This window comes from Apus apus, chromosome 2, assembly GCF_020740795.1.
Source record: "Apus apus isolate bApuApu2 chromosome 2, bApuApu2.pri.cur, whole genome shotgun sequence".
Lineage (NCBI taxonomy): Eukaryota > Metazoa > Chordata > Aves > Apodiformes > Apodidae > Apus > Apus apus.
In genome coordinates this window covers 42,497,611-42,777,904 of record NC_067283.1, presented here as the reverse complement: position 1 = coordinate 42,777,904, position 280,294 = coordinate 42,497,611, and the positions used below count along the sequence as shown (strand labels likewise).

The following is a 280,294-nucleotide window of genomic DNA, read 5'->3' as shown; positions in this document are numbered from 1 at the left end:
CACCCCTGCCTCCACGGGCAGCAAATGTTGACAGGCGATGTGCTGGCACTGTGGGTTGTTGTTCCCACTGGCTGCCATGGCTCATCCGTGGCACTGTTGGGAGAGGAACCACTTCAAAGTGTGGTGAGCAGGGAACAGAAGGCTTGGAAATATCACAGCCCTCTCAGAGTTGGAAATGGGGGTTTAGCTGAGATCTGCCAAACAACAAAGCATCTCTGTGATGAAAAAACTTTTTAAAAGCCATGAAAATAACTGGAAATTGAAAGTATGAGGTAATTATTAACCTGCTACCTGACAGTTTCGAGCTGTTCCCGAACTTATATTTTCTAGTACTTATCCAGTCTAAAGTGTCACCTTAAAAAAAAAAAAAAAAAAAAAAAATCTATTCCGGGTCATTTAAGAAGTTCTAAAGTGATCTTCCATTCCACAAAAAGTACGGTGTTTCAACACCAAGTAAGCAGATTACAGGTTTTTTTTAAACGTTCAGGAATTCTCATTAGCAAAGCATTTGCAAGTCGACTTTGTAAAAATGAAGTGTTTTCCATATGTTTGGTGACTATTGTCCTTGAATTGTTTACTGCTGCTCTCCTACTGGCTAACAAAGGATGGATTTTGTAGTATTACCTTTCAGCAAGGGATTGAATCGGCTGGGGAGGGAGGAGGAGGATGGCAAAGTTTCTGCCAGAAATACAGGAAACATGAATTACCCAAAGGAACTGAGTTTTGTGCAGGATTGTGTCTCCGCTCATAGAGCAAGAGTGGACAGCACAGGCTCCGTGGGCTGCTTGGAATGTGTGTCTTGGCTCCAGCTCTGTGAAGCCTCTACGTACTCACAGGCACTGATGACTTTTTTAAGATGACAGAAGAGACGTGGCAGAGTTTTGCAAATGTGAACGGCAGGTAGTCCGAACGAGGTGGCAGCCACTCGGCACGATACGTTATACAGGTCATATCATTCGTGAGGAAAACAAGAAAGATCATTAGCAATCCACACACTCAAACCATTTAACACAACATCTCAATCACAAATTAGGAATTTTACAGTTTGTAGCAAAACTGTACTTGTGTTGTTTTTTTTTTTTTTGTGGAGTTACCAGCATTTCTGTATCAGTTGCATTCCTGTACTATCCCTTTCCCTTAAATGAGAGCTGCGATTTTAAAGGAATATAACACATCTGTGCACTGGTCTGTTTAGAGACCCACTTCAACTGGCTTGCAAATAAGAAGTGCTTTATCTGATTGTTCAGCACTGCCAAGCTTCCTCCAGAGAGGCTTTGAGGTGCCCCTCTTGCTGTTTGTGAGGATCCATTTTAACACTATTGGTTTTCTCTTCTGAAAGACTCGTCTCTTCATTTTCCCACCTAGGAGATCAGTAAGTAAAAGTGAGTAAATGTGGGGCTAAGATTCATGCCAATAGCAAAATCAACACAAATTTGGAAATTAATTCAGTCATTCACATCACTTTCCCTTTGAGAACTGATTTATTTTACACTGGATGTGTATTCTCACCATGTTTCCAGGACGTTATTCAGTGCTCTCAGTTTTGATGCATAATGCTAAAACTCTGTGTTTATTTTGCTCCCAAAACTTCTGGATGTCAGTGTTGTTTCTCTTTCAATCATCACAACAAAGCAATAAATTGAATTGCTTTCGGTCTGCACACATCTCACTTGAGGATCCCAGGTCCCGTGAGGAAAAATAAAGTAAAACAAAAACAGATGGGGAAACATTTTTTTTTTTCTGTTTTATCTATATTAAATCTATTAATATAGCATAAGTTTTCAATGTCTGTTGTACAGGTCTGGTATTATGACTAATTCAGCAAGAACTGATAGGCTACATTTCGGGGCAACTTCTCTGACTTCAAACACTCTGATTTCTTCTGGCAAATGTATTTGAAGAATGAGTTTTGCTCAAAAAAAAAAAAGGCAAACACTCCAGAAGCTTTTCTATATCATTGGTACTCCAGGAAGCAAATTTCATTATTTAACTTGACAACATACTACTTCACATTTTGAATGTTAACTATGAGTTGCAGGGGATTTTTTTGTTTTGCATCCTTGCACTGAAGGCTAGAACTGGAAAGCCTGCAGGGACCATCTGAGCTCAGCTAGATTTTTTTTTTCCATGTAGATAGCATCAGAAGCAAAATAATTGAATGCTGCTGTTTGAACAATGAACCTATTGTTACAGAACTACCAAGAGAGAAGAAGGTGGCCCATTTTCTGTATTTTAAATTAACCTTTCAAGGGGAGGATTGGTGAGGCTTTTCAACACCAGTTGACATTGTAACCTCTGCTTGTCAACTACTATATTGAAGTAAACTGTGATTAGAAAAAACATCTAGTTTGGTGAATCCTTTCAATGTAAAAGTTTTAGCAAAAGAAAAATAAGTGATACAAATATTATCAGGTTTCTAAGTAAAGGCTTAATTCCTGAACTTCTGAGTATCTAATTAACAGATTCTTCCATTTAAGCCAGTTTGATTCTCAAGTCCCAAGCTACCAACATTTTCGAGATTACAGATCAAACTTTCTAGAACGACCTTCTTTGCAGCAGTGTGGCTAACTGGAAGTGATAATTAAAGTAGACTCACAAGCCTGAGGATTGGAGCTGACTGGAATTTCCTGAACTGGTTTTCTGTTTTTGAAATACAGCTTCCCTTACTGTTTTTAAACCACCTAGGAGTGATCCAAGAAAGCTAAGCAGACATACTTTGAAGAGGGCAAGAAAAGAATTGTACTTTCTGTGGAACCCGGGTCATATGTAAGGAACATGGATTCATGTTGGATGTCCGGGACAAATATTCTCACCCTTGACATTCCACTGTGCTAATATGAGGATGAAGTATTTTTAGTTAGCATTAAATCAAGAAATGTTTGGAATATTTCCTAATGGCTTTTCAGAATCATCAAAGTGTAGGCTTTGAGCTACAAACATATTTAAGTAAATAATCAATAACATATATATACTACTCGTTGGTGGCTTATGACCATATGGAAAAGCTGATTTATATTAACCCAAACAAGAAATATTTAATTTGTACTTGGGTAGTGACATGTGGTATAGGCACACCTAAAGATCAATTGAGGCAAAAGACTTTGGGTGTGAACTGGTATTTTGCAAAGTAACAATGGCTTTCATTATTGAGGTATTTGGATCTTCTAATGTTACTGCAACCTAGAAAATAGATGAGATGCCTGTGATTTCAAAATAACTATTATTCTGCAAATATGTAGAGGATGTGTGTTTTTATGTGGGGCTACTGAACAGGAGGCTTGTTTGGTTTTGCAGTTTGGGCACCCCAAAATTAGTTAAATCAATACCAATTGAAACTACAGTCTGAGCAACAGCAGTGCACGAGCTAGTCATCAGATACATGTTACTACCCTAATGCTGGAAAATGCAAAATGTAGCTATTTAAGTTCTGTACTCCTTTCCTCACAAATAATTATTTCTTTACATGAAGTTTACTTGAATTATATGGACAAAGACATGACTGTAGGCACACAGACATTTTACTTGACAAAAATCTGTCTTAGAACATAGAAAGCTGCCATGCAGATAATTATCTCCATGCTGTGAACACTAATACACTGACCTGTTTTCTTTTATTTTTTTTTTCCAGTTTTGAAACTCATTATCATGAAACTAAGTAAACTGTTGGGTGATAGAGCCTGTGCTAAGAAAATAAATGACAAAGTGCATAAGCTGTGTATTTTTTGTGCATTAGCCTTTCACCAGCTGTTTTATCTGCTGTGGGAATCTAAAAATCCCTCCCAGCCCTGAAATGTAACTGTATCTTAGATACTGTGCTGAGGAAAAATTGCTTCCTTCCTCCAGATCTGATTTGTACATAGCACACTGTCCCTGCACGCTGTACACGTATCCTTAACTTCAGGGCAGAGAGCACATCTACTCAAATTATAAGAGTTTGTAGTAAGAAGTGTGAAGTCTATCTACAAATCTTCTCAGAATGGGAGTTGTGGTTTTCCTACTTCGGGGACCTCAAATAAGTAATGCACCTGCAAGAAATGTGCCCATATTGTATTTCACAGGCTGCTTCTCAGCTGCTCCTCAGCTGTCTTTCTCTACAGCGAGCCTGCAAGCGCAGCTCCAAGCGCAGCTGGTGGCCATGCCTTCTCAAACCTGCAAATCACGAGTCACTTGAATACTCAAGAGTGTCCAGTGTCACGCTGTGTGAGAAAGGAGCTTGTTCTGCCCCTGAGCATGTCCAGACAGGCTGTCCCTGAGGTACACCCATAAGTACTTTCATTGGGGTCACCAGTCCTCCACAGACCTTTAAATATTACTATGATACAAACACACACCACTGATTACAGTACTTAAGAATACAAACGTTTCCACTGAAGACATGTACCTGTTCTACTCGTTAAAGAAGGTGCTTGCTTAAGTGTTTATGTAAATCACAGCAGGTAATGTTTATACAGCACCCAAGCCCAGTGCAAAACAGCTGGAGGAAAAGATCACTTTCAACAATTGTCAATGCCATATTTATTTTTAGATAATTAATGAAAGACGGAACAATTCCACCGTGGTTTCATCACAGCATCATCCATGTTTTGGGGAGAGTTTACAGCCACCTCATAACTTCTGCCAGCAGCTTGCTTGCAGGCTTTATTCACGGACAGCTACCTTGCTCTGCTGTGCTTGGTGCAACACCATGAAACATGCCCGAGACTTAAAGTGCACCTTATATTATGCTAAAATACTAGGTGGTGACATGAGCTTGCTGTGATCCTGTATACACAGAGAGAAGACATCCAGGAGCTGGAAGGCAAAAACCTAACCAGATACTGTGGCTGGAAGCTGAAGCTGGACAATTTCAGATGGAAAATAAAGCATCTTTGTTGTTTAGTTGGGGATTTTTTGTTTGTTTGTTGTTGGTTTTGGTTTGTTTGTTGTGGGGTTTTTTTTAAATTTATCTTTTTAATACAGCAAAATTAGCTATATGCATAATGTATTAAGTAAAGCAGTATACTCTCCATGATTTTAAATCTATAATACAAAATTAAGGATTTATTTAGTAATTAAATAAAGTTAATTCTGTAAAGCCACAATGTTGTTAATGCTCTAGCCACCGAGCTGTACAATGCACATGCAGTGCCAGTATTGGACACATCATCATCTCCTTACCCTGAAGTAGCAGCAGAATAAAGGATCTCATGAGTCTCCTGGCTGGGCTGTGCGTGGCCAATAGTTGGGGAATTAATATGTTTTATGGGGAGAATCAGTTTTATGCAGGTGAGCTGTGAAGTCTAAGGATGGAAAATCCTCATCCGGAGAAAGGAAAAAGGCTAGTGGGCTAATGGCAGGTTCTGCTGAGAAAGGTGGAAGCTGGCTGGGGTGAGGCACCAGAGTGTGTATGCTCTGATGTAGGGGGCTGAGGTGCAGGAAAGGAGAACTGGGAGCCCAGCATGGCACTGACCTAAGTCTTTGAGAACACAACAGTGGGAGGAGAAGGCAGAGAAATGCAGGCAGATGTTTTACTGTTCTTCATACTGCCTCACACAGCTGTTCTGTTAGTGTTGGGTAAAGACATTTTACATCTATCCATAAATAAAAAGAAAGGAAAATGTTAACAGAGGAACACATTATACCATGTAAGGGTCTGGAATCTCCAAGTGACTGAGCAATATGGTATCAGTATTTTCAAATCAGCAATTAATCTTTGCAAGTAGACCAGTGCCAAAATAGTTCAATGAACACAAAGAACAAAACGACCCTGTCATTTGTATTCATAGAACAGTCTTAGCCATGAAACAAAACAAAAACAAGGAAACAAATCTCCCTAGCAAAAAACACAGTCAAGTTCAACCCAAAGCAGAACACAGAGGTGCAGGCACTAGTGTTTTAGAATATACAGAGCACTGCTCAGTACTAAAAATAAGTATTGGGTGCTTTCATAGCATTAGTGTTACAGATATGCATAATCCAGCATGCAAAGCTGCTGATACCTGCTAAATCTTGTGTCAGTAGATGAATAAATAGCTGCAGTAATGAAAGGCAGTTAGGGTATTCTTTGGCTCTATGTTCCTGAAAACAGCTATTGCAAGAGAAACAGGAGTCTGGAGAAACAGAAGATGAGTAGAAGAGAGAATGATTTTTCTGTTATGCCTCCATATACTGAGAGGGAACTGAGTGTGTTTGTTGTCAGTCTAGCAAAACCTGCTGGCATTTTTAAACAAATCAGCCATATTTAGTTAAATTTCTCAGTTCACTTAGTCTGCTTTGAAAATTGCATGTTTTGGGCTGTGTGAGAATAGCGCATGTTATCAGGTTGTAGACCAGTTGGGGGATGGATAGTGGGCAGTCAGGGGATGGATGATGGGCTGGCTGCGTTTTGGAGGGACTGAGATTTCCTCAGAACAAAGTCTTATCCCATTTATGACATGTCTTGAGAAAGCTTATCCTGTCAAGTCATTTATCACCCTAATAACTAGCTACTGAGCGTGGATAATGCTTCTTTGCTAGATCAGTGAGGAAAAAAAAGAATTTTAGAAGAAGGAAGGTTTTTATTTGGGGATTTTAGGAGACTGGGAGAAGAGCTGATAGGAGTTAGGCTATTTAAGCTCTTTGAACCATGAGAAGAGCATAGCAAGAAGGAATTTGCTAAAAGCTTGTAGTGCAGCTAAAATACAGCCTTTCTACGGAGGAAAACCTCCTTACCTAGGTATTTAAATTATGTGAATTGACACAGCCCTGTGGTTTGAAGTACATAGAGTATGCTCTGAAAAGCATGTAGCTTGTAATTACTAATATTGAGATTAATTAAGTCCATCATGTATTTGTGAATGTCTGGCTTAATGCTAACTGTGAGGCAATTCTGACATGAGTTTTGTTATAACACAGATGTGCCCATAAGCCCCAGAATTAAAAAGCTTAATTTCCTGTGAACTTCGAGGTTGGTTCACCTTAATGTTCAAGAAAGTTCAGACACCACTGAAAGTACTTGCTGCAGTGGGGGTATTTGTAAGGTCAGTCTCCTCCATGTAGCTTTTTTCTACTAAGAGGGTATCCTCAGTCAGCATGCTTCCATTTACAAGAATCTGACACTTTTTGGTGCTCTTCCACTTTGTCACATTCAGCTGGAATTGTCCAATAGATTCAAAGCTATGAAGGAAGATGAGGACACACACACACACACATAACTATATAAATAAAATATTGTCTCCTAGACCCAGACAATTATTTTTAAAAATAAAGTAGTCACTAAATATACCAAACATATGATCTTGCAAAAGCAACGTGGTTCTCTGAATATGCCAATCAAATAATTTCTTACTTGCCTTGCTCACGAGGATTCAATTGGAGGAGCAGGAAACAAGCTGTATCAGTGTATGCAAATGAAGGTCACGCATCAAACTGCTGTGCTTTCTTTTTAAGTGATATTATGATTACTATTTCAGTGAAGTACTAATTATGGAGGTGATATTTTCATGATTCATTGTTCAAGCAATTCATTGTACAAGGAAAACATTGAAGTTAGCAAGGATATATTCAAGCCAGGTGTTACTTGGATGAAATCTGAGATTATTTCTTGCATACAAGCATCCCTCTTGTGCCAGAAGCCTACCTCTATGGCCTGGATTCACTAGTGAAAGATTTCTTGATGTAATTCACGAGTAAGAGAAATACAAGGAAGGGGATTACTTATGTTCATCAGTGCTGAAATGCAGGATTTAGTAAATTATCTTCATAAATGGCAATGAAGAATACTGGGATATTTTAAGGGCTATTTCAAGATATCGATCTAATCAGAAGAGATGAGTTATAGGTGACATCCTCCAGCCAGCAAAAGTACTACCACATGTAAAACAACTGTGTGTAAGGTAACCAGCAGGAAGAAAAAAAACAGACAGTAAAGGAAGAAAAAAAACACACAAGAATTCGCTGGTGAAGGCACTTCTTCTACAAATCATGTCTTTGTATACGGGTGGAGAACAGGAGCTGTGAGAACACATGGAAACTGCCCCTGTAGGAGAGCAGAATGGAGGGGTAGCAGGTCCACAGGCTACTTCATCTGAATGCGAATGATACAGTTCAAGTTCACCTCCAAACTTGGGGAAGTGAAGAAGAGGCAGGACTTGAAGAACTACATCCCCCACATGCTTGCTCTGCCTGTCCCTGCCTTGAAAAATAAACTGCTATTTCACAGTATCTCATTAACGTGATTGAAAATAACTTCTAGCAAGCATGAGCAGTAAAATGAGTGGCAGCAAGAGGTGTAGCCTCTCCACTAGCACCAGGCAGAAGAAGCAGCCCTTATCTTGTGTGTGTGGCAGTGAGTTCCCTGACATAAGTCATGCTGAAAAAAGCCATCATCACATTATAATCAGTCAACAATACTGGGCTAGAGCAGATGCACTAAGCTGTGTTTGCTCAAAGGCAGTACAGAAAATAAAAAATTTGCCAACCCAAACCACTATGAACCTCAAACACTCCAAATCCATATTAAAATGCATATGAAGACCAGCTATTTCTGGAGATCTGCCTGCTGGATTTCAATATATTTTACCAATTATATCAAGTCAGATAATGCTTTTGAAAGCAAAAGAATCTTCCCAAAGCACTATCTATCTATGCAAAGACTCGTTACTGGGTAAGCCCAAGAAAACTGCATTGAACAGAGCTAAATTGTATGTTAGCACTAATCATTCAGTACTGAAAGCAGACTTGAAAATTAAGAATTTTCCCTGTCCAAGTGTTATCTGTTCATATGCAGGTCCTTTTTCAAAATGTGAATTGAACACTAAGAGCCAGCCATCCTGAAGATGAAGTTGCTTGTTCTTTGGGACATGTTCTGTCAGCAGTCTTGGGAACCACCTGAAATGCTTTAATACTGACTGAAGCAGGCTGCCTTGAATAGTTTGGGTTCCCTGCTTATTTACCCTATAGCTTCTGCAACAATAAACCACGTTGTCATTTTTAGCAATGTGTTCAAGAGGGAATCTTCCAAGGCCCAATTACTTGGTGCAGAGTTCACAGTCATTGTGACATACTGAGGTTTAAATCAGTCTAGTCCAACTCAGTAATTAAAACAAGGTACCTGAAACTCTGCTTCTCAAATTTTCCCATACTGGGCCTTTCCATTCCGTTTCCTAAAAAACATCTGCCCATGCAGTCTGGACCCTATTCATGTTCCAATATTAGAAGAGCAGCAATGTTTAAACCTCCCAGCATTTGCTTACCACTCTTCGAATACTCTCCTGACTCAGCCCACAATTTGACAGGATGGGTTCTGTCTAAACACAGTCATTTACAGAAGAGGTTCTAGTGCCCCCGTCACTGTATTTGATACTTCACAAATCATGTAACCAAGTCCCTACCCTTCACTTCAGGACTGATTACAGTAGCAATGAGAAGACCAGTGATACTGGCTTTGTGCTAGTGGAGAGCTTGTACACAACATAGAAGTTCTCTGGTGGAAGGAACCACCAAGATTTGCTGCTGACTTGGTGGGTCAGGAATTATTTTAAGTAGGGAAAAATGCATCGGATCCAGGAGCACCCCTGGAGCTTTCTTGCTCAATTTCTGTCATTTAACCTCAACCTCTGGTAACACCAGGCTACAGCTGCTAATAGCATTATATATATATTTGGTTGTTAACATCACATAAAAAAACTTTAATAGCCGTGGTTATGCATACCTTGTTCTTACTAGGGCTCCCATTTCTAGCTCTGAATCTGCAATTGCAAGAGAAGAAAGAAAATTTGCTCAGAATTTCAGAAAGACTATTTTGAGGAGCTTTGCTTTGAGGGCCTGTATCTCTCTACTTAGTCTGACCAGACCTCTGAGAAGTCTCACAAACTGATGAGGCAGACAACACTTCTGATTATTTCTCGCTTGTTAAATGCAACGTGTGCAAGAAAGAATGAGGATCTTTACCCCAAGGAGGTTGCAATTATTTCTCTGGCCACTTCTCGCCAGGCTTTCTCATTACTATCTCTGCATTTTTCTGAGCTCTCGTGATCCCCACTGCGAAGTGAGTAGCGTCCATATTTCCTCTGTATGACATGTCTGGAACGCATGAACAGCATATTTCTCTCATCTCAAGAGTTTCCCACATCTTTTATGGAGATGAAAGGGGATATTCGGAAGGGAGGGGAAACTTCAAGAGCAATTGTTAGATCTCAATGCATTTTGATAATACTGAGTGTGCTTGTGAAATCTCTCTCGCACTTCAGCAACTACTAAGTTCTCTGAGGAGACATTTCCCAGGTTTTAATTTGAAGAGAACATTGGTGCACTAAGGTGTTACCATGAAGCTGTGCCTGGTACAGAATGACAGGAAAGAGGGGCTCACATGAACTCTCAACAGCTTTGGCTTCACTCCTCTGGTATTTTAGTGCATGTTTTTGCATTACCAGCCCTGGCACTGGTTAAAACTGGCTTGTGCTCACTACCTATTCTCCAATGGGTGCAGTATTTTTAATTCTGTTCCCACTCTCCTCCAGAAGTAGGATACAGAAGTTACTCTTAGAACAATTTACCTGTAGGATAAGCAGTCCAACCTCATTCCACATTTTTCTTTCATTTCTAATCTGATTGCTTTCAGAAAGCCAATTGTGCCTGCTAGGAAACACCTCAGCTGCTTGACAGCGCCCAGCACTCTCAAGCCAACCACACTGTATTTTAGAAGAAAAGCCACACCTGGAAATGATCATATTGGGTAACTGCACAGTCCTCTGCCACATGGTTCTAAGCAGCCCAATTACAAGCTTTAGAATATATCTGGGAATAATGTATAGTCCTGAATAAGTTGGAGACAAAATTTCTAAGAAAAAAAAAATATTGAATGAGTATGATAATGAAGATAAATGTAGGACACTGTGGCTCTAGAGTAGGAATACACTAGAATGAAGCAGCTTTTGTGACAAAGTTTAAGGACTCTGGCTGGGTGAAGAAGATCACTGCTATCTACCAAGAAAGAGTTTGGTGTGATCCCATATTCTAGAGACTTATGGCTGCCTCAGCAACAGCACCAGGGAACATCACTAAGAAAAACTTGAGCTTCTCCTGTTTTAAAACAGTGAATGTATTAATAAAGATGCAAGTGACAGAAGGATTAAACCCAACAATATAAAAGTTTGGAAGATCTTATACCACATAACAAACATGAGACAAAGCTAAATACAGATGGCAGTATGCTAATGGGTTTTTGCCATGTTGGTTAAAGCTCTGGGAGTAATGAAAGGTATTGCATCTCCACAGTAGCCTAAAGCCTGAAAAAATGCAGATGAAGAAAACCTTCAGTTAGGCCAAGGCTAAACACAGACTCGGGAAGACTGGCATGAGGAAGTCCTATTGCAATTACCACCCCTTGGAGAAAATTAGGTTGATGAAGTCTACAACAAAAAAAAAACAACAAACCAAAACCCAAACTGAAGCATCTCTGTCACATTCAAATGCAACTTTGCACAGGCCGTGGAAATCAGAAAAATCCCTAAACTGGGTTTAAATACACCACTAAAAACACTTGTACCAAAACTAGGCTTTAATTTCAAGGCAGAGCCAAAGCTTTCTCTGCTTAGCTATCACAATACAGAGCAGCTTGCTTTGAGTTCACTTAGCTAAAATTCTTTCAAGTGAGTATTTTGAATCTTCAAAATCCTGTATCACAATACATGTTGGTTTATCCTTGATGCAACAATATAGGGAGTAGGTACCACAAAAAAGAATCACATGTTAAAAAGATGGCTTACAGTTACTGTGAAGACGTGAGGCAAGTATTTTGTGATTGAAGTTTGCATTTTACATGCTAGCTAATGCTTCATAAATGTCTCTATATTACTATTTACATAGATCAGGAACCTGGCCAGTGCTTGCTAACAGATTTGGCTTGCTTTCTAGCTTTCTACAGCCTTCAAAAAGCAAATTAAAAATCCCCAAGACTGTACTGAGCACATGCCTGTGCTCAATAATCAACCAACTGAAAGATATTCACTACGTAGTTCTCAAAACAAACTAATCAGAAAGCATCTATCAGACTGAGAGCTTAACTGTGCTTCTGTGACAAGAATGTGATGTGGTAGTTTGCAATTTTTAAAATGGGGTTTATAATGAATTTGGATTTGGAGACAGAAAGGGCAAACTAGTACATTTAATATTATTTTATCCTAAACATGGAATTTGCACTGTTTTTTACAAACATGGCACTTCAGAGCTTCAATGACCAGTAGCACAGAACACAGTAGCACAGTAACATGGAAGTGACACCTTTTCCTCTGAAACAAGAGCAATGTTTTCAATTACCCCAAGCCAACTTACTGCCATCCAGACATAGGATGCTCTGGAAGAAATCCATGCACAAGCTCCACAACCAAGCAGCTTTAAGTGAAGGGATGGACTCAGCTGCTGCAAAGGCAGCTGAACATCAGTTCTCTTGGTGGCCTTGCTAAAGGCCTGTGCAAAATTCCCAGCCCCTTCCAAGGCTTACTTGCACACACAAATGTTCAACACAAGGTAGGTGGGGGTCTACCTGTGTAGATGAGCGTGTGTCTGTGCATGCACACACCCCCACCTTTTGATATGAAGAAGCTTTCTTAAGGTTCAGTACAAAATAACACATACAGGTGCAGCTAAAGACAAGAGGGACACTGGAATAGAGATGAAGAAAAGCTGTAGGATAAAAGATGCCAAATGACTCCCACCCAGCTGAGAAAACAAAACATGCAGTGCAGCAACAACAGGCAGCACTAACATTAGAGAGTACAATCATGGATTATACTGAGCAGTCCTGGGCAGTTACCCCCACCTAAACAAGTGAGATTGCTCACAGGGCAGAGCTGTACTTCATTTATTATTCTCAAATTCCTCCAGCATGAATTACAAGGACATACAATTAAAACACGGTAATTCCTGCTGTTTCTAGTAACTTACTGAAATAATCAACATACAGTTCCCAATGCTCCCTACAAGTACCCTTCCCAACATCTCTCTAAAATGGCACCATAGGCAATAGGTAAATGTAACAAATAGGTACATTTAGTTTGGACATGGGGAAATCCAACAGAGATACCATTCTGCTGGGCATCACCCTATTGTTCTCTTAAAATCCAGTTCTACAATTGCTTTCAATGCAAGCAGGACTAGACTGACAGCTGGAGAGTATCTGAAAGTCCCTACCCAAAGCATATTGGCAGGAGTTCAAAATCAAGTTAGAACAGACTGGTAAGAGAGGTAGGTTTCACTTATTCTGAGTGCTAAAACCTCTGCTTTGGGCATGCTGGGATTGAAGGCAGATGCTCTTCTCATCCATTATTCAAGAGAGAATTGTTACCTTTTAGTGCTCAGATTTCTATCAGCTTATGGCAAATAACAGCAGAAAAATCCATGTGTCCAGGAGACAGGCAGAAGATAAATACTTTTATGCTTTCTAATAATAATAAGTTCTACACGTTCCAGGACATTTATTTTACCATTAATCAGCCCCAATGATATCTATATACTTTGTTCATAAAACCCCAGCCTTACAATGAACTTCAGGGTGGGACCGTTATGAAGAAGTATCAGCACAGACCTCTGGAAACGGACTTCTTGCCTGCTATGTTTCCTCTACCTCAAGGCCAGCTTGGGTGTTATTTACAGTCAGACAAAGACACCCAAGCACTGATTCAATGAGAAAGCACCACGCCTCCAGAAAGGTAACACCCATATAAAAGAAACATTTCCATCCTAATTCTCTCGTGAAGGTTTTTGCTTTCCTGTTGACTCAGACTTATTAGATTTAAAGGCCCTTTGGGAAGTATGCTTTAGATACCTACATATTTATTCTACTAGTTGATTTCACACACCCTTAAAATAAGTACAATTTTGAGCTAAAAGTGTGATGAGAAATGACTTAATGGTTGAAATTTTGCATTTAGGAATAAAATGCATCCAGTCCTAGGTTTGCTGGGTAACCATCTTTACCTGTCTTCATGATCCCTCCTTGTAAAATAAGGAATTAGGACATTGCTCTCACTTTATTAAATGCTTTGAGGCTTTCAGGTAGACAGTGCATTATTTTGTTCACCAAGAACCCCACTTCTTTTACAGTACGGTGTACCACAATGGGGTAGTAGACTTTCCTTTCTCTGGTTAAACACTTGGGACACCTCACACCCTTTTGCTAATGTAAAAACTGACAAAACTGAGCACAAACGACTCTCATCATTTTCCAGGCTCTTGCAATTCCAGATGTATCAGAAACAAGCATTGCTAGATGCACGTTACTGGAACCCAAGTGATGCTGAAAGATCTCACAGACCACATTGTCCAAGAGCTGAGGCAGTGGCTGTTGCCTTGTACTAGGAGGGTCCAAGACAACAGGCAAGACAGGGGCCTCAGGCAGAGGGAACAAGGTGTTGGGTGTTTCACGGGAAGCTCCTTCTCTCACTTCCAGCGCTGAACTATAACCATCTCCAAATACAAGGAACACAGTGTAAGACAGTTGCAGTCATATAGGAACCTCAGGAAATTCGGAAACAAATGAGAAGAAAAGTAACTGCGAGGCAAACCACTAGAATTGGTCACTTACCCACCAGTGCCCTCCAGTGGCTCACACGGCAGCGCAAGGAACTGCAAACAAGAACCTGTTCCAGGCCAAAGACACCGTTTCACTGAAATTGCCTCACTAGTGGACAGAAATGAAACTGCTGACATTTGGATTTCAAATAGCGCTTTTCAAAATTTCAGTTCTTGCATGGCAATCACATGTCCGCTATCATTTAATACCAGATTCATAAAAACCTACACTCCGTCAAGTGAGTAAAATATTAATAGGAAGTCGTATAAAACGAGACAACAGAAGCCAAAGTGATTCCCCAAGACAAAAAACCTTTATTTGTACTAACACTTCAAAAGGGTATACATTCACAATCTTTAAACAAAAATCAGTACACATATCTAGGGCAAGTTGAGTATGTATCATTAGAAGATAATGCCTTCTTTAGTAATCAATGATCATAAATTGACAATTAGTGACAAATTTACGACCTTGTATGCAAAAACGTTACAGGGGGGGTTAATGTTTTCAGTAAGACTATTCCGGTACTAGGCAAAATGAAGTGGCTGTACCACAGGATTCTAATAATTCAGTTCCAGTATTGTATTGCAGTCTTTTAATAAGCAGTAAAATATTAGTGGGGGGAAAAAAAAACGTAGTGCCAAGCTGAATGTTCTCAAGCACTGAAAAGCAAATACAAATTGTGAAGTATCAATAGAAATTTAAATAAACTGTTTTAGCTACTGAAACGTCAATTTTTGTCTGAAAATAACATGAATATGGTTACAGACTGGAGGAAAGTATTCCTTAAAAACCTCCTATCTGGATTTGCCTTAGAGCAGGCTTTTGTACAATACAAGAACAATTAAGATTTTGAGGTTTCAGTAGTAGAAGTAGCATTGGAATAATAAAGAAATAATCTGAAAATATATATTAATTTCCCACATTTAGGTCATATAGCCCTTTACGTATCTTACAAAATGCTATTGTTCTACATACTGCATGTAAAAAAAGTTTACATGTATAATACACACACATAATGGCAAAGCTAATCAGCTTGGTACTAAAAAAACCCACAAAGCAGAAGCAGACACACTGAAAGTTATGCAGTAATGAGGAGTGCTTGCTCCATGTGTGCGTTAGCATAACGGTGCTTCCAATCTTAACACATCTTTTCATTGTCTAAGCAGAGTGCTTACTAACCAGAGTGCTTACTCCAAGTCTACCAGTGATTTCCTCAACTGCCACAAACATCTGATGTTACTTAACTTCTGGCCATCTGTTGTATTTAGTACTAAATCAGAAATAAGGCAAAATAGCTTTTCTCATCAATGAGTATCTGATGACACTCATGAGATCTCCCAAAAATTAATGGAAAGCATGATAAGAGCACCAGACAGGAAGCATCTTCCTGTCTATACAACAGTGCCTCAATGCTCACCTATTTCAGAGTAATCCAGGCTACTTAAGTAAGTACAATTATTCCCAGGCACCTCCTTTGTTTTAGCAAGTTTTGACTGGAAAAGCTTCAGGTTGAGCTTGCACTCAAAATTTCTGGTCTACAAACATCACTGAGAACAGTGAACAACAGTTCTGACACTGGTCAGAGGTCGGGGGTGGATATTCAGAGACATTGGGCGTTCTTGTTGAGCTCTCTAAGTCTTGATGCTAACCCTTGTCTCCCAGCTGCAAGAATGATGAGTTGACTCTGTAACTACCATGTATTTTACCAAAAAATTCACAGTTCAGCATACAAGAAAAACAAGACAGGTTTCATTTATCCATCTTTTCTTGCACCAACTTAAAAAACAAAATCACCCAAGCCAACCCCAAACTCCATGAAATTACATTTTTTACAATAATAAATAAAACTACCTCCCTAATACAGCAAAGGTGCCTGAAAAAAGGTAGTTGAGATACCTAGGGAATAAGAGACAGGTGCCTTTAAGAAGCTGTCTGGGAGATTGGCCCTAAAGGACTTGATCCAGCATCCATTTTAGTTTTGTCCAGTGAAAGAGTAACTTCAGAATTATTAATTCCTTTGGGAAGGCTGGTTCAGGACTACAGCCCAGTTGATGAGTCAGTCACTGGCAGGCACTGAAATAAAAGCAGTTAGGAGTACTGGTACATAATCCTTTAGACAAGACAAGCATGATCTATCAGGGAATTCCCCAAACATTCCTTGGAGTGTTGTGTGGATGCAACAGTTGGTAGCTGATGGTTAAGCTAGAAACACAGCATGACAATTTTAAGCAGTGGACATCCCAAGAGTATCCTTCCCCACCCACCAAACAATGCCAGTGAAGAACAACCACAGGTACAACTGCAAAATTAATTCTAAGCTCCAGGGTTCAGAATCCCCAAGCCAACATCTCCCACTTGTTTTGGGGAATGGGATTCTAGAAGAACCTAACAACTGGGAACGGCAAGGGAGAAACAGAGAAATACAAAAATGCAAGGATTAAAAAACAGAAGGGGAGGTAGTAATCCCCCTCTAGCATATTCCCTTTAAAACAGTGTAATTAAAAACTTTAAATTCACTTAGAAATTGGTTTCAAAATAGTCTGGTGGTTTTAAAGACTTTCAAAAATCACAATACTCTTCATCAGAGTTCATTAAAAGACCCCTGTAGCCCCCTGAATAACTGCTACCACTTGTTTTGCATTAATCTTGCTTAAATTAATATAATCATAGGCATGCAAAGTGTTAAAATTTCAGTGTGCATGTAGAATAAACCCAAGTTCTACTAGAAAGACTCCTAACATTTCAAGGTATACAGGCTTGATTCAGTCTCCATCAAAACCAGCGGGATTCTTCCCATATCCAGTGGATTTTGGACTAACCCTTAATAAGAGACAACAAAACATTGTGGTCTGTGGTGCAGAAACACACAGAAAGTACACCTGTGTAGACACACTAGATATGTAGTGCAACTTTTGCATTGTGCATGGTAAAACAGTTGTATTTTAGCCAACACACACAACAATCACCAACACTGCATGCTATGACAAACTAGGCTGTATGACCAAAGCCAACGCCCATTCAGAGACATTCATGTTGTTACCGGTGCCTAGTGAGCAGCTTTGAACCAGGCTTGAAGATACATCCACTGGAGCCCAGACATAAACTTGAAAGGCAAAAAGTTGCATTAGTACAGTGGCCTGATGGGCTTTATAGGTGCTCTGGATGACTTTGAAGGCAGGATATCATCTCTGTGACAGGCTTCCCTTCATAGCAGATTTGATACACAGCAGTGAATAGTGGAAACCTGAGGAAAAAGGGTGGGGAAAGCAAACACTGCATAAATTTACTCTGTAACATTTTCTTAAGCCGTAGAAATAAAACGGAGTGAGGAGAGGGAGGGGAAAGAGAGACACTGAAAAAATGCATTTCTTTTTATACTTACCAAGCACTAATGCCAGGCTGAAAAGCACTGGATAAATACAGAACCTACATGCATCTCTAAAACGAGTCACTCTCAGAAGCCTGGCTAGCTATAATAGAGCCTACAATATTCATTATGTACGGCACAACCATTAAGTGGTCTACAAAATCAAATAACACTCCCATTTTCCTTGACATTATCCCAGTGCTCATCTATGGCTAAAGACTGGCACATCAGTTACATATTCTCTCTGAGCAACAATTCAATAATGCAATTGCAGAGTATAACAAAAAGAGATGCAAGAAGAAATCGAAGGTCAAGTTTTGAATGAGAGTCCAAAATTAAATGTGGACTTTGAAACACTAAATTATCTTTTTTTTTTCCCCCCCTCTTTTAAGTTGGCCACTTTTCCAACAACCCTAAAATTATTCAGGCTTCTCTGATAATCTGAAGGCTTGTTACAGCAAAGATGCTTTACAGAGTTTTATATTTGTTTTCTGTCCACCCTGCACAGTGACATCCAGACAAATCCTATCTTCATTCAGAGCCTGGTGAATTTTAGGGATGAATTATCTGTTCACCAGAACAAACATGCCATTTCAGTGTGGCCTTTTATATGGATAAAATTTGATGAAAACCACTATGTTATTTTGGCTGAAATAAAAAATAAGGAGCATTGGAGATGGTTAATTTCTGAGTGATTCAAAGTACAGCTGGACTAGGACTTTCTCCTCAGGAAAGTGGCTTTTTCTGTAATGCACAAATGCAGCCTTGAGCACAACCCCCAATCAGTACTGAGCACCATATATCCCTTTCCATACTCTCTGCTAGCAGGTGTTATTCTGAGGTAACCCAGGTATCACCACATAGCTCTGAACCAGACTCCTCAAAGCAAACCAGAGATCACAAGGGAAGCCATGAGCCCTTCAGCAGCATGGTGACTGCTGCATTCTCAGGGGCAGATGCAAGATTTGGACTTGGCCGAATGCAATACTTTGCATTACTGGGGAGAAAAAAGTGGGGAAATGAACACGTATGTGAATTTAGTTTGTTGTTTCTCTGGATTTATTTCAAGTGCTCAAAAATTAAACGCTACATTTTGATTTATCTGAAACATTTAAATGTCCTACTATGAATGCATGTCCATTCCATCTGGTTTAATTTTTTGGAGAAGGCGGCAAATATAGTAGCAATATCAAAAAAACTGTTTCAGGTCAAAAAAATGAAGAGTTTTGCTTTTCTTTCATCAGTGGAACCAAAATTAGCATACAGTCACATTACAGCTCTTTCATATCCAATGCTACACAGTTTAGGTTGCAAAACCCTTATCAAGAAATGCAGGGGGGCGGGGGAGAAGCAAATGTGTATCATGTCACTTGACTTATAAGGAGTGCTGAGATCACTTGGATTATTCAGCTTGGAGAAGAGGAGGCTGAGGGGTGACCTCACTGCAATCTATGGCTTCTTCAGGAGGGGAAGAGATGGGGCAGGTACTGACCTCTTCACTCCTGTGACCAATGACAGGACTCGGGGAAATGACAGGAAGCTGAATCAGGGGAGGGTTTAGGTTGGATATCAGGAAAAGTTTTAATCCAGAGGTGGCTGAGCACTGGAACAAGCTCCCCCGGGACCTGGTCCCAGCACCAAGCCTGCCTTTGTTCAAGAAGCATTGGGATGATGCTCTCAGGCACACAATGCGATTCTTGGGGTGCCCTACACAGGCACAGGAGTTGGACTTCATGATCCTGACAGGTCCCTTCCAACTCAGCATATTCTATGATTGTATGTCTCTCTCTCTCTCTTATTCATTTTGTGTAATACACTGGGCTGGGGCTGAATTGCTTTTAACATAAAAACTTGAACGTGGGCACTAAAATAAAATTTGTTATGCCTTTGTGAGATTTTTTCACTAGAGGCAGCCAGAAAACACATGAACCTTCTGAAGCAAAAGCAAATTTCACACTGCTTGAGGATACTACACTTGGCAGTTACTTCTCAGTGAAGCAGTGACACTACTGCAGACCACATCTTGATACGTAAGTCTTGTTGCTGATCAGAGAACAGAGCTCTGCTGTGCACAGGTCTGCCACACTTCACATGGGGAAAGCAGAATCAAGGCTGACTGCAAGGTTCAGGGCCAGCACACTCAAAATGCATTTTATGTCTGAGCACATTAAGAGGACTAGCTCTACAACTGCTGAAATGAAAAAAAAAAACAACAATGAATTGTACTGTAAATATCAATAGACATCAACCCTGCTATGCTAAGGCTCTTCTACTTTGACTTTCACAATTTTTACATAGCCTTAAGACTCTTTTTGTAGGCTAAGTGTATGAAATTTTACTAGACTCTTACCTCTTCACTTTGAAACCTGGCTGTTTTATCATGTTTTGTATTTTAAAGCAGTAGCAAGAGAGTTTATGCAAAACATTTTCAAAGTTGCTTTCAAAAGTCGCTTTCAAAAGTCTTGTTGAATGAGACCTTTCATGAATGACTGAATGTTGATACATCAAACGGAAATTAGCAACTGTTTCCATGTTTCTGAATAAAAACACAACTCAAATTCTTTTATAATGCACTGTATTTGTTGTAGGATAGAACAGGGGAAAAAAGCAACCAATCAACCAAAAAAAAACAAAACAAAAACCAACCAACCAGCATCCTGTCTCATTTAGGGAACCATAAACAGCAAGGACTGAAGCCAACATTTTAATTAGATTTTTTTTCTGCAGTTAGCTTAATTACTGTACAGTGCAGAAATAGACTTAAGTGCTTTATTCCCAAAGATAATGTTAAAAAATAAGTAATTTAATGCAGCTGATCAATTAAAACAAGACTTTAAAAACTTTAGGGAAAAAAAAAGAACAAATTTTGATCTTCTGACTGGCAGCAATTTTTTTTTTTTTTTGCCTCATCTACAAACAGGAACAGTTAGAGATAATACATCCCTTAATCTCATAAGGAGACAACTGTGTGTGTGGCTTCAGGAATCATACATATTCTGACTCAAATAAACACAAATGAAAAAGCCAGGACGACCTGCTTAATTTCATGATACAAAAACCTGACTTAGACAAGCAGATGGCAGGTTTTATCCTAGACCAAACTGGAAGCCACATTAGGAAAGAAAACTGTGGTATCTAAGCTAGAATACATGTGGACAGAAGCAGCCACTCTCTTCAGCTCATCAGCTATACAAATCTTTAATAACAAAGATCCTTTCCTGGGAGATAAGCAATTAATTTACTACTACGCAATAAGCTGTAGGGCCTCTTCACAAGCCTCTTTAGGAAGCTCAGATTCTATTTTCATGTATTTTACTCTTTTCACTTGCTAAAACACACTCAGTTATGCTATTCTATCATAGCAGGAGGCAATAATATGTTCTGCAAACAGAAGGGTCTTCAGAAATCTAATGTCACAGTATTAGCTCTATTTACAGCAATATTATTTTGAGGTTTTATTCACTTCTGTCTGTGATTTTAACTGGGGATTAAGCTACTCTTATTACAGTAATTTTCTTTTTGGCTGTTACCTTCATAAAGATACAAACGCTACAGATACATAAAGAGTTACAGAGATTAAAAAAGGATATGTGGAACCTGCTTCATCTGTTCTTACTTACTTTTCCAGCATTCCCTTCTGCTTGAGGATGCGATACACTTCTGCAGAAGTCTGTGGTCCCTGCAGTTTCTGACCATTCAACATTTCTTGCTCCAATTGTTCAATAGACTGAACAACAAAGGGGAGGGGGGAGGGCAGGGAAAGCAAGAAAAGAAGAGCTATAATAAGGTTTTCATAAGCCTGACATCACCTAGATGGAAAACAAAATGTTACTTAGGGTTTTTCCTTTCTCAAAACTGTATTTGAGTGAGCATATATAATATTCTCCTATATTCTTGTTTGTAAATATTCTTCTTCTTAAATCTGTATTTCCCATCATCTTATACCTCCAGCTTCATTTTTTTTTCTTTTAATCACCTCTCCTTTTTAACAGTTTTACACTCATTCTAGCCCTGCAAGATGCTCAAAAATGCGGGGAAAGAGAAGGGTACTCACTCAGTACAGCTAGCATGTCTCAGATAACTCTACTGTTTCTCCAACAAACCAGGAGGGCTAGTACTTGCAACTACGGATTTCACCCAGTGAATAAAGTACCTTGCCAGTTTTAACGAATGCTTCCGCTACACGTCGATTCCGGCCACCGTAACATGTTGTGATGAGGTCAGCAACTCCACAGCTCTCCAGGAAAGTGGCAGTAGACACTTGTCCTTTGCAAAAAATTCTGGCAAAGGCAATCATCTCCATTAGGCCAAGGCGAATAACGGCAGCTTTGGTATTGTCACCACAGCAAAGGCCGTCACAAAACCCAGCTCCTACTGCTACTATATTCTAATGAGAAAACACAAATGGAAAATTAGTCAATTATTGCTTACGGAACCCTAGCAGACACCAACGACAGAGCGCAGTTGTCCTTGAGAGCTGCAAACATTTTGCTGTTGCAAGACTAGGTTGCTGGTTTGGGTTGTGGTTTTTTTTTTTTGGTTGGTTGGTTTTTGGTTGGGGATTTTGAGGTCTATGGTATAACCTTAAAAAAAGGGAAAAAACCCCAAAACCCCATGTCTTATATTACTAAGTACTTCCAAGGATAAAAGCACAGTTAAAGGTCTGGAACAGGTTGCCCTGGAGGCTGTGGAGCTACTACTATTGACTATCTTCACAAACAGACAGGTTATACTACACCCAAACATGGCTTTATCCAGATGGAGCTGTCCCTGCCCTGAGGTAGGGGTAAAGTAAGACTGACATCCCACTGCTCTTTTATCCATATTTTCTTTATGATTGCAGTAATACTGAATCTAAGAAATATTTATTGACTTCCATGTTGATATGCCAAGGCACCAAACTCAGCCAAGATAGCAGCATGCAGCCCTACTAAATATGCAGAGTTTCTTTAACAGTAATAGTTAATCAAAGATTCCCAGAAGGTTCACGACACAGGAACACCCTTCCTAAGCAAAAAATGTTTGGAGCATTTTTTTTTTTCCCTTACACCTGGTGACAGCTTTCTACAAAGAATATGCTGTTTCTTCATAAATAGTCAGCTATACAGTCCCTTCTTTATGAACATAGAAAATGGTTGAGAGATTTTTGAGTGAAGTGACTATAAAACCTATTTTCTGTCTTGGGAGCCAGAGACTAGCCATGTTGAGTTTGCCCCTACAAATAAAAAACCAAAACAAAACCCAGAACACTCAAAAAAATATGGCATTTTGACACACTGATAAAGCAAACAAGGAAGCTATAGATGTAGCAATATCTTTTGAATGGACTAATAGCAGCAGTGACCTCAACAGAAACCACAGGAGAAACAACATTATGGCACCTAGTGTAACACCTGATGTTGGAAAAAAAACCCAAACACAACCCAAAACCCAACCAAACCAAATTTAACTGTTGCTGAAGAAAAGGCAACAGTCAGAAGTTGCTAATGAAAAAACAAGTTGTCTAACAGCAGTTTTGTTCAGGTTTTTGGAATATAAGAACCAAAACTTCAGGTAGCTGCAGTGCTGTGTGACCAGTCATCACCCAGTGACTCTGAATCAAATCAGGTCAGAGGATAAGTAACTGCTTTTTGAGAAGCTACCTGACGTCTAAAGGTGACCTTAAAAATTGCAGACAGATCTCAACGTCAGATCTGAAGCAGGAAAAGATGATCAGATTTTTAAAGCTGATATTTTAGATCATCTTGGCTTAAATCTTGACTATGGTGATTTAGTCAAAGTATATTTTAATCAAATGCCTCTTCCAGAGCAACCTCCAGTATTTGTTAATTTTGTGGCAAAACAAGAAGAAATCAAACAGGTATTTAAGAAGTTTTCAGATGGGATAACCCATTTAAGTGTAATTTACACATATGCGAAATCTGGAAGTATTTAGAGCTCAGCTATAAACAAAACAATTATTTAACAACCCCTGGGCCTTTGCCTGCTTTGACTTTCCTTTCCACTTTGAAGCAGCCTACCTGATCATAATTTATAATACAATTTGGTCTATGGTATCTTGTTATCTACTTCTACCTTTTGCAATGTTTGTCTTTGGAGCAAAAGAAATACTGTTTTAAGCAAGTCATACCAAGAGTATTACTTCTGAGGAAATGGGGTAAGGAAGAAGGAAAGTTGTGAAAGTTGTTCCAGAGTTAACTCTGGAACATCAAGCTCCTCCTTTGTACAATGTCCCCATTGTATGCTCTTACACATAGTTTGCAGATAATGTGGAAACAAGACAACTGATTAGGCTCTAAAACACCCACCCACACCTAGAAGACATCCTGGCCTATATAACCCTCACACCACAACTATGAATTTACCAGGTCAAACATCTGGTTTAATTTAAATCTGTGAAGAAAATCTCTTGTGTCTAGTTCCACTGTAGAGAATTGAAAAATACCACATGGAAAATTACACCTTACTGAAACATGAGCCACTCCTTTTTAAAAGCAAAATGACAACAACAAAATCTTACAAAACTTGAGACTGAGTCATCCTTCAGACAAAAATGAAAACAAAACACACAGCTTGGTACTTGAAATCTCCGGGTGCAGGTACTAAGTCAAGTTTGTTTCATGAAGACATATAAGCGAAGCACAAATTAAAGCACAAGAGTTTAATGGCACTAGCACTATAGCCATGGTCTCAGAAGAAGACTGCAGGAGGATCATGTATCAATCCGGCAAAAACATCTTCTTGTGTCTGATATGGTTGTTCCTGAACACTGCCACTGCCAAAGCCTACACCTGAAGCTGCAAGAATTCCTGCAAATGTAGGGGGTATACATTTGCGCAAGAGGAGAGAGCCCATGTTTTTGTGAGCTCAAAGACTGACTTTATTTGCCTACACAACATGGGCGTGTGAGAGCCCAATAAGCAAGGACAACTTTAGCCTACAGACAAACCAAAGGTTCAAAATTACCATCACAACAACCCCAAAATGACAGCAACACAATGTTGCTTTTGGCCCAAGAGACTCAGAGCTCGCAAAATCACTTTAAGCAAACACATTTCTCCCATCTCAGCATGAAGAGACTTTTACATTACAGTAAAATTCCTGTAAGCAAGATGCACAGGGTGTTTTTATATTGCGTATGGTTTTAAGCTCCTAAAATATTTCGCACTAACAGGTGAGTCTTTAGCTGGTCTAGCATCCAGAAACAGGCATTAATCCTAGTCCCAGTTATTCCAGAACAAGAACAAGGACTGGATTCAGTTATTTTATCACCTAGACAGTGAAGCTACCCTTCAGAAAAGTTGATGTCAGGCAGTGCTTACAGGATGTGTCAGAACAAACGAGAAAAAGTGTCTTTTACTTGCACATGATCTGTTGCAAACATGCCAGAGGTCACAAATGCAAGGTCAATAGATGACCAAGAAATCAAGGCTAACAAAGTCTGCAGATTTTGCTGACACATTGTTCTTTTACACAGTCAGTGCTCAGAAATGTCCAATTTACAGTCCTAGTCTCTTTACACTAAGTTTGCGGAGTGCTCAGGAAGACAGCTTCAGAGGCCATTTCTGAGGCAACCATTACCTCTCCATAATGAAATGGATCATTAGAGAACTAAACAGAAGTATTAATTCACTTGAGATGCCCAGCCTTCCTGGAGACAGTGTCACAGCTTTGCACAACCCACTACTCTCCTGCTCACACATTAACTTGGAGAAACTCCTTGCTTCACATCATGGCTGAAAGAAGTCAAATGAAGCCTCAACAAATCAAAGACAGTATCAGCAGCACTGTCACTGAATTTTTTGAGATCATCGAGTTCCAACTCCCCTGCATGGGCAGGGACACCCTCCACTAGAACAGGCTGCTCAGAGCCCAATCCAACCTGCCCTTGAACACCTCCAGGGACAGAACCCTCACAACATCTCTGGGCAGCCTGTTCCAGTGACTCACCACTCTTACACTGAAGAATTTATGCCTGATCTTTAATCTAAATCTCTCTTCTTTCAGCTTTACCCCATGTCCTCTCACTACAAGTACCTGTAAAAACACCCTCCCCAGCTTTCCTGTAGGCCCCCTTCAGATAGTGGAAGGCCACTATGAGGTCCCCGCGGAGCCTTCTCTTTTTCAGACTGAACAACCTGAACTCTCTCAGCCTGTCCTCATAAGAGAGGTGCTCCAGCCCTCGGATCATCTTTGTGGCCCTTCTCCAGACACGTTCCAACAGGTCCATATCTTTCTTGTGCTGGGGGCACCAGAGCTGGATGCAGTGTTCTAGGTGAGGTCTCACCAGGGCAGAGTAGAGGGGCAGAATCACCTCTCTTGATCTCCTGGCCACACTTCTTTTGATACAGCCCAGGATGGAGTTGGCCTTCTGGGCCGCAAATGCACGTTGGTGGCTCATGTCCAGCTTTTGACCCACTAGTACTCCCAGGTCCTTTTCCACAGGGCTGCTCTCAAGTGTGACCTCCCCCAGCCTGTATTCATATCTTGGGTTACCTCGGCCCAGGTGCAGGACCCTGCACTTGGCCTTCTTGAACCACATGAGGTTCACCTGGGCCCACTTCTCTAGCTTGTCCAGGTCCCTCTGGGTGGCATTCTGTCCCTCTGGCATATTGACTGCACCACCCAGCTTGGTGTCATCAGCAAACTTGCTAAGAGTGCTCTCAATGCCACCGTCAAAACTGTTAATGAAGATATTAAACAACACTGGGCCCAGCGCTGACCCATCAGGGACACCACTTGTCACTGTTTTCCATCTGGACTTAGAGCTGTTGACCACAACCCTCTGGATGCTACCATCTAGCCAGTTCCTCATCCACTGAGGAGTCCACCCATCAAACCCGTATCTCTCCAATTTAGTGAGAAGGATGAGAGGCTAAGCTGCCAGAGAGGTTAAGCCTAAACTGCTTGCTTGCTTCTGGCAAACTTGAAAGACCACCTCTGTAAGTAATAATGCTGGACTACATAACCTGGTAAAGAATAAATCATCGTTATACTTGTTACTTCTCTACTCATAAGATTTACAGATGGACCTGAAGCAACCTGAAAGACAACCACAGCTGCTGCTCCTTCTCCTTTCTGCAATAACTGTCACATCTGTCTTGGTCCTTGGTTGCTGTCACTGGAGGGTTTTTAATTCTCCAGATGCCTGAACATATACATCAGGCAGCTGGAGAGTGGCCAATTTGCCATAGCCAGCAAAGAGATTCTCACTTCTCCTTCCCTCACTGTCACCCCTGGCACAGCTGCTCTGGGTGATTTCAGTGCAATGCACACCCAAGAATGCAGCTACCAATGTTTACTAACTGACTCTCCAGTATGCTGCTAGGTTCATACACTAGCTTAGTCTTGCCTCACCTCAGCGCTGTTTGACTGTACGAGCACTCGCTGGCACGGCACTACGGACTCTGAGAACACCTCAGAAGTGATAACCTTGGGTCTGTGCTACTCTGTAGTATTACATCCATCAGCATCCAGGAGTGCATCCATATGTACACATAGCTGCATATACTACTCTTGAAGCTGTGTCACAACCTTTAAGCACTTCCGAAGAAGGCTCCTTCATTATCTGGCAAATGGCAGCTGGAATGTGTGGGTGGCCTTGGAATAGGCTGTTCATAAAGCCAGCTGGACACCTTGAAACTACTATCCAGATTTGAGGTCTGTTAATTTCTGATCTCAACCCCTAAAAAAGGTCGACAAATAAATGTGAAATGTGCTTCAGTCTACAAAGAAAATACAAAATTTCACCTCAGTATCCTTCCAGGTCAAAAACAACAATGTATTTAAAATCTTCTACACTTCCTAAGGGATACTGCCATCTTGCCCGACTTGGACCTTTACAGTGGAGCTTGAGTGTCTGCTGACCAGTTGCTCAGTGTCATGGGCACACTCATCTCTAGTGCCCTTTCACAAGATTTGTCTGGAATAAAAATTAACTGGGACAGAACTCCTGTATCAAGGAAGAATTCAAGCTGGCCAGAAAACATCAGGCTGGACAGATTTCAAAGAAAAACAAGTCAGCAAAACTTTTTACTAATTTCATGGGTCTATCTACAGGGATTTCTTTCCTGCTTACCTCCGACCTCCATGCAGTATTTTGAGCTGTGGAGCCAAATCATGAGCTCCACAATCTTGATATATTGCTATAAATACAGTAGCTCCAAACCATGTTACACTGAAGCGTATCCCATCAGCCCAGTACACAGACCCATGACCTCCTCCTTCTCAGGACTTCCAGTATGATAGCTCTCAAGACAAAAATTACCAAGAAAACCAGTATGCAAAAAAAATTAGGTTATTATAGTTATCAAACTACTTCCCACTAAGCAGGAATCAGAACTCCTTAGCTTAAAGATGCCATTCATTGGGGTGGCACCTTCACAAGTGTATGGTGTAGTTTAGACACAGCTTCAACAGAGAAAACAAGTAATACAAAACAATTATCCAAAATATATATTTAAAAAAAAGTCAGCCAAATTATCTACTAAACCACTACCTCCTTCGAAAATGCTTATCAGATAACGTGAGCTACAGCACTATTGGCCAGGGTGCCAAGAGACTAATGTCTTCCTTTCACAAATGGCATGTAAATTAATCTGAAAAAAATAGCAATAAGAATACATTTAAGCTATCCTTTGCTTCCTGTCATCATCAATTTTGTTACAAAAAGAAATTCCAGATGAGTAACTGTCAAAAATATCTTTTTTTCTATTCAGGTCATTTCTGCACGTGGTTATCCACACCACAGTGTATGTCCACAAAAGATAAAATGAAAGAGTGCTCACATCGTATAAGTCAGCGAAGAGGGGAATAGTTTTGTCAACAGACACAAAGGATTAATGCCACCTTCTTCTCACTTTCTTTTTGTGAATACACTGTGGCAAAAAGGGAACTCGATTTAGAAATATGTTGGCTAGGTAGATGAAAACAACACTTGCTCCATGACTGCATGTAAGCTAAGTGAAAAGTGCAGAAAGAGAACCTGAGAGATGGTGAGACAAAGGTCTAAAGCCAACTCTTGGAACAAGCCTCTCCCTAATTTCTCATATGGTTCATCTGGAAATGTTATGTAGCAGTTTTATATACTATATAAAGCACAATTAACTGAATTCTTTAAATGAAAATACCCTCTTTGCAGCCTCTTAATCTTACCTTCAGAGCACCACAAAGCTCAACCGTATCTGCATCATCTACTACAGTTATCCGGAAGTTTGGAGTCTGCAGGAGTTCTTTGAAGAGAAGGCCGTTTTCCAAGATTTTACTGCCTGTTGAGACAGAGAAAGAAAGGCTAAAGGCTAAAACATGAATAATTTATTTGGGTGTTATTTTGCCTTTCCTGTGCAAGCCAAAATACTTCAAAGCAGACATAAAGCTGTGTTATCTACATCCTAAACAGTGTCTTGTTATAAGCGACTAAGGACACATCTGTATCACACTTAAACTGTGCACTGAGTTATTCTGGCCTTCTTCATAATTAATTGCTTGCTCAGCAACAGATTCTAAATAACAATTCCATTAATTTCCTATACTCTCTCTCTTTTATTATTGTCTTTAAAATAACCAGTTAATTAAAAAAAATATTTATTAAAAATATAGCAAGTGCAATTCTACCAATTATTTTTCAGACCTGCATTCCAGAAAAATACCTACTGATAAAGGCATGTCAAGGATGTTTTATTAATTGAGCATATTGCCACTGATCAATGTTTCCAAGCATTAAGAGGAAATTCAACCATTCAGAAATATGTTCAATGCAAAAGCTGTCAATGAGAGGTTACAAAGATAAAAATGCACAAAACTGTAAAACTCAACACTGAAAACATAACACAAACTCTGTACCATTATATATGACTATCTGTAGATGCATTTACACACGCACATATGCCTATCTGGACACTGAAATCCAAGACAAGGCACATCTTTGTGCTGCAAAGGTATGCAGACTTCAACATAGTACTAAAACCACGTCTAGCTTTTGGGGGAACTAATTATTTTGAGAATTCATAAGATATCGATAGTTAACAAAAAAAAGTCAATCACACATACATAAAGATAAACATCTGTGACTGTAACACCTGGAGTACAGAATATATAATCATTTATCTATATAAAGCCATGCAGATCCAAGAAAAATCTTAAGCATAATAATAAAATAAAGCTGCTTGTTATGCAGAGGGTGATAAAGAGCATGCTTAGTATTTCACCTGCTGAGGTCACAACCCTAGCGAGACTAGGTAAAATTGCACTCCTCCCTCTCCCTCCATTCCTGATATTGTCCTAGTATTTTTGGACGCATAAATATTCTAGGAAATTGAACATTAAAGTAATTAGAACCCAACAGTTTCTGGTAACAGCCAGCTCATGTTGAGAATGATAAAATCTGAGCTATTTAGTGTGCAATTGTGAGGACAGGAGCATGTTTTAAACATACTTATTACTTGGAACAGTACCTATTGTGGTTTCACAGAATTTCTCTGCTGCCACTTCATTGGCAATGTTAGCCCCCATCAGCACACTGATGTCTATTCCCATCTTCTCCCGAATAATGTCAGAGATCAGTTTGAGTCCCTCTGGGCCTTCATCTATTCCCTGCAGCCAACATTAAATGAAATTACTAAAAAGTCATTAATCAGACACAGCAGAGAAGGAAGCACATCACAATTAGTCTTGTTCATGGGCAAGAAATGCAACAAGGCATATTCAGACGGAGACTAAAGATGATAGACCATTGAACCTGCTATTGTTGAAACCTGTCCAAGCTGTCTTCATTTCATAGGACGTAGCACCTTGAAAACCAGAACTAACCTCTAGATGATGGTCACAGCTTTATTCCATGCTCAATCAAAGTTCTAAAAATTGCTGAAGATTCAGCTTTGTAGGTTCAGAATCTCTCAGTTGCTCACTATCAGTGTACGCTTACTAAAACCAGAGAAGCACCACCAATCCATGAGTTATATAAATCTGGTCTATACTTGTATTTGAAATTGCACCAAAACTCACAAAATGGCATCCCAATAACTTGTTTTGTAAGAGGTATTTTAACTGAAATATCAGAGACAGATTCCCTTGTATATTATATCAACAATAGTTTATGAGTAGAAACACAGTTTAGTAATTTTGAATAGTATTATACAAGTGGAACAGCTGTTCACAGGTATGTAGAAAGCTGAACAATTGAAAATAATTCACCTTCTAAGGATATTTTTAATCTGCATTTATAATGTACACTTTACAAAGCATGAAAGTAGGAGCAGAAATAGGACCTCAGAAAAGATCACCTTGGAGATTAATGCTGCAATGGAGAAGAGAGTCTGGTACCCTGATTTGTCTGATACCCTGTTTTCCCTGAACCATGAACTCTGAATAAGACCACCCCCTTCTCACAAAACCTTGCTAAATGTAGACTCCTTTTGAGTTTTTAGAAGAGGGGCATGGTGGACAAGCTACTGAAATGGTCTTTCCCACAGTATATCACCTTTTATACAGTACTATTTTTTTAATGTTCTCTATTTGGTATTTTTGGGGATTGGCAATTGTGAATTATGGCTTAAAGGCAAAAAGGCAATGTGACCCTTTACTGCTTTCAGATACACACACACACTCTTATATGTTGTCAGTACTGACATTTCAGGTAGGCAGTAATTTGCATTTCCATAGCTCAAAGGTGGTGTTCCACAAATAACATGGTCCAATCAAGAGACATGCAGAAACGTCTGTATAAAACCAGCCAGTTAAATTACAAACAATGGTGCTTGCATTTCTGCATTCATTTCCAATCTCTTATCACCTAATGCATAGCTCTCTGTTCTCATCTTTAACAAGCCATACAGAAAGATTCTGACAGCAAGTACACAAATGCATGTTGTGTTTTTCCCTCACAGTGTCAAAAACATCCCCACAAAGTAACTGTAAGGCCCATCCTCCTAAGCAGGCAATTAATAAACATAAAAGCATGCATGCATTGGAAACAACTCCAGAAATGCGTATATCTACACAACAATTACTCATCCCAGTGAAAGGAGATCAGACAGGCTCAGGTGCCAAACTCAGCCCTGCTATGAAACAGATGTAACTTCTGACAAAGTCAGTAAGAGCTGCATCTGTTTCTTGCAGAGCTAAATTCAATACTGAATGTCAAGATGAGAGGAAAAACCAAGTACCCCTCCCTCCCACAAACACCAAGGTTCCAACACGGGAATTTCCACTGGGTAGCAATGATCCCCAGGCAGTGCAAGTCCAATTCAGTGGTCTTACCACTTACGTTCTAACATGCCTGCCAGAGCAATCCGTGGGGCCTGTATGTAGGTAGACGAAAATGAGATTGATGCTGAGGCTGCCTGAAGAGTATGCTGAGTGACCTCCACTTACCCTCCTTCCTCTGCACACAGCTGTACTGCATTCTAAGTTGTATACAGCTCCTCCCCCCCACACCCACACAACAACTTGTTAGGTTTTCGTGGACAACAGTGTTCAGAACTGATATTAAAGCAACACAGCTGCAAATGTTTCAGTGGGAACAAGGATTAACCAGGGGACAAATGTCTTTATGTCCCAAAGACTCAGTTTTATTTTCAGGTGTTAGGCTCTGCTTGAAGATCAGACTGTCAAAAAAAACTCAAAAAAAACCAAAAACCAACCAAACAAAACAAAACCAACCAAACAAAAAAAACAAAAGTAAAAGATGACACACTGCTACCTTGCCAAGCAATTTAGAAAGCACAGAAACAAGACATTCCACTAGTAATATTTTTCAGAACAGAACTGCACTTTTCACTGCCAAAGTTAACACAAGACATTTTAACAGCTTTATTGTTGAGCATAATGAGACCACTAAAAGTAGGACTGATGAAAACAACATGCATGAAGAAGCTGCAAAAGTGAGGAAAAAAAGGTTTTCTGCCTCTACTACTTAGTTTCATTGTTGCATTTAATTATCTGTCCTTTATTTTCAAATTATATTTTTATTGATGCACAGTTACTCCTTTTCACAGAAGGTAACACGTAGCTTTCATTCTGCAAAAAATTTCTTTTGAAAGATCACCTACTGATGCAGCATTGCAAAATGACAGGGAGAAGCTGCCTAGTAATTAACACTATTTTGCATGGCAGGTGTTACTATTTTACTTACACTACACTAAATACAGGCTTTTTGTTTTTTGTTTGTTTGCTTGGTTTGGTTTGTTTGTTTTCTTTGCGGGCTGGATTATTTATTTTTTAAAGACAAGTACCTCCCTCCTTTATTTTTTTTTAAATCTAGCCTTTAATTAACACTTAATTAAAGCACTGGTAATCAATACCCAGAGCAGTAATCCCGAGGGAATACAGATCCAGACACTGACTTCAGATATGCTGACGTAAATGCACAGTTACTTCACCAATTTTATTAGTGATAGGAATAACTAAAAGGACATGAGAACAGAAATCACATTTAGAGTATGAGAGGAGAATAAAATTTACCTTGAGCTTACAGAAGAAAGAAGCACAAACGGACAACTTCAAAGCAATAAACTTTTAGGGCATACAGGACAGTTGTGTGTGGGTTTATGATATGCATTCACCTCTTTTAGCACCACTTTATTTTATCCTTCCACAATATGAAAAGCTTTTCTACAAAATACAGCAAGTGCACTCGGGAAGCATTACATTTCCTACATTTCAGCAATATATCAGATCAGCATGGACAAAACTATGCAGGTTTAATAGGTTTAGGTAGCCAAACTGAAGAGACTATATACATGCTGAGAAAATGGCCTACTCTCAACTAAGTACCAAGCAACAACAAACCAGAATCTTCTAAACCTTGTGGGAATAGCTTATTATTCTGAAAAAATGTTCCTGCCACCAGAAGTGCGAACACTCCAGTGAAACACTTTCCAGCTCCTGTCCCCTCTATTTCCTAGGCTCAAACTGTCTTTTTGGGCCATGCAGAACAGGTTCTTGTTGCAACTAATGTTTGACATGAACAAGAGTACTATCCTCCCAGTCACATGAAATTCTCTAAAGCAGTTCTTAAAATTATCAACTCAGTGTGTGGTATGTGCGTTAACAATCGAAGCATTATGCTTGTGCTCTGCTCTCCATCTAATGAAGCATTTGGAAACAACAAATAAAAGATGTGAAAGCTTGGTGGTGCAAAACATATTCACTCCCTCTTTCTTTTTAAAAGTCTTGTGAGCGGCCTCATTTTCCTTTTCCTGCAAGTGCTAACCTAAAGGGAAACACTGCATAACAATCCACTAATGACTGACACAAATTCCTATCTTACATCTAGAAAAGCTTAATGGAACAATCAAGTGAACAACACTAAGAGACTTTTCATATCAAAATACCTAGCCATCTTGTTTTAGAAAATTCCACAACACATCCTCAGTTATTAATGCCTAGTATGTATTATACCTTTATGAGAGTTATACCAAGAGCTTTCTTGGGTACTCGTCCTGTGATTTCATCGCAGACTTTATGAATGAACTGATGAGGAATGACAAAAACCAGCAAGTCGGCATCCTGTACAGCTTCATTAAGGCTTGGGACAGCAACCTGTGTAGTTACGGAAGAGAAAGACCACATAACTTCTTAAAATTAACACTACACACAACTGTTACCTGATAAGTCAAAGCACATTTTGCTCTACTACTGAATGCTACAAACTACTGTGCTTCATCATGGAGCATAAGCAGTAAGCTAAACTTCCCAGAAAAGCAGAATTTAAGCTTTCAAACAAGCTATTTTATGCCCTGGAAGGGGCATCTTCACAGCCACCAGCATGGTTAGTGTAACAAAAACTGAAAATGTTCCATAACATTCAAACATACATTTTGAGTAACAAAATAGAAAAGAAGAAGCTGCCTTATCTTTGACAAAATAATCTAATTTTTTGATAAAATTATTTCATACAAAAAAGTAGTTTCTTAGTTCCTTATATACTCAAATTTCTTCTCCAGGCCTCTTACACCTACTAGTTTACATTCTCTTTCTCAAACTTTGTTTACCCTTTAAGAAGCTGACTTACTTTGAAGTCAATTGCCAGACTCCACTTTTCCTAACACTTGGTGACCATCTTAAAATAACACTCAGGTTTAAAATGTATTAATAAGCTCAATCTATTGATAAAAAGAATAAACTTAAATGAGCAGGTAGTGGACTGCAAAAACACCACACGTGCTGAAGGCTAGAGAAATGGGATTTCAACATTACTGTTAAAGAGAAAACTGCAATGCCCAGAAATTCATGTATTTTCTGCCCAAAACTTCTGCTGAATTGCCAGCTGCTGCAATCTCTTCCTAGAACGGTTTTGAGGACAGAGTCACCACCTGCCCACCCACCATCATGTTTGGCCAACACAGAATAGATGTGGAGTCCCGCTGGTCTGCCTTGGCAATGCTACTTCTAACACACTGATCTGACTGCACGTAGGTGAAACACAACTGAGAACCAGATGAACTGCGAACGGCTGGCAGCTTGCTTGAGAAATACTCTAGTTCTCATCCTATAATACTTTCCAAGAGTTTCAGAGCACTTTAAATCCCTTATGAAGTGGAGGCCAATTTTTCTTTTTTTTTAACGAGTATCGTCAGAGCTGTTAATCTTGCCCTCATTTTCACGTTTGCTTCCCTGTACATAAGCTGAAGTAACATAAATATAATAGTGAGACCAAAGGAAAAAAAAAAAGAGTACGTGCATTGGATTTACCTACCTGCACAACTGCATCATTTCACTTGTTCAAATCTCTGATCTCATCAGTAAAGTAACATACAGTCTGAAATACTATAAACCCTGAAGGTGTTAACAAATTTTACCTTCATTCACAGCATGAGCATTATTTCCTCTGTTCCATAACTAGAATTTAGGTTCTGAGCCTTACCACATTTTCTGGCAGCTTGTATCCAGGGAGATATTTTACATTTTCATGTTCCTTATTTATTATATCCGTCAGTTTTCTCCCATTAATATTCTCCTCAAAGACCCACATCTTCACTGTGGAAGCAAATTTTTGCAATTTTTTTACATTACCGCCTATTATTTTGGCAACCGCAGAACCCCTGCAGGAAAGAAAAGACAAGTTTACCCCCCCAAAAAATATAATTTTGCTCTAGAATAAAGCGATCATCTTTAGAAGAAACAGAAATTCAAAGGTTATAGGACCAATTAATACATAGATTTTTGATCTAGTAAAACAATGAAAAAAACACCCACATCATTCACACCTGCTGCTTTCTCTCATATATACTTAGAGCAGGTGGGGCTGAAGCATTTACTGAAAATGTTCTTAGTTATTTTGTCTGCTTCTTGGCTATCCACTGAGAGCTTGGGTTGCTGTAATTCCACAAATCAAATTATTTTATCTTCAAAGCAGTGGTAAAAGTGACATACTGAATTAAAAAAATGGATCATTTTCACCTTGAAGCAGTGGATAGCTTTCCTTGCTAAGGTGAATGACCCATCAGTTGCTGTACAATACTGACACACATTTAAAGCCAAGAAGCATTTATGTCTTGCGTAACTTGTATCCTTTATGGCTATGCTGCCAACCTCACAGAATTTAACTGTACAATGGTACCCTCTGCATTTGCAGGCAAACAATTCCATTACTTTTAGTCTGATTTTTTCCCCAAGAACAGTACACAGTGAAACATGTAGGATGATGGCCAACTTTACTACTCAAATGTCTAAGCAACAATGAAATTAATCAGAATTACTGAAGCTGCATAAAAGAAGAGGAAGAAACACAACCTTCCCTTCCATTCCTAGCCTGAATGCTACATGGAAGAAAGAGATACCATTTCATAAAGCCTGTTAACCTAACTTCCTTTCCTGGGACAAAAAGGCAGCTTCAAAATTACTGATAACCTATTAAGCAGAGGGAAAAAAACCTAGAAAGATGTGAAAAAAAAAAAATACACAGTCACCAGTCTGAGGCATGCATGGAAACTGCACACTTTATTAGGAGGTAAGAACACTTACACTTTAAAATTCTAGTTATACTCACACAGTCCCCTAAATTTATTATGGATGTTGCTTGTAATAGACTTATAGCTGGCAACTAAACCAAATAGATTCATTCTACAAGAGCTTTTAATTTGTGCTATCACAGGCCTAAGGTCACTTTCTAAGTAGTGGCAGAAAAAAGTATAGTATCTTAAATAGACCTTCTTCAGTTAAACCATAAAACTGTATGACTTTAAAAGATTTTTTCTCTCAGAGCACTTCACACACTTCCCCTGGGTTCAGGAGATGACACAGAAGCCACAGCTGTCAGCCATCCCTTATCAAGCTCATATTCTAGATCTGCATGCAGAGTGGTTTCTGCTGCAATTTGTAGACAACTCATCAGCCCAACCCACAGATTTCAGATCCACACAAACAGTATCAATCACAGTCAACACAACACAGCTATGTGTTCCTCAGAAAGTGCTTTGCATTCCTCTAACAAAAGCACATTTATTACTGCAGATTTATATACAAAGTATGAATCTTGGCAAATCACTGTCTTCAGTTTTGAACTTAACTACACATTCTGTGTACTTAGTATTGACAAAGAGAAATAACTGATTCAGCAACTGTCTGAGAGGAATTTTCAGTTTGCCAATATAAAGTCTGGCAGCATGTACTACTTGAGCACAACATTAATTCCATTACTATTAAACACTTAAATGCCTCAGTTGTTTGGTTTTGGGTTTTTCTGGCCTTTCAAGCTTGTATAAAAAATGCGAGGATTTGTCTAATCATAGTTCCTGAATTCAAGAAGATTCTCCAGACTGGCTTCTCTGGTTCCTCCTTTCCTGTTATTTTTCAACAACTGTTCTAGGACTGACTTAAGCAAGGTCAAACAACTGACACTGAGACTAAGAACATTCTACACAAGGTGAAATCCCACCTTCCCACACCTATTAATTCAACAAGCAAGCCTATATCATCTGCTGTGTCCCAATACACCTCAGTGTGTACTCTGAAATACTTTACTGGAATGGCTCATCTTGTATATTCCTGATGCACCACAAGGCAAAAGAATAGGAATTCTTGCCAATTTATTCCTAGCAATAACAGTTCTAGCGTGAGCTAGGTTGCAAAACTTAGTGTGTGCAGGTGCTCATGAAAAAGATACATGAAAAACCATAGTGAAAGTTTCCTTCATAAATCTTAACCTTGACATGCTCTAATACTACTCAAGTAATACAAGGCAGTTGCATGCCAAACAGCACTTTTCTTCCTGGCAATGAGTATCAAAGCTATGCCCAAATACAACCACATATACTTATTTAACCATATCTGACAATCACTGAGCAAGAACACCCATGTAGTCTCTCCTGCCCTCCACTGTTACAGGCTATCACAATTGGTCTTCTTTACCCTCATCACTTCAAAAATAAAGCACAAAACCCAGGAACTCCTGAACTTGTCCTGGTATCAGATTCAGTGGATGTCACAATATGCAAGTGCAAATAACATGATTACTCTAGCCCTACTACTTGTCCCTGTTAAATCATTCCAGTTAAGCCAAAAGTTCTACCTCCCATTTTTCTACAGCAAATTCCTAGCCATAGCAGCCCCTCTGTCTTGGTAACTTCACATCTGTTCTCAAACTCTACTGTTTCTGTTCAAGCTGGGCAACCAGATTAATGAAAGGGTGATTCCAGTTCTAGCAAAACAGAGCGGGATAAATTCTGTCTGTGCACACCTTGTTAACCCACCCTGAAGTGCTATCAGAAGGGCAGGCTGTAGTACATGTCTCAGACAGCGTCCGCAGTATTTTAACTAAATCTAGGCACTGTCAAATCCTGAGGCTCCAAGGCTTTCACAGTTTAAGGCATATTCCAAGGCATATCTCCAAGACAAGGTGTAATTTCTTCTCATTCAAGAAAGCTTATTTTATCACCTGTCTTAAGATCCTAACACAGTCACTTATTCACCAGTTGAGCAAACCTAAGTGGGCAAGGACAGCAAAAGGCACAGTTCCTCCTCTTCAGGGCCTTGCAAGCCATCTGTCCTGTCCCATGATCTTACATCAGGTGTCGAGTGACCCTGGCCAAGCCAACTTCATTGTTAAGGTGACCTTCCCTCCCTAGAAAACAAACCAGTCTGACTGGAAGCAGTTTCTCATCCCGCGTGATTGGTTCAACCCTTCTAAAGGGTCACTGTGGTGCCAAGATCCTTTAGTGGATTTTTTTTCATCCCAGATATGATTTAAAAGGCTGTGAGAAGGCAAAGAATCATCTTACACAGAATGCCAAAATCCCATAGTCTCAAGACTGCTAAACACCAAACCCCACTCCGTTCAACTACTTACATGCTTACAGTTTAGGTAACAGCAGTCACCCACTCCTGTAATCCAGGCTTAAAAAATATGTAACCCCAAAATATCAATTATAAGATGTATGTAAATGCTTCAGTTTCTTTCTGTTTCCCTGCTTTTGAACATTAAATGCTTCCACTTTAGGACCACAGGTCCCAGTTAAAAAAGGCATTTACATACAATATAAATATAGTCCTATTTAGTTCAAATTTTGTATACATTATTGAATCACACTGCTCTTTACAAACAGGGTTTTGTGTCTGTCATCTCTTGGACTTTAAGGAAGAAATCACCTATCTCTCCAAGAATTATTGTTTTCAGAAACATTTGGGTGAGGGTGGAGGAGGAGGAAGTTGGGGAAGTTGGGGAAGATGGGAGAACTGTTGAACATCAAATAATTTGCAATTTAGAATATTTTACTACTTTCATTTCTGTTTTCCTGCCACACTGCTATCACATACGAAATAACCTCAGTTATTAATTAGCTATCATTTATTTGAATACATTTATCCCCAAAAGAAAGAAAAAAAGCTGATGCATGATCCCTTTCTCTGAGCATTGCAGATATGGGCTTTTTGCCACCCAAATATCTGTCCCATTAGGCAGGAACTTTTCTTGTTATTAAACTGACTCAATGAGGTGAAAACAAAACACACACGTGGTTGTTGCTGGCAGGTAATATCTACAAACCCCTTTGCTTCTGCAACCGTGTTTCACAGTGGATCAAATACAAATGGAGTCAAACGTCCTGTAAAGCTTTTTTTGCTAGTTTTCAAGTAAGGAAGAATGGCAACAATACTCCTAATAGACAGGTCTAACTGCATAATTTTCTTCAGGCATATATTGCAATGCACAGTATCTCCCCATTCATCTTACAATCTTGTGCAAGGAGAGCAAGAGATGCTGCACTGAAATGTCAGCCAACTCCTTCAACACGCCATCACAAAGAAAAACACAACTCGGCCCCTGCTGACATAAATAACTACGCAAAACAGCACCAAAAGGCAGTTGCAAGAAGGGGCCAGGGGTAAGCAACAAGTCTAAGATCACCCCGACAAAAGGCTGCTTTGTTCAACAAACTGCAGTACCTTGCTCTACAATAAAATCCTCTGGATTTCAGTGGACACGACAGTTTAAGTCTAATCATAAGCTAGTGCTAGATGCAGAATTTAATCCTTGTTTCAAGCTTTCAGTGCGCCTCGGCAACCACCCACTTGAAAAAGAAAAGGCATTTCAGATAACCTAGTGTCTCGCAACTCTCTTTTGAGCTCCCTTGGAAGAGAGCTAACAGGGGAAAAACCCCAAACAGCACTTCTGGAGGGAAGGGGACCTGTTAACAGGAGGCCCTACAGACAGTGCTTCGTCAGCAACGACCTGCAGGAGAAGGAAAAAAAGAAGAAGAAAGTATTCAAAAGATGTTCAGTATCTTTAATATCTACGCCACCTGACACCGGAGAAAACCACACGACAAATACCAGGTTAAAAATATCCGAAAACCGCTTCCTGGGCGAGCGGACGGTGCTCACAAGCACCGAAACAACGCGCCCGGTCCTGCCGCCCCTCCCGCCCTTCCTGCAGCACCTCTGCCTCCCGGGGAGATGGGGGGGCTGGAGAAGCCCGCCCGTAGGGCTCCGGCGCGCCCCGAAGCCCGCCACGGAGCAAGCCCTGCCGGTGACACCGCGTTTCACCGCCGGGAACGCCGCCTCCGGGCCGCGGCCGCCCGCCCTCCCGCCCTCCCCGCCGAGCCGTGCGGGCCGGGGCAGCGGCAGCGCGGCGGGGGCAGCCACAGCAAGGCCCGCGGCAGGCACGGCCGCGGGGGAAGAGCGGGGCCGGAGCGGGGCCGCGCTCTGGGCAGCTGCCGCCGCCGCCGCACTCACCAGTTCCCCGAGCCCACGATGCAGACCCGCAGGGGCCGCGCGGAGAGCGCCATGGCAGCGCAGCGCCCCGCCGGCCGCCGCTCCCCGCCTGCCTCGGCCGCCGCTCCCCGCCTCCGCCGTGCGGGGCTCGCCCTCTCCTCCCCCCGCCCCTGCGGCTTGCCGGGAAGTGTAGTTCCCTCCCGGCTCGCTCCTTCCGTCGGTCTCGCCGGAGGCGGCGAGCGCTGCCGACGTGGCGGGCGAGGCGCACGGCCGGGCCCTTGGGCGCGGCCTCCCTCTCGGCCTCGGCAGCCCCCGGCCAGGTCTGGCCGCCCCGCAGGCAGCGAACGACCGTACATTTCAGTCATGCGTGTGGCAGGAACACTCGCCCGCTCTCTGCAAGCGTGGGAGCGGTGCCGCGCCGGGGGGGCCTCCCGGAGACCTCCCGGTACCTGCAGGGAACGCGCAGGAAGGGGGGCGGGGGGAGGGTTTTGACAGGGCCTGCAACGAAAGGACGAGGAGTAATGGTTTTGGATTGGGGGAGGGTAGATTTACGTGAGGCCTTCGGAAGAAAGTCCCCACTGTGAGGGCGGTGAGACACTTTGCCCAGCAAAGTTGTGGCTGCCCCATCCATGGCAGTGTTCAAGGGCAGGTTGGATGGGGCTTGGAGCAGCCTGGTCTGGTGGGAGGTGTCCCTGCCCGTGGCAGGGGGGTCCCTTCCAACCCAGACCACTCTGTGATTCTATGAATAGCTTTGGAGTAAGTCTGTGAAGCACCCAAATGTGGAGGAACCAAGGTATCAAGTAATGAAGCAGGTCAGGAAAGGCCTTAATGAGAAAAAGGTGTTTTCAAACACTCCTTTCCCTTCAGCCTTTAGCCGAAATCATGTTGTGCTCCCTCCCTCATGCTCCTCTGGGGGGAAAAACAATGCAGATGAGCTGTTGGTTTGGTAAGGTGGTTTTGGGACATCTGTAAGAAACCTTTTTGCCAAAGGTGTAATTCTACTGACACCTTTAGCTATATTTAATAATAAGCTGGAAGCACTCAAATACAACGCTCTTGTCTTAGTACAAAGATGCATCCCCCCCCCAATGAGAATAAACCGTGTATCAAAAGAATACACTTTTGAATTTTCATTACCAGGGAGCTGTGGCAGACTTCTTTTGTACCTTTTTTTCAATGTCTTGCAAGGGGCGTGATGGTGCTAGCTGTTCCTGAAATGCTTCTTTAATTAGAGACTCCCTGAGAGGAAAATTTGAACCTATTCAGTTGCCTTTTGGGTCATGGTGACTGAAGCACTGTGAACTACTACCTGGTCTTCCCCTTTCTGTTTAGAGTTGGGGTTTTCACCACACTGCCAGTTTGCTATCACATTAAACTAAATCAGAAGGGAGGAGAAAAAGCCCCAAATCATGCATAAATACATTCTGCTTGCACTTGTATCTTCATTTCCACTGGTAGCATTTTCTAATGTGGAGAAAACCCTTGTCTCATTATTGTTTGAGTCCTCTGAGGCGGTGTTTTTATTTGTGCTTGCCTTAAGCATTCAGAGACCAAAGCTGAGAATATCCAGCCTAGCTTTTGGGGAGGAGGATTAGTCCTACAAAACTGAATAAGGACAAAAGCTACTGGACTCTAAATACTTAGTGAAATGGAGGAATTAAAATGATGCCAAAAGTACATACTTATTGTAAGCATTTCAGGAGCATGTTGATGATTTGGACAGAAAAGATTGAAGTCTTTATTAAGCTAAATGTGAAATATAAAAAATACACAAATGATAATTTCTGTAGATTTCCTCATAAAGCTGACAGCTCTTCAATTGTCTAAAAGACTGTGGTCTATCACTCTGCAGCATTTTATGAGGTTATGTGTGTACTTCTGTGTTTTACACAGAGTTGTCATTAACTTACTGGCAGCCAGAAACATTAATTTTAACATACATCTTCACCATAAACTGAAATGCAGTCTAGTTGAACAGTTCAAGTATTTACAAACCCTTTTAATAGCCAAAATATAATGTAAACACATCTTCATCTTGAAGACTCCTCAGCTGTATTGCAAAAGTACATTGCAGAGACCTACTCTATTCCAAATAGAGACTTTTACAATAGAGTATTGAGTAATTTGAGCTGCATCTGAGGTAAGAAGTGTTCAATCCTTTAAATAAAATAGTTGCAGACATTGGAGGAAAAAGAGCAAGAAAGACCTCTCTGCTGTCAAAACAAGTGCTACCAAATCATTAATATGAGTAAAAACACACACACAAAATGTTTTTCTATGCCTCCTCTACAGACTCAGACAGCTGCATTGACTGAAGATACTTTCCTCCCATCCTAGCAGTCTATACCAGACTTGGCTAGAAATTTACTTCTTTTTCTCAAGGTTAGCTGAAGAAATTACTTTTTGTGTGTTAGTGGCTTGACTTCAGTGTCTGGCATTTTACCTTAAATTGCTAATGTGACAGGTTAGGAGCAAAGGCAGTCTGAAAAGCAATCTCATGGAGATCAGAATATCAGCCTCTTTTGTGAAAGAGCACATCCTCATGGTGTAGCTGTGACATTCTAGGTATAATCCATGAACTTCAATTCACAGATTCTCATGTGCACACTTCATTCTCCCGAACCTTATACAACAATCAGCCAAAAGAAAGTGACAACTACGGGCTCTAATAGATCGAGCCAAACAACTGTTTGCCTGAATTATAGGTGTCAAGGCCCTCAGATTCTGGGCTTTGTACGAAAGCAGCTGAGGCAGGAGCACATGTTCCTTTAAGCCAGCTTTGCTATGGCAGCAGTATGAGTTCCTCTGACAGGTGAACAAGCATCTGGGTTTATTAAACCACCACTAAGAGTTGACAGATTTGATCTGTCAACACCCCAACAAACTAAGTCGATACCAACTTTGTCTAGTGCATGTCAGACAGCAGATGGTTTGATACCTAGAATTCCACTGCAGAACCAAAAAAGAAAAAAGAAGAAGGAAAAGGGATTAAGATTGATACAAAAAAATATATTTTAGATGGAAGAGAAAGTAATACATAATGAGATGACTGTTCTTGTTTCCCAGTTTTCCTCTGTATGTAAGTGGGTTCTTTGTCCAATGACAACAGAGGTACATCTATTTTTTTCTACAGTGCTTCACTTCACACATGCTGATGAAAAAAGTCAGTATGCATTAAGCATCCATTAAGATCAGCGAAAACAGCACATATAAGGGAAGTATAAAGCTCTGAGATTATCTAGTTGCATGTTGTAGACTACTTATATGCTGTGCCACTGCACTTACAGTTTAATCTAGTAATCTATTTTAACTATTCTAGATATTGCTAGGATGCCTTTCCATCTTTTTCTGTGAAGTTCTCTATTTGTCTGATGCCCAAGCATTTATTAAAACTCAGTATCCAGAGAAAATAAGATGTGTCAGTAGTAATCTACAACTGCAGAGTCCTGTATAAAGCAGAAACATCTGGCAACTAGAAAATACAGGAGAGTTACAATAGTGTAAAATATTTAGCTTTAATCGCAAATTTCTGAAGATAATCCTGATTATCTGCTTGGGAAACATCCATTCAATATGCTGATTGAACAGATTATTGTAAAAATCGGGTTTTTATAAAGTTTTTTTTTAATTTTCAGTTTTAATAAGTTTTTTATATTAACATCTTGAAATATATCTAAATTCTACTGATTTTGTAGGAATTTTTTGTACACATGAGAGACTGGGACTGGTAAAACTCTGTGACTTATCTAGTAGTATAAATTTTTTAGCCTAGCTATGGGTAAGGATTAAGTAGCACAGCTGAGCCTCTCTGAGTTGTTGACCTCAAAGGGAGGAAGACTAGGAGACACCTCAGTTTCTAAAGCATCCTAAAGACAGAGAGGAGGATGAGGTCCTGCCCAAATTCAAGATACATAGATGTAACTGAGTAACAGAATTAAGAAAGTGCTCTTCATGTCCTACAGTCTTTGACTTTTATGAAGGTGTACAGAATGGGAAGGAGGTAGGTTTGGGTTTTTTTTGTTTATTTATTTGCTTGTTTGTTTATTTTATTCCCAGTGACTACTGGGTAGATTTAAAGTTCCCCAAAAAAGAAATGCACATAAAGGCCAGGAAATGTTAAGAGACACAAACGTTTTACCTTTCCTCCCAACTCAGGCTTCCTTCTCTTCATCAACTCCACTCCTTGTTTTTCCTCATCCTTTCTTCACATAAACTCTTTTCCCACCTCTTATCTGTGCTTGTCAGCTCTCCACTGCTTTATTCAAATGTTTCTCAAGCTCATTCTCACAACTGACTTCCCAGTCCTGTTTTACTTCAGCTGCCCATTCTGCATTTTTTGAGGATAAAAGGATAATGAGAAAAGTACGATGTTTTGACGGTTAAAAGCCATTTTACTTCTCCTTATATAGAGGAAAATGCACTCACTTTATTTTTAGAGAACTACTCACCTCATGCAAGGTTGACAGGCACCTTCAAAAGAATTCAGTCTTCCAAATATATCACCTCTCTGTTCTCAAAGAAGAAAGAATGTTTGCAGCTTTGCTTGGAGATCATACTACATTTTGACAGGCCTTACAAGATAAATACAATTTTAATCTAGCTGGGAACCTAGGTCAAGCACAAATTATAAAGCTTAATAGATAAAGAGACATCTGGAAAATAAATGTCTCACATTAGCTTCATAAAGATTTTCTCTCTGTATCTGAAAGAGTCTGCTGCTGCTGTTGTTTTCCTCTGCCTGCCCAACATGGTGTACTTCTTCCAGGTAATCTACTACTGATGGTAATTCATTACTAATTACCCATTAAGCTTTTGTGTTATATCATTATCACTTAAGGTCATAGCATAGTAAAGCTCCCAGTTTCTCATTCACTTTTCAGCCCTTTCTTCCTCCATCTTGTGTTGACAGACAAGTTTGTACAGTCCATGCAGAAAATCAAATAGGAGAATTAGCTGTGTTTATCTGTTTTTTCTAGCTTAAAGTGTTCCTTGAACAACTGTCTCATCCCATAGCATAGGTCAAATGTCTGACTATGCAATTTACTGCTATTAGATTTGTCTTCTGGAATACAGAGCCTAAATATAAATCAGAGACAGAATTATGTGGTATGAGGGCAATACACAGAACTGATTTTGGCAAAGAGAGGTGTCTGTCAGGTGTTTCTTCCCTGCAATCCTTATGCAGTGAGGAACTATTTTTAGAATAATTCCTTGTCATTGCTCAGTCATATAAATAGTACCAGAGACGTTCCTTACAGAAGAAAATATAAAGGCAATCTTTGCACTACATATGTGGAATTTTTTCCCTTTTTTTGAAGTACAGATGTCTTCACATTGTTACTTTGTTTTCTATCTTCCATTCTTCTTGAAGCTGAATTAGTCTTCATCTCACCTTACTCACTGAACCATACTATCAGAATGCAGTGAATGCTTTCTTCCTAACCCTTCCTCCACATAGCAAACTATAAAAGACTTTTGTCTTTGGAAGCTAGGAGAATGGAGATGGTGTGGGAATGTAGGCCTAGTTCCCTGCTGTTTCATGGCCAGCTTTGATAAAGCATTTAATTTGCAAACCCTCAATCAGTATCTCTGACTTGACCCTTGCAGCTTCTAGAAACTAATGCCTCCACTCTGGCGCTTTTCGCAGCTATGTCCCGCCCTCATCACTGAGTTCTGCTCTGCAGGTAACTCTTACTTGTGTGGTTGCTCTGTCTTCCAGACAAGAGCAGTGAAGGGATCTCTGACAAAAACTCTACAATGAGCCTCCCACTACTGTGCAGTCTCAAATCACACAACTGTGTTCCTATAGCTACACAGGGCTATTACCAAGCACATATAGAATATAACCAAGGTTTAGGAGAAGTGAATTGAAATAAAATAAAAAATAAAAATAAATAAATACATAAATAAATAGGGCAAAAAAGCATGCAATAAAATTTAAACCTGGATCTTCAGATAAACTACACTGGCTAGTGTCCATGTCACATAAGTGTTCTCAGGTAGGAGCTAAAAGAATACGTGATCTCTCTCTGCATGTACTATTAGCCTGTGGAATTCTGCAATTAGGAAAACTCTACTTTAACCTGGGTGGAATGGTTTGTGCCTCTTTGTTTACGACTGTGATGCCACAGATGACTGCAGATCTGCTGCATTTTCATTGGCATCATTGCCTCCACGTTTTAATATAAGGGAGTTTTGAATAGGCTCGCAAACTTTTAACCAATTGAGAACCACAGAACATGTTTTAAACCATATAAATTCACTGTGAAACAGTCCATGTAAAGTACTAAAATGAGAAAGTAGCTGTTGGTTAATTTTAAGCAAAATGAGAGCCTCAGTGTGTGTGGTTCATGAGCATGTGATGTAGCAAGGAAACTAAGAGACAAATACTCAATGTTTAAATGGATATTAATAGCTAAAAAGTGTTTACAAAACATTTTAACTAAGATACTATCAGGGCCCTCAGTGAGCCCACAGGCTTCAGTTGCCTTGGCCAACCTGTAAACATTTTTCTCTGTAAGCCTGCTCTCAAACTGCTTCCCCATCCCACAGGCTTTGGCTGCCTCTGTGCACAGGCAACCATGGTGTGGCACAACTGCACAACTTACCCAGGTGGTGTGTGAGATCATGCCCTTGTTAGAAAGGGCATTGCTCCCATCTGCTTGCTATGCTGTCTCATTCTCTTAGTTCACCTTCCTTTGCAGAGAAGCTCATTCTTGCTGTTTCCTGGTTGCTAAAGGTAGAAGTATTTTTCTACACTAACTTTAAAAGCTATAATGATACTGCTTATATAAGATTCACTTTTAGCACAGCAAATGCATAACTGTTTTCTTAGTTATGTGGATATACCTGTGCCAGTCCTGCAGAGCTGAGAGCAGGAGTTAGACCAGTAAGAAGGCCAAAGATCAGCTGCACAGAAAGGCAATTCACTTGTGTTCCTGTCTGACTCCACTCATTTGAGCAGCTGCAGAGCCAGTTTATTTGAATGAAATTATGTGGGATTAGGGACTAGGGCCATAAGAAGTAACAGTTAATACACGACTCACTCATACAAGGAAGGTATGTAGAAAGAACAAATTATTCCAGATTACAGAACTAATTAAGATTGGAAGTGAAAACATTATATTATTCTCTTGTTGCAGAACTGGAGCAAATCACTCTGTTATTATGTGAGATCATATTAAATATAAAGCAGGTAGGGTAAACAAAATCTGTATCTATAGCATGTTATCTCTGGAAAATATAGTCTACATGCCAAGCAAATTTAAGATGGTATTTAGTAAAAAGCAGCTTACTAACTCTTCATGCAAAATGTAAGAACTCCAACAACTATTCTAGCCAGTGTTTCATTAGCCACAAAATACATAATAGACATAGAAACACTGTCTTAAGAGATCCTTGGGAGACTTAAGAGAAGTCTCTACAACTATCCCCTCAACCACTACCTCAAAGAACATTGTAAAGAGGTAGGTGCTGATCTCTTCTCTCAAGTAACTGGCGATAGAAGAAGAGGTAATGGCCTCAAGCTGTGCCAAGGGAGGTTTAGACTAGACATTAGGAAGAACTTTTTCTCTGAAATGGTTGTCAGGCATTGGAACAGGCTGCCCAGGGAGGTGGCTGAGTCACCATCCCTGGATGTGTTTAAAAATCATCTAGATATGGTGTCTGGGGACATGGCTTAATGCTGGATGTGGTAGAATAGGGTTAATGGTTGGACTCTATTATCTTGAGGGTCTTTTCCAACCTAAGAGATTCTGTGATTCTGTGATTCTATGAATTGCACTATACTGTGACTTCCTCTGGGCAATCAGGATGGTTACTTAGTTGAATCTTGGTGACATTTTCAAAACGGGTAGTTCTTTATAGCAGGAAGAAGTTTTGACCCTTTGAGCTGAGTACCAAACTGAGCTGGTTGTTGATGAAGACCAGGCTGTGAGGTATCAGTTGTGCAAAGCCATACAATCTACAGGAGTTCTACTATGTGGGATCCACAAGGTGCCAGTGATCCCAGGGAAAAAAAAGAACAACAAAACAAAATGAAGGATACAGGAGAAGGAAAGCCAAATTGTACTAAGCAGTTGCACTGGGATAGACACATCATTTCTTGGCCCCACTGGCTTCACCCCTTCCAGCTGCACCATAGAGACCCTACTTCTGTATGCTGACTTTCTGCTGGTTTAGCCTGTGCACTGTACAAAGCTCTGCCACGTTTCAACATACAACCTCTGACCTTAAGACAGCAGAGCAGCTGGTTCTTTCTTGTGTTCATCCTTTTTCTAGAAGGTAGGTGATAATAAGTGATGCTATAATGGTTTAAAAATGCATGGTTTTGGACATCAGGTAATTATCTAAATCTTAGAGCACTGTAACAGGAATTTCTAGTGAGATCTATTTCCTATTCTTTCCCACCCACACTGCTTAGTGTGTCTTCAGGCTGGAGGGCAGGTCTAGCATCGCAGACTAGTCAGTCACCTCTGTGATGGAGGTAGTCCAGCTTCCCTGCTGCCTCTGGTCGCCTTTGACGAGATGTAATGTTATTTCTCACCAGCAGTGGGCTGTTTTTTTTGCCTTTTCCACTTACATTCATCCTGTTTCATTGATGTGCATCAGAATACAATGCAAGTTGTGTAATCCTGATGTGTGCAAAGCCTTTCTGCATCGGGTGTGACACTCTCAGTAACCTTTGTGTACAGTTTGTGCAGTCGAACAGTACCAGCAGCATCCAAACCCTGTTATCAGCATACCAAGCCACATGGAATGTCCCCTGTGGAACTGCTCTGCCGCAGCTAGTCTGCAACTCAAGGACGTAGAGCTGTATTTATCTTATCTGTAGAGGATAAAAACTCCCATGAGGGTGTTCCAACTTCTTGTTTTGTTATTCCATGCCAGAGTCTATGCATATTAACCTCCTAAGTATCAACACCTAGGACAATTTTAGCATCCAGAGTAACTGTGAATGATTTCAGTGTTTTTGTTTAGTTGGAAATCATATGCTCACCATAAATTGTGAAGAGCTAGAGGGTTCTGAAACAGCTTTCAAAGGTGGCAGCTAGCCAGCTTTAGTGCCAGTCTGATAGGGTCTGAATATGTAAACCAAAAGTTTTTCAGTGTGCTTAACAGCTATTTTTTTCAAAGAAAAAATCATCAATGCCCAACAGTGTTCCAATTTGCAAACACAGGAATGTTTTTTTACCTATTAAATTTAAGTGCCTGTTAACATTTGTGTTAGCTGATACAACAAAGCCTGGTAACAGAAGAAAAGAGTCCTGAATGCAACATTATAACAAGAACACAATATTAATCAGCAAGGAACGACTTTCACTGGAGGTTAATTTAGTGTGTTATGAAGGGAGAAGCTCCTTTGGCACTAGAGTGAGTTGGTGTTCCCTGGCAATAAACCCTGTGCCATGCAGCTAACGTTGAAACGTCGGCTTACATCGTTTGTATGCAAACTGAGCAAAAGATCAAGATGAAGGCAAAGCAGGCATCAAACTGAAAGTTTCTTGTCAAGATGTGGCACAAAATGAAGTTTACAACCAGTTAACATGTCAATTTTTATTGCAGTTCTGAAAACGATTAATTATTTGAATTAATGTCTCACTTTGGACCTAATTTGAGTCTCCACCCTTTAAGTTTAAGAAAGACTGGATGTTCTTCATAGCAAAACTAAAAATCTGTATTTTATGGATAGTTTAATATGTTTTAGCAGCTAACTGAAGTCCCTGCTCAACAGAGGCATTTCAAAAAGAGCTTTGAGTTCCAAATTCCTAAGTGATGCCTCAGTTGGTTCCTTAATTGTGGAAGAAAGAACAGGAAAATAAAAACCCTCTTTGAATTTTTAGTAAAATAATGATGAACTACGGTGAAGTTAACAATTGCATCACTAGTTTTGATTTTCTTTCATTTTGGATAGAAAAACTTAATGGTTTGTAATGGTTCTGTGTGGTAATGTGGTATTTGGACCTAATATAATGTTCTAGAGACTGACGTATTTGTCATCAAAGCTCATGCAACTTGGCTGCTCTGGATAGGGTTGTGCAGGGATAAATGATATGAGATACAATCATGTTGATTAAGAAACAGGGTGAAGAAGAGCGTTGAGTTTTGGTCACTACTGATACACTGACAGGAATAAAACTCTGTAAATATCAGTAGACAGATATCACCAGATATCAGTAAATATCAGCAGATACTTCTCAGTAGAGAAGTTTTAATTTTGAATATGCACAAGGGATAAATCCAAATTTATTTACATAAATCCACTCTGAGAGCATGCCACGAAATACTGTCTCAAAAAAGAGAAAAAAACAGAAAAAAAGAAAAAAAAGAAAAAAAAAGCTGTCTTTTTATGTAGAGCAGAGGCTCTAGCACTGTTTGATAGTATAGTTTGTATTCATTTGGTTAAAGAGGAAAATTATTTACAATTATTAGCACAAAGAGACTATCCTCTCTACTATTCCCATTTCTCTGCAAACTTGCCTCCTCTGCTCTGATATTCTAGTTTATACCTAATAATAAGAATCACACCAAGATGGTGGAGAAAACATTTGTATTGAAGAATAAATTAACACAGTAGATTATTAAGCCTTTTCTAATTTGTATTTATTTTCTCAACTTGATGCATCTTTTAGAAGAAATACTATTGGTTCTCTTAGAGACCCAGATCTTCACATTTGCTACTAGTAGAGATGATACATTTTCTTTGTCTGTGCACCCAATAACTCTTTTGCATGACTAATTAATCTGCTGTAATAACAGTGAACTTAGTAATGTAATTTATAGTTTAGCTTTCAAGTTTGCAGGAGTATTTATTTGAAAGTTTAAATTGTTTAGTGTGTTGGCCTTCAAGGCATTAAAATGTGCATAACAAGTGCATGCATTGACCATTCCAAATTTATCACCAGTAATGCAATTAACACACTTCTGATGTGTGTGAGCTATCCAAATTATAATGAAATGGTAAACTTGACTTCATAGTCATTAATTACCAGATTTACCAGGAACTTTCTTGCACCTTTAAACCTCGGAGATTGTGTTAGGATATTGGATTAAATAAAAACATTGTTTAGTCTTTTCTCAAAGGGAAAAATGAAATACATGCACTTGTCAGGATAGGCTATTGCAGGTATATTTGGAAGATTTTGAATATGCATTCAGTGAACAAAAATCCTTGGTGTTAGCCATGCTCCCTGAGTGCTCTTCCCTTTGAGGAAATGGAACATGTTTCCTTTTTAAATATTTGCTGAATTCTTTGGAACCCATGCCTAAGTAGAATATTTTTTCTATGATGTTTAAATGCGTTTGCTCTTTTGGTTCTTCTCTTTGTCCTGTGACTCTAAAAATAATGCATGCAGGTTCTCTTCTCATACCATCTTAGGCCTAGGGGAACTTCCCTGTAGGCATGAAATACAAAGAGCTTGAACTTTTCCACCTCTTTTTTTTCACTCTGAGGACTTTGTCTTCATAATCACCTAAATTATTTTGATTTCCCTTTGCTTCTGAATGTGGCCTCCCTAGGAAGACCAAGAAGAAAAGTTAGGGGTTTTGGTTTTTTTTTTTGGTCCTTTGACAGTGTTATAATTTATAGAAATATAGCTTCATCAATATACTATGTCTGTGGGAAAAGCTAACCACTGTGAGATCTAGGTCTGTTTGTTTTTCTACTATTATTAATGGCATTTTATTAGAAACTACAGTTCTGGCAATACATTAGTTTTAAACTGGACACTGGTGCACAAAGCAATACATTTCCCATTTGCTTTCTAGCTGACAGTCCATTCATCTCCTGATGCAAGTCCTGTGAGGAATTAATCAGACTTAATGAGGCCCTCATCATCTCCTTTTTGATCTTGCGCACTCTGCTGCACTCTTGCAAAATGATATAATGGATTAGATCTTTTGCTTCTCTTTCTACATACGTTTTGTGACATGTTTTCCTAGATTGTGCTGGCTAACACAGAATGTAAGGCTTCTTGTGCTATTTTGCTTGACTTTGATTGTGACCTTTATATGCATATTTCTTTTTACCCTGCTGATGTGAGAGTCATACCTGGGTCATCCTCATTTCTGGCATTTTGAATTTTCAGTCATGTCTGCTGAATTAGCCTGGCATCCATCTGCTAGAAGCCTTGTTCTCTACTGAGTAGATCTTGAGCTAACTCTAAATAATGTGCCCAGATTTACTTCTAATCTGTCAGTCTTTACAGTGTTTTCTGAAGCTTTTTAGTTCTGTCCTAAATCTCAATCTTTTTTTTTTCTTCATGAAAAAACAAATTTGATTATTCCAATTTAATTCAGATGCAGATATGTCTAATGTAAGCTTGTACCCTGGTTAAACCCATGTTTTCATTTTATTTTTATGGCACAGCTATTGTATTTCTCACATTTCTATGTTGCAGTTTGTTGCCTCATTTGACCTGTATTAACAGAAGGTGCCTAAATGTACCATGTATTTCAGCACCAGTCACCATAAAAAGGCCACCTTCTCAATGTCATTTTTTCTTTAATGATACGTATTGCTTTTATATACACATTATAACAGTATTTGAACTTCTTCCACTGTCTGCTGTATTTCTAGAGAGCTAGAGCTGTGACTGAACCCTATGTATTTTAATTTTATTTCTGATGTTATGTGACATGAAGCAGACTCTGAGACATAGGACGCATAGCAGAGATCAACTCCAGTAAGTGCTTTGATTCTGGTTGGGTTTGAATGTCTTGATCTTTATTATATAGCACAATTTTCTCAGAGGCACAGCTCTTCACAAGGGGTGCCACTAACACTAGAGATAATGCAAGGGAAGTTCAGAGGCCAGTGAAACAGGAAGGTTCATGCTTCCTGGTCAGTCCTTCCACATGTGCATTCCTGGACAGTTTAGAGCAGAACTAGTGAAAATAAAACAACTTTGTTCTGCAAGGAAGAAACATCAGTTGCATTGTGCTACAGATTGTAAAATGAAAAGCACACTGCCTTGGTTCTACGTTACAAACAGATACTAATTCCTTTTTTGTAAACTGATTCTGTATATGGCTTGCTGTTTATTTCTACCTCCCAAGCCCAGATTGAAGCAAACTACTCTTGGCCAAAGAAACAGAAGTTGGTAACCTTAGCTCTCTTGAATTGAACTAAAGTGAAGAATTTTCCTGAGAAAGAGGTTGCTCCAATATTATTTTTCTACCTTTCTCTCACCCTTATTTTTTTATTTTAGCAAGACTGAAGCCTGAGGACATGTACTGCATTTAAACAACTTCATAGAATTTCTACTTTTGAGAACTGTGCTAACTAGGGAAATGTTAGGGAAAAAATAGGGAAAAAAATGCTTTGTGTATTTCTTCCCATATTTATTAATTAATAAGGCCATTAGTACCTCTGAACACATAAACACAGTTCCTGTCCTCTGTGAAGAAACTTACTTGAGCACAAGGGATGTGTCAGAAGTGTTATGTATAAAATTTCTGTAGATAGGAGAGGTATTTTCCCTCAAAACTACTAAACTAAAGAAAAACAATCTTTAAACCGATGGCATTAGGGTACCAGTTTACTTGAATGCAGAAAAACCTTTTTTTTTGTTTTCCTAAACTCTTCTCTTTTCTTGTATGATGGCTTGGGCTGGCTTGCTTAGATTGTTTTCCTTTGTAATATTTTCAAAAGTTTCAAATTACCCTGAAACGCTTGGTTATCTCTGCCTGCGGGTGATGACTTCTGACTTATTTCTGGTGCACTGCATCATCAAACAACATCAGTTTTCCTTCTGAAGCTCTATGAGAGTGAGAAAATGCTGTGGTTATGTCAGGAGACTTGTCTTCTGCTTCTCCCTGGGTTATAAACTATTTTTTGACACGTGTGGTTTATGTGCAGCCTCCAAAGGCTGCATTTAACCTAGCCTTTTTTTGGCAAACTCCCCATTACGCTCTTAGGCTGACATTGGAGCAGCTCCACCTCCACTAGGAATTCTAAAGCAGACCAGCCGCTTGTGTTGCTATCAAAGTGTTGTCTAAACTTGGTTAGAACAGATCTCACTGGCAAAATAAGGAGACAGCAACTGCCAAAGACCCTGCTGGTGCTCTGAATGTGGTGTGACAGTTAGAAAATAATAATTAAAAATACATCTAAACCTCTTTCAATCTGATGGACTCTTGTCTTTATTTCAGCCTACAAACCCCATTTTTCCCAGTCAGCAGTGAATTTTGTGCTCTTCTTTACTAAGAGCAAGATGAAGTTGATTTCTGACATGAAGGAATCTGGAATCAGATTAAATTAGTATATGGGCTGTGTTTTCCCATACTAAGAGCCTATTCCAGTTTATGAAGCACATGCTGTGTGCGAATTTATTTATAGCTTTGAGATGATGGTTTTGTTCAAGCAGTCTTCTAAAAAAAAAGTAGGTGCATGATCTTTTGAAGACCTTCTCTGTTCCATTTGATATTTATACTAAGCCTTAGATCCTTTCTATTTGTTTTTCATTAATTGTTTTGAAAATTATGTGGAGAATTTATAGAATTATTAAATCTGACACCAGATTAAAGGAAACCTAACTTGAATGGGGAAAGTTCTTAATGAGACCCTCTAAGGCTTTGTTATATTGTTTGTTTAAATTTTTACTTCTGATGACAGTTTCAAATATTTGTGAGAAGCCTTTTTGTAGAGATCCAAGACCTGTCTTGTCACTTAGGGGTTGACCTCTCCTGACCAGGATTTCAAGGTCTTCCTGAATTGGTTCTTATTGTTCTCCAATAAGACAATAAGATTAGACATTCCCTCTTAATTTCACACAAACAGGATGCCAGAAAAATTGAAACAAATTTCTCAAGTCTCCTTTGTATCTTATAAAGAAGGAAGAAACTTGTCTGTGTGTGCAAACCACCGATTTCTTCCTCTTACTGTCATTTCAGGTTTTTAGTGTCTGGAATGTGTTTTATCAATTTTCATAACTTTAATGCAATCTCATTTTCTGAAAGCATAGCCCTATTTTTAGGCTGTAACACAGTATCACCATAGTAAGGGGAAGTTTATGATTGATTGAAGCTGGCAGAGCTCAGAGTTTAGAATATTTGGATTTGTGAGACTGCAGCTAAGGAGTGCCTGTTCCAGGCATCCTCTATGGAAAAGACCAAGGTCAGGTAAAGTTAAACTGAAAAATGGCAGCTTCCTAAGTTTGTAGTTTGGTTTTTCTAAACAAATTAAGATTTGCTTCTACCTTTGAAATCACAGCAAATACCCTCATATCAAGCCATGTATGAATGCACATTCAGTTTTGCAGAACAGGATCTCAAAAGTCAAAGATCAAAGCTGACAGCTGAGTTTTAGAAACCAGAGAGACAGAATCATAATGCAGCTCTTTGCATATTTGGGGTTATATCTCCATTGGATACTCCTGTCAAGGCTGAGTGTGATATGAGACAGCAAACATTACAAGCAAATTGACTAGAGAAGAGGGAGAAAAAAATATGGCTGTCTTTTCCTCTCCAGCATCCAGAAGAAGATTAGATAAATGACCTTGTCAGGCTTTTCTAAACCTCAGTTTCTTCTGTTCTTCAGACTCAGCGGAGATATCAGTCAATTCTGTGCTGTATGGTCCTGTTGAACATCATGTGGCCCATCAGTTACATCAGCATGAAACGTGCAGACCACAAAAGAATTAGCCCAGTATTTGCACTATTTAGACAATACGCAGCACATTCTTTTATTTTTTTAAATAATCTTATTTACTGTAATATGTAAGAAATTTTTGCTTCATGTCTTTTTCACAAGCAATTAAAATTTGTCTGTTATCAGCCAAATTAAAATCACTCAGTGGTGAACCCTGGCAAACAAAATGGCATTGCTAGCTTGGGATAACTGCGTACATCACACATTCTAGAGTTAAGCAAAGTATAACCCCCAAGACTATGCACCCCCAAACTGTAAAAGAACCCCACCTTTTATTGGCTTTTACTGCCTCTCACATGCTTATTGACTGGTTTTATTGGTGACAGCTAAAATTTAGAATTGAGTGACAAAAATGTACTTCAGTAGTTTATTGAATTTATGAGATTTATTTTCATAGTAAAAAGCAGTTAGAATACAGGTATCGTTATTTGCTCTCAGGTTTATACATTTTGTGTTAATGGTACTCTTAAAAAAATAGGAAATCTCTATAATATGCCCAGCTTCTAAAACATGGCCATGAAAAAGGGGGTGAACATTATGCTTGTTTGAATATCAGGTTCTGCAGCTTCAGAAGGTGTTTCAAGCATACTGTCTTTTGTCATGTCTACAAATTTCAATCAATCACACATATTGAAAAATACCTACCTTTAGGTATTTTTAAGGCAGGTTTGTAGGTAAAAAAGAAGTCAGTCATGTTGCACTGGAAACATGTATTTGTTTCACTTAGGTTTCTGCGGATAAAACTGGTTGCAGAATGGAGTCTTAAAATAGTATTCCAAAGTACTTTCTGCGTAAGTAGTTGCTAGAAACCTTTATTAACTGATTTTTCCCCCCTTTCTCAGTGCTAAAAAATCTTAAATATTTGTAATTTGTTTGCAATTTCTAGAGCTTAGTTATTTCCTTATTTTTTTTAAACTGTCATCCCATTGTGTGGTGGATTCTAACACAACCTAAACAGTATTTTTAAAGATGATGTGTGTAAAATACAGCTCTGCTGTGGGTGAATAAGGGGGTTAGAGACTGGTCCAATTTGAATGAGACTGGTTCTTAAGCTGTAAGATACTACATGCTATTATCAAACAGCCATACAAATTGCTGTTGGTGGAGTATGAGATCAGAGCCAAAGTGCCATAAGCTAGCATTGTATTACCAATAAATACACACTCTGCAGTGTAAGTGCTCTGTAGTGATACTTTTAGGATGTAAAAATGGTTTTGCAAATCAGGCATAAGATTACAGGTGCATAGATACTTTATTTAGAAAGTGGATGGACACTAAGCTGGGTGTTTTTACAGTGATATTCAGCCTCATGCCTTATGAATAATAAATGTTGAAATCTGACAGATTCCACTGGAACCACTCAGCTCTCCAAAAAACAGGGATAAAAGAGAGTATGAGCACTGGTGTGAGATACTATATAAAACAGTGGCACTGAGTAAACTCAGCCTGGTCTTGAATCTGAATTTGACCTTTAGTGGGCACATGTCCTTTTCAAATCTCTAAATGTTTAACTATAAAACTAGAAAAGCAAAGGGTAAAAGCGCCTGCATGGTGTTGAGCTTTGATATATTTACATTTATCTATAGTTTCACATTCAACCAAGAAGGGTTTCTGTTATCCAGCAGGTTATGCTAGATAATCTCAGTGTTTACTTCTGGCCTCATTATATGAATGAATCTGTATTTACAACTACCTAAAAGAACTGTTCAAATACTAGCTAGCACAGAATAAGGCTGTTGCCACTAGGTCAAATGCACACTATAGAGTGTCAGTGATATTTATACTCACTTAGTTTCTTGACTTACTGCCTTCCTCTTTGTTTCAGTTGCAGTTCAAAGGATTGATTCTAGCTGTGTGGAAAATACCTTTTGTCATGGTTGTCATACATATCACTTCCTCATGCACGTTTAATGACATCCAATGCAAATACATATAATATTCATAATATAAACTGATATTCTCTCCAGCTAACCACCCCAAAGTTTGTACTCCAGAGGCTCAGACATTTCGATCAAGTTTTTTTCAACTGGTCTATTCTGCAAATTACAGAGCAGTGAACTGTAGCTGAGTAAACAATCTCTCAGAGTCTAGCTGTGGCAGCACAAGCCTCAGTCCAAATGAAATTTGTAATGCCTCGTGGCAGAGCAAATTATCATGCATGCAAGTCTCTTTCCTGGGCTCAATCGTTTCTGGCAGCCAAGGTGGTTTGGGTACTTCTGCCATATGCTGTGTTTCTTTCGACTGTTTCCCTCTCACTGGCTTTCAGTTAAGCAAGGTTTAGGGGGATGGTTATGCTGGTGAATAAGAAGCTTGGATGAGAAGCTGCTGACAGCAGGATGAAGTGTGACAAAGAAGAATGTTCAGCATATGTTGCAGGCTTATAGTCACCAGGGAAGAAGGATAAGATGCATACTGATTCAGCAAAGCTAATGCTAAAGTTGGCAGACTGCAAAGTTAATGGTATCTTCTCTATGTTTTTGTAATCCTCAGGTCAGAATAGTTTTACTCATGAATGACACGCTGGTAAAATCTAAGTGAGACCATTATGTAAGATAGAACATGGTAATTGTATTACAGTTCTTATACTGTGTTGTGAAAAAAGCCAGATAAAAGGGGTCACAGCTTCTTTTGGGCCTTCAAGTTCAGGATTCTATAAAACTGGATCTGAGGAAGGTCCAGAGGACATGCTGCTATGGTGCACTGTTCCACCTGCTGCATTCACTCTCTGGGAGTTGCTGTAGACAATTGGGGAAGCATTAGTGAGGGCAGGCCTGGTGCAGGTGTGACTGTGGCATGAACTTCAGGGATCATGTCTGAGTCCTTCCAGTGCTGAGGCAGTGGTGATAGAGGTGCAGAGTGTTATTTTTTTGCCCTAAGTCTTGCCTGCAGTTTAGTGACAGATGGCTTTAGTCTTTGAAGCTCCTGCAAATGAAACAGTGTCTCAGGAGGACTCCGTAGGGCAAGAAGGAGGAGACAGTAAAACTGGGCTAGCTTTGGGGCATTTCCATGGAATAGGTTCAATGCTTCAATGTAGAGCAAGCAGGAGAAATTTCTGTAGGCCATATATTAATTTCCTCCATATGATTATAATGGTAAGACGTTGTGTGGAAATCTAGTGGGGGAAGGAGGTGGAAAAAGAACCTGGAAAGTAATTAGAGAGGACTGTTTGTTATGGTAGCATTAAAAAGGAATAGAAACCCAAAACCAAGTTGACCAGGAAACAGAAACTGGCAAATAGATTATGAGCTGACCTTGTTCTAGGAGCTAAAACCATGTAGTTTAGCAAAGGGTGGAGAAACTTCTCTGTTTCCTGATAAGGACAGTGTTGAATTTGTTATCTTGCCAGATGTTTTGCTTTTTAAAAGGTAGGGTAAATAATAAGTTATTTTGGTTCTTTTGGGTACTAACGAATGAGGCAAAAATCTGATTTGGCCAGAGAGTAAAAGCAACATTCTAAAGGAAGACTGTAACGTAGGAGCTGTGTTACCTTGGAAACAGTGAAAACCTTCATTAGGCAGGTTGCTGTTAATAAACAGCTAATTAAGAATACTTGTAACAAAGCATACACCATGCAGAATTGCATTAGACTAAATCAGTGTGTATTGCCCTGATGTTTAGCTCTACTGGAACAGACCTTGAGCTAGTGAAAAAAATAAACGCAAGTTCAGTAATTTTGAAGAACATTAATAACTTAAGTGAGGATAAATGATGTCAAGATTGCCATGAAAGGTTGCCCAGCTCTGTTAGATTGCAACAGTACATATATACTGGACAGGAAAAAGGGAAGAGAAGGTTGTATATAACATCTTGTGCTTAAATACCACCTAAAAGCTGCGGAGCGTGTCAATGTTTGACTCAAAAGGACCTTTGGTTTACCAAGAGGAAGGACTCCTTACTATATGAACAACTGCACTACAGGTTAAACCAGAGGTCTGTCTAATCCAGTCCTTTATTCCTTCCACTGTAGGTGCACAAAGAAAGATTCAAGAACAGGGCAGGCATTATTTAATCAGTAAAGTGAACATTCTTCAAGGAGTCAGGAGATTAGGACCTTTCTGAACTCTGAGTCCATCAAAAACACTTAGGTGAATCCTGTTTTAAGTTTTTTTCGAAACAATTGCTTCTTGAATCTTTCTAGACTTTTGGCATCCAAAACCATCTTGTAATAATGAGTTTTATGAGTACAAATCATGTGAAAAATTATTTACTTTTTCTTGTTTTAAATCATCTGCCCATTGTTTCATAAGGAACAGTGCATAATTGCTCCTATTAATCTGAATACCATTCTGTACATGGGTTGTTGTTTTTTTCCAATCAAAACCCCTGTTCAGTTAGCTCTCACTTTATAGAAAAGCTGGGGTTTACACCTTTTCTCTTTCTACTCCCCTTTTTGAAGGAATATTTATTACAAAAGCGGAGTATACAGACACTGGCTATACTATAGATTTATATAGCAGCATGCTGATATTTCTGTTTTTCTAATGAGCTCACCACAGCTGTTTGGTCGATTACCCTTGAAAAGTGAGATGGGGTTTTCAGAGGACTATTTAAAATTACTCCAAGATCTCCTTCCTGAGAGACTATAGCTCATTTATAGATCATCATTATGCATGCACAATAAAAGCTGTTTTTTCCCCATGTGCTTCACTTTATTGTTTAACAACATTAAATTTCAGTTGCTGTTTCATCAGTGATTTTGTCACCACTGTGAGATCCTGCTGCTATTTTTTTTTGCACTTGATTCTAATTTTAAAGCAAATGAAGGGGTTGTGATTTAAGAAGATACTGAGTAAGATCTCAACTCACAGTAGTGCTTTCCCTCTATCTGAAAAGTGGCCATTTATTCCTGTGCCTTGTTTTCCATCTATTAACTAGTTTATGTGATTTTGAAAAATTCTCCTGGGGACATAATATACTAACAGCCTGTTATGCCTTCCATCTCAAAAATTTCCTGATGAGCACACTGTTGTGAGTTGAATTTTTTTGTGTGTAGAAGGGTATGGAGAGGCTTCTCTGTATCTGTGAAAGAAGACTTCTTTTCCTGACATAATTGTGTTCCAATACATTAGGTGGAGGGCAGAAAAGATTACATTAATTATCTATAATGTAGAACATATGTAGGTAATGTGTTGCTGTCACCGTTTGACTCAGATCGACAACAATGCTCTCGATCCCCTCCCACCCAGGTAGGGAAGGAGAGAGAGAAAGAGAGAGACTTTGCTGGATTGAAAACTAAATTACACAGCTTTAATTAAACACTAATGATATAAGAAAATATATACAATTATATACAAATACGTTCAGGTGTGTGCAAAAGCTTCTCGCCTCCCCCCATCCCCAACAACTCCCACAGCACCTTCCTTAGCTGCAAACAGTCCCAAAGAATTCCGGAGCTGCTGCTGGAGAAAGTGGAGAGTGATGAGGGTCAGGAGAGCTCGAGCCTGGGGTTTGATGGTGCTGGATGGATGGAGTCCTCCCTGGACACCAGCCATGGATGGAAGAGAAGGGAAGAAGAAACAGGAAGGAAGTTGTCTTCTGTGATCTCTGACCTTCCTGTGAGCTTACGTAGATACATTGATTGGAACATCTCTGGCCAATTTTGCTGTCTGTCTAACTCAGCCTCCCACGGGGGGGTCACAGATCCCAGAGTAAAGGTGCAACCTTGAAGACCTAGCAGTTAGAAAAACATTCCACCATTTGTTATCATTCCTAGCTGGAATGCTCTGCTAGTAGTTAAAAGAAAGCTTACTGAAGGAAAAAAAAAAAAAAAAATCAGTAAAAGGAAAATTGGCTTCATCCTGGCTCAAACCAGGACAGTTGCAGTGGCTGATGCAGTGACATTGACATGAAAGCTTTTTGTTCTAACTGTTCTGGGCTGTCATTGTAACTGATTATGAGGAGAAATGCAAGGGTGTCATCCTTATCTCCAGCAAGCAGGGTCTCAGCTTCCTGAATGAGCACACCTTGTTCATTCCAATGTCTTCTGACCGTGGTGGTCATCAGAGGTAGTGGAGTTGAGCCTAAGAATGAGGATTTTCAGATGGTAGTAATGGAGGTTCTCTCCATGGTAAACAATGATTGGGGAATTTTACACAAACATCTTAACTAATAGCTCTGACTTGAAAAATTACTTTGCCTAAAATATTTTCTTTTAAAAAATAACTGAGTTAATAATATTTATCTGTACTGCAGAAGATGTGCATTAAATGTTCTGCCAATGAAATACTAAATTAAAATTCAAGTTTCCAGACTGAGTGCCTCAATATTTAGCTACAACATGAGAAATCTAACTACCCAAAATTCAGGATCAGGTTGCCCAACATTTCTGGTAACTCAACCACAACACATATGGTAGGATTTTCCAGATATAAAACTGGGAGAATCTAAGTTAGGTGCCCTCCTCTCTGTGCTCATTTATATGGGGAACGAAGGCGTCTAACTGTATGTGAATTCAGATGGATTGAGTATCTACTGAGGTATCGAACACAGAGGGCACATGATATTTGGTACATTCCAAAAATCCCAGTACATAGGAGTGCAAAACTTTCCACAGGGTTAAAGCATCTCGGTTCATACTTGGTTGTAGATACTCTCTGAGCTTCTCTGTATTTCAGGTTGCCAGTTATAAAATGACAACAATAATAACTACATCTCTGGTATGCTGTGAAGATACATGTTGTAACAAAACGGAAGCACTTGGCTGGTGCTGCAAGGATGGCGACAGGAGGGATTTGAAGCACTGTAACCACATAGATTTATACCCAACTGGCTGTACAAGGACCTGCCTAGCTCTTTGCAGCGATCTTGAGGCTACATCCTCTGTTCTCAGAAGATGTGAACGAACCCACAGTAATATTTTTTGCGAAGTCTGGATGAAGATATGAACTGATGTAGGTTGATATGTTACGTGCAGCAGTATATGCTACGTGTTGGGCATGACTGTTGTGTTCCTGACTGCTGTGCAAACCACCTACCTCTCGATCTCTCACCGTGTGCTGGCACAGCTCTGTGCTGCCGGTTCACTACACCATCGACAGGCCTCTCCTTGGTGTCACGCTCTGTGGCAGCGGGCAGCGATGTGCATCAGCCTGTACCGAGCAATCCCCCCCGCAGCGCTATGCTCTGGCGGGCACCGCTTTTGTGAGGATCCCTCATGCGCTTCACAGCCTGGGCATCCTCCTCGCTGCTGGTGTTTGTGTGTACACCCAGCACGCAGCCCCTGCTCTCCTGGCGCCTCATACGTGTGCGTGCCATGGGGTGTGCGTGCCATGGGGGTGTGCGTGTCATGGGGAGTGCGTGTGTCATGGGGAGTGCGTGTCATGGGGTGCGCGTGTGTCATGGGGTGCGCGTGTCATGGGGGTGTGCGTGTGTGTCATGGGGTGCGCGTGCCATGGGGTGCGTGTGTCATGGGGTGCGCGTGTGTCATGGGGTCCGTGTCATGGGGGTGTGCGTGCGTCATGGGGAGTGCGTGTGTCATGGGGGTGTGCGTGTCATGGGGAGTGCGCGCGTGCCATGGGGTGCGCGTGCGAGGCCTCAGGGGTGCCTGCCCAGCCCGGCCCGCCACAGGCGCCAGGGCCTGGCAACGCGCTCACAGAGCAGCCCTTCCCAGCGTCACCAGCCCCTGCGCCTAACGGGGGGTCTGCACGTCCGGCCCGCGCCCCACGTCCCGGGCTCTCCCTCCTTCGGGGTCCCCTCCCCGTGTGTGTGTCCGTGAGGGCGCGGCACCCGCCCGGGCCCTTCGCGCCTCCCGGGGCGAGCGGCCCGCACCCGCCGCCAGGCCACCGCCCCGCCGCGGGCTCGGGCGGGCGGAGCGGCCGCGGGGGGGGGGCGGCGGGCGGGACCGGCCGAGCCGCGAAGCACCGGCCGCCGCCCAACTGCCCTCGGCCAGCCGCGGGGAGGCGGCGCGGCAGCTCCCTCGCCCGGCGCGGCCCGGCCCCTTCTCCCCCGGGCGCCGCCCCTCTCCGCGCCGCCTGTGAGTCAGGGCTTTGCCGGGCTCGGTGGGCAGCCGCGGCCGGAGCGGGCTGGGAGGCTCCGCCGCGGGGCTCCATGGAGAAGGCGGCAGCGGCGAGCGAGGGCGGCGGCGGCGGCAGCAACAGCAGCAGCCGCAGCAGCAGCCGCCCCACGTCTGCCGGCTCGTCTCCCTCGTCCTCCTCCGCCAGCCGCGGGCTGCCGGGCCGGGCGGCGGCCGCGGGGAGGCTGGATGGAGGCGGCAGCCCCGGCTCGGCGGCGGCCAGCCCGGGGGGCGCGCAGGCGCCCGGAGGCGGCAGGCGGCGGGAGCCGGTGCTGGAAGGGACGCTCAGCAAATACACCAACCTCCTGCAGGGCTGGCAGAGCAGGTAAACCGCCCGCCCGGCCCCCGGGCTGCCGCGGGGCCGCGTCCTCGCCCCCCAGCCGCCCCCAAGATGGTGCCCGGGCAGCTGGAGCCGCCGCCCCGCCCCGACCCCTCCCCGGGCTGCCGCGGGCGGGCGGGCCGGGCTGTGCCGCCGGCCCTGTTCGAGGCCGGGCTCCCTTCCCCTCCGCGCCCGCTGCCCTTCGTTTTGTTTAACTCGTTTGTTTTCCCAGCCGAAGGAGCAGCTGGGCAGGAGGACGGGGCGGGGCGGGGCGGGGGGGCCGGCCCGGGGTGGGGTTGGCGGGCGCGGGGCAGCGCCGGAGCGGGGCCCGCGTTGCTGCCGCGGCAGGTGCGGGCGGGGGCCGGGGGGGGATAGCGCCGCACCTTCTGTTGCCTGAGGGGCCATCGGAGTGCAGACAGGAGCCTTTGGGTTGGAAAAGGCCTTTAAGATCGGCAAGTCCAGCCGTTAGCCTGTCACACTGCCGAGCCCACCCTAAACCCTGTCTTTAAGTACCACACCTCTGTGTCTTTTTAAAGCCCCTTTTCGTGTTAGTCTCATTCTTCTGTGAAGTTATCTCGCGTAACTGAAGTATGAAAAACCGGGTGAGAGCCTTCATGGGAAAAATGTCAGGCTTTTGATAGTTTCTATTGATTTGTTGGTTTGTTTGGTTGTTTTTTTTTTACTACAGGGTGGGACAGCTGAAAGAGTTACCTGTGTGTATAATAAGATCTCTCTGTTGCTATGTCATTCCTGTTTGACATATCCTGCTTTATGTTGATACAGTGACAGGCCCTGGTCCTGCAATTTGTTGGGTGTGGACAGGCTGATGTGCATCTATGAGAGTCTCAGGGAAGGTCTGGTTTTGAATCTAGTGTCTCAGTCCAAAATTTTTTACAGGGTTGAAGCTAAACTGGAATTAATATTGCTGTAGTGGGGTCTGTTGAAACCAAATTAAACTCTTTCCCGTTAGTGGGTGGAGGAGGATGAGTATCTAAAGCTTGACTTTTTAGTGTAAGGCATCACAAGGGTAGTTTTGAAGAGAAGCAAATGCTATAGAGAACGTTTACAGGACTAGTTACACCTCTGCACAAACCTTTATAGAACAACAAAACCCCAAATCTACCAAAACTTGCTGCTGCTTATATTAAGTGATCCCAAGCTGTGGGAACATGGGAGTGGCTGGGACCTTGATGTTCTGACAGAAATTTTAAAGCATTTATAAGTGGCAGAGTTAAAATACACAAATGCCAATCATGCTAGGATGCTGACTGGTGCAGGGCTAAATCAGTGGTAGGACTACTGTAGCTGTACTTCCTGAAAAGTTTCAGGAGCTGATCAAATTCCATGCACTGGAGGACATGCATAGGTGCATCAGCTGTGAGTGATAATGAATATGTCTGGTGTGATTTGGGTAGACACTCGTCTCCATAAAACTATAAACTCCATAAAACTGCTTCATTGCAGATGGAGAGAAGATGATTTACTGTGACTTGGTTACTGCACTTCTGTGCTAGATTCACATTGGACTTCTATCTGTTGATTTATGCAGTCCTCCTGTAGTTTTGTTTAAAAAACAAATAAACATGTTTTGACACCTAAAGCATAGGACTAAAATGCATGACTGAAAATTAAAAGCCCACCCTCCCTGTTTTTTCCCTGACATCTCCATCTCTTTTTGTACAAACAGGAGCTTTTTTTACAGTGCAGAAGTTTAAGGGTCTCTGTTACATTATCTGATTAAACTTCAAAATAGAGGTCATTGCTTATAAATCTTTGGGTCTAGAATTGTTGTATTTGGGAACAGATCAAATCTTTTATAAGGCTGACAGCTTGACATAGCAAATGTAATCTGTGTATGTCCAAGAAACTTTTATCTGAAAACATAAATGAAAAAAAAAGAAGTCACTTAAGCAGTTCTACCATAGCACTCAGAAATTAATGTCTGTTTATTTTGAGCAGTCTTTTTAATGCTGCTTTATTTTGCTTTGTCAACTGCCAATTTTATTTTTTTTTAAATATGGCTGTTTGAGCAAGTGGTTTATGATGACACAGAACTCTTATGTTAATTAAGTTTAGTTTGCCAGTGTTCAAATCAGTTGTTTGGGATGGGGAATCTGATAAAAGTTCTTAACAGAATAGATGAAACTTGAAGCTCACAAAAGTTGCTTTTATTATAACATCCAATAAATGAGTAGTCACCCATGGGTTCAAGCGTCGTTGTCATTTGGCCTTCTGAATATTTGTCATGGAGTCTGTTTTCTGTGAATTGGAGCTCAGTCTGTAACAATTGGTATGTGATTTTGTAGGTGGCGCCTGCAAGTGAATCAGGAGTGTATGTATTGCTGAATGATAGTACAAATTAGTTTTGAATTTACTTGGTCTGAAAAAACACGAGGTTGTTTAACCACGTGATCAATACAGCCAGATGGCGTGAATATAAATAAAATGGAGAAAGAAAGTGAAAACTGACAGAGTTCAGTGGTCATAGGTTTGGAATGCTCTTCTTTAAAGTTCTTTATTCATTGGCCTAAATAATTCAAATGTGTTTAATGTTAGTGTAGGCCACGTGGTATTGAAGTTGAAAGGTTTTCCTAGGTTATCCAACACTTATTATGCAGAGGAGTCTCTAACAAGTCTAAGGAAATTATTGTTTGAATTATAATAAATTAGTGTCCTTTAACAGATGGATGCAAGGTAATCTTATTTTGGATGAGGCAAATGAGTATGAATACTGAAGCTAATATTGCCTTTATAAGCATTAACTGAAGTAATCAAAGGCCTCAAATTCAGTCCGTTTGGAGAGTTGAATTACTTTAAGAACTTCTGAGTGTTTGCTGTCTCTTACTAAGGAAATCTATTCTGCTGTAGCAGGCATAGGATCAATCTGATTAGGAGATGAGTGAGTTGCTTCTTCACCTTTATAACAAACAGAAGGAAACACTGCTTTTTTTTTGGTTGTTTTGAGGCAGTTGTGCAATAAAGGTGTCGGAGGGCCTGGGCATCTAGAGTGTCTCCGCTAAGGTAATTTTCTGTGGATTTACACAGGTATGAATAAAGAGAATGGAACGTAATCTAAAGCACAGACACTGACATAAGAACAGTTGTATCTGGTCTGAGACATAGGGACATCTGACTGTCTTTACTATGAAATTACAAATAATTATGTTATCAGAATTGAAGTATTATTACAAAGCATTTCCATTGGGATTTACTTGTTTTACATGTGTGGGACAGTAGTAGCTTGTATTTTAAATGGGAGTCGTGTGGGTTTGATGAACAAATATGTCTCTGTAGAATCATCTCATGTCATGCAGAACCTATTTTGCGTGGGTTAATTAGATATTAATGAAACACTTGTTGCCTGTGGCATTACTGTCCTGTTTTTGAATAGATAGGTAAAATGTAAAAAGTCTTAAAACTCCATTTGTCCAAGGTAGTGTGAAATTGATGTGTTCTCTGCCTCTCCCTCTTCACTTTCTCTGTGAAAATATTTTTAGTACTGGTGCTTCTAGGGTTTTGTCCTGCAAGCATGTATAAGCCCCTGGATCATCTGCATTTGGGCTGGGGCTTACATTTGGATTTGTAACAACAACAAACGGATCTCCAGCTCATGGGTGTTGTTGGTTTTCTGAGCTGAACTGCTCTGTGCAAATTATTCTAAAGCCTGGGTATTTTCTAAAGCATTTCTTTGGCCTATTCCTGTTGCTTCTCTCAGTTGAGAAATATATTGTTTTACCAGTCTGCATGAATTGTGCCTGATGTGCTTTGACACCACCAGACTTCTTTGGAGGGTTAGCTGCGTTCCTTGGATGTCAACAAAAAATGTACTTTGGGGCAATTTAGGGACTTTTTTGTGCTCTTGTTAGTGGACTTCACAATGCTGTGGCGTGGTCTCTTTGCTCATGTAGTTGCAGATAACAGTTGCAATCTGCTGCCACCACAGAAAGACCCTTCCTTATTTCCAGTGTCCCAAACAGCAGCTAGGATAATGTCAGGAGAACCAGCAGACTCAGTTCCATGTGCTGTTTCAGGGGCTGACTTCTTTGGCTCCCAGAAGTTATGCTGCTCTGACTGTAGCTGTTACAGGAGGGTTGTTTTCTAAATATGTTGACAAAATACATCAACACATTTGTATGATAGCACCTACAAAAATCTGCAAATAATTCCCCCCCCCATTTTATATATATTCTGGAAAGATTGTGGCCTCTTAGGAGAGGAATTGATGAAGATACTCCAAATTCAGTAATAGTCCCATGCCCCCTCCTCTTCTAAATTAGCTAGCCTGTCTTTTGCAGATTCTGAGATTGACACATCTGGTTGTGGACTGTTGAGGTTGTTAACACCTCTAGTAATTGCTAATTCTTCAATGGTACCAGTCAAGTTGTCCTTTCAATGATCTGTGGCCTTTTTCCAGAGTAAAAAATGAGTGGATGGTTACTGTATAGGTATAGCTATACAACCTGGAAGAGAAGTCTGTCCAGAGAAAGAAACTGCTTTTTTAATGTAGAATAAACCATACTGTTATCTTTTCAACAGTAGACAGTATCTGAAAAGGAGAATATAGCCATGTGATTATTTAATATTTGTGAAGTTTGCTGCAATGGGAACTTGTCATGTTCTTGAGTCAGACCAAGTCTGACTTGAGTCAGACCAAGTCACCAAGACCTCCACTGGGTATCTTTTAGTGTGTTTCTGGCATATCTATACAGGGCTTTGTGTAGTGTTGTAATATCTTCCAGAATTTATTTGCAGAGTTTGGAAAGAGGGAGATGCTATTTTAAGGAGCTCTAGATGCAGCCTTCTCTCTTTCTTCTGTTCTTGGAAATCTGCTCCTTAAATTTTGGAACCTTTATTATATTTTATTAGGAATTGTAGAAACACTTTACACTTTCAAGGCATTTTGATAATACTGGGATAACATTCTATTAAATATTTTGCTTGCAAATAGGTTTTATTAGAAACTGTGTTGTCTCTTCACATATAGATTCTGTTTGTAGTAGGAGGCAATGTGGAAAGGAAGACCACTGCTTAAAGCAATGTGTTTTAGTTCTGTTGAACAAATGGACAGGATAATTTGTGTGCTGAACACTCAGGAGTCCAATATTTTACGTAATTGAAATTAAGATGTATCTAATAGTTTCACATAAATTTGGAATTTAAAATGTCAAAAAATCAATTGTTAATAAAGTGTGTTTTGAATTAAGGCAGTAGTATTCCCCCCCCCCCAAATCCTGAAGTCTATGTAACAAAAATAATCGCATTCAAATCACAGAATTGTCATGGTTGGAAAGGACCTCTTAAGATCACAGAGTCCAACCATCAACACAAAAAAGCCCCAAACCACCATAAACCCCACACAAAACCACAGCCTTGGCCACTAGAGCATGTCCTGAAGTACCAAATCTAAATGGCTCTTGAATACCTCCAGGGATGGTGATTCAACCACCTCTCTGGACAGCCTGTTCCACTGCCTGATGACTCCTTCAGTATAGAAATTCTTCCTGCAATCCAATCTGAACCTGCCCTGCTGCATCTTCAGGCCATGTAAGTTTTCTGTTTTCCCTCCTCTCTTCACTTTTTGCTGTTGAAACTTTTTCCTCTACTCACCTAAAAAAAACCAAAACAGCAAAAGGAAAAAAATAAGTGGTCTCTTTAAATGTATATCCCTGATGTATTTGTAGGAAAATTAGGACTTTCAGTTAAGATGCACTCTGTCCTTGTTTTGTTAGTGGTTGATTAGACCTAACTGGTTTAATAATGAACTGATTGATATAGTTTGAATAGCTTTTGCTATTTTCTCTTAACCAGCTCTGTTGGGAAAATGAAGAAGGCTGTTCAAACAGGGAAGTCTGAGAAATAATCTTAACATGGTAATAGGGAGGCTGAGGAATACATCATTCTCTGCCCATCTGTGATTCTTACAAGAAACATTCGGAAGACAACTTTAGACCTCAGAGTGAAGTTGAGAAGGATGGTCTTGGGCTTAAGGAATTCATTTGCACTGTGGAAATGTGAATTCTGGCTGGAGAACTGCCACAGACTTTTTTTCTTGTCCCCAGGCAGGTAACCAAGTTCTTTGTTCTTCAGCTGGTGGTGTCACAGGGTGTCAGGCTGCTTATGCCTGTGCACAGGATAAATTAATAAAATGTGTAACAATGCGTAAGCCGCTGGGTGATAATGTAGGAAAAATCTGTTTAAAACAAATGAGACTTGGGATTTTTCACTCAGGCAGTATATTTGGGATTTGCAAGTACACTTCAGGGCTGAGCAGCAGTCTTGTACCAGAGGGAATGAAGTGACAGGCAAAACAGAGCACGGTCTTCCTTTCACCCAGATGTCACACTTAGCTTTCAGACAGTGAAAAGAAGTGGCAGCTGGCACTAACATTGAAGCACTTACTGAGTCTTACCTAGATGTTGCTATTGCTAGCTCATATTGTTTTTTAATGTAAAAATCATATTTGTTAAATACGTGCTAAAATGAAAGATGAAACAAAAAATAATTGAATTTGCTTCAAGTGAAAATGCTGAGCCTGTTTCTTTGGTCTTAATATGCTTCCACAACTTTGTTTTCAACTATCTTGACATTATGCTTTAGATATTGTAGGCTTTTGTGGATATCTTACCAAGATGTTCGATTACTTTTTGGAACCTAATCCAGGGAGGCAAAGTTTGCCTGGTATTTAACTGTTGCATGTAAAAAGTGTTTCAGTAAATACTATCTAAATCCTACTACAGTTCTTTCTAAAATTACATTTAATTAGTAGTTAATTAGAGTTGATGACTGTAGGTCCTTACCTACCCAGTTCTGTAGCACAAACCATAGAATTTGTCTTGGTTTCTGTTCCACCTAGATTTGTATTTGTCTTTGGTTATCTACCTAAGAATTTTTCTTTCAGTGTTAGAGGATTCTTCAGCATAGCTATGGGAACAATTTGCCCAGCTATAATCACTACTTTAAAATTGCCTGTTGTTAGTAAATGTCAGCTTTTCACTGCATCTCATTATGCTGGTTGTGTATGGGACTGAAGATACCTCTAATCAAATTTCTTTGTGCAGTCTTTTTGGGCAGGCTAGGTTATCTTTTGTCTGTATTTGGAGTATCCACGTCAATGGAGTTTTCTTACTGCAAGTCACATCTCTCAGTAATTTTAATAATGTGTGACAGTTCTGATTATTATTTGGTATTTCAATGTTTTTCATCACTTACGGACAACAGAACTGTGTATGATTACTGCTGAGGTTGCATTGGGGAATCAAATACAGGGGTAATCCATCCCATGTCCTCAGAGTATTCCCTGCTTAAAAAGTTCAAAGACTATTAGCTTTCTAGGTCTCAATCCTTATTTTTTTGAAAACTAGGTTGTTAATTTTTGTAAGACTTTGTAACTTTTGTTAGACTTTGTAAGTCTAAGTGTTAGTCTGATTGCACACAACACTGAGACCAAATGTTCCCTGATGCTGCCTGGGTTCTCCAGACAGGTATGTTCATGCCCACACTCTTGTTATTTCCTACTTGCTTTCCTTAAGCCAGTGGCACAAGGCCCTGGTGCTTGTTATGCCATTTTCTCCTGATATCCGTTATACTTCTTGAGCTGGTAACATATGGCATAGTACTATGAAAACGAGTGCCAGAAGTGTCAAAATGAAGAGTAGCACTTAACTGTCCTTTTTTGGATGGGAAGGTGACGAAAAGGAGTGCTGGAGCAGCTGTCTGCCTGCAATATGCTCTCTCCACATTTAGCATGTTTTTGCATATCCCCAGTGATGCTTCTTGAGCTTTCTCATGACGTGTGCATACCCTGTTTTTAAGGGGGTAAGAGCAGTAGTTTTGTTACAAGAGACATTAATTTTAAAAATACAGTCAAGGAAACTTGATAATTAGTCAGAAGAATTACTTGGACAAAGTAATCAGTAACTTTTCCTTACCCTAAATTTTTATGAGTCAGTGCTTTTCCAGGTAAATTCTCTATCTTGTAATGATGACATTTTTTGTCACTACATGTATGATATTATTTTGACAGTATGGGAAAGCTTGCTGTTTGCTGATGATAGCTGGTTTTCATGTCATAAGCAAGCTTTATGGAATTTTTTTCCCCATCTAGGTAATTGCTAAACACTCCAAAGCCAAAAAAATGTATTATTAATTGCTGTATGCTTGGTACTTGTTTAAGGACCTTTCCACAGGCTGAATGAGGTTGCTATTGTGTATCTCTTAGTCTGGTGCACCCTCTCAGGAGCATTGTACAGCAGTTGCAGATTCCTTAAGGTATTTGACTGAAAAGACCTTAGGCTGTTAGTTGGATGGTTGTGAGCTGAAATCCCTAAGTTAATGTTTTTTTTGTGATTTTTGAATAAGTTACTCCTACAAGTTCATGTATCAAGGACATATTTCTTAGGGACTTGGAAAATGGCTTTGCTTCAACTGCACAGCCTTGTAGAGATTATCTGTTGCAGTATTAAGAGTTGTGCCTTATATAATGTGCCTTTCATCAGGTTCCAAATTTTTTTTTAATAAGTCAATCATGATTATTTGATTTGTTTGAGAATGGACTTGGAGCACAGTTAAGAACTGTGATGGGACAACCTGTCTAGGTCATTCAATAGTAAAAGTTAGAGGAAGTGCATAAATATAAGTTGGGCCTCTGTGTGAATAAAGCTTCTGTGTTTACCTTATGAACAGAGTTGTGAACCACATTCACACTGCCACTTACAGCTGTCTTGATTGCTACATCTTTCATTGAGATAGGGTGATGCTTTCCTGTAAGGGATGCATACCACTGTGGGAAAACCTGTGCATTCTATTCAGGGTAGTATGTTTAACCTCACCAGAAGAGGAGTGTGTGGTTTTCTACCTTTGGAATATGGTGAAAGTCTTCCTAGTAAAAGAGTAGTTTAGTGCAGGCAAGATGAGGCATTCTGCTATTATTATTCTTAAATGTGTAAAAGTAAAGAAAGAAAAAAAAAAAGCAAAACGGGGGAAGAGAGGACATGTAGCTGGCAGGGAACTGAAGAAGAGTTACATCAGGTTTCTCCATACTGCTTTTATCAGTGGTGTCAGAAGGAAGTTAATGAACTTGATAATGAAAAGAATGCCTATGTGTAGGCAAGATGGAGAAGCGAAGAATGTATTATTTGTTGCTGCAAGCATTGGAGCATTTTAAACTGGCACAAAATCCTCTCCTTATGATGTTTTTGGGTTTTTTTTATTATTTCTTTAGTAGGCTGTGATTTTGTGATTGTTGGGTTCCTGTATCAAACTCTCATATTTTTATTATGCAAGGGAAGGAGAGTTTGGCAATAGAACAAGGGAGGAAAGAAGAGCTGTAAATAAAATGGTGGGAGAGGTTAATAAAAAGACTTAAAGCCTCTGGAGGAGGACTGATAGAAGGAAAAGGAAGAAACAGATGAGAGAAGGAGGTAGATGTTGAAATGAAGGCAACACAAGGATAGGTTTCTACCACTTTAAAGAAAATATAAAAGTCTGGAAATCCTATAAAGTGAATTTAGAATGAAGTATTTGAAGCCCAAGTGAGATAATTTGCTCTTATTTATTAATTTTAATACTGTCATTAAGAATGGCACACAAGAAGTAGAGAGGAAATTACTGTTTTCTGAATTGCAGAATGTGTAGTGCAGTGAGGATTTTTCTGGTTTTGCTTTCTTTCCTCTGCCACCTTCTGTAGCAGAGCTCATTTCAGGCTGGTAGATGGCTGATGCGAATAGCAGCCAGAGGAAGTTACTGACAGTGCCCACCTGGATATTTATTAATGTGCCAGGCTTACCTTTGCCCTTTTAAACACAAAATTGTTTATGTGGGAATTCAAGCATATGTGATGATGAAACTGTTTTCCTGTTCAAGGTTTTAAGTGTTGTTACTTATTTTTTGATTATAACAATGAGGATCTGGATTTTTGTAGAACAGTTTTTAGAAATCCATGTGTATGTATAGCAGCAACCTAATGCATGAACTTCTCTGGAAGTGGTTGTTGCTCACATAACTAAATATGCTTTTTTCAGAAGGATCATGGCTAATACACTGCAAGTCTCACAACATATTGATGAAACCACCGTCTGATGGACTCTGTGGACTCCATGCATATGTTTCTAAGAAATAGTATTGACAGGACACTCTGTGGTGAAGATGGCTTCATATAATCTGTCTGGATAAAGACCAAACATAGAAACTTAAACTTCTCATTTCAATGAATTGATATGTCTAAGAGTAAAGTTAAGGCAAACCCTATTGAACTGTGAAGTATTGGCACAGAGAGCTGATAAGTTCCAACTATCCTAAGATGATGAAGCATACAAGAAAGGTCTGGTTTCTGCAAAGCATTGTTTGAACTAGCTGGAGTGGAGAAGATACGGAAATGAGCCAGCATACTGATCTTGCAAGCAAGATCTTTATTTGGTGTATTGTATTTTCTTCCATATCATGCATAAAGAAAATACTGTCTGGTCTTGGATATGTTAATTCTGTCCAACAAGGAACTTTTAGACTATGGATTAAAAAATAAAATAAAATTCAAAAGCTAGGAAGAGCAAGTAGAAAAGAAAACATAAAATTCAGAACTTAAAAAATTCTCAAAGCAAGGCCCTAACTTGCCTTTTGCTTTTTTTTTTCTTCTATGTAAAGATATACTAAAAATATATGCAGCTTGCAAAAAATGGCATTAGTGTAACATTGCTGAGTTTCCAGCCCCATTTATGAGAGTGAAATGAATATTACTTGTTGAACAGGTTCCGTCAGTGAAATAATATTTTAAATGAAACTTGCAGTTGGGAGAAATGCCAACATTCATGTGGTTCAATTTTGAGAACCTACATGATAAATTACCTGCATCTTGAAAGTAAAAAATAACAGCTGCTATAAATGCTACAGTAAAAACACAGACCAAATTTAAAAACAGATGTTTTATTCCATCAACTTGCACAAAAATTACTGTCCAAACAGATGTGCTCAGAAAGCATTTGTCTGCTCAAAAGTATATAGTAGTCCATGTAATCACTTAGAATATATCATAATAGTATGTGTCTAGAACAGTTACAGAGAATATACCCTCTGTGAGTTATATCAGAAGTACAGTGTGGAATGAGGGATGAATGAAGAATTGGTTTGAGGACTGCTGTGTCCTGGAATAATTTGGATGTCTTTCTCTATCTGGACATTACCTTTAAAATTTTTGTTTCTTTCACCAGGTAGTAATCAGCTCTTGTAATGATCTCTTTCTTCCATGTAAACTATGTAAGTAATTTACTTATGTCCACAAGCCAAAAATAGCTGGATGAACATGTGTTACCAGAAAAAAATCAGGAACCCATATTCTTGAATACAGAAACTTTATATATTGATATTATAACTCTGATGACCTAGATTGATGAAGACAAGCACACCTGAGATGAAAATGTGTTTCTGCCTGTTTACTTGTCTCTTTTGTTAGAAATATTGATTAATAATACTTCAAGCAGGCCTTAATATATAACAGGAAAAAAACAGCTGTCAGTGAGCTTGCATCCTTGTCAGATTTGCAATACATGGCTCAGTAAAAATAAAATACTTACTAAAAGTTGTAGCACAACTGTTCTCTTTTCTGAACTTTTAACACCATATTTTATGGTGACAGTGGTGTTTTGTTTTGTTTTGTTTTTTTTAAGTTTAATTTTTAATCTGAGAATACCATAGTTGCTTTACAAAATTTGAGCAATCCTTGGATGTGATGCTTACACCACTGAGGTTAGGGGAAGAGGTGCTTGATCTCTAAATGAGCACGTCATTCCTCATTAAATCATTGCCAGGTGTAATATAGATACATTTCTTTTCTTGGTGTAAAACTGAGATCCAGAAGTGGCTGTCCTTGACAAGGTTTTCAGATCTAAAGATTAATCTTCTAGTTTACAGAAAGGTTGTTATATCTTGAGGCCTCTTATTCCTTTATGTTTTTTGCTGTGGACTAGAAAATAACACTGAAGAGTTGCTGGCTTCTGGCAATAATTCTTGCTGAGGACAGGGCCTTGCAAAACAAGGATGAGCTGTGGAGGTCTGGCAGAGAAGTCAGTGAACTGTGATACAACCTCTATAAAACTTTGCTGACTCTAGGCAGCTAATTGGAAATATATGCAATAATATCCGTTGATGGGATGTGGTTATGCTTTGGACCTCATTGGGTTGCATTATTGTAATACAGTACAGTCAGTATCTTTCTTTTGATATGTTCTTGTTCTTAAAAAGTTGGCTTCAACAGAATAGCTTCTGAGTATTGAAAAAATGTCAACTTGAAATCTGGTTCTCTAAAAATAAACTAAGAGTAGTTTCGGATATACTTGAACATTTTCCTTCCATTTTTTAGACATACAGTCATAATACAAGCTTCTTATGCTTGCCAGTCCTTTTCATAATATATACTGAGAAAAAAACCCAACTATTTACTTAGGATGCTAATCTTTACTAATACAGTTACTTCCTGTTGTATATCTCTGCAAAAATTCCATGGATTTATTTTAAATTGACTGTGCAGTCATACTGTATTTCCCTTCGATCTCTACCCGTCTGCTGCCAATGCTTATGTTCTCTCTGGTTTATTTAAGCTTTTTTGGACATCCTAAGGCATTTCTCTGGGTCCATATTCTGTTTGTAAACACTACATCTATAGTTGATTCAAGTTCTGTTCGGTTAAGTTTATGTATACTTTGTATTTAATGCTTACCAGGCTTCTACAGTATGTCTGCTATTGTTTAATACCCAGTAAGGAATGCAGTTCAATGTGCCAAGTAAATTAATCATCACTGAGATAGTGAAATGGAAGGGATCTGGTGGTTGTTGATAAAACGTGTGGGTCATATTTTTCTTTTCCTCTTTTCTCTCTCTTTCTCTCTGGGGGGGCTCTTCTGTCTAAACATGCTTTTGAAGCTTATTTCAAAATATCCCCTTGTTCTCTCAAGTCCCAAATTGTGCTGACTAGGGGAAGTTTGGTAATTTTCCCCAGCAGTGAAAGCTGGGAGGGGCATCTGACCTGGGGGTGGTTCTGTGTAGGTGGGTTGCTTTGCTCCTGAATGAAAAAAACACAACTAATTCCTCAGTGTTCTTCTGTCATTAAATAACTAGTGAACAAGACTACTTGTTATGCCCCCCCTCCCCTAGTTGTTATATTTTGATAGTAAAAACCCTGGTGAAAATGTAATTATGCTGGGATGATGATGACTTCAGTGGTATTCTTACCCTTTTTAGTTAAGATAACAATTTAGACTTGGTAGTCATAAGGAGCTGTGAAAACAGACATGAGAATCGGTTGCAGATGTTAAGCAGTTGATAAGCTATTGGTTATGACAGCCTCACTCAGCTGCTCTGTCCTTTCCAGGGGGTCAGAAGTTCAAATTGCAAGTTTCATTCTGCAGCTTTCTGGTAATCCGGTGCTTTTCCAGCCTTTTTGTCCTTGTGTGCCCTGTGCTGCTTACAGGGTGTAGGCGGGTGATACCTGCCTATTGGGACACTCTGGAGTGTTTTGTTATGGTCTCTGGTGGCTGGCATTGACATCTGCCCACAGCCCTGCTTTGGGGTGCTTAGCGCTATGTGGCCTGGACTTCTTGTGTTCCTGTGAGCTCAGACTGGTGTTAGTTGTTCAGCTACTGAATTAATTCACAGCCCTTGGGCTGAATGGCAAAGGATAGGTTGCAGGTATGGTGTAGCTTATTTTATTCAGTGCAGTGATTTAAATGTTGTTGGCCAAAATACATCCTCTTAATACATAATGGATTGTTGCTATTCTGTGGACTAAAGGCTGGCAGGTTGTTCAAACCTAGACAGAGCTCAGGGCTCCCAGTAGCACTCTGTTCTCCTGCCAGTGTGGGAAAAGTATTGGAAGTGTCTCCCTGTGCATGACTTTTTGTAAAGGGCTGTGAAAGCTGGTAGGGGACTTAGGTGGATGTTCCTTGGGCACAGAGGGTCTGGTGGAAGACCTTGAGTTTAGGTACGAGCCTTGGAAAATATCTGGACCTTCTAAGCAGACTGTAGCAGCTTTGAACTGTTAGCCTCATAACTAGGTTTCATCTCTTTTCTCTATGCTAGTTTTTAAATGGAAAAATTAAAGCCTTGAGGAAAAGGGCTGAGCAAGATGTCAGATAGTCTTGCTCCTTTCACTAATGAAAAAAGTTGGCAGTTGAATGTGGAGCTTTTCTCTAGAATCAGATAGATGGTATGAATCCACCTGTCTTCCTTCTCATGTTCTGAGGATCTCTCCCATGTATTTGATCCTGCTTTTTATACTGTCACAGCAAGTGTAAGAGGACTAGTGCTGTAGGAGATGGATTAAAAAGAAGAAAGCATTTGAAAGTAAGGAGATCAGATACGAAAATGTTATATATACTAAAAATTAAAGATGGATGAGCTGTGTGACCTCAGGTTCCAGAGAGGAGGCTAATGACATGGAGCCTTTCTGGGTTTGTTCCCCTTGAGCTTAAAAACATTTTTTTCAGAAGTGACATTTGCACAGATTAAGCACAAGGGGTGTGGAATAGGTGTCTCACCCTTGGGAGCTGGGAAGCTTAATGGAACTGTCAGTAGAAATAGAGAAAGCAGCTGGTATAAGAAAAAACATAGTGCAGTGTCTCATAGATTGCTTATTTGAGGTAGCATCAGCACATCAGGAACAGATGTGTGAGAAACTGAGAATAGCTAGTCTACTCACGTTGAGTTTTAACTTTCATTAAATAATTCCCTCAACTGGATTTAATTATTGGAATACTGAATTGCATACTTTTAAGAAGGAAAACATGAGAATTATGAAACTAACTTAGTTCTGGAAATGTGAAAACTACTGGATCTCTGATCTTACAATTTATTTATTTGTGATCTCCACTTGTTCTATACTTACGTGTTTGTTTTCTTTTCCTAAAAACATTGGCATCTGTTAGGTACCTGGGCTAGTTTTGGTGGGTCTCTTCTGGTTTTAAGAGTATTTTACACTTACAAATTCATTTATTCTGCCCCCCACCTTTCTGTAGGCATTTGCCAAAATTAAGTTCGAAGGTTCAGTTAAGTTGTGGCATATTTATACCACTGAAGGAAAAATGATGACCTTATGTCTTGCCCTTCAGGGGTAGTATTCTGTTTCTTGAAATCCCTGCTACTGAATTTCTTCCTGAAGTTCTTCTGTGTTGTTTCCTCCTCTGTTGTTGTTGCAGGGACTGCATAGTAGGCAAGCTGGCTATTGCCCTTTGAATAGCCAGCATGGGTTTTACTAGAGGAGTTTAACAAAACGCTCCAAGTTATTGCTGGTGTTTTAGTCACTTTCCAAGGGCTTTTTCCTCCAGGTGTGTTTAGGTTGTGGGTTTTGATTATTTTTTTTCCAATGTTCTTTTTATGATTCTGTCTGCTTGTCACTGGTCAGAATGAAATGAAAAGCAGAGAGGGTGCCTTGTCAAATGCTGCAGTGCAGGACCAGTGTGAGTACTGAGGAGTGTGGTGAAGGCAGGTAGTAGGATACCAAAGAGCACTGCAGAGCAGGAGTGACCTTCAAATGTCAGATCTCTGTTAGAAAACAGGATGTACAGTTTGTGCTCCCTGAAGTGAAAGAGTAATACTTCTTTACAGTGTTTTCTTTTGAGCAACATTAAGGTTATAGAAATGGCTGTTTAAAAAAATGGGTCTCTTTAGTTCCCAGTTGTCAGTTGGAACTAACATTTCTTTTGTGGTTTTTTTATTTTATTCCCCTCCCCGTTTTTTTTGCTTGTGCATTTCTGAGTGTAATTTGGATGGCTTGGATACAGTGAGTGAGAGTAAGCTATTTTGTTGGGGATGGGAGATAATAATGGTATGTATACATTCTGACGCTCTCAGATTGTATCTTGTCTGTTTGAGATGTAAGAGAAACTAACAGGTAAGGAATGTCTGTTAAGACTATTTGTAGCAAGTTGACAACATTTGGAAATAAACTAAAAGAAAACGGAACAAGTGGCTAAATAGAGAAGTAATTAACACAGCATTGATTTTTATCATAATTAGGGCCAAGGGAAAAAAAACGAACAGAAGGAAGAGCTTTTGAACTGCACTTGAAGCAAAGAAATGAAAATAAATTCTAAGTAATTACTGAAGAGAACTTAGTGCAGTAGTTTTCCTTGATTCTGATTTTTAAATCTGAAGACTTCTGACAACTGAAGGAAAGCATATTGCTTATATCTGCTAGTTGAGTAAATAGTTAAGCTTTAGCAACTTGATTGTGCTTCTTCCAAATCTCCCTGTAGCGTTTAAGTATTATGACTATGGAGGTTCGTGATGATGTTTGTAATGTATCCTAAATGTTCAAGCACTAGAAAGAAGATTAGGGGTTCTGGCTGGGGCTAGAACCATTAAACTCTGATATTTTAGGTAAGGAATCTCAAGCCTTGAGAGATGTACCTGCTCAAGGGGAGAGGCACCTGATGTGCAGTCCAGCTGCAGTTCAGGGAGAGCTCAAATTTGGCTCATCCTGATGGTAGTATTTATGGAGTGCAGTTGTTGGCTGCTAGTCAATAGCATGAACAAGATAGATGTATTTGTTTTAGCTCTGGTATCTTGTTTTCTACTTCAGTTATTTTGTATCTTTGCATTTCAAAACCACCTTCCAAAATACTTTTCCAAGGCACCTTCACTCCCTTGTGAGGAGCTTTCCAGCTTATAGGTTCACCACAGGGCACAAGACCTGTTGTTCCTTGGTTGACCTGAACCAAAGTACTGCTAGAGGTCAAGTGTATCTGTCACAGACCTACAGCTGAAAGTACTGGCTAGTGATTTCCATGTAATGCTCATAGCTGCAGAAGAAATGGATCTTGTTCCCACTGGATGGTTGACTGTGCAAAGTTCATCTTCTACCAGAAGACTGACGTGACTGTGTTATTCTTTTACTAGCTACCAGTCTTTTTACTGTATAAGCTATACTGGCACGTGGTGCTGAGTACTGCTGCTGGCCAGTGATGAAACAAAGGTGGCACAGCAGTAGTTCTGACATAACACCAAATAGAGGAAGGCTAGTTCAGCTGAACTAGGCTTTTAAAGTGCAAATCAGCAATTCTTCCTTAAGAAGGGAGAGTGTGAAATTACAAGTGATTTTCAGTTATGCTTTCTAAGGGCAGCTTTTTTCATTTGGCCCAGTTGATGTAACAATTTGGGGGGAACATTTGCTGTTTATTTTGCACCATTTTTGTGGACTGTGGTGTAAACATGCAAGACATTGTACTTCTATCTAAAAGTGATTTAGAGATTAAAGGACTAGTATCTCATGTTTAGCTTTTTTTTGTTTGTTTGTTTGTTTTTCTCCCCAGTTTGATTTATTGATCCTACAGGATTTGTACATATTTAGAAATACCACAGCTATTTTATGTATTTTCTTCAGTGATGTAGTTGTGGAATAGAATTGTTCACAGAGAATGCAAACTCTTTGGAGTCTCCTATCGGTAACTTGCACAGAATTAAATATCTCTGACTTCCTTCCAAATAAAAATGTTGGAAAAGGAGATGAGGAGAAGATGTAAAAGTTACTGCATAGTGAAGAGGAAAAAAAATTAATATGGCTTATCTCTCTTTGCTGGTTTTTGTAATGATTTAGTAGTTAAAAATTATTTTGCATATTCCAGTTGTTGTCTGCTGATACAATTAGCATTAATGTATTTTATGGTTTGGGTCAAGCTGGCAGAAAATATCTGAAACAAACTGCTTTTGTGGTAGCTGTCATGAGACCAGAAGATGAGCCACTGTTTCACCTTCCTGCTGTTGAATGCAAATACAATTGTCTGTTCCTTCTGTATTTTTTTCCCCTGGTTTAGCAAGTTGAATGTGTTCCCACTGAGTTTGATGAGCCCTTAGAGGATCCAAGGGATGGGTTGTGACCATGCAGCAGGGAAGGAAGGAGGGAAGAGGAGTGGTGGTGAGCCCTAAGTTTGGATGACGTTTTACAACCAAGCTGAGCTTTGGCCATGAGGTGAGGTTAACTATGCTGTGTTTAGTGAAAAAAACCCCAACAAGATCTGGAAATGTAACCCACACTTGGCAGTAAGCCTAACACACCCGTATGTGAGGGAGTGGGAGGTGATAGTTTGTCTCAGTGCTCAACAGGCCTGTTCCGGATCACTTCTTTACCACTCATGTTTCTTCCTCACTCATTTAACCATTGTAGTTGAGATTTTGAGTCTGTGCAGTTAGCTGCTATTCATAATGTGGCATAGTGTTACACTGTCATCTGCCATCAGTCCATCAGCTTTAGTTTTACTGAGCACAGGACTTTGGTAGAGCTGGTAGTTTGCTGCTCTGCAGGGGTGATGATCTCTGGCAATGAAATGGAGGTGTTAGAAAAGAAATGTAGTGTTGTTTTTGCATTCTAGTGTTAGAAGCATAGTGTCGGGTTTGGTTTTTTTATATATATATCCTAGTGTTAGGAATATAATAGTTTGTTTGAGATAAGTGAGATATCTGCACATTCCAAGGACACTGGGAGTGGTTTACGGCCCAAGAAGCTGAGGGAGTGAATCGGGCTCCATCTGGGGAAGAAGGGTTTGTGGCCCAAGATAAGACCAAACAAAGCCACTTCTATATTGCTCCTCAGAGCAGGATGACACCAGTAGATTTGTTAATTGGGAAGATAGCCAAGGGGGCAAGAAAGGTCAAAATTTTACCTTAAAAGGTAAAAAGTAAACTGCTAGAATGGAATGTGTAAACAGGGGCGGGAAACGTATAGGATAATCTGAAGCGTCAGATAGGCTGTAAACCCTGGAATACCCAGCCAGTGGGGAAACAGGGGAGGGAACTTTGCATCGGGAATAGGGATTATAAACTGTTTTTCACCTTACTATGGGTGTGCCTACTTGTTTAGGTCACCCATTCTTGCAAGAATGTAAATAAACTGTGCTTCGCGGAAGGATCTGTGTGGGCCTGCTCATTGACAGACGTTTCTCACAGAGGGGAGCAGATAATGGGGAGACATAACAGTTTATCCTGCCGCAGCATGCATTAATGGCTCTTGTGAGTTGGAGCCTGCAGGTATTCAGTAAGAAATGCGACTTTTTATATTTTTGAATGGTACCTGTTTGAACTTTTTAAAGATTTGGAATGAAAAAAATACCTTCTGAGAAAGCACACATGGCAGATGGAATAGCTTTACAGACTCATTTAGATTCATGTGTACTTTCGAATATTTCCCTACTGGCTCTATGGGAATGAATTTTTTTTTTTTTTTTTTTTTTTTAAATTGTCTTCTGGTGGTGTTTCTAGCACATTACTCTTCCAGTAAGACTGGGAGAAAACTGAAACTAGTATCTTGAGGCTGATACAGCTGGAGGAGAGCATCCTAGCTGTTGTTCATACATCAAGAAGGGACAAAGAGGGCACTTTTTTTGCCTGCTAGTCACCTTTAAGTGCAGCAGGGGTGATATAACCAGATGTGTACACATCATGCCTGAGAATGTTGAATGTACAGAATATAGTAGATTCACATTTTCACTTCTAGGGTTACTTTTTACATATATATAGGTTTTTATATTAGCAGCTGGTAAGATGGAAGTCAAGAATATGACATAAGGGAAAAATGATTGTGAAAAATGGTACTGTTGTTATTGCTCTGTAATTGAAAAATAAACCCATAAGCTTCAGACCATACACCATCACTTGAGATACCTAGTAGTAGTGTTGGAAATAGAAAAGACGAGAATAATAGAAGCATCAGAATTATTCTCTACGGTTTTATCCCTGCTGATAAATACAGTAAAGGGCAGTCTCATTTAAATAGCCCTGGGAAGGCTTTAATGAAGTTTCTTGAACTGAACTAAGAGTGTGTTGTCAACAAAAGGGGAGCAACCCCCTTGCATGTTCCTCACTGCTCCTCAGTCCTTCTTTGCCATGACTCTGTCCTGTTTGTCATATGGTAATAGAATTCAGCTCACTAAAATCGCAGAAGATTAAACTGGCCAAAAAAGATGAAAACATTCTTAAACTGAGTATATATTAGGTGTTAGTATCTTTCTTGTTAAGTACTCCAGCTTGAAAATACTCCAGTTACATCTTTGCTGCTTCCAGTATATCCGTGCTCAGCCAATTGAAACTATACAGCTATTAGGATAAAGTTTAATGCTCTTAAGTAGCTGAGAAGAACAACATGAATTTACTGTCAAAGTGTGGTTTGGTGTTGGCTTTTCTGTCAGTCACCTAATAAACCTTGGATGAAGGAACCAACTAGTTCTTTTTGTTAAGGATATGTTCGAGGTGTTGATAAAATAGTTTTAGTGAGAAATAGGAATATCAGTCTTCACTAACCTAATAATTAGCCTGTAGTAAATACAGTCCACTGCAGGAGAGTGTTTTGCTCTGGTGGTTGGAGCTCTAGCTAGTAGAGTGCTTTATCATTAACTGTAGTGTCAAAGGATTCCTCAGATTTCTGTTTAATATTAGGTGCATTTACTGAAAACCTTTTGGCACATCCTGTTGCCAAACTGTTCTGCTTGTCTACTTCTTCATCCCTCCTTTTCCTCTGTTGATTGTCCCTGACCTGTTGGCAGTAGTGTTCACAATAAAGTTGAGGTTCTGTCTCCATAAACCACGACACGAGTGACTGCTCTTATTAATTTTCAGCAACATCTTTCTACTGAAAACTTCTAGGTTAGTGACATCTTTTTAATAAGGGACTATATGAATCCTTTCTAACCTTTTATATTTCATGTTTAATAAATAAAAATTAAGGAAGAGCTAAGTAACAGTGTAGAGAGTTCTGTGATTTAGGTATTTTGTTCAGTGATTACAATAGACAAAATAGGGCAGATTTCATAGCATAGAATTTATTATTCAGTTGCTTTCACCTTTCCTGTGACTTTGGGTATTTTACTATCTGTCTTAAGGCAACTTTGGTTTCCAGTAAGCAGTAAAAATGAATTTGAAAGAATTCTAATAGCCAATTTGCTTGCATTGACATTCACTTTTTTTTTATTTATATGCAGGTCAACTCCCTAAAGTTGCCTGACTTACCACTACAGGCTATTACTGTTACTTATGGGACCACATTAACCTGTGAGAAACGACTCATTACGGTTCACCTATGGAGACAGTTTCCCCAGCTTTTAACTTGGAGATATGTAGCCCAAATACTTTGGGTTGAGATAACAGACATTTTTTTTGGTCTGTGTAATTGGCTCAAGATATGACTTCAACGATATTCCTAATTTCTGTTCTCTCATTGTTAAATTGAGCAAAAAGCAGCACTTTAACTATTTTGCAGATACTCTAATTGAAGCTAGAGTAGTCTTGTAATTTGAGCTACTTCTATTTGAATCTGCTTGGTGCTGTCATTACCTTAACAGTTAGCCTCATATTCCCACCTGCAGGTGTTTATGCCACCCCTTGCCTTGCCATCCAGCAGTTCGCTTCCTCAGCTTCAGCATTCATGCTGTTGTTCAGGGTCATTCTCTGTGCCTGTGTTATTTGTTTCATTAATATTTCAGTCCCTGAAAATACTTTATCTCCAAGTGAAATCCTAAGTAACATCAGGTCTGGCATAAAACCTCAAAGTTACATTGGTTGTCTCAGAGCTGAGTGCTTTTCTGTATACAGTCTAATTCTTGGCAGCAAAAGAAGGCTCTAAAAATGAGCAGATACTTGAGTTATGGGGGTGCCTTCTCTAAATTGCACGTAATATCCAATAACAGTAGTTTGGGGTTGAGTTAGGGTTATTCTTACCAGTGAGGAATACAGGTTATTGAAGAAGAGAGAAAGGGGTTGTGAAGCTTAAGTCAGAGGAACAGAAACCAGCTGCAAATGAGTGTTTGATTCATCATTGATGCACTGTAAGAGGACAGTGATATGAAAGTGTTGGGTGAGGCAAGTGGAAGATACTGTGTAGTAGGTGTGGGGTATGTGTGTCTTTACTGAGTCCTTCCTAAATTTTGGTCCTTCTAGTAACAGTATCCATATTACTTAGTTCAGAGGACAGGCTCTAGTTGCCTAAGGTGAGGGGTATGGTGGTATTTCAATTGAGTAAGTGGGTTTTGCTCAGCAGCACCTTTTGAGGTTGTACATGTTTGAGATTGCCAAAATTTACTAGCTGCAAATTGCGGATAATTTGAATTATAGTTGGTAGTATTTTGAGATAAAATTGTGATTTAGACCTGGCTGACTCAATGCAAATTCAGTGGGATGATTTTTTTGTTTTTAAACTCTATTGTGTGGTAGTGCTGATACAAACCAGCAATTCCAGGCCGCCTGTGAATGTGTGTTATGGGGGAATTACTTTAGGTGGCTGCCTTTGCTACTCTCTCATTACATTGCACAAGAACTAGGCTGTCAAATAGATATATTTGACTTATTTATGGATGTTGTAATAGCAAGTACCAGAAAGACCAGGCTAAAGTCAGATCTTCTCTTTTCAGTCTGTGAAGTCTCCTGCAGAATATGGCAAGTAGCAGACATAAAGATCTCTAAAATACTGCCCTTGGTCAAATCTCACTTCATTATTGGTGTCTTCATACATGATCTTCCTGGAAGTGTGTTCTGTGTGTGTGTGCGTGCATGTCCCTACTAAAAGTACAGACAGCTGAAAGAATAATATATAATAGTGGCAGTCACTGTTGGACTCTGGGCTCTGAGCAGCCATGCTCCCAATGGCTGCATTCAGCGCTGCCTTCTTTTTGATTACTTTCCTTCAAATATGTCTGTGGAATGCTTACGTTTTAAGAAAGCCAGTCTAATGTTTAAGGAACTTGGTAGAGCCTTTAGTTCAGCATTTCACACTTCCTGAATTTGTTACTTGGCTTGTTTGAGAGGTGTATTTTTGATATATTAGGCCCTGTTTATTTCATACTGTATTTTGTAGGTACTTTGTGGAAGATGAGTTGATCCTAGGCACTAGGCAGTTTTTGATGTGAAGCGTGCTTGCCAAAACTCAGATCTTACGGAACTCATTGCAGAAAGTGTCAAGCAAAAAGGTGAAATGTTTTTATGGAAATTCAAATGCTTCTGCATTGTTTATAATTTTGGTGTGTTGTTTTTTTTTTTGTTACAGGAAAGAATAGGCAATAAGATTCCTGATGTGGTTGGCATTGTTTTGTGGGATGTTTAAAAACTTTGTAGTGATGCAGTTGTGCCCTCAACAGCAGTTTTGACAGCTGCTAATGTGGGTAGAAAGTTACAAATATTAATCTGGCAAAGCTGCCTTCACAAGCTAAATGTAATTGAGTGTCTCATATATATATATATATATATATATATATATATATATATATATATATATATATATATATATAAATTTTCGAGAAGAAATAAGTTTTTTTCGGATTTTTAAGTTATTTCCTACCCCTTCCAATAATTATTTAATTTTTTGTAGGTGTTTGTTATGGAAATGAAAACAAATTAGTCAATTTTCTTCATATACTTACTGCTTCTTGCCTAATTTTTTTATAGGTCATTCTAACAGTTGTTTTGCTAGATAAACCTTAGGTACTGTCCAAGTAGAACAATCCTTGTCTAAGCAAATTACATGCATTCAAGTCCTTTGCATCCTCTTGGGATGACAAAGTGAAATCTAAACATCTTAATGGGACAGGCCAATACTGCATAAAGACTTAGAGCACGGAAGCAGTTGTTCATACAAGCTCCAAAGTAGGTCTATGTAATTTTTCTTTTTCAAAGGAGCAAAATCTTGCTCCTGGTTAAGGTGGAGAGGTGGGATTCTGAGGGGGTAAGTCAGACAGCTTCCTTCATTTCAGTGCCCGAATGACTGCAAATGACTATCCAGCAGACCTGGCTTCAGTGAGATCCAGTTTAGCAGCAGAATCCCCTGTTATACAGGTCACTGCCTTCTTCTCAGGTGTGGAATGGAGTTGGTGCGTACAACTAGTTGTCTCTTGTACATTTTGTAGAATCATAGAGTCATAGAATGGTTTGGATTGGAAGGGACCCTAAAGATCATTTAGATTCAAACCTGCTGCATTTCCTGTATCTTGCTTTAGAATCGAACAGAAGTGTGTCTCCGTTTCATTTCATAAGCTCAATTTCATTACATGCAAATTATTTTATGTAACATTCAGGTACTCAGTTCTGTTTTTGTTTTGGTTTAGATCTTGTGGGTGTTTTTGTGGTTGTTATTGTTCATTCTTATGAAGAAAAATGTATTTTCCTATCTGGAAGGTCTGTTTTAAATTGGTGACCTGAATCACACCTGATAATAACACTGCCAGAATTCAGATTGCACTGGCCCATTTATTTCCCCAGTTATGTTACTGCTAGCCTTTTCTCTCTGGTCCGAAATACAAAAAATAGGAGTCTGCTTAGTTATTGACTAGTAGTGAATTTAGAGCCAAGAAAAAGGAAGGTGGCAAGGAGTACTAAATGATACAAAATAGCTGGTTTGGTGGGCCATTAGCAGTAAATGCTGTTTATGGTATCAACAATGTCAACTGTCTACCTTTTATCTACATGTTTGCCCCTAAATTGTAATTCTTACCCCTCAATGTGGCCGTGTTGTGCTAAAGCGTAGATTAGTGTGACGAATGTACTCTTGCACAAATGTGTATAAATTCTAAGCCTGATGGGCAAAAAAACGGATGCATTATTTTTAAGACTGTTTTCCTTCTTCAGTCCAAAAAAACAACGCCTAAGTGGCAGTGACTCTACTTGAAATTAAAGAATAATATAAATATTTATGCTTACTGTAGTCTCTTTTTAACTTAAATAAAATTTGAGCAGCGTGTCTGTTGCTGACTGTATAGAATTTCAGACCAGTGGAAGTAATTGACATGGCAAGCAAAAGTTGATAAACTGATGAGCTAGTCAGTAGCAATTGTAGCTTCTGCAGATGCTGAGAAAGAAGTGACATTTTGGTTCATAAAGCAGGCTTGCTTGTAAACTTGAAGATTGACTGGGCCTTGACAAAACAGGAAAGGAGGTTTCTCACAAGATTTTATTTGTGTGTAGGTTCTGTGGATGTTAAAAACATGAAGGGCATGATAATCAGAAATAAGTTGTCCATCTATTAGCTATGGATAATACTTCCTTTATTTCTTATCTCCATTTAAATGTGGAACACTTCTAAAAGTATCCAGCAAATTGTAGTTCAGCTTGACTGGTATGCAATTAAAATAATGCAGAGAAATTACTGTTTTAAAAATTCAGTTTTAATTTAGAGAGGCCCAAAGTCAGTGAAGTTTTTAATGAATACTGCAGTTCTTACATTTTCTTATGTTGGAAAGTGATGAATTGAGGAACCTCAGCAAATTAAGGATGTTAAACTGTTGCTGAAATGAAAGCATGTTCTTCTAAGCACCTCTCTTCAAATGACAACTTTAAAGATGATTTTTAATAATGAAGTCCTTGACTGTAAATGTGTTTGCCATGCCTTATCTTTATTGGCATGAATTATTCCATTAATCTTATGGCTCAAGGTAAAAGAGATAAAATGAATTAAGCAGTTGCATAAATGTCATTTCCAAGATGGCCTAATAAGATACAGTTTTCTAAAAATGAATTATTTCTATGTGACATCTCATTCAGTTACTGGAACCATAAACTTCGCTTTTCTTTGACACCTTTACTTTCCATCCTATAATTTTTACCTAGTTTTTTAACTACATTAAAAAAAAAAAAAAAAAAAAAAAGAGAATTGTAGAACAGTTTGATTCCTTATTCTTGAAAATGTCCTCTTTTTGAGGATCAAGAAGTCACTGAAGAACACATCATGTCAGTGCATGGAGGAAAGTGGAAACAGAGTGAAAGGAAAACAAGTGTTTCAAAACTTAAAAACATTGAGAACAAATTGGTAGAAGAAGAAGAAGGTAGTGAAATGCTTCTGTTGGTGAGCTGCTTCTGTTCTTCAGCTAACATGATGCTGAAATGTGTAGTGGATCACAGTATTTGTCACATTGTCTGAAAGAATAAATTCAGCAGTCTGAGAAAGGGAAACACATGAATTATAACTTTTCTGATATGATAAGGAAGGTGATGTTACCTATCAAGGTTTTAAATCAGGGTGAAGACTTAGTGTTGTTTCAAATCGATGTGTTTTATGTGAACAATTTGCATTTTTATGGTTAAAGCAAAAGTGGATCATAAAGTGTGTATTGAGAACCTGATGGAGGAGAAAAGGTGTCAGTGGAAGAGCTAAAGTGGTGTTTACAAAGAAAACCTCCTATGTCCATCAATAACAACATAATTGGAGGAAAAAAAAGTCTCTAAAAAGCTGAAACCAAGCCTAGCCTGTTGCAGAAATCCTGCATGCCTCTCCATCCAGAAGTAGTTGCTGTGTTAGGTCATCATATAAAGAAAAACATTTTATTGTTTGGAGATTATGGAAAATGTTGTCTTTAGTCAAAGGATTTGTCTATGTTACTGTGCAGTATTGGGGCATCCATACCAATTTTAAACAGATGAGCTATGGGATTAGACATGGTCCAACTGTGAGGCATAGATACCCATGTAGGCTAGTTTATGAACTCAAGGAAGTAATTAATATAATTATACTTTCCCAAAGAGGTGAATTTTTTAGCAGATTGAGTCCATAATTGAAGATTTGACTGGGATTGCAGTTGTCCAGTTCCAAGTCTTCTTAAAAACCTCTATCAGATTATGAATTCAAACTGAAAATTGTACAAAATCTGATCCAGTAAACTGATTTAACTGGGAAAGAAGGATGTGGGGAGAATTCAGATCACTCAGAATGCATTATACAATGGAAAGATTTGGCAGTCCTACCTTGAAAACTTCCTGGGATTGTAGAGTAGTGAAAACTTATTTTCAGATGTTTAGTTTCTGAGGTGTGTTCAGAATTGGGGGATAAAAGAAGAAAGGTGTATTAAGGGATGTTTTTTTCTGCTGGAATCATACCTTTGGGGGTATTGCAGACTTGGATCTGAGTGATAGCCTGAGGAGGGAGCAGTGCACCATGTTATGGTGTGCAATTTAATGTTGAAATATGTAAATGCTTAATTTTACTGGAAATAGGAACACTAAAAGTCTTAAATCTATTGAGGTGAGTAAATTATATGGAAAATGTTCATATCATGTGCTTCTGATATTTTTGGGTGTTTTTTTTCTTTCTTTCTATGGCTTCAAACTGGCATAGTGCTGGAAATGTCAGTTTTTCTCGTAGAAGACCTGTGCAGCTGCTCTTCTCTGTTGATAGACTGTTACGATCTCCAACTACACTACCAGCATTTTAGCACTTTTAAAACCATTTCTATATAAAGTTAATTGTATGTCTCGTATGATCTAACTTGACTCTGCTGCCTCCTCTCTGACTGTTCTCTAGAGAGTACGTTGGTTTTCATCGATGTTGATCTGTAAATTAATTACAGAAATGCGACATCATGGCTAAATGTGTGCCCTGTGGGCAAGGTCAGTAGAGAAAAACAGACTGAGGTGGCAAGATTAACCAGTTCAGGAGAGGTTAGTGCTGTTATTTCCCTGGTGTGCTGAACAAATGACTTCTGTTAAAAGTTAACAGTTAAAAGATATCCCTGTCCTTTTGATACAGTTACATGGGGCTTCTAAAATGGGACATGTGCCATTCTCTTACTTCTGTTCTGCTTTATATATATAGATAGTGTTTTTCCATCCTCAGTTAATGAAAGAATCTGGCCTTCAATTCTTCTCTGTTTTTTGTGATGATCTGAACTGGGTAATGACTTGGTCTGTGAGTGCAAGAAAATGTTTTTGAAAGCGTCTTCTGTTTCTTTCTGTCTCCTTTGTATGAAGCCTCGTGCTGCGTGATTTCACATTTAATTCTTTATTCCTTCTCCTGCCTTTTCCTGTCCTTTTAACAGTTTTCAAAGTGTGTTATCCCCATTTTTCTTGTGAGATTATAGTTGCCTGTGCAGTTTAATCCTGCCTGTCTTTTCCTGCGGTACCACTGTGTGAAAGGTGAAGAGGGGAGCTGCGCATCAAACTATAACTCTTGAAAAGCAAAAACTTGGTTCCATGTGATATGAGCAGTGTCACAGTCAGGATGTGAAAACTCTGAAAAAAGTTCCTGAGCTCTCCAAAGTCACAGGAGACCTACTTCATTGACTTGACTAGTTTTTGTTGGGCAGGTGGGACTTCAGTTTCTGTAGATAATTCTCTTTCTCTTAAGACTTTGGAAGATGGTAGACATAGAATCTTGTTCATCTGGGACAAGAAGGAAGACAGTTTACTTGAGGAGGGCGATGTAAAGGCTTGCAAGAACTGGTTACTTGTTTCTTTCTTAAAATTACTACTGGAGTTGTTCTGAAAATACGTTGCATACTTTTACAAGCAAATAAGACAGTGTCACATGTACTGAAAATGGAAGGTACAAGGCCAGTGATAACATTCTGTTTTTCTGAGACTACCTAAAATAGGTTATGGTTGGCTAGAAGGTCAAATTGATGCTTCTGCTGTAGCTGTGATAACAAGGATGTGGAAAGATGCTGTCTCTGCACATGTGGATTTGCAGAAGTTGCTGTTCTCGGATGTCATTATTCTGGTAAAGGTGTGTTCTGCACTTGAGTGGCTAGTTTCTGTCCCTGGGGTGGCTAAATGGCAATGCAGAAGCCCATCTTTGTGGAGCTTACAGTCATTCTGGGAGTGCTTTTCTGGTCTAGCATGCAAAGATTTCTGAGTTGAAGTGCTCATAGTATTTATGTAACTTGATAGATTCTGTTCTAATAGACTCTGAGGAACTTTTTTCCCCAAATTCTTTGATCTTAATAGGGAAAGGAAAAAATATTTTTCTTTCTGCTTTTCATCTTTTTTTCCCTTAATTTTTCCTGTCGTTTTTTTTTTTAAATTGAATTATTGTTCCTCCTTTTGTTTTTTTGGGGAGCTATACTGCAGTAACCACAATGATACTGTCCAAGGTATTGATTGATAAAAAACTGTAATAAATGACTTGTACCTGAACAACAAAGGGAGAATGAAATTGTAATGAGGATGCCCACAGGCTCAGAATGGACATAGCTGCATATAAAGCCTAGACTTGCTTGCTAAACCCAAAGAGATTGCTGAAAACTTGTCAGTTGGATGGAGAGAAGCACTTGCTCTGGGGTCAAGCTACTGTATAATTTTCTCACAGACATGGATCCCCTCTGTCTAGTTCTCTGATTTTTCTCCTGAATATGCAACAGTCCTAAAATGGACAAAGAAAACTGAGAAATGTACTGTGAAATATGCAAGTCTGACTTATTTTTGTTTTCCAGTTCTCCTATTTTCACCAGCAGTTAAGTGCATCATCTTTCCCTCCTAAGCAACTTGAAGAGAAAAAATGCTTTGTAAGTGGGAGAGTAGCATTGTAAAATAATTTAAAAGTCAAACCATAAAGGTTATGGACTGGTGTAATACAAATCAATAAGGTAATATTCCAAAATTTTGGCAGTTTCCGTTTAGAGCCTCTTTATTTTTAATGCTACTGTTGAAAATGTGGTGGTGGTTGGCATTCAGCTTGCCATTTTTCTGGTCCTTTTTTTTTTTTTTCTGTGGTGAAGATCACTGTAGAGGGAAGGTTAGGAGATGTGCTTCATGATTACAAAAGGGAGGCTTTCCATTTGTCTCTTGAGGGAAGGGATGCAGAGGTGCTTATGGAAGATGTGGAAGATGGAGTCAGGGTAGAAGTGACGGGTGTAGTGATGCATTCTCTTAAATTTTTTTGGGACAGGCCTCATTTATCTGTAATAATTTAAAGAAAATTTGATCCTTTGTTCTGGTGCAGAGGCAGTGGCAGTAGAGAGTTATGTATAAATGTGGCGAAGGAAGGTTGCCCAGGCAAAATATCTGAAGCTTGGTAAATCTTGGGCAGTGATTGCTTGCATCATGTCTAGTCTTATTTAGCTTGAATAAAGAGTTGAGCACAAAGACAGCAGTGACTTGAACAGGCTGTGAAGACAGTCCTGGAAATACTCTGTGGTGTGAAAGTTCAGAGGTGTTCTGCATATGAGGATATTGAAAAAGGGCTAAGACAAAATGCCAGTTTCAAAACAGCGTAGTGACTTGAGCAAATTTGGGATATACAAAGCTATAGAAGACTGAATAATCACACTTTCTGTAATGTAAACAAATGCATATGATCTATACTATTCCTGTCTAGAGGAACAGTAGCAAATAGTATGCCTTCCAAATGCCCAGGTTAGTGGTATTAGCCAGATCATTAGGGCTGATTTTTTTAGTAGAAGCTAAGAGGGTAACATGTGTTTGTGTGAACTGCACTCTAGTCTGTTGTGAGTCCTTGCAAACTGTCCTTCATGTGAGCCAGGAGGTAACCGTCCATCCCCTCTTGGCAGAGGGTTAATGTGTTAAATAGTTGTTCAGTATAATAGCATGGATCATTTCCACAGGGAGATGGAATTTAAGATCTGTGCTGTTGTGAAAGATTGGTTTATTTGGAAAAAAAGCCCAGCTCTTGAAGATGTTTGGAACTTAGCATGTTAGCTTCACTTTTATTTAGTGCACTTGGACAATGCAGTTAGTTTGTTTTTGTTTGTATGATCTTGCTGTCCTAGCAGTTGGTTTATTGTGAAATTACTTGAGTTCTTCCAAACTTTTTTATTTTTTAATTCTTTGTGGCTACTGCATATTCACTGGCTGAGTATTTCCTGATCTTATATATATGATGAGCAATAAAAAGGTTTTTCCCTCGTTAGAATTTGTCAGCAGAATGTTAGCACAATTCTAATAGAGTTTAGACTTTACTTTTCTCTCCTCCTGATTGTTTTCTTATACACAGGTGTCCATACTTCCTATCTGTTACTTATTGGGAACTGAATGTTCAATTCTCTTGGCCAGTTTTCAGAATTACACTCAACAGCTTTATGTAAAACATTGTCACATAGACGGTATCTTTAATTGTGTTTATCGTTCTCCAAAACAGTGTCACTTTTTCACAAGACTGGTTGTGGGGAATTAACTTGTCTTTCAAGGTTATAAATGGAAAAATAAAAAAAAGGGAGGGGCCAAAAACCCCCAAAGGAAGCAGTCGCATACTTCTGATTTCCTTGCTTTAATGTCTTGTATGTGAACCTCACAATTAATCTGAAACATAAGTAAACAAATAGCTCACACATGCCCTTTTAAAATAAAATACAACTGAAATAATAGTACCTTATAAAATTGAGTTATTAAAAAAATTACTTGAACATCTTTTTTTGGTTTATGATCTTGATTTAAGATTGCCCTGTGCTGCTCTTTGAGTGAATGTTAAGAAACTCTAACAGAAATACTACACCGTTGCAATTTCTTTGAACAGGTACTTTGTGCTGGACTTTGAGACGGGGATTCTGCAGTATTTCGTGAATGAACAAAGTAAAAACCAGAAGCCACGAGGAACCTTGTCTTTAGCTGGAGCTATAATAACACCCAGTGATGAAGTGCCACACATGTTGGTGGTCTACTCTGCTAATGGAGAGATGTATAAATTGAGAGGTACAGTGCTGCTTAAAGTGCCAGCTGAGTCGTTCTCTTCCCACTTCTTTGCCTCTTCTCTCATGTCTCATTTCTCTTGTACTTCTCTATGCTGACAGAAAGTAGTTAAGCTATGTTATTTCATAGTGTATTATAAAACACAATGGAACATTAGTCTGGTGTTAAATATGTGTGAATATACAACACGTAAACTTTCAGTCCTGGAAGATATCTCAAGATGCCTTCTATAAGCTGTTATTGTGGCACTTTGATTGTACAGTGTGTCTTGTTTGCTTATGAAGGAAGAAAAAGCTGCTTTCATGGCAGTCGACAGCAAAGCCTTTCATTTCTTGTTTTCCCTTGCCACCATCCTATAGATAATGTGCAGTAATGAATATGCTGCTGAGTTGGAGAATGGAAAAAAGCCAGTGGAAGACTTTGTTCTTGTTAGGAGTGGAATAATTGAATACACCTCTAAGATAAAATTTTGCCTTCCCTTGCTCCCAAATGTAGGCAAGACAATATAGGATATGTAAGAGTTACTTAGAAATAATTTAAAACAAACAGCCCCCAGTATTCTGGTTCTAAAGTGTTTTCAGTATGATTGATTGATCTGGATACTTCTATGTCAAACTAGTTTATAAAAAAATAAATTATACTTGAAAAAGTTACATGTCTAACAGAAGGTTAAAATTATGTTAGCTTTATCCTGACCCCAGTTTATCAGCTGGCTAGCAGGACAGACCGTGCAGGACTCCCCTGTGGTACAGCATGGTACTGTTCTGCATGTAGAACTAAAGTAGAAGAACAAACAGGGAGAACTTCTGTTAAAATGTTTTGGAATTTGCACAGCTAGAAGTCATGAACACTTCTGGTTTCATTATCTTGCTTTTCCAGTCACCTGAGATTATTAAACACTTGCAATATACTTTTTTTTTAATTGTATGAGATTTAAGAATTTGTTTCAAAACAGTAAATAATTTTTATTCTGAGTCAATAACCATTTAGACACATAATAGCAGAGGAAGAGAAAGAGAAAATATTGACGGAAACTACCCACTCTGTGTTGGTGGTATTAATCAGGGTTACTGTAGTAGTATCTTGTTTTGAAAAAACAACACACAACCAGGAGCCACCAGCTACAGATGGTAGACAATTTTTTCAGTCATTTTTAAAGCTGTTTTTTGGTATGGGGGGAAATTGTCGTTTTTGTTTTTAAGCTGCATGTGAATGACAAGCAGGTTTAAAGAGGGATTTACCTGAACTACATTAAAACAGAAGTAGTCAAGTATCTGGGGAACTGGTAGCTTGGTAGCTTGCCTGGCAGCTGATTGACAGACTGCCTGAAAGTAGAGGTTTCATTGATTTAAATGGTACCATGTGGCCCTTGTCCTTCACAGGGAGAGATGAATAAAGAGAAAACAGATTTAATTCATTTATTTTTTAACAAAGTAATCCTGAGGTAATTCTGCTTTTAGCAACACTTAGAGGAGATAAGGTAATGAGTCTTCTTCATAATTACCTCTTTCAGCAGGCCACATCAGCTTAAGTTGAGGTTTAGATGTGTTGTACTGAAGAACTTACATATTCTAAAATGAAGTAGTATAAATCAGAATTCATATTGCATCTTGACCAATAAATAATCTCTCTCCTCCCTGCCCCCTACCTCATCACATTTTATTATGCAAAAAAAAGAAAAGAAGAGTACGTGTTTATGTGAGCTTCCTTGCATTTTCTTGTTTCTGTTCTAGCTGCTGATGCAAAGGAGAAACAATACTGGATAACTCAGCTTCAATCCTGTGCCAAACATCACAAGGAAAGTAATTCTAAGGTAAATAAGCGAGGGAAGTAACTGTTAAGTTTTAAGTGGTGTAGGTGAAGAACAGCATGATCTGGATGATAGACTGAGTGCTGTGGTTAGTGGGTTGATGTTTATGAATAAAAGCAGCAAGTTGTCATGTGTCTCCAACAGGAGGAGGTTTAGGTCTGCTGGGAAATCTTAGTAAATAAACATCCTATTTACATTTTAGATACTGTCAGTACATAGTTAATTAAGTGGCTAGATCAACAGTTTATAAATAAATACCTGTGTGATGTCCTGATTAGTATTTAAAAGTATTAACCAATACTAGTTTAATTTAATTTAATAATATTTAATGGCTCTTATAGAAGCTTCAGGTAGATTTTAGCAGTTGTCAGTCTTCAACTTCTTTACCACATGTGAAAGAGGTCATAATATGAATATTTATATTATTTATTTCCCTTTGGAAGTGATTTTAGAAGTTTTGTCTTCAGATAAATATTTTGGACAAAAGCAAGAAAATGCTTGCACTGTAAAAATGGATTGATGGATTGATGGTGTCCCTTGCCTCCAACTTTTTTTTTTCACCTTTTTGAGTGATGTGGACTTGTCAGGAAGCAGCTGTGGTATTACTAAAACCCTCTTTGAAACTGAATAAGTAACTTCAGTGTTTTGATACTCTTCCAGTTCTTATGCATGACAATTAAATATGGCTTTTGTTTAGCTGTGGCTCAGTAATATTCACAAAGGTGTAACTTGGTGAGAATACAGTTGCTGTGAATTTGCACCTCAGAGAATTCCTGTGCTAGATAGAGATGTTAACTTTTTGTACTAAATTGCCATCAGTGGATTATTCCTCAATAAGTTTTCAGGTCTATTCTTGAACCGATTTAAATGTTTAGCATCTACATTGTGTTGTAATGAGGTAGTAGAACTGTTGTTTGGTATATATGATATCAGAGACTTGTACAATGGTATACTAGTTCTTATACATCTACTTTATTCTTTTGCTAATATTTCTTAAAAGTGGATTTGTTTTTCTCCTTTTGCCTGCTCCTGAGAAATAGTTCTGTAGAGGTGTGTATTTTAATACCAAACTGCCATCCCAGGGTGGCAGTAATTGAGTTGACACTGGTCTTTGTGTAAGTGGAATTTGGATAGTTTTTCCTCCCTAGGTAAAAGCTATTGCATTTGGTAATAATTTATGTTCAGAGTTTATCATACTGTTTCTCCATGTTGAGCTCCTGCAGAAATATCTACATTTTTTTATAGGCTTTAAATTAATTATTGTGTCAAGGGAAAAATCTTGTTATTATAACAGTAAAATTGCCCATAATTAGTAGTGATCAAATAAACCCGAATAGAACTTAAGAAATTACCAGGAAAGGAGCAGAGAACAAAAGGGAGAATCCACGGGCTGTTCTAACTCTGTCAGATGCTCATTCTTGAATACTTTCGTTAGTCCCCTTCCATTTCTGAAACAGAAACACTGGAGTGAGGGAAGGTGCTTTTAATCACTTTTGTTACTATTCTGTACAGAATGAGCTCTGTGATGAAACTTGAGTAGGCTGGAGTCTTTCTGATGATGAGAATGGAAAGGGCAAATCAGGGAAGTATAGTGTTAATAAGTGCTCTGGGGTGGCTGAATAGGAAATATTTGCTAGCTGTTAATAATAGTATCAATATGGGACAGCCTCAAAAAAATGATCTGAAAACAGGTTCAAAGTAATGATGAATGATAACTGGAGATTATTACTGGATGCTTTGGATACCAAAATTTCTATAGATTTGAAAGGCAAAATGTTTTTAGAAAGACTTGACCAAGTGAGTGGGAGGCTCTTAAATACAAGAAAATCTTATGTGCAACTTTTAGAGACAGGAAGGGCTTAGAATAGGGAGCATCTCTCTGGGCTTGTTCTTGTAGTCTTGCATACTGATCTACCACTGCTGGGGCTTTCTTCTGGTTCCTAGGCACATTGTGCAAGAAAACACAAGGATTTCCTTGATTTGAGGGATGGTGGGCATATCTAACTGATGAACCAAACGAGTCATTATTTCAAACAGCAGGAGGAGAGTTCTTTCATTTTTCTCAGAAGACTGATGACTTACAGAAACTTGGCATAGAATGCTGGAATATAGATGGATTTTCATAGGTACAGCTACTCACACATTTAAATTACCTTGGATCCATTTAGTATAGAATAGAAATAATGAAGAAAACTTAAAGATTTTTCTTAGTTGTGACAAGTGACAAGTCTGCATCTAAAATCAGGCTAGGTCACTTTTCACTTGACATGTTTTGTTAGTGAAGCACTCTTAATTCTCCACTTTTGTAAGCCACAGAACAAAAAGAGAATTTTTATCTTCTGTATTTTTAACCTTAATGGTCCAGAAAATAAAATGTTGGGAGTCTGTTGCTTCAGGTGAGACTGCTGGTGAAACTGCTTCTTACTCCAGAAGTGTATTGAACTTGAAGCAATGTTGTACTTACCTGTTCCTAGGAACCTTTCTCTTGAAAAAATTTCTCTCTTGTTTGATAATAAACATTTTTTCTTTTCCCTCTTCCATCTTCTCAGGGTTAGAGTATTATCTGAGAGGCAGATTTTCCCTGACTTTAGGGTTGCATGTAGTGCTAACCTGGATTTAATCTACGATTAAGTTTTAAAGCTTCTTTCTGCTTTTCTTTATAAAAGCAAGTGAGCAAGCTTTAATGCTATAGTGATTAGACTTTGGAGATCAGATACTGGTTACAAGGGAGTGCTGCTTCACAGAGATACCAGAAACTAGAAGAAAATCTATTTCTGTAACTTCTTTGTTGTAGTTTTTCTTGAATTTTCTTACTTCAGAACCACTGCCTAGTAGGAGGTAAGGCAAGCAAGAACTGCTGCATTTCTTTGTGATTTTTTTCTTTCTCTTGTAGATCCAGGTACTTCAATATAATAATTATTAGCATGGGAATGGAAAGGGGCTGTTTAAAATACTTTAAATTTACTTAAAATAGCATGCTGCTATTTTAGCCACCTTACTCTTTCTTTTATGTTGGGATTAGGGACTGGAATTACGCAGGAATGTTTGTAATGACAGAGAGAAGGGTACGTGTTTGAGTTAATTTTGTGTAATTGAAGACTTGACAAAAATCTGTACTTTTGGATTGAAAGTAGCCCTACCAGTCATAGGACTGTCATGATGTGATTTGTTATTCTACCATCAGCAGGGCTGGATCTCTCTCCTCCCCTCTCTCCCTATATTTAGAGGGCGGTAGTAAGTGATAGCCACAAGTTGTCTGTCTCATAGTTCTGTCATGAACAGACAGATGGATACTCAGGTGTTTTAAGCTTCTGGAGTTTGAACACAATCCAAGATCTGTCTTTGCTGGGAACAAGCATGTTTCTGCATCTGGAAATTTGGAGCCTGAGTGTTTGCCCCCAGCTTCTTCTGCAGACAGCTTCAACTCACCTTTTTCCTAGAAGGAACAAGAGGCAGAAATTTCTAGCTGTTCTTTAGGAGCTGTACACTTGAGAAGGAGTTGGAATGGGAATTGTGAAATATGCAGTGAAGGGTATGTTTTAGCTTATGCAAGTGGAATATAGGTTAACAGGCAAGAAGTAATGTGATAACCAGGCAAACAGTGGGAAGGTTCCGAAGAATACCGGTGAAGCAACTCTTAGCTACAGGTCTTTCATATTGAACAGAGAACACATTTTTGAAATCTTGAATAGATATTATTGGAAAGAGATTCATAGGAAAACATGAAAATTTGAAAAATATATTTCAAAGTTGAAGCTGCTTAATACTCATTGGATAGCTTTCTTTCTTCCTGCACTGGATCCAGATCAGTACTGGTTTCCTTTCTTTTCCATAGCTCTACTGCATGCTTCAGAATGCTACTATAGGACTTGCTGTCCTTGCTGTCTTTCAAACTTCCGCTGGAGACTGTAGTGGTGGAGGAAATTAAGCAGAGCAGTGATTATTTTTTTATTTTTTAAAGTTGCATATTAATGGTTAAATTTAGTTGCATCCTAATGAATGCAATCCAAAGGTGAGTTATACAGCTAACAAGAGGATGTAAGACAAGCTCAGACTGTCACTTTGCTTTAATTAGATTTTACATCTCAATGATAAAAAAGCAGTAAATGGATCATACTCTCTGGCAAACAATTCCCATGGTGTAAGATAGTCTTAATGTTCTTGATATTCCCATATACATCTCATTTTGCTTAATTGCTCAAGCTCTGCAGAGTGCCAAATCACACTGTTTTGGAAGAAGTCTTGTATGTCTGGGTAGGATTACTGGTGTTTTAGATTATTCTAAGTGAGTATTACTATACAATTTTTAATTAAAAAACTAGTCAATTCAGTGATATAGGAATTAGGAATCAGTGGTGTAAAATGCTTCTAAGAAGATGTAGGTTTATGTGTACTTTTTTGTGGTAAATTCCAATAATAATTTTGTATCCATAAATTTGAGTCTTCTGTTTCATATCCCTTTTTTCTTGACTGTGTAATGGTGGTGGCTGTAAAAGTATTACTAAAAAAAAAACATGTTTTTTTTTATACGAGCTTTTCATTCCAATGAGTGGTTCAGTTGCTGGATTGGCATATAACCCTTGTATTTCTCAGTGCCTATCAGGAAAGTGGCAGAGAAAAGGAATCTTCATCTTGCAAAGCAGCTTCTGTCCTGCTGTCTTTCCCCTGAAGCAGTGCTTCTCGTGCCTGTTAAAACCATAATCCAGCCCTTTGGAAAGGCAATTTTGGGAGTTAAATCAGCAGAAAATTCTGTATGTGTGTCTACATCTCTGTTTCTTTTCTCGTTTAACTCCCTGGAGTGACCCTCCTCGAGGTCAAATGGGCTTCAGAGCCAGCATGGAGACATGATGGAGAAAAAAGTCCAAACTTTCCTCTTACAGTGACAACTGCAGTAGCAGTTTACCTGTAATGTGAAACAGCACCTGAAATGCCTGAAAGTTTGAGGACAACGTTTTATAAAATCATTGTGAGGAAGATGTGTAATTTTTCTCTACAGCTGGAAAAATGGCTATAATAGAACTTTGGTGACCCTTCTTCTGTTGTATTAGGTTTCTTGCCTTATTAATAAATGGCCACAGAGATACCTTTAAATTTCTAAATGTATTATTCACTGGGTATTTTTAACATCTGCATGATAAATGTTTTCATAAAGCCAGATTAGTGAAAGTTTCAAGTCTTTGTGAGTGTTGTTTTGGTTCTTTCATGCATATCAAACCTTTTTTCCTTTTGAGCAAGTTCATCCTTCCCTCCTCTGGTATACTTGCCTGCTTTATCCTCTTGTTCCTAAGCTATAGAAGTCAACTAAAGAATGGTGCTTCCAATTAAAACATGCTTTGGAAATTACCACGGTGGTAAGACTGAGAAGGAAGGAATGCTCGGCTGTTAGATTTTTGTGTGTTGGATGCTGTTTTTACCTCCCTTTGGAAGCTACATAAAGAGTTGCTCATAGCTCTCTGCTTTCAAAACCCTCCTACAGAAATGGAAAAAAATAATCCATTTAGGACTGAACATGAGCTTACTCAAATGATTCTTGACAAAAAAAGATTTTACGGAATTATTATCATAGACTCTTGCTATAATGGAAATGAAACAGATAAAATTAAATCTCCATATTTTTCTTTTTTTCAGTGTGTTTTTTTTTACTTAGGATGCACTGGAAAAGAAGCAGATGGGAATTAAAATACTGAATGGTGGTGTCTCAAAATCATATTTAATTTCTGATAGTATGTGACTTCTCATTGCCCTAAAGCTGCATACAGGACTTGGTCCTTTGCTATATATATGCAGAAGAATGTAATTTCAATATTTATTATCCTGTAGAATACATCTGTGGCACACTGCCTGTGAAAATGATGGCTATCAGCCATAAACAGATATGACAGTTCACTTCAGAAATTAATTTATTGATCTCTGGAACATTACTTTTACTTTCCAAACTAAGCCAAACTGTTCGCTTCTGCTAAATGGTGAAAAACACATCAGCTTCTTTGTGAGCACGAATAGCAATCTCCAGGGAGAATGAGTCATGAAAACAGTAGTATAGTTGGAACTTACTGTTCTGCAGTTGCTTTATTGTGATTGCTAGGATTTTTGATACTCAAATGGAAGCATTAATTATACTGCTTTTTTACCTTAAAGATGGACAGACTATTAAAATAAAAATCTTAAACCAAATCTATGTTAGCTAAGCATACTTTAGTTAGCTTTAGATCATAAACCCAAGATGAGCACCAGTTACAAATTAATCTTTTATTAGCCTCTTTACTCCTGTAGTTTTATTAGCATCCAAACTGTTGGAGTTACGGTAAAGTTTAGCCTCAGTAAAGAATAATTCTAATGCCTTTGAGGTGCTTCAGCCTGTGGATTTCCTGACTGATCGCACTATGCATTACTGATTGTTGAAGTCCTGATGTATTCCTTCCATTGGAATTTTCAGAATCTTTTGATTTATTTATTTGCAAACAAGAAAGCAGTAGGACCAAAGGAAAAGAGATATGATAATAGTTAGAGGGGAAGATCAGTCAAACCAGCAGTGCTAGATGGAAGAGTGGGGGATTAGAAATAAAAAAACATCAGTTACTGTCATTGCTTTGATTTCCTGGGAGACTGACTTTAATGACTGTTGTGGTATGATGTATAATTAGAGTGCTTTTAGTTCTGGAAAACACCACATAGGTTTCAACAAAAATGGAAGAATTTGTTTTTTGTACACCTGTGTATCAATGCAAAAGAGATACTTGTCATTCCCAGTTTTTAATCTGAAGAAGTTCTGCAAAAGAGTGAAGTACTTGGCTGGGACATAGGTGTTGACAATGTGTTGTAAAATTCAAAAGAGCATAAGGGGTTGAGTGTAGTTCCTGGAGAGGCATCTTCTGGCAGGGGCAGGAAGAAGCTGTCAGAAGAATTTAGCTGCCGCCTCTGTCTCCTTGGACGAAGCAGGCACGATGTTCTGCTGCTGTTCTTTGTGGCATTGAGGAGTGGAGTGCCACTTCAGAAGGTTTTGAGTAGTTGTAAAAATTGTCTTCTGCAGACATTCGCCTGCACTTTGTGTGTGACTGTTTTTGCCAATTTAAGTTGGAATTTTTTGCATTCATCATGGGGCCTTGCCTAGGGATATCTTCATGGGTAGCCAGAGGTAGAATCATAGAGTCATAGAATGTATTGGGTTGGGAGGGGCCTTTAAAGGCTGTCTAGTCTACCCCCCTACAATAAGCAGGGAGATCTCCAACTAGAAGAGATTTCTCAGAGCCCCATCAAGCCTGACCTTGAATGTCTCCAGGGATGAAACCTTCACTGCCTTTCTAGGCAACCTGTTCCAGTGATGCACCACCTTCATATTAAAAAACTTTCTCCTAATGTCCAATCTAAATCTACCCTTTTCTATCTTAAACCCATTACCCCTTGTCCTATTGTTACATGCCCTTGTGAACAGATCTTCCCCAGCCTTCTTATAGGCTCCTTTCTGGTATTGGAAGGTGGCTGTAAGGTTCCCCCAGAGTCTTCTCCAGGCTGAACAACCCCAAGTCCCTCAGCCTGTCTTCATAAGAGAGTTGTTCCAGCCCTCTTCTGATAATTTTTGTTGCCCTCCTCTGGACATGCTCCAACAGGTTCCCATCTTTCTTCTGTTGGGTCCTGGTGCTGAGCTCATGTAGGATTTGTATGTTACAGACATTGTCTAAAAATTAATCCCAAATTAAATGCTAAAATATTTGTGTCATGGGCTGGTGGAGTTTTCTGGCACATTGGTCAGAAAAGTTGGGTCACTAGGTGGATGAAGGGTATAAAGGGGCAGAAAACAAAGAGGTGAGTAAAACTTAGTTACAGACCTGTAGGAGCTGTTGAAACCAATGTATTTGGCATTGAAATGTAACACACTGTGGCTGTATGTGATAATTCAAAATTGTCCTTCTTCCTGACTGAGTGAGCAGTACAGGATTGTTAACTCTTGTGCTGAGAGGGGAAGGAGAGGACTCCAGGAGAGACTCACCAGCAGAGGTGGTCTCATCCTAGAGATCCCATAGGGCAAGGCATGCAGCTGAATGCCAGGCACACCAGGCAGTGAGATATAGTCAGCCCTTGCCAGGCTGTGCACTTCTATTGTAGTGGGTTGGGGTTACTTAGTATCCCTGTAGCAGGACAGCCTTCTTGAGCACCACCTGCTACTGAAAATGTAGATGGGCTGTTCTTCCCGATTTTTCTCTTGCACTCCACTGATTCCCATGCCCTAAATGACTGTCCACCAACACCAGTTCCTTCATGCTGCCACATGCTTTTGCAAAACTCAATGAAAAGCCAGTGTAAATGCACTGTGGTCCCAGAGACTGTTTATTCTGCCTCGAGTCACAATTCAGGAGAATAGTTGATGTAGCCCAATGAGTTGTGATATGAACTAGAGCAAATCTTGCAGGAAAAAAAAAAAAAGTAACCTGGATTAAGAGACTCCGAAAATGATGGATTTATCTGTTTCTTGGAAATGTGTTCATTATTTATTTGTGATAGAAAACCATTTTAAAAAATAGCAGCTAGGTAGCAGCATTGGTACTAACAGTTGACTCTCAAATTTATAACTTCCAACCATAAACAGGGCTTGGTGAAAGGTGTACTGTGTTAGGTAACATGATGAGATAAAGGGTGAGGTGTGAGCTGCAGCCATGGTGTCTGTTGTGATCTGTGAGTCAGCTGCAGATAGTTCACTGCAGTTTGAAACACTGTCTTGAGGAAAAATAGCAGTGAATTGCCAAATAATACCAATGATATAGGTACTAACTTAGAATGAACATACCTCTCAAAATGTGCAGGTTAAATGAGATGATTTTGACAGCTGTTTCTCCTGAAAGCTAGCTCTCCTAGAATTCCTTCCTGCTTCTGTATCTGTTTTCTGTTAGTTTTGTTATTTGCTGATCTATAACATCCCCTACCCCCAGAAAACCACAACATAATACAACTTCCCTTCTCACAGAATGTTGTTTTCTTTCAAGCAAAATTAAAGGCTAAACTCGCTGTTTTACATTGCTGCTGTTTATCTGAGGTTTAGGATCAGTTTAGCTGTATGAAGGTAGCAGTCGTATATTTTTAATGTCACAATCACATGATACTAGAATGTCTTTGATTCTCAGAATATTTCTTTCTAAAAGAACCCAAAAAACTGTTTTTGAAGTGGAAGATGAGTTGATCTTTTGTGAAAAAAAAATTATCTTGTTTCTCTACCCTAAATTTATAAGTTTTCTGATGCTAATTAGTTTAAAAAAGAACCATCAGTGGGTGAATTCTGCTATTTTATACTAGGGATAGCCTTTTTCTGTGAAACCTTTAATTCAAAAAGGAAATTCAGTCGCTACCAGCTTCCCTCATCCTCTTCCTTCTCCCACATACCTTTTCCTCTGGCTCTTATTTTAATTGTAGTTCTGTCTAAGCAGTGCTCTTGCAAATGGAAGATGAATTAAAAACCTGGCAGCCTTCTGTGCCCTTCTGGGAAATTCCACTCCCCGTGAGGTTTTTTTTTTTTGCCTTAGAGTCAAATCCAGTTTTAATGCAATTGTGAGTTATCAGCCAGGATGGATAGTTTTTGAATGTCTGATTCTACAGATGCTGTTTATAATCTGATTAGTCATGGCAGTAAAGAATGTATGAGTTGCAAAAACACAGACCATCGTTCTTGGAAGTGTTGGTAAATGTAAGGGCAGACCAATGTAATAATGCTCATTTCTATGACTGTAGAAATATGCATGCTGGGAATGCAATAACCCATTTTTTAAACCTTCAAATGCCTCAAGAAGTCGTAAGTCTAGTTTTGTGTGGGATCATTTTACTTATTTCACTCTTCCATCTTGGCAGTGCCAGATAATCTGCCTTGTCTTTTACAGTCAGTGCAGTGGTAACATGATGCCTGACTTTAATTCTAGTGCTAGTTGGAACCTGCCCACCTTGGATTTCAAGTCTTCTAATGAAATTGCCATAGAATTGCAAAGTTCGACCTGTTAGGGGTAAGAAGAGAGATTGCACCCCAGTAATATTTCTGTGCACTCGACAGCAGAGTCAAGGGTAGCACCCCAGTTGAGGTAACTGCTGTAGCAAAGTTAAAGGTTGGCATTGTTGTGCTGAGTTTGTAGGAAAGGGGAAATGTTTTTTCACCTATAGGGCTGGATACTTACCTAACTTAAAGTGCTACTAAGTGTCAGTGTCGGAAGTGATTTGTGTTCCTAGAGGTAAGAGTTACTCTGTTTCAGTTTTAACCTTACAGATGCAATCAACAGTTCAAACAGAAATGAAAAGCTCTTTTATATTGCACCTTTATATATGATGTCCCCAGGTGCTCTAGTGCACATCTGAGCTAGTTTGAGAATTGCTGGCCTAAAAAACTCCAGGAAAACTCAGGTTTGAGGGCTGCAGAAAACAAACCTAGATGACAACACTGACAAACGGTTAGATAATAACAGAGAAAGTTCTTCAATGTTCAGACTGATTTTATAGGTTGTATGTTAAGAGGTTATATGTTGTCTGTATTCATGCTGCAGATACTGTGGCCTTTCTGTATTTAGGGTTTATCCCAAGCTTACTCTGAAACGTAGTGGCTCTTTAAGTAATTTTTTTTTTTTTTAATGTTAATGTTTAATTGGTGTGTGGAGTAGCCATGCAAAAATTGCAGTTTCTCTAATGTTGAAAACAGCTCTGTAGTGTTTCAGAAGTTTCTCAGGTTGAAAGTATGAAGACTTCTTTTCTTCATGCTGTTCACACCAGTTTTGGTGAATTATAGGTCAATGGCTTAATAAAAAATATTTATGTTGGTATTGTTATTACTCTGCCTGCAAAATCGTTCTTAATCTTACCTAAAAATTAAGGTTGTAAGAACTTAGCAGCATGTTAATATGTAAGAGTCTGTGAAGATTTTTGCAAAGGCCAATTTCAGACAATCCAAGAAACAAAGACGATAGCCACAGTGTTTCCCAGAAGATTCCTGCTGAGCAATGCAGATGGTTCAGAAGGAATAAATCAGTTCTGAGCACAGTTATATCTCCACAGTTGGGTTTGTGAGGAAACGAGAACAGCACAAGTCTATAGCCTGAACTGTAAATTATTTACTTCTGTAAAGGTTGCTAGTATCAACATCCCCTTGCTTGTTCTAGAGCATTTCATCCTCACGAAGTAGAAGCTCATCTCTGCTACCACCTGGAACAGTTAATTCTGCATCTCCAAGTGGCCAGAAACATATGAATCAAAGTGGGCCAACTGTTGTAACCATCACACATCACAAATCACCTGCAGCTGCTCGAAGAGCAAAGAGTCAGCGTTCTGGCCAACTCCATGAAGTAAGAGAGGTAAGAGATAAAAATCTGCTGTTTTTTTATAACTTCTAAATGCTTATTTTGCTTTAGAATAAGCAATGGAGTCTAACAAGTTAAGAGTTCTCTTTGTTTCTTGCTTTATGTTTGACTGCTTTGTTTTGTTCCCCTTGATGAGCAAAAGGTGGTCTTTGTATCCCCTATTGTATTAATAATAGTCATTTCTTGCTCTGGTACAGCTTAAATCTGGCCTATACAGGGTTTTTTTATCCCAATGTTAGTCTGTGCACTTCTTCAGAAGAAGAGCTCAGCTGGCCACAGTTCTCAAACTTTGCAGTGGTGCTGCAGTGCTGGAGGAACTTCTCTTTTAAGCTACATGCAGCAAAATCTTTCAGATTGGAAAGAGGGTCCTGAAGCACTAAATATAACTAGAAAAAAAACCCCAAACTTGAACAAGTCTGATGAATGAATTTGAAATAAGGCACAGCTCTCCATACTCAGCAGTTTGTTTCTATATGATGTTAGTCTTAATTTTGTTGTCAAGTTTCTGTTGCTGTTCCTGTGATGGAAGAATGCTGTGACTGTATTAAACACATGAAAAGCAAACTAGAATGTATGTTTTCTTTCCAAGTGTGTCCACCAGAGTTCAAGAAGTATAACGATACCAATTTATGTCTACCTTCCAGACAACAAAAATAGTACAGAATTTTAAGCTTAAACAGTCTGTCAGACTTTTACAGAACTTGCCTTCAATTTTCTTACATCTCTTGTTATTTTTGCTTGGTTTGATTTTCTTGCAGTTCCCTAGTAGCACCTTTGTACCTCCCCCTTCCACCCCTTCTACCAAAGAAACTGTTGGCAGCCTAGCTGTGTTTATTACATGGGTTCAGAGTATCTACCCCAATCCTTGAAGCTGGAATCTCAGAATTCTCCTTTTCAGTTTACACTCCCTAAATGTTTTATAAATGGAGACCTTTAATATTAAGAATTTGAATAAATTCTTAGTGTGTGCTCACAATGAAGACTCAAATTACATATCCTGATAATGTTTGTTTTTATTCTAGTAACATTAAGAGTGAAAAAACTTCCTTTGTATCCCCTATTGTATTAATAATAGTAATTTCTTGCTCTGAAGAGTACACTATCTGAATGTCATCCATGTTTTCTTTACATTATAAAAAACACACGTGTTTTTCATGGGAATATCTTGTCTTTACCTACCAATCTTCTCCCCCAAGTTGTTTCTACCTTACTAAATGTATTTGCTCTTGAAAGTTTAGGTTTGAGTGCACCTTAAATATATTAATAAAATAAAGAGTGGGAGCTGTTGCAACTTTGTCAAATGACGCTTGGAAGGGCTGGAAGGAATTTTAACAGATTTAGTGTATGTGCTGATCATAATAGCTAAGAACTACACTTGGGAAGGAAGAAAGAAATACTAGCCTGAATAAGAATAAGCAGCTACTAGGTGTCATTCCTGCAGGGAAGGCCTGGGGTTTGCTGATTCATTTGTTTGCAGTTTTTTGTGATGTGATGCCATTCTAAAAAAGTTAATATTACAGGGCTTTAATCTGTAATCACGGAAGATTAATTATATTGCTGTTTGATGTGAGAGATACCTCAGCTGCAGTACCAAATCCTGTGAGAACAACTTGAAGGGCTGCAGTAAAAAAAATCTGAAGTCATTGAATGTATGGTAATGCTTTAAGTTTAAAAAAAAAAAAGGGTGTTTTTCAGTGAGTGAAAATGAATCTAGATAAACAATGCATAAGAAAATTTTATAAGGAGGCATGTGAACTTTACCTATTTGTGTATAATTTTTTTTTATTTTTGTGGTATTGTGCTTCTTACAGAAGAGTTTATTGGGAAAAATCAGTCCTCCTACCCTCTTTCCCAGTCACATGTAAAAATGTCCATCTTGTGAAAGGATAAATCTATTTTTCCAGATTAAAGAAGCAGACAGATTTCATTTCAATGGCATGCTCCATGTATTTCCTTCTCCCCCCTTTCCCAAACTGAATATAGATCTACCCTCCTTTATTAAATTTTGTTAAATTTAACAAATGTTAAAGAGGCCTTCAGAAAAGTGTGCTTAACTCTGTCCAGGTCCTTTCTTTTAATCGAAAGCAAGTAGAAATATAAACTAAGAGTGCAAAAAGAGAGTTAATTCCCTCCTCAATACCTAATTTTTTCTTTTTATTTGGAAATGGTTTGGTATTATTTGGATGAAGGGAAGAAACTGCAAAGGGATTATAGACATTAATGCTCCCCTTATAGAAGAGGCGTTGAAACTTTGACATGCAAATAAGCTTTTTTATTGTACTATAAATAGGACTACATTAACTTCTGGAACATGCTTCTGGAAAACGAGACGCAGTATGCATTTTTAAAGTTTTAAAACAATGTTATGTTAATACTGCAGTATTATATAGAAGATCTGTGAAAAACAGGAATGCTGTAAGAGGGGCATCCTTCACTTGGGACATATGGTCCTCGCTAGCTTGGACAGTCTCCCTGGGAAGTGCTGAACTTGAAGTTTCTACTCAGTAACTTGAAGTATCTACTCAGTTCTGGACCAGTTTTTCTTGATTTAGCCATGTTATTTGGAAACAGTGAAGCAAATAAGACAAAACTTGCTTCTGTATTTGAAATAATGTAAGGATACTTGGTTGTTCTTTTTCACCTTTTTTCCTTTCATAGTAAGAATTTTTCTTCTGTTGTTTGTTTTGGCTAATTTAATTATTATTCTTTTGTTTTAGAAAGCATAGAGAATTCTAGTATAAAACATCATAGCAAAGAGGTCTATTTAGCACCAGACTGATGAGCAAAATTATTTAAAGATATTGAAAGGAGCTGTGTAGGTCTCCAAAATGACATGTAAGTGTTCCTGTTGTGAAATTGGAACTTCACCTTTTTTCACAAATTTGGTAGATTAAAGTTGAGCATGAATATGGAACTTAGGACTGCTAGGAAAAGTTTACTTTTAATACTCAAGCTACTTTTGTATAGCATTGAATTGAAAAGGAGCTTGGGAGTGTTACTTTTCATAATAATGTAATTTTTTTGTTTAAAACAACATTTTTCTCTTAGATCAGATTTTTGCTTATATTAACTAGATGTTAATAGTCAAGTCTGTACTGAATGTTATGTGAAAACTAAAATCCATCATACATTAACTTGGGATAGCTGATCTGCTATGTGTTCCTTGTTATGCAGAATTATTTGAGATCCTACTACTTTATATGGGCCATAACTCATCAAAGGGGTGCTTTCAAATGTTTTTTTTAGTAAGTGATTTTATGAAGGGTGGTCTTGAAATTGAATTCTGTTTTTTGAACTGTTCATATTATTATCCTCTTAGCAATTTGTGATGAGAGTCATGCTTGCAGAGTTCCTTACTGTGGGTGGTTAAATTCATTGGAACATAAAGCCAAGTGGCCATATCACACTTCATATCGAATTTTAGCTGTCACTGAACTAAATAATAGTGGCACACTTCATCTTGGCAGGAAGTTTTATTTTGGCTGAGAACGTCTTGACTAGTGTACAATCCCTGCCAGTGTTACCATTGCTGTTAAAGAAGAAAGAGTTGCTGTATGTGAACATTCTGTACTAGCTTACATCAATTATTTACTGAAGTTTACAGAAATTAAGTGGAAGTAACCAGAAGAAGTTTGGAGAATGTGTTTTTCCATAACTTAAAAAAAACGATGGAGGAATTTCTGATCCCTTTGAAATCTGGTGTTTATTACAACTTTTGCTACTGTTAGTCATCAGCGTGTGTTTCTGAACACCGGCTACAGTGAGACCCACATTTCATGGGGCCTCCACCAGAGTGACATCTATTTTATGTGCCGGTAGGCAGTTCCAGAATTTGGAAATAACTGCTTTTTGGTAAGATGACAGTCCTACTGCTTCTTGCGTATCCTTTGCTGTATATAAACATGGTTACCATTTGATTCCTGCAGGAATTATGCAACTAACTGATAGTTATATGCTTTCTCCCTTACAATGTAGTAAAATCTAGGACTTGCACCTAGGGCCGCATGGAGTGAGGTTTACTGACAATTTTGTGGGGCTGCGGTTGTAAAATTTTATGTGGTTACTGGGAGAAAGACATGATTCTTAAATACTTTGGGGATCTTCAAGTGAGAAGTGAATGTCCTTGGGTCACTGTAATATTTGGATTGCAAAATTAAGAACTGTGACTAGCTACTGTTCGCAAAAAAGGGATGCTGTTGTGTGTGGAGAACAGTTTGTTCTGTTACTGAATTCTAGCACTGTACAGGCAGCATGATAGGTGCAAAAGCAGATGCAGTATTTGAATCATTCAGGAAAGCATTTGGGCTTGCAGGACTTTCACATATGTGAAGACACAAAGAAATACACTAAGCTCTAGCTACGTTGATAGTAAAGCTTTATAATCATTATTTAAGCTGCTGTTAGAGGTCAAACTTAATATTTTTGTTCCATGCCAAATTTTACTTCCCAGCTTTGAAAAAGTCAAGTTTTTCTGTTTACTTCAATTTTGTTATCCTCCTTTTACTTCTCTGGAAGTATGCTCATGAAAAGGTCAATGGATAGCTCCTATCTAATGCCAGTTCTAGCAAAAATAATGCTGTAGCTCTTGATGTTTGGTGTAACGTTGAGGTTACGTGAGGCTGTGTGATACATGGTGCATGTGAAAAAATGTACTTGGATCCTTGGATATCATGTATAAATAGTGTGAACTGTGCTCAAAGAACATTTTAAAAAATCCTGCTAATAACTGAAGTGTTTTTGAAAGTATGTGTATAATTTTGAGTAGTTTTATAAACTTACATGTAAGTCCTATGCATTAGAATTATTGCTTTAATGGACAGTTCTCATCTTGATTTTGGAGTGTGGGAAGATGAGAGCTGGCTTTATGACAAAGATGACCTTTAGGACTGCATGGCTAATAAATCAAATGTTTGGTTTTAGAAGAAAAATGGTATCATTGTGCTCACTCAACTAAAAGCTATGGATGTAGGATGGACAGCCAAACTATGCTGACTTCTGTCTTGCTGGGCTAGTAATGTCGTTGCTTTATCAGGGAGAAGCCTGATAACCATGGACTGCGGCTGCAATAGTCAGGCTAAACTCTGTGCTGCTCTTTGCTAGGCAGGTTTAAAACCAGTTACCTAAAATCCTGTCTGTTTTTTCTTCTAGACATATTAGTATAAAAGTTAGCTTTTTTTGGTGTTTTCTTTGTAGCAGCGTGTGATTGATTCTTTTAACTGGAAACTTCCTACACTTCAAAACTATTACAGTAAATACATTATATTATCAGTTAGACTGAGCGGGGAGTTTTATCTCGGTAGTTTATAGATACTGCAGAAAGTGTTTCACTTTTGCAGTCTTACTATCCTGTTTTCTGTTTGGACAAATAATACAGGAGTACAGTGAGTGGCAGTATTGGAAAGAAAAGGGGAAGGACACAGAAGAGGAATCTTAGTTACAGTTCTCCAGTTTTTTTGGGACTTGTATTTAAAATATCTTCCTCCCACTTCCTCACTATACATAATAAATTCAAGGGTCATCTTTTTCATAATCTTTAATCAAGTGCATTGTATCATACGCAAAATAGGTAGCCTGTAACTATAGATGGATGCTGGTCAGAAAATGAGAAATGTTACTTAATAGGTTACATCTTAATATCACTGCATTTATACTTTATTGTATGTATTACATTTTAATTTGTCTGCAAACTCATTGTCACAAAATTTTCATTTTAATTAGCAAAGTGTGGAAAATGGGACAATGTTACCTCTCTGAAACAGATAATGAAGAAGTGCTTGCAAAAAACCCAACCCAAACCTCCAGCTGTTTCTCAGAAAGCATGATTTCTTCTTGGCTAGCAGTAATGAAGAAAATATGGCAGAATACCTTTGGGTCCACTGAAGTAAATAGAAAGTGAGTAAGGCCTTAAGTCTTATTCAGCTGTTGATATTTGTTTGGCATAGAACATACTCATGTAAGTTATACTACAGCTACTACTATTTATCCATGCTTTGAACACCTTTTGAATTGAGAAGCATTATAACAGAAATTTGTGCTACAGTTACATTTAACTGGGCTGGCTAATATTGAAAGGGTTGCTCCCACTGTGTTTTAACAGGAGCCATTATCATTTGTTTAGGGGCATTAAACCTGTAACAGTATAAACCAGTTTCAGAACCTAACTAGATGGGCTAAAAGAGGCAGCTGCAGATGTTACAATCGCTTTGTCTTTTAAATTGGTATATACTCCAGTTCTAGAAATGTGTCTTTCTTGTATAGTATGAATGTGTGAGTGCAAACATACAGAATTGTTCTTCTGGCATCTCAGAGTAGTTAGTGTTAATTGGCTGGTATCCATACCCTTATAGACAAAAAGCAAATTTAGAGCGTATAGAACAGATTAAATTATTTGGTATCTCCTGTGGCAGTTTTTTTGGCAGCTATTTGACTTCTGTCTAGAAGTGTCATCTCCTATGTCTGTTTATTCTACTTCAAGTTAGTGTTACAAAGACCAATAGAAACATGGCTCCTCAAGGGATAAACAGGATGCTTAAATCTCTGGGAGTTGCAATCTAGTACCTTCCTAAGTAGTAAATGTGCATGGGCTTATAAAAGTTATTTAGTAAGTAGCGTAACTGTCTCACTTTGCTGATGAGGATATGTACATTGTTATAATACTATAAACCAGTATTTATTAAATCTCTGAATCTTTACCTTGCCTTTGCAGTATCTTTGAGGTCACTAAGAGTGCACATAAATTATGCTTTTCTAAACAACACCTTGTTTGGTGAATTTGATTTTCTGTTCATGCAAAGGTTGAGTCATCCTGGATTCCAGATACCCAGGCAGGGAGAATTAAGGTTGCTATGGGAATCGTAGAGCAAATGTTCTACTAAAATAACACCGTTTGTCCATGGAGGTTATGTCAAGAGTGAACCTGGTTCATTATTTCTGGTTTCCTTCCCCTCAGTCTGAAATATATAAATGATGCAAATGTGGCTTCTTTTCATTAATTATTTTTCATCCTATAGTTTAGTAGTAATTGAGCATATGCAAATACAGTAATTTTCAATTATTTAATAATTTAATAAATGTCAGTTTATAAACTAGAGACAATGCAGTATGTATGGTAGGTGCATTCAGAGGCTGCTGCAGTATTCGTTTTCTTAAGCAATTGCAGAGAAGGAAAGATTACGCTTCACAGTTATTAAAATATTTCATTAAATTTTAACTAAGTGGTAGGTTCCCAAAGGAGCATGAGAGAAGTCAGATTTTAAGGGTTCTGTATGCCTTCAAAACAGTCCCTTTTGTACATAAACCAGAATTCAACTGTTCTGTTTTTTATCATAGAATCATAGCATGGTTTGGGCTGGAAGCGACCTCAAATATCATCTAGTTAAAACCCTCCTGCATGGCCAGGGTTGCTTAAAGCCTCATCCAACCTGTCCTTGAACATATGCATATATAAAAACCGCGTAGAGTATTATACTCTTACCTACATTTTTTGAAAGTTAGAAGGCTGTTTTCTTTGACAATTAAAGCACAAATACTGCAATAGTTTTGATTTAGACTTGACAGTTTGAATTTGAAGCTTTAAGGAAAACACACTTCAGTAAACCTTTTCTCATATTACAGTATCACATCTCATAGTTTGTTCAGTGGCCTTGCTTTCAGCACAGGTTTCTGGGTGGCTGGCTAGCACAGCTGTGATTTCATAGCCAACCTTGAATGTGGCAAGGTGCACTTACCTTCTGTAACTCTGTTTATGATGCCAATTACTGCTTCCAAGATTCATGGGCTGTTTTGTTAACCCACACTTAAACGCTATTTTTATTAAATTAAGTAGAAGATATTTTTGAATGTTCTAAGTGGTAATAAATGACAATGTAATATTAGGTGGTTGGCCAAGTTTCAAGTATTAGGTACAGCAAGTACTTATGTAAATGCCCTCCAGGAGCAAGTAACCATAGAAATGGCTCATATATTTTAAGTGTACCATTCAGTTTACATAATTATACACGCTCATTGAGGGACTTACTATAATCTTCAACTCCTTGCATAACACCTGAAATGCTGCATGCTAAACTAAGAAATACAGGAAACACTTTGGTTTTACAACAAATATGAGTAGTAAACACTGTAGCTGTCATCAGTTATTTAACAAAGACCTGATGTCTAGCAGCTTTTGTCACATATTCTTACTGTGATCCCCATCTCTACTGCTTGGCTTGCAGGTTTTGAATGCTTTAGAAGCTTTGTGTGTTACACAGATGCTTTTAACCAGCTGTTTATCTGCTTTGTGGTTGCAATTCTGATTTCTGGCAATATGCTTTTAAAATATGGCTAACAACATGATGGCTAGCAACATTCCATTGAGCAAGCTAAACTGAACTACGCCTGCCTAAATTTGACATACACTTAAGTCGCTTTGTACTACAGGTACTGGATGTATACCTGTAGTTGCTTAATTGTTTTTAATTTTTATTATGCTTCATGTATTTGCCTCCCACTTAGGAAACAGCCTTAGGTTCTTACAGATGCTGGTTATCATGTACTTCTGATGGTACTTACAGTGTTCTGGATGACTGCTTGTGAATCTCGCTGAGATCCCCAGTTTTATCCTATTGCAGTTTTATTGGTAGCTCGAGGCTGGCAGGCACAAAACACAGGGATTTGTGGAAAACTTGCTATGTGAATGCCGTTCAGCTATGCCACAGTATGTCATAAATTGGCTGCTCAAAATCATGGTAGTGTATGTTGAATCATTGCAATGCTGTGAAGTTGATTATGTCAGCTTAAACCCACTGACAGTCAACTCTGTGACATGGGGAGAAGTTCAGAGGAGTGGATTTGGAATGCTTTGTCAAAAGTCATAGAGGTACCTGTTATTTAAGGCTCAGGAATGGCAAGAGTATCTATTCTGATTAAAACTAAATGTCATTCCAGTGTATATTACACACCTGAGAGCTGTTTAAATGACAGAAGTGAAATTTTATTTTATGCTTGGACACTACAAGTTAGGTGGCTAACCAGGAGGGGGAAGAAAGGAAGTATAAGCTGGGAAAGAAAAAAAGCACTGGAAGTATCCGTGAGAAATTTGAATAAGTACTGTTGGGGATATTGGAGTACTATGAACAGGTGTATGTGTGTTTCTATATTCCCAGGTGGAATGGAATAATTAAAATAAAGAAAAAGAAAAGAGTTACATTTTTCATCAACATGTGTTCTGAGGGAAACCTCCTCATCCTTGAAGCTACGCATATTGAAATGTGTAATTTATTTTCAGTACAACATGGCTTTTTCTCTTCTGAAAGCTAATTTCACTCTAACTACAAAAAGCAGGTTTTATCAGTAATATGCTGTATTGTGGCAAATGAATAGAATTTTTCCATGAATCCTGATGTTGACTTGATGACTATCAACCTTTTAGGTGCTCTTCTGAATGTTTAATATTCACAAATGTGCCATAATTGCTGATAATCAAAATATGCTTTCCAGGTCTGTGCTATAGCTATTAACTTCACCAAGGTCATCCTTCTGAACTGCCACTCAGAAGCACGCAAGCAATTACATCTGCTTCTGAACAATGTTTAGTCACAAAAAATAATTACTTTCCTTGCAGATTTTGTGGTAATTTTTATAGTCACATTGTGTACGAATGATTTCCTGTAAGATGTTTTTTGTAAGCTGTGTTCTCAATGCTGCATTCTGTGGTTTAAAATACAAGCATGCTTCCTGCTTGGCTGCATGAAAGCCACTTGTATCCAAGACTTACTTGAACTTTTTCCTTCTCTAATTTTTTGTTCTGGATCACCAGAAGCAACTTGGGGCAGGGGAAGCAACCTTGGCAACCACTGCCTACTTTTTGTGATTTTACCTCAAGATCCCAACTCTCTATTCCCCTTGAGTTGTATTTTGATAGTAAACAGTAAGTCTCAGTAGGTGACTATTAGTAAGATATGGTTAATATAACAGTTACACTGGCAAATGCTCAAGAAGAGAGCTCTTGATGGAGGAACCCAGCACTTTAGGAGTTGTGGTTTGGTACAGACCTTATACTGGTAGCAAATGTCATGCGTTACCTTCACATTTGTGGAGTATCTGCAGGGAGCGCTTACACAACAGACAAAAAGAACATCTTTCCTATCTCCTGCAGTAGATCCTAATCTCTGGACATCTCCTGCCTCCAGTGGCAAAATGACTAGTGCTAGATTGATACTGATCATTTTGCAGAAAATGTATAGCCCACCACTCTGATTTGTGGGGAAAAGTAGTGCTCATTGTTACATTTTGTCTGAGTTATGCTCTTTCACATGAGTATTTATTATGGCATCCAGCTCTTACTAAAAAGCTTTGATTTCTCACCTAAAGACGTGTGGAATAACTCCATGAAGCACTCTGAAGGTAGCTGACAGTATCAGAGGAATTTTATTTTCCTCCACTATTCTAGTACTTTGGTTTGTTTGTAAATCTTCCATGGGGAGAAGAACCTGAAATGTATGTTGGCGTAGAAGGGAGAAGTTTTCTCCTCTTCACATCTTAAGCAGGAAGAAGGGATTCTCAGAATAACTGCAAATTTTGGGAGGATGACAGGAAAAGGTGAGGATTTTTTTGTTTGTGGTGTTTTTTTTCTTCTTTTTTTTTTCCCCAGCCAAAAATACGAAGCCATTCCAGGGAACCTGAATATCTCAGAGTATTGATTAAGATTAAAAGCATTCTCTAGTTTAGAAAATCCAAGCTTGTCTGTTTGCTAAAGCATTCTCTGGCAAGATTGGCATTTTTTGTCCCAGTCTGTCTCCATGACACAGGGTCTTTTCTGTAATTCCTCTTCTGCCCCTCCTCCAGTTTCCTTTCTGTCGTTTACTAACTAATTTATCAGATGAGGAGAAGGACAGATTGAATACAGAAAGAATGCATTTAACCTTCAGACTGGAGTTGTGATCATAAAGAGGTGTGGTAAGGAGTCAGTCTGAGGTAGCAAAGGGAAGAATGTGATTTGTTTTGGTCTGAAGTAGTGATCTGTTTCACTGGGATTTCTGGAGGCGTTCTCAGGGATCCTGCCAGAACTGCTAGATCCTCTCTAGTGGTGAGGATCATGTGTGGTGAACCTCTTTCTTGTGTCTCTCTATTTGCCCAGTGTAAGAAGCAGAGTTTGTAGAAACTCACTGTGGACAGTCAGATTGTCTTTGGGAGTATTTTGCATCCAAATCCAGAGTGTCTGCATGAAGTCCCGGAGGACAATGACATACTGTGAAGTATATGCTGTCATTTGTTCTGAACAGAGAGATGCTTTTGTAAAACAGGTAGTTAGGCCAGCTCCTTTTCTTCCTGAAAAGAAGTTGAGCTTCTGCCTGTTTCAAAGCATTGAAGAGAAGGACCAGCTATCTTGAGTTGCAACAGACTGGGAATTTCTTGGGAAGGCAGATTACTTTTCTTCCTCTGGTACTGGAAGGAATGTTTCAGACTTGCAGACCGATGAACAAAATAGACCCTTCTCCCCTTTTTCCCCCTCCCCCAAATCCAGCATCCTTATGGGCTAAGGCAATAGTATGCAGACCTACAAGAGACAAAGTCTCATTGTTGTATCTGTGTGATTAACAGCAAGGAAGACTGGAAGTTTGACTAATAAGCTGCTGGGTTTACCAATGAGTAAGAAGTCTGTAGTCCATCAAATGTTTAATGAACGTTGTCTTCACAAAGTAGAACAATATTATGTTGTAAGGATACGCAGCATTTGCTCAAGTTGCAGAACTTAAAGATGTAAAATAGGAACTGGATGTGTAAAGAATAGACCATAAGATCATGTCTAGTATATGAATAAATTAACTAGCCAATTTAAAAAGTGCATGACAGAAGTTTGTAATTAACATTTGCTCCCTGGAGCGTGCTGAGGTCCCTGGAGAGCTGATACCTCTAGAGGTACTGATGGCAACCACTGGAGCAGCAGCAGCATCAACGGAAGCAGCAGACTGGAAAGAGTAGCTAAGAACAGGAGATGGTTGTGCCAGACTGCATCCTCCACACCTTCTTTTCTTCTGGTTGTCTTAGACTTCGCTCTTAGAATAAGTCGTAATGATATTTGCTCCTCTGTCCTGTAAGGTTTTCCTCACAAGGAACCACCCTGCAGAGCATGCAATGAAAAGGCTGAACAAAAAAGGACAAAACAAAACCCCCTAAGGAAATAATGTTTTCTTACCTGAGACAATGAAGATAAGTACCAACTGGTCTTTCAGTTGTTCCTTTAACAAAGATTATGTGGATTTCTGATTGGGGAAAAGGAACAAAATAGTGGATGGGGTTAGGGGAAATTTATGTTCATATTCCTCCAAGGGAAGAAGTAGAATTGTGAAAGCAGAGGCAAGGACTGAAAAGAGAAAGAAGTGCACCCTGGTGATTAGCTGCCATTCTGATTGTCAGAGGTATAATTCTGTTTGTTCCATCACTTTTTGTGGCTCTGTCTGCAAATTACATGCCAAGTGAAAATTAATTTGCTCCTTTGAAGCTTCATTGATAGGATGTATGTGTTTAAGCCTTAATAACTATTATGTAACAAGTCATTCCAATTCTACTGTTCATTGTTTGCTTCTTTAAAATAATTGAGGTCAAGCCAGCTGCCACCCTGAGGTGACAATAATGGGGAATTACGAGCTTATTCTCTGTAATGAGAGAGAAGCATTTATCAAGAAAGGACAATTGGTATGGATGTCATTATCTGGTTCCATCTTTCCAAGATGCTTTCAGAATATCTCACTTGGTGTTCTAGGATCTTTTTTTAAAATACTTTTTCTCATTAGCATAGTAATGTTCACAGAGGGTACTGTGGATCTTCATCCAAATACAGGCTTTGTGGATAGAATTCCCTTCTGTTTGCAGCTCAAGGAGAGGTCCTTTTTGGTCAAAAGTTCAGGTTTTATTGTAAGCAAAATGGACAGATTAGTTATTTATGGAATTCAAGCATGTTTGTGGTCATCTGGCCTTGTACATGCTTCTCCACTAGATGCCTTTAAAAGTGAAATGCAAAATTCTCTTCATAAGAGTTTTGGGATAAGTACTGCAGTACTTGTAGCAGCAACTTATGTGTATTTAGCTCTTTCACTTTAGTTCTATATTACACTCTAATTTTGCCTTCTTAGCTGTCATGCTATTGATGGAATCCCATTAAAAAAATCTATGGATGTTAATTTACTGAAGAATGGAAAAGTCTATAAATCCTTACTAGAAAATTTATTATGCCAAGTAGTAAGATGCACATAGCAAGTGACCTTGAGTAGTCTGAGAATGCTTTTTGGAAGTTAAGCCAAGGCAAAAGTTCTCTTGTTCTGCAGTGGCTAGGTGCAAATGTTTAACTTAAAAATGCTTTACGTGGGATTAAAAAATATCACTTTTACTGCACTTGTAGAAGTTACCTTAATTTGACAGAATTCTCAATTGGAGAGGTATACCTTTTGTGCTGGTGATTCAGAGTACTTACAGAAATCTTTTTGCATTTGTGTTTATGCTCTTTCCTTTTTCAGAATAAGTAATTGAATGTGGGAAAGTTTCATGGAAATACTAAGTTGGAATTGTGAACTTGAACTGAATTGGTAGCTAGTGCGTCAAATTAATGACTGGTACAATTTCTTTAGTGACATTGGAGGTCCAGGTATTTGTGTTAAGTTTTGATATATACTTGGTACGTGTATATAATATATATAATGTATATAGTATAACGTATATATTATATGAAATATATATTATATTTTTACATATATTGGTTGTCTAATTTTTCCAATATGACAGTTTCTATTGTGGTTGATGAAATACAGGTCAAGACTGCAAGAGGAGTCTTTGCTCAAGGTCAGAATTGGTGACTGTATTAGGTTTACGTGGCAACCCAATGTATTTGGTTTACAATAACTTAAAAGGTTTTTATTTTTTGTGTGTGGACTTCCTTCTCTTCTGTCACCCATCTGCTTTAGCTTTTAAGAAAAGTAGTGTTTTATATTAAGGATAATTAAAACAAATCCATGCCCAAATCCTGTGGTATGTGCTTGTTTAACAATGAGAATCAAGGTCCTGACTCATATCACAACTTATTCTAGGGTGGTTTGAAAAGCTGATCCCTCCTCATGTCCTTTCTTGATGTCTTCTGAAATGTTTTTCTTTTGGTGCTATTGTCTAAAAGCAAGTTACCAATATTTCCAGAAAGTGTATATATGTGCATGATGGATAGAGATACCGTGTTTTCTTATCACACTTCTTAAAAAAACTTCAAAAAAGTGAAGAAGCAAATGGGCAATTTCCCAGCCTTTGAAGGTGGTAAGCTTCTCACAAGGGCAGCTTGACTTAGGGTTGGTAAGACAGTGATCTGTGTTGCATTTCTGTTGTTATTTAAATATCTAAAGCTTTTCCCACACAACTGTCTATTTTTATGGATTCTCTGTTTTTCATATAAGCACTGTGTTGTTTATTTTCCCATGTTTTTAATAATTGTTTTCAACTTGCCTGCAGGCAGCAATGGAAAGGATTTAAAAATAAAAATCACTATATTAAATCTTTCAGAGGAATTGCCTAGAGATAAGTAGGCAGACAATGTGCTGCTGGTGGTGGTGTGCAGGGAACACTACAGTAGAAAAGGAGAGTTATTAACACTGATGGAGCTAAATGTCTTCTTGATGAATGATTACTATCACATCACAGAGGAGCTTGTCATTACAGAATTTCTGTCAGTTCTCAGTGCTAAAATAATATTTTCCTTTTTCTTTGGAGTGTTCTGGGTTTTTTGCTACACGTGGGTAGGCATATCTTAACGCCTGCTATAGAAGGATTCAATATGTGTGAAGATACCATAAAAGGATAATGCGAAATGTTACAATTTAAGTGGCTCGGGAGGTCTGAAGAATGTTCCTCAGGTTTTATATTCCAAAAGAAGGATAAGAAGATCTGAAGTATTTAACTTGTATAAATAAAGATGGGATTGGTGACACTGCTTGTTTTCTTGGTCTGTTCCACATGGCCTGCATGACAAATGGAAGGTATCTGCTTGCTCTTTGAGGTAATATGGCTGATGCAATTCTTCCTTTGCTTCAGGGGGCTTGAAGTCACTGTGTCTTGGGAGATGCCTCTGAGAAAGCTATGGATTGGGTAGTTTTGTAGATGGCTTAAAGCAGGTGTTTGCTTTAGGTTGTTGGGATAACACTGTCAGTTTGATGAAATCCTGTAGGATCAGTAATTCTAGAAGGAAGGATGTTCTGATTATCATAATACCCATCTGGGCTGGACAAGAAGACTTTAGGCGTATTAGTCCTGGAGTCTGGATGACAAGAGCATTTCCACTGTAAGTAAAATAATGTCAAATCCAGTCATATGCTCTTTCATTTAGGTGTGGCTATTCAGTTATCTGCCTGAGAAGTTTCTATTTATCTTTGTTTTAGGATGAGAGGAAAAATACTTAATAACTGGGAATATCTCTCTCACTAGTTTCAGAAACAAATCGAAGTCTTAAATAAAAAAATGACATTCAGATTTTGTAAGATGATTTCTATGCTTGGAAAGATAAATATATCATCTAGTATTTTAACAAAATATTGAATAACTAATTTTCTTTTAGCACAGAAAGTAGCACCTCCATTTTTCATTATTATTTCTTAAATTAATTTTTAGCAGCTAATTTTAGCTTATTTAGTGTATGACAACATTCTTTCTTCGTATTACATCTGACATTAATTTCTTTGCAATTCATAAAATTATAGAATCATAGAATTGTTAAGGTTGGAAGGGAACTCAAAGATTATCTAGGTCCAACCCCCCTGCTATGAGCAGGGACCCCTGCCATAGCGGGAGGTTTGGACCTAGATGATCTTTAAGGTCCCTTCGAACCAAGTCCAGGGTATCTTATAGCTTTTCCTACCTGTCTTTTTACACGTTGTGGTGGTGACTCTGTGAATAGAATAATTTCTACTTACCCATCTGGGATCTGGCCACGTAACTGTTTGGTCCCATACATCACGCTTGGGAATACATTCACAACAGGAAGATTCAGGAGGCACAGTTCCAGCTGTGAAGGAGTCATGGCTGGGGTAAACAGGGAAAGCAATTACACAGGATTTTAAGATCAGCCAGGGACAGGAGGACACAGGCAGCAACAACAGTTGTGAATCAGCTGTTTTGGAGGGAGAGGTAGAGAGCAGATGACCTACTGAGGAAAACATCAGAGATAATTCCCATTGCATTCAGTTTTCTGTGAGGATGTAATCGAGTAGCAGGTTTCTTTGTGGGTAGTGTTATTCAGAAGAATTGTGTTGGTGGCAGGTTTTGGTAGCAAGGAGGAGCTATAGGGGTGGCTTCTGTGTGAAGCTGCTAGGATCTTCCCCTATGTCCAATAGAGTCAGTGCCAGCTGACTCCAAGGCAGATCTGCCGATGGCTAAAACTGAGCCAATGAGTGACAGTGGTAGCACCTCTGTGATAACATATTTAAGGAGGACAAAAAGCCTTGCATAACAGCAACTGCAGCTAGAGAGAGGGGTGAGAATGTATGAGAGAAAACAACTTTGCAGACACTGAGGTCAATGAAGAAGGAGGGGGAGGAAGTGTTCCAGGCACATGAAACAGAGATTCTTCTGCAGATTCTCTGTTAACAGTGGAGCACATCCACGTGCAGCCTGTGGAAGACCTGACGCTGGAGAAGGTGGATGCACCCGGAGGAATCTGTGACCCTGTGGGAAGCCTCACACTGGAGCAGGCTCCTGGCACGAGGAGCCTGTGCTGGAGGGGGTTTGCTGGCAGGACTTGTGACCCTATGGGGTACCCATGCTGCAGCAGTCTCTTTGTGAAGGACTGCACCCTGGAAAGGACTCACATTGGAGAAGTTCATGGAGGACTGTCTCCCATGGGAGGGACTCTGCACTGGAGCAGTGGAAAAGATGTGTGACGATCTGGCCGCAACCCTCTTCCCCCTCCCCCTGCGCTGCTGGTGGGGAAGAGGTAGAGAAGCTGGGAGCAGTGCTGGGCCTGGGAAGAAGGGAGGGGTGAGGGGAAAGTGTTTAAGAGTTGGGGTTTATTTTCTCATTACCCTACTCTGATTTTAATCGTAATAAATTAATTTCCGCCAGTTGGGTCTGTTTTGCTTGTGGTGGCAATTGGTGAGTGATATCTCCCTGTCCTCACCTTGACCCATGAGCTTTTCATTTTTTTTCTCCCTATGTCCAGCTGACGAGAGGAGTGATAGAGTAGCTTAGCAGGCACTTGGCATCTAGCCAGGGTCAACCTGTCACAAGAATACAGACAATACCTGAGAATTTCTGGCAGGCTGAAAGATTTGCATCTCCTTCAAGCTTCAGGAAAGCTGTTAATAGGGAGCACATAATGTGGTCTGCTTGTTGTCCTGCTGCAGGGTGAAGATGGAGAAAGGAGCAAATCATGCATATGAGCTGGTGTCTTCCTAGCCCAAGGCTTCCTCTTACATTTTGCAGTTAGGTAAATGCAGACCTACTAATGTTAGATCTATGCACACATATAATTTGTTTTCATACATACAGCTCTGATAGTTATTTTGGTTTTTCTATTTTATATCTAGCATAGAGTTGTATTTCTGAAGTTTGAGTGCATTTGTGGAAATATGCAGTTTCTTTTCCATCTTATGAGAAGCTATTTATAGCTGAAGAGGGGGTGCCAATGCTGAAAGAAGAGTGGAAAGAGAAGTGGGTTGAGAATTGTTGAGGAGATGGGGCAAACAGTGTTTGCTGTTGATGGAAGTCAAAAACTGCTACTTTGAGCTGTCTTTATTTGCAGACAGAGAGCTGTAAGATAAAAAAACCAAACAGCACTGCATAGGAGCAAAGTAATTCAATATTAAGAAAGTTATTTCGTGTTGGAGAAGTTAAGTTACAATTTCACTTTCTCGAAATCAAAGCTTTTAATTCTCATTTTGAAACCAGCTCAGTGTGTTGATAAATCAAGAGCTCTGCCTCCTCTCTTCCCAAGACAGCAAAGAGCAGACCCACAAGACAGAGGATATTGCTATAGCTGCATAGTCTAGTGTCTGTCTTTTGGTTTACTCTTTTTTGAACAACCACTCTTGAACTCTTAAAATCTTTTGTCAATGATTGTTTTAAAAAAGTTGTTATTTTAATAATATACATTCTTTCCTTCCCCTTTTGCCACAGAGTTGTTCTGTGACTCTAGAGACTTTTATACAGGGTGGGAAAAGGAGAGAAACAGTTTTCCATAGAATTATATTGTGCAGTCTTCCAGGGAGATTATACTTTTCCTTTTAGCTGTACCTTCAATTTCCCTCCCTGAGCTCTTCTCTTGATGGAGGAACTAAACAAAACCAGGAGCACCACAGACACTCGCGCTCTGAAGCAGCCCTCTGTCTGTGCTGTGGAGCTCAGTTACGTGATGTGTGACTTCTCAGAGCACTGCCTGGGGTTCTAGTGGTTCCCTAAGGCTGCGTATCGTGGGGGTCTGTGTCACCTTCTGACTGATCTTGTTTTCTGTCAAATGGAATTAAAATTTACTGTGGTTCTACTGAAGTTTTGACCTCTGTTTTAAATGTTGACTATTAAAATGTTATTGTAACCTTCAGCAAACCATTTAGCTAAAATTTCCATATGAACCTTGCAACAGCATCTTTTCACTAACTTCTGCTCTAACTTCTTTGGTTATTAGGATGGTTATTTGCATCTTTGAGTTCAGTTTCCTTTCTTGCATTTCAGTGCACTCAGCATACTCAGTCTATTTATCACTGCATAGGGAAGTTACAGGAAGCACGCCATACTTAGAAAATATAATAAATATAATAAAAAAACAAGGAAGTTAATAACAATACATTTCTACAGTATAATACTTTGGATAAATGAAGCTTGAATCTTTGCTGTTTGTGAAGTCTTCAGATACTTTTTTTGCAAGCTTTGGGTAACTCAAGTATAAACCTATAAGGTTTTGCAATAAGTTTTTTGCAAGGTAAGTGTAAGAAAAGAGGCTTGCCATGTGCATGTAAAATATCCTACAGGCTGTAAAATTTGAGAGAGAAATGTCAAACACTTCCTTTTTCTTTTGGCTTTTGGAAGGATTTTGGAATTCCTTTAAATAACTGCCTGCTCAAATAACATTGTTTTTATCTTCTATACAAGCATGTATTTTGTCTTCATCTGGATTAATCTAGATACATTAACTTTCTGTATGACAGCTGTTATTCGTATCTGATAGTAAATCAGTAGTATAAGTTGCAGCTTATGCTAATGTCGGTAAGCTTACTGGTTACTTTATTTTGTAAAAATAATTCCTTACTGATGCTTGAGAAATGAAAAATGTCCATTCTTAATCTGTGATTAGAAATTTTATGCAGGAAAGGAGGAGGAATGACAATGTAACTTCCCTGTCTCAGATCACATACAAAGGAAAGAAAATCAGCCTAAATTAATAATGGAGAAGGAAGTAGAATTTTCATACCTTTCCTTACAAGACTTTCAGAAAGTATGAGTGACACTATTAAACCTACTATGAACCTAGTATTTTAAGAGACGATTTTCTCTAACATAGTCTTGACATTTTTACAGGCCTTTGATAGTCTCAAGCCCTTCGTTTTTGTAGGTAAGTATATGGTATGTTTGGATCAGAACATTAACATCCATTTGTGGTAGTTCTTCACATTTAGTCACCCATAAGATTTTAACAGTTACATAGTGGTATTTCCTATGACAGCAGCTGTTTTTGGACCTTTACAGATCATGAGCCAAGTTGAGGGACAACAGAAGAATCTTGTACAAGCCATTGAAGCTCTCCCAAGTTCTGGACCCCTTTCTGCCTTGGATCAGGACTTGCTGCTTTTAAAAGCTACCTCTGCTGCCACCCTGAGCTGCCTTGGAGAATGCCTGACTCTGTTACAGCAAAGCATGCATCAAGTGGGCCAGCATCATAGCAGGACACTGTCATCGGGTGAGAACAAGCTCTCTTGGGTATCAGTTTTGGTGCCTTGGGTTTTTTTATTAGATACTGTTGCAGGAAAAATTAACCACTCATCAGAGAGGCAACTTGAGGTGGGCAGCTTGTAACAGCTGTACAGCCTCAAGTATCATTATTTTTTTATTTGCCTAAAAAAATATGCAAAATTTATTTAAATCAAAAGAGAGGAGGAAAATAGATTGTACTAAGCCTTCTCAGGGAAATCATATTCTGAAGACAGGAAGACAAAAAAAGGGGAGGCCTGGGGAACAGGTAGATCACAGAATCATGGAATCACTAAGGTTGGAAGGAACCTTAAAGATCATCAAGTTCCAACCCCTCTGCCACGAGCAGGGAACCGTACCACTAGATCAGGTTGCACAAAATTTCGTCCAACCTGGCCTTAAAAACCTCCAGGGAGGGGGCATCAGCAGCCTCTGTGGGCAACTCATTCCAGTTCCTCACCACCCTTATAGTGAAGAATTTCTTCCTGATATCTAACCTAAATCTCCCCTCTCTCAGTTTAAGACCATTACTGCTTGTCGTATCACTATCTTCTCTGATGAAAAGCCCATCCTCAGCTTTCCTGTAGGCCCCCTTCAAGATACAGACCTGTTGGAGAGGGTCCAGAGAAGGGCCACCAAGATGATCAAAGGGCTGGAGCACCTCTGGTATGAAGACAGGCTAAGAAAATTTTGGGCTGTTTAGCCTAGAAAAGAGAAGGCTTCCAGTACTTGAAGGGGGCGCACACTGGCAGCTCGTGTCGAGCTTCTCATCCACTACCACCCCCAAGTCCTTCTCCTCAGAACTGCACACAATCCATTCTCCCCCCAGCCTGTATTTGTGCCTGGGGTTGTACCGACCCAGGTGCAGGACCTTGCACTTGGCCTTGCTGAACATCATGGGGTTGGCATTGGCCCACCTCTCCAGTCAGTCAAGGTCCCTCTGGATGGCAATCCCTCTGGATAGATAAGCTTATATTTTTAATGACAGAGCAGAACCTGCTTCTTTGTTTTAAGTTTTTTGGATATTTTTTTTTTTAGATTGAAATAACAATACAGATATTTTTTTTAAAATAAAAATGCCCATAATATTGTGCAATACTATACTGAAAATAATGTTTCTAGTTGTCTACATGGAAGAATGCTGTTGAGGCAGATTTATACCAGTATATCGTTTTCTTTGAATCTGGAAAGAGTTCTCCATGCTGCTATTTAAAAACAACCAACAAACCCAAAATGGTGGCAAATTTTTATGGTCCTAAAACATCAAACAGTGTGATTCTGCATTGAGCTCTGCAGGCATGAACCTTTGAGTCCCTGTGTAGCTCAGCTTTTTCAGTCCACCCAGTTCTACATCCTGGTCCATGATGTTGGAAGTTGGACCTTTAGTTTTCTGAAAGGGTGGTCAGTGTTTTTCCATACACAGACTGGACTGCCTAGTCTAAGAGCAGAATCAAGACTTAATGCAAGAGGAGCAGCAGCAGCAGAACTCTGGAAGCTGGGTGGCTTTTTATGCTTTCTTCAAGTGCTTTAACAGTATCCTCCCTCAGCCTGACCTTACTTACAGTGGGTTTATTACAGGGCAGCATATGCCCTCAGGGTTGCTGAGGTAGCTACTTAGGAAGCCCCCTGGAGAATGCCCATTGTGGGGAGAATAGTAATGAAAGGAGGTCAGCTGAGAAGTGGGCAAATGATGTAAAAAGCTTCTTGGAAGAAAGAGCGTAAAAACACCTATATGGTATTTAATGACTTTTCTGCATCCAAATTTTGATATGTTTCATAAAGGAACATAAATTAACACTTTTTTTCTTGTCTTCTGTATTCTGGTTTTCTTGAAGGTGCAAGGTTTTTTTGCATTTTCTATCTAAATAGTAAAGATAAGATGCATTTAACTGAACTTCAAAATATAATTTCACTTCAAAAGAGAGTGTTTTGAAAAAAAGATGAAAAGCATCCTTCAAAGAAAAGTCACTTTCTAGTTTCAAAGTCCCTGGTGGTTGTTGTTCATGTCCACATGATCTAAGTGAACTGTGAGACACAGATGACCTGAGTTGCACATACTCTTGAATCTGTGTCCAAAGAATCTTCTGTTAAATCAGTGTCTGTATTTTGACTTGATAATGATTTTTTGTGCACAAGAACAGAGAAAAGCAGGCATAATATCAGTAGTTGCTGAAAGGAAATCCCGTATTATTTTGGAAAACAGTGGAACACCATGACTATAAAGTGTTTAATAAAATTAAATAAATGTTTGTTCCTCCTAAGACGTTAAACTTGTACAAGAATAATTTCAGGAATCAAAATTCTTTAGCTCTGGTTCACACCAGCATTGTTGGTGTAACTGAGAATCTGAATGCAAATAGTTAATTCTTCAGCATGCACGTGTGCTTATTCTTTGGTATGTAATTAAAAAAATAAACAGAAAAAACACAACAAAACCTAAAAGCTGCTGAAATGTTTGCTCTCTTTTTCCTGACTCAGAGTCTGTGAAATGGGTTGTTTTTTGTTTTGTTTTTTTCCTCAGGCCTTGTTAAGCAACACAGTTGCTGGGAAAGAACCTGGCCTGAAAGTCTTGATTACTGGTTTTCCTACTCATGTAATCTTTGTCCAGGCATACTTTGGTAGACTTAGTGTTTCTGCTGAGTTGGTAGAGTTTCAGAGTCATCAAAGCTGCATAAATTCATACCTAATCAGAATAATGCCTTTTAAGTAATCCTCTAGCAAACTCTTAATTCTGAGAAACTATATATTTTATTTTGATTCTCTGTCCTCCAGGTAATTTATTTATTTATTTTTAATTTCATACCCAGAAGGTGCAGCCAAAAGATGACCTTTACTGTCATCTCTTGATACTGTCAGATGAAGTAACTCTTATTAGTTTTTAAAAGCAGTCTTTGATAGGGAGTCTCAAATGCCTTTCCCATGGGAGATGACAGCCTTGTGGAATTGCTTGCCAAGTGTTTCCTTCTGTTGCTGTCTATCTCATTACCTGCTGCATGATGTCCAAGATGCTAATGGTCATTGTGGGGCAGGATCCACATAATTCTGTAGAGAGACCAGATAAGAATTTGATTTTTTTGCTTCTAGCCTAGTTTATGAGAGCAGTCCAGTCCAGCAATGCAGCACAGTCCTGCTCATGTGGAATATGGGAAATAATCAGTAGCTTAGCTTTGGCAATTTGAACTTACCCTTGAGTTTAATTTCCTTCAGCATCTAAAGCTGTCACTATTATGCCATAAAGAGAGAGATCTGCCTGAAAAATAGATATGTATCTACTTTTTCTGCTTTCTCTGTACCTTTGCTCTGCTTTTGTCCTTGAAGTCTTCATGGCTGATTATCCAAGGACTGCTGGTTTCTGCTTTGTTCATCGTAGCCTTTACAATCTTACTGCTTCTAAAGCAAGGACTTAAAGTAGCTGAGAGTTTCTGACCTAGTACTTACAGATTGCACGCATGAAGATTAGAATGAAATAGTAGCTATTTTAAACAAATTTATGGACCTTTATAGTTTTAAACAGGAAAACAAAAAAGTCTCCTTTCTTTTGGTGTAAATACTTTTATTGTTTTCCTTTCCAGTAACGTCAGTAAGAAAGAAGCAGCTTGGCATTCAGTTTTGTGGAATCTTATCCAGAATCTAGGATTGTGAAGGTCTTGATTTTGAATACTTTATGACATCCTTTGTTATGGAATAGTTTAAGGATGCCATGATTTTTTCTCTTCACTTTTATGTTTCTCATGAGTTGTCAGTCTTGGACCTCAAGCCTACAAGCAGACATGAAGATTAAACTGAAGTCTTCAATCTTGTCTTGAAGTATAGTCAATACCTGTTTTATTTCTACCCTAAAAAGCTTCAAGAAAGGGTTTTTGTGATTGTCTTTCAAAATCCTGCCTTGTTTTTCTACTTTTGAGTCAAAGTAATGTCAGTTAGTGTCAAATTAATTTCTAGCTATTTTTAAGTAAAGATATGTACATTTATCACTGGCTACATTATTTGTAGGGTTTTTATTTAATCGAAAAATATATTTGATATTATTAGGTGTTGTTACAGCTAGTATTATTATTAGTTAGTTATATCTAGTGAGTTTAGGGTGAGGGATTGCATCTTTACAAGCATTTTTGCATTTAGTAATTTTGTTCTTTTTGTAGGGGGGAGAAAAATATCAAGGATTTTCTTATTGGCAAAGAGTGTCACCACTTAGGTACATGTAAAGTATTTGCTAATCAGTGTTATATGTCTTGTGACAAGCTTGAGTTCATTTGGCGTGCAAGCAGGAAACAGGTGCCTTTTAAAACAACAATGTGGAGAAGAAACCTTTGTCTTCCCTTCAAAATTTTTAAACTCTTAGTGTTATTTTTTTCTGTTGATGTAGACTTCGGCAGGAGAATATCTCTAGAGCCTGTTGGCTGCTGTGGTGAACAGCCTTCCTTCCCAAACTGCTAACAGAGCAAACTTGAACATTTGTTTTATAGTAGCTATACTAGCTTATGTTGTGTTTTAAGTCTGCTTTTTTTTGATTTGTTTTGTTTCAGTAATTTGGCAGACACAATCCTGTCTTGTAGTAGCCGCCTGCACAGATATATCCATTCTTTCTTCTTGCATTTGACATTAGCCATTCATAGGAGTTCCCTCCTATATCTTTCTGTTTCTCACCCATTTTTCCAAAATGTAAAATAGAATGTTTCTTTTTTCTGAGGTTTCTTTAAAAACAAAGCCCAAAGTCATCCTCACTATGGATTTTCTGAAGTCCATTTGAATGTGCAAATGCTGCTTATTTTGGCTCTCATGGCAGCAAATGGATTGAAGATGTTTCTGGATTTGAGGGTGGGAATGTACTTGAACTTTATTTTGGTCCATTCTCCATTGCCTCCTTTTTGGAGAAGACAAATGGTCAGAGAGGACAAAATTTAAATGCTTTCAATTTAGCTAGAAATGACAAGGAGGGACTCTCCTGCAGCTGAGATGGCAGGAGAAGAGAAGAATGAGCAGAGGAGTTCTCTTTATTGCTTACATCCCCTGCCCCTGCCACCACCACCCTACCCCCTGAAATGCTTGTGGGCAGGGATGAATGAGGCAGGAAGACAGGGGAGAACATATTCTTATTGGTGTAATTTACTAAATTTGGGATGTTCAGTCAGGTCTCTCTTAGATGCAACATTACTAGACTTGTGTCTTGTTGAGAGTAACCAAACCAATTTGCTTTTCTATCTAAATGCTAATACAACATTCCTTATATGTACTTTTTTTCTGTGGAAAGATAATATTATTTTCTAGTCCCTGCACAGCCTTAGCACATGTGACTTTTTTTAATCTGAAAAGCAGATGTGCAGCTGCCACTTGCTGTTGCTGGTTCAGCCAGCTGTAGGATTCAGCAGAGAGACAAAACTGTCACATCCATCCCTGGCAGGGGAAGGAATCCAGATCTAGTCTTGGTCAAGGCCTCAAGCCCTACCTTTGCCTTGTTAAGGGGTTATTTTTTATAGTTACAGTATATTGTAAGAATTTTATCAGTAGGTGTTAATTTACAATTGTGCCAGGAAAAATGTGTATTTTCAGTCTATAAACCAAGACTGGAGGACTTAAAAATAGAAAGGTTTTTGTTAGAGAATTGAGATAGATGTTAAGCAGATTTCATGCATCAATCATCATGCAAAAGCATAGTTTGAAGGTACATCAGACACCTAGAAAATCAGAACCAACAAAATAAAATTATCAGCATTGCCTAACTGAAAAATCTCCCGTAAACCTTCTCTTTGAGGGGAATTTCCTTCCCTCCTGCTGTGTACACCTGTGAAAAGCAAACATGATTCTCCTGAGGGCATTTGTGTGGGATACAGCCTATTGTGCCTTCTGGAATAGATGAGGTTTTGTCAACTGTAGTATTGCTATAGGGAAAGGAAAGTGGGTTGTGTCTGGATGCTGTACTTTCTTGTGTAGAAGCATTCTTCTGTGCCTTGGATTTGTCTGTTGTGTGTTCATTACAGTGGAAGTTGGTGTTACAGGGAAGCAGGAAAGAAGCTCATTTTTGGGTATTTTCTACAACAACTCTCATTTTGTGTGTACATATGCATTGAACTTTCAGAGTAATCAGGCTTGGGTTTATACTCCTGGAGTCACAGATCCAACACTGGATAGGTAGAAGAGATCTGGCTGAATGTACTAGTTGTATATTTGGGACATCCTTTCTCATTTTTTCATAGTTTACTGCAGAAGCAGATGTTTTATTTTAATTAGTGTGGTGCTTTGCAAAGTAAAGTAGCTGTGTGGATGTGAATTCTTTTATATAATTTATGGCTGTCTTTCTGGATAATTTCTTTAGAATTGTGAAATGTGTCAAAATAAGAATTGAATTTACCTTTCTGTCAGCTGTCTTTGGCTATGACTAAGAGAGCAAAATTCTGCCTTAAATACAGAACAGTGACAGCTGTTTCTTCTTATTCTTGTCCAACTTTGAAGATAAAATTTATTTAATATAATATATTTAGTTTTCTATGTGTTTTTTTCTTCCTCAAGTCTTTAAAAGAACAAGAATGAACTAGTGGTAGAAAATCTTGAGTGCCATAAAGTGGCAAAGATGGCAGCTCCATTAAAGTGGATCAAGTTATATGCAGACTGGCAGCTTAGTCTGTGGAGAGTAAATTCCAATAACATAATTTGATTTGATAAGGGACAAAGAAAAACACCTGTACTATCTTCTGGTAAGAATAATTTCTACTAGTGCAGATAAGAATGTTTTGGATGTACAACTGATAATGTGAGCGAAGTAGGAGGTATGTTGTTATGCCACTTTCTGTATATATTCTGGTTTTAGTTGATTTTAAGATTATTTCTGATGAGTTTTCTCTTCATACGTTGCTTTTCCCTGTAAAACAGGCAAATATATTAGTTATATGCAACTCCCTTAGGGTAATACAAGAATGCTGACATCTCAGAGTGAGATTTGTAGATTAAAACATCATCAAAGATTCCCTGATGGCACTTCGAAACTAGGTGTGGGATTTTTTTCAACTTGTTCAGAGGGCTGACTATTTAAGTTTCTGTCGCATATGACTAATATCTTTTACTGTGTATGTCTCTTCTGCAAAGTAGTGAAGTTCGAGGCAGACAGAATTTAACAAAAAAAAATTTCTTGTATGCAGAGGTGTTGAGGAAACAGATGTGCTTTATCCTTTGCACCTTAACTCTTGGTGTTGGCTAGGTCATAACGTGTTGCTAAGATCTGTTTTAAAATTGATTAAGCTTACAAGATTCCTTGTTTTGTGAGGGTGGCATTGTACTTGGGACAAGCAGAAAAACGTACTTCCATAGTTCTTGCATTTTCTGTTTCTTCAAGAGTCTCCAAAATGTGTGGAGAAAGATGAAGTAGTCTTTTTATGGTGGGATTGTACCAAAGAGGAAAACTAGTATAGTGTGTTGCAGTATATTTATTGAAGTGGGAGCTTTTTATTGTCCTTATTTACAGAAATTGTATAATTAAAAATAATTGTTTACAGTGAGAGCCAAGTAGTTTGTGTGTTCAGAAAGAAAATGGAGAGTCCCTGAAAATGATCAGATTACTTATTTTCGAAGACTGAAAGAGAAGTTAGTTCAATTTTAATTTTTTTTGTCTCTCTGTAATAGGAAAACAGCAGTAATAATCCTATATTCAGCTGTTTTGAATATAGGAGAAGCAGAAATATACACTGAGATTTGTTACTGTAAAGTAACAAAGAGCCAGAAGCTTAGGCACACTCTATAAAAGTTGTGTCTATTCAAAAGTGAAAAAAGCTTATTTTAACTTCTTGCTTTTTTTTTTGGTCTTTGAAATCTGTACTTATTAACATAAAAAAGAGTGAACATTTTATTTTACAGTTTACAGATGTGTGAGTTCCTTCCAAGCAGCCAATGTTTTCATTTAAATTTTCCATTTTAGTTCTATTGTTCATGCTGATGGTATGCTTCCTTCCTCCCATGCAGGGAGAATCCATTTTGGATCTACCAAAACGATCTTCAGATTATCCTCTGAATTGGGGCTTGTTTTGAGGGATCTGGGGTTATCCTTTGTTCCTGGCAGCAAATTGCTCAGGACCTCAGGAGCAGGCAAAGAGATACCCCAGCTACAGTCACTGTGCTCTTCATTCCTTGCCATGTATACCAAATTTGTGTGTTGATTTAACTCCATCTTTGGAATGGGGGCAGATGTTACCTTCCTGATGTGTAGGACCAGTGATTAGAGCCAGTCTAAGAAAATGACCTTTTGTTTGATACTTGCATTTTCTCTCACATGGTTTACATAGGCCAACTGGGACTTATAACATCTACTGGCATAGTCCTCAAAGTCATTGAAACATAAAAAGCTTAGCAGTATGTGGCCTGACAGCAGAGCCACAGAGATTGTTTGTTCTTTGGCAATGGGAAATATGAGTAATTGTGTGAAATACACATTAAAAAAAAAAAAAGACCGAACAACTGGATTTTTTTTTCCCTGGTGGTTACTCAGATCTTTGAAAATAATTTTATACTTAACTATTTGCTTATGGCTTCTTCCAAAAAAAGATGGTGCCACACAGTCACTCTAAGTAGATGAGAAGTTTTGGCATGTCATCATAACTCTAGTGCCATTTTAGAGGAGAATAGTGTTCTGTAATTATATTATCTTCAGTAATTGGTAAGAGGTCAGCTGTAGGAATTTTGGCCTGTTTTTAAATAATGTCAGTGTTAATATAATAGTACTCAGCATCATCTCACCGGATCAAACCATTTACTTTAATTAGGAGGCAACCTGTGGTAACCGTGGTGACATGGAGAAAAGAAATTGCATGTTCCTTAATGTACTTTGTGTTGATTTGGGTCATCTTAAAAAAAATTGTCTGTGATGAGAAAAGGAGATCCACTCACTGGTACTAATTGTATTTTCATATACAAATTATGGTAATGACTGAAGAGCTGCAATTTTCTTATCCATATTGCTGCATTTTATAGCAAGTATATTTTATGTAAGTAATAGCTGAAATTTAAGCCCTACACTGAGGGCTACTGATTTAAATGTTGATATTAAGTTTTAGAGCAGCAAAGGAGGAACAAATGCAGTCACTTTAACTGATTGTTCTTTCTGTCTTGGCATCCTTAAATATTGGCCCATCCCGGAAATCGCGTGCCCTCCCAGAAATAAAGGTTGTTTTGATGTCTGGCTCTGATTTCATATTTAGTGTGTATTTTTCTAATGAGACCTCTTCTAAACTGTGGTCTTGGGGCCAGTAAAGCATTTTATCACTTAATCTAGACAGATCTTTTAATAGTACAGACAAATAAAATACAGCTGCTAAGCTTAAAACTCTGATTTCAAGCAGAAACAAAGGAGAGATGGGGGAGCATATTACCTGAACTAGGCTTTGGACTGGGGTCTGATGCAAAAGCGGCATGATGTATCACCTTGCTGGTGCTAATCCATATTTATAAGATGTAGCAAACACCTGCACTGTATCAGTAATGTTTACTTGGATAATGTAATAAATATTAAAATACTGGATAAGAGAATACTTGCGTAATTACTAAGATATACTGGATTATACAATCTTTATGTATAATCCTGTCTGGTGGTAGGAGTAACGTTTTACAGTCTTCCTTCACTGACTTAAAAAAAAATAAATATCACAGATAAATTGGCATAAAAGAGGCTAGAGTATTTTTGTTACTGAAATCAAACTGTGCATGAAAACAGAGAAGAGGTAGCAGTTCATTTGCATTAGCAGAGTGATGAGATGAATATAGAAGAAATCTGTAATCCGTCTCTTTTGACACCCATTTTCTGCTTCAGAAGGTATCCTGGGATGGGCTGGGCCCAAGTCACACTCCACAGAGCAACTGAAAAATGGTGCCCTCAGCTCCTTATCCTCTGCTAGTGCCAACATTACATGGGCAATAGTACCATCGGCAGCCCAGGATGGACAGGCACTACAACCAAATACAGAGGTAAGCATGCTGGGTCTCTACAGGCCATTTCTGTTTTATCTGACACTTGACATTAGTTAGATGCAAACCATTTAAGATGGTGGATACTTTATTACTTTTTGTCCTTTTTTTCTTTATAGTATCCTATATGTTCGAAATTAGCTGTGAAAGTGCAAAGTGTCATGCAAAAGTTCACTCTGAAAACTAGAAACAGTATTTTGACAATGTTGGTGTGTGCTTTTGCTTCTCTGATACATTTTGGACAGAGACAGCAGACTGTAGCAAACACAGAGTCTCTTCTAGTTGTAAAAGCACTTAACAGATTGTCAGTACACATTTCTGTCTTCAGGACATGCTCTTGTGGGCATGGTGGTTTTTTTCTGGGTTGACAGTTGGACTTGGTGATCTTAGAGGTCTTTTCCAACTGTGACAGTTCTGTGACAGAAAGAAGCTGGGTTTTTTTTATGCTGGTTTAAGATACTTAGGAGACACTAGGATGACAACATCTGCTTGGTACTTGGTCTTCCATGTTGCTGTTTCCTCTTGGTTGTCTCTTGAGTATAGCTGACTGTTCTTTGAATTGAGAAACTATATTGTTTTCTGACCCCTTTTCCTGTTAAGTGATTGTGGGCAGAACTTGCCCACAAAATCCTACACCAGCCTGTTGATTTGTGCTTTTGTGGCATTTACTTGGTAAAGGGCAGTTCTGAAGCATCGACTCTTTGAGGAGGCTCACAGCTGCGTATTGGGCATCTCATGCACTGAAAGTCTCTCACCATGACAAACTTCTCCACCTTCTGCTGTCTACTTTGGTTACCAGTGCTGCCCACCAGGAAAACACTTCACTCTGAGACCCCACAGATTGTAGGGCACCTGGAGCACCTGAGACCTGGAGATCGGGGAAGAAGTTTTTGAACATGCTGAAGAAAGCCTTTTCTACTAGCGAATGCTCTTTGGCAGTTGGAATGGCTTAAATTAAATTATATTGCCTTTAATAAAATGTATAATGGCTGGGGACATCAATAAAGCTGTTTGGTTTTCCAGTTCTTCTGTAGTATCTTGAATTGAATATAGTTCAAAAAATCCAAGGCTAAACCAGATTTTTTAAAATATTTTTTTTTTTAAATATTATGTGTTACTTTGGTCCTCGTCCATATCTGTCCTTAGGTCATAATTTCCAATTCTGTTACTCCTGGCATCCATTAACCACATTTAAATTACCCATAATTGCTTTTTATTAGGAAGTTGTGTAATTTATTTTCCAGCTAAGCCAACTGCAGTTCTTAATACATGAGGGTATTTAAGAATCTTGTTTTGAGAGTTACTGCTTTACTCACTGATACACTGTGATTTGTTTAATTAGATTTTTTTTAGATGTTTTTATTCTTGACCACCTGGTAAAGCCAAATGAAGTGTGGAAGCATGGCCTTTGCAGCAAGAACATAAAGAGCAGCAGCTGATTTAACTCATCTCATGGTATAATTTTGCAGCTGAGTTGAGCCATTTATGACTTATTTTAAATTACTTTTTTTTTTTTAAGTCCAGTCTCCTCCCCTTTGCTTGCTGATGAGTGACACTGAGTTGCACATGTGGCTTGAGGGAGGCACCGCTTTACTCATGGAACTCATGATTTGTTGAGAAGGGAGTAACCCTTGAAGAGATGGAAATAAGCAAGGGAGCATAGCACTGTTTGCAGTGCAGAATTCTCAGTGCTTTGTGGACATCTTCCTGGAACCAGCAGCCTGCGTTTGAAGGCCCTGGGGCCCTAGCCCTTGAAAAGGAGAAAAAAAAAAAGGAGAAAAAAGAAAAAAAATAATAAAAGAAGTAAGATTCTGAAGTTTTGTAAAGTTCAGCCAAAGATGGTGTTTTTGACAGGTGCAGTAAGTGGAAGTTTGTGAATTGGTGGAACAACAGGAAGCAGCATGATCCATGCATATAATTTTTATTATGGTAGTATAATCTATTAAGCAGAAATTTAGTTTTGCCCCAGGAAAGTGGCCTGGATCAGGATTCATTCCAGGAAGCTCTTCCCAGACCTTTATCTTTCCTTCCTCTGATTCCTTACGTGCATTGTGTTGTCTGAGATTGATGCTGTTGGCTCTCAATTTGAAGTGCTGTTTTAAATATAGCTGATACATTTTTGCTAATTTTGATTAAGATATCAGTGATCCGTTGGAAGGCTGAAGCACAAAACCTGAATTGTGCAAGAGGTAAACAGCTGCATCTAACATGACTTGGAGCTTTTGTGTTTTCATATTCATCTTCAGATCAAGGAAGTTTTCATGCCCTGTTACAGAGGCTACACAATTACACCCCTTGGCTGCTATGGTCAGATCCTTTCCTGAGAGAGGAGGTGAAGTTTTCCTAGGGTGCTGCAAGTTCTGTCCAGCTGTCCAAGCTGAGCAAAGTGTGAAATAGGAAGCTGGAGCTTCTTGTTCTTGTGACTAGGGAAGGGGAATGTGGGAGAACAAGCTCTTAAGAAGAGGAAAAATCTTTTGACCGGCGTAACTGTTAGCCTACTAAAGGTGCTATTTGAGCCAAATAGTCACCCACGAGATGATGTCTAACACCTCCCAAAGTTATAAAAAATGTTTGCTTAACACACTTTAACAATTCTGTGTGCAGTATTTAAGCATATTTTAAAATATCTTCTGACCGTTGTGTGTCCAAGGCAGGAGCCTTGGTTTGGCTGAAATGTATAAAAGTACTGACTGTGCAAATTACTTAATATGTGTAATTATGTATAAAAGCAATTGCAAATCATCACACTTCACTTGTTTAATAGTCAAGATACATTGTTGTTAACAACTCTGCTGGCATCAGCAGGGAGTGAGAAAATGCATGTAAATGCTTTTGATGTTGAAGGACCCTGGTTTTTCTTTTTATTTATCTGGTAGCTTCTTTTAAATGTAGAAGGAAAGAGGAATCCACAAGTGTCATTCAAATGTAGCTTGTTTATCTTAATTATTTTATTTAAAGCAAATCCCTTACTAGGCACTGGATGATGCTAATTTCTGAAGAAGCTGGTAGTTTATTAATGGATCTCAGCTTTGAGAATATAACTGCCAAAAGCAGTGAGCCTTGCATTTACAGAAGTTATGAGAAGAAAGTGCTGGTTCCTCTATCAGTGCTGTGAAAATTAATTCCAATTTCTTCTTTGACTGGGCCTAGGTTTTTATTTAAAAAAAAATCTGTACTTTTTATGATACAGTTTCTGTCTCTTAGTCAGAATCTATACCCCAAAGGAATGGGAGAGAGCTTTTTGGCTAACACTCAGCATAATATAGGAGATGTACCAACCAAACAAATTGTGAATTGACCTGTAATCTGAAATAGAAAAAGCCATTAAATTACTACCCTTGAGGAACAACCGACTCAGCTGCTTACATTACAGAATGTTATCTATAAGGAAAAGATAATTTTAGGTACCTGGATGAGCAGTGACTTTAAAAACCAGAGATATTTGTTATGTTGTGGGGGGAGGGATGACTGCTGAGGAATCTTTCCCATCTCACGGGCTGCCAGTGGCAGCAGTTTCCTGGCAACATGACCAAGTGGCTGAACATGTTTAGTGATAGCTGTGTTAATTCCCAGCACAGCATTTAGACACTCTGCAGCAGTGCATTAAGCAACATCATTAAAAAACAAAAAACAGTGACTTGTTCTCTGCCATATTTTTTAATATGTTTTTGAAGAAGCCTGGATCTTTATAATCCTCCTCTGGAACAAGGCTCATCTGATGCAATTTTCTTTGAATACTTAAGCATTCTTGAGGGATTTAATAAGTTCTGGAGTTGAGTTTTGATGCCAGAGATAACTAAAGTAAAAACCTTTATTTTTGGCCTGTGTAGCACTGTCAGGATTTCAGGAATGCAGTTTCTCCCCTGGTGAAATAATGTAGCAGCTACAGATTCTATGTTGGTTTATACTTCCTTTTGTTATTTAGGGTGCTTCTTGCTTCCAAATGCTGCAGGGTATCATCTGAGATATTACAGCTGGTTCAGAAAATCCAAGATTTTGTGGCAGAGGTTTTTTTTGTGTGTGTTCCTTGCCTATTTTAGCATCTCCTTTGTTGATTTTGCTGTTTTGCATTCTCAGATGAGTTTTCTTTTAGGGTCATGATATAGGACAGCATGAAGTTAAAGCCTGTTATCTTTACTAAGAAGTAAACCCTGACAGCAGAATTCTGGATCGAGCACCTTTGTCTTTCACTTTAAATATTTTTGAGGGCTGTGAGTCTCCAAGTGATAGTTAGTTTTCTTTTTTGGATTTTTTTTTGACGGTCCACCTGAAACATCAAGTGGAAGCAGGGATAAGGGCTGAGCTGAACAATAATATTCTTCATCTGATGTGAGTTAATGTAAAATAGTTTCGTGCATTCCCTAGTGAACCACTCTGGACTTTTTGGCAGAACCTTTTATAATTTCATGGTATTATTTAGGGGTTTTCCCTTAAAGCAGAATAGGACAAATCTGGTATGAAATATGCCAGAGTACACTCTTCAGAGCTGTGATGTGAACTTGGTCTGTGTCCAGTCTGCAGTGAACGGGACCCTGATTCGTTCATTTAAGAGTTTATAATTCTGAAATTCCTTTCAAGAAATGCTGAAATGGATTAGTTTTTAAATATTGAGTCTCATAGTAAATGTAGTAGTAATAAGCTTGTTGCTAAGTAGAACAGAGGTGTGAATCACTTCCATGTGTGAGCTACTGCTCCAGTTCAGCTAATTGTTGTTTCCGGTGTCAGAATTACCCTTCTGAGCTGACAAAATGTAACTGCAGGCCAAATGTTTCCTCTGGCTGCCAAATACATATGGGAAACAGGCTGCTTTATGCAAGATCTGAGAGGGAAGGCACAGATTTCTTTTTATCTAACAGTTTAGTTAAGAATTCTTGCAGAAATCATGGTACAGCTACATCTGTAATTTAGCTCTCTTCATGTGATTTTTGTGTCTTAAAATGCCATGCCAGCTGTGGATCTGGTGTCTGTGCAGTCTCTCTGCTTCCATGTCCCTGACTTTCCCTTGCTTGGGTGCATGAGAAACTGTACACTTTCTCCATATTGAAGTGTCTTTTTAATAGGATTGAAGTTTTAGCTCTGTAGGATTGAGGCTTTAGCTCTGATTATCTAACTGCTAAACCAGGTTTTAATTGTGGTAGTGATTGCAAGGGCGGTCACGTCTGGGTCATGAAAGATATTTCGTTTCCCTAGATGATCTGAACCTTGATGTTTTCAACTGTAAGAAGGAACTGCACTGTTTACAGGAGGTACTGAATTGTTCAGTTCTTAGTTTAAAAAATATAATGTGTTTTTGTCCAACCTCTTCAGGTGAAGGTCACTTTCAACCTGAGGTTGTTTTCTATCTGTAGATAGAAAATTATGCATCCTAATATGATGATACTTCATCCTTTACAGGGGATGTAATGGCTATTAGAGCTATTAGGAAATGTATTAGAGATGCTAAGGAATAACTTTAAAAGTGCTTCTGCAATTTTAGAAACTAAGCTAGAGACAAGAAACTATTTTTAATTCTGTATTACTTTATCTTTATATATCTCTGTCTCAGCAGACTTGCCTGGGATTGTGGATTGTTTCCTAGCATAAATTGTTCCTGGTGTTTCCTATTTCCTTTTAGTACTTGACATAAATCTGTGTCACTGATGTTGGGAGATCAGCTTAGCCACGAGCATGCAGTGCTAGCCACAAGTGCAGTAATGGAAAGAGAACAGATCAGAGTGGGAAAGTAAGATTTGCAGTATTGCACAGTGTCCTTTTTCACTGTTTAGCACAGACATTACAGGATTTCTGAATGTGCTCTGCTTTTTGCCTTCTGCATGATTAAGTACTTTTTGGGCTGAAGAGCACAGTAAATGGCCTGTAATGACTTGGGTAGATAAATTAATCCCTAGGCAAAGATGGTACCACTTAATCCATTCACTAGCAGACCATCTATAAAATGAAATCTGAGATAATCAATTGAAGGTATATTTAAGGATAATCAAGGGAAAGTATATCTAGGGATTAAATGTACAATTACACTAAAAGTAGAATTAAATGCCCCTAAGCCTGCTACAGCAGCACTGGCAGTGACTTAGATAGCCTAGCTAATTTTGATTTTATTTTTTGCTAGCTTTCTGGAATAGTTACTGTGACAGCAAGCAGTCTCTAGTAAAATTGTTTACGCATACTAATTAATAAAAATTTAGCTTCAGCCAAAGTAATTGCATTTTGTCTAGTCACTCCCACCTCCAAAATGCATATATTCCAGCTGCTATCTGTATATTATATTTGAAATTAATATTCTACCTAAGATAAAATATGGTGCTTTAGTACAAAATTTGAATATGTTTTGCATAAACATGAGGCTCTGATTCACATGGTATTCCATAACTACTAGTGAAATTCAATGAAAAACTAATCACTAGAATACCAAGAACACAGGTTCCCTTGCTGTAAAGCTTAAAAGTTGAGCTAAAGTGGATTAATTGCTTCCTCTGCTCATTATAAAACCTGCAAAATGAACTCTGAAGCCAATGTTAATTTTATTTCAGGATTGTGTGCTAATTGATTAACTTTGTGCTATCTGTTTTATTTCTTAGTATGTTTATATATGCGGTTTGGCAATACTGCCCATGAGCAAGCTTACCCATCCCATCAAGATTGTAACTTTAATAAGTTGGGCTGGACTCTTCTACAATGAGTATTCATCTCAGGTTGGAATTGCTTTATCTTGCTTGGTGAATCATTACCCAAACTGGCTTCAGCTGTTCTGCCTGGTATTGAAAGAAAAAAAAAAAAAAGGTTTTTCTGCTTGTGGTGATGGATTTTAGTGATTCTTTATTTGAAAAGCCCTGAACATGGAAACAGGTGGGATGAAAGTATTTAATTATAAAACTTTATCTCAGAGAAGTTGGAAGGAGAAGATGAAAGAGGCAGGACTCTTCTACATTATAGCGTAGAGAGAGGCAACAGTTGGCTTCACAGTCTGAAATGGACCAAGTGATTAATCAGGCTGAGAACAAATCTTAGAAGCTTTTCAAGTAGAGTTCCACAGGCTTCAAGATGTTAGCTGCGTAAAACATGACAATTTTCTAGGCTCAGTTTGTTTCACATACACATTGAATGTTCTCCTGGTATAATTTATAATGGTTTATTTTTCTTTTGACAGACTGGAGCCTGTCTATTCATTTTGTGTGTGTGGCAGCAATGAGAATGCACATAGTGGATGGGACAAGAAATTGCAGGAAGAGTCAGGATGGTTCAATAAGCGTATTGCCTTGAGGAAAGATTTTTAATACTGCTTGTATGAGAATGCCTTTACCATTTTTCTCCTCTTACAAATATGCTGGCATGTCATACTGCATACAAGAAATAGCACTGGGAGAACTGGATTTACATATAGATTAGTATTGCAAGACCAGATGATTGTAAAAGTTAAATTTGTAGCTGTCCATCTTTTTGTGCCCTCTTTGCGTATGTGAATGATGTATTATTTACGTGGTAGCATTTTTCTGCCATAAATTTGCTTAGTTAGCATGCAAAGCAACATAAAAGAATTACAGCTGGCTGAATTTCTTCAGTTCTTTTGCTTCCTAACTTTTCAGTTACAGAGCTTTGCAAGCTGAATGATTATGGAATCTCAAAAAGTACTCTGGGTTGAAAGGGACCTCCAGAGGTCCTGCAGCTCAACACTCTGCTCAGCTGAAAGCAGAGCTGATCAGGTGAGCTTGCTCAGGGTCATGTCCAGTCAAGTCTTGAACACCTCCAACAGTGGAGATCCCACAATCTCTCTCCACACACTTGCAGTTTCTTTAGGGTTTTTATCAGTGGGAGGAAAGGTTCAGTTGAGTTCACTATCAATGTGCTGGTGGGCAACTAAAATCACCTGCTGGGTCTGGTACAAAAAGTGTTAGTTTTTCCCTTCTTTGTGGGGAGTATAAGGCAAGTTGCTCCTAGTTCCTCAAATTTCTCAACAAGGATCTCATTCTAGAGAGGATCCCTTTTAATACAGGGGAATGTCTGGAGTGTATAAGCCTCTGCTATATTTTCCTCCATGTTAGTCTTTTTCTCCAACCTGCAGCTCAGGTCTTTTTGTCTTTAGCTCCCCAAAAGTTATAAACGTGACTTTCAGACCCCTCATGATCTTTGAAGTCCTGCCTGGCCGGTGATGTGAGTCTGTCCTGCTACACTGTGTAAGCTTGTAAATTCTGAGCAGCTTACTGTGTCAGATCCTGTATATAGCTGTCTTGCTTCTAAAAATTTTGATTCTCAAAAGAAAACTCTGAGGAAATTGTTCTTCACTACTATCTGTAGTGCATTAGCAGTAGGTTTTGTTAAAATTGTTTATGATGTGATACTGTATTTCTTGTGGTTTTAGGTTAGCATAAATTTTACTGTTGTTATTTATGCTAGCCTTCAAGGTTTTTTGCTTCAATTTAGGACAAGTCTGTGGGGCTTTTCTCTTAGCATATTATTTTGTAGTCTCATGTTGCTGTTCCTTTCTGATGAGACCAGTGGAGAAAAATATTTATTCCCAGTTCTTACTGAAGTTGTGCAATACTGGGAAGTCCTCTTGTGTTTTAGGGTTCAGAATAAACAGTGCAATGCTTCCGTAGTCCTTTCATTTAATGAAAGATATTCACAAGATGTGTGGACTGGTGCTGGTACTTAATATTTTCCTGTGGAGTCTGTGGTTGGGAATTAGCTGTTTTCAGCTGATTTTCAGGACTGGCTACCTCACCTTTATGAAAATCTAAATTTGCAAGAGGAATTGTCTTACAAAGAAGATATGAACACGTAGGGAAAAAGTTGTCCAACAAGCATTATTTGGTGTGTAATAAGATTACAGTGCTGTAGGTGACCCAAAAGGGGATCTCTTTTTACAAGGATGTCAAATCACTGATTTATTCTTTATTCTTAAACATAATCACTTTCATGGTTAGTGTCTCCAGCTGATGCCAGGGGGGCTGCCGGCAGTCAGGTGCTTCCTCGACCTCCCCCCCACAACGTGAAGGGGTTTTTGGATGAGACCGAGGGTTCACACGGGGCGTTTGCCTCTCACAGAGGAACCGCAGCTGCGGGACCGTATTTTAGTACCACCCTCACAAATTGTTACTGAGACCAGTGTTTCGTTTAAGAATTAACCGGTTTATTAAGGGTTAACATAAACTGAGGGACCAAGGTTCGGGAGAGGTATGCTAGGGATATGTCAGGGAAGTTATTCAAGACTACTATGGTCTTATTAAATGTACACTCCGAGGGAGAGGTGTGGAATGAATGGAGTAAAAGGGTAGGAGTTGAGCCCGGCAAGAAAGTCAGAGCATGTATCTCTTTGTGTGCGTTTACCCTTCTGTAGCGTGTGGCTCCTGGGATGCAACTTATTTCCGACTAGCAGGGCTCGGCAGCAGGTCCATAGGGCGCAGCTTCCCGGGACCAGGGGTGACCCCCCAGCAGCGGCAGCAGTGGACGCGGCTCCAATCCCGGGCAGAGCTGCTGCCGGACCGGGCAGGCAGCTGTGGGCTCCGCGCCGGTGTTGGGCTGGGCAGCAAAGCCAGGCAGGCTCTGGTGGGCAACAGTCCCTCGGCAGCAGGCTGGCTCCCCGCGGAGTGGGTACGGGCAGCATCCCCATAGCTCCTCCAGACAGCAGTACTGGGGTTCCAGGCGGCTTCTGGTCCCGCAGCAGGGTCTCCTCCTGGGCAGGCAGAGAGCTCCGGGCCTGCAGAACTCGCCCTCATTTATAGATCAGAAATCACTGTTCGAGTAAAGCACCACTGTTCAAACTAGCACTGGCCAGGTACATACTCTGTCAGAGGCATCTTTAACCTATTGTCCATTTTGCTGCCAGGTATCATAACCCTCGTGCTCTTTTCTTGCTGTGGACTTATCTGGTAGAGCAAGAGGCCTGTTCCAGTCCATCCTTGGCTGAGTCAGCAGAAAGACCCCACTCTTGTTTTGCTGGCTTGAAAGGCATTTTCTTTAGTCTTATGTGAGGGGAGAGAAGATGGACTGTTCCCCACAGTTAGTTTATAATATTTTTTTCTGAAAGCTTACATAGGCTATATTTCAACATACATATAGATGCCCTTTGTTTCATGTCACTTGCATTTTTCCCTCCTCTGTTAGCAAGTCAGCCCTTTCCCTTCAGAAATCTTCTCCGTTATCTGGTCCATATCACTGGTATATTGTTATGTTTACCCCTAAATATGGTCATATGTCACAGTTAGACACATCTGTATTGTAAAAACAGGAGGCTTTCTGAGCTGCTTCTTCAAGGATGCAAAGACTTCTGTTTCCACAGATACTACTGCGAAACATCAACAAAAAAACATTAGTAAAGATCTCAGAGTAGTGAATATCTAGATAATGTGCTTGCCTCCAGATGACTGGCAGATTGGTTTTGTTGGAAAAGAAAAAGATTGCAGACCTATTTGTCACCTAAGATACAGGTTTTGTGATTATTTTATTTGCTTGCGTTACCTACGTGAATCTGCTATTACATGTCATATTCAATTAATCGTGTGATAGACGGATGGCTTGTGTTACTGTGCTTTGATCCTTGCATTTGTCCTTAGATGTAGACATTTTCCGAACATGCAGTGTGTTTAGTACATTCAGTTAAAAAATCCCAAATAACAAACCACTATATATATATATATATATATATATATATCTATCTAAAAATTATCCATACACAAAAGTAAATATTACGTTTTAATCATTGATAGTCCTAGCTAGAAGAATTTTATTTTCTCTGGAGACCTGAATTATCAAACACACATAACAAATGTGGTAGGAAGTTAATATTTGGGCACTTTGTTTACATTCATTTTTGATGCAAGCTTTTTCCTACCAAATATTCTATGGTTTGACATATGAATGATGAACGATGTATTGAGGATTACATAAAAGCTTTGACCTGACTCTCTTCCACCTCAAACCCAGATGCAGCAGTGACTTACTTAACCAGATGGATGTGCCTGGTTTATTTATAAATGCTGGAGAAATTTGTAAAAGTTGGAGAAGTGCATGGATGATGATGGTGATTTCAGTTTTTACAGAAATTACACCTCCTTTGGCAGCCTGCTAATATGCTACTCTGTATGTAAAATAGTTTAATAAGTGCAACTTACTGGACAACTTACTTTTGAGGTTCGTATCAGTGCTAATGCAGGATGGGTGCAGCAAGCTTGCATGTTTTTCTGTCAGGTGCGTGGCACAGCTGATAATAAGTGCAATTAAATATTTTGGAGGTGGACATGCTGGGAGAAGACAAGTGATGCATTTAAGTTAGTGCAGTTTTGTTGTTTCTGATGCAGTGCCAAGCCCTGTAAGAAGCTAACAGCTTATTATGTATCACTAATTCTGTCGTATTCTTCCTGTAACTACTTTACAAAGAGAATTCTAATTTTAGTATTGAGACCGGTGAAAATCTTATGGGGCAAATTTGTCACGTTAGTGTAAATGTGCTAAAGCTCTCTGACCTTACAGAGTTATATTTAATCTTACACCCACAGAAAACCTGTTTGCAAGCTCCCAAGTTACACAAGTGCAAGTGATGCTTGCAAACCTATATCATTAGAAAGGGAATCTGAAAATTAGGCCTTTGACTTCTGTGTGCAATAGTAGAACTAATTGTGATTAGATGACTCTACAGAAAACATGGTAATCCTTGCCTAGGCTGAAAATGCTAATCCTGTTTTGAAGTTGCTTCTGAACAAGCCCTGCAAGTAATTTATTCCATCTTTTTCTCAATGCAGAAATGTGTCACATGATGTTATTTTTTAGTATCTTTTGCAATTTAGAAAGACTGAAGGACTATTTAGCTTGGAATATTATAAAATTATGTCTTTTTATCCAGTTGTTTTAAGTTCTTAATATTCATCCTCTTGCTCCTGACTACAGTCCTTTTTGTAGTACATGAAACCTTTTCATGCCTTAATGAAAATTCTTAGACTTTTTTGGTGTAATTGCATGAGGAATTGCCTTATGAGTCCTATCAATTCCTCTGTGTGTCCTTGTCAGGATACATGTGATCTCTGTTTAGAACTATGATGGAGGAAAGGCTGAATTATGCAGTGCCTTGTTTGACTTAGTCTTTACTGGTGACATCAGCCTTCAGGAAACCCAGGCCTCTGAGAACTGAAAGAAAATCTGGAGAAAGAATTAACCTTGGTGGAGAAGGAAGAGGTGAGGCAGCACTTAAGCTGCATATTCCTAACTCCATGAGGCCTGATGGGATGCACCTGTGAGCATGGAGGGAGTTGGCCAGTGTCATTGTATGGCCACCATCTATTGTCTTTAAAGGGTCATGGTGTTTGGAAGAGGTTCATGAAGACTGGAAGAAAGCAAATGTCACTACTATCTTCAGGAAGGGCAAGAAGGAGCATCTCCAGATGTTCCAGTAACATCTGGGGAGCCACATATTGGTCAGCTTCTCTTTGATCCCTGGGAAGATGGTGGAGTAACTAACTCGGCAAAGCATTTCCAAACACATGAAGGACAAAAAGGTGATCAGGAGTAGTCAACACGGCTTAACAAAGGGGAAATCATGCTTAATCAGCATGATAGCCCTCTGCAACAGAGTGACTAGCTTCGTGCATTTAGGGAGAGCAGTGAATGTTGTTTGCCTTGACCTTGGTAAGGTTTTTGACCTGATCTTCCATAACATCCTTATAGACAAGCTGACAATGGATTAGATAAGTGTACAGTGAGGTGGATTAAAAACTGGGTGTCCAGGCCCAGAGGGTTGTGGTACAAGGTCCAGTTGAAGACCCACAACTTGTGGCATACCCCAGGGGTCAATACAAGGGCTAGTACTGTACAATATCTTCATGAATGACCTGGATGATGAGGCAGAGTGCACCCTCAGCAAGTTTGTAGATGATAAAAAATGCGGAGGAGTGGCTGATGTTCCAGAGGGTTGGACTATCATGGAGAGGGACCTTTAAAGGCTGGACAGAGAGGAATCTCGTCAAGTTCAACACAGGGAAGTGCAAAGTCTTGCATCTGGAGATATCTGAGGGTAAGGCCCTGCACCAGTACCAGCTGGGGGCCAACTGGCTGGAAAATAGTTCTGCTGAGAAGACCTTGCGATCGTGGTAGACAAGCTGACCATGAGCCGGCAATGCACCCTCATGGCAAAGAAGGCCAGCAGCATCCTGGGCTGCTTTAGGAATAGTGTTGCCTATAGTGATCCTTCTCTACTTGGCACAGGTGAGGCCACATCTGCAGTGCTCTGTGCAGTTCTGGATTGCCCAGTGCAAGAGAGACATCAACTTCAGACTGGAGTGAATCCAGCACAGGTCCACAAAGATGAAGGTTCTGGAGCATCCACAGCTGTTCAGCCTGGAGAAGAGAAGGCTTGAGAGGATCTTCCTGATGGGTGGGAGTGAAGAACAGAAAGCCAGATTCTTCTCAGTACTGCGCAGTGGCAGAACAAGGACCACATGAAAATAAACCTGAACATCAGGAAACGCCTTTTTGCTGTGAAGATAGTCTAACACTAGCACAGGTGGCCCTGAGACGTTGTGGGGTCTCCATCCTTGGAGATATTCAAAACCTAGCTGGACTTGGTCCTCAGCAGCTGGTTCTAGGTGTCCATGCTTGTGCAGGGTGTGGGACAAGATGACCTGAAGAGGTCGTTCCAGCCTAAATGGTACCATGATTCTGTATATTCTTTTCCCTCCCTCCCTATAACAACAAAAAAGATGAGATCCATGTCATTCTTGGTAGTACTGTTGTATGATACAGTTTGTGAAGTATGTTGGAAAGCCAAGCTGTGAACCTCATAACTGAACTAATGATCTTAAAGTTAATTTCCAGCACAGCAGTTAATTTGAAAAACTAACTTGTGGAAGAGGTTTTGGAAGAACAGAGGCAGGTTTGCCCTTTGACAGCAATGTAGCCATTATCTCTGTGGTTCTATCACAGGCTGGTTTTAGTGTCTTTTTCCTGAAGACATTTTTTTTTTTTTTAAATGCAGAAAGTTTCCTTCAGAAATAATTTCTTCCCCTTACAGGTTTCATCTGTTGAAAAGGAATCAGCATGTTTTCAGATATAGACTGCTGACTAGAACATCCATTTCGGATCCTAGCAGATGACCTCTCTAAATTAATTGATCCCAGTCCTAATTAAGTGACCTGTTTAAAATAGACCTCTGCCAGTGTGTGTCTTTAGCCTTTAAACTTTGAAGTGAATCCTTTCTAGCAATGATCTGTTGTTTTCAGTTCAGATTTTTCTGAAAAAAAAATAGTGCTTCAGCCCAGTGTTGGAACACAGTTTAATCATTTTGATTAAAATTATTTTAAGTATAAGCCCCTTTTTGGTGTTTGTTGGCAACTGGTTCAGTATTTGATTCTCAGGTTTGGCATCCAAGCCTGGCTGTGCTGTTTATTCACAGGCTGAGCTGTGCACAGCTTAATAGCTTTTACATGATGCTCTGTCCACACAGGAATAGAACAAATCACTTCTTTCCTAGTTCAGCTTTGCATTTTTTTTTTTTTTTAATTTTAATTTATTTTTTTTTGGCGGGGGAGGAGGAGAAGTATGTCTGTGGCTGATAATTCAGAAAATCTGCCATTAAAGGATGATCACTCAACATAATCCTTTGCATGCTGCTGCATGCTTACACATTGGATACTACTAGACTGAGTGCTATTTCTGTGGAAATAAAAAGAATTAAAAACCTGATTGGACTTTTGTGACCCTTGAAAGATACAGTAGCCTTGTATTTTGTGGCTCTATGTCCACACACCCTGTGTTGTGCTTACATGTTTGTTTTTTTTCTTTTAAGAAAACATGCATTACTAAAAAAAGAAATGTCTTATTTTCTGTGCTCTTAAAAAGTAGTTCAGGAACTGACTGCTGTTCAATTCCTCTGTATTGTAAACTGCTGCTTAAATTCTCAAAAGGTGAGAAAAGATGCAGACAACTGATGTCATTCTGCATGCACCGAAGATCACTAGTATGTTGATTAATAGTGAAGCTGTGGGATTTTTGGTGCCTTTGCACATGTTCTTTAAAGAGGGGATAGTTAGGATAACTAAAATGATAAACTTTATTGCAGAATGGGCATTAAACATGCTGAATCCTCATGTTACATTGTACTTACCCTCCCCAATGAGCAGAAAGCCTTTCATGTAAATCAATGCAAACAGTACTTTCCTCAGCACCTAAACTATTTATAGGGTTGCTTGCCCTCGCTGTGCACATTTTGCAGAGCAGCAAGGAGAGGCAGTTGCTGTTTTGTTAGTAACACTTTGAAAGGCACCTAATACCTGTTTTAGCCCGGAAGACAGAAGGATTTCTGTCCCTGGCTGAACGTGCAATCTTCAGGAGTAAAAGAAAATTTTTACTGAATTATTTAGTCTGTTAGCTTGTCAATGTGTCATTTGTTTATTTTCTGATGCTGTTAACAACTGAAGGTAACACGACTATGGCACGTTCACTTGAAGGTTTGATAACTGCTAGGGCATTCTCATGCTCGTGCACACTCGTGCCATCTCTCTCCTGCCCTCCACCTGGAGGACAGCCCAGGATATCCTTTGGGAAAGAGCAGCACCGTTTCCCAGTTGGAGCTGTGTGCAGTGAAGCTCACTGATCTGAATGCCATGTGACTGGAACAACGCAAGGAGCAGATTGACATCCGGCACGCACTCTCCAACTCATCGGATAGCCAAAAAAAAAAAAAAAAAAAAAGAGGGGGTGGGAGTGAGGAGGGGAGGTTCCCTTGCCTTTTTTTTTCCCTAGCATTATTAATTCCTGCCGGAGCTTGTTTGCTGCAAGCTCGGTTTATGGCAGTAACAGAAGCAGCAGTGCTTACTTGGTAGCTCAGTGCTCTCAATGAGGTCAAGCTGGATCAAAGGGAAACCTCCTGTGGAAGCATCTACTGTAAGTTCTGATACTGCTTTTTCCAAGCTCCCTACAAATGTGTTGTAGCTTGTACAACTCAGCCAGGCTTCTGTGTTTTGTGCCTCCCCGACTGATAATTTTGTATGAGGTCATCAGGTTTTATGTTAATTGAACCTGTCAGTAAAGTATCAGTTGGATAATAATGCTGTGCATTTTGGGAGGAAAGGGCTGATCGTTCTATGCTTTTATTTTCTGAGGGAGCAGGAAGAAGAAAATGTGTTTTTTATCCTTTTGAACAGCTCCAAGCTGTTCAGGTTACAGCTCACCAGATTCTGTTTTATGTAATCTGCATGTTCGACTTTCTAAATAAAGTAATTGTAAAGCATATTTTAGATGTCCTTGGATTTCACCAAACAGCTCTTCTTTTGGGAGAACTTGCCTAAACATGTATTTATTAAAAAAAAAAAAAAGAAAAAAAAAAAAAAGAGAAAAGGAAAAGAAGAAAAGAGAGAAAGAGAAAACACTATTCAAGTCTTGGAAACATCTGTAGTAACTAAATTTCAGTGACAGTCTCCTTACATAAGCTGCTGTTCACCTGAGCGGTCTCTAAAGTGATAATTCAGAAATACTTCTTTGAAACCCAGTCCTGAATATCAGCTGCTTTTAATGAAACTTTTCAGTTGCAAAAATTTTCACAGATGAAAAATTTCTTGTTTTATGTAACGAACTAGCTGTTTCTGCAAAAATGCTGTTTATCTTGAATGCTAACTTTTGCAGTTAGTGTTGTCTTATTTACAGCATGGAAACCTTGGGGAATAATGAGATGCTGGGCCATAGATTTTTCAGCTATATAATACAACTCTTCTTTTAAAGTATAAAAAACATACCTGAATTTTTATCTGGAAGACTTGCAGGGTGATTTCAATAGACTGAACGAAATCACCACCACCGGTTTGGGTTATTGTTATTAATATATTGTAAACACTGATGGAAATAAAGCAACACAAATAGTTATCCCTTTTTGCTGTACAGTTCCTCTTGAAAGGAGATGGCATGATGTCTCTCTCTTGATCTTCAGCTGCTATGTCTGGAAACTGGGCAGTATTTGCATTACTGTAGATATGTAACTTAGAAGTTGGATAGAAGGAGAAAAATAGTGTGAAAGCAGGTCACGCAGCATCTAGGTGTGAAAGATGAATATTTGCTGGAGAAACAAACTCTTCAAAACTCATTTTCAGCTGTGTACTTGTATTTAGAAGATATGTTACTTTAATATGCTGTGATTTTTGGCATCACTGCAATGTAAATATGAGAAGATAATGTGTGAATTAGCATCAGGTACTTACCACTCTTGTTCTGAGGTTAGAATCAAAATGCTTTATGAACCCATCACTAGATTTTTTTTTTATTTTAAATTTGTATTTTTTTCTTGGTTTTAACAGTGGCTGTCTTTGGTTCCATTGAGACAACTCAATTTTTAAAGATACATAGTGGAAAAAAACATAATTTATCTTTTTGTTCAGATGGTGATTTTTTTTTCATTTCAGCATTCAGCTTCTGAGTTGATCCTAGTTGAAGATGAAATGACAGATACTGAAGATAATGAAGAAGAGGATTTAGGAGTCATGGATGATCAACGTAGTGTAATTCTCCATCTCATCTCTCAGCTCAAACTTGGCATGGACCTTACCAGGGTATGGACACTGTATCTGTTTTATAATTGTTAATTCCTTTTTATTCTTCTCATCCTTCTCTGTGTGTGTGTGTGATTCCTGTGAGCATGTTTCACCCCCATGGACAGTGGAGTCTGGCTCTTTAGAAAGGTTCCAGAGAGCTGTGGATTGCTATCTTCTACTCAGCAGGCTTACACATGAAGTAACCCCATCAGATGTTTTAGGGAAACAGGGTCGGAGGGAAGGGGAAGAGAAAAGAAGAAGAAAAAACCTTAGAAACTCTTCCTTATTTTTTTCAAGTCTTTCCAAATAACTTTATGTTGTGTATGTATTCCACGTGTATGTTAAGTCAGGGCGCACTGAGTGTTTGAGGAACCATAATGTGAGTTTTATGGAAGGAGATATGTGCTTGAGGTACTGCTCTGGGATTGGAGTCCATTTAATTACTTAGCAGCTTCAAAAAAATGATGGTAAAGAAATAGTCTTAAATGTGTCCCTGTTCTTGTCTGTGCTGAGCGGCTCAGCAGTTTAACCTTCTGTGCATCCTCCTGGTTCTGGAACCAGTACTGTTGTGAGCTTATCCATACTCATATGATCTGAGAAATTTCTCATAACTCCTTAGAGTTTTGGAAATGAGGTAGATGTTCTGGAAATAGGGAATGCCTCTTTTTGAGTAGTCCTACATTCCAGTGGATCCTTCTCAAGAGACTTAACAACCAAGGGGGTTTTTGTAAAGATATGGAATACCCTTTTCTTCCACAAATAAGAAGAGCTCATTCTGACTTACTCCCTCAGCAAATAAAAAAGAAGTATAGGATGACCAGAGAATTACCCTTCTGTGTGAAGTGACTATGCAGGGCATTTTGGTATTCTGAAGAGTTCATCTCCTTTGCTTTTGATCTTATGTACTAATCAAAATCTATTTTTGCCATCGCTTTCTTACAGTATAAAGCTTTCACAGTATAGTCTTTTCTGTTTCCTCTGGAACAACTGATAGTATTTAAAAATACTTACGTTTTTAAGACTAAGCAATCCCGTGATCTGCTGCCATGTATAGCTTTTGAATAGCTGCACAGAAAATTATGTTTTGTTCTAAACAGAACAAAAGTTTCATAATTTCCTTTGTGAATAATTTAAACCAGTCACTTTTTAGTATGTCTGGGGGTGGTAGGTACAGTTCATTTCTTATTTTGTTTTTCTTACATTCCTCAATTTCTCATAGATGTGTGTTTTCTATATTGGTTTGCAAAGACTGTCTCAGTCCATAAGGTTTAAGCAAGATTAAGATGCCTTATCTCTAGTTCTTGTGTTTTCAAAATATTTTGTCTTTGGTAATGAACGAAGTTTTTCTTCCCTGATTTTCAGTGTCATTTTTTTGTCATGGCAGAGGAGGCAAAAACCCCAAAGACATGCAGCTAATGTAAATAAGAGAAGCGTAGACACTTGAAAGTAGGAAGGTAAATATATATGATAACCTCTTCCTTACATAGTGTTCTTAGAGCACGTTTTTTGAGGACAGTGATTAATATTATCTTATCTGGCAAAATATTAGCATGCAGGAATGTGGGTAATATACTCACTGTCTGAAAAGAGGAACAGGCATATGGCAGAGTTAGATATAGCTCTAGTCTGTGTGATGCATGAATACACATATGATGAGTATTAATGAGACGTGCCACATGTGCATATCACTTTTCTGACCATTTTGAGGACTAAAAAAAATAAATTACAAGACAGCTGGCTGCTTTTTTTATTAACTTTGCTTTGTGACATGAGGCCCTTAGGGCCTCAGATGTGTGATGATAAAACTTGGTTTGTTGGCTGCACTCCTTCTCATTTTTCATTATTTTCCTGAAAGTCAGATTTCTGATAGCCTTGATGCTAGTCAGCGTCTGCTGAAAGTGGTTGTGGCACAGTAGTTGCTAATATCAGAGGATGTTTTATATATTTCCCTTTTCCTGTGCCTTCTTCCCTATGGTTGTTTCTTTGGTGTATTTTTTTGAGCTACAGATTGTAACATGATAAACATGTGAACAAACAGCTCTTCTGTGCCCTTGGTGGCTTTTGGTTCTGGGTGCATAATTACTACTTCATGTATTATATCAAAGGAAACAGCACATTTTCCTTTTCCTGTGGGGAGGTTTCTTATTCTAGTGTTGTCCTTGCCTGTGGTGACATGCATTTCCCACAGTGACAACAGCCACATTTAATATTGCACTTCTGTAATGTGTCATGGTGCCATGCCTTTTAATGAGGTAAAAATGTCCTGTGAAGGAAAACAGCCACGATGAGGTAGTAAATCTGCATGGGGATTTGCTAGACCAGGCTAGGCTCTATGGTGGCCAAATAGCTGCAAGAGGGAGTTGGGTGGGGGAAAAATTCACAGCAGCAGAACACAGTACAAAACTGATGCCTTGCACTGGGCTAGGACTTTAAACCTCATTTAAAATTGGAATTGCTGGAGGAAAAATAAAGTTGCTAAATTGTTTGTTCTTTGGACTTCTAAAAAATGAAAAATTACACCAAAAAATGACTGCAGCTTGATAAATGTGTTGGCAAATGGCATCTAATGGATTGAAATGAATGTTAATATTTTGCATTAGTATATGGGCAATCACTCCTCTGCACCTGCATTCCCTCACCTTCCCTGCACAGTTAATGTGCCAAAAATAAAGGGCTGCAATTCTGTCTAAAAGGGCTGCCAGTAATTCTGCAGAATATCAACCTGTTATGAATTAGCATTGTAGATTGTTGTTGATGTCCTAAGTTTTTAATTTGCATGTCAATATACTTTCACCTTGTAATTTTTAACTGTAAGTGGGATGAAAGCAGCCTGGTTTATCCCCACAGCAAACACAGGTGTCATTGGGAAGCTTTTGTACCTCTAAGAGTTGCACATCTCAGCATGTGGTCAGATTCCTGAAAAAAGTAGGGAATGGTGCTGACAACCCGTGTTTTGCTTTGCAGTTAATAGTAGTGTGGATAAGTATCTCGGGTCCTAAGAAGTCATGCTCTTTTCTTAGTTACATTCAGATCTAATTAAGTATAGGTAAATTGAAACCTAGGAGATCATTATCAAGCTTTGAACCAATATCCTCTTTTAAACCTCAGTGAAAATGGAAGCAAGCCTCTTAAACTGCTTCCTTTTCACATAAAGCATGAGAAAGAACAATAACAGAGATTATTCAAACATTTTAGAGTGCAATAATGAGATTTTTTTCCTTCGGACTTCAGTAATTTAACATTTATTCTAGAGAGATTCTTTCTCCCGTTTGGTTGTCATGCCAGCTGTTTCTCAGAGGAAAAAATCAAGTAGTTTTGACTTTTCTTGCAATTACAAATGAAATACTAAATTGTTGTAGTCCAAAGCCAATATAAAGAACGTAGGTCTTAAATGTATTTTTCTGGACAGTGCACTCGGGTTGCAGAAGAGTTGAAAACTTCTTTCCTTGGGAAGCTAGAGCATTAGCACAAGTCAATGACAGTCCCATGCTGGCAAGAAGAATGTAATACCCTTCTAAATTGGTTTGTTCCTGTTTTGCATATTTCTGCAGAAGAAGAAACAACAGCAACAAACATACAAAAATCTGACCAGTGCATTGTTTTTCTTGGGGGGGTGGGTGGGGGGACTCAGTGTGTGGTGGTTGCATATTGAAACACTAAGGCTATTAGATTAATTAGTGAAAGACAGTGTTTTCTAGGTATATTTTGTGGTAGTGGAGTTGCCTAAGCCTTAAAAGTCAACTTGTTTTCATACATAGTTCTGCCTCCTTTTGTGGAGACAATTCAGATATTCTGTGTTTTGCAGTGGATCCCTTCGTGCTACAATTAAGGATGTTGTGTCCATTTTAGTTGGGCTTTTAAAGCAAGGTAATTAGAGCTGGAGTTCAAGCTTTTTTCAGATTTTAAATAGAGTTTTTAAATTGAATAGTAAGAGTCCAGTGATTCGTAACATCTTGCTTAGTGGCTGTGTTGGTGTAGCTGTATTAACTGTGTAGCTGCAAAGCACACAGCTAGTACTAGTGAGAGTAGATGTCAAGACTATATGATCACTGCAGCAGGATGAAACCACAGCAGTCTTAATGTTGTATCAGAAAATTTGCATCATCTTAAGTATGGTCTGTAGTTTTCTTCACCTCCATTTGTGCTAATAAAGGTCAGTCTTCTTAGAGAGACACTTGGGCATAATGAGATGCAGAGTGCTGTTTATTCAAATGAGTTTCTATGCCCTTTCAAGTCTGTGCAATGAACTCATGATATTCACTGCTAGTACTTGTAGATGCAAGTGATGGGGCGGTTTTTTCCTGTGTCTTGCTGTCACTTTCGTCCTTGATAACCTGGTCTTTGAGTGTACCATTTATATTAAAATGAGGTCCTGTGGGGAGGTTCACTATTGCTGAATTGCGTTTTCAAATTTATCAGATAATGTATATTTGGTCAGAATGTGAATGTTGCAAGTAAGGCAGAATTGTTTAAAGGACTAAAAATACTGTAAGAAAATCTACTGCCTTTCCACTTTGCCTTCCAATGTTTTAGATTTCACTTTTAGAAACCAATCTCAGCCCCTGGCTGTCACACCACCATGGGGACTTTGGGCTGTCTTTAGAACTCAGCAGTTTGCCACGCAGTGTGTAAAATTAAGGTCCTGCATCTTTCAGGGCCTCATTAAGTTGGTAACAGAGACGAGGTAGAGTACTCAAGGCTTACAAAGTAGAGTAATATTACAGGTGGAATTTTGCTTGGTTTATATCTAAACTTGTAAAAATTATTTGCCTATAAAAGACTGTATGTATGTAAATAACATACAGAAGAGAGAGAACAAGCAAGTATGTTAGCAAATGGAGCAGGGACCTGTTTTTTGTGGTTGTGCCATGTTGTCTTACTGTGTAGCTGTTAAGACTGTGTTTGAGCTGTTGTTACTGGAACTTTTCTTCCTGTTTACAAGTTTTCTTTGACAAGAACTAAACGATGAATACAAGTTTGACAGCTTCTGTTGCATTATCCATGGGGTCTGAAAGGACTGAACTGTGCTTTGATCCCACTTAGAATAACAAGCTGGGCCTGAAGCAGGGAAACCAAATGTGTTTATGTTCTAATGGTGGCTCCCTGCCTGCAGTAAATAACCCTTGCTTTTGGGAAAGGGAAAAAGTAAATGCAAGGAAGAACTAGAGAAAAGCAGAGGATTTGTTTTAATAGAGGACAGTTGTTGGTCTGCATCTGGCATCATTGAGCCACTTGGATTCTAGACAAATTCGTGTGTATGGCAGAATTTCCTTGTTGGTCACACAGGAGTAGCCTCTTGAACTCCTGGGATGGTTCTGCATAAGGTGTGGAGGGCAAGGGAGAAGGAATGGAGAGAAATCAATTATTTTAGGTACTGTAGCCCTTGTGTACCTTGCAGTGCCCTCCAGGATGTTTCATTGAAAGCTTTTAACAAAATGTTATTCCTCGGTGGGTGACTTTGGCAACATCTGCATTGCTAGATGAGCCACTCAAGGCTGGCTTCCTCCAGCCTGGTACTCAGTCCAGATTTTTTCTGTGCCCCCTGGAGCTTCTCGAGTCTTAGAACATTAGTGTAGTTTGTGCAGTTTTGGGTTGTTTCAACTTGCTGAAGTGAAGTGAAGGCATGCAGGGACCCACCACTGTAGTATGGTATGAGCTCAAACTGACGGGATGTGCTGTGTGCCTGGGCGTGATAGGATCGTATGGAGACAGCAAGGGATTTGACCTGGGAGGTGGGAGGGGACATAACTCTTAGGATGACAGTGTAGGGCAAAGGGAGTAAAACCTGAGCATTTTCTTCCCATAGCCTTTTGAGAAGGGTCCTTGGCATAGTTTTATACTTGGAAACACACAGGATATTTGGTTTTGGTTGGTTTCTAGTTGGCTTGGTTTGTTAGAGGCGGGAAAGGACTTAATGCATACGCAGTGGGTGGTCAAGGGCCTGGGAGTGAAAGTGGGAGCCCAGGTGTTTGACAGGATGGGTAGATCTATCCCTAACACTATTTACCACTTAAAGGTTGGTGAGGTATATGTTTATATAAAACATTCATCTTCTAGTGGTTTGGGAGGGTGTGCCTGGCCCTTTTTGGAGGGTTGTGATCCATTAGGTTTGTTGATGTTTGATGTAAACTAATTGACGTGAAAGTATGTTTTTATGTCCTGTAAACAAGGACAACAATGGTTAATTTGTAAACTGAGAGGAGAGGAAAAGGCAGATTTCCACGTGAGGGTCAGAGCCCATCCCTGTTGTGTGAGCTGCTGTTGAGAATCCTAATGAAATAGGAAGCAGCCTGCATGGCTATCAAGGCTGCTGCTTTTTCCTTCACTCATTATTTGCACTGCAAAGAAAATGAAATAGCTGTGGCAGGGGAGGAAAATGTGCTGTCCCAAGACTTGGCAGGGCCAGAATTGCAGCTGTCTTGACTGTTTCCCCCCCCTTTCCCCTGCCGTAGTGTGATCATGGGGAAATCATATCTGCCTTTGTCTGCTTTGCATACAGGTAGTGCTTCCAACATTTATTTTGGAGAAAAGATCCCTGCTGGAGATGTATGCAAATTTCATGGCCCATCCAGACCTGTTTTTGTCAATTGCAGCTGGAGCCACTCCCGAGGAAAGAATTATCTGCTTTGTGGAGTATTATCTAACAGCTTTTCACGAAGGCCGAAAGGGAGCGGTTGCCAAGAAGCCCTATAACCCTATAATTGGCGAAACGTTTCATTGCTCGTGGGATGTGCCTAAAGATAAAGTGAAAGGATTCAGAACTAATGGTGCCTCCGTGGTTTCTAAGGACCCAACCAAGGAGTTTGGCCAGGACCCATCCATGTGCTACAAGCTGAGGTTTGTAGCTGAACAAGTATCCCATCATCCACCGGTGTCTTGCTTTTACTGTGAGTGCAAAGAGAAGAAAATGTGTGTGAACGCTCACATATGGACCAAAAGCAAGTTTATGGGCATGTCAATAGGTGTTTCTATGGTAGGTGAAGGTAAGAAATGTGTTTTATTCTGGGTTTTTTGAGCTAATGTTGTGGGTGTCAACAGAAATCCAGATGTTTTCCTGTTTGTTCTGCTTCTGACCTTTCATTTGACTATTTGTGAAGCTTGGAATTAAAACTGTACGATTCGTACAACTTTTGTCCAAACAGGATGTGAGACACCCATTAGGTGTATAAATGTGTGCTTATAACTATGTGAGATAGTTAATTATATCTGAAGTGTGGTCGTATCTTAAGTGGCAGTAGCAAATGGCTACTGACAGCATATTCTGTAAGAATGTTTTTGTCTTGCTCTTTCACTTTTAGAGTACTATGTGATTCTATAGGGAACAACTAGAACAAAGCAATAGGAGAAAACAGATTTTTACTTAAGCCTAACATTGTTTTTTTTTTTTTCACAAGTTCTGCAAAGAATCATGGTTTCTGCAGTATTTACAAAGTTATTATGTTATCTCAAGCTTAAGAGCAAGTCATGTATTTGAGGTATAAATTGTGATTCGCTATATCAAACATATACAGTCTGCTTTGTTGTTAAGTTTTTGCTCAACATGAATTCAGAAATACAGGTAATCCTAACAAATTAATGGATGACCTGAATTGATAAACATACTTGTACCGTTGTTGTTACTGACTGCTAATGTCTTGATTTAATGTTTCTAAGCAATTCAGTCAGTCTTTTTTGCCTTTTGAGAGTAATTTCCTGTGTATGGTTTTAAATGTTTTGTCTTAACTAGTTTTTTTAGACTGTAGTCTCAGAATTATAAGGACAACTTACAGTAAATGCTTTTTTTTGGTCATCATGATGTTAAATACTATGATATTAAAGGTAGTAAAAAAGTAGAGTGGGAAATGTAGTGATTTGGTTTTGCATATTAATAATAACAAAACATACAGGTATGTGTTGCTATTTCTGCCAGCTAGAACTAAAGGACAAACTCAAACAGTAAAAGGGCTAAAGTAGCTTTTTTTTCTGATGTCACTATATTCCCTTTTCTGTAGTAGAGCCACGAAATTTTAATATGGAACTAAGGAAGTTGGGAAGGGAGTGTCAGAAGGGAAATTGGTCCTTCTGTTTGTTTCCTGACTCTACTTAATACTGCCAGCCTGAGTCATTGGTTTAACTTGCTGCGTTTTTCCGGTACATGCTTGTTTCTAGTACTGTTTTTCTCAATTAAGGGATCTCTTTAATGGAAATAAAATGAAACACAAAGTCAGTTATGATTATGTAGGAGTAGGGAAATTCCTTTTTCTTGCTGTTAGCACACAGAGATCCCTGGGACTGGGGGCATCTACTCTGGTATTAGTTAAGACTTCAAAGTCCTGAAGTGTCCCAGTTTTGAGAAAGAAAGGGTCTAGGAATTAACCACTTCCCTATTCCAAGGATTGTTCAATAAATATTTGTGAGAATAAGTTCTTCCCTAAACCCTTTTTTTCTCATCATCCTGGAGATATCCCAGAAATGGAGGCAGGCTTTGAAGAACTGCTGCAATGGTGAGCTCTTATTGCAAAGTTTGCTGCTGTCTTCATGATGAGCATTTTGGGAGGAAGTTTGGGTTTACCTGTTTGTAGTTACCATTCATCTGTTTTTGCTCATGCGAGCAGTGCAGCTTCACAGTGACAGCATTTCTGGGCAGTGATGGAGAAGCTCCAGTGCAGCCCAAGCATTTCTGTTGAGTGTTGCGGACTGGTAATAGGCAGCAAGAAGTTGTACCACTGAAGCTTTTCTGTTGTCTGAGAACAGCCAGCCTAAGCCTGATCGGCTTGGTTTAAAATGTTTGCTTTGCAGTGTGGTTCCTACTCTCAGAACTACACTTTCTTAGGTGTGGTGTGGGTTGTGGGGTTTTTTGCTTGTTTGGTGTTGTTTTTTTCTTTGTTTGTTTGGTTTTGGTTGGTTGGTTTTTTGTTTTCATGTATTTTAGTCCCAGGATGTTGGTGTGTGAATTTTTCAAGCTGTGCAAAAATTACAATCTACTGCATACACTCGTTCTTGTGGGCTGCATAAATGTAAATTCTGTATTAGATTGAGGTCAGAGTGAGTACTGGGGAATAGATTGCTGAACCAAAAAAAAAAAGTAGCTGCTGTACTTACAGCGTGGGAGAACTATGTATTTACATATCTGGTAATGCAGAGCCTAATAGTTTTTTAATGTGAAATACCATTTGGAGAATTTTCTTCATATTTAAAGACATTTTATGTACTGCGGCATTTCAAATGGACTGAGTTAGTCTAGCAAAGAGTAGCTTAAGAAAAGATCTCCTGTTAGTCAGAAGGCGTGTGAAGGGGTAGTTGAGATAGGTAGAAGCTTAAGGTAGCTACTAGGAGAAGCTTTCTGGCAACAAGGGCAGCTAGAAGGGTTTTAGAGTCTTATTAGTGTAAATTGTTAAAACCAGATTAACCAAGTTCCTCAGGAATAACTAAAATGTGGCTCATCCTTTCATCAAACTGACATCTCAGAAATAATAGAAATCCCTGGGGTTTTTAATTTATTTTTTTTGCAGCTGTGCAATGGCTGACCTAACTAATCAGGTGTACTGTTGATATTTTTATGCTCCTTTTTTCTTCCAGCTCCTTTTCCTGGCTGCTGCTTGGGTTTACTTAAGTACATGTGGGTGCCTTTGACTTTTTGTTAGATTAGTAAGGATTTTAGATTCTGCATGATGCTACTTGAAAGGCAGTTTCCTTGATATCTCAAAGATACCTACGCCCATTCTGTGACTTCATTTAAATCATTCTGGTGGTGTCATAGTTTGGTTATCCTATGCATTCATTCAGTACTGCTTGATGTATGTAGGAAAAAAAAATGAAAAATCCTTGCCAACAGAGCATTAGAAAGCTGCAATTCATGTTTTGGATAATTCAGTGGTAGGGAGTTACCATCTTGTTCTAGTTCAGTTATTTATCAGGACAATTTTGTTTGACCTGTAACTTAGTTGTGACCTTAGTGTTCAATATAAACAGTTGCGATTTGTTTTGAAACTCTGTTTTCTACTGCATAATTTTGTGTGTGGCCTTCAAACAGTTCAGTGAAGCTTTTTTCTACTGCAGTTGGCTATTTACAGAAATAAAGAGATGCTGCTAGAAATCTGTGTGAGAGGCTGTTTTATATGCAAGCCCCCTTCCTCTGTCGTTGTGAGGGGTCTAAATCTGGCTGGGTAATGAAATGTCTCAACTTTTTCTTCACTACATAATAAACACCTATTCTTGGGAGTAGTCAGCATTGAATTTGCTCAGGAGAAAGCTTCTCTGAAGAAGAGTGTATTTTGCATAAAAGAATTAATGTTGCATGCGCAGTCCCTAATTCTGGTTAGTGTTAATTATGTACTAATGAGAGAATGAGGGAGAGCAAGAGAGTGTAATGAATAGAACTGTATTAGGATTAAAATTAGCAAGGGATGAGAGAGTCAATGTAAATGTAAATGTTTTTTATGTGATCTAAACAATCTTCAAACAGATACTGGTTGTAGGATAAGAATACTTCAGTGGAAAATGCTGTGGTGAGCACATCTCAGTGTGGAGCTGTGCATGTTCCTTTTCTGCTCGTGTTTTGTTCCAAAGCAGCAAAATCCAACAAAAAGTGTCACCTTTGATTCATGGGTTAATTTTGCTGAGAGGATAAACTCAGTTTAAGTGGGTTGCTCTGTATTATCAAGTAGTTAATTATGTTTTGTGTTTTCACTCCTGCTGTTTTTAATGTTTTGAAAACTAGTGAGAGATAGGCTTCCAAAAATTATTTTTTTAAATTGAAATCAACGTTGGAAAGATTTGATGGGAAAGGAAAAGGTTCAATGCTTTTTCCAGGATAAAACTAAATTAAAGCAATGGATGTTTTTTCTCTTGCGTATTTTCTGTTCAAATACACGTATGTCGATGTGTTCATAGATGTAGGTCCATCATTCCTATTCCTAAGGCATTAGCAACTTCTAAATTTACCAGTCTCAAAGATTGACTTCTCTATGCAGCTGGAGCTACCGAAATATTTCCCTAGTGCTAATTTTTGTATTAGAATTTTTTCGCCCAGTGGTTTCAGAACAGTTTCCATATGGCGTGGCACTCATTACTTAATTGTGCAAATGGCTCCATTCTTTGGAAAATGAGCAGTGCAGCGTAGCCTGGTGGAATGTTTATTAGACAATAAGAGCCTGGTTCTGGCATCTCACATTGTCCTGTTTGAACCTGCATGGCTGGTGAGGCCTTTATCCCTGTGTGGGCTTCATCCTGTATGTAACTCACTCCTGTTTGTGCTGCATTACCAATAATGCAGGCAGAGGGTAGAACCTGCTAAATTAGGAAACTGCTCTAGGCCATTTGTGTCCCACGTACCATTTGTTGTTCAGATTGATCTCCATACAATCAGTGGGAAGCACTAAATTTCACATGCCGCTTCTGCAACTTATTGATCCAGAGCCTCTGCTGGGTATTTTGTCAATAATATGTTACTGGAAAATCAATTCACAAAGCTGCAGCATCAGTGAGGGACATGTAATAGTCAAACAGGAAAAATCAGATGGCATGAACATCACTTCCTTTAATGCAGGATGAGGAGTTGTGGGAAGGAGCATGCCTGTGAATGCGCTGCCTTTGTGAAAAGCAGGAGTAAATGGTGTTGAGGACACTTCAAGGGGGAATTTAAAAATCCTGCACTTGTTTATAAAAAATTCACTTTCTCTGTGGGAGTTTTTCCTGATAAACTAGATTACTAAATCCACTGTTCCTCCCATCGTACTTCTCTGGTGCATTCTTCCATGCATAATAGCTGCCTATAAATACTTAAGGTTTTTTTTTTTAAAGGTCTTTGCAGTTTCTGAAATAATTCTTTGATGTGAGAGGAGGAAACATTACTGAAAAATGGGGCAATCTTCTGCAACTTTTCATGTATATTTACTTACAGCCATTTTTAAACTAAAAATGAGCAAACCTTTACAGTGGGGAAGCAAGGGAAGAAAAATAACCTTTGTATTTTCCAGCAGATATTTGCAATGTAGTGATACTTATAAGCAGATTTTAAGAGTACAAAACACTTTAAAAACTAACTGTTAGATTCTAGTTATCTGCCTTTAATTTCTCCAGATTTAAACTCGGCAGAGTAGGACATGAATTAAAATCATGGCATGAGTTACACACTGACCCTCTGTGTCATTTTGGCTTCCTCTTCCCAAAGAAAGCATGGGTCTCAGTCCAGACATGGTGCAGCTACAGTCTCCATGGTGCTTCAGTTCAATGAGGTTTTTCATGTGGATGCTGGGAATGATGGAATGTGAAAGTAACAATCATGTTAATGCTACAAGTAGTACCAAGTTGTGGATATTTCAAGTCTTCTCTTTGTTCTTTTGTAGATCCTAATTATTGAGCTGGAGTCGTATTTCAAGTGAGATAGCACTTCATTAAAAATGTATTTATTCAGGTGTTTAAGGAATTTAAAAAAATATGCTGCCAGGTGCTAAAAATACTGCCAAGAGAGCTGGGTTCAGTTTTTAATATCTAACTGGCTGTGGTGGTTAAATATTTACACTGAAGGTCACTGCTGTTATTTGCTGTTCACTTTCCAGTGTGTTAAGCAGCATTCCTTAGAGCTCTGTGTCCCTCCCACTCCATGATGAGGGAAGCTAGCAATCCCATCAGGGAGACAAAAGCAAACCTATACTAACCCAGAAGGAAATTGTGTTTATCATGGTAGTTTTCTCTCATGTGGGGACATGCAGTGACAGTCAGAGGATGATGGCTGGGCGTGGGAAAGTAGGTGGTTCTGGAGAAGCTCACATGAAGATGTGGTTCATAAATACAGTGAGGTTCTCCCCTGCTAGTGAGCACCTGCTCACTGTACTGCTATTAGACATTTTGTCTTTAAAAAAAACCCCAAAACCCAACAAAAAAAAAACAACCCTGAACAGACACAAAAAACTTGCAACAATAAACAGCCCAAAACTGGGTATGGACTTCCTGGAGTAAGTCCAGGGGATGGCCATGAAGATGATCAGAGGGCTGGAGAACCTCTCTTCTGAAGACAGACTGAGAGAGTTGGGGCTGTTCAGCCTGGAGAAGAGAGGGCTCCAGGGAGACCTTATAGTGACCTTCCAGTACCTGAAGGGGCTACAGGAAAGCTGGGGAGGGGCTTTTTTAGAGGGGCAAGTAGTGACAGGACAAGGGGTGTTGTCTTTAAACTGGAGGAGGGGAGATTTAGATTAGATAATAGTAAGAATTCTTCAGTGTGAGAATAGTAAGACATTGTAAGAGGTTGCCCAGGGAAGTTTTGGAAGCCCCATCTTTGGAAATGTTCAAGACCAGGTTGGATGGGGATTTGAGCAACCTGGTCTAGAGGAAGGTGTCACTGCCCATGATGGGTGGTTGGAACTATATGATCTTTAAGCTTCCTTCCAACCCAAACCATTCTGTGATGACTGGTCGTATTGGGAGCTGATGCTTTCAGGCAAACTCTGCTTTCTGACTGTGTGAGGATTGTGTCTGCTTAAGACTGGGGAAATGTGACCTCATGGGTAGCACGACAGGCCATTTCCCACAGCTGGTTGCTGCTACATGTCTGTTCTCCTAACTGTAATGAAGAAGGTGGAGAATAAATGGGAAGAGGAGGAGAGAGGAAAGCTGACAGACTTGGGTCTTAACACCTGTTGTAGTTCTCTGTGGAAATAGCCCAGCTGCAGACTGTCAGGTTTCCTTTCTGCATTTGATCAATACTCGTTAGCTTTCTTTGATCCTTTTTGAATATCACGTACTTAAATGGCCTCTTGATTGTTCTTTGTTAATTTAATGTTCTCATAGCATTCATTTAATGAATTTGATAAGCAGAGTTGTCTTTTGAAGTAAAAGTTCTTCCTGGCTGTGTGTCCCCAGTGATTTGGGTAGTTGAGCCTCCCTGCAGTGTGTTCAGCTGGGTTTTACCTGCAGGTGTGGAGCTGAGGAGGCGAAACGTGTGTGTGTTGCAGCTGTGTCCTGGCTGTTCCCTGCTTGTGAAGATTCAGCACATAACACGAGGAACTTGTGACTTGCCAAGGCAAAATGATTAAAGGTCCTCTTAAGACATTGCTGCTCTATGTTTGTGCTTTTGTACTCTCCAGCTTACTTGTGTCAGACTTGCTGGAGTAGAAGTGCTCGCTGTATTGTTGCTGGCAGGCTGAAGTTGCAGAAGTCCTGAGAACAGCTGCATAAAACTTTCATGGTTTTCCCATGGAATGGTTTCAGAAAGCAGAAGTGACAAGTTGCAGAGCTTCCCATGCCTGTGTTTAGTTGCATTAATTTGAGCCAGTATTTAAGATGATGATTCTGTTAGAGCTCTGTGCTTTTAAATTTTGATTGTCTTTTTAGGTTTGTGTTTTTGTACAGCATTAAGGGCATATTTTGATGTTGGCAGTAGTAGTGCCTTGTTCCTCTTCATTGCTTTGTCATCATTACATGTCAGATCAATTTGCAAAATTAGTGTCATCATTCCCTTAAAGAGACAGACAAACTAATCAATACCACTGCCAATATGTTCTTCACCTATCTGCCCCAGGGTGAAGGCAAATTGGCTTAAGATCATCTTGTTTCTGAACAGATACTCTTACTATGTCAAGATTGTTTTTCTGACTTTTTTTCCCAAGTATTCTGGGTTCTGAGTGCTTCCTGTGATGGGTTATTTTCAAACTCTGTTGTGAAAAATTATTTTCAAAGCTTCAGTTTTTGCCTCTAGGCAGTTATTAAATGGGACACAGAAGAGTGTAAAACTCTAATAAAAAATATACTACAGCTATTTGGCATGATCTGATTTCCTGTGCAAGGTTTAAAGTGCTCTTTACCTGCTCTTACATCCTGTTCACTGTCATCCTGAAGACAAAACTACACCTGTGGTGGGAACAGAGCTCTATCCTTAATCCTCAGGGGAAGCTAAGATCTGGTCAGATGTGCATCTACCGCTGCTCTTGGTGGTAATAGAGCAGTGGCCCTGTTGGCCCCATGTTGATTATGCAAGACTTTTGCAAAGGCTGTGTGGGAAACCTAGCATTTGGAAATGAAGGAACAAACTTATAGGAAATATCTAAATGGCTTTCTTAGGCATGTTTCCTAGTTGCACCCAGGCAGACCTAGAGAGAGCCTTTTGCTCCCTCCACAAATGCATCAGTAAGAAATTTAACGGAGAGGACTTGATCATGTCTGATTGAATGGAGAACGGAAGAGTCCTTTGGTCATGCCCATATTTTTTCTGGAGACAGGTTATGATAGGACTCTGAGTGGGCATCTGAATATTCAGTATTGCTTTTTGCAAGCAAATGTTATTTTTTATTTTTCCAGCTTAAACAGTTCATTGCTTATCAGTAACACAGAATAAGAGATCCAGTCAGGTTTTCTGCTAAGATGTTTGGTGCCTTGGGTACTTCAGGGTACACATTCAAACTGTGTGCTTTTGAAAATACTTGTTTGGAGACATTTCTTCCAGAGGGCAGACTTTATTTCTTACCAGACAGTACCCTCCTTCAAGGCCAGTTGTACATTGTGCTCTCTGTGGAATTACTTTTTGATGACAGTAATTGGTCAGTGACTGCCAGGTCTTATCAGGGAACTTTTATAATTTAATTGTCAACCTTCTTTCTACGTAGGTGTTCTTCACCTGCTAGAACATGAAGAAGAGTATGTTTTCACCCTGCCTAGTGCCTATGCTCGCTCAATACTTACCATCCCATGGGTGGAACTTGGAGGGAAAGTCAATATCAGCTGTGCCAAAACAGGCTATTCTGCTACGGTCACGTTCCACACCAAGCCATTCTATGGAGGGAAGGTCCACAGGTATGGGAATTACTGTCTTAGTCTTGTTAACATGGTACTGGGTTTCAGTGGAAAGACTCTTGGGTATTTGTTCAGTTCTTCTTTTGGAGTGTTTTATGGACAGATACCTGAATTTCTTTTCCTATGAGTGTCTGAGATGACTTTTATGCTTTAGAGCCTAGTTTATTGTGGTTACACGTTTTATGTTGTTTAACTGAATTGGAACTGTTTCTCACATTAAACTAAAGTGAATGTATTCTTCCAGTCTTTGTTGCTTATAAAAATTGCTGCAAGTGCAGGATTGGAAAAATGCATGTAGAAAAGGCAATATTTTTGGTCCACCAGCTGCTGCTTCTCTGTGAGTCTTATAGGTGAACTGGTGTTCCAAGTGGAGCTCCTGAAGTGTCACTGCCTGTAGTGGTAGCTCCATACTGGGGACTCTGACTTCTGCACTGAAATTCCAGATGATGAAAATACTATTTATGTGTCTCTGTTTCCCCTTTATTAAGGGTGTGAAGAGGCACAGTACAAGATACCTTCCTCTCTTCTGTGTTCAAGTTGATGGCCCAGTCACTAACGTGCACAGACCCCTTTCTTGTTCTTGCTGCAGACTGTAGCAGTGTCCATGAGGAGGCTTTGCTTTTGCATGGTTACCTCCCTTCTATTTCAATTGGTTTAATAATTCTTACATATGTGTGTCAACCATTACAATGTTGGCAATTGGCAATATGGTTCAGTTCAGGCAAATATCAACATGGGCTGTTTGGGCAGGGGGGTTGCTAAAAGGTGTAGATTAATAAACGGTGCCATCAGGATGTGTGAAAATTGGGGAAAGTTGTGCTGTATTAGTTTAATAATTTAGAAACTTAATTGAGCTTACAGATTACTTGACATGGCTTGTTGAAGCACGTGTGTGTTCATAGAGATACACGTACACACACACACAAAACTTCTCCCTGCATTTTGATTTTCCAGTCCTGTCTATCTATTTTGCTCACTCTCAGGCTGTTGGAGCAGCTGGAGGTACTGAGGTAGCTTTAATCATTGCCTCTCAGCAGCTTGTTGCTTATTGCAGAGCTAAAGAAGAAAATAAAGGTACCTGAAGTCCTTGACATAGGAATTTGACAGCATTATGTCCAGGTGTGAAAATAGCACATGTACTGAAAACGTCCCTTGAATGCAGGAGTTGTTTTTCAGGCAGATGAAGCAAACAGTTCTGGGTTAGAGCTGCATGTCAAAGTTTTGAGTTGAGTTACTACTGCTGGACTTTGGGAGAATGTTGTCCAAAAGCTATTGCTGGCTTAGCAAAGCTTTCTTGGGCTGAGTCTTTCTTTTTGGAAGCTGCATCACTACTTCGCTTGAAAAATTACTTTGCAGATGTAGAAAGGTGCTTGTAGCCTTAGCTGCTTTCGTGTGCTGATAATAAACGATACCAGTTATTTCTGATGTCTTTTCTTCTTCCCTCTTGAATTAGGGTTACAGCTGAAGTGAAACACAATCCCACCAACACCATTGTCTGCAAGGCCCAGGGAGAGTGGAATGGTACGCTGGAATTCACTTACAGCAATGGAGAAACCAAAGTGATTGACACCAACAAACTGCCTGTTATCAGGAAGAAGATTAGGCCGATAGAAAAGCAAGGCCCACTGGAATCAAGGTAAGGGCAGGGGCATTAACAGTGTTCTGCTTCTGAACCTCCAGTGGGGACAGAACAGGGAAACAAACCGCAGTTCTGAGTGGTGTGGTTCAAAAATGCCTTGGTGCCTAGAGCACGTTAATCTAGGCACAAATAGCTGAGGCTGTGTAGCGGTTCTTTGGAACATAAATTACATTACAGTGATGTATACATCAGCTTTGTAGAGGAGGAAAATGCTTGTATGCATTTTAATAAGCATTTGGAAACTGGTAATTCAGTGTTTTCACCTGCCTCTTTGAGTGATTGTAACGTGTTAGTCAAATCAGTCAGTTTGTTGCAAGTCATGTTGCATCTTATAGTTTACACTGGAATTTCATGTTTTGTGTATTTTAGAATATATATATGTATAAAAATATGTAAAATATACTGCAATGTGAGATATAAGTACACAAACACATGCTTTTTAAGCTCTCAGCAACCCTCATCACATGCCTAACTGACTAGGTGCATTAGAAAAGACCTGTTCTGCTATTCACTGTCAGTAACTGTTGACGCTTATCTTCAGAAAAATCAATTTTTAAATTGAATTTAGGAACATTTTATTGGAGGATTTAAAAACATGAGTTAAGCCTCATTTTATTATCTGTAAATATGTTCTCTTTATTGCATGAAGGTGTGTCGTGAGTCATTGTGCAGGGTCAGATACCATTTTCCAGCTTTCTTGACATTCTCACTAATCACAAACTCAATTTTTCCCCCTGTGGTTTAGGAACAGAAAGGTTGGAGTAAATAAGGATACCATTAGCTCTGCAGAGTATTTATTGTATTTTTTGGATACTAATAAGCAAATTACAATCATCCAGTGTTTCTGCAGGGTACACAGTTTATCAGGTTGTAAACAAAACCTCATATAAACACCCTTGGAAGTGCATGAAAGCTGCAGTTGGTTTCTTCTCTTCTCAGTATTCTTCTGAGCAAAGTTTCTGGTAGGCTAATACAGTGTGAGAAGGTATCTCATCTGAACACGGTCAGTTGTGTGGAAAACCAGCTTGATTATCTACTAATAGTTATGGTTAATTGGGAACATAGAGCACAGACCTAGAAGGGCTCCCTTGATTCAGTGCATCAATTCCTCTCTTAGTAACCTGGTGGGAACAGTGTCCCAGTTTAGTGTACTCTTGGCTTTTGGTTGACATTCTCTTATAATTCAGAAATCTAACTGCAAATAAATGCAGAATAAACATTTGGGGATGGATCATCAGTAAAGAACATGAACAAAGAATTTTAACATTAAATTAGTCTGCTTTGAGGAAAAGGCTCAGGTGGTGAAGAGTCAGGAACATGAACGAAAGCTGCTGAGAAAGTTAACTTGCATGGCAAAATAACCAGGAGTTGAGCAAATCTGAAAATCTGGTCCACAAATGCAATGATTATCCTAGGAGAAGGATGGTCCACAAGCACTGTGACTTGCAAAACTGGCACGGAGGACATGGTATCTGTCTCTCACCCTACTGGCTGGGCACTCAGCAGAGGCAGAAGTGCTCTGACTCTATCACTTGTGCTCCTCCTGTGTCACGCAGGCGCCTTTGGCAGCACGTCACCAGCTCCCTGAAGGAAGGGAATATTGATGCAGCGACAGAACACAAGCACCACCTAGAAGAGAGACAGCGAGCAGAGGAGAGGCAACGTGTGGCTCTTACAACGCCATGGAAACCAAAATATTTTGCCAAAGAGGTACTTTAATTGACCTATTTTAATGACCCTGGAGCATGTTTCTGCATCCAGGAGGATGCTAGTACAAATTAATTGTTACTTTTTACCATGGGCCAGCACTGTTACATACTACTCAGTGTTTAATATTCTATTTTTTGCCTATTTTTTGGCTATGGTTTTTACCTTGATATCCACATCACCTGCTAATCTTGGTCTCAGCATACTAAAGGGAACATGTTCTAGGGATATTTGTCCGACGTAAGTAAGCATGGACATCTTAAACATCGTCTTGGGTTTCATCTGCTTGAAATGAAACCCATTTTGCTTTTCCTTTTTCTTAGAGGAAAGGTGGAAGGGAGTAAGCCTGACTAAGGGAATTACGATGTGAGTGTGGTGTTATGTTAGCCAGTGTGTGCAGCTGTTTAAACCAGCGGTTCATCTGTTCCATCTTCCCATTGCTTCTCTTCCCTCTTGTAATTTTTTTTCCCTGCCACCTTGATAACCTGTAAAATCATTAGCACAGAAAGTTTACATTACAGGATGGTTTCTTGTATTGCTTAGTGTTATTTTAGTTCTAATGTAGACATAAAAAAAATGTAGTATCTCTAAACCTTGTTTGTAAACTCTCTCATTTTTTTGCAGGGCGATGGTTGGCTATACTTGAATCCTCTCTGGAAGACCCATTGACGGGATAGAGCCGTTGCCTCACGACTTTACCTTAAAGGCATTAAAATGATACAGTATATAACTTCAAGATGTCATTGAGTAGGTTTTGTTACCAGAAGATACAAACAGGAAGCTATATACTGTGAATGATGCATCTCAAAATAACCACAAGCTCAAGTTATTCAGGAGTCATTTTGTGTGTATGGATACACAAACACGCACGCACATGTCCATATATACACAAATATATACACGCAGTGTGTATGTGCTTGTGTGTGTATTATTTACACTACATGTAAACAATTATAAACACTAACAGTGATTTAAAGACCTTTTCCTCTAAGTGTTAGGGCACAGAACTCCAGCTGGACTCAGCTGGGGTTCCCCGAGTTGCGTGCTTGCAGCATCAGGCCCTATGCTAGTATTTAAGAAAATACTTTTTTATTAGTACTGGTTAAGGTTTTTCTATTTTTCACTTTTGCCAAAAATGTTTTGCACTTAAAATGTGACGTGTCACTTAATGGCAGTCATTCTGTCTCAACAGTCATAGAGGAACTCACTTTGACATAAGAATGATTCGCAGACACTCTTGGGGGTGCTGGTGTGAGAGCATGTTTCCTGTCACTTCTGAGGGTGAATTTTCTGCTGTCTTACAAGAAGTAGCAATACCTCCTCAGCAACATTGTTTGCACGAACCCCCCCCTCCCCGTGTCCTCCCTTTTTGGTTGCTTCATACTTCCAGCTGTTTAATAGGTCTCTGATCACCAGTGAGGCAGCTGCTCTGGTAATTTTGATCTTCTGTGTATGTTCTCTGGCACTGTCATGCTGTTGCTTTTGAGTTACATGTTCTGCTAAATAGCTGCTGCAGACACAGCTGTGGTGTTCCAGCTCACTCTTGCCTCAGCTTTCCACCCCTGCCTAGCAGAGGCAGGAAAGCCTGTTGGGCTGTGCCTGAGGCACCCCTGCTCACAGCTTTGCCTGTGAAGTTAAACCGCTGTGGATGCGTTCTGGTTAAAATGCCAGGCTGGGCATCGAGGCAGGTGAGGCTGGGTAGAAGACCTGTGTCACCTGAGAGCCTTCCCCACCAGCCAGGAGGCAGGCTCTCTCTACGCTGCTCTGGGAAATCAGACTGAGCTCTTTTGGTCAGAGCCCTTAATTCCATTTTAAGGCATCAAGCAGATCTGTTTTTTGATTTCTTTTGCTTTTAACCCAGTTGCTTGGCTCTGGATGAAACATTTGGATGAATAGAGGTGATATAACCAGCCTTCTCAGATGAATAGTTTTCTGATGTAAAAGGAACAATTCAGTAAATTATTACTCTGAGACAATAACTTTATTAATGGAACAACTGAAATGGGATAGAATTTGTTTTGTGAAGTAAAAAAACAACCCAGTAAGTACACAATCCTGTAGTTTGCACTTGCTTTGTAAGGTAACCACTGTGACAGTAAGAAAGTGGATTCCAAAAGCATGTTAAGGCTTTGTGGCTTTTTAGTTCCTATTTGTTGAAAGTGAAGATGTGTTTGAGAGAAGTAGGAAGAAAAGGCAAATGTAAAATGTGCTGACTTCTGCTACAGCGCCTCGTAAAGAAACCACTGTATTTCTAACACACTAGCACGGATGCCTACCTTGCTGTAGTACTGATTAATTTTGTGCCTTTTGTTTGCTTTCTTAATACAGTAACTTACGCTTTATAGATATTACACAAATATATTTAGGTCAGAGTGCTGCTTATATCTGTTCTTGTGCATCCTGCATTTTAATCATTATTATTTTGGTAGATGTTAAATTCTCTGGAGTAACTCAGAAGGCTTGATCGGAGGTGTGTGCGCAAGGAAACATGCCATTAGTTGTGCATCTGGACATAAGAGATCTTTACATTTGAACTTCAGATCGTATTTAATGAACCTTTTTCCTCCTAAATACTGTTTTGTCTGCTTTTTTTTTTTGCACATTAGAAAGATTCATGTTACAAATTATTTAAACCCTATTAAAAAAAAAATCGACTGTATGAGCTTGGTTTTGTAATTGACACTTTTTTTTGTTAAAAGGAAAAAAAGTCTTATTTTTAGGGATAGTTGATGTTTTTCTGTAACAAAATCAAAATGATGCTGTCATAGTAATCACTGAACCACTACCAAGTATAATCAGGAAAACGTGTACTTTTGTCACCTGCAAGAATTAACTTTATACTGGCTCCACTCTTATTCTAGAGGTTAGTCAGATCCATAATTAGAAGCATTCATACCATTTCTAATATCATCACAAAGAGCGATCAGAAATGTAGTCTTAAACACATGGAACATCCTCCCAGAACTTTGATGTTCACACACCAAAGAACAAGCCACATACTCAGTAAAAATAGCCATTGAAAACCTCTCTGCCAGGCACGCAGACCTGGGCTCCTGAAAGAGTCGACCTCTTTCAGCTTTGATGGTAGGACTGTCAAGGCTACACTGACGCGGTAGACGTTCGTTTAAGGAGAAATTGGAATTATTTTATGCTTGTAATTTATTGAAGATTTTGTCTGCATGGTTGGTTGTTTCTGCATGCAGAGAACATTTCACTTGTGCTCTGATGTTTTGTTCTGATGCTGTGAAGAATCCTGATGCCATGATCACCATTTCTTTTCCAAAGTAACTTGGGAGATGCAAAGATAAAAATAGTCCTTTTTGAAAAGATCCCATCAGCGAGAGAGTCCAGAACAAGACTCACAAGTGTCATTTTATTTTTCCTATAGTATATTTTACAGGACTGAAAAGTAAATATTTATAAGCCTTATTCTGTAGGTTGTTCCAATAGCTGTCTTGGACTTGCAAGCAGATATTTTAATTTTCAAGTAGCCAATGTACACTCTGAATTGTAATGTAAAAACCCCCATGTACTTCGTTTTTTTATGCACACCTGTAGAAAGCCTATGCAACATTTTTCTTTCTCAAATTAGAAACGTGCAGAAAAAAAATTTATACCTTTATCATCTAAAAGATGCTCTGGCAGTCTCTTCTGATTTGCCTTCCTTTCATAATTTGTGAATTTAAAATGACAATGTTCATTAATAAAAAATTTGTTTCATTTAGTAGTGGGATGCCCTTTCTCTTTCCCTTGAAGCATTAGTTAACTGGCACCAGTTTCTCAGATGTCTAGGAGTAGTGTAAAAACTCGGGGCACCTAGGAACTGTTTCCATAGGTCTGACAGAAGGGGCTTGTCAAGCTGTTAGTGGGGTTCTCCCCTGGTTGGTGCTGCCTGACACCACACAGGTAAGTTTTGATTCCCATTGGACAGCACAACACAGAGAAAACAGGGCTGGGCAGCATTTCAGCTTTAGGGAAAGGCTGGGGAAAATACAGCCATATTTTGACAAATAAAAAGGCAATAGGTTTGGTTCTGAAAATCATATTTAATCTTTGTCATTAAGAGAGATTCTTGATTAGATGTCTCATAAAATACAACTCTAAATTATTGCAGCACTGGACACTTAAACAGGGAGAAGAAAAAATATGTTCTTAGAGGCTTCATGGCTCCTGGTCAACATTTTACAAGTGTTAGATAATGCAATTCTGGTGTCTTTTAAAACAGTCATCCAGTGTTGGAAACCATCATGCCAGAGCACTGTTTGTATGGCAAACAGAAAACACTGGCTGTCAGTAGGGCAGGAAGCACTGCTCAGCTGTGTTCCTTTTGTTGCATTCCTTCAAGACAATGTCTTGGAACAGCTTATACCTTTGATTTAAAGACATTATTGAGTTTTAGCAATAGCCAAATATGATTTCTGTTCAGTTTTTACTCACAGTGGCATTGAAATGTACAGAGAGCTAAGTCAAAGCATTTCACTGAATTTTCAAGAGTAAATCTATCAAGATACTTAATGACTTTTCTTCCCCTCTGTTATGGAATTACTTCCACATGTCAAAACATTTCTTCTGGGATCACCGATAGCGCTGTCTGCCGTCGCTGCTTTCAACTGGGATGATTAAGTAAGTGATGCAGAAATTATGCAATACTGGCTTCTAGATACTCACAGTTTTAGTTCCTTAGCAGCTGAAGACTGGAGCCAGGCTTCAACTTTTTAATTTTATTTTTTTTTTACTTCTGAGTTTACTGTTTTGTGGTAGTTATGCTTCAAAATCTTCAAAATGTGACCTAGTAGAATGACAAAAAGATGGCTGTGGCTAAGCAAATAAACTAGTGTGGAAGGTTTGTTTGATAATCTTGGTATTCTTGACTAGTACAAGTGTGATTCATCTCTGAGAGAAGATGAAGTTCATTTAGCTGAGTAGCTCAAGGATGCAGGTGAAGAACCAGGTAATGTACATGGCACAGGATGGCTTCCTGAGGAACCAAGGGAAGTGATACAACAGCTGTCAGGGCTGCTTTATAACTTAAGAAAAAAACAAAGTGGCTGCCTTAATGACTCCAACTTTGCATTGTCTTTGAATGAAACAACATGGGCAGAAGCCTTCACATTAGATTTGAGAAAGCTCAGGTAAGTGGTTAGGCAGCTTGAGGCCCAGGCTGGCTAAGATGCCTGTAGTTAGCTTATTTTTATTTCCCATAGCTTCAAAAATGCTACAGAAGCTGACGAGATCCACTTATTCCTGCTGTGTTAAAAAAGAACACTGTCAGCTGAGATGGAAAACAATCTGACAGAACTGTACAGACACCTAAAGGTGGGAGGACATCATTTTATGTCTTTTTTGTTTTTGAAACCAAGGCTAAATTACTGCCAAACCACAGACTGACCACCAGCAGCTGTTCTGCTGCCTTGCAGCTGTTCTTCCAAATGTTAGATCCCCTATTTCTTGCCACTGATGAGGGGGCAGGATGCAGAGCTGCTTGGAAGGTGCAAGATACTGCAAATGATGCATCACATCATCACCCCTTCTGCTTGTGTGTCTGCAACTGCAACAGCTTGAGCTGCTCCAGGTGCAAGAAGGATTTAATGCACCGTGTGTTTGGGAAAGACAGTTTCTGTTCTCTGGAAATACTACAGCCCGCTTGATGTCATGGCAGCAGAGGCCCTTGCCTTGCCCTTATTTAATTTAAGCTGGAAGGATGTTAAGTAGCCACTATGGCTTCATTACAGCAACTTCATGAAGTCAGCAGATTTGCTTTATGGAGTCTGAATGACTTAATTTATCACTAGGACGATTAAGCCACGTTATCAAGTTAATCACAACAAAACTGACACAACACCCTTAACACAAAACTTGAATTAACTTTATTTTCCCCTACAGTCAACAACTGGGCTGCATTGAGCTTTAAAGCAACAAAATAAAATGAAATCTCCAAAAGACAGGGGGCCAGAAATCCAGATTTAATTACCTTTGTGAAAATGTTGCAGCTGTAGTATTGGTCTGTATAAACCATCGGAGTCAAAAATGAGTTCATAAATCAAAAAAATATTCTACACCTTGGGAAAAAAGTCAGCAGTAACATTCTCACAGAACACTGTAAATTTACATTTTCTTCATGAAAGGTACATACTATTCTGCATTTTACATCAAGTTATTGATGCAAGTTTTGTTTCTATAAAAAGTTACAACCTGTGGCAAGAAAGCAAACTGCAAAACCCTTTCATTTTAATTAAAATTTTCAAGTCTGTATAAAGTTTTCCTATAGCTGGAAAGTGAACACGTTCAGTCTCCATTTATATTTTAGTGCATTTCATCTGACAGTTTTCACCACTTTTTGTTTTTTTTTTAAAAAAACCCAACAGTATAAAAGACAGACAAAGCAAATAGCACTATAGCAGGAATTTCTTCAATTGATTTAAGCACTCTAAATTAAAAATGCAGAGAAACAGATTTCCAGAAAAACTTTTACCCTCACAAGAGAAGGCAGTGAGGGGAAGAAGAGGTTTGCGTATCCTCTACCTCCGGCAGCCACAGAAAAGGGGTTTGTATACCTGTCAACCTTTTTTTCTTTTCCCACTAAACAGGCTATACTTGTTTAACCAATGTAAACATTTCCTTTAAAGGAGTTCAATTTCTGTTCTGCAGCACCAGCTACTACCTGGTGCTCAGCTGCTTCTTACTGTAGCCTTCATTACTGTCATTGCAGATTTATTTTTTTTCAGGAGGATACAAATTTAGCCCTTGTATCTACCATGTGCAAGATGTGCCTTGTCCTACCGCATGAAGTGACAGTGTAAGGCAGCAAAACTGCAATCCCAGATTAAAAAAAAGAGCAGCTTGTCCCATCTAAACCAGCATCCAATTCATCTGTCCTGTCACCTCCTGTGAAAACTGCAGCTTTGCTGCTTACACTGCAGATCAAAACCAGCCTGCAGCAAGAGTAAAAGGACACTGAAAAAAACCCCAAAAACAAACCATGGAAATAACTTCTTTTGAAAGTTTAATTTCAAGAGAGCTCTACTTCCTCCTAGTTGTTGAAAACAAGTAATTTTTAGATTTCACCATTCCAGTTTACATGCTGCTGCTATTCAGCTCAACAATGTTTTCCAAAAAAGATTGACAAGTATGCATGTGCCAAGGACCAAATTACAGGGTTCTTTGGTGCAGTCAGTCCAAATTCTCAACAGATTTGAAGGATAATATGTACCAATAAAAAAACCTGCTGCTAGACTTTGATAGCAGCTCTGTCTTGCTTCACATTACAAATCTAAAACAGCTGTTCTCAATAAGCCAATATTTTTAATCAGACATTGCCTGAAAATTTTGTACAATAATCTGGACCAATGATGGTTCTGTACCCTCATGTTGCTGTGAAACATGACTTGAGCTAAAGGCAAAGACTGGTTATCTCAAGGACAACTGCTTCGTATTAGCAATCAGAACAGTGTATTTAAACTGTCTTCCTGTTGGGTCTCTTGCCTTTCTTTAAAATTAGTTTATTCTTAATGTAGCCACGCTTCCTTTTCGAGGTCTAAAAAGAAAAACAGAACAAAACGTATTAGTTAATGATTTAGTCTTGACCGCGATTTAGTGATGAGCATTTCAATGTCTGATCTTTACCTGGCTTTTAAAAAACTTATATGGTAAACCCTCAACTAGGTGTTACCCAATTGTTATTTTTCAAGTTGGGATTGTTAATTCATGCCCAACACTTTTTTTTTTGCTTTTGCACAAAACATACTCTTGCAAGTCCCATTTACCAGATCCATAGAATTGTTTGGAAAGCTTGTGCTGAGGCAGAATTAATAATTAACCAACAGGATAAAGCTCTAATGTCCAAACAGCAGAAGTTCTGTAGAGTTAGTTTTGTTTGGAAATACCTTCTTGCACCTTCTGCATTTGATTCTCTTAGAAGTTTGCAAGATGATTGATGATAATATTTTCTCAAAGCAGCATTTTTCAAAAATAAGAGAAAAACCTGATTAAACACTATTTAGTCTTTGGTCCTCTGCTGCTGGTTTGTAGACTAGCTAGCTCTTTCTGCTTATTTGTCTTTATCAGCATATTTTAGATTTTTTTTTTTTTTAAGGTAGTAATAGGGGGAGGAAGCATTAATGTTAATCTTTGATAGTATTAACTTCAAAGTGGTAAAAATAGAGTGAGCTCATGGCAGCTAGAATTGTACATTCAACATGCCTGCTACAACAAATGAGAAAGCAGGCAGCTCCCACACTTGCTGCACTTTGCTGTGCCTACCAGCAGGCTCCTTTATGTCCATTAAATATCACTTTTATCTTTTTAATAACAACCACAATAATAGCAATACAATAAAGTGAGAGACTAATAAGTAATACTTGGACACGGATTATCTCTGAGCTTGAGGAATGTCACTCCTGACATGGAAGAGTGATAGGATATGGACTGAATTTCCAGTGTGGAAGCAACTGCTGGAAACCTGTGGCTACTAGGAATGCACTGATGAAATCCTACTTGAGCGATTCTTGCCCCAGTCTCTTTGCTGGTTCTCTGATTTCTTAATGAGAAGTAGAGCCTGTTTGTACTGCAAGAGTTGGCGGTGGATCAGAGTTTGCATTAACTTTTATCCTTTCTTTTAGACAGAGGACACATCCACCACTTAAGTGGGATCAATGCATCTATCATTAATAAATACAGTCCCGCTTGTTGCTTAAGATCAGAAGTTACACTGTTAAAGTGTATGACAGGCACAGTAAAACTTGTATTTTCCTTTCAAGGTAAGCTTAGCTTCAGTGGCATCTCCCAAATACTTATTTTATGAACCTCCATCAAATCACAAAAATGAGCATCTTTTCCCCTCTAACATTCTTTCCTTGTATTTCCATGACAGTTTGAGTTTACTGCCTACACTACTTTAGTTTGCTACACATTTGTTTCTGACAGGAATTTGGAATTCCTTCTACAATGCATATTTGAATATATAGAAAATGGATGTTGTGAAGGAGAGGGCTGCTAAGTCTCCCCACCTCCTCTTAATAGTCTGAAGTAGCACACCATGGCTAACACTTTTAAGACCATGAAGATGACTTCAAACAGTAAGCAGCCAGACACTAAAGTTCCGTCAACAAAAGTTTCATATTTAATTTATTTCATACAAAATTGCCATTTTTAAACTCCTAGGCATCACTACTTTCAAACAAAGTCAGAAAGCAACTTCCACATTATTTACTTAGTGAGCCATAGTTACTGAAACATGAATTGATGTACTTTAGAGATTATACTTCCAGTTACATGAAGACTTAAGAGTTGTAACAGCCAGTGACACACTCTATTTCCAGTTAGTATTCTGCCTAAAAAAAATCTAGCCTTGTGTCTTCACATGCTTGTAAGTTAAGCAGACAGTAAATTAACAATTATTACCAGCAGGCAGGTCTGATATTGGACACTAACATGAACAGTATCCATAACATTCTGGCTTGTGGAAATACATAATTCACCAGCTGTGCGATTCACTGTTAAACTACCATCTCCTGACCCCTTTCCGTTACTTCACTGGGAACCCACCTTCTTTGACAAATACTTCTGTTTCGGTACAATGTTAGTTACTCTAGGTTTATGATCCAGTGTCTCTCTGTTGTCTAGTTGTTTCACCTTGTATATTCTAACAAGCCAGTGCTCTGAGGTAAAGGCTTCCTCCAGATGTTTAAATTTAATGTCTTTGTTGCCTATCTCAGCATTGCGTGTACGATCAAATCCCGGGGGTGTCCGAAAATCCAGCTACAAAATTTAAAAGTTGCACATTAGTTGGAGACAAAAACCCAAAACACCCATCACTGCAAACCACGGTGCTTGGTATCACGAGGCAATGGCTTCAGCTGTCTAGTCAAAGGACAACCCTTCTCTTGCATCGGTTACTACAACACAGAAAAATCTCTCAGTTTCTTCTCACAATTAAGAAAGAGACAAATTCATTCTTGCTCCTGCAGATGTTGCAGATGGTGGCACTTCATGTCTCAACAGAAATAGCACATCTGCACTCAGAGATGAAATCACTCAAGTGAAAGTCTTGAGGTGCAGCAGCTGTGGCAGCTTTTTAGCAAAGCTTCTCCCTCGTGCTCTCTCCTGTAGTGCAGCAATTTGCACTTTCATGGTTTTCCACACTAGTCAGATATAATTCATATTTATTGTTTAAATTTGACCCTGTTACAAATAAGATCCATTGGCCTCAGTTTTAGCTGAATAAAGGACTCTTGTGCTAACACATCAGAATGAAGGGCCCACAGCAGGGCTGAGAGGGGGGAAGAACAGGAAAGAAAAAAGCAAATGAGGCAGATTTTGCTACATCCTTATGCTTGATGATCCCAAAGGGGAGTGACAATATTCCCTTATTATTCACGTGTAGTGTTTTTAATACACTGATGTGACTTGGGAAGAAATCGGGTAGTTTCTGGCAGATACTAAATAGTCAGTTAACAGTTCCACTTCTGTGCTGCTATTACAAAAAACAAATCTGAAGCTGTCCACAACGTAACAGTTAATGTTTTAGCAAGTGCACTGCATAGTGGAATTAAGATGCTTATCCAGGGCAATATGGAGGACAGCAAAACGCTAAGCACAAGTGTAGGTTAGCAGCAGAAATGCTTTTTTCTGAAGGTTATATACAGTAGACCATGCCTACCTGTGTTCTAATTTGTGAAGCTGACTCTTAACGTCTGATTCTGCTACTACAATCAACACTCAATCTAAAAGATGGCAAATACATAAAAAATAACATTTGTTTTCTCACATTTCAATTAAGATTCAGTAGAAGTTGTAGCACTAACCTGCATCTCTCCAAATCTGTAATAGGACATTTTGTACATGAGGCAGTTCAGCAAAGTTGGAGAACCTGCCTTGTCTACCCGGAATTCTCCCTGAGGGGTAAAGTAATCACTTTCCTTTAAAAAGAAAAAAAGATAGAAAAAGTCAATATTAACTAAACTTCTATTTAAGGTCATTTCTCATTCCCTTTTCCACAAAAAAACCCCAGCCTTTACAGAGAATCTCAACTGACTTTTACAGCTTAAAAGCTGAATTAACATAGTCTTAAAATAGAAAAAAATAAATGGTAAAATAGTTGCAAACTATCTGCTTGTAACCCTGACCTCAATGGGCCAATCTTCCTAAATCCGCATTATTGTGCAGGTACAAGTTCTGTCACTTCACAGCAAGCAGTTACTGGAAAACTGATCTCAAAATGTTGAAGTTAGTTGGGCATCTATCAAAATCATTCTTCAGAAAGGTGAAAAGCACTGCATTGTTAATAGAAAAGGTTTGCAGTGTTACCATAAGCCTCCTATGTGCACAGTGTTGAAACAAAACATTTCTGCCACTTTCATCTCCAGTACAAGATGAAACTATGCACATGGGCTCCTCCCTTAAGCCTGTGCTCGATATCTACAAGGTTTTTGTTAGGCTTAAGCAAATATTACTCCAGACTTCTGCAGTCTCTGAGATGTTTGAATAACTTAAGCTCTACATAAGTCAATATTAGCACTTCAGCTTTTCTCTTACTATTACAGTTTGAAGAAATCTGTAATGCCCACCATTTAAACAGTCCAGACACTCCTTTTAAAAGTATAATGGTGCACAGTGAGAGACATAAGAATTACAAGAGATACCCTGTACTTTTAGTATCATGCAAAACAAGAAAAAAGAACGTGAAGAGCTTTACAAAACTTTCAAAACCGTAATTATTGAAAGAAACAGGGCGACAGGCCCCTGCACTCTTAAAATTCTAGGAAATCAATCCACAAAACATTTTTTCAAATAAAATTGCATTAAGTAGTAGAGACTTCCCTGCACTGTATTGAGCAGGAAAGCAACAATACAAAAAAAATTAAGAAACCAGATCATACAGACCATGATGAACAGAGAGAAATACAGTATTCAGCCAAGCATGCATTTTCCTGTGTATGTTTCCACTTACCCGAATATCTTTGGGATGTTCCCCCTCTGCTATTCTCACCATCCACAAGAACTTATTAATATCATCACCAGAGTAGCCAATCACACCACCAAAAATGATCAAAACGTAATCCACATCCAGGCTTCTCATGATCTCATAAGCTGCTGACTCATTTGATGACATTGCCTTTCCCACCTGTATCATTAAAAAGCATCTTAAATATCTGCATAGCTGCCTCTTGAACAGATCTGCAGATCAATAACCTGTCAGACCAAAGCCCAGATATTAATTCTAGATAAAAAAACCCTCATAATTGTCTATTTAGGAACTCAAAAGCCCAACCTAAACTGAAATATTTCCTCCTCTGTAAGTGCTGCCTGTTGAAGTATTTCATGTATAAAATGTAGCGATTAGGGATTTCCTTTTGTGCCCCCTATAGATTTTTCAAGTCATGGCTGCATTGCCAAAAACTCAGTGCTGCAGAAAACACCTAATTACAATTTATTTTCAAAGCTTTAGACAGGGCCTGAAATGAATACTTTGAAATGTTAGTAATTTCTTAGCTTGACTTTTTTTTCCCCTTGAGCTCTGTCCTTCACTAATGAAGCAGCCATGCTGCACTGCACTCAGTACCATACAGGCACCCTCAGTGTCAAACTCAAGGTAAGTTTATGCAGAGAAAATGTCAGAATACAGACATCCTTGAGTTAGAAGTCATAACATAGTTTTGGCCTTGTAAAACTTTTTAAAGTTGTGTCTGGAACCTCTTCCATACAGGTGACTTCCCACATTTGGAGAATTCACTTAGGTCAAGAACTGGCATCCAGTTCAGTACTTTTGTTCACTGTTGAAGCTCTTGTACTTAAGGCATAATAATGTATCACTGTAGTAAAAGGGAGTAACTGCAGTATAAGTAATATTGCACCCAAAGTGGTAACATTCAGTTAAGAACATAATTAGAAAACACAGCGTAGGCTGCAGTCTGTCTCAGAGACTGAGAATCTCAGCTTCTTGGCCACAATCCTAATCAACGTGGAGTTATTTGGCAGATTTCCATTTCTGTGCAGGAGAAAGTCATCTGGCACATATCTCCGGGGCACACCTCATTTACAGCAGAAGTTCAGGTATTCACCACAACACATGTTTATTGCTTGGGTCCCCCTTTGTGGAGTATTCATTCCAAAATGTAACCTGACAGTGCCAGCAGTCATCCTGGAGAGCGTTCCTTATTAAAAACCATCATTGCTAATGGCTGCTATGTGGATAGTTACTGTGCTTATGCAATACAGATGACTTCGACAGTCTATTCACATGATGCACCTTGTCCTGCAAGGATCTGTTGGTGTAGATATAGTACCTGCACTGCTCCCTCTTGTAGAAAAGGGAGGCACATAGAGGTCTCTACCAAAACACACTAATGCTGTCAGGTCAACAACCAAAATAAGAGAGAAGAGCCTTAGAGTACACAGGAAGCCTTGCTGACTGGTATTAGCACCATCAGTACAAATTCCCAAGCTTGCCTTTGGCTCGTGAGTTTTCCACTCCTGTAAAATGCACATACATGTGATCCCCTCTTCCCAAACACACATTTTTTTCAGGACTTTATATGCTCAAGGCACAGCTTAACTTGAAGATTTTGAGCGCTGCTTGTCTGCAGATTTGTGTCAGTAGCTGGAACAGCAGCTGGACCACGACATAAACTATCCTAATACATTCCTTAAGCCCTTCTCCCACTCTCATGTAGCATGATGCAGGTCTTCTGGGAAGAAACAGCCACTGAGAGATGACCAGTGATGAGTCCTTACACAGCCCCCTAGTAAGACCACAACCCAGCTAACAAGACAGAGCATTCTTCTGTTTGTGAAGTAAGCTGCCCAAGGTGGTGTCCCTGTAACCAATTGCCCTAGGCAATGCTAGCACCCTGCTTTAAGCACACGCACAAAGCTTAAACTTACTCTTCAGAAATGAAAGAAATTAAATGTAACCATGTTTTCGCTAACTGAAAATTTGAGAAGACAAAATTGCATACATTCTACAACAACTCCATTGCTATTCCTAAACCTTCTCTAATTCCCAAAGTGCCTGAAAGTTTGTTGTTTCATGTGAGCATTTTTAATGTGCCGTTCCAAGATCCAGTCAGCAAAGACACTGCTGAACTGAAACGATCCCTATTTGGACAGTAAAGCAGTGGTACCAGATATGCTGTCGTAGCACTAATCACAAGGGGAATCGCTACATTAGATTTTGTCTATCCTCCCATAAAGAAAAGAAGTGGAATATGAAGTGGAAGTGAAGTTTTGGAAACTGCAAGTAAACAAAATGGAAACTCCAGAAGCAAAATTGATCCCTTCTAGCCCTAAAACTCTTTATACTTAAGTTCTAATAAATGAAAAAAATGTGCCTTCCACCTCTGTGTTTCCCACTCTATGGAATTTTTCCTTACTATCATGCTATCTATCAACAGACATTTACAATTTCACATTTGACTGCAAGGTAAACATTTTGGCTTTTTTGCTCCATAGAAAATTGCCACCCTTACCAGGGCAATGTGGCTGTTGTTCCAAGTATTGTTATCAACCAAGGTTGTCCGGTTGGCCATTCCTGCTATCTGATAACCATAGTCCCACCAAGACATCACTCTGGCATGCTCGTCTGTGTTTTGCCTCAGCCAGTAGTAGGCTTCTCTGAAGTCATCTAGGATATTCCGAGTGCTGGAAAAGAGAGTTCATTTAATTCACCTTGGTACAAATAATACCTTACTATTATTAAATAACTGCACTGTGATAAATCTGGGCTCACAAATAAGGGTTTTCTTATGTGTTCAGCCCCCTTTGAGGGGTTCAATCACCTGCAGTCGTGTGAACCTGACAGCAGACTGGCCAGAAGCTGAACTGCCTTTGAAGATGTGAAGAAATGCATTTCCAGTCAAATATATATTCTTCAGTAAGTTTTCCCAATTGACTAAAAAAATTTCTTTTTTTTAACCATCATCTTTCATAGGCTTTGAATAGGATTATTTTTAGGTGTTTACATTAAATATTTAAAAAAAGGTTGTATCTTTTTGAAAATTAGAGTATTAAGAATTTTTTACTCAGGTGCCAACTCTGCCTTAATATAGTCAGTGGTGATTAAAAGAGGGCAAAGCAAATTGCTAAGGCAATGGAAGCAGAAAGGCTTTTTGCCCTTCAACTGTTTTCAGACCTACAGACCTTACTTACCCATCATGGTTATAGGAAGCAAGGACAACACTGGGGCTGGAGTAGGCATTGCTTGTTACCCAGGTACAGTGGACAGCAAACATCATCAGTAACATCAGCATCAGCATCGTGACAATGTTTTTGATATTGGGACCCAGTCCTTCTTCTGTTTTTTCCTGTTCAGATACATGCTTTCTTACTTTGCCTGCCTAAACAAACACAAATACATCTGTTACAGCAACTTGTATTGCCCTTGACAATGGAACCCATGCCTTTTTCTTCACCACATGCACCCTAAAAAGCTAAAAGACACTGTAAAGCTAGACCAAGTTGTTGCATAAATTAATTAAGTATGCACAAGAATATTTTTACAATTCAGCAACTAGCAAAAATGGATGATTCCTTGAAAGCCTCTTTCAGAAGAAAAACAACTATTACATGATGGTCAATACATGACTTCTTTGGTTTGGCTCAGTATGATCATGCCTTTTCACAAGGCAGGGTGGAAAATAGAAAGGCAGAGATATTTACTGTGAGGAAAAGGGACAAACCCAAGGCTGATGCGTTGTCAGGGTTAGTATAAAAAAGCCTACGAGATAGAAAGTTAGTACCTAACAGCATTTTCTTCAAGATGAAGAGAGTATGCAAGTTTATGAATAGAAATACTTTTTCATAAAATATAGTATTCTTTAATTTCACCATGTCTTCGAGGAAATACAAGGGGGAAACTTTCAGTGACACAACTGGTAGAAGTAGTTAAGGAAAATGAGCAACTGTCTGCCATTGCTTCTATGGAAAGCCAGGTCAACACTCTACATTTCCTTTAGGTTCAAGGCTCACCACTGATCAAGCCAGAAGGAACCACTTCTACACTGACACTGACTTTTTTTCAGTACATCAGTTGCAACTTATTGGAGAACACCAATACTTGTTCTAAATTCAAATGCTAGTGATTCAGACCTCTAGTGGCGTTTAAAATATTCTGATCAAAAGATTAAAAAATAATAATAAAAATACGCTGTTTTCTGACTTCTAATTTTTGCTTCCTCCCCTCACCTTATCATACAGGTTGCCAGGGTTCCTTTTGTCATCCTCATCACTGCTGTCCTCTATTGGTGGATTTTCCCTCTTCATATCATCACCCAAGTAACGCTCAAAGACATTGGAGAAAGCAATTGCAGACAGCATGCAGACCACTGGAGTCAAAGTGAGCATCAGCCGAACCATCACACCAGCAAAGTAAACGGCGCTGATTGCATACAGAGCAACTGCAAAGAAACAAATCTACTGGTGACATTTAGAAAGTGACACTGTGACTGCACACATACACTCTCCATAAAACTACTTCTGGAACCAGGTTGAGCATCTGTGTATATAAAGGCTTGAGTATGCATCTTGCATTTCACTGCTTTTCAAATGACAGAGATACAGTTCAGTTGATGCTTATCCCTTTTGTCCCTCAACCCCTTCCTGAAGTTCCTCTCGACAACTGTTAACAATAACACAACCCCAGTTTCATACTTGTTAATAATGTGTCAAAGATACATTATTAGTGAAATTTAGTATCACACACCCAAAATACTGCTGGAATAATAGGTAGCTTCATTTAATTAAAAAAGTGAAACAGCCCTAGACCAAACAAGATAGTGAAACTAAAAAGTAAAAGAAAGTGTTAAGAGTTTCACATAAAAATATAAAATTTTAAGTTAGATGTATCTGTGGACAACTTGGGGGCTTGTCTACATTATAACTCCATACAAATAATAATGCAAGCCCTATTCTGAAGCAAGTTTACTTGAAGAGTATTATCTCCATCCCTCCCTCCCAAAAATCAAACCAAGATTTTCAGAATAGTAAGGAATAGTCAGAACAATTTTCCTAGAAGGAAAAACCCCAAACTGCACACACTGGTTAGGAAAACTTATTGTTCAAGTCACAGTAGTTATTCTTTGTCTGCTACAGTTCAACAATATGCTAAAATGAAAGACTTGCCACAGAAATAATGAAGAGACGCTGATTTATCAGACTACATTACATAAGTATTTTCTACTTTGCAGTGAAGTAGTATGGCTCTCCATTCTCACTCATAGGTCTCTTCATGCTGAATTAAATGGATCATGGAGCAGTAGGAGGTTGGAACAGTGTTGTCCAGCACTGGTCTTGACAAGGACTCATTGTAAGCCACAGGGCATGGAATACCCCAGAGGCACTGGATTTAACACAGTAAATGCTCCCACTGCCCACTTACCTCTTAGGTAACCCTAAGAGGCAGCTGTATTAGTCTGGAGCCTTCTGTCCCTGTAAAAGCCCAAGATCTGAGTGATCTTCACTGCTCCATGCAGGCTACAATTTCAAATTACATCCTTACAAGCCTCATTCATAGTCTTAAAAGTCTGCTTTCACCATACAGCTTTGTACAAATAAACCATTAGTTGTCACACCGGGAGATCCTACACCTTGTGCCTTATTTAGCACTTGTTCCACAGCAAATGATTCAATTCACTAAAACAGCACAAAATCTGGAAAGGCATTTTGAATCATCATCTGTGATGGGATTAGTGCCAACCCAGGGAAGGCTTTCAGGCTGCAAGGCAGAGACCTTCCTTTTCCACTGAACTTTTGTCCATTTGGCTGAACTGTGCTGTGGAACTGCACCCCAGCACATGCTTTGCAAGATCAGCATGTGGGAGGGCATGTAACTCCATCTGCAGAACAGAACCATACAAAAAATATTTCAATCCCACCTCCTGGGACAACATTCCATCACCATTTCGCCACTCTCAGCATTTTTATAAATGGTTTTAAATACTTCTGGGTGCAGACAACTTCCAATAATCTTCTTTAAACATGTCACTTTTAAACATATTTTTAGTACAAGCCATATAACCAGCTTTGAGCGAACAAAACGAAAACAATCAAATTGAAGGCAAGATTTTTTCAAAACAATTTTAAAATTGTTTAAAATATTTTCTCTTACCAAAGACTCTTTCATCATTGATGTTTTTGATACAGAACCACAGCCCTGCTGGGAAAGTACACACGAGAATATGCAGATCAAAAAAGAAGGAAACCCATGTTGTAGGCTGATGCTCAGACACAGAGGCAATGATCGGGATGTGAATTTTCGCATACCTTTTTTAAAAAAAATTCAGTTCAAATTATTTTGAAAAGATAAAATTATTAAAACTTGTAAACATTAGGAATTCTGAAATTCATTTCAACTGAAGCATTTCAATTTAAAATGGCAAGTGCTCTATTCAGCAGAAATCGGATGAAACTTGTACACCAAAAAAAGTCCCCAGGTCTTACTGTATTTAGGAATTACTTCGTGTATAGAGTTATTTAAGACACCAACAGAAAGGATTATTTCCACAGTAATTAAAATAATGAAAACTATGGATGTTTTCCTTTATTATGGCTAAATATGAAGCCAAATTAAACAAAATGAAAACATGCAGCTATGGAAGCCCCATAATTACACTTTGAAGGGGTAATAATCCATGCCAGTAAGTCTACTACATCTTCAATGCTGTATTTTGAAAACTCTCCTCTTCACAGGATACCTTCCTTTTCTTATTACAGAAAGTTACGGTACTGAATACCAGATCAGTTACTGATGCCCCCCCATTCTTTTACATGATGAAAAAAATCAGGCCTTGTCTACACTTGGAAATTCATGTCAACTAAACAGCATGTCATTAGTCAGTGCAGACAAGGACAAAACTGTGTTCTGTATTAAAGGGACTGCTATACATATGGGCCTATTCTGGACTGTTACATGACCCAATGGTGAGGTATCAATCATATGTCCTTTTCTTCACTGAGATCTAGTTCTCATTCAAAACTGCATTCTGTGTTTTAAGACATTATGATTTTCTAATGAAGACAAGCCCTCAAAAGTTTAGTGCTTTGTGTGTGTGTGTATATATATATATATATATATATAAAAATATAGTTAATTTAGAAGCAAAGAACAACATCTATAGGTTCTTAAAATAAATCAGAGGCTTCTTTACTGATATCTATTATACTATGTTTATTATGTCGTTGGTACAGAATCCTGTGTTAGCTGGACTTTGGAGCCTGAAAAAGACCTGAAATGCAGAAGTTTGAAGTTCTCCTATCCCTGCTTTTAATCTTAAAAAAACCCCACACGTATCTACCAATTGAATTTCATCTTAAACATGTTTACCTGAGTTTTATTCCTATTCTCCTGGCTGGCTAAAGAATCCAACATTGGATTTTCAAAGGTTAACTAAACCAAAAGATTAACTAATATGGGTTTTTCACCCATGAAAGCATACATGAATAAACCAGAATTGTTCAGTGTAGACATCTGTACACATAAAACAGACGTATGAACATAATTAACAGGCAACACACAAGATGGTACATGCAACATTTTTTTCTGTGCAATGTTGCACAATGAAAAGAACATAAGTTTAAGGCTCTAAGTAATTTTTAAATGTGTCCTCGAGTGTTGGTACAGCTTTTAGTTGTTTTATGCTGAGAAGCATCACAATTTAATATAGAAAACCATATCATTACATATTCAAAGACTTCCAAAGAAGCAAGAAATTTAACAGCCATATTAGTGAAATGGTTGCTAAGATCATAAAACAGTTACTACAAATGCCGTCCTTAGATAACTGATTAAAACCTACTATATTCTTCTTGACTGAATGGATTTGTGGATGGGCAGTGCAAAAGATTATTCGTTTTCAGTAGAACTCTATTGATATCTAAATCCTCATATCTTTTATCTTTACTTACCCAGTGTCCCACAATGAATAAAATCTGCCACTCCAAGGAGCAATATATCCTGAAAAAGAGAAAATAAATAAAATCCTTTTGTTGCCTAGGCGTTTAAATGCAATAATTTTTCTACTCCTTCAAATTATAACACTAAATGAAACAAATTTCATTGAACTTGCAATATATGTGAACTAAATCTACTGCATTAGGCAGGCTATAAAGGCTACCGAGCATGAAGCTAGTTTTGTAAGAACACACTCTTATGAGATCACATTGTACTTGTTGAGTATCAAGACACACATAACTCCAAAAGTCAAAGCAATGCAATACTAAAATATTTTTCAAAGAATACAACAGATAGCAATCCATACTCTGTCAAGAAGCATAAGAAAAAGAAAAAATAATTGGTAAGAAAGTATTTAATTTTTCAGAAATGCCTGAGCAGGAAACCAGGAAGGATCTACAGCCAAAACAATAATAGTCAATGAAACACTGGTTTCCTATTGTTTCTCTACTGATGATTTAAATGTGGCTTGGAACATAGAAGCTGCTACTAGACATGCTGATAAGCTTTACACATTGTTTTATAAACAAAGCCTTCAGATACTTGAATATTGTAAGATGAAAATAAACAGTATCATAATAAATGAAAAATAAAATTGATTATTAAAAGTTGTTAGATAGGATTCTTCTTTAACGTTATTTCCACTTTCCTTGCAACTGTTTCAGCTCACTCTGAAGACAGATACAGACAATCTGAAATAAGAGAAAGTTAAATCCTCTTATTTATTATGCAAGTTTTTGTGTGCGACACAGTCAGTCTTACCTCTATCTGATATTTAAAATTAGTATAATTTGACTGAAGGGTTTAGTTTAATATCTAGCTTAGACATTTAAATACTGTGGTTAATATTCTACATCTACGTATTTTTCCCTTCAGTCTTCAGATGCAAAGCTTGCTCCCAAAACCATGGCATGCACAAGAAGGAGCTGCCAGTTACAGTTGTCACTGGATGTATCCAAAACATAAGATTAGATGGCATTCACCTGAGGATGCTGCAAGAGTTGGGCAATATGATAACTACCCACCATCTTCATCAGTGTGAGAAGGGAGGTCCCTGGTGCCTGGAAAACAGCTAATGCTACACCTCTAGAAAAGGCAAGAAGGAATATGCAGGAAACTACAGGCCAGTAACCTGAGTCCCTGAAAAGATCATGGAGCACAGCTTCTTTAAATACATTATTAAATGCTTCTTGAACCATTCTCCTAATTTGTCATTTATAAGCTGAGGAATGGACAAACAGACCATTTGATGGGTTGAAAACTGGCTGCCTGGACAAGCTCAAACTAGTACTCAGTGGATTGGGGTCCAGCTGGTGACTAGCAAAAGGTAAAAATATCCTAGAGGCCAAAACAATAAGCTGTGCTAAACTGGAAAGAGTGGCTGATGTGCCTTATGGCAGGCAGGACTTGAATCCAGAACCTCCAGCCCCTTCTTCCAGGTGCTGCACCTGGGAAACAGAGTCCAGATGTGGGCACTCTTCTGCAAGAGGATTATTAAGAAAACAAAGAGGGATTAGAATGCTGTGAGATGGTCAGGATTCCCAGATTGCACAGCATATCCCAGGGGTCAGTGCTGGGTCTTGTTTAACATATACATCAATGACCTGGAGGACGGGGCAGAGTGTAATCTCAGCAAGTTTGCTGATGATACCAAACTGGGAGGGGTGGCTGACACACCAGAGTGCTGTGCTGCCATTCAGTGTGACCTGGACTGGCTGGAGAGCTGGGCAGAGAGGAACCTAATGAGGTTCAACATGGGCAAATGTAAGGTCCTGCACCTGTGGAGTAACAACTTCATGCATCAGTATAAGTTATGGGCTGACCTACTGGAAAGCAGCCATAAGGAGAAGGATCTTGGAATCCTGGTAGACAATAAGTTAATCAGGAGCCAGCATTGTGCCCTTGTGGCCAAGAAGGCCAATGGTATCCTGGGATGCATTAGGAAGAGTGTGGCCAGTAGTCATCCTCTCACTCTACTATGCCCTAGTGAGGCCACATCTGGAATACTGAATACAGTTCTGGGCTCCCCAGTTCAAGAGAAACAGGGAACTACTAGAGAGACTCCAGCTGAGGTCAACAAAGATGATTGGGGGACTGGAGGATGTCTCTTACGAGGTAAGGTTGAGAAAGTTGGGACTGTTTAGTCTGGAGGGGTGACCTTATCAATGTTGATAAACATCTAAAGGGCGCGTGCAAGGAGGATAGAGCCAGACTCTTTTCAATTGAGCCTGGTGACAGGACAAGGGACAACAGGTACAAACTGGAACACAGGAAATTCGATGTGAACATGAGGAAAAGCTTCTTTACTATGAGAGTGATAAAGCACTGGAACAGGGTGCCCAGAGAGGCTGTGGAGTCTCCATCTCTGGAGATATTCAAGACCTGCCTGGATGCAGTCCTGAGTAATGTGCTCTAGGGGATCCTGCTTTGGCAGGGGAGTTGGACTAGATGATCCCAAGAGGTTCCTTCCAACTCAAATGATTCTGTGATACCAGAAACTAAAGGAACAAGTTTTGTTCCATCTAGTGAAGCATGATCACTGAATTTCTGACATTGACATCAACATTTCCTAAAAACTGCAACAGAAGACATTTTGCTGCACACGAAGACTAGAAGACAAATTTTCTTTTGATTTGCTAGTCTGAACATTTTTCTTAAATATTAGTAGGACACACTCATACATACTGAAAAGCAAATCACAAACCATCAAGTTTTAGAAGACTTTCAAGCAAACAGAGATACTAACAAAATTAACAAAATAAAATTACAAAATTAACACATTATTAACAAAATTAGCAGTAATAAAACTGCTATTAAACAGGCCAAAATGATGCAAACAACTGATGCAAACAAAAAATTATGCCAGAAACATTGCTAAAATGAACTACAAGAAAGAAATAATCTAAAATAAAAACAAGTTACGTCTCAGGAAAGTAGTTTTTTTTTCCAAAATAAAACTCTGATGGAAAAGAACTGTAGTTGAGGCATAATATTAAGATAATGCAATTTAAATGAAGCGTAAGTCAACTTTTTCAATTTTTGCACGAGTAACATCTATTTAGCTAGGAAAGTAAGACTGCTTTTTCTTCATTGGGGAAAGGAATTATGGTATTAGATAACCAAGGAAGTGTATCATGGAATCAGAAGACAGCAGTGAGGCACCTGGGCGTGGCAGCCGAGCTTGTTCTTACGAGACTGAGGAGAACTGCCTTGAAGACTGGAGGAGGAACCACAGAATTGAAGTAGAATTTGCAGATTAATTCCAGTCACACAGAAATCAGTTTCAAGTATTTCAGAAAGTGAGCAATCTGACCTTGACCTATCAAGGCTATTCAGAACAGATTAGCTATAGATATCTTCATAATACGCTTTGGCTATAGTTATGTTCCTCATCCAGTCCAACTTCTTACATTGTTATATGGATAAACCTGAAATATTGGAATGATGCTACAAAGTTGTGGGTTTTTTGTTTTGTTTTGTTTGTTTGATTTTGTTTTTTTTTTTCCCTGCAGCCTAGAAAGCATAATGGATTCCAACACAGGGAAATACAGAGTAATATGGACATTGTTTTGCTGTAGCATTCCAAACAACCAATTTAGGACTAAACTAAACTTTGATCATCTTGTTTACCTGCTCTAAAGATAAACTAGTTTCACATTTATTTACCTGTGTATGTCAAATAGATGACACTCAGGAATACGATACCAGCAGCTAGTGAGACACCCAAGAAGAACAACGTCTGAAATTCTTGCTTTGTTAACCTGTCTCTCAGATACTGCAAGAACGCATATGCCTGCAGCAGTGCAAAAACACCTAAAGGAAGAAGATAGTCTTTGTTTAAATGTTTCAAAGCAGAAACAGCTGTTAAAGGAACTGGCATATTTTTGGCTATATCTGGAGCAGAAAAAATAAATGTAAGGTACATTCTTAAATCTAAAAACTAGTATAAAATCACTTTCTGACAAGTAGTCTTCAACACTTAATAGGGATGACATTTTCTTGCAATGACAGAAACTTGCAGCGAGAGAAAATACAAGTCTTAAGTGATCCAGACAACTGAATTATATAAAGCTAGTGTTGAAACACTGGAATTCACTGGATAAGCACCCCACACCCTCAAAAAGGCTGTCCAGAGTTAAACATTAAACCAGAACTTGGACACAACTACTCTGCTGTTATTCATTTCAATGTATATAACCAGATCAATCCACTGACTAGCCCATTCAAAAGTGAAAATTCACTGGTAGCTGGCAGAGGAACAAAACAGAACTCAAGTGTATGGTCTTTCTTCCATTTCACAATAAATTTGAGGTGCACAGTGTGGAAATTCAGTAGTTCTGAACTCCTAAAGAAGGACGAACTCTATTCACTAAATCTAAAATTCTTCAGATGGAAAATATGCATTGATAATATCTACTCTTTCCATTATATTCTGATTGTTGAAAAAAACCCTCCATTAAAAAAACTATTTTACTGGTAAATTTTGATGATATTCCAATGGTTGTCCAAATACATTTTGATAAGTTACTACATACAATCAAAACCTGAGGAATCTAACAAACTAAAATATATCACACAAGCAGTCTATGCAATTAAACATATATCTATCAGTCTTAGTAGAGGTTACTGCTGTCAAGAAATCTGACTGTTAAAAACTACTGAAAAAAATCAACTTTAAAGAAATAAAAATAATCAAACAAAACTGAAATCAGTTATTTAAAAATCAGCCTCCTGATTAGTAATTTAAGTAATTTGTATTTAACCCACTTGGAAAAATCACAGAAGACAACTGCCTCTAAAAAAAAATTGCTTGGTAAAAAACTGTTTACCAATAAGGAACGTTCCAATTGTACAATGCTTGAAGGAAACATTATATTGCAAAACAGTTGAGATTATCAACGTGTAAAACAAGTGCTTGTCAGAATGGTTAACTGATCCGGTGTTACGGAGACATTTTACCTCCATTAGCTCACAAAAAGAAGGGTAATATGTCAACTGGAAAGAAAACTTCCCTATAGACACTAAGTCCTACCTCTTTAACAATACGGTTTGTTAGTATGTATTTTTTCTAGCTTGTGCTAAGCAGGGTGTTTGGAAGCAGACATTTAATTATCTTACCTGCAGCGGCCATGTGTTCACTTGTTCTTATTGGCTGAAATCCCACAAAAGGTATCTGCATCGATAATATTAACCCCACAATGTAGAAAGTGCTATATGCTAGGGAAAAAAAAAAGAATGAGGAGAGGGGAGGAAGAGCAAGATGGGAAGAAAATGAATACACACATTTAAAAAATTAATGGTTCTATAGTAGAGTCCACTCCTCCCCCAGCATCAGTGACACTGAAACAGAAGCATATGATTCTAAATATTTCCACCATCCTAATTACTTTTTCTCCCTTTGACTAGAACAAACCTGCCTATTGCATCAAATATTAGAATAAGTAGCAAAGTACTGTTGTTCTAATTGTACTGTTTTTCTCCTCCTAGGTAAACAATCTACCTAAGATGTTCTAGCTTGGAGTTTTCTCTTTCCGTCTTGTTTTTATGGGTGGGAGAAGACAGATAGTGACAAAATAAGCTTTCTAGAGGAGGAGAAACTAAAGGGACCAGACCTCAAAGAAGCAAGCCCACCTAAAAGTCCACTACGTATTTAGAGAATGCAAAGAGGAACACTTGTTTATTTGTTTGTTTTTTTAAAACACAAGAGACATGCCAAGAAACTAAAAAGCAATAGAGTTAAATAATAATATTATGCATATGTATTAATGGCTCTGTATCAGCCATGGGGACTCATAATCCCCCAGAAAGTAGAGGCCAAGAACATAATGTTAGTATTAATAACACAAATTATTATTATTATGCATGCATTAAGATTCATATACTTTATTTCAACAGGATTTTGGTCCTCAGTGTTTCAGGGTGAAGAAGAGAGGGGAGGGGAAGACTGAACTACGAGCTCTGAACGGCCAGAAGTCTTGATACGTTTGAAGTAACCAGCCAAATGAAGCTTTGCCCCTTCTGTGGCAAACAGCAATAATCCAACTCTCAGATTTTTAAATACTCCTCTAAATCATAAACCACTGTCTTTGTTATGGACTCTATCTTACGAAGAGATTTCTGTTCTCATACAACCTTTTGCTAAGCTCCATGAGAAAAGGTTTGGGGAGCACATAATTTACCAGTGGTATTGTTTCTTTAGCACCTGTGGGGTCTCACTGAGTGATTATGCTCCCAGGGTACTGTTTGCTTTCCAATAGTCACATAAGTGACTGTGATGATATTTTCAATCCCTTGCTGTCTTCTCTGGTGCATTCTTTCAAGCATCTGTATTGCACTACTTGGCCTAGCTCATCTATTCTCTCTTACGTCATTGAAACACATTTTTCCTGTAGGAAGCTCAATTTTTGAAGAATTCACTATAACATAAATCATTTACTGTACAATGAAAGTGCTACAACACTGCCATCCTGTGGAAGTTCAATGATTGGCATAAATCACTATATATCGCATTTGTTAGACCAATGTAAATCATAATTTCAAGCCTAGCCCTGCAACTGTTAACACTTTCTGTGCCCACTTTCCTGCACCCCCATCCCTTACTCCCACTGCTTTTAAACAGCTACCACAAGACTGCTTGGTATTGAAAAAAAAATAAATGGCAATTTACACAGCAACACAATTTTTCTAGGAACTTATATACATGAAGGTGATACTTTCCATGTTCCTTTGCATTCTATTGTGTGCACAGTGTTAGCAAAAACGAAAAGTTAATTTTAATTCCTGCAAGCTACTCTCATAGTTGTAACTTTGACTAGGTCAAGAAAAACATTCTGACCTCTGGTGCATAAACTAATTTTGCAAACAATTTCAGTTGCTGTACACTGCACAAACATAGGAAGAACCTACTGAAACACTTATCCAGAGAGCACAATCAAATACTGGACTACATACTTTCAATTAGTGGACTATCATAAACAGAAATAAACTAATAATCTGAAGTTTTAGAATACTGAAATAGTTGATATAAATACATGTTTGCTCACTATTTAGATTATAAAATCGAATACAAAGAATTAAGAAATTACTGAAAGTAAGTTTTAAGTGTTTTTGTTATTAAATATTTTGGAAGTATACAGAACTTAAAAAATTGTTCAGGAAAAAAACCCCAAACAAACAGATTGAAGTGAAAATGACCAAGTCTCCAAAGTGTGCAAGCATGACTTATACCTATATTGGTACCTTTCTAAATAAAACACAATTTATTTTTTAAGCATATGATAAACTGCAAGAGAAACTGTAAGTACAGTAATAAAAAACAGCTTCAATGGTTCCTGTCTCTGAATACAGAGGTTTTTTCCTATACAAGTGCTGCTAATACACTAGAATCATCAAGCACTTTCTCTGAATTATTAAGCTAGTAAGACCTGATGAAAGCTACTGACCATGGTCAAGGCAAAAAAACCCCATAACGCAAAACCTGCACAGCTTAAGCTCACAAAGTAGGCAGCATGATCATCGTTGATGCCAACTGGGCCAGAAGTTATCTGGCTGATAAATTCATCTGCCTGCAAGCCATTAAACATTTTAAAATTGGCAAAAAGTTCACATTCTTGGAAATTATTACTCAACAAATGATTCTGATTTACACTGTCAGGCATATCAGATCATGTCGTATTAACATTTTCTTTGCCATGTGAACACGCACATGAAAAATGCATACCAGGAAATGAATCACTATTTTTAAAAACTTGATGTTGCCAAATATTGTTCTCCACATTTATGTTATCATGGTCAATTAAACATTCACCTGTTACAAAAGTCAGGCTCGTGCTAGTTTCAAATAAAATTAAGCAACTGATGTAAGAGATTAAACACCTCGAAATTCTTGGCAATACTAAAATGGATGCAGATTTTATTAGCTATTGTCAGCTGACAATGCTTTACAAAAGTTTTAGCTGCACACTAGTAGTTTTTTTGAGAATTATGGGACTGCTGCAGGCACACTAGGAATTGCATCTCACAGAAACTCCAAAAATACCTTTATTCTCCCTACTTCAATGAGATTTTATAAACTCTTCTCTCTATCTGAATAGTTTGAAAGTGAAGTACACTTTAATTTCCTTCTAGAAGTGCTTGAACATTCTTACCCATTTTACAAAAACATCCTGTTAACAAACCTAGAAATCACACACTAATGAGAGTTGTACAGACTTCTCTGTGTGTAAGGCTTCCCATGGAAGCTTAAATTAAGCTAGCAGTTGCAATGAGACAGCAAAGACACAATCACACTTTCCTTCTGACAACTCTGCTGAAGTACCTCTCCCTCACAGCTGACCGGCAATAGCATGTCAACACACTGTAGCTATTCAGAAAACAAACGTCTGCCAAAACCTTAAATTCACATGAACTTGCAGTACTATTTTTTCCAGACGTGTTCAAAGACCAGTTCATTGAAAGCTGAAAAAGCAAGAGTACTTCTTTATTGTTGCTGGTTACCACACCGCTTCGGGATTTTATAATTAGTAGATTTAATTTTCTCTTGCCTAACTCATAGAAATTGGAAAATAAAAACATCCAATAAAACAATTTTAAAACTAAACCAAGATAAATTACTTTCCCCTTAAGTTATGAAGAAGTAGTTAATGAAGAAGTAATAGTAACATGAAAAATCAAAGGTGGGTTAAAGATTTTTTTTTCTTTTATAAAAGAATTTCCCTTTATGAATTACATAAACAGATTAACTAAGAAGCACAAAACCAATATTTGTAGCTTTGCCAACAAAAAACCAAAACTGAACTTGAGCAAATATTATAGTGTATAATGGTTAAATATTTGTGCAAATATAGTAATTTCTCTAGCAGGCATTAAAAACACATTGAAATAATAAAAAATATAAAGATGAAGCAGTATTAAAATGGGTAGTAGAAGTATATTTACAAGTATGAAATATTCTGTGATTTTAACTTCAACTCATACTAAGTTCTCAAACGAGCTGTTGTAAAGAAAGATTTCATACCAGAGAGTAAAGAAAATTCTAGCTAACTTAGAAATCTTTGAATATCTGAATTGCTTAATATTTATTTCATTCACACATCTACAACATGGATTTAACTGGGGAAGTCTCTGTAACAACAATTTATAGAGAATTTAAATGTCAGGCAGACCAATTAAAAGTTGGTGTCCTAAGATTACTACTCACACATTCCTGAAACTGGAAGGAAAGCTGACCTATTAACCCAATAAAATTTTAAGGATTCACGTGGAGTGGACAGACTCTTCCACTACTTTTTAGTCTAGGTTATATAAAATGTACAAGACTGCTTAAAATTCCTTATGTCTTTTCTCATGTATGTCCCAATAATTCACATAATTTCTGCTGCAAAACTTTTTAAAAATAGCAATTGTTTAACATACTAGGAAAAGACAAAAATATTAAACATTATTACAGACACACACATAATATAAGAAAAAATACATTAAAAGCATTCTATAAATATAAAAACATCCAATTATTTGTGGTTTTTTTTTCAGTGCACCAGAAAGAAGAAAATCAATTAGCAGCTACATATAAGACATTTCTGAAGTGTATGTTTTAACGCCTTATTTCCACATTGTAGAGAATAACTGACTATAATCAGAAATCAAATTAATAAAATGCAACTTGATATGCAATTACTTAATTCCTACTTCCTACTGCCCTGGAGGTTTTTAAGGCCAGGTTGGATGGGTTTTGTGCAACCTGGTCTAGTGGTAGGGTTCCCTGCTCATGGCAGGGGGGGTTGAACTTGATGATCTTTAAGGTCCCTTCCAACCTTAATGATTCTACTTGATACAAAATACATTGGTATAATTAATCTCATATCTCATGATGCAGCACTTGCCAATGACTGTTCAATGAACAAAACTTACCAATGTAGACCCTCCTGCTGTATCTCTGCATCAGCAACAGAACAAACACATGCAGTGGGATAAGGTTGATGATGAAAACATAACCACCCCATGCAGAGACCTATGAGAAATGGAAGAGGAAATTAAGAGCTGAAAATATCTGCAAATTCTTAGGATAGCCAGGGCTGGATTTATACATCCTGATGGTTTAACAGGAAAACACAAACACCATCTAGACAAGCAACCAGAACTACTAGTAATACAATCAGAATCTTTCACAATATTTATTATCAAAATAGAAGAACACCCAACAAAACCCCCACATATCAATGTATTAAAGACTTCTGAAATGAGCTGGTGGATTTTCAAAGCTATCCTTCCTATATCTCCCACCTCCCAAGCTCACCTGGTCATGCTGGCAAACAAGAACATGACACCAAGGGCTTTTTCCCATGGAGAAGGCTGCAGCACAAGGCAGTGGTATGACTCCCATGTAGGATCCAAAATTTTCCCTTGACACTTAAATTCAGCACCATGCTTTGCACTTTTTTTTTGCTGGGGACAGGGAACAGTATCTCCAGCCAGAGAGGAGAAAAAGAAAAAGGTACTCCTCTGGGAGCAGAACTCCTGCAGCAGAGCAGCCCATGCAGGTTGCAGTGTAAGGAAAAGAAACAATAGGAAGGGGTGGATGTACAGTGCGAACCTGTAGTAACAGCGGCACTTGAGAAGCACTGGAATGATGTACTTGGAACCGCAACACTACAATGTTATTAATGTATCACTGATTGCTGGTTTAGATAAGGATTTAATGAGCTATCATTACAATGTATTATCTAAATTTCTAACATATTTAGAAGGGCTAATGCTGACTGGACAATCTGTATTTTAATACATGTCCTCTTGTTAAAATTATAGTCTAGACTTTTCCCATATGTATCATGCTTATTCTAGATCCTAATTTTTAGAATGTACTAGTTAATGTGGTTTTTGCTTTAATTGTATTTTTGGGCTTAGATTCATGTAGATATTTTTACAGCCCTGGAATCCAAAAAGAAACCCAAATGACTATGTTCTACAGGACAGATTCTAAAATAAGGACGAGGCCTAGTACTGGGTTTTGATACTAATACCACAAAACCCCAAATTTCAAAGTTTGTGGTAACTTATTCAGACAACGTGTAGCAAGTAGACTAGATGTCTTTTAAATATTACAGGAACTTGTTTCAAATTGTCACAACCATATTGCCAAATTACTTCATGAAGTATCACAGTTTACATAGGCGTTTGGTTATTTGAAGTATTATAAGCAAACAGGTAAGACAGAAGAGAATGAGAACAAATGTGCAATTAGGATACTGTCACATTAGGGGAAGGTTTGAATGAAGCAGGTAGCAGACAGTTTGCATGGACCAGAGACCTGCATCTCTCATTATCAAAATATTAAACCAAACCTAAGCACTGAAGATTGTACTGAAATGAAGATACACTTCAGAAGCTTTCAAACAAAACTGAGGCATCTTCACAGATTGGCAAAAAATTAAAACATGCTACTTCTCCTACAAGACTTATTCAGTGTAAAGCTTTGTTTTATTTTATCTGTCATAAAAAGCTATCTGAAGCAGAAGTTGCTGAAGTCAAATAAATGCAAGAAAAATGTAAATACAAGAAAAAAACATTGTCTTTATGGAATGCAATACAGTGATATGAGTTAAATGACCACAGTGAGTTAGGTATATATTTTAAGCATATTTATGTATCAACAAAGATTTCTGTCCGTCCATGCAGTATCCACTTCTCTTTCAAGAAGTTACTCCTTAAACTCCCCATGCAAAGACTGACTCTTAATACCTCAAAATTGTTATTTAATTTTCACTTTACACAGAAAATATAATCAGTTCCATCAGAGAAAGACAAATAATTACTGTATACTGGATATATATATATATATATGATTCTATATTGTATTGGGTTATCCTTTGTCCTAAAAATTTACCTAAGTAAAATATCTAGATCGGCATCTTAAAAATCTTTCCAACGTGAATATGGAAACGCGTCATCAGAGATGAAGTAGGTACACTCTGCAAGCAATAAAATTATATCATCTAATCAGTGAAGCTGAACAATGGACAAAACTTAACCTTTCACTAATTGACAGCACTTGAAAGGAAAACCAAAGAAAAAATATTAATTTACTTTCAAGGATTGAAAGTCATGACGGTGACATTGATTTAATACATTCTGTCACCCATGCACACTGTGCATTGGTGTCCATGGGATGTGATTCTAGATCACATCCCCATCCTCTTGTACTATCCCACTGTCCAAGACACTAGTCAGACTAAGATGGGAAGAACTTGTTATTGTGTGATTTTTCAGCAGTAAAATTGTAAAATCATCCTATATGTTATCTGCCTATTCATGAACAGCACTTTTAGAGGACCTTGCAAATAAACTGGCACAACATAAAAGACTATATACAAATATAACAATTCAAAGACTTACTTGCCCAATGTTGTACTGCACATAAGTGTATACCAAAAATACTGAATGTCTTCACATTAATGCTAGATAAACACCAATGTATGTATAAAGAAGTGACTGCTTATTCAATTACTTGGCAAAAAGGAGGAGAAATGAGGGAGGAAATAAATGTACTCTTAACAGGAGATAGCTGTCCTCTTTGGCAATGTATACAGAGCTATTACTTGCTGTATTGACAGCAGAAGCCTTGCAGAAAATCCAATGAACATCAAAGCGAGAGGAAAACTATGCAGCATCCAGATAACCTCTGAATTAACCTTGTACTTTAAATTAAGGTTTGCAAAACGGTTCATAAATTCCTTTTTCTTATAAGCCGAGTTACCTGATTGTAGAAAAGCAGTAGTTGAGACCCCAGCCAATACCAAGTAATTAGCCTGACTGCTCCACCACTGGCTGTTTTGAGGCAAATTTATTTTTTAACATAGCCAGAAAAAAAGTGTTTATCAGTCTGGGGAAAAAAAGGACCTTTGACATATTCATACAGGAAAATTCCTCAAGTCTAAGGTTTCAGAAGATGGAGGAAGGGAGAAACCAATTGCCTGCATTTTACTGTTAGTACTATCTCCTCAATTTTACTACTGTTTTTACCCTCTATTAGCCCTTGGGAACAACTCTACAACAGTCTCCATTTTCTTAGATAATGAGTGAAAACAGACTATATGATCCTTTTATCTAACATTGAATTAATTCAGCAGTTCTGGTGGTAAGCTTTACTTCATGGCACAATTATAACCAAAGACACAGTGTCACTTTGTCCATTAATTTTAAATATTATTATTGTATTTTAGTAATAATGTCATACAGACACATGAATACCAAAATCCCACCTTAGTTCATCTGCACCAAAACAGAAATCCCACAGAATCAAGAGTACCTACTCACAGCACAGGATAAATTTGCAAGTAAAGTTATTATACTTCAAGAGTTTTTCCAAAATTTATTTTTGTTGTGTTTAAATACCTCAATTTTCAAATTATTTTTTATTTCTTTTTCCTCATATGTTTAAAGATTTAATAGTAATATGAAGCAACAATTTTATATTATGGCTCCAATATGGATTAAAATCTCCTTTTGTTCCTGGTCAACTTATTGATTATTTAAACACAACTCAAATAGTTCAGCTACTATATACATGTAATAGGCTTACCATGTAAAAGTAGGATAGACAGCAGCAGATTGTCCAAAAGACCGACCCAGTTTTCACAGACTTCACCTTTAAAAATAACCAAGTATGTATGACTGACAAATACTGGACAATATTCCAAAATTTCATTCTAAAACAACTGTCAAGAGAATTCTTTAGCATGTGTCAAGTTATATTCTTGTTTCTGTACTCATGTCCATAAAAACAAACCACAAGTGCAACTAATTCACACACTAAACAGCTTATACCTATCTCTCTAGTTAAAGCAGAGGCAGGATGCAACGCAGCTCTTGGTTTAATGACCTGAGATACAAAAGTAGTCACTACTTTCTCGAAGACATGAGACCACTTTAGAATTCTAAGTGTAAGCTATCCATAACTTACTTTGGCTGGCATCAGACCCAGCTCTGCAATTATAGATAGAAGAGCTGTCCTGTAATTTTGAAAAACTCACTTAAGGTTAATGAGAGTATTCAGATATTACTAAAGGTTTAGTGGGATCCATAAACAGTCCCAGGAGTATGATTTTGTCCAAAACCAATTGTAGTGTGGGAAAATAGGAATGGAAAACTCACATTAAATAAAGCCAGAAAGTTATTTATAAAATATATTTGATTCACACACAAAGTCTACAAGAGTTGATGCAAACATCATTGCACTATGCAGTTTAGCTAAACATGAGATTTGTAACAACAGGTAACAGCTATCATGTCTCAGTTGTTAAGTACCAGTGTAGCTTGATCTATTAATGTTATCAAACACAGTGCACCTTCACAGCACCAGTTTATTCTAACTCCAGATTGAAAACACCCTGCATTTAAGTAACACCACTCAGTCATGAAAAACCTGAATTCCATTATACTCCTACCAATAATATCACAAATGTAAAATATTCTACAGCTAAAAAACTTATAAGTAGGCATCTGCTTATGAAAAGTAAAACTCTTGACAAAATAATGGGAAAAGCTGTAATGAGCAAGTACATACATGGAGACACTCAAAATGAGAAATGCATTCAAGGAATGCACTAGGGATAGTAGCATACAGTGGCTATACTGAATTAACAATATAGTTATCCTATGTGTGATATTTCCAAAATAGATGCAACAGTCCAGAAAAACTTCAGCTTGATAACACTCCTTCACACAAACCTACATTACAGATACAGTTCTGTGTACAGATTAAGGAGTGACAGACAAGATGCAATAGCAAATAGGCTGATTAAAAGACATCAGACTCTTTTTAAAAGTATACAAGCAATACTAACATCTTGCTCTGGACAGCTTTGAATATTTAATTTGGATGCTTTAGTGATAGCCCAGGCTTTCCATATAGTCAGAAGCTTATCCAGAAAACAATTCAGAGCAAGCACTCTATATTCAGAGTCTACTGCTTTTCACCAGCTAAATAAGGAAGATGTAGTTTGATGCTTACATAATACTAATACCTTCAAGCTGAAAAAGTGACACAACCCTTCTATTTGCTTTAAATGTATAGACTTATTACTACTACTACAGGGAACACATACTTCAATTGAACAATGCTTTTATATAGCAAACTAAAGAGCATGATTATGGAGTGGTTCAGATCATGTGACTTCTCAGTACTTGTCTGATCAAGAGCCAAGGGGAAGAGGGATGAGGGAAGAGAATAAGAATTCAACGGATTATAAGAAAAATCAGTCATTCGGTTGGAGGAGGAACCAAAAAAACTTTCCAAAGCAAAAGACTCGGCAATTACTTACCCATAAATAGTACGTGAACTGCAGTGCAAAAATAGCTATGCCTTCATTGTCAAAGGATCCTGCTACTGATCGGGATATGTAACCTGGAACTATGGCAATAAAACAGGCAGCTAAAAGCCCTGCTCCCTGATTCCACAGTTCTCTGGTGAGCAGGAAAGTAGAAATAGCAGTAAGGCCGCTAAAAACTGGTGCTAGGAATACACATACATCTCTTATATGGACTGTCACGTTAAGCATATTTAAAATCCAATGTATAAGGCCTGCTGTCACCATCAGTCCTGGGTATACCTAAAAGGCAGAAAAAAACAAACCATAACCCACTAGATTATTGCAGAAACCAATCATGGTAGGTTTATATGCATGTAAGTTGCAATTAAACAGTCATTTGTTAAGCTGATATAAGCAGTGAGCAGGTAAAGCTAAAGGAATTATTTTAAGACTACTTTAATAATGTTTTGACAACACTGCTGAACATCAGAGGTTCTTTAAATTTTATCCAAATGCTAACAATTACCTATAATCCATTTTGTACATGAATAAGCAGCATACAGATAATATCCTATCTTGCCTGACATTTATCATATAATGAGAAGAATTTGTCATTAAGTTGTGCAAGCAGAAGCTAAAGTTTGCAATAGAATTTCAAACCAGCTAACAGCTTTGAAAAAAACACAAACTCAAAAACCTAAGTCAACAAAAAGAAACCTAGCCTTATTTATTTTATTCCAAAACATACCATGTCACTTTGTCATTTCTCGTCACCCATGGAGAAAGAAAATGTGCATCAAGAAGATATGTATTTTTTTAAGCTCAAAAGCTGATGGAAAGTCAGTTGAGTATTGTATATTTACAAGACATCTGTAGACACCTTTGAATTTGAAGGATTAAAATAAAGCCCCATAAAACTGAATTAAGATGTCCTCCAGGAAAGGTAGCACAGACTTACACAAATCTATTGAACCCATCATAGAATATTGGAGAACTTTAAAATATTCTTAATAGGAATTCTACTGTCCCACATTTATCAACATTAGAAGAATCAATATGTACTAGAAAAGTTAATATGTACTTCAGCTGCCTTAGCTTCATTCGAAAGCTAAGGATGTGGTACTAAATTAAATTAACAGATGATAGTGTTCCCCTGCATATATCCTTGACAACTAGTTTTCAAGATAAACTATTAAAATCTAACACACCATGTGGCTTACAAAATAATGTATGCAATCAACATTTCAATTCTATTTCCTAAGGGTTTTTGCTTCATATAAGACAGGCATGGAAAGAACATGTATACATGTTACAAAAAAAGTCTCAAGCATCTCTAAGATACTAAAACAAATAACGATCCAATTGCTTCAAAAAAACTTTGTAAATGCATTTAAATGGTATGTACTATGATTAAAATTTTTAATGCCTTTTCACATAAGTATCATGTGGCTGTGTTACTTAGTGTTACTAAAGCTATTCCAGCAATGAATAATATTTGTATTCTGATCTGATAGTACTGTTTTGTACACCTCTCCTGTATTGCAACTTTCATCAATCTTAACCTACTCCTAATGCTTCATATAGGTGCCTCACTGATTTAATTTCAAAAGGTCTTTTTCCAGTGAAATCCCAGCATTTTCCATACATGCTTGAAGTCCACTCAACATATAGTATTGGATTAAAAGTTATGCCTCAAGAGATTTAGCTCACTTTTTCTTTAATTTTTTTTTTCTTTTTCATTTTATATACCAGAATTACAGGAGTCATAATGCCCTTATTTATTACTATTAGACATTGCTACGCAAGGAAGCAAATCTCAGCTCAGTATTTCTTGTTCACATTATGCTGTTGGATGCTAAAGCATATTGACTTGGTCTTAGTTCCTGCAGCTACAAATTCAAAACATCTTGCTATTCTCTCTGCAGCAATTTGACAATTAAAAGCATATTTTATTGAGAGTCTCCTTTTATCAATGTTGAATTTGTATTGAAGTTCAAAAAAACTTACTGCAAAGTCATATTTAAGTTACTATCACAATACTTACAGTTCCACCTACTATTCTTCCCAGTGGATACCATGCTCTTTCATCAAACCAATTTAAAAATTCATAAAACCCATGGGATGCAAGATGATGTGTTGATCTATAGTTAAACCTAGAAAGAAGCAGAGGACAAGAAGGGTGGGGGAGATAAAAATAAATAATAATAATTAAAAAATCTAAGTTTTAGGCATAACTTAAATAATCTGTTTTCTGAGACCTAGAAAGTAATTAAACTTGAGCATCTCATTTAGTATGCAAGTACAATGGTCCTCTCTAAATCTGTAGAGTTTTAAAGTAAATTACTAACCAATATATTTTAATAATTTCTATAGCTAATGCATATACACAGATGAAATGTTTACAGTTTGGGTTTTCTTTTTTTTGTAAACATGAAGAAGTTTTCTATCACTCTAACAAACAGTCCTGTCTTCTCTCCATTCTTTTTAAAGCTAGTCTTCAAATACAGTCGATCAACCAATTATTTACCACATCTAGAATACCACTTAAGCAGAATTAAGATCATGGAAGAGCCAATGCAAGACTCCCATTCCGAGACCAGACAGCTACCCAGTACTTGTGCTGCTGTTCTACTGCACGTAACATTGAGAGGTGACATAACGTAATAATATGCAACAAAGTCTGTTTGTTCACACTATAAAATGAACAGCCTTGACATACTCCATTCTTTCAGTCAGTTAGAATCTACACAGTGTGAAATCTCTATAGATGAAGTTTCACCTTCAAAGTTTGTACATTCTCTGCTCTAGAAATTCCTTATAGAACAAAAGCCCTCCAATGCACATTTTCAGTTCTGTCTTCCACATTGCCCATATCCCATTAAAAACCATTGATGGATTGCCATCAAGGCATTAATCTTCCACTTTTCTGGCACATAATTTTTCCAACTTCTCAAACTTGATAGCAAAACCTTTTGTACTATTACCAGGACCATTAAATCTTCAAATTAGCTGTTAGACTGCTTTGAGAAAAAACTGCAACTCTTTCATGATCATTCAAAAGCCAAACTAACAAGGCTGCAGGTACTGATGCAGTAGTTTTGTAAAGAAAGTTAAGGCTTAGAAAAGCCTAGGTGAACACCAGTTCTGAAATGAGCAACACCCACAAACCCAACCCTCCTATTAGATATTGCAAGTGAAATTTGGATATCAATGTGAAATTCATTAGCTGAGGAATTATTAAAGATTATATTCACTAGTTAAGCAGAAGTTCAGATGACTAAATGGAATACTGTAACACACAACAGGTTAGATGAGCAAACCACCATGAAAGACTTTCAAAGATAGTCAGTATTCAAGACTAGAATCGCTTATGTGTATTTTTCATTGTGTATTTTATAGAAAGTATCCACTTACATCAGTAAAACATATCACTTCTAACACAATTTTTAAAACCACATCAAAATCTTTCATCTATCTAGGATTCCCAGAACACCACAGGTTTGCTCTGAACTAATTTCAACAGAATAAAGCTAATACCATGAAGACTGTAAGACCCATCAAGTTCCTACCAATTTAATCAGCACAAGTCTTAATATCTGAAGCACAACCACACAGAGGTCACAGGCAGATTCTTCACCAACACAGGGAAAGAACAAAAATCACTGAAATTCAAGTCCAGATGTTGGCAAACTTGCCTGTCTCCACTGACTAAACTATCACAGCCTCTGTCAACGTGACAGTAAAAATAAGTTTAAAAGTGCAGTATTTTCAAGAACAGTCTATTTCATGTTAAATAAGCAGTTATATAGGATACAAAAATGTGGACTTTGAAAAGGAAGAGGGACCTTGACAGGCTTGTGAGGTGGGCCCCATGTCAACTTCATGAAGTTCAACAAGGCCAAGTGCAAGGTCTTGCACCTGGGTCAGAACAACCCCATGCACAGTTACAGGTTGGGAAGAGAATGGATTGAAAACAGCTCTGAGGAAAAGGACTTGGGTGTGTTGATTGACGAGAAACTCAACATGAGCCCACAATGTACACTTGTAGCCCCGAAAGCCGACAGTATTCTGGGCTGCAACAAGAGAAACATGACCAGCAGGTCAAGGGAGGTGATTCTCCCCTTCTCTGTTCTTGTGAGACCCCAGCTGGAGTACTGTGTCCAGTTCTGGAGCCCCCAACACACAGAGGACATGGACCTCCTGGTGCGAGTCCAGAGGAGGGCTACAAAGATGATAAGAAGGCTGGAGCACTTCTCCTATGAAGATAGGCTGAGAGAGTTGGGGTTGTTCAGCCTGGAGAAGAGAAGACTCTGGGGAGACATTACAGCGGCCTCCCAGTACCCAAAGGGGCTACAGGAAAGCTGAGGAGGGACTTTTTACAAGGACATGTGGTGACAGGACAAAGGGTAATAGCCTTTAACTGGAAGAAGGCAGATTAAAGTTAGACATTAAGAAGAAATTCTTCACTGTGAGAGTGGTGAGACAGTGGAATTGGTTGCCCAGGGAAGCTGCGGATACTCTGAAGTGTTCAAGGCCAGGCTGGACGGGGCTTTGAGCAACCTGGTCTAGTGGAAGGTGTCCCTGCCCATGGCAGAGGGGTGGAACTAGATGACTTTTAAGGTCCCTTTCAACCCAAACCATTCTGTAGTTTTATGATTCTATGTTTATGTAAGAAAATTCGCACAAACATCAGTCATTCTGATCTAGAAATCTTTATTCCAAACAGCAATGTGACATTTGCTCCTAACAAGCCTGCAATTATTCCCATTTGACCAGATTTCTAAATATGAATTAATTCTCCAGTTCTGAACTGCCAACTATAATATGATTTATAAAATGCCATACCTGTAAAATTATCCTCTTATCTTAGTATAGCAATGTCTATTGTTAATTTGTTTAGTGCCAAGCGCCTGCACGAAGGTACAAGAGAAAGCAGGACTTCAATGTTGCCCAGCACACATACAGTTCCGCCAGCTATGGACCAGGCTTAGAATGCATTGGAAACTCAATCAATGTTGTTACCCAATAACTTAAAAGGAAAAAAAGATAGATATTAATTAACATTTATTAATTTCAAATTTTTAACTTGTGACTGAAACACTCACAGGCTACAAAAGCATGACTATTGTTTACTTTTAGAGCATTAAAAGATTTGCTAAACAAACTAAATAGGCAAAGAGGATACATTTTTACATTCTCATCATGTTTTGAACTAGTAAAGCTTCAAAAGTAGTAGTAACTGACTTTAGAAGGATGTGAATAACTGTCTTGTGCTTTGTCAGCACCCCATGAAGTCTTTAATAAGAATGAATTACCACCCAAAATTGAAATGTGACATAACAGCATTCTGCTTCTATCACTTAGATACAAATCTATTAACTCCTTCTTTCAAAAGCTAATTTTTATTTTGCCACAAATTAAAGCATGCAAAAACATCTGGGCATGTCTTTGCAACAGAAATTACTAGCAATACTACAAATACATTAATTTTTCCCTGTGAGAAGACCTATAGGTGAGATCAAGAAACAACCCAACCACAGTAACATTAAAAAAAAAGTATTTAGAAGCTCAACTATAGTACCTCTCTTTGACTTAAAAAACCCCTCACTTCACCACCCACTAGATAAACTGCAAACAAAAATAAGTTAAAATGTAAATAAAACATACACATACATAAAGGAAAAGCTTGATGAGTAACACTGCATATCAAAGCCAGCTTCAAGCAATGACAGTGGCAGTAACGGGCAGTGCACCAGACAACAGTACGGTTTAGCAATCACGTGATGCCAGTATTAGGCTCTGATAATGCTTACCCACTTCATAGCACTCTACTCCTTTGGAGACAAGCCTGAACCTTGCACAACTGTTTCCCCTTTGGCCGGAACGGAGAATACCACTAACAAACAGGAAGTATCACAATCCATAGTCACAAACCTCCTTACCATCTTGGTGCTATTCAAACTGTGTTTGAAACGCAGCACTGTGTTACTGTACTTCTACAGCAATACTGTCACAATATCTACAACTGTCTATAGGTTTCATAGGGGTCTAACAGCCCTGGGAAAAAGTGCTACATTTGCCCATGCCCATATGCTGGAAATTTAGGGGCTGCAACTAAGGCAACAATCAGAATAAAAAGTCAGTACTGGGTAGGGGTTGCATTTCAGGCTTGGCTGTCACTGCCTTCCCCAGTTCTTCCGTCTTCAACAGCAGCTAGAGGAGGTGATATTCTGGGTTTTTATCCAACTTTGACTGGCTAGACATTAGACAGAGGAAGCGGAGTATGCTTCTGGTTACAGTGACTAAAGATGATGCAGTAGCATATGACAGGACCAAACTGAAGGAAAGGTTCCCTCTTCTCCCACCCTCATCCCTCACACCCATCTGATCTGGAGGCATGGGAACTGTTTATCTCCTAAGATTCTCTCTCATCCCTTTGAGGCAAAGTCAATTTGAGACAGACCTGAGAAGAATAAAGAACAAAATTATGTGAAGCCCATGCCTAATTAAGAACTTAGCTTGGAAGACTGAGATGAATATTCAAGTTCTCAGTCTGTGATGTGAACATACTTGCTAACATTCAGCAGAGAAGAGCTCTTAAGGACCTGACTGACTAACACCACTAAGTGTTGACTTTTCTTAATTTATCTGATGTTCTAAGAGGAAAAGTGATGCTCTGTGTTCTCCTTGCCTCTCTTTTTGTCAGGTCTGTAGTTTCAACTGTCTTCACCTCCAAGCTAAGCTTTAAAGGAATCACCAATCCTGTCCTTGTACATGTCAGAAATCAAAGTCTCAATCACCAAATTAGGCTGGTATTGTAGTATGAACCTTTTGAGGGATGCTCTAATGATTAATTTTGTGACTATATTTGAGATACCTATATTATAGCTGGTTCAGTAGACAACTGAAGATGAGTTAATAAATACATGGTGTTCATTTTTAAAGCGTATTTCTGTTTTAGCATAAAACAGAGTACAAGCAGTAAATGCAAAATAACTGAGCAAGGGCATAACTTTTTTTTAGTAGCAACATTAATTTGGAAAGTTTAACTAGGCAGCTTGCAAAATAAATCCTGTAAAGCTTTCAGTTACACACTTTGTACTGTTAATACATAATCTTAACTATCTGTTTATGCTTGGATTTGATTTTTATTCCACCCTTTGAACTGCATTTTTGATGACACAAGGTAATGCTGTAAGATGATTAGTTAATGCTAGTCACAGCAATCACTTGCTCTATCCAGGAGCTATAGAATTCTCCAGCACTGCACAGCAAAAATTACTGCTATGTTTATAAGGAGACATCACTGGCTTTGACACTCCTAAGCTTAGCATTTCCTTTGCAAAAGTAGTATCTAACCAGTATTTAAGATGAACACTCAAATAAAATTCGGCCTACTGAGAAAGTAAGAACGTATAGGAAAAGAGCACACATACAGCAATGCAGTTACTTCATTCGGATCTCATCACTGGTAAGGCAATTTAGACTGACAGTGATGAAATTCATTTGACCCCCCCCATTACAACAGAGTGCAAGATCAGAGTGTTGCTTCTTGTGGGAATGTTGACTCTCTAAAACCCTATCAACTTCATGCTACTAGTGCCCCATCATCTAGACTTTTTATCTGGCATTTTATAGCCATCTTAGAATATGTAATCTCCTTACTGGCAGATTCTGCTGAAAATTTTCTAAGCCTGCAATTATAGAAGCTTCTGTGCTCTAAAAGTCTTCAGCTGCAGAAGCACAACATTTTCACATCTGCAAACTCAGAAAAAAGACATGATACAAACTAACTCTGAACATTACAAGCTATCTGAGCAATTTTAGGAGTCAGTTTTTAATGCAAATGTAGATTACAGAATCAATTCTGCCATACAGCATCTAATTAGCGATAGCAAGTCTAGATTCTTGAAAAAGATAGTTACAGATTGACTCCATATCCAACATATTCTTTGCATCCAGAGGAAGAATTTATTCAGTGGAACGCTTTATGGAAAATCTAATGAGAAAGTTCAGTAACTTCCACTGAAATGAAGAAACATATATACAGTATTCCATATGAAATTTCAAAACACCTGCTTGCTTATATATTATACAAGCACAACATCCTTTAAATCTTATTCTGAAGTCTGTATCTACAAATAAGCAATTACCACAATGAGTCCTGCATGTTTTTTTCAAATGGCAGTATGCTATCAATCATACAATAAAATCAAAGCACTACAGCATTATTTATCATCATGAAAATGCCTGTGTTGAGTTTAAAACCTTGGAAGGTATGTACTGACATTTAAGCTAGTTTCAAGTAATCAAGATCAGAATTTTGTACCAGCAATATCTGTAGGCAAAAGTACTTATGACAGCTAAAGAGCCATTCCTCCTGCACACAACCCAAAAACAAGGTGTTACAGACTTCACAGTAAGAATGTATAAAACATACACCCAGCTCTAAGAGCCAGCAAGATGGAGGGTGGTCCCCTGTTTATCTAAGCCAAAACTGACATAATTCTGCAAAATGGAATTTGCAAGGCAATTTGTTTCAGAAAAATCTTATGTTCCTTTCTTTTAAACTTAGCTGATGTCAACAAAATGGTTTTGTTAGGTCTCAAATCTTATACAAACATAAATGTAAACTGCATGATCTGTCCCCAGTTTGAACATTTACATATAATCAAGTAGGTCTGTATCCACTAATTTTTTTGGAATTGCTCTAGATGCACACCTACCACAGTTTATGTGGAAGATGTTACCACTTTGCACACACAACTGGAGATTCTGCATCTCACTGTACAACAAACACCCAGGAGTCATAAACACATTAACTCCATCCAGTCTTTCACAAGGGACATGGAATATATTTGCATAGGTTTACTGCAGACCATTATTAAGTCAAGTCCACCAGAAAGAAAGATTAAAAAGCTTTGGCTGATGTAGAGTTTAATATTGTCCTAGTTCTAATGTTTTTAGGGGGTTAAATATGGAATTTGTTATAGTTTAGTCTTTATGATTTTATCTCTAAATATATGGATATGTAATTACAGCCACAAGGGCAAATTTATTTATTTATTAAGGTCCAACATTCAACCATGGAATGTTGAATGGAAATCCTGAAGAATACCAGAATGGTTATAGAATAACCATTAATAACATCAGAACATCCCCAATGTGTTTAAGAAGGATTACAGCATTCCTACTGGCACTACTTGGCATGATATTTTCACTGCCTGCAATAAGATGTCACGCTTAGGAAGTGCTACAATCAAGAACTGCGTGCTGTCAGTAGCTTAATGATACGAAATTCTTCAGGGACTGTACAGTCACTATAACTTCTTCAGAGAGCCCAAGGCATCTTCAACATTTTTGCTAAAGAGCTGCAAGGTTTTTAAAGCAATCCATGACCACAGCTTATACTTTTCACACAATATACCACATCTGAAGCCACAATATGCTTCCCATCATTATTGTAGTGAGTGTGTAACTGTCTACAGTCTCAGATACTTTCTCTGACTAGGCTTTTTCATTACTTTTTTCTCTCTGATACATCTAATTATTCCCTAACCAAATAAAGCTGTAAAGAAAAAGGTGTCATTATAGCCCAAAGTGCAAAAGGGTAAGTGGGAGGGAAAAAAAAAAGATTCACAACTTCAGGATGCTTTGTACTGAATTACACACTCACCCAAATTTAACTGTGGCAGTTATCCTTCAACTGACCCTTGCTAGTTAAGAGCAATTCTAATCTGCTTCTGTGCCCAAATCAGACAAATTAGCTTAAGTCATAGCTAAAAAGTAAATTGCTCTAAAGATGATCTAAACTATTTCACCCGATTTTTCTCTGAAGCAGATTAAGAGTACTCACATGATCTATTCATACAGTCCAACAGAAGGAATGGTGACCTCCAGCTGAGGGCAGAAAGACTTCCAGCTGTTTGCAAAGGGACTGCATATTCTCACACTGGAGGAAAGTGATCTAGGAGTAGGATGTCACCAATAAAATGAAAACCAGAAAAATAGATGACAAAGTGGGCTCAATTCTTTCCTGCAATACACAGACTGGAGTTTCTTTCTAAATATATTTTGCATTCTTGATCCACTTCTAATGTCCAATTTATTCTGAAACAACAATGGCAATCAGAATTTAAAACTGGTTATCCACTACACTTAGATCTTTCATACTGTCCCAAATTAAAAAAAAAAAACCAAACAAGCAAGTTTCCCTTGAGTTTAATAAAGCCTGTTAAGAATTGTACTTAATGGTTACCATTGTTTCTATAAAGATTATGCACAAGAAATACAAAAGTGTAGTAACAAAATATTATTTGCTTTTTATTAGGTATCCTCACAGAAACACTACTAATGAAGTGTACTGCAGTGACTACAGTGCTCAGCATTTAAAATTACAGTTTTTATAATTAATATTAAATTCCTGCCATGTACAATGTGAAATTAAAGTTACTTGTTTGATCATTATGTGATGGAATGTCTAGTACTGCTTAGCCTTATTATATTCTAGCTCTCAGACTATTTCTGTGCTCCTCCATCACTTTAGTAAAACTCAATTCAAGCTTGTAAGTGACCTTAAAGGGGCCTTTAAAAAAAAACAACTAACAAACGTGGAGGTGGGGAAAACACTGTTAAGATGAGCTTGGCTTAGTATTATGCATGCATTTTGAAGCTGTGATGCCTTAGCCACAAATGCTACTATAGAAATATTCATAGACTACACTCACAATTGCCTTGTCTATCGTACATCCAGAAGCACATCCTCTCCAAAACACTTCACCTCCTTGATCAGTTGGCTGTATTAGTATGCCATTTGGCAGTCACAGCCCTTCTGTCTTATATTAACGAACAGTAAAAGGGATGAGTTTAATTTCTAAGGCGATTGTATTAAATAACAAGTACTGACTTGAGATAGCGTGCCTTCCCCTTTTCCCCCATTGTCACATGAAATGAGGCATGTCTGATGGCCCAGGAAAGAACGGGGAATGGGGACAGTAGGATACAAAATTAAGAGGATTGGTTGCAGTTCAGGCAGGGTTGAAAAGAGCTGTGTTGCAAGGGATATGAGAGAGTTTTTGGGAAGGACCTAGCAGAAGTTCGTAAATGATAGATCTTAGGTCACATAATCCTAAATCTCCTCTCTCCTCGCTCTTCAGACACAAATTAAATTGGCGAGTTCCAAGACCTTTCACGCTTCAATCCCCACCAGACTGTCTGTCCTCTCAACTCTCTGTCCACAAATGCACATTTAAATGAGAAAATGAGAGTTAACCTTCCTGATTCAGAAATGGGATTTCACTCTAGATCCCCAACATCCCATATAACCATTTAAGCAATGACAATCTTATTTCTGGCAGAAAACTGAAACAGTTTATAGCACAGTAGAAGAGCTTTAGCAGAAACCATCGATAAGTTCACCCCACAATGATCTGTTGGTCAGAGAACTCATGGATATTTGAGATTGTATCAGGGTACAAGATGCCACTGGAAAAGAGGAGTTTCCATCTCTCTGCATCCAGCTGCAGATTCTGACACCTGTGCTTAATACATTACTGCTAGCTGCTTTAATGCCTTTTCTGCTGTTAACACAGCAGAGAACTATCCCAGAAAATGTTCAACAGATGTCAGGAAATTTAGGAGAACTGCTCCACTTTATTAGATGTAAATAAGGCAAATTCACATTGGTGAAGACAAGATTGTCATATGGTAGATATTCAGAGTCAAGCCTTACTCAAAACACTCTGAACTGTTGTCTCATCAGCCACAGCAGCTTCCTGGAAGTTCTCAAAGGAACCTTTGGAATCATCTTCCATGTGTTTTCCAATGCACAAATGATATCCACGGATACTCCAGCTCAGTATATTAGATACTGAGATAAAAGACAACACTGTTCAACTTCCCAGGTAAAAAAAGCACCATTCAACTATCATTTAAAGCTAATCTGTGGCTTTTTGTTCTTGAAGATGGCCCTGAAAGAGACAGCAGATAGCACTGGCAGGGAACATATAATGAAGCAAAATCATAATACACATAGGTAAAAACATTGTGTTGAAACTAGAGTATGATGGAAGCTTAAGAAAAAAGGAACCCTGAAGTTAAGTTACTAAACCAAAAGCTAGAAAATAAAATTCAGTGATGAAATAATTACAAGCATGACATATTTGATGCAAAACATATCATCCAAGCAAAAAATGTGCTTTACTGTGTTGGGGAAGTAGCAGTGGTTTGCAAAATTAAAGCACTAAAAATACCCTGGCTCCTGAACATGATTAGCCATAGGAGAAAAATCACATTTGTCATCACTAGCTGATCTAAGATAAATTAAGATACTGTTGCAAATGTTTAAGGTAGTTTTTTCTCCAGTGTCAAAATCCATTTTCTATTTAGCAAATGAAAGATTAAAACTGTTACAAAGTAAAATTAATTGTGAGACATAAGCAACAGTTTTTCAAATATTACTTCAGACATTTGACATTGGATAAATCATTCAAGTCACCTGTATAAGATAAAATAGTCAAAACACAGTAACATTACACAACTTCTTGGAAAACTCAAACACTGCATTGGCTCCCATGACCCTCTTTCTACACTGAAGTGAGGCAAAGAGATACCCATTTGTTTCCACTGTTGACATCAACATAAAAATGCCAAAGCTCCAATTTTGTTTTGCTAATCTCCTAAATTAGACAAATTGCAACTTTAAGGCATTTTCTCTATTGCCCAAGAAAGAATTAAAGGCATTTTAAACCCAAATTATAATATTTAAATATTTAAACCATGAATACAGAATTGCCTTTTTTAAGATACACATTCCAAACAATATTTATGAAATCCTAAGTTGTTCAACAGAACTTCCCAATGCTGCTTGGAGTAAGTTTAGAGCAGGAAAAAAGCATATTTGAAATACGCAACTGACTACAGGAAACAAACAAAAAGCTGGATAAACATAAATAAAACCATTGAAGACAAGTAAGCTTGCTCTATTATGTTTTGCTTCTGCATCAAGAAAATGCATGACTGTATTTTCAAATCCTCTGGCTATGGCACACAACTATTCTGCTCAACATGTGGTCTTCTAGTCAGCTGCATCCTCAAACAGGTGCTTTCCATATCTAGATTTCCTTAAAACACCCATCTATTGGAAAGATCTGAATAAAAATAAGTGAAATCACACTCCTTGCAGTTAAAGAAGTTGCCTACCATTTATAGCATAAATGCAAAAAAATGAACAAGGATTCTGAAAAAAATAAAGAACTCACAAAAAGTAGGCTGCCCTGCCACAAGTGTGCTAGAACAGGTTCTAATTACATGCTATTTTTCTCTTCTGCAAAATCCATTTTCCACTCAAAAAACAGGATAGATAGTGCCCAGGCAAACAGTGAGCCACTCTTTAAATAAATGTAAATAAGACTGTATAAAGCAGTCCAGAAGATAACAGCAATCCCAGTAAGAACACCACCAAAAATCAATCATCAAACCAAACTCATATCCTCAGGTGCAACATAAGTTTCCCAAGGGTTTTTTGTTTGTTTGTTTGTTCGTTCCAAGGGAAGGAAGTTTTGAAAAGGTGTTTTGCAATTCTATCTTCATTGATTACCAACTGAAGAGAACTCCAGCACGCTCTTTAACTAACAAACTAACATAACCTATATACATCAATTGCCATAGAAAATTATAAGCATTGTAATACGTGGAAGTAATTATCATTACTGTCCACATACCCAAATAATTTATATTAGACGGGCTCTTTGAACAAGGAGCATATGGTACTGGACTTGGGTCTCCCATAGTAGACAGCCATTTTAAATACTGTTTCCTGCTCTTATAAGCACTCATGGACAAACACCTAGTTACTCCTTGTTTAAAATAGACAACTTCTCTTTCTAAAGACAAGGGATATTGCTTCACTTACTAGCAAGAACTTTTGAAGCATAGGAAGCATTTAATTCTCCATATACCAAAGGAGCTTGTACCCTGGGAAAGCAGCAGTAAATTGACAAATACAGAAGTTGATCTATTTTGTTAGTACCTATGTCCTTAAATCAATTTCTTGGGCTGCTTGAACTTACATAAAGTGTGGTGCAGCATAAGGGTCAATTTTACAGTACCTCTCAAGCCCAGACCTACTAGCTACCCACATTAAAAATACCTCAGCTTGATTCCCAGCAACAGCTCAGATAAAGATCACAAGCTCTGCACAGCTACAGGGCCGGAAATGAAGTCTACCCGTTAGACGTACTACAAAATTTACTACAGACGTAAAGCACAGGAAGACTAGAGCAACGCTTGTCCTTAATTCACTTTGTCCTCCAAGCAAGTGGTGAGAGTTGTGGTTAGAAGTTTTGCTAAAGGAGTTAATAATAAAAACATCTGCACGTGCCCTGCTACAGGGTGCAGACTCCACAGGCTCCAAAGCAGAGCGATTAAAGCTACTGCTTAAGTAGAAGGAAGCCCTCAGGATTAGCCCTAAATGTCAGTACCAATGTACCTCAAAGGGCTCCCAATAACAGAATTTTCAAAAAATAAGGAGGAAACTCTGTAGCACGTGCACAGACAGACATTAAATGGGAAATAACCTGACTGAATCAGAAAAGATCCTGCTGGAACAGCAAAGATACCTCCCTAAACCCAGCATACCCCAAACCCAAAACTCTTAGCATCTATAGGATTTTTCATTTTTCTGTTAGCATTTGCTGTCAAAAAAAAATTGTTCTCCCCTTCCCCCACCAGCTCAATATGAGATAGACTTAAAAATACGAGTATTAGGATTACATGCTGCCAAAACAAGAGAAGAGAGAGAATTATGATAAGAAGCAAAAGGTAACCTTCATAAACCATCCTAACCGTATGTAATCAAACCAAATTTCTGTTTAAAAAACAGAACATAAGCTGCTCACATAACAGGGTATCTGCCAACAGAAGTCCATTCAAGGATTTTCATCATAGCATTTGCTATGCCATGTCTAGCTAGTGAGAGTACTTGCTGAAGACCATTTAAAAGCATGCCATTAAAAGGTAAACTTGATGGTTCAGTTCGACCCAGCTTATAAAACACTCTAATACATTTTTCAAGTTTCATTCTGCTATTCACAAATCAATAAAAGGGTCAACACTTTGCAAGCATTCTGTCTCACCTCCTATATTTTCCAAGAAAGGACTACAGTCTCTGTACTCAACCATACTCTGCATGTGTTTTATGAACACTGCCCCTCCTACACTCTCATGCATAACCTCATTACTGCACCCACATGAAGTCTTATGAGGTTTTCACCCCAACTGAAAGTTACACAAGTGAGAAAAGAAATGCTACCTGCTAAGTAAAAAGCATAGAAAACAACAGTAGAGATAGAGCAGAAGTTTCATTCTTACATTAATGTTATTTTATGAGGCCACATGGTGAACCACTTTTCAGCTCCCGTAACTCTAACTGATCAACTCTAGACTGAGGTCTCCCCACTTGCAAAAATCTCTGCTATGCCTTCAACTCTATCCAATGTTCTTCTCCCAGATTGTTCTTCTTCCATTACATTTCTAATACTTACTTACTTCTGCAATTTCCTAAGCAGTAGAGAAGTTCAGTACAGTCAACTGCACATCTTCTTGACTGCTAACCATGTATCCACCTTCTAGAAATGCTTACTTAGCTTCAACAAGTACCTAAACAAGGAAAGGCTGTTCAAGTCCTTGAACATACAGGACTTGTAATCTAGAAAGCTCCAAAAATCAGAGACTGACCTCTGCTAACAGTTTTTCAACATGTCATATTGCAATAGAAGTGATCAAAAAAGATATCTGATCTGGATTTTCCTCATTAAAAAGGGGAAAGGGAAAGATACCTGGCATGCTATTCTCCAAGAGCACAGAAACCTCTGAACTTGCCCTTCATGAACAAACAGGCCTGCTAAATCAGATTTGGAGAATATGTTAGAATATTTTTCCTACTGTAATAAAATAATAGAATCATAGAATGGCAGAAATTAGTTTGAGCTACCTGAAATCCTACTAAAATTATTAGTATTACTACTGTATATTAAATTTTCATCATGTCTGTATCTTACATTTAGAAAACAGTCAGAAAATACTTAATCCAACTGTTCGTGAAATAAACAGTATTTTAAAATATAATCCTATAAAACAGAAAGAGTAATTCTCATTTCACAGAATCAAAAAGCTTTTGAATGAAGATGCTGTACTAAGTTTTAAATATGAATCTAATTACATTTACAACATTCCAAAATCAATCCAAAGTGATTACATTAAAACTGGATTGGAATCAAATTCTTTCCCAAGGACTGGAAGTTTTTGAAGATTATAAAAAGAAAGGAAGTATTTGGAAAAAGAATCCTAAGGTGGCTGTGAAATGTTTCCTAAACAGATCCACATTCATGTACTAACCTTCAACAAGATGATGTGATGGGTTGAAAGTCTCCAAAAAGATAGCAGTTTGTAGATGACAGTGGCTGTCACCTCTCAAGAACACCACATTTCCTATGCAATCTGCTGTCTGTTTGCCCAGCAAGAATTCATTAGCAGGTTAAGGGATGGGCAGATGAGTTGTCTGGGTGGGCAACATCTGACCACAGCCAAAGATTAAGCATTGTTACTTGAGATTATCAATACTATCATCCTCTTTACATGAACTTTTTTCCCCAATGAGCATCAGTTTAATTCACTGCTACATAACCCTTCTTCTGTCACTCCTGTTGCTCAACATGTTGTTTCACATGTAATACATGTCTCCATCCAATCACTCAATTCCAGTTTACCCTCTAAATTGTACATTCCCTCCCAGCATTCATATTCCTTCTCAAAAATAAGAAGCAGAACTGCAGTATAAAAACTGAAGGTAGGCAGGCTCAGGGAACTAAAATGTTGCAGTATTTAGACAATTTACCTCATTGAATCAACTCACTATGACTGCTTTAGAGCACAAAGGAAAAAGCAGGACTGCATGGTGGGTGACAGAGGAGAACTCCTACACCAAAAGGCAATCATCAGATCAGCTAACTACAACACAAACCCACAGCCTCACTGTCTCCAAACTAAATCAATACATTTATACAACCTCCAGTGTTCAATCAATTCCATACACCACTTCTAATGTTCACTTGAGTCACACTTTGTATTTTAATGAATCTTTCACATCGTACTTATAGGTGTTAATTTAAGTTTTCGTTAATGAAAAAAGTTCGTAACAGTTCAAGAATTCATCTAGCAAACATGATTTGAGCCTAGCAAAACCTGTCTTTTCAGCTGTGCCCAAGACAAAATCCTAACTTCCTTTATAACCTGTCTGCCTTTGAAACACAAGCAATTACTCTGATTTTATACTCACATTCACCACTTCAGCCCCATACACCAAAGTCCACTAATGGCAGGCGACGGTATCAGTGGCGAGAAAGTGGATTGCTATCATATCTATAAACTGTATTTCCCATTAGCACAATTATGACAGTTAAAAAGCTGGTGGTTTGAGTGGTCAATGGTATCGGCTTGCAAGAGGCAAAGATGTATATGCGACTATGGTAATGTTGTTCAGTACCAGGAACTGGCAGAACAGCAGGAGACAACATTCCTGGCAGTAGTAGGTAGGCAAATATAAGTGACAAAGATTGCACTGGTGCTCCATCCTGCATGTGCAAGCTGGTACAGAGAAGGTCTCATGCTCTGACACATGAGCTTCTGCATTCCACCTTATGCTAGCTCTTTCACCCTAAGGTAACTTGGTGTTAACCTGGTGTTAAGCAAGGTGTTAAAATTCTCAGGGAAAGACAAAAGTTCGATCAATTGTCATAGAATGTGATTAATGATTCAGATACAGTTCTCACACGTGTGACTAAATGGTAACAACTATGCAAACAGAATGAGTTACTAATTTGATAGCACTCCCTGAAGGCTGCTGGTTTACTGAAGGCTGTTAATGGTTCACTGTATCAGGATGCAACAGTTTTGCTAGATATATCTATGTTATAGGTACACACACTCATATATATATGCACACATATAGATTATTATGCATATATATATGATATGAGCAGCCAAATGAAACAGCATTTGGGCATTCTGGAGCTCTCTACTTTAGACACACCAGTGCATAGAAAGTAGTCTCTGGTCAAGAACTCCTCACTTTTGGTTACCTTGGCTCAGCAGGCATGCCAGCATTTAAGGCAACGTCTGACAGAAAGAATGACCTCACTTGACAACTGAATTAAACATGCTGTCGTACTTTCATGAGAAGCACAGAAATTATGCTCTTGGTCCCCCCAGCAGCCAAACCAACAAACATATCTACCAAATTCAGACATAAAACCTGTCCATCCCAATGTACCACCACTGTCCATATTTCAAGTTCTTGGCCTGATAACGAAATCCTGAAGTTACATGCTGGAGGCCTGTCAATAGCACAGCTTAAAGACAATTCCAACTGACTTCATCTATCGGCTCACCTGATCTAAGAGCTGCCAAAAATTACACACATTTTTCAAAGCCTTTGGACCAGCTCAAGTATGGAAAGTAAAGCAGACATGAGAAATAAATCAAGATAAAGTGTCAATACTATATGAAAGAGGTATTCAGTGTGGAAAAAACCAGCAATCCTAGTAATGACAAAGAATTTACAAGTTTGTAAGTGACAGTATAGTGACTTCAAAATACCAGGGCTGTTTTTCCTCACACATACATTGTATCAAAATGGAGATCAAAAGCAAAAGCTGTCCTCTTCTACTGCCCTGACATATTGTACTACATTTGGGTCATTTCTGGAAGAAATGCCAACTACAGTAAGTCTCGGAGGCTAATTTTACAAACCAAGCAAACCTCCTGTCCCCAAATCAAAACCTAAATTTTCTGTCAGAAATGCAGCTTGGAAGGGATGTTAGAAAAAAGTAGTATTTGATTAAATTAATATGCAGTAAACCCAAGGCAAATCTTCCTTTTTTCACTTCCCAGATCACCTACATCTCTTATGTCCATACCAGGAAACTGGATTCCTAAGTAAATGAGAAAACTTTCTGCACCTCAGAGGCAACAATATTTTTCCACTCAAAAGAATACCACATTTGCCTAATGCTTTTCATTTTATCAAGTATAACTCAGCTTCCTCTCTTGCTCACAATGTGAATACTGGAAAATAGGTGGCATATCAATAGATTGCAAGATACTCTATGCAAGCTTGAGAGAAAAAGGGAAAGGAATGCAGAAAACTATGAAACTTCCACCAGCAAAGACTGGCTGCTGTCCTGAAAAGAAAATTTTTAAATCCAGTTTACCTGGACAAGCTGTAAAGAAGTGGTTAAAAAAAAACAAAAATAGAGCACTGCTTCTAATCTCTTTCATAAGCTCCTTTCCTACATTAGATTCAGACTTGTAAGACCCTTAATATAGTGAAAAACCACTCCTACCTAGTTACTGAACAGTATTTAGGAGAGACATAATTTTTCAGTCTTTCCACCAATAATGATGCTGCTGCAACAGAGAAAGTCCTTTGTTCTTCCTTAGTTTCTACCATTTTAGGTTCTCTCTCCTAATTAACTTAAGTGCATTTGCCTCTGCTGTTTCTGGCATACAGCAACATGACACTGGCTTGATTCTTGACATTTCAACTGCTTCTCACAGACCTGCATTAAAATCAATAAGTATTGTCAACTTCATCTGTTCTCCAATTAGCAAAGGTAGATACAGCAGCACAGGCAGCAATGCCTTCTCTTTGTACACTCAAGAAGATGACTTTGCATCAACTTACATATTGCTTGAACCAGACATTTATCTTTACAACCATATCACAGCTATGAACTTAACTCCCCTAGCACCTTTTTATATGTCCTTCAAGGCAAAGTTACACAACTCAACACTATAATATTTCCATTTATCCAACAAGGATGAGCTTTGATTATAAAAATCAAATAAAGTTGTAAAAAAAAAAAAAAAAAGTAGGTTGTATGCTTAATAAAAAAGTTTCCTCTATGATAGAAAAGGTGGTCTTTTTCCTTCCATTTAGATTAGAAGAACCTGAGAACTACTCCACAGGATACAACAGAGGGTTCATAGCCTGTGTTTAACTGTGATCCCCCCCGTTGTTAACTTTATTAATTGAAAGTTGGCATTCCTCCCATAGATTTGTGTTCACAGAAAAACACTTAAATTACAGGCAATTACTTGATGTTTTGAAGATATTGTGAGATATTTGGCTTTCACAGCACAAAGTGTGTATTACTTCAGACTATTTAAAAACAAAGCGATCCCTTGTTCTCTGTGTGTTATTCTCAGCCACGATTTGTGAATGGATTACATTGGGGAGGGGAGAGAAAGCGAGGGAGGGAGGGGAAACCAGAAAAGAGGAAGTTGTGCTTTTGAAAGTATGAAAGGGGAGTGCATGCTTAGCAGATAAGTATACTTCCAGAAAGAATTTCATATTAAGTTTAACGCAGAGTGTCTACCTGCATTTCAAAATGAAGTATCTCCTTCCTTCGTGTGATTAACAATAACACTTGAGACATACATTTTAAATTAAAACCAGATAATTCACTGTTCTGAAGTTATCTGCCACTTATCCTACTCGAAGTTCTAAAAAATTCCATGGATTCCTAAGACGAAGCAGCCTCTAACATAAAAATTCACTGTCACGTTTTTTGCATTAAAAAAAACTGCCCCACAAGTCCCGTCATCTTTCACTTCGCCTTGCTGCAAGGATCGAGTGTAGCGTTTCTTGATCTTATGCATAAAATGGTTTCATTCCCCTCCAACAGGGAAAAGAACAGACAGCTTCTACAGGAGGGAAAGCAATCTTCAGAAAAATCAAGGTGCGTGGGAAACAGCGAAAGTCCTTGGGCTCAGACACGCAGCTTTGAAAACACCTGGCATTAAATCAATGTCACCCATTTCACTGTAATCCCTCAAGTCACTTTTATGAAGATTACTTCCTGCACTGCATTCCTCACCCTTCTCCCTCCCTCCCCCCGCCCCAGACGACACGGGCTCTAGGAAAGACCACACCGAGAAGCCGCACCGCACATCTGGAGACTAACGCCGCCACGGAAGGACCGGGACGCGGGCGCCGGTCACGTTTGGTACAAACCGCTTCCTTACCACGGGGCTCCCCGGAGCCCCCTGTCCTGCCTGGCACCCCGCCAGCGCCACAACTTCCCCCGCGCCCCTCGTGAGGACGCGGCGGAGAGTCCTGCCGCAACTGCACCGCGTGCAGCCCGCACAGCTCCGGGGGCACAACCGCCCCCCCCCCCAAGCCCTCAGGTCTCCGCCGCCGCGCTCCCTCCCGCCTTGCGGGAACACCCAAGTGCCCGGCACCGCCGCTGGCTCCCAGCGCTTCCCTTCCCCCCCGCCGGTCCCTCACGCCTGCCCCCGCGCACCGCGACCCCTCAGGCTCCCTCCGACCTGCCACAGCGTGTCCCGGCCACACCGCCTCCCTCCCTCCCCCCTGCCCTCCAGGAGCGGCCGCGGCTCTCGGCTCCCTCCGCCCGGCGGCCGAGGGAACAGGCAGGGCGCAAGTTCGCCAAGTGTCGGAGCGGGGGGCGGGCGGTGGAGCCTCCCGCCGTCCCCGCGGCGGGTGAAGGCTGCGGGGCGTCCCGTGTCGTCGTCGCGTCCCCCCCTCTCCCCGCACCTCTGCCAGCAGGGCTCACGGCGCGGCGCCCGCCTGAGGCGCGCCCCGTGACGGGGCGGCTTTCCCGCCTCCCGTCCCGTCCGGCAGCGGCGGGGTCTCACCAGGGGTCGAACTCGTGGATGATGCTCTCGAAGCGGATGACGGCGAAGAGCCGGGAGCTGAAGCCGGCCAGCCAGGCCAGGAAGAGAATGGTGAAGGAGAGGAGCGACTGCCAGCCCGCCGGCTGCGACAGGCCCCCCGACAGGCCGCCTCCGCCCGCCGGGGGGCCGCCGGCAGCCGCCGCCGCCGCCCCGCCGCCGCCCGCCCCGGCGCGGCTGTTGAGCAGCGCTACGGAGTTGGCGGCGGGTTTGTGCTTGTTGTCGGGGGCCGAGTGCTCCGCCATGTTGTACCCGGGGCTCCCTCGCAGCCTCTCCGCCTGGCGCGTGCGGGGAGGAGGCGGAGGAGCGGTGGGGGGAGGGAGCGGGAGGAAGGGCAGGGGGCGGGAGGCGCGGCAGGGGAGGGGCGGAGCCCGCCCGCTGCCTCCGCGCCCCTCACTGACTCCCCGCCGCCGCCGCCGCCGCCGCCGCCGCCCCGCTCGGCTGGGCTCTGCCTCCCGCCGCCGCCCTCACCGTCCCAGCGCGGCGCGGGGCGGGCGCAGGGGGCCGGCGCGGCGCGCGAGCCCGGGGGGGGGGGGCGGGGCCGGTGACGGAAGGGGGAGGAGCCGCGGGAAAGCCGGGGGCCGGGCTCGGGGCCGGCGGCCGCGCGCGCAGGCGGCGGGCAGCGCCGGGGGGGGGGGCGGGCGCGAGGGCTGTGGGCTCGGGTCCTCCCGAGCGCGAGGCTTGACACCGCCGCCCTGCGGCGCGGGGGGAGAAGGGCGAGGCGGGGCTCCCGGCGGGGGGAGGGACCGGCCCCCGCGGCGGCGCTTCCACCGGCAGCTCCGTGACGACCTGTCCTAGAGCGACAGGTATTTGAAAAGGGGTGGGGCGAGCCCAGGCAGCCAATCGGAGCGGCGGGGTGGGGGGGGCGTGGCGGCGCCCGTCAGGGCGGGTGCTGTCGTCGCCAGCCATTGGTGGGGTGGAAAGGGGGCCGCCGTGACTGGCAGGGCGCCTGCTCCAATCGGAGCGGGGCGCCCGAGCCACGTGAGCAGCCGGGGGCGCGGCGCTGTGCCCGGGCGCTGCAGTCGGGGCGCGCGGGGGCCGGCAGGGCGGCTTCGCTCCCGGCGCGCTCTGCGCGGGAGGGCTCGGGCCGCGGGGCCCGCCGGGAGTCGTAGTGCGCAGGGCGGCGCGTGCCGCCGGGCGCGGGAGGAGCTGCTCCAACGGCTGCAACGGCTCCGGCGTCGCGTGGCCCCGCCGGGCTGGGGCGGCTCGTGGCGCCTCCGGCGGCGGGAGGTGTGTGTGGCGGCGCCATCCATCCAGCCATCCATCCATCCAGCCAGCCATCCCTCCCCTGGGAGCTCGGGGGCTCCGCTCCCCGCCCTGAGGGGGCCGTGCGGCGGCGGTGAGCGCTGGGATCAGCTGCTCCTCAAGCCCTGGAGCCTCCTCTGCTTTGTCTTTCATGGTGCGAACGGGCTCTTCAGTGCTGCGCCTTCTCAGGGCTCACGTACCCTCGGTCCGGTTGTGTCAAATGTTCGGTTACCTGCCTTGAAAGCCGGGCTGCCTGCAGCAAAGCTTTGTGCCAGAGCTTGACCCTCAGGTAGCCAGGAGGAGTAGCTGGAGGCAAGGCCTGCCCGGGGCCTGGGAGGGCTTGCTGCCCTGGCCCTGCTTCAGCCAGAGGACTTCCAGTCTGCTGCAGAGGCGGCCAGATAGAAACCTAGGGGGTTTTGTTTCGTTTTTAGTTTTAAGTTACTTCTGTTTGAGGAGTTTTTTGTAGTGAAACGCTATTTGAGAGTCTTATGTACTTCCTCAAATATTTTGTGAAACCTTCAGTCCTAAGGTGAACGTGAAAAAAAAAATAAAGAAATTGAAAGTTGCTGAAGTTTTGCTGTCAGGCATTTTGAATGATCCTGCTGACCTTCATTCTACTCTGCGATGGCAGGAGACTGCCTGCTTTTAGAAGAAGTATAGTACTGAGCACAGGCAACATAAAAAAATTATGGTTCTTTGCACTGTTTACCCCAACAACTTATTTTGTGACTTTTATGTAGAGCTGTATTTTTCAAATTGAATAGCATGGGTTTTCTTCTCTGAGCTCCAGGCATTACCTTTGGAGTACATGCATGGCTCTTCAGAGGTGCTGAAGATTTGCAGTTCAATTTCACTGATACCGATAGGGACTACACTGGGCCTTAGCTGACTAATATAATTGTAATTAGTCCTTGCTGTTGTCTCTGTTTATTTGCCAGAGGAGGAAACGGTTATGCTTCTTTGTAAGCAGAGTGGAAGCCTTTCTATTAAAGTTGCTCTGTTAGTGGAAAGCTCTGTTGAACGATGTGTGTAGAATGTAACTCTTTATTTCTTCCATCTTTGCATCAATCAACAGCTGTGACTTGCTCACCAGGTTCAAAAGCAGAGTCACTGTATTGTAAGGTGTGTGTATGTGGTTTAAGATGAGCATTTTGATAAACTGTTGCTACTAAAGGACTCCATTTTACATATGTAAGGCTTAAGAAAACTTCCAGAAAATTTTGATGTTCAGTTTTACTGAATTCAACTCCTAAAAGGCTGCGTTTTTTTGTTTGGCACTTTAATTTTATTTTTTTTTAACACCGTGTTCTTTGTTATTCCTGTTAAAATAGGCCAATAGTAAGTTTAAATAAACTGAGTTAGACATTTGCCCCTTTACTACTGTTGTCAGTGAGGCTTTTTTAATGAGCTGACCAACTGGCATTTCAAGTGAAGGGTTTTTTTTAATTGGCTCCTGAATAAAGAGCAAATGTGACTAGAAATTTGCAACTATCAAATGTTATCTAAAATGCATTGACTGATTTTACAACAGGCTTCAGCCCTGGTCTAGTTTTCTAAAGTGATAATGCGTGTTTGCGTTTTCACAGCTGGGATCTTGTCTTTTGGTAACAGCAGTTAAGCTTGCACCAGAGGAGCTGCTTTAAATAGTAGAGTTGTACATAGAATACCTTTTTCTCTTCTTCTTTCCCCTCAACCATTTTTCTAGATGTTAAGGAGCCATAAATGATGAATTATGCGTATCAGCTGGGGAAAAAAAAGTGTATTTAAAAACTTTTTATATTGAGTTTAATATCAATGTTAACATTCCTTGATTGGGAATTTGTTTTACTTAAAAATTATTGCAGGTTATGGTCTGGATAAGGTTATATGGTGTTTAAATTTCAATGCTTTTCAATAACTTTTACATCCAACAGGGAGTTTATATCATTCTGACTACAGAGACAGAGTTAAATCAGACACTTTTTTAAACATAGGCAAGCCCAGACAGAATGTAATTTATTTGAATGCTGACTAATCGTAAAGCATTTATTTGTTATTCATAACAAATGATATTGTTGCCTATTTATTTTCAAGCCATTCAGAAGTCTGTATTGTTGAATACATTGGAGCTTGGGCAATGAAACTTAGTGGCAGTGAAAGCACGGTTCTAATAAAAGCTTTTATTAATGTTTGTGTAAATATACTGTTTGAATTTTTGTATGGTCAGGTTTAACAGTCTTCAAATAAAATTGATCTAAGAAACACAGAGATGGATATTCATAGACTCCTATAGTTAGATGAAAAGGTTCAGTGGTTTTAACTTCCATGACTGCAATGGGAAATACATTTCTGTAGAGGAGATGCAAAAGATGTCTAATGAAAATTGCATTCAATCCACACGAATAGCTTGACAGGGAAAGAGTTTTTTAGTATCTTCTCTTTTATTATTATTTTGTTATTACTTTCTTCCCCCTCCTTGTATTTTTTCATTTGTTTTAAGGTAATTTGCTTTGATTTGTTTCACTGTGCATGTTGGTGTTTTCTTTGAACACAAAAAAAAAAAAAACAAGCCACAAAAATGTCCACATTTGTGATTAAGAAGTTGACTTTGTGTAGCAATTATGGAACCATCTTGAATATTGAAAGCCAGTTTCATGTTCTGAGCATGAAAAACAATAGACAAATGGCTTAAGGAAAAAACCAAAAACTTTCAAGCTTCCTTAATAATGAAATTATTCAGGGGGTGATGCCGGATGCTGAATTCATGTTATGGTTGTGCAAACCAAAGCATCTTGAAAGTTGTGGAGCTGCATACAGGAAAATGTCAGGTGAGAGTTCTTCCTTCGTCAACACAGCTACCATGTGTCACTCATGTTCAGTCTGCTGTTGAAAGAATGACAAACAAAACTTGTGCAGCAAAAACTGCACATGGACACATCCAGGTGATAAATTATTAATCAGAAGTACAAACTCATGGTTGGTGGGAACAATCAATACTTCTCACCAAACTTCATTGGAACAGTTCAGCAATGTTAACAGGAGCAGCTACCTTAGTTCCGTAAGCCATTTGAAAAGCAGTTCAGATTTAAGGTGAATAAGCAAGTCTCTTAAACAGTCCTTCCAACTCTGTGGTCCTGCAGATGAAGAAGTTAATAAGTTTAGTGTTAAGACTTTAATTTTATTTTTTTTTTAGTATGACCTCAGAAATCAATGATACAATGCTTCCTGAACTGAAGGATATTACAGTCAAAGTAGCACAGTTGGGCATAACTTGATGTGGTGGAGGGTGTTTGATTTCAGCTATGTGCTCTCGAGGATATTTGTTTAAAAATGTTTGACTGTTTAAATGAGCAAAAACATTAATTCTGTTGCACATTATTATCCTTGAGAATCTGAATTTTAATGCATTTTAAAAGTAACTGTGTATTAGTCTCCATATAGACAAAACGGCATGAGTTTAAAATAAATTTAAATCAGTTTAATTAAGCAGGTGCAGCCCTTTGTGGATACTTGTAAATCACTTAAGCCAGTTGTAAACTGATACAAGATTATCTGCAAAGAGCTTTGCACCTGTGTAACTATAACAAGGTTTTTAATTGATTTGAATTAAAATGGAACAACTCTTGTGTTTAGACAAGGCCTTCATCTAGCATTTAATTCAATAACAGTAGAAACTTTACTTGCTCCTGGCAGTGTTCTACTCACAATTTCTCTGCTTCCTTTCCAATAGTTTAATCATGTGTTGATGTTTTTCATCTGCTTCTCCTCTCTTAATTATCCTACTTAATTTCCATTTTCTATGACCTGCACAGCGGTAAAAACCACTCAAATTTGCATGCATGTAACTGCCAGGAAGCACAATGCTTTTTTGCTCTTTCTAGCCAACCCCTTGCATATTCTTCTGCCACCAGCACCTTTTGTATCAACCTTGTTTTCACTTCTTGTGAAGAAATGGGGCTTTTTCCCCTCTGGTGAGCTGGCACCAGCTCTGTGAAGTCCCCAACCCTTGTTAGAAAAACCAAGGGAGAGGCACACAGTGGGCCTTTCATTAAATAAATAAAACAATACCATAGTCAACATTATACATGTGTATATTCTTACCAACATGCATAAGTGCTGTGTAACATTTAAAACCTGTGGATTTCTGAAGTATCTTTCTTGAAGAGTTGTGTTTTGTCACCTCTGATGTTTGCAAGCACCTTAACCAGAGCTGCTTTGTTGTTGACAAATGCTGCAACCAAGTCTTTTTGCAAAACTTTCATCTTATTCCCTCTGGTAGGGGGGAATGTGTTGCCTTGGGGATGATCAGCAAAAAATCAAATTTTTAAAAAGGCCATTTTCTTCAGGGGCATCACTAAGTGGTGGCCCATTGAATAGCTGAAGAGTGATGTTTAACATGTAAATGCTAAGTCCACAGAAGCTGCAGATACTGGGCTTTATTAAAATATTATGTTAGAACAGCCAAACTCCTAAGGGAACCAGCTGGAGGGTAAAGCTAACCTCTGGGGAGTGGAGTGAGAGTTATATCCATTTAAAATATATAGGCTCTCTTACTGCTTAGTTGCAATTAAGGTGAATTTTGTCAGTAGATTGAAATGAGAGGGGAGAGCAGAATACAGGAAAGAGGCATTCTGCTGTTAGCTGTAACACCAGCTGCCAAAGTAAGATGTATGGAAATAACAAGGAACAGAGTGATAAAGAATAAAGGAAATTATTTTTATGTTGTTGCAAAAAGCCTGTTGAAATCGGTGGGAGGTTTTTGTTGGTAGGATCTTGATCACCATTGAGTTGTATTTTTATTCATTGCGTCCCTCACCAAAACATTCCACGCAGTTCCTGGTTGCAACAGCATGTAGGGGAAGGGATTGTCTTTTGCACCTTGTCTGTAGACTATTACCATAGTTCACCAAAGCTTAACTCTTCTGATTTTAGTTTGGCTGATAAATTTGAGCAAATTTTTTAAGTTGGAAAGTTCTTCTGCAGTAGCAAAGAAACTTCAGTGCCTAACTAATTCAGTAGGGAAAAAAAAATAGAAGGTCTTGTAACCTTCTTGTAATAGTATCAGTGAAGGATTTCCCATGCCTGAAGACTTGTGCAATGTTTTTCCATAACTGGGTTTGTAATCTAAATGTGCACAGCGTTGGGGAAAGAGAAGTTTACAAAGCGTTGTTTCTAGTCCTTTTCTTTTGCTAGCAACTCAGACTGTCTCCTTGCTGTTTTCTAGCCTACTTGTAGATATTCTAGCAAACTGCTTCATTAATAACTGCATCAGTTATTGCAAAAGAGCATAAGTAATTTTGTTGTGGAATGAACCGTGCCAAAAGGCAAAATATGCAATACAAAACAGGAACTTATTGGTGCTTTGGGGTACTGTAATTTCAGCTCATCCTTACATATAGAGCTGAAGTGAGGACTCTTATCATTGTTGAGATTCATTGCGAATTCAGCAATGACTACTTTATGACTTGAATTTTTAATTTTTTATTATTATTTTTTTTTTTGGCTGTTGCAGTGGCATCAAATTATTTGAGATTTCTGAAATGGAAAAACTGCTGTATTGCAGAAAAGTTACTAAGAGGCTTCTAATGACCTCTACCTCAGTCCACATGTGAACTGAGACACTGTGTTCTGTGATACCAAATCTGCAGGTCTTCAGTTCTTACCACAGGAATTTCTTTTTGTTAATTGACTGTCGCACTTGAATCCCAGATTTATTCTTACCCATTTAAATTTCTGGCATGTGTTTTTGATTTTTTTTTTAAATTATAAATATATCTTGATCAATGAATCTTAATGTTTAAAATCCTATCCTGAAGAAATGGATCCCATAATAATAGTCCTTACTGCTAAACTCTCTTTTTCTGCATCACTCCTTTAGTAGTTGTTCCACTTTAATACATCTTAGGACACTGGAATCCCTATTGACACTTTATGCCTGTTACTGGTATGTGCTCCCAGACTTAAAAACTCAGTATTTCAAATTAATTTCCTAAAAAGAATTTGTAATTGGTATAAGGAAAGCAGCCACATAAACTGAGGCAAAAAATGAATTTCTAATTTGATTCTGAGAAGTGCTGTTGCAAATACAGGACCAGGGAATAGACTCTCCTGCCAAAGCACCCAAGCCACTATTCAAAGCAGATACTTGCATGACATACTGGGCAGGTTATGCGACTATTACATGTCCTGTTTTCCTTGCTTGATGTTGCAATCAGCTGGAATAATATGCCCGAATGTTACAAGCCATCTCATAACTTGAAAAAGCCTCTTTGTTGTTTCCTGGTGTGAATTCTGTCCTCTAGAACTTGTCCTTGTATTTATCTCATATGCTCTCTGTACTTCTGTATTTAAAAACACTTTGGAGGGTTGCATGAAATTGTGTTTAACATAAAGGTACAAAAGTGCCTTAAAAGCGATGATTTAATACCTCTATTCCCTTGGCACATACATACAGCCTGTGTGCTTCCTTCCTCCACACTGTTCTTATTGGGCCTCCTTTTTGCTTGGAGCCTGTGTTGTGTGAGACCAGCCAAAGTTGGCAAGACCTATGTGATAACTCTGATCTCAATATTGCTTTTTTTCTGAGCTAGAGCAGTTGCATATTGGTCTTGCAGAAAGGAACGTTGCTTTAGCTTCTTTGTGCCATGGAGATCACATGGTAGGAATAGCCAAACTGTTAACCTTCAAAATCAGGTGAGTCAGAGATGGACAAATCTTCCAACTGCCTGATGTGGGACCATTATGTACAGTATTCAAGATTCATCTGTAGTTAACATGGGAGGATGGAGCAGCAGGAGACATGGCACAGCAGGTTAGCACAAGCATCCAAACTGTACGGCAGCTTCCATGCCTGCTCCTGTCCTCTGTCACCTAACAGACACACAATGTCATAAAGAGCTTATCAGCATTAATTTGATAGAGATGTATTTTGTGAGTATGATTGCAGCCTATCAAATGTGTGGTATAAAGTTAGTGTCTCATGGGCTGAAGGGAGTATCTCTTGTGGAGCTCTTTCTCCCCTTCTTTCTTGTTCTCTTCTGGCCTTGGTGTTCCCTATGTTGTTTCTAACTCTTTTTTGTTGTTGTTGTTCCCTTCTCCTCTCCACAGCTGATGTTTTCTTCTCTCTTTTAGATACAATTTCATAAAAGTGCCACCAACTTGACTGATGGCTGCAGCATTGACCATTGGAGAGACAGCTGGAAAAAATTGTGTCTGTCATAGGGCAGCCCTTGGCCTCTTCCAGCAGAGGCTGCCCCTGCAGTCTCCTCACTACCAAGGTCTTGCTACATACACCCAATACAAGTTTCCAAGTCCATGCAGGCTAGCTGGACAGGGATTGATACCAAGCTATCAGTATCAAGATATCTTTTTACTGGCTACCACAAACTTTTTACTTTACTCAAAGGTCTTTTTATTATTCTTGTTTATACAACATCACACTTTTGATATTGTGCTTGGAGGCTGTACATATTTATGGAGTGACACAATTTTTCTTTTAAGAGGATAATTTTTATTAATATCGAGACTAAATTCAGGAATTTTTGAGATAATGAGCCTCTTTTTTAGAGAAAATATCCCCATTATGTTGACATAAACAGTTCTTTAATTTGCTGAATCTATTCTACTTCACGTGTCTTCCACCTGAAGCAGAGAGATGCTCCATGTTTTTTATTGCAGGCAGATTGTAGGATTTGTGTGGAAATCCTAGGGAGTTTTTATTGGGCTGTTAATTACTGGTATTTGAATTATTAGGAATGGTAATATTTTCTTATTTGTGCAACAATTATCCTTCTTCTGGGAAGAAACATGACTTGTATTACTCTGTGACATTTTGTTTTCCTCGTTAACTCATTTAGTTAAGTAACAACAAGGAGAAGACTGTTCAAATGCTCTTCTAACAGCATTAGAGTCACTTTGTCAAGCTTGGGAAAAATACAGTGATATTTGGTTGTAGTCCCTCCACTCTCCTATGGGCTGTAGCTTGTGTGCACTGTCTTAACCAGAACTGTGAAACAGAGGTTTTAGGTGGTTTCTCCTAATGTGATAGGAGAAAATTGTATTGATACAGTCACCACTGGTTCTGAAAACCAGAAACTCAGAAAGCTGTGAATGTTAAGTACAAAGACTGAGCATCTTTTACTTAATTCTCTGTTTAAGTTGAGATAAACATATGCTTCTGAAGATCAGCCAGTTTTTCCATAGTATTGTAAGCACTGTCTGTCAGCATGATACAATTATATTTTGGAGTACTATAGAGACTCCTAAAAATTTGGAAGCACAAGGTCGAAGCCCGAGTGCTTTTATGTGTGCAATCCTAAATCATATTCATTTATGATGGCAAAGAGTTTTCTCTCACATCTCAGAACAATATGAAGAGTGACAGATTCCAAGTAGGATTAAAACTTAAATATCAATATTTTAGTTCCCCTGTCTCCATATGGTGGTATTATCCTTTTACTTATACAGCAAACATCATGTCATCTAGTTTCTTGATAAGGAAGCAGAAGAATTCAGCTCAAACCAGGACACTAGTGCAAAGTAGGCCTATAAGGAACATATATGGTAAGCTTTCCTTTCATCCAGAATGAGAGGTATAATCATAAGTTGTTCCAGCTGTCCTTGCTTGGGAAACAAATACCTCTCTATACAGGTTTTTAATTTGGTAAGTAGCCATTCTTGTGCTTTCTCTTAAGTTCATTTTTGAAGCGGTACTCTCCTCATTCTTAACTATTGCTTTTTATTAACTGTTGGGAAGCCACCCTTCTGTATATTGGGAGATTAACTGCAATTAGATTCCATCTCACTAAAGCACTGCTATGTAAACCATTTCAACTCTTATCTTATTGAGAAACTGAATGTGGAGAGGCTTTATGTTAACAAGGAAAGAATGAATATTTTAATTGGCCAAAATGGTATTACGGCTCTTCTGAGCCTCTTAGTACATCGTTACTGGCATTGCCTCCTTTCCTGTACTTGTGTAGTCCTTATATTCAGGCATCTGCAAGGCTTGAGAAATGCTCTGGAGTTATAAATAATACACCGGTAGCAGAGCTGAGATGTTAAATGTTCAAAACAAGCTCATAAATCAGTGTATATATGTCGTGAGCAAACAAACACTCTGTGTTTCTACCCATGTATTTAGTAAACACTGAAATTTTTGAAAATGATGCTTCCTTAGGCCTAATTTACATATGACAGAGCTTTTTCCCACTGGAGGAACAGAGCCACAAGGTTCTTCTTTTAAAGTGTTGTTTACAGATTTTGAAGTGTGGTCAGTGGATCCCCATCATGACTGCCTATAAGGAGTTTGCAAAAAGAAGCCCAATACCAATGACCCTAGATTGGCTGTGGAGAAATATGTCATCTTTGGAAGACTTTTTTCCAAGGGAATATAAAAATAGAAAAGGACTGAAAAACAGCTATTCTGTTGCTATGTTTATCTTCCTAGTTTAGTGCAGGGTGTCTGTCACTGTTTGACTCAGATTTGGCAACAATGCTCTCAATCCCCTTCCCCTCCCACCCAGGTAGGGAAGGAGAGAGAGAAAAAGAGAGAGACTTGGCTGGATTGGAAACTAAACTACACAGCTTTAATTAAACACTAATGATATAAGAAAATATATACAATTATATACAAATGTGTTCAGGAAATGTACTAAACCCCTATTGCCTCCCCCCCACCCCCAGCAACACCCACAGCACTCTCCTTAGCTGCCAACAGTCCCAAAAAGTTCCAGACTGGTGCTGGAGAGAGAGCAGAGTGATGAGGGTCAGGAGATGCACAGGCTGGGGGTTGACAGTGATGGATGGACGGAGTCCTTCCTGGACGCCAGCCATGGACGTAAGAAGCAGGAAGGAAGCTGTCTTCTGTCATCTCTGACCTTCCTCTGAGCTTACGTAGATATATGGAATGGAATACCTCTGGCCAATTTTGCTGCCTAACTCAGTCTCCTACAGGAGGCTGAGTAGATCTCCCTGTAGCGTCTGAGCAGGCAGAGTGAAGGTGTGACCTTGAAGACCCAGCAGTTAGAAAAACATTTCACCATTTGCTATCATTCCTAGCTGGAACGCTCTGCTACTAGTTAAAAGAAAGCTTACTGAAGAAAAAAAAAATATATTAAAAAAATCAGTAAAAGGAAAATTGGCTTCATCCTGGCTCAAACCAGGACAGTGTCCTGCTGTGAGCAAGGAGCTGCCCCAGCCCTGTCTGCTGATGTATAGGATTGACACATAGAGTAAAAGAACTGTAAGGATGTGACACTGTATAAGACTGTTTTGAATGTCTGTTCCTAAAACTAGTAAAATCTAGATTTATTATGGTTCTGAAGAAGAGTGCTGCAGATTGACAGATGTCTTGGTTTGATGGGAGATGGACTTCTATCCTTAAACCAGTAATATGAAATAGTCCTAAATATCCTGCACTTTCGCTGTGTTGCAAGAATATGGATTGTGATACCTGAAGCAAAAAAGGAAGAAAACTATGATGGTGGTTGTGGAAGTCTTTGCTTCAGTAGTAGAGAAATGTAAAAATGTTTCAAATCCTAAACTTTAATCCTTTGATGGAGGAAGAAGAAAAATGCCTGTGCCTTAAGGACCACATATGAAATCCTAATCAGAAGCAGCATTCTTGGTACTTAGCTACCTGGTTAATCTAAGCATCTTGCCTACAGTAATAAAGTTGAGCATTTCTCTCTGTGAACTTTGAAATTCTTTTGAAGATAGAGTTGCTTAGATTCTGCCTGTGCTGAATCTGTGACAGAACAATGGTGGCTATGAGGAAAGAAAAATCTGTAGATTTCTTCCTGTGAAGGTTTCCATCTAGATTAGGTGAAGCACTGCCAGAGCACACTTCAGGTAACATATGTGTTAGACTTGTCTTTTGTATATGCCCTTTCTAGAAGCCAGGAAGGTGCTGCTGACTATTAATCAGGATCACAGTGATATCTTCTTGGAGAAGCACTTTGGTTTAGGTATTGGCTCAGGAAAGCATCTTTCTTGATGTTTTCCTGTGTATATTGTTTCAACAGTTTTCTAGGTATGTTGTTTCAAATCTGATTTTTCTCTAAAAAAATTAACAGAAGAATTGTGATTTAGAAAACAACAACAAACAAAACAAACAAAAAACAAACCCACGGAATTTCTGTGCTCCTTCTAGAGATCAAGTTGCCTTGGAAATGTGTAGTTTGGTTATATGTCTGTATATAACAAAAGAGACAGATTTGAAGATTCTCTCTAGCAACGGATGAGTTGAGAACATTCCTGCAGATTCTAGATGGGACGGAAGTTGCCTGCAAGTTAGTACTACTTTTATAAGATCCATTTCTATAAAATCTATTTTAGCATCTTTTATTTGAAGACTGTAATTTTAAAATTGTTGGAATGTCTGAGCCTTAAGTTGAGCACTTAAGCTAGTATTTCTCCATAAGCATGTGAACAGCCCCATTAAAGTGGATAGAGCTGATCTTATGCTGAAGTGTTTTGCTGAATCAAGTCCCTAGAGAAGTTAATTCATGCAAAGAAAAATAAATCTAAATAGATGAATGGTGTTCCCAGATTTGGTGGAAATATTATTGCTTTCTATACGTACATTTCCCTTTTGTACAGTTTTAATAAATTCTGCTGTTTAGCAACTCAGATGCGAGAAGTATGCCATAAATATCTTTCCTTTCCCTCCCTCCTCCAAAGTAGCATTTGATAATTGTATCATGCTATATATTTATATTACTATTATATTAAGAATTTATAAAATGCTGGACAGTAATAAGATACTTTTCAGCAGCCTAAGGGCTGGATTGTGCACTGTTCTGTACTGTTACATGAGCACAGAGAAAGCAAAAATAATTACCTGCCTTCCTACTCCAGTCCAGTATAATACTAGTCATTGTGTTCAAGAAACTGTATTATCAAACTGCAAACTGGATTAAGCCACTGTTGTCAGTGAGAATTATTATAACTTGTTTTGGAAGAATCAGTCCATGGAAGTGGATCTCAAATTTTTATTTTTGGTGCTGAGGCTGTACGTGTTCTCAGGAAGGGGCATGGCATGTATGCTGAGGGAGATAAGCATGTGAAGAACACAGAGTTACTCAAGGCTCACCCAACTGTAGCTGATAGGCATAGCCAGTGTACTGTCCAGGTACTATTCTTTCTGTCCTACAGGAAACTCGGCGTGGTTCCAGCATATGACCTTTGTACTCCCTGTGCAGAGAAGGCAGTAGCTTGGGCTGCCCATCACTGTGGGGTCAGGCACAGCTGTAGTAGGTGAGTAGCTGAGATCATGCAGAGCAGCATCTGCTAATGTTTTCAAGGAATGGTTTGCAATTTGGCTCAAGGAGTTTCTCAGACTGCACTCCCATTTGGGGCAGGGATCCATAACTGAGGCTCCCTTGTTTGGTCTCTTGTCATCATTTGGAGAGTAGGTGGCCTGTGTGGCATGACAGAGCAACTTTATCGTAAGTGGCTGTAGGTGAAGCTCAAAGTGACAAAGCTAATTTTAGGTATTTTGTCAAATATCTCAAGTTAGGCTGGGAAGAGTCCAGACTGTGGTGTTGTTTCAGGAATTATCACTAATTTGATCGGTCATCTCTAACTTGACTAGGAGATTTATAGCTCAAATTTGTTTTAAATACTTATTGCACATTCTTTACCTGTAGGACTTTGCTGTATGACTTTGCTCTGGGCATGCAAGTTGTGTTGGACCACAATAAAATATAAACATGTCAGAAAGTGTAGCATTTTAGAATCTAAGTATGAAACAGTACTTGTGAAATGGTGCGTGTATCTAAATGATTGATTTGATAGCGATTTCAAAACCCTCAGTGGACTTGTCAGACTCATCTTCCAGAATAATGGAGAGAGTTTTCATAAGATGCTGTGGTTGTCAAAAATGTGGGTTTTTTTGTTTGTTTTGTTTTTGTTTTAATAAAAGTCATTGGTCATCTTCATGTGCTACAAGAATCATGAAATCTAGAGCTAGGAAAGACCTATTAGCTATGTAGACCATCACCTTGCCACTGCAAAAAGGTTCTCTACCCTAAACTTTTCCAGTGGTTTATGCAATTCAGTTTTAAATATCTCTATGAATAACAGGATTTTGATCATGTCTCTAGGGAAGTTATTGAATAACTTCTTATATTTTACTTTATATTTAACGTACATGTATAGATAGGTAGGTGGGTATTGATGTATTTTAAAGGATAGCTATTTGTGATCTGGTCTTTTCTGGGCTAGGTGGAGAAAAAAAAAAGAAGTATTTTCCATTTCAGTGCTATATATATACCTAAGTGCCTCAGCAAACGTTGAGATTTTGCAATTATGTTTTCCTTTAAGTTTTGTTGCAATAAGGCTGTACCTTCCCCCACCCCCTGCAGAGTAAGAGAGAATAGACTATTGAAACAAATTCCTTCAAATATATCCTGACTAAAAAAAAAAAAAAAAGGCTTCTTCTATTACCATGACTTCTTATGACAGCCATTTAATGTACAGCTAATTGCAATGACAGGTAAACAAAAGAATAAGCAAAATGAGATTTCTAAGTTATATCTCTTTATTTTAAAGTCATGACTACATGTCTTTGCTACTGTCCTAAATAATTGTTGCTACCAAGCACTGTAGATCTTTATAGGCATTCCTTCTGAACAAACAATGTTATCATTGAAACGAATTGCACAGGTTTTGTTCTTTTAATCTCTCTGAAAGATTAAAGATCAAGTAAAGAACATTATAGAGGCACGAAAAGATAACATTCACTTTCATTTTGTTTCACCCTTTAATGAAACTGTTACTGTTCCTGTTAGATGATGCAACGGAAGTAATTTCTGGTGGTTTAAAACATAGTAGCACATCTATTTGCCTATGAATACAATGATTCATCACCTCTTTGACACAACTCTGTGATAACAAAGATGTGCTGTTTAAGAGTGTACAATGAGAGGATGATTAATAGAAATCTCAACTGGAAACAGATCAGTTTAAGTAAATAACCCTAAAAATATACCTTGCTAAATCAGTTAATATAAAACTAAAGATAATATTCTCTCTAATTTAAAAATTGTGTGTGTGTGTGTATATATATTTATATATACACATTAAAAGTTTTAAATTAAAACTTTTATTCATTTTCTGAATAGCTAGAATCCAAATAGATTAAGGGCTTGCAATATTTCTGGTCTTGGTAATAGAATAATTCATGGTTACAGTTTGGCAGGCTTAAGTTCCTTAATGAATTGTATCTTAATGAAAAAAACATTACCACTTCATAAGCAAAAAAGGGATTTGAAACTCCTGTGGCCTTCATCCCTTAATTATACATAGCAAGTTCCTAATGTTTTGCCTCTATAATGATAAAGGCCTTAAGAAACAGACTTGCTCCCCTCCCTTCACAAACATATCGATGGGACTTATACCCATACTAAAATCTTTGAAGTACTCAATGACTTTAAAAGTAAGTTGGATTAGACATTTTACTAGATAATTTTCTAAGGACTTTAGTTTTATACATAGGATGCCTGTGGGGATATTTTGCTTAAAGAAAATGAAAACAGGAAGTGAAGTTAAAAAAGGATCCTTAAGAAAGTATTACTCCCATCTTAATAGGCTTTTACTACTTTTGCTTGTTGAAGTTGCTGCGCATAATAAGCAAATGAGCAAGCTTGTTGCCCAGGAAACTAAAAACAGAAATCTTCAAAATTTGTGTGGCATTCCTGAGAAGAACCTCTTGGACTAGGATCAGTTTCTTGCAAGAAATCTTCCCACCAACGCTTCACATGACTGAGGAAATGTCATGCATTTCACTGGTTAGGAATTTACTGGATAACCAGCACTGGTGGGAGCCAAAACCACCCTGAACAAATGTGATTAGATGTTAAAAACTTTACTAAAATATCATTAATCAGGTTTTACATCCAAATGGCCATTTCCAGAAAGTAAAATCTTATTTCCTTTAAAAATGTCTTTGTCTCTTTCCTGCTCTCATCCTCAGCATTTTTAATTTTTAAAGCTGATGATTATCTATGGTCATCTCTCATATCATATATCTGTGCTGCAATATAGCAATGCAGCTATAGCTCCTCACAATACACCTGTGCTGGCTTTAAAACTGCTGGCTGGGGTACCAAGCATAGCATAGCCAGGCAGGGGCCTGGAGCATTTTGTCTGTTTGATGCATTTATGCTTTAACAGTATTTACTGAGACTCATCTTGCTTAGGAATGTACTTTTGTCAGTCACCAAACAGGTTATTTAAGTCAGCTTGGATATATACACCCAAGTTATGCTGCCTTGTAGCAAACCAGCATATTTATTCCACTCAAGGTTGTGTAGTGTCAAGAAAGGTCAGTATGTCCAGACTCCTGTGGAGGGAATAAAGAGATTTGCAACATCTAAATGATCTGTGGTGGCTTCAAACTGAAAAAAAAATTACAATACAGGAGTTACATCACTGCCTTGAGAGCTTATAGTATTTGATTTCTCTCCACAACAGATGCATAAATGACCAAATTCTGACAGAACAATGAATTTAGACAAAACAACCTTAACAGAGAATCTTACAACAGTCCAGAGAGCATTCAGTCCAGTCCCCAAGTCATTTAGCATAAAAGCAGTCAAGCGAACCAATGCCAATTTCTTAAATCACTTATATCTTCCTTAGATTACTTGAGATTTATTTTAACAAGTTTCCATTTTTGTAGTACGTTTTTGTTACTATTGACAGAAAAAAGATGTTTTTTCAAGCAGGATGTAACAATATTACAGTGTCTTCTCCTTTGTTCAATATTTTATTGTTTTTTTTCTTAGAAGCATTAACAATAGTATTTAACACATTTATAATACCCCATGTATTGAAAAGAGCTTTGCTGCCAACAGCTTGATATCTTCTGTAGGCTAGCTAGATATTGTATCTCTGTTTTAGAGATAAGCTGAGACAGAAGACCTTTAACAGCTAGCCTTCAGGAAGTATCCATAATTGTTGATCTTTGAATTCTTTGTTGCCTGCCTCTTCTGTTACCTTCAACAGGGAATCAATTATTACTCTGAAAGTGGGAACACAGGAGGTAATGGACAGGGCATCTGCATTTGAGTAAGATGGCATTCCTCATATGTGCATTCTCTCTTTCAGTCTCCAGCTGTTTCATACCATACCCAGCATATGCTCCACCCACCTTGCAGCCACCGTCCCACTGCTGCATAGCTCAGTCTCTACAGACTCTAGGGAGTCTCTAGCCACTCTGCTTTTCCTTCTCACATTTTGTCCATCAATCATCTCTATGTTCCTGCTTGTTATCTGCTGATTTATCTATGCATTCTCTCTAATTTTAGTCCCTTCCTACCATTCTTCTATTCTTACATTCCCATGCATGCTTGCCAATGGCTGAAGAATCTTAGTCGTAGAAGTGTGATGAATTTACCAGTCCAAAATAATGTTAAAATGAAGACCAGTGTTACACCTTATGTTAAACCCCCTACTTGCTACCACCATCTTTTCTATGCATGAGTTCACATTTGGTTCTGCTTTCTTTCCCTCCTACACTTACAGTTCCTACATACACACACACACACACACACACATCTGCTTTCCTTTCTCCAATCAGTGGTAAGATTTAACTGCTTAAATAAAATCACATAAAAATCCACTAGTGTATTTGTGGGTGTGTAGATGTAACATTCAGAATGAAAATACCATCAATTTTATCAATTTATGATGAATTTTGTAAAAGAACCTTTCATGCGAGTATTTCTAGTCCGGGAAAAGGGCAGAAGACAGCATGAAAGACTGTCACATGGGACCTTGTAGTACTTGTATTATTTCACAGTGGAAGACTGATGAGTTTGGTGTATAATATTTAACATGCATTGAAAAATGGCAGGAGTTTTCTTTAGGATTTCTTCAGATGCTGCTTATATATAATTTTATTATGTTGGATAGCATATGAGGGTTTTTATCACTGAGTTTTAATCAAAACTGGACAGAAAATAAAATTGAATAATCCTCTTTTTCAGTTGGGGGAATTGTTTTTTTAAGTAGTTCATCTCTTCCAATGTTGGTTTAAGCAAAAAAATTCTGATCTGAAATGGGCTTTTGAACAAAGGTCTAATTTAAATATAGATAGAAAAGGGCAACAGTTTTTCTTTGCTGTGTTTTAAGTACATTCCAGGAAAGTCTGCCTGTGCATGTTGATAATTACTGACTGAAAAATCCAGACAAATTTCTGCATCTCTTCCCCCAAATACTTTGTTGTGCATCTTGAGAATATAATCTTCCAGTAGTAGCAGTTGCACAGTTGAAGTTGTAAAATATTTTTTATTGAAAGCTTTTAATGTTGACTTTTATAAATGAAAACTTTTCTCTTTTAACTGTTGGAGAGTGATGTGTAGTCAAAAGAAGGTACTTGGAAAGGACTCAGGTTTAACTGCACTAGCTGTTTTTTGATTGGATGAAAATGGAAAAGAAATTATTTTCATTTTTATAGCAAAAGACTTTGCTTTTTGAAAACTCATAAAAATGTCTTGTCTGGAGACTTAATACTTTGTCTGGCATGAGAAAGCATCAGGGCTATTATTAACTAAGTCTGTTCAATACACTGGAGCTACTAGAAATACTTGAACAGTGAAAAAAAAAAACAAACGTTTTAGTAAATCTTGCAAGTTTTAACAGGTCTTTTTACACATGTAGCAGAACTGTGCTGCCTTGGAAGCAAGGGAAGAGTAAAAGGCACAAGACTTGCCTATTTTCAGATATTACCATTAGGTCTGTAAACTTGCAAAAAGATGAGGTCTCTGAGCCTATTTAATAGTTTGCTACTGCTGAAAGGAGGATTTTGGATTCTGTTCTCCCCTGCTTTCTGTCCTGCCCTCTCTACTGCCCCATGGTCCAGCAACTTTTTTATAGTCACTGTTACTTGTTCAAACACTCATGAGCTCATTAAGTCAGCAGAAAGCAGGGTGAGGTTTTTTTTTTGCTGAATCAGGCAGGCTTTTGCAATTTTGTTATATTTGTCATGGAAGAGTCTGCACAAACTCATAGCAAAAAGACAATTGCAGTTCTGAAAAATTTTTAGAAAAAGTTTTAGAATCAGAAGGATTTAGAAATGTGCTTAAGCCATTACTAGTTCAGAGCCCCAGAAAAGAAGTAAGGGATTGGAAAATAAAATCAGGGTATTCTGTTGGGCAACAGCATACCAGAAACACAGAACCATGCTCTCTGAAGTTCTGCAACCCCCGTCATCTCAGAATAATTGAGAAGTAGGGATGTTTATTTCATTTATAGGTCTGCTTAGATGTTAACATTTCACAAACACTATGGAAGTCCAGGTTAAATTGGCTTCATCTTCAGTTTTAAAGCTGACATACTTTTCTCCCCTTAACCTCTGATTTTAGCCCCTTGTGTTTTCCAGAAAGTTCAGAAACAGATTACATTCTCTACCTTGTTCATAAATGCAACCCCCCCCACTTTTGTTGGTTTGTTCAGTTATTTAAAATATGTGAGTTGTGTTTCCTTTCTTTTGAAAACAATGATGCAGTGGGTAAAACATCAGGAGTTATTAATCAAAATGCTGAAACCTTAATTCCATAACGGAAAATGGTAAAGGTGGTAAGCTAAGCCTTACTACAACTTCCATTACAATTTTTTAGTTTTTGTTCTGCTCCTTTAATAGCCCTACTAGCACCAATGGTGTTTCAGTCGTAATTAATCGCAATAATGAAATGACCTTGTGTTTTGGTGCAGTCCCTTTTTCTTTTATTCTTTGAAGTGAGGAGAAAACACTGTAGCAATCTTGAATTTTTTGAAACATAGTTGCTACTAAATCAACATGCTGCACTTTATTTCTGCAACTGTACTAAGATATCAGTAAAATATGATCTGAAAATAGTAAGCCTCCCAAAAGGCCTAAATTAGACATTACATCCTGGTAGGTGCATGTGTTCAAAAGCAGGCTATTTTAGGACGTACATTTTAATCTAAACATGTGTTTGCTACTATCAACAGAGGTCAGACCTTCACAGGTTATCCTATGCACAAGGAAAATCTTTTGAGTTTGCCTCTTTAGGGGCATAATATGGATGCTTTTACCCTTACTTACTGACAGTGGTGAAGACAAAAGGATTAGAACCAATGGTTCAGCATCTTTTAGCTTGGTTCCAGCCTTTTTTTCACCTCTAAGTAAATAGTTATTCTCTGAACAGCAATAACTACAACTCATCTACAATGATACAATGCTCATTAGTGCACGTCATGAGGAACTCAAGAAGCTTTTCTCTTTCTTTGTAAGGAAAATCTATTTATAATGCTGGTGTGAAAAATTAAAATGCATGTTCTTAAGGAAAAGGAAACATTGTATGAAGGTATGAGGTCTTATGCACATCCCAAATACGAGTATCCATAACAGCATTTGTTCCATAGATACTAAAAGCACAGAAGGAGCTCTACATGCATAAGAGAAGGGTGACAATGGTAAATTAGCTGAATTTACAACAAAGTGGTGCATAATTTGACTCGAATATCAATAATATTATAGAACCATATAGTTCTTTCCTCTCTGGAAATAGAATATTGGACATCCATAAAGAAGAAAGGTCAGTAATGCCATTTGTCCCATTGGCTTTCTAATACCATACAAGAAATTGAGTAGAGGTTGTCAACCATGGATTACACAGATTACAGAAATGAAGAAGAAGAAAAAAAACCTGCCTCCAGCAGTTTAACTTGGAATGGAAAAAAAAAAAAAAAAAAGAGAGAGAAAAGAAAGTCACTTGTTATGTCAATAGTTTACAGCTCTTTAATTAGAAATCTCAACCTTGGATTAAATGCCTTCCAAAATTGTTGGAATTTCCTAAAATCTACAATCTTGGTGTAAGACTAGCTAAACAACAATTACAGAGCAAGCAGTTTTCAATGTGGGAAGTATGAAAGGAACAGCACTTGGGGGTTTTTACAGGAAGAATTTTCTGAGAGCCTGTTAGTAAATCTTGTCCTTCAGTATGCAGATCCAGAGCCATTGTGATTACTTTTGCCTTTGCAGACAAGCAAGCTCTGGTCCAACTGGTTTTAAAAATATTTTACTGCCATTAATTTAGCAGTCACTTTTTTTGTGGGATTTCCTTATTTCAGAACGTGGGACTTATCTACACAGAGCAATTAATGAAAATCAATGTGAGTCAACTAAAGATGTGACTTAGAAGTAGATCAGTTAAACGTCATTGCAACCCCCAAGGACCATCTTATCCAGAATTCAAGTAGTCCTAATTTAATTCAATTTACTTCTACAGTGAAGTTAGACCATTCAAAGGTAATTCTAAAGGAGAACATCCACATTAGGGTTTAATGCAGTTTTACAGCTTCTCTTTAAAGTAACATTTTTAGTTAACTCACTTTCCTGATTGACCCCATATAAATAAATCCCTAATCCCACAAGTATGTTTAGTTCTGGCTAATCCTTGACACTTCTTAACAAGGGACTGCATAATTCAGATAGTGTCTATACCAATTGCTGAGCTGGAAAACATCCTATTTCCAGTCTCTGCTGCATCTGGTAAGACTTGGTCTCAGATGATTCAGTTTTACCAGCAAATTATAGGACAGTTGTAAGACAGGCTAAACCTAAGACAATAGATTTTTTTCCCCAAATCAGTTAGCTGATACAATCAGGCTGAAATCTATTAACCAAGCTAAAAAGATTTTAAGCTGATCTGCAGGGAGTATCTTTAGCATCTTCATCCAAACTTTCCTTGAGGGGTGAACCATTTGCAGTTAAATGTCATATCTGAGAGGATGCTTGAACCTTGCTTTAGTGATGAGGTGTAATTACTGGATGGAGACCTTGAGAAGTTTGCGTAGGGGGAGATTCCCGTATGGAATTTAAATCAGTCAGCAGCAAAAGCTGCCTAGAGGATGTATAGAATCAGTATATGTTTCAGTAGGCAGCTCAGTATCTCAGGCTTTTAGGTCATTTTAGGTCCTTTGTGTGGATTTTTTTTGCTTTTAAGTGGAGCTTTGTTATAAAGACAGATGAAGTGGAAGTAGTGGCCCTTATAGTATGTAGAGAGGTGAATTTTAGCCTTGTAAAAAACTGTATGATTGATCCAGCTGTGCATGGGTCATTTGGGTTTAGGAATTGAAAGTAATGAAGTGGGTTGACAGATGCATAATTCATTTGTATAAAATTGGCCATAGAAACAATGTGCTTAACCATGCTGGCTGTAAGAGCCAGAACAGACTTTTGAGTTGAATTGCTTTTGGATTCTATTAACTATATCAATCAGATCTCAACCAAGTACAGTGGGAGTGAGGAAATCTAGCTCACATGTAGAACCCTATGTTTAGATGTTTTAATCTAGAGGTAAGTCCCATATTCAACGTTTTACTGGGCTTCAAATAGGGTTTTTGATCTTTGGACAAGCTATAACATGATGATACAGTAAATCAAACATTAGAGCTCTTGGATGGAAAGCACCCTGGCACAGGACAAAACAACCCCACTCACATGGTGTGGTTAAACTCCTCTGAAAATTTCTGGGAAGCTAGCTTTGCTCCTGCTGGCTTCATGCCAGATGGGTATGGATGATCTGGGTCACTCCAATTTTAGGGGGAAGGCGGTGTTTCTGTACAGTTATTACAAAAGCATGAAGCCAGCATAGACTCTGATTTGTGTCATCTAGCAAAGTCAACAGACCTAAGGTTCTGTGCCCACAGTTAAGGCAGAAGAAAGGTTTAGTGCTATGTGACCTGGCGGTACACAGAACTACAGTCACATATCCCCCTGAAATAGAAGTATAGGCATTTCCTCATGTGGGAAAAAAGAAAAAAATCTTCTGAAAGTTTTCTGCTAATTACATTTTTATTTTAGATCTTGGTCAAAAGAAGGCAATTTCAGTGGCTAGGTACCTATGACCTTTGTTCTGAGTTAATAGTAGTGCAATAATATAATTATCACTTTTTCCTTCAACACCAAGTATTCCAAAAAGATTTCCTATACACGTATTTAAAAAGGCCCGCAAACCTTAGCTTCTGAGCTCTGATAAATCCTTGCCTGAGGTAGTATGGTTGGAAAATGAGAAGCTACTGAATAAAGAAAAAGCCAAAATTTCACTCTTTGTAGGGATTGCCAGTTTCATTAGCCTCAGTGAAAACCACATTTCACTAAATTTAGAGCTGCAACAGCACTCAATACAGATAATGCATTTAATGTATGCTCTGGGCAGTGAAGTTGAAACTATTTTCAAGTAATTTTCTTCAGTGGTGGTTGTAGCCTTCCTGTAATTTTCCTGATAACTTAGAATTTTTCTTTCTCAGAGCAGCAAGTGATACTCTTTCAAAGCAATCAAAATTTTCCATAACAAAGCTGTACTATCATTTCATGTAGTATCATGTTTTATCACCACCTGGTAACATAATGCCACAGTATGCTAGCACATGCACTTTAAAGATACAGTTTTTTGCTAGTTCTGTACTGATGTCAAACACTGTTAAATAATGTAGAGGCTTTTAATTTCCCCCCCCTCTTATTTTTTTGTTTATTTTTAAATTTTTTATTAACTCTACAAAATTGAAGGCAGTTCAAACTTGATGGGAAGACAAAAATCCCAGATATATTCTCCTTACAAAAAGGAAGATGTAGATATTGTGTATTTATACAAGGAAATAGAAGCATGCAAACAAGACAGGAAGTGAAAATGGGATACAAAGCAAAATTCTATTGCAAGTATGGTTTGTTTTCTTCATAGTATTGTCAACTGTAGAGTATGGCACTGAAATACACCATATTATGGGCAGACACCAGATATTTATCTCACTTTTGATGACATCAAGTGTTCAGTTTTCTGTCCTTAAACATTTGAGAATTACCTTTGACAATGGACAAACAAGCTCAGTTACACAGTAAATATTAATTTTTCAATAATAAAGGTGATGCGATGTCATGGTCCATGGCTATGGCTCTCAGTGACAACAGTGATCAAACAATAGTAAAAGTAAACAGAAGTTTGCTTGAATGGTAATGTCTGCTCTGGCAAGATTATTTCTAGCGACATTTTAAACTTCCAGATTAGATCTGAAGTTCGATAGGACAAAAATATTTATCTCTAAGTAGGTTTTTGGCTATACATTTTAATAAATTTGCCTATGTGGTAATATACCAATATTTAAGAATCTGGATATTCAAAAGAAATTTTTTAATGCAGAACAACTTGTGCTATTAGAAACAGAAAGTTGTGTCCCATCACTGTTGGATGGCCACTTACTTTTCTTTTTAAATTTAGAATAAGTGTAAATGATGGAACAGAGAAAAGCCATAAGGGAGTCTGACCACAGAGAGTTAAATATCTGGTGATAGAGCTAATGCCTGGTGAAAAGATGACTGTTTGAAATGTCATGTGCTCCATTCTATCATGCTAGGGAGTAACTAAACATTTAAAGCCTCTGGTGCACACTCCTTCTTTAAAGGCCATATTTGTAACAGGGATTTTTACCAGACACTTGTGTTTCTTAGCAGAGTCTTGTGTTCTTTGGGACTGAAATAACAGGAAATTGCAGTCCTTCCTGCTTTACTAAATCGGTGAGATTGCACAAAATAGACATTTACTATAGAAAAGGTGAACTGATCTACTGCATTTTGCTTTCTTTCAAGGGTGCAATTGATTTTGCAAGGCTCAAGGACGGCTAGAATTGAAGTTCTTAGAAATCTGGCATAATTGTTCTTTTAAACAGTGGAATTATCAAGAAATGGCACTGCTGAGGTCCCTGCTAGGTTATTTTTTTAGCTTTTTTTTTTTTTTTTCTTGGAAATGGTAGCCAAAAAACTCAGTTATACTATCAGGTTTCCCATAAAACATATTGTAAGAGCAGTATGGAAGTTTGGTCAAACTAGTAACCAGATGATACAGGTAAGCATTCATGAACAGTTCTGTCTCAACCCCTGTCATTTATAGTTCACAGGAATTCTGGCCGAAATAAGCAACAACTGGGGCACTCTTCCATGTTTAAAGTCTTGCCTTAATTCAGAGGGATGAATTTTAAGTGTGGAGTCTGACTCTAGGGATGATTAAGAGCTGTTTAAGAGAGAGTAGGTCTTTTTGGGGTGACAGATGCAGTCACTGTTTCCATGAGACATAAACACTGAGGAGTGTAGTGGCTCACTGCTGAGGATGATTTGGTTTTGTAAGTTGATGAAAACTGTAGCTTTACTGCCTGAAACAGTATTTTTCAGATAATTGCTGGAACTGAGCCAATGCAGTGTCTACTGTGAGCTCCATATGGTAGATGATAGATTCTCCTAGCAGTGGGTACAAAATGGCGATGTTGCTTAGAGGAATCTGGAAGAGTAGCTCTGTGTTCTGCTCTAGTGAAGTGCATAACAAAGTTTTTCTTGCATTCTTTGACCTCTGTAGAAGAATAATGACATGAGGGAAAGAAATACGCTTCCTAATATAGACAAGTGGACCTCAACTGTCATCCACTAGGTGAGAGCTAAGTAGAGCCTTTTCTCATTTAGCAGTTGTGGAGAAAGTAAACTCCAGTCTATGGTGTAGAGAGTTACAGAATCACGAAATCGTTCTGGTTGGAAAAGGCCTTTAAGATCATTGAGTCCAACCATAACCTAACTCTAACAACCATTAACTGGTAACCAATTACCTGCTGTCTACTAAATTTTCCAGTAGCTTCAGTTAGGTGCTTCTTTATATTGTCGCATAGATTGTGGTGAAATGTTACTAATTGTACAACATTCTCCACTAAAACTAAATTGTAATGCAGTGCAGGGGTGTCGTATCTGTGGTGTATTTCCCAAGGTAGTTGGCAATCTATATAAAAGTTAATAATTTTTACCTCTGTGTCTTGGCCCTCCCAATTGTGTGAACTTTCCCCATTTTATTCTATCAAACTGTACTTCCGCTAAGGTTTTCTGACCTTTATTTTCCCTCTCACTTCTTCCTTTCAGCTACCCTGCTTGCCCTTACCCCTTCCCTCTGTAACTCTTTGTTATGAGGCTTCCTCCAGGTGGGAACTTGCAAGGATGAGAACCAGGAGATACATGTTCTTGGCAGGAACAGAAACTGTTTGGATGTGTTTTTTTCCTCCTTTGGTGTTTCCTCAGAGGCATTCCCACTTTGACAAAGCTTTGCTTTTGAATTCCCTGTCTGAAAGAGATTATAATACACAGCTTTTGGAAAGTACGGTGAGATGCAGATGAGACTGAAAACTTCATACGAAGAGACAAGTGTTATTAGTATTAGTAGAAATAGTTAACTACCTTTTTCAGAAAACATCACTCGTCATTCTTCTGTGTAATGCACTTGGTTGTGCCTCTCAGGAAAGAGAGGCAGTAAACTAATACCCCTCCATCTTTTAGGAAGCCAGTTTAAGGAGTTGTTCTCAGTGTCTCTCCACCATGTGGAGATGACTACAAATTAGTATGTTTTCTCCCCAGAATGGATATATTTTAAATTATTATTCTGTCCCATCAGAGCCTGTCTGTTGTTTGCTGCGGTACTGCTAATACCATGGTACCTCCATTCCATTGCTGTCTGGAAGTAAATATCTTTTGTTTACAGTGTGAAGATAAATATAGGAGAAAGCTTTTAATATGGTGTCTTAGAATAATGATGACCAGAATACTTTTGCTTCAAAGGTTTTTATTTTGCTATCTTTGCCAGCATTCTTTATTCAATCCCACTTCTATGGAATGAAAAGCACTAGTTTACAAAAATAAAAGACACCTGAAGATAACTCTTGCAAGGGTATAGTGGCACCATAAAAGCCTTGTTCCCACAAATGGAAATGAGTTTGATGAAAGTTTGCAAATAAGATTATTCTCTCTTGAAATGCTGTTTTTTTTAATTTTTTGTTTGGTTTTGTGTTTGTTTGTTTTGTTTTTTTTCCAATGGTACTAACTTTTTTTGGTTGATTCTGAAGTGAGGATGTGATTAAAGTAGTCACAAGTTGCTTTGCATTTTTTTTGTTTGTATTGCTGTTGTTGTTTTGGTTGTGGATCTTTTCATAATTACAGCAAACTAAAATACCTTGAAACCTTGTGCATTGTACAGACCTCTATCACAAGACAGTCTCTGTTTCAAACAGATTTGAATGTAAGGTCTTGAGTATTTAATACCATCCTCATGATAAGACTTTGGAACTCTTTGCAAAACTGGGGCCTAATTGAAGAAAACAGCAAGTTAAAGAAGGGCAGATGTGTGTGTAACAGTCATCAGAACACGTAGAGTGATATTTGGCCACGTGACCTACATGTTACATAAATAACAGCAGGTAGATATAAAGGTATCACAACTGTTAAAAACTTCTGGCCATACCTACACTTTCTGTGTGAGTTGAGTGGACTGAAAATACTTTGAAATCTTGAAATTTTGTCTCTTGTTACAAGCAGTCTTCCTTGAGCTGGCGATTGATCTCACAGATTCCATTTGGCTTTGCAGCGGGACTTAGTGGGTCCTTCCTGGAAGAACCTTTAGCCATCTCTGTTTGCTGACCTCCATGACATGATGTCGTGCTGAGGGCAAATAACTTGCAGTATCCTGCAGTGAATCCACATAGCAAGTAATCTTATGTGCTTTCAAAATCACAAGAGTTTTCTCTACTAGGAGCGCTAGTTGGGTTGCTGTAGAGCTAACGCTTGTATAGGTTTTTGCAGGAAGATAACATGGAGGAATGACAAATTGAGCTTAAGCCTGGGCAGTAGGCTATTTCTACACAGTTGCCTATAAACAGGAAACTTAGCTAGCCATATGTTTAGATGATACCAGTTAGTTGACAACTTCTTACCAGCACCAAGCTATAAGTGCTCTAAGTTTAAAGTTCATAGTTTCTTAAACTTTCTGACTCCTCACACCATGTATTTTTTGGCATCACTTTTTATCTGCTCTATTCAATAATCATAGAATCATGAAATGGTTTGGGTTGGAAGGAACTTTAAAGAACATCTAGCTCCTTCCCCCCTGCATGGGCAGAGAGGTCCTCTTCTGGAATGATTTTTTTCTGTACTTTGCTTTTCCTGTTCATTCTAGCTGTGCTCAACAAACCCCTTGTGGTGACAGTTCATATTAGTATTAGAAACTAACTTCCAAAAGCCTGATCTTTTAAAACCCAGTTTATTATAAATGACCCTGCCTCGTTTATAATTTAGAAATCAATTTCCTAATAGCATTATGAACATTCCAGAAGACAAAAAGAAGATCTATCCGTAGAGGTGATGGAAGCCAATATCAGTGAGAAAAAAAATTGCCTGTCCAATTGAATATATATGGATGTTGATAATAATTATATGATATGTCCTGCTTAAAACTGGCCATACTCCATCACTCTCATGACAAAAGAAAACCACTTTGATCAGTGTCAGATATGATGGAGTTCTATTGCAAAATGTTTATTTTCTCAAGAACAAGTATTTGTTTTTTAATATAAATTTGTATGAACAGCACACATTTTACTACTATGCTAAACAAGCAGCCCCAAGTTTTCAATATATTTTTCCTTCCATTATTCACAGATTGAATGTTTGTTCAATCACCCATTTTGGGTGGCTAGGAAGGCATTTTTCCTTGTGTTCCATTCACTGCCCAGTGAAGGGCTAAATGTAGTCAGTGTGTGACCTGCCTAGTCAGTGTGGAACTTGTGTTGCATAGTGCACCTAAGAAAAACATGCATGTTCTGTACAGGGCTGTACCTGGTCCAAATGAGGTGTACTGAAAGCTATGGAGCTGCTGGATATGATGGATCATAGATCATTCTTTAAGAACATGAAATTTGAACTGTGTTCCAAAGCTTTATGTTTCCAAATTGCTCTTGCTATCTCAAAACCTAAGTCTCTTAAATTTCCCTTTCACTTTTTAGAAAATCTGGCTGTCTGCTATTAGGTGACTATAATAGAAAGAGTTGACATTTGTATAGTTGCTGGGGATGCACAAGTGAAAGGAATCCAATATTTTAAAGCCTGTCAGCAGTGATAAAATCAGATAGATCCACAATGACTTATGATGTGTAGTTTTCATGTTCCAGACTTCATTCTGGTCTTCTCTTATTGTTAAGTTTTTGTACCTGTATAGCTATCATTTTAGCAAACACCTCTTCAATTGTATACGCTACTGGGCAGGAAAGCTAATCTGTTGGAAAACATGGAAGCATTTGCATCAATAACCATCTTTATAAAAATGTTTATCATTGTAGCTGAGAAGCTTTTCCATTTGTCTGTGGTTGAGAGTTGTAAAAAGTTTCTCTCCTAAGAGAGGGAAATGGCACCAGGTCATTACTGCTCTTCACAGAAACACTGTGGGGAAATTTGCTTTCAATATTTCTTGACTGAAGCAGTTTTATAGAAATAGGTATGCTGGTCATGTATCTCCAGTAAATTAAAATCCCAGGAAAATGCTAGAAAATAGAAACTGCAAGTGTGCAGTGCACACTTCAGTGTGTCCTTAGTTTTCATTTTTTATTACCTCAGGTAATCTGACTGAATTTCAGATCAGGGTATATGAAATGAGCTGAACAAAGGTCTGTTCTTGGAAGCTGTTATTCATCAATCAATTAACTCTGGAAATTTAAAAAAATTCTAATCTTCCTGCTTCAGCTATATTGAATTAAACTGTGACACCCAGGCAGTTAAATTTTCTCCTTCAAATATATACTTTGATACAGTATTTGAACATCCATCTGCCTTCTGAGATGACCATATGTGACCACTTTTACTGCAGTGTGAAGTAATAAAACATGCTATGTCTCTCTTCCTGGAAACATACAATATACCTTTATATATATATATATACATACATTTTTAAGTATGACTGAACATATTTGGATGATTGAAAATTAGCTGGATTTTCTTAAAGGCAATATAATCTTCATTTTGTAATTGATGATGCCCTATCTTGTATTTATAGCTGTTTAATTTTTAAATGAGAAATAAACCTTTCATTGCTGGTTTATACTAAAGAACACAATGCTTTAAGCACAAGCTCTGAACTGAATTCTTTCTCAGATTTGCCTGAATGATTACAGGGTATTTCTAGATTGACACAGGAGTTATTGACTAAAGAACTCTTCACATACATAACACATTTTAATGATCATGTTTTAATGTCCTATCAAAATATTGTGATACATTTTGCCATGTTTAGCTGCTTGAGTCAAAAACTATAGGAAGATCTTAGAGTTTATTTTTAGTAGCTCATATGTTTTCGAACAGCTCCATATACATTTGAATTTAGAAATAGTAATGTTTAAATATTTAAGCTAAAGTAATTTTAAATGTACCTTTTATCCTTACTTGGCAATACCATCAAAGTCTATGATCAAAGAGTAAATTTGAATTTGTTAAAGGTTTTTCTATCAGCACTCTTTCTCACTATCTCAAGTAAAACACTGTACTGAAAGTGAGGCTTAGTGAGTGTGAAAGAGTTTATACTCTGGCATTTACCAGATTGTTAGGAGTAAGTGCCACATGAAGCTATCTCTTGTATGAGATGATGGATGTATTGTGTGATCAAGATACTTTGTTTGTAGAGATGAGTTATAATCTTAAGAGTTGATATTAAATGGATGACACACCATAAATGACATTACAGATGTCACTAAGAGCAGTTAGAGAGTCTGTGTGCTTGGCAGACAAATATCTGATTGAGGGCATGATGATTAATTCAAAGACAGTATGCAATACAGTCTTTACACAGGCAAGAGCTTTAACTAGGGAGCTCCAAGAGTGTTTTGCAAGGTACGTGTTTAGCCTGAGATTACTGTAATCAGGCAATGGTCCATACTGCGCTGCAGCTGAATTTAACCAAGTCAGCATCAACAGGACTTTGAGCTCTAGGGCACCTTTTCATGGGTCACACAAAATGATGACATGGTGCAGTTGGCAATCAAGACAGTCAGGAGACTGTTGATTTAAAACAGAAAGGAAGGCAAAGAGAAAGGAAAAGATCCCAACAGACACGCAAGAGAGCTTGTGGGAGCAGATAAGGGAATGCCAAGCTAAACAGACAGACCAGCCCAATAGATGAGCGAAGGTCTTTTCATTGTGCCCAGATGATTGGGTTTTGGTTCATGCAAAACAATGGCATAAGGCAGCAGTACAAGCTATAGTGAGTTCCTAATTATTGACAGGCTGAGAGTCTTCAGCCTGGAGAAGAGAAGGCTCCGAGGAGACCTTATAACAGCCTTCCAGTATTTGAACGGACTCTATAGGAAAGCTAGGGAGGGACTTTTACCAGGCTGTGTAGTGATAGGACAAGGGGTAGTGGTTTTAAACTGGAAGAGCGTAGATTTAGGTTAGATATTAGGAAGAAATTCTTTACTGTTAGGGTGGTGAGACACTGGAACAGGTTGTCCAGGGAGGTTGTGGATGCCCCCTCCCTGGAGGTGTTCAAGGCCAGGTTGGACAAAGCTTTGTGCAACCTAGTCTAGCGCAAGGTGTCCCTGCCCTTGCAGGGGGTTTGGAACGAGATGATCTTTAAGGTCCCTTCCAATCCAAACCATTCTACTATTCTAGGATTTGAGTAACAGAAGTGGAATTGCAGAAAACACAGGGTTTTTGAGCAAAGCTCAGTAAACAGCTGTGCTGACACAGTAGAGACAGAATAAATAAAAGCAAAAGAGAGTGAACACCAGGGTGCATGTTATGGTTTGAGGGGACCCAGGTTAGTTTTATGGTATTAATAGGAGAACCTGAAGAGAGTGTGTTTAGGATCCTGAGGATCTGGGAGGGGCAGAACAGAGAGGGGTCAGTATTCCCTCCCGTTTCCTGCCATATTCTATAAAAGCCAGGAGGACCAGAGATCTCCTCTATTCCTTCTCTCATCTTCCTTCCTGCTTTGCTGTGCTTGGTGGTCTTGGGGAGAGGTTCCTGCTTTGTCATCAGCTTGCCACGTGCTCTGCAGGTTCCAATTCCATTGGATGCTGGAAAGAGCTGTGGACCCTTTTCTGGTGTGGTCTCTGCCACAGGGGACCTTTGGACACTTATATATGTGATCATTGAGATTGGGTTTTGTATAAATTTGTTCCTCATCCCATGTGTTGCTATCTCTTCCTTGTTCCAGTAAACCTGGACTAGTTTTAACTTTCAACCTTAAGTCTCTCCTCCTTATTCCCCTTTTATCTTCCCTTGGAAGGGAGCAACAGAGAGCAATTCTGTTCTCTGATTTTTGGTTCACCCTGACCACTAAACCAGACAGTGAAGAATTCAGGGATCTACGGTTTAGAAACCTGTAGTCCAACAGCAGCTAATAAAGTAAAAGACCATTAATGGACATTGGAAAAAAATGTATTAGAACTGCTTGCACACCCTGAGAAGTCCTAAGTGAAGAGCAGTCATATTCAGAGGAAAGACTATGTTGTTGCTCTGGACTTCCTATTGAAAACATCTACACATACAAGGCAGGTGAAAAAAAAAAAAAAGGGGGACCCTGAAACTTAGAAATAAATCAAATGTATTATAAATGTCTTACATAAAGCAACAGTAACTTTCCATTTTGAATATGCATTCCATTTGTTCACTTTATTTCACTGAGACTGTAAGTGAAATAGGAAATATGGAATAGTAATGAGAGTGATTAGAGGCATAGAAAAAGTTTCATACATGCAGAGATTAAAAAGATTAGAGTATTTACGTAATAGCAGAGATGAATAAGAGGTGAAATGAAAGATGTGTATAAATTATTAATAGTTTAGAGAAGGTCAAGAGGGTGCACCAATTTAACTGTCTCAGAACACAAGAACAGAGGGTTCCCAGTGAAATCATAGCCTTTCAGTTTAAAACTGATAGCAGGAAATCCTTCTTACATAAATGTGACCTCACTGCCTCCAAATCTGAGGCAATGAACTTCATGGGATTAATAAAGGACCTGACATTTCTTGCTACCTTGGGTAATAATCCAGAAACACATGATCTGAATGTTTGAGAATCGTTAATGTATTGATCTTTACAAGAGGCTTTTACGGCAACTAAGTATTATCATGCGGCTAAGAAGGCCAGTGGCATCCTGGGGTGCATTAGAAAGGGGGTGGTTAGTAGGTCAAGAGAGGTTCTCCTCCCCCTCTATTCTGCATTGGTGAGGCCGCATCTGGAGTATTGTGTCCAGTTCTGGGCCCCTCAGTTCAGGAAGGACAGAGAACTGCTTGAAAGAGTCCAGCGCAAAGCCACAAAGATGATTAAGGGAGTGGAACATCTCCCTTATGAGGAAAGGCTGAGGGAGCTGGGTCTCTTTAGTTTGGAGAAAAGGAGACTGAGGGGTGACCTCATCAATGTTTACAAATACGTAAAAGGTGAGTGTCAAGAAGATGGAGTTAAGCTTTTTTCAGTGATGACCAGTAATAGGACAAGGAGTAATGGATACAAATTGGAGCATAGGAGGTTTAAGGTGAATATCAGAAAAAAATTTTTTACTGTGAGAGTGACAGAGCACTGGAACAGGCTGCCCAGAGAGGTTGTGGAGTCTTCTTCACTGGGGACATTCAAAACCGGCCTGGACGCCTTCCTGTGTGATGTACTCTAGGTGACCCTGCTCTGGCGGGGGGGTTGGACTAGATCTTTCGAGGTCCCTTCCAACCCCTATGATTCTATGATTCTAATCTAGTGAACAGAACTGATGCTGTGGGAACCCTAGGTGATTTGCCCTGGACCACAGACAGAATCTCTTGTAGAGCAAAACTGAATTGTAGTGACATAAACACTAGATTGGAGACTTAATATGTGTGCAATCTTTTTATTTTTTTAGATATGTTGGTGATGCCCAGTCTTTCTGATGTGGCTGCCACACGGCTTCTTATGAAAGCACTGGAGTCATGTGCCATGGCTCTTCCATGGTTACCTGCCAGCACATAATGGGCTGACCAGAGGATTTGCACTTGCACTTAAATTAATCCTTATAGCATTGGATTTACTTAACATTAGGCTTGCTAGATCTGATGCTTTCTTGAAGCAATGGAAATATTGCTGATTCACGATGCAGCATAAGTTTGCCCATATCTATCAAGAAAAGCTTTGGCTATTCTTCACTGCTACCTCCAGAACTGTTGATCTATCCCAGTCCTCGCTGCTTTCTTTCACAAGAGCCCTTCACTGCCATTTTCCCATTTTAGTACGCCTGCCACGTGCTAGGCTGCTGGAAAAGAAGACTGGACATAGAACTATTCAGGTGACTGGCAGCTCCCTCCACACTTGTCCCTCAGGAATAACAAGAGAAGAGAGCAGCCAGACTCAATTGTTTTGACAAGTCATATATGATCCATGTTTCTAGAGGGGTGTTCCCACTTTACAGGGATGTTTAGCACACAAGGACAACAACGATAACTTGTATCAGAAATATGCAAAGGAATGGCTAGCATCCAGGACGTAAATTTTTGGGCTGTCATCTATCTGCTAAGCCCTGCCAGAGGTGAGGAAAGAACTTAAGGCATTAATATGACTTCAAACAGTTTCTTACCAAGGAAGAAGGTTTAAACTGTGGCATAAATTATCTGCCTGTGGAAAGAACACTTTTTAAAGAATGTTATTTCTTTTTTTGGTTTTGTTTTGGTTGGGGTTGGTTTGTTTGTTTGCTTAACTGTGGAAATTTTAGAATATGACACTAGAAAAAGTCTTTGAAGATATTATGTTTCTATGTATTGGCTCAGGCTGAGAGAATCTTTCTTTATGGGACTCTATTATGATGGGATGATGATAGTTGCCCTTCTTGCAGAATACAATAAATATGTCACTCTGTGGTTAAGTTATTGATTCTTTGTGTGCACAATGATACAATGCACCCATCTACAGTGGTATGAAAGAAAAAGCATGCAAACAGAGTTGTTATTTTAAATATGTATTTTCTATCTCTGTAATCTTGGATCTGCATAAAGTTGTAAATATAAATCTAAAGCTTTGCTTTAAAAGCCTGTTTAAGATACCTGTGCTGTTGTGAAACTTTAAAAAACAACAGACAAAACAAGCTGACTTTTTCTTCTAGTGCAAGACTGTCACTTTACTTAAAACAGAAACAGGCTAACAAAGACTGCTGATTTCAACCCAAGAAAAAAGAATTAGCCAAGATTTTTGCAATGTCAGTTTCAGAGCTCTGCTGTTACATCACCCATAACTCTCATGCTTTTTCTAGTAGCCTCTCTCCACCTCTTTCTGTTTGTCTTCCTTTTTTTTTTAAATGAGTGACTGGAATTGTCACTGATTACCAATACCTTCTATAATGGCACATATGGTTCTCCCTGTCCACAGAAAATACCTCTTATAATACCTTCTGGTTTTGTCTTCATTCTTATCACAGCTGCATTGCTCATAGTTGTTCTGTGCTCAGCCCTTACGCATACTGTGATCTGACAGGGGGTGTAGGCAACTGAACAGCTGAAATTGCATCACATTCAGTGGGAGTACATGCACTGTACTTGCTCTCAGATAAATGCTGGTGCAAGAGAGGAAGGACATTCTAGTTTCCTGGTAAATCTGTGCCTCATAGCCAAAATAGGTCCTTTTCTTCAGTAATTTTCCACTAGTGATTTCCTACATTTACTGCAGAGACATTTGCAATTAGGTCCTCAAGTATATAGTGTTATAGTCCAAACTCTTTTTCTCACTACTCTTGTCCTCAGATCATTCCAATTTTTCTCTGCCATAACTTGATTTTGTTTTGCATTGATATACTTCTTTGCTTCATGCCATCATACCACTCATTTTTGCGCTATGATAATGAAAAAAACTTTTAAAAAGAATTGGCCCCAGAACTGATCCTTGAGTAACTAGCATTAAGCTCTCTCCAGTGTCAAATTGCCCCTTTCAACACTGTCAACTATCCAACACACTGTTTCCATTTTCCCTTTAGCAACACTCGTCTAACAGTTCCTCTTACCTCTTTCTTCTCTAGCATTATTTATTAATTTCCCACATAGCCCTGTATCAGCTATTTTACTGAAGTCCAGATAAAGGACATCTAAGGATTTTTGTTTGAAGCCAGCTCTCTTAAAAAAATTCTGTCAAGTTTAGTATGGACTTATCTGCCTTTGAATCAATTTTGTATTTATTTCTGTCTGCCAGCATTATCTGTTTGAAAGCATTGTGTTCCACTGAGGTCCAAATAGTGCAGTAACTGCCTGGATCACTTTTTCTGTCCACACTGCTTCATAAACACAAGCTCAGTAATTGCTTCTACCTCTTCACATAAAAATTTCAGGTGTTTATTAAAAGTTTTTCATGTGAATGTGTGTGGTAAGTCTTTCAGAATATCAGCTTGGAAACTGGAGATACTATATTGTTGATGAAGCCCTTGGGTTCTATTTCTACCTCCTCTGCAGTCATTACCATCTCACACTTGCGTTCCCAGTATCCAGCTTTTCTTTGCCTCCAGGTCAAAATCATTGCCCTTTCTGTTTCCTGATGAAGTATTAATTTAATTTAGGACCTATCCTTCTTGTTTTTCACCCGTGACATGTATCAAACTTTCCTTGATGTTGTTTTCTGTCATATTCTAATGTTGTGGTGCTATCTGTGGTTTCTTGTACCTTTTTAATGTTTGGATCCCATCTTGAAAGTTCTCTGTGTTCTGAAATTGATATGTTGATAAGAGCAGCTTCCTGCATTGCTAGAAGAATTGGAGGATTGGCTTATCATGGCAGGATTTTAGCTCATCAGGATGAAACTTTGCCTTTACAAACCCTGATCTAGTTTTATGAGTCCAATATCTCCATTAACATAAGCAGCTCAAAGTGAGTTAAATCAATGGAATCATAACTGACTTGGACTCCTTTGCATTAGCTCTCCAGCACGTCTGTCACTGGTTTTGATGCACAAACTTTTTACTAACTTCTGTGATGTACATTCACTTCTCTTGCTCATCTCAGCAGAAGAAGCTGGATTATTTTATTTGCCTTAGTAGCCTGGAGTAGATGTCCCTCAAAGAAATGTCATTCTTCAGTGTGGTTTGTGATTTAGCACTTCTGTTGACGCACTATCATATCGGTTGATGTAGTGTCTAAAATAACAATGTTGCAGGAAAAATACAATGCTACAGAGCATAGAGTGTTAAGTGCAAGGGGTACATTGTGGAGCTGGGAAATGCCATAGCATTTATGCACTGCATAAACATCAAAACGACAGAATTTCTTCTGTACTGTGATGCACAGGTTGTTGTGAAAAAGATCAGGCCTTAGATGGTCAAATAGACAATGGTAACATGTAAAAGCCTTTGATTTAGTGACTAGTGATAGGACAAGAGGAAATGGGATCAAGTTGCAACAGGGGAGGTTGAGACTGGGTATTAGGAAAAACTTCTTCACAGAAAGAGTGGTGAGGCATTGGAACAAGCTGCCCTGGGAGGTGATGGAGGCACTGTCCCTGGAGATGTTAAAAAAACGGGTGGATGTGGTGTTTCAGGAGGCGGTTTAGTGGTTGGGAGTTGTAGGGTGGATGGCTGGACTTGATGATCTTGAAGGTCTTTTCCAACCTTGATGATTCTATGATTTGCCAGCTAAAAATAATGAAATACAGGCATTATCCAGAAATAAACACATCTTTTGGATCTGACCAGTTGCTACTGAAATTGAAGTGTTTGGGGCTTTATTGAGTATGAACTCAGCATGTCATGGAAGAGTTGCAGTAAGATTCTTTGGATTTTGCTTTACAAGAGTGCTGACCACTGATCATGAGCAAGGGTAAACACCTGAACTACATTTGAAGATTTTTTTAAAAAAAGCATAAGCATCTAATGACTGCTCACTTGATAAATTTCCTATTTCATTCTGAAAACAAATATTTTGTTAAATTAAAGTATCTACATGGCTTAATTTTGGTTCAGATGAAGCTGTTCTTTTTCATTTACAAGTAGCTGGAAAGAAAGAAAGAAATGTGGCTTTCAGCTAAAGTTTACACTGTAAATCTTATTTTCAATTTGGGGCCAATTCCACATGTGTATTTATGTGACTCATTAACAGCACTCCTTTCACAAGTCAGGATGACTCACTCAAGTAAATGAAGTAAAATGAAGCCATTATCTTTTAAAGCTAAATGATAAAATGTGTGAATTAGACACTTGTAATAGAACAATTAACAATTTTTAATTACAGTACAGCTACCAACCACAGCAGTAGTATATAATAATACATACACTTCTTTTGTTTTTCTTTTTCTTTTCTTTTTTTCCCCTGCTGCTTCAGTTTGACGAATCATTACAGAAGGAATATTTCTGTCCTGGTTTTAGATTTAAAATTTCACAGAGAGAACAGCCTTGTGTCCTGGTTCCTTTGCCAATAATGTCCTGGTTTGGCCCGGCCACAACAAAGGAACAGCTCCATGGCCACTCACTCAGTTTCTTGCCCCCCATCACACACACTCTGGGATGAGAAGGACAAAGATCCTGGGTTGAGACAGAGGAAAAGGAGGGTTCTTCACTGATTAAGATCCCTGGAAAACAGACTCAACCTGGGGAAAAAAGAATACTTTAATACTAATCAAACACACACAGGACACAGACAAGACAAAGAGCAGTGCTTGCACACGTTACCCCACCCCTCCCTTCTTCCTGGGGCCCAAATCACTTTGTTCCTGGTTTCTCTCCCTCGTTCCCCCCAGTGGCACAGGGGGACAGGAGATGGGGTTTAGAGTCAGTTCACAGGCTGGTGGTTCCTGCTGCTCCTTACTTCTCAGTAAGAAGGATTCCTTACAGTCCTTCCCTGCCTCCCCACGGGGTCCTTCCCATGGGAGAGAGTCCTCCATGAACCTCTCCTTCATGAGTCCTTCCCATGAGGTCCGGAGCTGCTCCAGCCTGGGCTTCCCACAGAGTCACAGGTAGCTTTGGGAACAAACTCCCCTGGCACCTGGGTCTTCCAAAGCTGCATAATCAGAGTCCACTGGCATCAAATCCACTGGCCACAAAATCCAAGTCCACTGGCCAAGTTCACTCCTCCTGGCACCTTCAGGGAATGTTCCACCATGTTCCCCCATGAGTGCAGGGGGACAGCTGCCATCTCACCATGGGTTGCAGGGAAACTTCTGCTTGGGCACCTTCCTCCCCTTCTTCCTCACCAACCATCAGCACCCTCTCCTTCCCCAGCACAGCTCTTCTCCCTCAAGTGCCTCTCTGCTCAGATGTTATAGCTGTTCTTTGGAATGTTAATGGCTGAGGCGCATCTATTGTCCCTCTAATGACTCCTTGGCTGGATTTGGAGCAGGGGGAGCTTCTCAGCATCTTACTGGAGCCACTCCTGGTGCCCTTCCCCAGCTACCAAAAACCCACCAAACCAAACCAGAACACCATGTTATTTCAGGTGATTTGAACTGAAAAGAAAACACAATTAAAAATAGTTACATTTTGTGGTCAGAGGGGCAATTTATGGGGCCTAGAGAGATTCAGAGTCAAATGCCACATGGCCTTAGAGCCAGAGAACTGTCTCTGGACTATTTTATTAACATTATGGACGTAGGTGTTCCAATCTGGTGCCAAAAACAGTATTTGGAGGCATATTGCAGATTTTTAACAATGACAAAGTTCTGACAGATTCAGTATACACTGTACAAGACTGACAGACTTGTTTCGCTGTGTACCTAGTCAGAAAATGGAGAACTCTGTTTTGGGATTACGGATGACCAAATTAGGTACTGCTGCTAACTCTCCACTTACAGCCAAATCTTACAGACTGTGGATAATATATACTGTGAATAGTTAATTTTTCCTGAATATGGATTCCTTAGTAGGCTCTTAAGTTCTCTTTGTGCACTGTGATAGGCAGTTTTAATACTCCTTGAAATGTCTGCCTTTCTGTCTATCTTGGATGACTGGTTTATTAAGAACACATTATAACCTCTGTGTGGAAGAAGATGAATGAAAAATGGTATCATAATAATATATTAATTGCCATGAGAGTGCTCAAGAATTCAGATAATGAGCTTTCTGCTGAAATTTTCCTTAAAAAAATGGTAAGGTATTAAAACTAAAAATTTCTGCAGAAATATACTCATTTTAACGAAATTTCTGCTGGGTGAAAGCTTTCCAGGTGCAGACACCAAGAAAGATGCAGCCCTTCTATTGAGATGCAGTTGATTGCACTTATCTGAGTTATGAAAGAGTAACAGATCAGGAGCATGAGTTGGTTTAGTTATCTTCTCTGTGGAGTTATAAGCTATAATAAAAGATATAATACCTCCATTGGCAGGGTGTTGACTAGGAGGTGCTTGCTCTTGCATGCTTCTCTTTCAGAATTCCAGCTTTTAAATATTGTGTAAATTAATCATCTTGTAACTTGCTCAGAAAATAAATCCAATTCCATGAGATTGTCGGTAAAACACCTGGTTTGTTTATGTTTCTAAAGAACACCTATTTTAGCTCCTTGTCTGATACAGAAGTTATTTCCTGTTTTCCATTTTCTGATATGATTTTTCTCTAGTAGATTGTGTGGTTTTTGAATCCACACAATGGTTGCAAATTATTTTTCATCTGTAATGTAATGAGAATGTTCTTGCTTTAGCATTATTGGGTGCTAATAAAAAGCAATACAATGAGTTATCCTTTAGAGGTTTTATTCAAAAGATGAGAGAGGCTTTGCTGTCACAATATGAAAAGCTGTTGAGTTTTTTAAAATAAATTGCAATTATTTGTGCAAAAAGTAAAAAAAAACACTGCTTTGTAGAAATCAAGATTATCAAATTTATTAATATCTTCTGAATATACAAGGTAATTTTTTCTGTGAATTTACCTTTATATGGTTCTCCTTGACAGTGTTCTACTGAGGCATAAAGAATAGAACTGAGACAATACAGGATGACTGAGAATCTGTACAGCATTTAGAACACACTAAGGAAAATCTTTCATGTATTGGACTTTTAAAAATGCATCTTGAATTGGTGTTCATTTTTTTAAGATAAAAATTTCCTCTTCTAAAATGGGCAAATTAAAAACAAAAATAAATCACATAGCTCCAGAAAAAGCCTTAACGAACTCTCTCCATTTGCAAATCTCTACATCGATAGCCTTTATAGCTCTGTTTCTCATTTCTTTTTTACCTGAACATCAACATTTGCTTCTGAATCTGTTAAGATCCATGTAATTCCAGCTACAGTGCACTTCAGAATCTGCCTTTTTCTTTAGGTGAATGACAAAAATAATAGCAAAGGAATGTTTGTGGATGTGTTATTCTTCTACATAGTGCAAATGAAAATTTGACATAAGTTTTAAAAATAGACCTTTTTGGCCTCAGTGTATGAGTTCTGTCAAAACTTTACATTAGCATTAAAACAAACCACAATATTTTCCACACATCATTCTGTTATTATCTAGCCCTATTGCAATGCAAAATAGCAACCAGGAGGCTTTATATAGAAGGCTAGAAAAAACTGTGTTCATTGTTGATGACAGGTAAAATACATGACTGCTTCTATTAAGGATAAAAGGAGAGTAATGTTGTGGGAGATTCCCTTCTGAGGAGAACAGAGGGCCCGATACGCCAGCCAGACCCAGCCCACAGGAAGATCTGCTGCCTCCCTGGGGCCCGGGTAAGAGACATTAATATTAAGCTACCTAGTTTGGTACTGCTCTCTGATTATTACCAGCTTCTGGTCATGCAGGTTGGCAGTGATGAGATTGCAGATAGAAGCCCAAAAGCAATTAAAAATGATGTCAGGGCACTGGGGTGATGGATCAAAGGATCGGGAGCACAGGTAGTGTTTTCCTCAATCCCTTCAGTGGCAGGGAGGAATACTGAAAGGAACAGGAAAACACACCTGATAAACACATGGCTCAGAGGTTGATGCCACCAGTGGAATTCTGTTTTTTTTTGACCATGGGCTGCTTTACAAGACATCAGGACTGCTAGCAACAGATGGGGAATATGTGTCTCAAAGAGGGAAAAGTATCCTGGGGCAAGAACTAGCGGGATTCATTGAAAGGTCTTTAAACTAGATTTGAAGTGGGATGGAGATAAAACTGGGCTTGGTGGAGAGGAGACCATAAGCAGCATGTCAGTACCTGTGGGACAGTGTGGTAATAAGGTCTTTCAGTCAGCTGTCTCAATGGCGATGCAGGATGAAGATCCATGTGGCAGCAAAGACAAGAGTTGAGAGGCTGGTAACTATAGAAGCATCTGAGAATAGTCTGGTAGGAACTGGGGCTTCTCCCTCCAAGAAGATGGCAGGATCATTAGCCTAGGTAAAGTACATCTATACCAGTGCATGTAGCATGGGCAACAAGCAGGAGGAACTGGAGGCCACTGTGTGGTAAGAAAACCATGATATAGCTGCCATCACAGAAATGTGGTGGGATGACTTGCATGACTGCAGTGCTGCAGTTGACAGCTACCAGCTTCTCAAAACAGATGGGAGGGAAGGCAAGGCAGTGGGGTGGCCCTCTGTATCAGGGAGGGATAAGAATGTCTACAACTTATTGATGGAGATGGCAGGGCTGAGTGTTTATGGACAAGAATCAAGGGGAAAACCAACAAGGCAGATATCACATTGAGTGTTTGTTTCATACCACCCAATCATGATGATGAGGCTGATGAAATACTCCATAAGCAGCAGGGAGAGGTTTTGTGATCACTACATCTTGTTCTTGTCAGGGACTTCAACTTCCCACGTATATGCTGGAAATATAATACAGCAGGGGGGGAACAGTCCCAAAGGTTCTTGGAGTGTGTGTAAGATAACTTCCTGATGCAGCTGGTGAAGGAGCCAACAAGAGAAGGTGCCCTCCTGGACCCGCTTCTTGTTAACAGAGAAGGACTTATGTTAGGAGGTGGGGTAGCCAAACTGCCACCTTGGACTTCTGTAGGGCAGGCTTTGGCTTGTTTGGGAGACTGACTGGGAGTGTCCCTTGGGAGGCTGTCTTGAAGGACAAAGGTGTCCAGGAAGGCTGGGCACTCCTCAAGAAAGAAACCTTAAAAGCACAGGAACAGGCCATCGCCATGTGCCTAAAGACAAGCCATCAGGGAAGAAGACCAGCCTAGCTGAATGGAGAGCTTTAGCTGGAGCTCAGGAGCAAAAGGAGAGTTTATGGCCTTTGGGAAAGGGGGCAGGCCTCTCAGGAGAACTACAAAGATGTAGTGAAGTTATGCAAGGAGAAAATTAGCAGGGCCAAAGCCCAACTAGAACTCAATCTGGCTATTGCTATAAAAGACAATTAAAAATATCTTCTATAAATATGTTAACAACAGGAGGAGGACTAGGAAGAATCTTCATCGTTTTTTGGATGCAAGTGGAAACATAGTGACAAAGGATGAGGAAAAGGCTGAGGTACTTAATGCCTTCTTTGCTTCAGTCTGTAATAGCAGGACTAGTTGTTTAATGGGTAGGCAGCCCCTTGAACTGGACGACAGGGATGGAGAATAGAAGGAGTTCTCCATAATCCAAGAGGAAATGGTTAGTCACCTGCTTCACCATCAAGACATACATAAGCCTATGGGGCTGGATGGGTTATACCAGAGAATGCTGAAGGAGTTGTTGGGTGCGCTTACCAAGTCACTCTTCATGATTTATCAACAGTCCTGGCTAACCAGGGTGGTCCCAACAGACTGGAGGGTGGCAAACATGATGCTCATCTACAAAAAAGGTCAGAAAGAGGACCCAGGGAACTATAGACTTGTCAGTCTGACCTCTGCGCCAGAGAAGGTCATGGTCTTGAGTGCCATAACACACCATTTACAGGACAACCAGGTGATCAGCCAGCACGTGTTCATGAAGGGCAAGTCCTTCCTCATGAACCTCATCTCCTTCTATAACAAGATGACCCACTTGGTGGATGAGGGAAAGGCTGTGGATGTTGTCTTCCTGAACTGTAGTAAAGTTTTTGATGCTGTTCCCCACAGCATTCTCATGGAAAAACTGGCTGTCCTAGCCTTGGACAGGTGTATGCTCTGCTGGATCAAGCACTGACTGGATGGCCAAAACCAGAGAGTGGTGGTGAATAGATGTAAATCTGGTTGGCAGCCTGTCACAAGTGGTGTCGCTCAGGGCTCAGTGCTGGGCCTACTCCTGTTTGGTATCTTTATCAATGACCTTGATGAGGAGATTGAGTGAACTCTCTGTAAGTTTGCAAATGACACCAAGTTAGATGGGAATGTTGATCGGCTCGAGACTAGGAAGGCTCTTCAGAGAGATCTGGACAGGTGGGATCAATGGGCTGAGGCCAATCATATGGGCTTCAACAAGACCAAGTGCCAAGTTTTGCACCTGGGCCGTAACAACCCCATGCAATGCTACTGGCTTGGGGAAGAGTGGCTGGAGAGCTACTTGGCAGAAAGAGACCTGGGGATGTCGGTCAACAGCCAGTTAAATTCAGCAGTGTGCCCGGGTCGCCAAGGCATCCAACAGCATCCTGGCCTGCATCAGGAATAGTGTAGCCAGCAGGTCTAGAGAAATGATTGTCCCCCTGTACTTGGCACTGGTGGAGCTGCACCTTGAGTTCTGTGTTCAGTTTTGGGTGCCACAGTACAAGGACATTGAGGTGCTGGAGCGGATACAGAGAAAGACAATGAGCTTGGTGAAGGGTCTTGAGGATAAGTCTTATGAGGAGTAGCTGAGGGAGCTGGGGCGTTTTAGTCTGAAGTAAAGGAGGCTGAGGGGAATCCTCATTGCTCTCTACAAGGAGGTTCTAGAGAGGCAAGTGCCGCTCTCTTCCCACAAGTAACAAGCAGTAGGATGAGAGGAAACGGCTTCAGGTTGTACCAAGGGAGGTTTAGGTTGGATATTAGGAAAAATTTCTTCACAGAAAAAGTTGTCAAGCACTAGAACAGGCTGCCCAGGGAAGTGGTGGAGTCACCATCCCTGGACATGTTAAAAAGTTGTGTAGATATGGTGCTTAGGGACATGGTTTAACAGTGAACTTGGTAAAGATAGGTTAATGGTTGAACTTGATGATCTTAAAGGTGTTTTCCAACCTAAACAGTTCTATGATTCTATGGTTATAGGATTTGAATTGTCCTGGGATGTTCAATGTTTAGGTTGTCCCAAGCTTCTGTGTTTTGGTCTTGCAATTGGCTAAAATTGTACGACCACATGGAGCTGGAATTCTTACTGTTACTTAGACTTACATGACATTTTGGAAATACCAGAATCGTAAATTTAAAGCTACTTCCACACAAAAGTTACTCCACAAGCAGTGTTCTTCAGCAATTGATTTGACTCATACAAGTGCCATGTTAGGTTTAGGAGCCACACTCAAATAATATTAAAATCCTCTGATTGTTAAATAGATTGCTAAATTCAGGATAATGGTAACAAACAGGATATTAAACAACATTAGTTGTGCTTCATCCCTTATCACCTATTTTAAAGAAAAAGAGAGTGACTGATGCCATATCAAGGAAGTTTCACCTTCCATTTTTTATGATTTCTCTTGTGTATCTATTGAAATGTCTCAACATAATGGCAGTGAATTGCACTCTTTATGCTTTCCCTTCAGATAAACTTGTCTAGGATGTTGCTGATTGTGTTGCAGTATTGCCCTGTGTATACATTACCCCATTTTTAGAGGAAAGAGATATAGGATAGAATCTGATTATTTATCACCGTGGTGTGTAATGCTGTAGAATAAATTCAGTTCTGCATTGACAAAAAATGAGTACATGTAAGTATCCATCTTCTTCCTCCCACTTCATTATAATTCACACTTTTATACTAGAATTTCATTTTATCCCAGTGATTCTGTTTCGCATTTCTTCTAATCATTTTGTCTTTCCACACAACCTTGTTCCCATTTGTCTGCAGTACAAAAAGCAGGTAAGAAAATGACAAAACATCGTCAGAACTTTGCCTTTTCATTTGCTCTATACTGTATATTATGTATGTTTCATTACTGAGGTACTGTATTGGCAGATTTGTAACTTCTTTTGTTTGCCAATGTAAGGCACAAAGTGATCTATTTTCTAGATAGATAGTAGTCCTGAATGGAATGCAATCTAGGAAACAGGCATGTGACTTCAGAGCAGTTTTCAGCTATATTTTTAAAACAGTGGCCAAGCACAGCTAGCTGTCCTGCATCCCGTATTCAATTCCACTATATACCTGAGTGACACTGAGCTAATTAGTTACTCTTAGTGCCTTTGTTCATCTCTGAAATGAAACTGAAACTATTTCCTAATTTCCAGATAAATTAGAATGCTTACATCTACATCAATATTTGTACAGCTTTCCAAGAGTTTAAGAAAGAAGTTGCCTGTGTTTTTACTATTTTATTACTCTACTTTTTAAATTATGTAACTGTACTACTTTTTACCCTTTGAAAGATGAATTTTACTTTGAGATTTCATAATTGCCTCCTATGACAGCTCTGCTCTGAGAATTAACATCTTAAAAAAAGGAGGAATTTTACTTTTCTTTTTAAGGAAGGTTATTTAAAAGACTTTCGATGTTTCACGTAAAAAAGGTGAATCACTTGGAAACAGCTAAATTTGAATGTGATGTTTATTTGAAAGAAAGAAACTACACTGGGGTAAAATGTGTAAGGAATCCACAGTTTTAAGGTTTTTTTAATGACTTCTCTTTGGATACATGATTTATACTAGTTTTTAATTAGTTATGTGCCATCAAGGTTTTCTCATTTTTTCCCAAAGGACCCCTTTCTTTGTTCAGTACACAAGATAAGCCTGCTCTGGGGTTTAATCAAAACTGAGGAGCAACAGAGGTTGCTGCCTCTGAATAGTCTTTTATTGTGTCACCACTTCTTCTTTTGTTCTATTAGTGATCCTGGCTTTTCATGTCCCAGTCTTCTGTTTCGTTTTTTGAAGGACTGCTGGGTATAAGACATTCTTCTGTCCCAATTACCAGAGCATCATTCTCTGTTCTTTCAGACATCTTATACAGACATCAAGGATGCCCCCAAAAAGTTAATTTATAAAGAAAAAGGGATTAAAAAAATAAAAAAGAAAATGTGACCTTGGTTTCTCCTCTGTTTTTCTTGCTTTCTCTTCCCAGTACTAAAGGCTCGTTCTTGGTCTAATGGTGAAGCAGCAATGCTGATTTCAGGGGCAATGAACCAATTGATAAATACTGACTGTCTGTCCTACACTCTTTTAAAAATATTAACCGAAGCACATCAGAAATATACAATATAAGAATATGTGAGGAAATCATGGTTCTGAAAAACTTAAGAGCAGTGGATATTGTATACCTTGACTTCACTGAGGCA

General features: G+C 38.9%; 3 protein-coding genes and 1 long non-coding RNA gene across 7 annotated transcripts; 1 reads left to right on the top strand and 3 right to left on the bottom strand.

Annotated features, from left to right (window-relative positions):
• Window positions 1-17,443: 17,443 nt before the first annotated feature.
• Window positions 17,444-41,185, bottom strand: GPD1L (glycerol-3-phosphate dehydrogenase 1 like). Of its 2 annotated transcripts, XM_051612913.1 has the most exons (9): window positions 41,070-41,147; window positions 40,281-40,566; window positions 35,764-35,941; window positions 34,299-34,439; window positions 30,353-30,491; window positions 29,055-29,167; window positions 22,054-22,287; window positions 21,521-21,627; window positions 17,444-17,777 (listed from the first exon to the last, which is right to left on the bottom strand). In XM_051612913.1, exons 2-9 carry the CDS (start codon window positions 40,337-40,339, stop codon window positions 17,681-17,683), a joined length of 1,068 nt encoding a protein of 355 aa, XP_051468873.1. In that variant the 5' UTR covers window positions 40,340-40,566; window positions 41,070-41,147; the 3' UTR covers window positions 17,444-17,680. The 2 variants fall into 2 exon arrangements, with proteins under 2 accessions (XP_051468873.1, XP_051468874.1); XM_051612914.1 differs by lacking the exon at window positions 40,281-40,566 and having other exon boundaries at window positions 41,070-41,185.
• Window positions 41,186-64,685: 23,500 nt separating this feature from the next.
• On the top strand, window positions 64,686-179,715 carry OSBPL10 (oxysterol binding protein like 10). Its single transcript, XM_051612895.1, has 12 exons — window positions 64,686-65,033; window positions 96,220-96,395; window positions 98,126-98,205; window positions 109,326-109,517; window positions 129,210-129,420; window positions 139,222-139,376; window positions 156,752-156,898; window positions 163,380-163,863; window positions 172,459-172,645; window positions 174,099-174,281; window positions 175,841-175,994; window positions 176,616-179,715. Exons 1-12 carry the CDS (start codon window positions 64,744-64,746, stop codon window positions 176,658-176,660), a joined length of 2,304 nt encoding a protein of 767 aa, XP_051468855.1. The 5' UTR covers window positions 64,686-64,743; the 3' UTR covers window positions 176,661-179,715.
• Window positions 121,162-125,787, bottom strand: LOC127381923 (uncharacterized). The gene is made up of 4 exons (XR_007888827.1): window positions 125,681-125,787; window positions 125,447-125,555; window positions 121,699-121,765; window positions 121,162-121,623 (listed from the first exon to the last, which is right to left on the bottom strand). It is a non-coding gene; the product is annotated as an uncharacterized LOC127381923 (long non-coding RNA).
• Window positions 179,716-181,835: 2,120 nt separating the features above from the next.
• On the bottom strand, window positions 181,836-233,449 carry STT3B (STT3 oligosaccharyltransferase complex catalytic subunit B). 3 transcript variants are annotated; one of them, XM_051612891.1, is made up of 16 exons: window positions 232,953-233,446; window positions 213,283-213,391; window positions 211,251-211,538; window positions 209,510-209,575; window positions 205,843-205,942; window positions 201,052-201,150; window positions 199,600-199,746; window positions 195,888-195,936; window positions 194,092-194,246; window positions 192,171-192,382; window positions 191,136-191,323; window positions 190,457-190,628; window positions 187,939-188,112; window positions 186,794-186,907; window positions 185,535-185,747; window positions 181,836-183,525 (listed from the first exon to the last, which is right to left on the bottom strand). In XM_051612891.1, the coding sequence occupies exons 1-16, from the start codon at window positions 233,231-233,233 to the stop codon at window positions 183,445-183,447; spliced, it is 2,448 nt and encodes an 815-aa protein (XP_051468851.1). In that variant the 5' UTR covers window positions 233,234-233,446; the 3' UTR covers window positions 181,836-183,444. The 3 variants fall into 3 exon arrangements, with proteins under 3 accessions (XP_051468851.1, XP_051468853.1, XP_051468852.1); XM_051612893.1 differs by lacking the exon at window positions 232,953-233,446 and adding an exon at window positions 221,095-221,113; XM_051612892.1 differs by lacking the exon at window positions 185,535-185,747 and having other exon boundaries at window positions 232,953-233,449.
• Window positions 233,450-280,294: the final 46,845 nt, after the last annotated feature.

What these genes read in the sequence shown, in the direction of transcription:
- OSBPL10 (XM_051612895.1), top strand. Translation starts at nt 64,744, where the DNA reads ATGGAGAAGGCGGCAGCGGCGAGCGAGGGCGGCGGCGGCGGCAGCAAC. An exon ending in TGTTTCTATGGTAGGTGAAG is followed by an intron (nt 163,864 to 172,458) that starts GTAAGAAATGTG and finishes CTTTCTACGTAG; the next exon opens with GTGTTCTTCACCTGCTAGAA. An exon ending in TATGGAGGGAAGGTCCACAG is followed by an intron (nt 172,646 to 174,098) that starts GTATGGGAATTA and finishes CTCTTGAATTAG; the next exon opens with GGTTACAGCTGAAGTGAAAC.
- GPD1L (XM_051612913.1), bottom strand. Translation starts at nt 40,339, where the DNA reads ATGATTAGACTTAAACTGTCGTGTCCACTGAAATCCAGAGGATTTTAT. An exon ending in ACAAGCTGCCAGAAAATGTG is followed by an intron (nt 34,440 to 35,763) that starts GTAAGGCTCAGA and finishes GTAACTACACAG; the next exon opens with GTTGCTGTCCCAAGCCTTAA. An exon ending in ATTCTGTGAAACCACAATAG is followed by an intron (nt 29,168 to 30,352) that starts GTACTGTTCCAA and finishes CTGTCTCAACAG; the next exon opens with GCAGTAAAATCTTGGAAAAC.
- STT3B (XM_051612891.1), bottom strand. Translation starts at nt 233,233, where the DNA reads ATGGCGGAGCACTCGGCCCCCGACAACAAGCACAAACCCGCCGCCAAC. An exon ending in TGAACACATGGCCGCTGCAG is followed by an intron (nt 199,747 to 201,051) that starts GTAAGATAATTA and finishes TTCTTCCTTTAG; the next exon opens with GTGTTTTTGCACTGCTGCAG. An exon ending in CATCTATTTGACATACACAG is followed by an intron (nt 195,937 to 199,599) that starts GTAAATAAATGT and finishes TCTCTTTTTCAG; the next exon opens with GATATATTGCTCCTTGGAGT.